The 271377-nt window shown below is 39.6% G+C and overlaps 19 protein-coding genes across 29 annotated transcripts; 6 read left to right on the top strand and 13 right to left on the bottom strand.

Annotated features, from left to right (window-relative positions):
- The first annotated feature begins 1165 nt into the window (after positions 1-1165).
- LOC141771386 (mitochondrial intermediate peptidase-like) lies at positions 1166-33542 on the top strand. 3 transcript variants are annotated; one of them, XM_074641578.1, is made up of 20 exons: positions 1304-1442; positions 1571-1782; positions 2334-2507; positions 3342-3430; positions 3623-3709; positions 3835-3898; positions 4005-4187; positions 4728-4884; positions 5048-5096; positions 6173-6233; positions 6745-6797; positions 9834-9987; positions 10189-10266; positions 10666-10873; positions 11802-11911; positions 12163-12237; positions 13207-13323; positions 17549-17670; positions 19499-19572; positions 32887-33542. In XM_074641578.1, exons 2-20 carry the CDS (start codon positions 1633-1635, stop codon positions 32985-32987), a joined length of 2106 nt encoding a protein of 701 aa, XP_074497679.1. In that variant the 5' UTR covers positions 1304-1442; positions 1571-1632; the 3' UTR covers positions 32988-33542. The 3 variants fall into 3 exon arrangements, with proteins under 3 accessions (XP_074497677.1, XP_074497679.1, XP_074497678.1); XM_074641577.1 differs by having other exon boundaries at positions 1321-1442; positions 1527-1782; XM_074641576.1 differs by having other exon boundaries at positions 1166-1782.
- A 1165-nt stretch (positions 33543-34707) lies between these two features.
- tnfrsf19 (tumor necrosis factor receptor superfamily, member 19) lies at positions 34708-57839 on the bottom strand. The gene is made up of 10 exons (XM_074641579.1): positions 57651-57839; positions 56561-56652; positions 55452-55565; positions 48913-49091; positions 48540-48625; positions 40683-40847; positions 37200-37328; positions 36941-37043; positions 35932-36197; positions 34708-35430 (listed from the first exon to the last, which is right to left on the bottom strand). Exons 2-10 carry the CDS (start codon positions 56624-56626, stop codon positions 35426-35428), a joined length of 1113 nt encoding a protein of 370 aa, XP_074497680.1. The 5' UTR covers positions 56627-56652; positions 57651-57839; the 3' UTR covers positions 34708-35425.
- A 5548-nt stretch (positions 57840-63387) lies between these two features.
- On the top strand, positions 63388-93094 carry sacs (sacsin molecular chaperone). 2 transcript variants are annotated; one of them, XM_074641574.1, is made up of 11 exons: positions 63388-63573; positions 67290-67346; positions 67576-67686; positions 70840-70990; positions 74565-74655; positions 74733-74818; positions 75314-75425; positions 75674-75820; positions 76485-77970; positions 78656-78747; positions 80186-93094. In XM_074641574.1, exons 3-11 carry the CDS (start codon positions 67664-67666, stop codon positions 91735-91737), a joined length of 13740 nt encoding a protein of 4579 aa, XP_074497675.1. In that variant the 5' UTR covers positions 63388-63573; positions 67290-67346; positions 67576-67663; the 3' UTR covers positions 91738-93094. The 2 variants fall into 2 exon arrangements, with proteins under 2 accessions (XP_074497675.1, XP_074497673.1); XM_074641572.1 differs by lacking the exon at positions 63388-63573 and adding an exon at positions 63613-63767.
- Positions 93095-93879: 785 nt separating this feature from the next.
- Positions 93880-106913, bottom strand: sgcg (sarcoglycan, gamma). Its single transcript, XM_074641575.1, has 8 exons — positions 106684-106913; positions 102213-102414; positions 101464-101568; positions 99129-99216; positions 98156-98275; positions 96890-96962; positions 96463-96586; positions 93880-95413 (listed from the first exon to the last, which is right to left on the bottom strand). Exons 2-8 carry the CDS (start codon positions 102405-102407, stop codon positions 95246-95248), a joined length of 873 nt encoding a protein of 290 aa, XP_074497676.1. The 5' UTR covers positions 102408-102414; positions 106684-106913; the 3' UTR covers positions 93880-95245.
- Positions 106914-113020: 6107 nt separating this feature from the next.
- On the bottom strand, positions 113021-116998 carry rps25 (ribosomal protein S25). Its single transcript, XM_074641571.1, has 5 exons — positions 116877-116998; positions 115750-115839; positions 115434-115617; positions 113171-113314; positions 113021-113083 (listed from the first exon to the last, which is right to left on the bottom strand). The coding sequence occupies exons 1-4, from the start codon at positions 116877-116879 to the stop codon at positions 113175-113177; spliced, it is 417 nt and encodes a 138-aa protein (XP_074497672.1). The 5' UTR covers positions 116880-116998; the 3' UTR covers positions 113021-113083; positions 113171-113174.
- A 902-nt stretch (positions 116999-117900) lies between these two features.
- On the top strand, positions 117901-120965 carry trappc4 (trafficking protein particle complex subunit 4). The gene is made up of 5 exons (XM_074641570.1): positions 117901-118109; positions 119446-119620; positions 119967-120070; positions 120538-120664; positions 120790-120965. The coding sequence occupies exons 1-5, from the start codon at positions 117935-117937 to the stop codon at positions 120866-120868; spliced, it is 660 nt and encodes a 219-aa protein (XP_074497671.1). The 5' UTR covers positions 117901-117934; the 3' UTR covers positions 120869-120965.
- Positions 120966-121155: 190 nt separating this feature from the next.
- slc37a4a (solute carrier family 37 member 4a) lies at positions 121156-128306 on the bottom strand. Its single transcript, XM_074641569.1, has 9 exons — positions 128158-128306; positions 127288-127926; positions 126680-126912; positions 125014-125257; positions 122947-123105; positions 122759-122844; positions 122561-122674; positions 122335-122473; positions 121156-122148 (listed from the first exon to the last, which is right to left on the bottom strand). Exons 2-9 carry the CDS (start codon positions 127433-127435, stop codon positions 121982-121984), a joined length of 1290 nt encoding a protein of 429 aa, XP_074497670.1. The 5' UTR covers positions 127436-127926; positions 128158-128306; the 3' UTR covers positions 121156-121981.
- On the top strand, positions 127460-133790 carry cfap45 (cilia and flagella associated protein 45). Its single transcript, XM_074640783.1, has 12 exons — positions 127460-127561; positions 129379-129480; positions 130801-130910; positions 131160-131304; positions 131412-131582; positions 131691-131869; positions 132062-132191; positions 132320-132466; positions 132635-132748; positions 132885-133078; positions 133272-133496; positions 133593-133790. Exons 1-12 carry the CDS (start codon positions 127460-127462, stop codon positions 133657-133659), a joined length of 1686 nt encoding a protein of 561 aa, XP_074496884.1. The 3' UTR covers positions 133660-133790.
- A 712-nt stretch (positions 133791-134502) lies between these two features.
- Positions 134503-160878, bottom strand: LOC141771380 (clathrin heavy chain 1-like). Of its 3 annotated transcripts, XM_074641568.1 has the most exons (34): positions 160393-160878; positions 157934-158141; positions 154590-154858; positions 153095-153256; positions 152783-152896; positions 152339-152512; positions 151280-151477; positions 150709-150909; positions 150087-150239; positions 149735-149857; positions 149396-149533; positions 148923-149087; positions 148632-148812; positions 148374-148537; positions 148111-148236; positions 147638-147780; positions 147304-147538; positions 146848-146970; positions 146422-146567; positions 145990-146173; positions 145600-145792; positions 145333-145490; positions 145043-145207; positions 144696-144803; positions 144345-144512; positions 143996-144145; positions 143722-143853; positions 143370-143480; positions 142997-143167; positions 142597-142818; positions 141376-141396; positions 136982-137019; positions 136801-136876; positions 134503-136131 (listed from the first exon to the last, which is right to left on the bottom strand). In XM_074641568.1, the coding sequence occupies exons 1-33, from the start codon at positions 160432-160434 to the stop codon at positions 136846-136848; spliced, it is 4917 nt and encodes a 1638-aa protein (XP_074497669.1). In that variant the 5' UTR covers positions 160435-160878; the 3' UTR covers positions 134503-136131; positions 136801-136845. The 3 variants fall into 3 exon arrangements, with proteins under 3 accessions (XP_074497669.1, XP_074497667.1, XP_074497668.1); XM_074641566.1 differs by lacking the exon at positions 136982-137019; XM_074641567.1 differs by lacking the exons at positions 136982-137019; positions 141376-141396.
- A 1628-nt stretch (positions 160879-162506) lies between these two features.
- Positions 162507-194351, bottom strand: vaspb (vasodilator stimulated phosphoprotein b). 4 transcript variants are annotated; one of them, XM_074641562.1, is made up of 14 exons: positions 193848-194351; positions 176553-176724; positions 173336-173516; positions 172232-172298; positions 170688-170800; positions 169053-169333; positions 168676-168800; positions 168161-168212; positions 168019-168046; positions 167870-167909; positions 167613-167669; positions 166339-166411; positions 165477-165534; positions 162507-164110 (listed from the first exon to the last, which is right to left on the bottom strand). In XM_074641562.1, the coding sequence occupies exons 1-14, from the start codon at positions 193850-193852 to the stop codon at positions 164076-164078; spliced, it is 1287 nt and encodes a 428-aa protein (XP_074497663.1). In that variant the 5' UTR covers positions 193853-194351; the 3' UTR covers positions 162507-164075. The 4 variants fall into 4 exon arrangements, with proteins under 4 accessions (XP_074497663.1, XP_074497662.1, XP_074497666.1 ...); XM_074641561.1 differs by having other exon boundaries at positions 168676-168803; positions 193848-194067; XM_074641565.1 differs by lacking the exon at positions 167613-167669 and having other exon boundaries at positions 193848-194069.
- A 12541-nt stretch (positions 194352-206892) lies between these two features.
- Positions 206893-211211, bottom strand: snrpd2 (small nuclear ribonucleoprotein D2 polypeptide). Its single transcript, XM_074641560.1, has 3 exons — positions 211073-211211; positions 209302-209481; positions 206893-207341 (listed from the first exon to the last, which is right to left on the bottom strand). Coding segments are annotated over exons 1-3 (357 nt in total). The 5' UTR covers positions 211075-211211; the 3' UTR covers positions 206893-207166.
- Positions 211212-217120: 5909 nt separating this feature from the next.
- On the bottom strand, positions 217121-219663 carry foxg1c (forkhead box G1c). Its single transcript, XM_074640594.1, has 2 exons — positions 219450-219663; positions 217121-218295 (listed from the first exon to the last, which is right to left on the bottom strand). Exons 1-2 carry the CDS (start codon positions 219579-219581, stop codon positions 217237-217239), a joined length of 1191 nt encoding a protein of 396 aa, XP_074496695.1. The 5' UTR covers positions 219582-219663; the 3' UTR covers positions 217121-217236.
- Positions 219664-223142: 3479 nt separating this feature from the next.
- Positions 223143-225005, bottom strand: pglyrp5 (peptidoglycan recognition protein 5). The gene is made up of 4 exons (XM_074641558.1): positions 224837-225005; positions 224521-224716; positions 224215-224333; positions 223143-223846 (listed from the first exon to the last, which is right to left on the bottom strand). The coding sequence occupies exons 1-4, from the start codon at positions 224847-224849 to the stop codon at positions 223665-223667; spliced, it is 510 nt and encodes a 169-aa protein (XP_074497659.1). The 5' UTR covers positions 224850-225005; the 3' UTR covers positions 223143-223664.
- Positions 225006-225338: 333 nt separating this feature from the next.
- On the bottom strand, positions 225339-229394 carry polr2i (RNA polymerase II subunit I). The gene is made up of 6 exons (XM_074641559.1): positions 229217-229394; positions 228216-228270; positions 227580-227653; positions 226865-226939; positions 226169-226220; positions 225339-225647 (listed from the first exon to the last, which is right to left on the bottom strand). The coding sequence occupies exons 1-6, from the start codon at positions 229276-229278 to the stop codon at positions 225585-225587; spliced, it is 381 nt and encodes a 126-aa protein (XP_074497660.1). The 5' UTR covers positions 229279-229394; the 3' UTR covers positions 225339-225584.
- Positions 229395-231186: 1792 nt separating this feature from the next.
- LOC141771375 (complement C1q and tumor necrosis factor-related protein 9B-like) lies at positions 231187-233754 on the bottom strand. The gene is made up of 3 exons (XM_074641557.1): positions 233383-233754; positions 232935-233010; positions 231187-231639 (listed from the first exon to the last, which is right to left on the bottom strand). The coding sequence occupies exons 2-3, from the start codon at positions 232975-232977 to the stop codon at positions 231245-231247; spliced, it is 438 nt and encodes a 145-aa protein (XP_074497658.1). The 5' UTR covers positions 232978-233010; positions 233383-233754; the 3' UTR covers positions 231187-231244.
- Positions 233755-234139: 385 nt separating this feature from the next.
- On the bottom strand, positions 234140-246888 carry LOC141771374 (complement C1q and tumor necrosis factor-related protein 9-like). Of its 3 annotated transcripts, XM_074641554.1 has the most exons (6): positions 246743-246888; positions 237938-238021; positions 237723-237785; positions 235164-237629; positions 234918-234958; positions 234140-234726 (listed from the first exon to the last, which is right to left on the bottom strand). In XM_074641554.1, the coding sequence occupies exons 4-6, from the start codon at positions 235256-235258 to the stop codon at positions 234317-234319; spliced, it is 546 nt and encodes a 181-aa protein (XP_074497655.1). In that variant the 5' UTR covers positions 235259-237629; positions 237723-237785; positions 237938-238021; positions 246743-246888; the 3' UTR covers positions 234140-234316. The 3 variants fall into 3 exon arrangements, with proteins under 3 accessions (XP_074497655.1, XP_074497654.1, XP_074497656.1); XM_074641553.1 differs by lacking the exon at positions 246743-246888 and having other exon boundaries at positions 237938-238253; XM_074641555.1 differs by lacking the exons at positions 234140-234726; positions 234918-234958 and having other exon boundaries at positions 235323-237629.
- On the top strand, positions 238872-249166 carry lbhl (LBH regulator of WNT signaling pathway, like). The gene is made up of 5 exons (XM_074640781.1): positions 238872-238893; positions 240403-240583; positions 245754-245826; positions 246778-247072; positions 248409-249166. The coding sequence occupies exons 1-5, from the start codon at positions 238872-238874 to the stop codon at positions 248477-248479; spliced, it is 642 nt and encodes a 213-aa protein (XP_074496882.1). The 3' UTR covers positions 248480-249166.
- A 4606-nt stretch (positions 249167-253772) lies between these two features.
- Positions 253773-256723, top strand: c5ar1 (complement C5a receptor 1). Its single transcript, XM_074641552.1, has 2 exons — positions 253773-253855; positions 254165-256723. The coding sequence occupies exon 2, from the start codon at positions 254177-254179 to the stop codon at positions 255224-255226; it is 1050 nt and encodes a 349-aa protein (XP_074497653.1). The 5' UTR covers positions 253773-253855; positions 254165-254176; the 3' UTR covers positions 255227-256723.
- A 2179-nt stretch (positions 256724-258902) lies between these two features.
- Positions 258903-270269, bottom strand: dact3b (dishevelled-binding antagonist of beta-catenin 3b). Its single transcript, XM_074641550.1, has 4 exons — positions 269595-270269; positions 262452-262584; positions 261521-261631; positions 258903-261216 (listed from the first exon to the last, which is right to left on the bottom strand). Exons 1-4 carry the CDS (start codon positions 269829-269831, stop codon positions 259685-259687), a joined length of 2013 nt encoding a protein of 670 aa, XP_074497651.1. The 5' UTR covers positions 269832-270269; the 3' UTR covers positions 258903-259684.
- Between the last annotated feature and the right edge of the window lie 1108 nt (positions 270270-271377).

Here is a 271377-nt window from a genome sequence, read left to right as displayed (position 1 = left end):
TCATTTATCAGCTTCCAGATGAAATAACAACTAAAACCGATTACACTTTTCTTCCTTTGTTGTCTTTATTTTTCAGTGTTATTTGTGCTACTTGCTCTGTTGTTATCCGAATATATTGTATAGTTATATAATTATTTTCATACAGCACATGAGTACTGTATATATATATATATATTGGGTTTTTTTAAGACAGAAAAACAGCAGTTAAGGAAAAAACTAAACAAAAACAGTTAAACATTTGGACACTCAGGGGTTGACAATAATCTAATAATAATAATATATGCATATAAGATAAGATATTCCTTTATTAGTCCCGCAGTGGGGAAATTTGCAGTGTACAGGAGCAAAGGGGATAGTGCAAAAAAACAGATGCATCACCTAACACAGTAAAAAAAAAGAGCTAAACAAAGTGTAACCAAATATGAACCATTTAAATAGAAGTTAGTATAAAAATAGGAGCAATATATACAGTATTGACAATAAACAGACTATTAACAAAATTGCACAAGTGTAAAATGATATTGCACAGTGAGAATGAATGAATGAATGAAATTCCACCTGAAAATATCAGATTATTGTCAGTTTCTACATGTTTTATTAACAGACTGACTATTCCTAGATAATAGCTTTATAGATGATAAGTAGCTTTTGCATTCAGTTTTGAAACAACTTAAGGAGAGTTTATTGTTTTCCCATTTGCATTTATGAATATATTTATCCAGAATAATAATTATGTTTACCATATCCAACACATTCTTTGAGACACCATCCAAATAAGGCAAGGCAAGGCAAGTTTATTTATAAAGCACATTTCATACACAAAGGCAATTCAAAGTGCTTTACGTTTATAAAAGCAAGATAAAAGAGCACAAATTGCATCAAATAAAAACTAATAAAAGAATATAAAAGTATAAGTTAAAAGAAAAAAAACAATCAAAAGACAGTAAAGTGCAGCATTTGATCAATAAAATCAAATAAATCAAAACATGAAATAAATCAAATGAAGGATTGCCAGTTGCGATATTTAAGCAGCTGTAAAGATCCTGCCAAAACTGATAAAATAATGTGACTGAAAAAGAGTATTTTGTATTTTTGGTGCACGACATTTGACCTGCTTTTATTATGAAGGGGCTTCAAAAACAAGTACCATCCGACGCTTCTCTGTGACGTCATCACGTAACGGTAGCTTGTCACACTTTCGACACATGTGACTTGCACAGTTTTTAGTTATTGTTATTTTGCGATATTAGATTAGAAAATGCAGCAACTTTCCGAATAATATACATCGTTTCTTTATCATCTATTTGGTATGAAGATATTTTATTAAATAGGTATTTAAATAAGTTATTTTTTAACGAAACTACCGCGTGCTACAGTCATTTAGATATACTTAGATAGCCAGTGAGCTAACATGTGAGCAGTTGTTTGTGTTGGCTTGACAGGTACGCACTTAACACATGACAACTAAACAGTTAGCCTCCAAAAGAGAAAGGTTTAGAGTATATTAACGTTGTTTTGATTTCCAGCTTTTGCAAATATTGAAGCTAAGGTTTAGCATGTCCTCTGTCAGCCTCTGACAGCACTACCAGCTTCACTAGACATCAACAGAGAGGACAGCAGATTAACTACAACATGTCTGGGTGTACAAGGTTACTTTACTTTGTAAAGCACAGAAGTTTATGGACGCATGTTGTTAGAAATGTGACAACATGGTCTCCTGTTGGAGCTGCTTTCAACACCAAACCTCACAGGAGACCTGTGAACCTGCTGGAGAAAAACCTGGTCTGTATTTTATTGTCTTAAAATGTGTCAACTCTGCTACATGAATTATCAAGAGCTCGTTATCCTTAGAACATTTTAAAAGGAAATCATCATCACATTTAATTAATGTGTAATTATCTTTTGATATGTTTAGATATATTTTATTTTCTTCTTTACTGTTTTTTTATTATGTATTTTATTGTTTGTATTTGATTGTTTTCCATTGTTTGGTTTGTTTTTCTGCACATTTTGTGTATTTTTTTGTTCTTTAACTTTTATTGTATTTTTAAAATTATGTTAGTTTAGATCTTTCTTCCTTTTTTGTTATTGTTTTTTTTTTCTCCTGGGGAGCTTGTGGCATTTGACCTCTCCTGACACATTTCTTGTTTTCTTTTCATTGACTGGATTTTGTGCAGTTTTATATATGTGCAAATAAATAAAATGAATGCATGCATGTTTCTCAATGAAATAATGTAAATAGAGATTGCATCAGTTGGTGGTAAAAAAAATGTCATGTCATTCCCAGTCTGTCTGTATATGTGTCTGAATGTGTGTTTGACCTCTGTTTGCAGGGTTTGTTTGGAGTGCCAGAGCTCAGCTGTCCTGCAGGCTTCCAGGCAGCCACAGAAACAGCGCTGAAGAACACACAGCATCTGGTGGACAAAGTGTGTTCTTGTCCTCCAGGGGTTGAGACAGTCGAGTCTTTTGACCAGCTCTCAGATGGGTTGTGTAAAGTGGCTGATCTGGTGAGTTCAACACCCTCGACATGTGCTAAAACGTTGCATTATAAACTGGCCTCTGCGTTTCTTACCTTAGCATTTAACACTTCTGAAACTTCTGTTGTCAGGTCCAGTTTCGTCCAACTCAGAACCAGCTCCAAAATTAGGCATCTCATATCATCTTCTGATCTAGAAAGAATCATATCATCCAGGCTGGACTTACCCCTACCTAGGCATTTCTCAGGCTACCATTTCCCGCGAGAAAGCGAGAAATAGGCATTACAGTAACAGAATATTGATTCATATTTGATCAGCTCTGCCTAGTTAGACCGTTTGATCGGAGTTTGTGGGTGATTGACAGCTGCCTCCGTTGAATGAACAGCCAATAGGAACACTCTCTCTCTCTGAAATGACCTGTGATTGGCCAAAGTCTCCTGTCACGGGCTAGATTTTTTAATGCTTGAAAACAGAGCCATGAGGAGGTGCAGAAGTCTAGTTTTCTCTCAGAGCGCTTGAATTACAATATGCTGAAAGGTTATTATGGACATTATGCCCAATGATGCCAAAAATATTCTACCTACTGCAGGTTTAATTTTGTTTAAAATGTTTTTAAATTGGGTTTAAACTTGTTTCTATTTGAATGTTATTCAATTTCCACATATATGCACATATGTCTCTATGCTTGTATGTGTAGGTATATATTTCTGTCTGTGTGACGCACTCCGGTGCAAAACTGTTTGCTTTTTAAAGTGCTATATACAGGCATATGAGATAAACTTGAAACTGTGCTGCTACCTACGACTCATGTATTGTGCATTGAGTTGAGTTGTAAGCCAACTGTCATTTTTCTTCCTATTGCAGGCAGACTTTGTTAAAGTAGCACATCCAGATCCAGCGTTTCGCGAGGCTGCAGAGAAGACCTGCATAGAGATTGGCACGGTTGTGGAGAAGTAAGAGGCATCTTTATGAAAATCTTTCAAAGCTGCACACTGCAAATAAACACCACAGCACATTTAGCTTATGACCAAAAAGAAAACTTGTGCAGTAATAATAAACAGTAATAATGCTGGTCATTAAAAGACATTTTTATGCAAGCATCAGTTGAGACCGATCTTGAGTTTCACTGTGGTTGTGTGTTTCAGGCTTAACACCAACGTTGAGCTATGCAAGAGCCTAAAAACATTGCTGGACAACCCGAACATTGTGGCTCAGCTGGACCCTGATTCAAGGTAATTTTACTGTCATCTTATTTAGTATATGGATATAGGATTTATTGTGTATCTTTTCCCATAATTATATCAATATATAATGATCCAATGATGGTAAGTTACTGATTTATTTCTGCCTTTTCTAGACGAGTGGCAGAGTTGTTCATGTTTGACTTTGAGATCAGTGGAATTCATCTGGATGACAAACTGGTGAGATGGTCATATTAGTGGTAACAGACAAGTTATCAATAATACATAAACCTCTCCCCTGTACAGTGTAACATATTTACTGAACTTGCTGCTCTTCTCTCTGCAGAGGAAAGAGGCAGTCGCACTTCACGTGAAGCTGTTGGATCTAAACAACGAGTTTCTGGTCGGCTCTCACCTGCCGAACAGAATTGCCAGGACTGCGATTCCTGAGCATCTACACCTGCACTTTGCAGCTGAAGGAAGCTTCATCCAAGTTGGGGGATTACATGCAGATTCCTCCGATGACTTGGTATGTGCTTTATTTGGTCTGTGTCACTGGAACATTTCTCCTTCTTGCTCAGCAGGTGGCGCCATTACCATATGTCAGATTATGGGACTGGATGTAAGGGCAGGTTTAAAATGATAGTAGCCTATTCTGTCCTGATGAGTCATACAATTCTCTTCCAAAATGCTAAGAGAAGTTTTGTGCGCATTTTTATTAATTAAATATTGGCTCCAGCCTCGAGTCAGCATTTGCTGAGCAGGGTGCCGTTCTGGTAGCTATAAAAGTATTCTCTCTCAAAGTTACTAACTTTAATTTTAATGTTTTTAATATTTCTGACACTTTAAGATCTTTACGTTATACACAGTTACAAGAACTTTATTTAATGCCAATGTTTCTCATGAGGGAGGCTAAAAGCACCATCCAGACAGACGGTATATTGGTGACACCCATAAACTCTTAATTAGCAGATTGTATTTTTCTTCTTCTACACTTTTGTGGATATGTTGCTTTTTCAAATATGATGTTGTATCATAAATTTTGCTCCGTCCTCTCTTTCACTTGTAGGTGCGAGAAATTGCGTACAGGATTTACCTTTATCCAAATGGAGATTTGATGGAGTGTCTGGAAGAGCTGCTGAAATGCAGATACAAACTGGCCAAACTGGTGGGCTACGAGTCCTACGGACACAGAGCCCTGAAGGGAACCATGGCCAAAACACCAGGTTAATAAGAAGTCTCTTTGCTTCAGCATCAATACAGTTATCATTAGTCAGTTCTGTAACTGTATGGTTGTAATTGATGTTTCAGTATTTGCTATAGGATAATTGGTTACTAGTCTCAGATTGTTTTACATGCTGCATACTTAATTTGTGTTACCCTTCGCAGAGACGGTGATGAGCTTTCTTCAGTTGTTAACAGACAAGCTGTCAGACAGGTACAATCTACTCTTAAAATGTTCTGTTAAAGATGTGAAAAAATATTTAGCATCCAATGTTCTCTTAGATCAGTAGTTCTCAAACTGTGGGGTGCAGAGGCATGACAGGTGGGGCGTGCGTGACCGGGGGAAAATGTGATGCGCAATTAATGTTTTGACATCAAATTGGCTCTTTATACATCAGACAGGTAGTCTGTAGGTTTACAGAATGGACAGATATTTAACAGGCACAAAAAGAAAAACAGACGATGCTTTGGAGACGAACAAGACAACGTGCTCATCTGACGGTAATCAAAAGAAAATATGACAAAGTAGGGCTGCACCGAGTAGTTTGAAGCTTCATTCATAAATTTGACTTTCTAATTGTTATTAAACTTACAGAAACATTAGCCTACCTTCCACCTTCACTTCCCTCCTCTCTCTCAAACACACACACACACACACACTGTGGGTATGCTACTTTAGTTAAGTGCTTATACTCCAGTTTGTTTGCATTTGGTAGCTGGAAATTTGTAAAGTCAGAGCCACCTTGTTGGGACACTTGTGAAGAACTTTGGTGCTCATTTTGAGATCAACCTTTTAATGTGTAGCTACTTTGGGGTCAGGGGTTGAATTTCATGTCATATTGACCATACAACTGTCCTATGTTTGTCACTTTCCTGTGTTCCTGCAAAAAAACACCTGCAATATAACACTTTTGGATACTGATCACAAGTGTTCAGAAACTGTCTCATCCCATGCACTGACTGACTCCGTTTTGGTTATTCCTTTCATTGCTGATCCACCCACTCCATTGTTTGTCTTGTGTTAATCTTAGTTGAATAAATTGTTTCCTTGCGTGGACTCTCTCCTCGTCACATTCCCCGAGTCACCTTTTAACATCTGGATTCCGCAAACAGCCCAAAAATATACAAGTCAGGTGCAGCTGAGTCTTTAAATGACTTACAGGTATGAATGTGAGCCTGTCAAGGCTCTGGCCCCTTGACCCTGAATAGAGATGGGTGGGTTCAGACTGGAACGAATGCCTCAAGTCAATTAGCTCATAACTTGTTTTCCTTTTCTTTTTTATCTCACAGAACCGCCAAAGACTTTAAGATGATGAAGAACATGAAGAAAAGACTCAACCCTCGTAATTCTGTGAGTGATTTCTTTATTTTTTCACAGTAGGGCTTTCACAATATCAGATTGTCACGACATGATTATCGTGGCCAAAAGAATTCACAATATCGATATTATTGCGATATCTATAGAAGATTTGAAAGAAATAACAGTCAAAGTCATCTTTAACTGTGTTTATTGTGGATTTAGTCTCTTTTTTTTGGAAAGTTAATTACACTCAAAATGAGTGAACCGAGGTGGAGGGAGAGATTTAAGAGGCTTGTTTGTTTACACAATATTATCAAATGTGTATTATTAACATTGTATCAATATTTAATTTTTAAATATCACAGTTATCGTCAATACCGGTATATCGCGACACTCCTAGTTAACAACACATTCTTTACAGGTTTAAAGTGATGTTTGTTTTTTACATTAATTACTTTCATTCCATTTTAGATTCACTATAATTCAGTTTTGTTTATTTTTTTAGTGTCATTTGTTTGATATCACAAGTAAATAAAATACTCCTGGTGTTGTTGTTTTATAGGAGCTCATGCCGTGGGATCATCCGTACCTCAGTGGCGTCTTGCGTGCTGAAAGGTGAGTCGTTGATATCTCCTCATTTTTCAGCCCGCTGTCATTTGATAAAGTCATCTTGATCAGTATCTTTGTTTTGGTTTTTAGATGTTTGTAATTTCATATTCCAGCGAGGTGTAAGTTGTTATTGGGTCTCCGCTCATCCTCAGGTGTCCGATGTTATAAAAGGTGTTAAGGGAGAAGCATGGGAGTTGTCTTAGTGTTCTAACCAACTCCTTTCTAATCCAGGACAATACGATCTGGTGTAATCTCCTACTTCAGTCTGTTGGTTTCATTTTTTAGTGTTTGTAGCTGTGGCAGGTTTATGTTTAGGCTCTGAATCCCAGTATTTGTTTTCGGCCCAGCATTACTTGTTGCTCCGTACAGCATTGCCATTTACTTCCAGTGCATTTTGCAGCTCCTTAAACATTTAACACAACATTATTGTGGTCAAGTTGTTACTCCTAAACATGAGGACTACACATTTTTTTTCTCGTCTCTTGCTCTAGGGCTGCAACTAACCATTCATTTGATGTTGTTTCTTGATTAATCGATTAGTTCTTTGGTCTATAAAATGTCAGAAAATTGTGAAAAATGTCGATCAGTGTTTCCCAAAGCCCAAGATGACGTCCTCAAACGTCTTGTTTTGTCCACAACTCAAAGATATTCAGTTTACTGTCATAGAGGAGTAAAGAAACCAGAAAATATTCACATTTAAGAAGCTGGAATCAGAGAATATTTACTTTTTTGTCTTAAAAAATAACTCAAACTGATTAATCGATTATCAAAATAGTTGCCGATTAATTCAATAGTTGACAACTAATCAATTAATCATTGCAGCTTTATCTTGCTCTTTGCCTAATTTGACCTTGACAAACTATGCGCCATATGATTAGCGATGAGATTTCACTTTTTAACCCTCTCAATTTAAAGAATGTTTTTCAATGTAGTAGTTACAGTAGTAATTGGTAAATACAAATAGCATGTATTTTTCCCTTAAAGCCTGTCTTTATGTGTCATTATCATATATTAATGTGACAAACTTTGGCAAAAATGCATCCTAGAGATGTATTTTGCAACCCAAACATTCACAGTTTCCAGCTTCCCCAAATGAATTTTCTAACTCTGTAAATGGAAGATCTTTTGGTGTTGGACTGAAAGAATGGAAGACATCTGGAAATTGAATACAAAATTGTTAGTCACCGCCGCCCTTAACCAACAGCTGCTTTTATGTCGTTATAGTTGTTTTGATCTTGTTACTTGTTTTAATGCCTTTTATTAGATAGACCCAGCAGAGAGATAGCAGGAGATGAGGGAAGGGAGAGATGGGAAACAACATGCATCAGAGATCCTGTTACTGAAACTAGTTTCTCATTTCAAACTCCTTTTAAACGGTGATCATCTTTGGCAATCAGCAACTCAATCTTAAAAATTCAAGCTGCCATATTCATACGATTAGCTGTTATTAGTCCCATTGAGTGTCTTCAACATTTGACAGATATCTCCGTTCTTAATGAACTGCACTTTTCCCTCCCAGCGCTCACCAGAGTCTAATAAATAACATGACGGGCCAAACGTTCCAGAGAAGTTTTAAATAAAAATCTTTATTGCAGATATTATGAATCCCTCATGTGTCCTTTTGGATTTAAGCGGCCAGCAGATCGTGTGCGTAAACCATGTGTTGTTGGTGACTGTTCCCAGAGTCGATCTGCTGGCTCGACCTCCTCTCTGTCAGGCGGCTACACATTTCTAGTCTTCTCCTGTTTGTGGCTTTGGGCTCTGCTAGTTGGCAGGACATTTCTGAAGAGATTGAGGATGATTTCATTATAAAGCGGTTTCCTCTCTGAGCTGCTTCTGTTTTCTGCCACACACACACACACACACACACACACACACACACACACACACACACACACACACACACACACACACACACACACACACACAGACCCAACAGCTGTTAATCTCTCACAAAAAAAACTATGTTGTGCTTTTTCTCTCTCCATCACTCACTCAGTCATCTTCTTGTTATCTCTGCTTATCCATCAGTAACCATTTGACCTGGAAAATGTTCAAGCCGTATAGAAATGAGGCACAGATTGTGTGTGTGTGTGTGGTAAACAGAGTTGTGCTCAGCAGCAGCAGCAGTCTGCTATTCATCACTGATAATACACTTAATGTGGTGTTCAAGCTCAGCAAGTGCTTTGGTTTGGTGGTCTCTATCTAAAGTGCCTCATGGCAGCATGAATGCATCCATTTTAAGCATGGGTGCCCCCCCAACCTCCCCTCGCCCTGAGCTTGGCCAGTCTTGTGGCTTTGTACCTCCAGTTGATATCACACATGTGTAATGGTCAGGGGAGTTTTAGCCAGACTGCAAGGAGACAAACATAGAAATGGTGCCGCTGCCCCACCATCCTGAGATGTTCTGGGATTAAACATCTATGAAGGATGGCTCCCAGCTGAAGACCCTGCAGCTGGTACCCTGCAGCTGGTACCCTGCAGCTGGTACCCTGGCGCTGGCGAAGGTGCGACAGGCAGAAATGCCTTGCAGGAACGCAAACCTGTCTCTGAACTGGAAAAAATATAAATAAAATTATAAAACAAAAACATTATAATACATTTAAAAAGTTTAAATTGATAATAATAAATAAATAAATAAAATTATAAATTAAAACAAAAAAATCATAATAAATTCAAATAGTTTAAATTGATAATAATAAATAAACAAATAAATGAATACATAAATAAATAAATGAATAAAATAAATTCACACACCAGATTCCCAACATCTACTTATACCCCTGTGGTCCTGCCCTTACTTTAATTCACCCGCACAGGACAAATACAGAGTACATACTGTGTGTTTCAGTCACGTTTACAAAAGAGTAAATAAAACAGAGTATGAAAATAAATATGTAATATGAATACAATAAAAAAAAAAATGAATTAAATTAAGGCTGCAACAAAACAATTCAGGAGACAATATTTGTCAGACACTGTAATAATCTTCAGTCATATAAGACTTTTAATAATAAAATCCTTCTGTTTTGTTCATGGCAGGTACAACATAGAGCCCAGTCTGTACAGTCCGTATTTTTCTCTTGGTGCCTGTATGGAGGGTTTGAATAACCTCTTCTCTCAGCTGTACGGTGTGTCCCTCATGTCCGAACACCCCAATGCTGGAGAGGTCTGGAGCGAGGACGTCCGCAAACTGGTAAATCTAACTAATAGTGCAAAAAGTCTGGGATTGTGTTTGATCAATGCCTTTTTGTAATATGTTGTTGTTGTTTGAAGTCTGTTTTATGTCCCACATTAAACCAAATACAGTTTTCTACCATGTAAAGGTCTTTATTTCAAAGATCAAAGTTTTTAAATACTGTGTTTAATATGTCTTTGTGTCTGTGTGTGTTCCCAGGCTGTGGTACATGAGACAGAGGGATTATTGGGATATATCTACTGTGACTTTTTCCACCGGCAGGATAAACCTCATCAGGTGTGCATACACACATCTACATAGCCTTTACAGGTTCATGTTAGTTTCTCCTCTGAAAATAGGGCTCTCCATATTTTAAAGGACCAGTGTGTGTAACATTTCGGGGGATCTATTAGCAGAAATAGAATATAATATTGATAACTATGTTTTCTTGAGTGTATAAACACCTGAAACTCCTTGCCACCATCAGTTGATAACACTGCAATGCCAATATCTGGTGTAATACAATATGCCTTGAAGTAATGATCATTAGATGCCAGAAAATAAAAGGCACATTTACAATCAGTGACATGCTCTTATGTTATTTTCTTAATTAAATCAGCGATTAAATATGCATCTACATTATTATCAATCTCACCTTCCCTACCCACCACCACCACCTCCTCTTCCTCCTCCCAGGACTGTCACTTCACCATCCGCGGTGGCCGCTTGTGCCAGGAAACGGGTGAGTACCAGCTTCCAGTTGTGGTTTTGATGCTGAGTCTGCCCCACCCGACCAAGAGCGCCCCCACCCTGCTCACCCCGGGCATGATGGAGAACCTCTTCCACGAGATGGGACACGCCATGCACTCCATGCTGGGACGCACTCGCTACCAACATGTGACAGGTGAGATGTTACATCTACATAGAAACCACAAATAACCAAGTTAGACATGATGGAGGATTGTACACGTGTTATTCAAACAGAGGGTGTAGCAAATGTTTGACATTTTATGAGCTCTGTATCTTAAGTATAATGGCTATGCAGTTCTCAAATGTCAAAAGCTAGACTTATATAGTTGGATATGGAGCTATAGGTTTTTCATTACAGTGTGGCGAATTGAAAATGGAGGTTAAATCCGATAGTGTGAGCCCTGAGGAGAGCTTTAGATTATCCCTGGCTACCGAAGCTGTCATTCAATACCGTTTCACTTGTCAGGTAAAGCTGATGGATATCTTCTCCAGTAATTCAAGATCAAAAGTATTTATTTGACACTAATAACAGTATCTATTAACGCAACTTGAGGCTGTTTCCCTGGACTGGTAGACACCATGTTTACAGCTGTTAAGACATGCTACTTTAATTACATTTGTGTCTAAAAGCTCACAACAGTTACATTACCTGTAACTTAATGCTATCTTTTTTTACTTCTCTTAATGTCTCTTTATATCAGATGTTGTGCTTGATATTCCATTTAAACATCTATGGATGGTTTAAATGACGTACTGAGTAGTGCTGCAACTAACGATTATTTTCATTCTCAATTAATCTGCCGATTATTCTTTCGAATAATCGATTTAGTCGTTTCGTATAAAATGTCAGAAAATAGGGAGGTCCATAGTCTTAAAATGTCTTGTTTTGTCGGACCAAAACCCCAAGATATTGAGCTTAATGTGATATAAAACAGAGAAAAGGAAGAAATCTGAGCTTAAAGCTGAAAACAGCATTTTCTGGCATTCAACGTTGATACGATTATCAAAATAATTTGCGATCATTCTTCAATTCTGGTCCTTTGTTGTGTTCTTATATCTACGCTCTGACATCTGTCCTCTAGGAACCAGATGTGCGACTGACTTTGCTGAAGTCCCGTCCATCCTCATGGAATACTTTGCCACCGACTATAGAGTCATCAGCCAGTTTGCACGCCATTATGAAACTGGACAGGTACGCCCAAACCCTCAGAATGAAGACCAATGTGAAGCACTAAAAAACGTTACTCAATGGTTGTAGAGAGATATTTCCCAATACATCATAATTATAGTAATTGACATTTTAGCTTTGATGTTGTGAACTAAGATTGAGTCACATCGGTTGTTATCATGCCGACCTTCAAACTTGACTAAAACGGTTGGACTTGGATGATATGATGATGTCTTACTGTCTGGTTTCTTCTGTCTGTGTCATCGTCTACTCAGCGTCTGCCTGAGACTATGGTGGCTCGCCTGTGTGAGTCGAAGAAGGTGTGCGGAGCCGCAGACACCCAGCTGCAGGTACAATGTCCCAACCTCACACACATCAATTACCATTATATCTAAAAGTATGTTCCACTTTTACAAGAACACACAACTGCAGAAAGACGGTTTGTTGTGTGATGAACAATCCTTCCAGTACAAAAGCCTCCAGTCCTTTAATGTCACTTATAAAGTATTTTTTTTTACTTTATATTGACTCAATTAAACCATACATTGTTCTCCAAGATACAACATCATTGCATTATATGATATCAATGAATAAGACAAAGAAAATGCAGTAATATAATAATCATATGTAAATCCAAAAGCAATATTTTTATAAGGGAAAAAAATACATAAAAAAAAAAAAAAAAGAATAAAAATAAAAAAAAGATAAAGGAAATTTATTATTGTTGTTGTTGTTATTATCATTATTTTGTCATCTGTTTGTTTGGTTGTTTCTCCTTGCTTTTATCATAAACATTTAACAGCATCTTGTGGTTGAGGCTTGTTTTCTCGACGAGGTGTTCATGAAACCAATACTGAGTTTGTCAGATATTGTAGGTTAAATTACTAAACCATACTACCTTTTTTTTCTCTTTGTTGAAGGCTGCTGAATTTGGACTTTTCTGTCTTTTAGCTGGTTTTAACAAACAGGGATTACATAGTCATGAACTGCTTTCAAGGGTCAGTGTGGAATATATAATATTCATAACTGTATTTTCATTAGTGTATAAATCACCTGAAGGCTCGGTGGCTCACGTTACCACAGTCTTGGAAAGGGAGGAGGGAGCGGAGGGGTACTCGGTTGGTTGCAATCTGCAACCACACCACTATATGCTGCCAAATCCTTCACACTGTACCTTTTAAATGTATTATTGATGGTCAATATAGAATTTGTTTGCCCCTATTTCTATGGAGAGTTCTGCCACTGCAGAGCAGTACACTGCAGTGCACACTATGTATTTTTATTTTAATAATAATATGAAATCTTTTTTTTCTGGGCAGATTTTCTACGCTGTCTTGGACCAGATCTACCACGGCCAACCTCAGAACCGCTCCACCACAGAAATCCTGAAGGAGATGCAGCAGAAATTCTATGGCTTGCCTTATACGGACAATACGGTACACCCTCATCTGTCTTTGTGCTATTTATCAAACTATCTTTGACTTCTTTCGAGTATCCTGTCTCTTTAATACTGAGTCTTTAGATCCATTACAGTCTGTGAGGTTTGATAATTTGGGGAAAGTTCTGAGCTTGATTCCCTAAAGAGACTCTCCTCTCACCGCTCAGTTGATCACAGAAACAACACAAACGTGACTGAGTCCTTTTAGCTTTCTACTCCTTCTCCTTCCTCTCCTGGTTTTATATCTTTTACCCAGGCGCAGCAGCGTTTAAGGGATTAAAGCCTTTTTGAAGCCCTGCTAAAATAACAAAGCGGAGGTATACTTTGAATGAGCCCTCCCCGGGGGAAATATTTGAAACTCTTCCTCCCGGTCCTTTAATGAAAAAAGCTCTCTATTTCCCCCACTTTTGCAGCTGTGCACGAGTGGGTGAGGCCAGGAGGGAGAGGGGAATCAAACACGGTCATAATTTAGCCCGGAATGGCCTTCATTGAGCATTTACTCTGGGCTATAATTATGTGGGGTGCCATCAGGAATAGAGATTACAGAACTGCTGTATTTTCTCCCAAACGTCAGTGTCCAGGCCAGCGTTTCTCCTCAAAGGAGTCCTCCCACTCTTCTGCTTTGTAGCTCCGTCTCCAGAGACGGTGGTTTATGTCATATAGTTTCCCACTGTCGCAGTCGTTCCTCTTCAACTTTTCAAACCTCACTGAAAGCTCTAACAGACACTTCGCCTCCGTACGCACAGCTAACCGCAGCAGGATCGTTTTCCTTATTTGAACTCAGAAACTGAGTGATTGCAGCGCTTTAAGTTTCATGAATTGGCTCATCTTTGGAGCAAAGCAAGTGAAAACAGATTTGTTTAGATCCTTCAATGACGGACTCTCCTTGAACTTGTTTCTTTTTTTTAATTCGCCCTCCGTGTCTCTCTCCTTTTGCCCGTACTCATGGAAACACGGCTCAGGAAAAGTTTCCACAGCAAAGCGAACATTTGAGTGGCTAATAGGTTACGGAGAGCCGCAGATTATAAACATTAGGGTGATGCTGACATGTGTATAGTTTATGAAGCAGGGCTATCATTTCCCGCTGTGTGCAGAGAGAGAGAGAGGATCAGCTGTGAGTAACACAGACCACATGCTCACCCTTGAGCCGAAGATAATATTTGGAATCAAATGGCAGAAAGCAAGATGTTCTGCTCGCTGTGTTGACATTTCTTAAATCTGCAATTCTTGGCTTGAATGCTTCAGGGCCAAGCGGTCACTCCTCTTTTTATGGAGCAGTGTTTCTAATGCTCGCTAAAGCACATATAATCCACTCTCTCCTGTAAAAATGTGGAAATGCACCACACAAGTTTAGAAAGAACAAAAAGTGTCTTTTATCTCCCGTACAAGAGGAACAAGAGGAAAAAAGCCTGTGCTGACTTTGTCTCCTTTTGTAAGTGAGGATCAAAGGGATATCTCGCTTACATGTCGTCCGCTCTCACAAGAGTTGACATTAATCATTTGATGTGAGGCAAAGGAAACAAAGAGGAGCTTGGAAGTCTGAATCATTTTCGTGGCACGTTTTGACAAAAGTGTTTAGAGCGTGTTGTCACACCAAACAGCTCTTCAATAGCTGCTTATCTGTTTCCAGAATCTGAGCTTGAACTTGAACAACAAAAAAGCACAAAACAGCTTTTTTTTTCCAATATATGAATTTAGTTTTTATGCATCAGAAGAATTTGTGAACAGAGTTTTTGTGTCAGTGTGAAACAGCTAAAACAGACTTCTAACCTAACATGACCAAAGGCACTGTATCACTGCTGCGTTCAGCTGACAAAGCAAACTCATTCAACTTGAGCTTGTCCGTGGTTTTCCGAGCCAGAACTCCTCTCAGGAGTGCTATTTACTCTTATTAAAGTCACCGCGGCCCAGAGGAGTCTCGTCAAGTCAACACTTTGGCGCTTAAGCATTTTTAACGCTGTTGGATCGCCTGGATCACATCAGACCACAGAGCTCTTTCCCAACACGGTGAGCAGCCCCCAGTTTAAGCTCTCAAACAGCTGTTTTTAACGTTTATTACTCTTTGAAGTCCAGTAACACAGTGGATCTCAACCTTATTTTTGTGTCAAGGACCCCTAAAAGTGATACTCATTAAGTCATAAACCCCCATTTTTTTCGCTTCGGGATCATAATAGTCACTCTATAGGACTCTTACTGACATTGGGCTCACCTCTATAATGAATTAAATAGTGAGAATAAACTATTCCCCATTTTTGGGGACCCCCTGGAACTCCCTCAAGGACCCCTGGGGGTCCCCGGACCCCTGGTTGAGAACCACTGCAGTAACATGGTTTTGAAGATATTTATTCATCATGAAAGTCAGTGGTGTAGTGGAGGGTATACTCAGGTACACAGGGTTTACCCACCTCTTTTTTCTGGCAGTTTACTTTATACCCACCAATCAGCCAAAAAGGAATTTATAGAAGAGTATACCCACTTCCTCCTCGGAAACTTACTAACTACCCATCTACCCAGTAGTACACCCGCCTCATTAACGACCACTACACCACTGATGAAAGTGTAATATACTGTGTTTTTTTAAGGTGTTTTTGGCAGGTGGTGATGGTGGTTTTTGGTGGTCAGTATAATCCCAAACTGATGAAACAGACTTTTGATATATTTATAATGAATTAATAGCATTTCTTACAAAGTATAAAATGCCTTATAAAGAGAATTAGATCTCAATGGGACTTGCCAGATTAAAGCTGCTATAGTCAGTATTTTTATATTATTATATTATATTATTTATATTAATAAAGGATTACATGTGTAAATTGAAAGGAGTCTGTTCCCTTTAGCTCTTTTAGAGCTTTTTAGCTTCTTTTAATTCATTGTTTTGGTTTTATGGCCCACAACTTTCTACTGTTAAAGAGCCAGATATTTCCCTCTGGAGATTAGTTAAAGGATATATGTAAAGGTGATAATATGTCAATGTTGTGTTTACTAAGTGGCCAAAAAAATCTGTTTAAATACAGGACTGCAGGAAATATAGTAAACTGCTTTATAAGGCGTTTTCATCATTAAAAGGTTTAGTTTTTGGCTGCAGTGATTAAAGGAACAGTGTGTAGGATTTGGCGGCATCTAGCGGAGAGGTTTCAGATTAAGTGAAAACGCGAATGGCTCGTGCCGTATGTAGATATAAACGACTCATTCTAAGCTAACGAAAACACGATTCTTATTATCAGGTGACTATACACTAAAGAAAAAAAACATACTTATTAATATTATATTCCATTTTTGCCAATAGATCCCCCTAAATGCTACACACTGGTCCTTTTAAAGCCACTTTAATTACCAAAGAAAATGAATGTACCAGGATGTTGTCTGGCAGGTAGATCATTTGTGTACAAACATAAGTTGTCTACATCCTTTCAGATAATTATTTCACTTCCAGTTTGTGTATAAATCATAAAGTTGTTTAAATTGGAGGTGGAGGGAGGCGTCTGCAGTCTGTTATGGTTTGTTAACTGTGGCAGCTGCTGTCTTTTCTAAATGGCTGAATGTTTGAGTGTTTGCCAGCTGAATTCCCCCCAGAGTCCCCGTTTGGAAAGATCATAAAAGGGCTTGTCTTTATAGATATGGAGAGGGGCCGCCTCAGGCTACAGCAGGGAGAACAGAAGAGAGGAGAGGGGGCTTTCTACCATTTAGGAATTTCCATGTTATGTCCCTTTTTAAAGAAAGAGATGGCAGGTTGTGATTTAGTGTTATGTTATAGAGGTAAAGGTGTATTTATTTCACCCATGTAATGACATCAATAAAGAGAATAGAGGGAGCTTAAAAGATGAAAAAGTGTTTGACGTATGTGTCAGCAGACATTTAATAGTTTAGGATTTATTTTTCATTAATATCCTCAGTTTAGTTGCAGTGCCAAAACTAAAACTAAAGGTGGACTTTCACAATTTTGAGACTTTTAGTTTAGTTTAGTATGGAGATGTTTTTTTTTTTTTATCCCTAGTTGAAGTTTAATTGTTTAACATCTTCAGCCTCACTTTTTACTGGAATAGTTCGCTGCGGTCATGAAACAGCTTCCCTCAACAGGTTTTTACGAGCAGAAACATTTAAGCCTTTTAAGGCTGTGATGTCCTCCTCTGCCACGCTGCTCCCTCACTGTATCCAACAAACTCATTTAACTTTGTCAAGATGCCCTGTCTTTTCACTCATAGGCACTCTTATTTCCTCCATAGGCGTGGCAGCTGAGATTCAGCCACCTGATTGGCTACGGGGCCAAGTACTACTCCTACCTCATGTCCCGCGCCGTGGCCTCAATGGTGTGGAAACAGTGCTTCGTTCAGGATCCTTTAAACAGGTGAGACAGCTGCTCAAGCTTGAAATATCACACTGAGCATGCAGAAATTTGAGGCAAAATGTTCCCTCCAATAAAAACGCAGATACTTTCGCGTTTTCTCGCAAAACTTGTTCATTTAGACGGCCAGTAGTAGCTGTAGGAAAATGGGGATATAGGTAGAGTTGGGTATCGTTTAAAAGACTGCGATACTAGTATCCGAAGTGATACCGATACGAATAGAGTACTTCATTTGATACCTTTTTTTTTCTCGACGTCATTCGATACCCATCGTGTGAATGGACGATTCGGTTGTGTAAAATGCCACCAGGCGTGTAGTATAGTCATGTTTTCAAATGTTTTGGTGGCATCTCGTCATACTGAACTGCTAACTCGCACTCGACTTCACCACACCACAGACTGTATGGGTTGTAGCTGCTGCCGTAGTGGGCCAATCACATGTTGCCTTAAATCAAAGAACGCTTGTGGGGATTGGCTGCAAGCAAAACTATACAAATCGTAAATTTTTCTCGATCTGGGTAAAAAAAGGATCGATTGCAGGTATCGTTTGACTGGAGAAGTTTTGATACTACTTGGTACTGGGTTATTTCGGTCGATACCTTAAAGGTATGGCGTACCGATACCCAGCCCTATATACAGTATGGGGCACTGAATTTGATGAATTTACTGTTTATCAAACCAAAAATCAGACAAGAATTAGCTAACACACCCTGCAGCCCCTCAGCCTCACTCCAGGCCGCTAGGAGACTACTTTGCTGGAAGGAGAGCGGACAGCAGCTCCGGAGGCGGCGGGCAGTGAGGCGGAGGAACCACGGGGGGTGCGCTAGCTAGCTAATTCTTGTCTCATCTGTGGTCTGATAAACAGTAAATTCATCGAATTCAGGGCCCGTTATCACCGTATTCCAAGCTACTACAGTACAAGCTGTCACAGGGACTCTACATGAAAAAGTTTTGCGAGAGAACGCAAAAGTTTCTCGGGAGAAATCTTGAAGCTACTGATTTTCAGATGATAGCATTAATGATGATTTTTAGTGTTATGGAATTGATTTTTAATAATTTGCCATATTTGAACTGATTTGATTTGCATCAAAGTGATGGAAATTACTAATTTAATGATTTAATTTCAAGTCAAAACAATGAAAGGTGTCAAACAATAGAATCAATCAACAATCATCAACAATAGGTCAGCTCCTTGTTTCCACAGACGTATGTTTTGTTTAACCGACAGTCTTCACTTTATTTTTAGTCACTCGTAACCTTTGGTTCTAGTAAGAGAGGCACGCAAATGATGTAAAAGCACAGCTTGAACCTGTTTTGCATTTAGAGCGTTTAGACCGATGCCTCCTGACAGGCCACCTTCCCCTGTACACTGTTAAAGTCTCAGCCGCCTGACATTGAACATGACATTAATATGAAACTCACGCCGACTTGTCAGATGTCTGCTGTAGTTCAGACACTCACCAGCATCCAGAGCCTCCCTGATCACAAGTGTTTGCCTCTGGACAAAGTGTGAAAGCTTTGTTTTGAAAAAAGAGGCCTCTACCATATCTCCATCTCCACATCGCCCTGCAGCGTTTTCAAACTGCCTCTCGTCTTTTTCTTTTTGCTTTCTCTCTGTCTTCCTGTCTTCCCTCGCCCTCTGAGATTGTTTTAGTTCCACCTGCAGTTGTCAGATCTCTGTTCCTGTCACCTGTGTGTTGTGAACAGGTAGCTTAGGAGACTTGGCCCTGGGCTCCGTGTGACAGTGGTGGAGGGGTTTTACAGGGGAGCATACAGGTGTCTGTAACCTGATCTCTTTCTCTTCTGTGTTTATCTTTGCTCTCTTTCTCAGGGACATGGGTGAGCGTTACCGTCGGGAGATGCTGGCCCATGGAGGAGCCAAGGAGCCCATGCTGATGGTTGAAGGTAACTTACCATATCCACCCGTTTTTCCCCCCAAAATGCTGACAAAGTCTTTTCATATTTACCCATAACATTCAAGGAAGAGCTTTATTTTATTACCAGTTCATCTGAACATGCTTGGGTTGCATCAGACTTAGGAATTGCACTTCTGGGCCTCAGTTCTCCTCTATTTTTGGGTTCTCAGCTGACCTTTTGACCCCACGGCCTTCAGGCAACAGTCATCCCAACTTGTACAGGACATTCCCCAGAGCAGATTTAGCTGTTTTGTACCATAGTTCATCTCCGGGTTTCCTTCAGTTTAGGAATAAAGTGTCAGTCCATTAGCTTCCAGTAGCACCAGTAAAATAGGTTTTGCATAATTACTGTAACGTAATACTGTTGAATTTGTTTTGACAGCCTGGAGGGTCAACTGCTCTTGAAAGTTGTTTTTTTTCAGCAGTCTCCCCTCATGCCAGGCAGAAAAACGTCCTTGAAAAAACATACTAATTACTAGTTACAATGTGTGTCAGCGGGAAAGTGGGCTACCTCCTGGTCTGAAAGCCAATGAGGAAGTGTCTTAAACTTGCATTCTTTCTAATAGCCAGTAGAGGGCGACTCCTAGTTGCAAAAAAAAGGCTTTTTTTGTGTACTAGTACTTTGATTTGTTACCACTTTTGCACATTTGAGAAGGTTTCTTTTTTCAACAATGACCAGTGAACAATAATCTAGATTACAGAGGAAGAAGAAATAAAGAAATTACATAATACATACATGAAAACTGTAAACATTGTTGTATATTACAAATACCATAAGACAACGCTGAACCCAATTTCTCCCAAGGAAGGATCATGAATCAATAACAATAATGTGCCAAATAGGTGTCCATTACAGTCCTTTTAACGTCCTCTAAATCCCCTGAGGGGGAAATTTAGATCGAGTTTGTCATCAGACAGAAGCAGCTGTGAGTCCATTAGTCAGGTTGTGTTTTTTTCAGGTGTATGCAGCTGCTGCTGCTGTTGTGGTTTGGCTTGCTCTGGTAAATTGGTGCCGTTGTGGGAGCTCAATCACAATTTAACACACCTCCCAAAGTTTCTTATCTTTGTTTACAAGAGCATCCCAGACACACAGCTAGTCCTGCTGTGTTATGAACTGTTGAGTCAGCTCCCTCTAGCAACCGTACACTATTGATGCTAGACCAACCCTTTTCTGAGGTCAGTTATTCGATCTGCTTTTTAAAAAAAACAAAAACTTAAAGACATTATTCTGCTCTTTTTTTTTTTTAGCACAGACAAAATAGTGAAGGCAGGAAAGACGGACATGGATGATTATAGGTTTGAGCCCTAAAAACTGCTGATTCTGCAGGACTGAAATCAGTCTGGTACGTTCCACGTTGTGTTTAACCAACATATTTCAGCCATGCTAGCAGCGTGGCTCTAGCGGAGATGGCAGTGTCGGTCAGTTGGTCCTCCACTTTGGTCCAGACTGAAATACCTCAACAAATATATTGGATGGATCGCAATGAAATAGAATATGTCCTCCCTGAATTTAAATAACATCGGTGATCCTTTGACTTTTCAACTACCTGCAAAACTAATGACATTCTCATCAGCCTCAGCTGTACTTTGTGTTTGGTGCTAAGTAGCAAGTGTTTTAATGCTAACACACTAATCTAAGATGGTAAACAATATACCTGCTAAACCAATTATTCTCAAAGACTGGGTCATAGTCTTTTACATCTGCAGTACTCCTTTGAGTCTCGTGAGGGAGCCTGAATGTTCGTATTGTTCTGATAATTGTAGCCTAATTATGACATTGAATCTAATATGAAAGGCTAGTGTACATTTGGTATGTTTTAATGAGGAGAGGGAAAAAAACAAAGCTTGTTAACTCTGCCTAAACGCATTTAATTGGTCTCATTTAAGTATTTAACTAGGGATGCACCGACTTATCGGACGAACATCAATACTGGATGATATTCATCCAATAATTTTGCATTACACTGCGCATCCTGTATGAGTACATGACAAATAAAACTCTTGAATCTATTTGTCTTGTTGACTGCCATCGGCCTATTGGTAAATAAGATGACATTCGCTGATGGCAGTGGCCGATCTATTGCGTTGCATCAATGTTGCACCAGCTAAATGTTGAGTTGGTTATTTACATTTTTTTTAAATAATCTTTTTCATGTGAAAGAAGGTTATATTAACAGTTGTTTCATACATTTGTATGACTGGATTTGTGCTCATTCAAAGACAGTGTAATGAAATGCTTAATGAGTTTAAAACAGCTCTGTTGTTTTTAATAATGAAGACGTCTTTGTAATCGGTATCGTCCCAGAATCAGTGTATCCCTATATTTAACATGTGGATATGTTTTCAGTAACACGCATAAAACGAAGTTGTGATTTATCAAACATATACTATCTCTTGGAAATGGCTGCTTCACCTATTTAAGATAATATAAGATGATGTGGAAATGGCGGTAAAAATGGTCAGGAACATTCATTTACGCACAAATTTGCTCTTCTAACGATTTATATATAAAAACATTGTGTTAATATTGTCATGATGAGCATGTTAGCATTCAGCTCAAAGCACCGCTGTGTCTTAGTGCACCTTCACAGAGCTGCTAGCATGGCTGTAGACTCTTGTTTGACTTTCTGTTTGTAGCCATCAAACTGTAGTTAATCAGGTTATATCATTTGAGTAGAAGCTGTAGTTAATCTTCATATAGGCATGTCAGGCAAAACAAACTACTTCCTCCTGTTGCCCTCCTCCCTTCATCCTCCCATCACTTCCTCCTCCCCTCCTTGAGCAGCCACTGTGGCGTGTCTGGACAGGACAACAGAGGAGAAGGTGAGGAGAGGGATTAGTAATATCAGGTGACATTTGGGAGTGTACTGTAAATCTCTCCCTCAGGGTCACCTCCTCCCTCCTCCATCAGATTGTCCCTCTGACAGCTCCAGCCAGGGCTGCGCCCAGACCTCTGAAATTACAACCACCGACAGATCAGATCCTTGTTATTAGATCTACTGGCCAATTAACTGTTGTTGAACTGACAATATTTGCTTTTATGGCTCCCTTTGAAGTGAATGCTACTCTAATTATAGGCCAAGTGTGCAGAATAGTTATCAGGGTCATAGTGATCCCTGTGGCTGTCTTTCCTAGCCATAAGTCATTGTGCAAGGCTGTAAAAATGTCCGCTTGAGGGATAACACTCAGCCAAAATAGTTTTATAACAGAAAATGTAGATCAAATTAAAAGAGCCTTGAAATGGTTAGATGTTCGTTCCAGTTTCACATTTTTTCACATCTTTTCGGTCCACTCTGTGCCCCTGCGTTTATGATAATCATCTTACACCCGTTTCTTTCTTCTTTTTTATTTTATCATAATAAAATCTATCCGTGTCTGGAGAAACGCTCAAACGAAGATAAAAAGCTGCCACATTTTTAGTGAGACTCATCCAGACGCCTCCCCATTTTGATGGCTACATATGTCCTCATAATTTACTTTAACATCATGAAAGTCAGAGTTATAAAAGTACATCAGTGCATGTGCTGAAACATTTAGCTTTTCACCACTATTCGCTGTGGGGTTGAGCGGTTCACAGCAACCATCTTGAATTCCTATCGGGGAACGGAAAAGGGTTTTATAAGAAGGGGTCTTTTATATCAAAAGCAGTATTTAGAGCAGAAGACCAGAGGAACGGACACAGAATCCAGATCAAACCCGTCACACAAACTCCTTTCAAACAAAGACCCTTGTAAACGGAGGTGTGTAACATTTCCCCGCTATCCCCTTCGGCAAGGTGGTAGAGGGGGCACAAGGGCACCGAGGGAACCGGAGCAGGCCCAGCAAGGCTAATCAGAGGCCAGTCTTTATCTGCAGGGCTCCCTCCCCGCCACTGGATGTTTCCCAGGAAAGACGGTGTTGAAATGTAAACCCGGGCATTAAATCCAGACCAGCAGCAGGAGCAGCAACAGGACTGAAATGAGTCAGAGAAAAAGTGAGAGTGAGAGGGAAGAGAAAGGGAAGGAGAGAGTGAAAGGTGATCGACTGACTGAACTGAACCTCGGCTCCCGCCACAGAGAAGTCTTTCATGGTCCAGACTGTTCCCATAGCCCCGACCGCCGAGCACAGAAAATGGATCTACTACGGCTCGGTAGCCGAGTCCTTTGTCTGGAGGCAGCGTGGCTGAATAGATTTTATGACTGCTCGCATAGTCGCTAATAAACCCCAAGAGCACGGTGGTCTGCACAGTCCCACAGCATTTTTTGTGACAATGATGTATAGTGCAGTTTGAACCGGAGGAGAGGAACTTCACAGCTAAGATGTAAACATAATTTATAGCCCTTACTTAAAAACAGACATGATTTGTGGTGAAAATTATCTTCAGTGCTCCACACAGCGCAGGTACCGAGGGAAGTGTCTCATCCTTGATTTACTGGTGGTAGTTTGCCTTTTGATGACCACAGCGCTGTGAGAAAAAAGTCATTAAAAAGTCCTGAAAAGTTTGAATTTATGAATTTGTGTTCGTCTTGGGGCAGTTTTCAAAAGGAAATTCTTTAAAAAGAGACTACAGCCGTGCTCGCAGCACTGTGAGTTTACTTTGCCACCTGCAGCGCTTTGAGCTAAATGCTAACATGCTCACAATAGGGGTGGGCGATATGGCCAATATCCTCTATCACTGTACATATCATTTTATATCCCAGCAACGGTTTATATCAAAATACAGTAATTGTTCTGTAAATTCAATTAAGAAATTTAAAATAATAACCATACTTTACTTCATCGCATTTGATTATTATTTTTTATTTTTTTGGAACTTCCATACAAACAAAAACATCTGCCTCACATGAAACACTTGAGTTAATAACAAAAGACTCAAAATGTAAAACCACGGTGGAAACAGTACTGCCAAATCTCTACTGGTGGGCACATTTCTACCATTGCACGGTATATATACCGTCACATCGCTCAACCCTATCTCACAATTACAATGCTAACATGCTGTGCTGATGTTTGCAGGTATATATCATGTTCATTTAGTTTATTATTTAGCATGCATTTGTTAATTAGCACTGAACACAAAGTACAGCTGAGGCTGGTGGGAACGTCATCAGTTTTGCAGGTATTTAGCAGTGGGTAACCTTCAGGTCTGAAAAGTGAAGCCAATATAGAAGTGCCTTAAACTTGCATTCTTTCTAATAGCCAGCAGGGGGCGACTCCTCTGGTTGCAAAAAGAAGTCAGATTGTATAGAAGTCTATGAGGAAATGACTTCTCACTTGATTTATTACCTCAGTAAACATTGTAAAATTACCTATAGGTACAATTGTGTTTAACTTTAATGTGTTTTGTAAACTGTTCCAAGTTCTTGCAGCGCAAACACCAAAAGCAGTTTCCCCAAATTTAGTGTTTGCACGCAGGACTTCAACCTTTAGTCACTTGAATGAGTAGAAAGAGCATAAATCTGATTGTGCATTTTAATACAGATTAATTTCATGTTTAAATAATGAAACTTTTCTTACATTAAGAGGTTTTTGTAGGGTTTATCCTCAATAACATTGCAGGTTTTTCTTCTTTTGTGAAGGCATTTACTCAGCAGAGAGCCTCCCTGTGCACTGTTTGTCATCACCCTTGTCTTGCTTGCTTTCTGGGCCTGGTTTAAGTGTTTGTAGAAAAAGCTTCCTGAACTTCAAAGGAATAATTACAGAGGCAGTGAGCCAAAGTTTCGCCTCCAGGTTTGACAGAGGTAACTGCTTTTCACACCTCGACATGTTTTGAATGGTTAAAAGCAGCAGCTGAACGGCTTCTGAAGCAGCCAGAAATGTGTTTTGAAATGTGCGATCATAAACTCTTAAGTGACTAAGAGCTCCGTGCGCTAGTCCGTATACGAGTATAGTTTCATACATATACAGGGAATGTAACACTATAAAGGCTCAAGTTACTGCACGCTCCAGTTCGTTCCCATTTTAAATGTACGTATGTGGCGTACTGCTGCTCCCTCCAACCTTTAATTATCGTATAAAAGCAACCAATTAAATCTTGAAAGAACTGAACACCGCCGAGCCCAAAGGACTGGGATCAATAGCTCTTATAAAACAGCTCTGATTTGTTAAAGACAGTTTCCAATAGTGCTGATTAATGCTCCAAAAGCAGAATACAGGATTTTTAACCTGCATTCTGCTATTGGAGCACTAAAAGTGTGAAAGTGCTTGCTACGCTTACTTTCAGGGAGCCAAGAAAGAAATATATGTTTTTTTGTAGAAAAGCTGCACAACTCTATATCTTTAATGTTCTCACTATGAAAAAAGAAATGGAATAAATTTCTTTTTTTTTTTTTTTTTTAACAGACCGTACATTTTTGAACCAAACAGTGGAGATGGCAAAAGGGAAAATACAAACCATGTACAGTTATTATGCTAGCAATAGGTTAACTTACCAACATACGGTATGTCAATTTGTTACCATGACATTAATAGTATTAATAGTCCTAGTATTATTTCAATGTATTTATTCTAGATTTTTACCATATTTACAATAAACTACTTTGAAACATCTCAGAAATGTTGAAAAATCAGTGAATGTCCATAAGTTTGTTTTTATTTCATTAAAAATTGTAAATTTATTATCTTAGCATCACTACTTTTACCAAACTCAACCGTTTGGTAGAGCATGTATTAGACAGTAAAAAAATCATAATTAAATTATTTTAGCATATACAGTATATAATGGAATGACATTAAATGTACCATATTAACAACAATGAATAATACATTTTTTTTATTTAGTAGAAAATAGTAAATTTTAATTACATCATTAGTTTTACTACCTTCACCAACTGAACTGTTTTTTTAGAGCATGGTTTTAAAAAATGATTTGCCCCTTTTATTAGACTTCAAGTCACATAATTCTTGTCAGTAAGGCCTCTGAAACGATGATATATCGATAAAATATTCCTGTGAAAATTAGACCAAAGAAAAGCCTCATGTCTGGAGTGAGTTTTTTGTTGCTACCTTCCTGTAAGGAGGGGAACTGAAAGTTCAACCCATATTTCAATAAGATATAGTGACTCAAAATGTGCTCTACCAAACAGTCGAGCAGAACGTTTTTATGGGCTAGAGATTGTTCTTGACTGTTCTTGAAAATGCATATTTGACTAATGATCAATTTTAAAATGAAACCCATATTAAAAATGTCCTCAACCAAAAAATGGGAATATATATAGATGTATCTGTTCTTTGAAGAATGTAGGTCATCAGACACTTTACTCCCATTTTCAGAAAAACTCTCGCTAGGCGGTAACTCAGATGTTTGATAAATTCAACCAGCAGTAGCTGCAGGCTGGGCAGCGATTATGAAACATAAGTTCTTGTCCCTAGAGCTGTCATTACCGAGGCTCAGAGCTGTTAGCCAGCCACACAGGTCTTCATTTGACTGATACACATCGCCCACCACCCTTTAAGTAAATAAATGATTCTGTACATGCTGCTGAGATAAAGCTCTGTTTACTTGTAACAGAGTGCAAAACCGTGGTCCCGCCAGCGACCGTCTGATTTGAAGTAATACAGTATTATAGTAAGGAGGTAAAGAAGAGGGTCTGTGATTTGAACGTTCCCACACCTTCTTGGAAAGATTGGGTAGGGATAGAGAACGAGTAGTGCACTTTACTTCCCCAACAATACTCTTGAAGTACCCTTGAGCAAGGTACTCAACTTCCAATAGCTCCAGTGGGGCTGTTCAGTGGACAAATTGCAAAGCAGGGTTTGGCTTAAAATGTGCATTCTTAGTCAGCAGTGAGCAGTCGTTAAGAGAGATCCTCTGTTATTTGAAATACTTTGTTCGTTATGTGTCTTAACACCTGCGCAAACTCTGTTTGCCAAGTTGGCCAACACTCCAGGTCCTGAGATGACTGTAACGGCGGGTAGAAGCCGTGTTCCTCAATGAACGTGTCGGTGCCATTATGAGTGGAAATGGAAACTCTTTAATACGAGATGACTCACACGGCAAAGCCTCTGTCCTAAGGCTCTCCTAACAATGGACACAAAGCACAGCCTATGTTTAGTTTGGCTCTGCGTTTCCTCTGTGCCTCGCCAAGAGTGAGTGTATAGGTCTGCCCACTGTAATGTTGTCAACTCGTACAGTATCTGTACTGTGGAGGCACTGCTGTTGTAAACCATAAGTGACTTGGTTCCAGTGAGGTCTGTGGATGATCCAGTGTGTAGGGACACTTTCTGGAAACAAAAAACACTGTTGAATTATTTCATGAAATTTTTCAAGGCTATGAGCACAGAAAATAAAAAAAGGCCCAGAAACACCAACCCGACATCAAAGAACTAGCGGCGACAAAGGCCAACCTTTGAATCATCTCACGTCGCCTTTGTCTTGGCCAAAAAGTTGCACTTGAGCACACCGCAAAGACAACAGCTGACGGCCAACTACAACATACGTTCTGCGCCTTTTTTGAGAAGAAATAACTCTCCACAAGAGGCGGCGTTAGTCTGTATTCATCATTTAAAAAAGGAAACCGGAAAGCCAAGGATGGCGGATATTCAAGCCGTTGTTATGATACGGACATGAAACAAAGCGACTTTTGCCGACCATTTTCACACCACTCTTTCTCACCTCTTAGCTTCATTCCAGACGGCCATTTGGTTGTGAAAATATCCGTGTATTGGGATGATCGGATGAGAGTCTTCTGTGTTTTTCCTCTTGACTTTACTCATTGGCTTGCTTTCCTCACCTGGTTTCTCTTCTCGTGCTCTGATTTGTATGAGCGGAAAAGCCAATCAGAGTGATTTCTTTAACCATTGGGCGCTGCCGCTGCCGATTGAACATACTGAATCGGATGAAAAACCTCCGACAGGGCAGACTAGAGCCAACGGAGCGGGGCAACCAAACACTGGCTCTAGTCAGAGCCTTTCATGTTTTTACATTACCCGAAGGCCACTGTAGTTCTTCCACACGCTTGTGAAACTGTGGTAACGTGAGCCGCCGTCTGACTTCCATTGCTCCTAAAGTTGTGTTAGTATGGTAAGGGTGGCCTCTGAGCGAGGTGTTATTTGCAACCACACCACTAGATGCCAACAAATCTTACACACTGTACCTTTTTAAATGCAAATGAAAAACAGTGTAATACAGTCCAGAACAAACAACAATGTTCTAGGTTTTTATGGTTGTAGCAGTTTGAGGGGTTTCTTCACACACCGCTGTGATTCATACTGTAGTTTACCCTCTGCAGCTCCACCATTAACCTCTGCGGTGCATCCATTTTCTTTAGCTTTAGAGCTCAGCGTTTTACAGCGTGCTGCCGGTCTGTTTCGTGTGACTCAGCCCCACCTCCTTGTGTGTATCTATAAAAGCAGCTCCTCAGATCAGATACTCCTCCACAGTGTTGTTATGACTTTGGGGTTATCTGTGCATTCCTCTCAAACTCTCCCAGGGATGTGGGCTGAGAACAGTCTCACTCCTCACTGCTCATTGTTGTACCTCTCTTCATCTACTGCCGGTCGCCGTGTGAGACCTAGGTGCTGACACCCCGAGCTGTTGGTGATGAGAAGCCGGCGAGGGCGCCATTATCTACCTGACTTACCTCTTTCATGGTCACGCCTCCCTTTCCATCTCTAACTTTCTCTCTCTCTCTCTCTCTTTCTCTCTCCCCTTCCTCCTCCTCCTCTGCCTCTCTCATCACTCTTGTCATGTTAGCTTTGCTTGTTAAACACACTAACCTGTGGCATGCGAGGCTCCAGACATCAGATCCCCCTGTGGACACACAGTCAGGAAATTACATCTATTAGAGAAAGTGCTGGTGATGCTGCAGACAGTGTACGGAGAGTTCAAATTAGTAGCTGAGCCCACAGCTGTCTGCTCACGTGCTGTGAAAATCAACCAAGTAAACAAGTGTTATGTCAGAACATGTGTGAACCTGTGCGCCTGTTGTTTTTGTGCTGCACACTGGCGAAGAGATGACTGGGAAGATGAGTACCATTCAGTCCTTGACGCTTCCCATTGAGCTTCAAGGATGCTGTTCTGTGACTGACCTTTTGTGTGGCAACTTAAAAGGATATTCATGCAAGGATTAGTAAAATATCTCCTCGACATGTAATCATTCTCTCAATCGTGCCCGTTTGGAGCGCGTGGCCGTTCGAAGCAGGCCGATTGCTCAGCCCCAAGGAAGAGCTGCTTACAGCGTTGTCAAGACCCGCTCAGTGCTTGTTGACTTCCAGGGAAGTGAAGAGTTTGGTCGTAACGCTAGTATATCCAGCATCCAGAAGCAAAACTGAAATGCACTCAATGAGCCGCGGTCTGCCCGCTGCAGACCACATGATCATCTCCGTCTGCAGAGCTCTGAAGCCATGCCCCCGCCGCTGCACAGAGCACCGTTCGCTTGTCTATTCAAAGTTCATTAATATTGAATGTGTCGTGTGTCCAAATTGCACCAAATTGGAGAAAGCACTCCATGGGGTCCCCAGTAATTAACCCGCCAAGTGTGAAGTAGATCGGATTAACGGTTCTCGAGATATGCAAAGGACATACGGAACGATAGAGATTCCTCGCTTTAAGGTTAGTTCGACTTTGGTAGTCAAAGGTCACTACGATCTCAGACAACACGTTTTTGGCCATAATTCAATAATTCATATGCTAATTACCTGTGTGACAATTTCACACAAATGTCTAACAGGATAAAATGATGAAGTGATGACATTTTGACATCATGATAACTGCAACCTGACTGGTTGGCGGAGGCATACAACCGCGAGGCGGTAATTCTAGTTTTTTATTAGCAAATCAGATAACTGTGTGTAATATGAAGGAGTCACTCATAATTACAAACCCACAGAGAATTATCACCTGACTTAGCAGTTCCCCTCTTTCTTTCATCTCGCCGTTCTGGTTTTATTGCACGCAACTTTGCTGTTAGCGACAAGCTGGAGAACATAGTGGAGCATTTAATTAGAAAATGAGGAAGGATGGAAAACGATGCCTTGAAATGCATCTGATACAAATAATGGTGGGTTTAATGACGTTTATGGCACACTTCTCTATGATATACTATACTATGACTTTTTATGGCATACTATACTATGACATTTTTACAGACAACCCAAAAACAACGCCTGCAGCCAGGTCTGTCGCCGGCACAGAGGAATCATGTTTTCATAAACACGATATCGCCTCGAGGAAATTTCTTCAAATTTGGCACAAACATCCACTTTTTATATTACCTTTTTTTTCTGATATGACATACTATACTACGACCTTTTTTTCTGACATACATTTTTTCTCGCATGCTATACAATGACTAGATGCAGTGGTCTCAGCAAAAACATCCTGCAGCCCTCTAATTAGGACTATCGTTTATGGTTTGAAATCATCACTTTCATGTGGCTGCCTTGTTCCCAGAGATCCAGGGGCCTTGCTGTCGTGGTGCATTAGGGACCCCTCTATGCCGGTATCATCTTGTAGCCAAAGGGTAGGGAGCGACCGGTGGGTAAGAGGAGATGATAATCCCTTCTATAGTGCTCTCATGCAAGGCGATTCACCGCAGGTCGGGCCAAACCTGCGTTCAGTTTCTACCCGCTGAGCCAGTTTCAGGATGGCAGCAACGTAGACTCCGCAGTGTGTGTGTGTGTGTGTTTGACTGTCCTTATCTCGCTGTGTGTCCATGTGTTTAGGATCGCTTTGTGAAACTCTTTGCGTCTCCATTCATGCATGCCTGTGCAGACATGCTTGTGTTTGAGTGAGTGAGTGTGTGTGTGTGTGTGTGTGCGTTGGAGGTGACCCATGCAGGAAAGGGGGAGGGGGAGAGCGCCTATTTACATTGGCAGCTACACAAGGGGAAATGAACTGACTTCAAAGCGGGCGTGCAGCTGAATTGTAAAGCAAGCAAGGGAGTCCTCCACGCATGAGCTGGCAGACAGGCTCTCAAAACACAGACAGACATTCCCAGGGCTCGCTCGCTCGCTGGCTGCACAGTCATATTTGCTCTACGCCACTAGTCACAGTCTGGTGTAACGGGAGTGTGAGGGCTCAGTATCGCCCCTATAAGGCACTATAAAGGCTGAAATTGAAGATGTTGAGAACTTTATAGCTGTGTTTTACTACAGTACATGCAGTCTGTTGGATCATATCACCATCTGAAGCCTGTTAAAGGTATCCACAAAGCTTGTTTCTCTGAGTTTCTGTGCCTGTTTACACTTCTTCTCAGTATAGGGAGAGTGTGTGAGAAAAAAAAAAAAAAAGTACTGCATACTGTCTTTAATGATAGTATATAATATTATACGTTCACTTTGCACTGATTACACATCAGATATCAAGATACAGATGTTAAAAATAGGGCTGCTAAAAAAAGTTAAACGCAATAATTAGTTTTAACGCCACTTCTTAAATGCGTTAATGCAATCGATCTTCCGGAGGTTGTAGCGGGTTCAGGTTTAAAAATAGAGTGAAGATGCTGCTATCATATGAAACCAGAAAACCTAAAGTAGCATTGGTACCGACCATGTCATAATAGCTTGTCGGGAAGGAGGTTAGATAACGCTCCAAACTTGCACTAAATTTTGGCAAGGAAAAACTGTCATGACCATTTTCAAAGGGGTCCCTTGACCTCTGACCTCAAGATATGTGAATGAAAATGGGTTCTATGGGTACCCATGAGTCTCCCCTTTACAGACATGTCCACTTTATGATAATCACATGCAGTTTTGGGGCAAGTCATAGTCAAGTCAGCACACTGACACACTGACAGCTGTTGCTGCCTGTTGGGCTGCAGTTTGCCATGTTATGATTTGAGCATATATTATTAATGCTAAATGCAGTACCTGTGACGTTTTCTGGACAATATCTGTCATTGTTTTGTGTTGTTAATTGATTTCCAATAATAAATATATACATACATTTGCATAAGGCAAACGTATTTGCCCACTCCCATGTTGATAAGAGTATTAAATACTTGACAAATCTCCCTTTAAGGTTCATTTTGAACAGATAAAAAATGTGTGATTAATTTGCGGTATACACAGTTAAATATGTTAATCGATTGTCAGCACTAGTTAAAAATAAAACCATCCTTAAAATACATTATACTTGTGATGATGACATTGCCGAACTGGAATTACCTCAGAGTGCTGTGTTTAGTAAAACCGCTGCAGCTTAAATGTTCCAGAAAGCTGACCCTTTTCCTGTCCGAATGAGGTGAGATGATGGAAAATAGAAAACCAGTTCTTCCTAATGCCCAACCAGAGCTTTTCCCTTCCCAGAGACAGATGTGCACTGAACACACACACACACACACACACACCCTAAAACCTGCTGCTTTGTGTTTTTGTGTGACAGGGATGCTGCAGAGACAGCCCACCATGGAGGACTTTGTGGAAGCGTTGGTGTCTGAGCTCAACCTGAACTTTGAGACCTTCATCAATGACTCTGAATGCTGAAAGATGCCAACGGCGCCATGGAAACTGACTTGAACCTTACAAGGCAAAGAGATGATGCACACAGATGCCGGGCCATGAGGTGAAAGACGTGACCGCAGGGTGCACGCTCATTCTTACTAAGCATCTTTTCTTCGTCCGTAAATGAATTGTTAGCATTTTATATATTGCTGGTCTCTCTTAAAGTCACATTGACTGAAAAGTCCTGATAATCATTGAATATTGATTAATGCAGATTATTGTAAACTGTGTCCCATTCACAGACAATTTCCCAATGCTCTGGACTCCCTTGTTACCATTAATGGTATTTCAACAGTAACTTGTGCCGGGTCAGATACTGTTTGTTTAATATCATTAAATGATTTTGAGTTTGTACATACGTTTTTTCACCTTTTTGTACTGAACGTTGTTAAAAATGAACAGATAATGTACTCTGTAATGTAACCTACCACTACAAATTTCACTGTGTTCCTATTTTTGTGATTATCAATGAATCTGTCTTTTATTCTCATTAATCCCACAACAAGTATCCCCTCATTAAATATCCATTTTCAACTCGCATACTAGCAGGATATTGTTTTTTCCTGATCAAATCAGCATGAGGAAGACTACTTAATCTGCTCTTCCTGTCATGTGGTCATTGTTTAGACTTTAAATTTATACCGCTCCATCTGTTTTGTCACGAGGAGGAGTGCTTGGTGCGCTGGAGGTCAGAGAGAGAAATTCAGTACTTTGTGTTATGAATTTTCAGTCAGAAATTGGAAAGTGTTGGTCAATTCTGATCTGGATTGTCGCAGCTGTTGCAACATACTAGACTTACGACTTTTTCATAGCTTACAATACTATGACTTTTTTCGAGATACCAACTATGATCTTTTCTCACTTCGACATACTATACTATGACTTTTTAATGACTTTATTCAACATACTATGCTATGACTTTTTTTTGACAAACTATACTCTGACCTTTTTATGACTTTTTTCGAAATACTGTAATATGACTTTTTTCGACATACTATACTATGACTTTCGAATAATTTTTTGGACATACTCTACTATGGCTATTTCCTGCATACTGTACTATGACTTTTTTGGACATACAATACTATAACTTTTTTTTCGACATAGTAAAATATAACTTTTTCCAGATAACATACGATGCCTTTGTACATCGTTTCCACATTCTATACTATGACTTTTTTTTAAATACTATGACATACATTTTTTCGACTACTATACTATGACTTTTTTACGTGAAACTTTTCGACATACTATACTGTGACTTTTTTTTTTCCGACGGATTATATGACTTTTTTTTTCGACAGACTATACTATGTTTTTTTTATGTGAACATTTTTGACATACTATACTATGACTTATTTTTTTCCCCGACATACTATGATTTTTTTTTTGACATGCAATACTATGACTTTAAAAAAAATTAAAATTCTTCATACTATACTCTGACCTTTTTTTGACATCCTATACTGACTTAATTTTTTCAACATATTATACTAAAAAATAGGGGAAAATACCACTATCGGTTTCTGTTTATCGACTAATTGTTTCAGCTCTAGAGCTGTATCATGGGAAGTGTAGGATTCAGCATTTTTTAGGTTTAAACAAACTAGAGACAAAGTCAGGACATGTCACCTTCTGGGGCCCCTCATTGTGAGACGTCTTTCATAATCGGTCTTACAAGAATTCACTAAACTCTTGAGAATTTGTTGGTATGTAAACTTGTTCAAGTGGTTTATTTACTAAAACAATATGTGGAAGTGACCAATCACAACCATCAACACTATAACTGGGAGAAGTAAAGCAATCATATTTTCATGTCTATGTTACAAAAATATTGACCTATTTAATATTTTACAATATCTACAACACATTTATCACTTAAACATAACTTGTTCCATATTATCAAGATTGTCTTCAATGTGCAACATAATCACTTTTGACAATTTTCTTCACAACTCAAACGTGTTACCTTTACACACAAAAGCTTCATAACACCAGCTACTATGTCAGTGGTACAGTTTGTTCTCCTACACATGAATATGCAAGACATTCTCGAGGCCGAGCAGAGGCTCACTTTGCTCCACGGTAATAAGTCAATCCTCCTCGATGTTTGAACTTCATTCGATTGCACCTCCTGAACCAGCAAGTTCACATTCTGTGTGTGTATCTCTATCCTTTTGCCCTCGTGCTTTGCTTTTCCTCAGCAGTGCTTTTGTTTGCATGTATGTACATATTCTGTTTGAACCCTTTGACGAGGGGCTCTGAGGTCAGCGGCAGGCATTTCAAAGAGGCGGTGCGACCACACTTGGCTGCTGCTTGTCTGTACAGGGTGGACTAGTGAGTAATCTGATCCGGAAACTGGCTGTTGCTTTTGAGTCCAGGGTGGTTCAAGGGTGGAACATGAGCAAAATAGATCCATGTCATCCTGGAAAGAGGAACACAGACGCAGTGATTAGTAACGCATCTACCCAGAGCCAGCCAGCCAGGGCCCAAATTAAAACAGGATGGATGCAAAAGTTGTCATATGTCTTATTTCTGTGATCAGCTAGTTTTGAAGTTACAGTGCGACGAAAAAAGTAAAAAGAAAAAGTAGGGTATGTCGAAAAAATAGTCATAGTATAGCATATCAAAAAAATTAAAAAGTCATAGTATAGTATGTCGTAAAAATTATAACAAAAAAGTCATAGACGTGTGTCAAAAAAAAAAAAAAAAGTCATAGTATAGTATGCTGAAAAAAAAAAGTCATAGTATAGCATGTCGAAAATTTTTAAAAAAATCATAGTATACCGAAAAAAAAGTCATAGTATAGTATGTCGTAAAATAAAAAAGCAAACCAGAGATGACTCAGTAGAAAAGTGTGTGCAGTTTTGTATCTAGAAAAATAGAAATCATCAATTTTTTGCATGAGAGAAATCTGTCACCTCACCTTCCTGACTTGATGAGTGCAGTCTGGGAAGAAGTGCACCCGTCACAGCTTCACTGTAGCTCTGTCTGGTCCTCTCCGTTGGATTCTCCCTTGACCTGCACCCTTCCTCTTCATCCCCATCATCTTCTTCCACTTCCAGTCTCCCTGCAGGTTCAGCGTTGCACTGAGGCTCTAAACTCCCTCTCACCCCTCCAGCCTCTTTGCAGACCGACTCAGGATGTCCTCCTACGTGCACCGGGGTGCTCTCTTCATCCTGATGTGTATTTCTGGGAAGGGTAATAAAGAGAGTTGTGGTTATCATCATGAATCTCTGTTCACAGCCGCACCCAGTGGCGCTACACTTTTATGAAAGATGCCCTCGGTTTGTTCTCGGCGCTTCAAAGAATGTAATTAACCCCATTAAATTATAACTACAGCACCTCAAATAGCAACAGAAATGAGAATGCCTTTACTGTAGGCATAGCAAAGTTCTTTTATTCTCAGTGTATGAAGACAGGTATGCTCCCTACTTTACATGCTTTATTGAACACAGTACAATATTCTACACAGTTGGGACCAGCTAAGCTACAGTAATCATCTTCTATATGTTGAGCCATATGTCCCCCGTGATTAATTTATCTTGCAAAAGCATGCAATCTTGTTTGTTGGGCGGTTAATGTTGAGTTTGCCTATCAACCAGCTGTAAAGGTTCAGCTCAGTCTGCAGAGCGTGGTGCAAACATTGCAGGGTTTTTGTAGTAATTTCCCTCCGGGCTGAAAATGGTTGACGGTTGCCAGGCAGTTTAGATAAAGGCGTCACCCAACACTGTTATGTTCAGTAGTAATGTAGTGCACGTAATATGGGGTTTATTAACTGCAGCTATTCAGTTGGAGTTAGTGATTATGTTCTTTGTCTTCATCATATTCTACTACCCACTATTCTTTATAAAGGGAAGAAAAAAATTATTACAACTTTAAAAATTTCTGTCACATTTTTGTTTCATCTTCATGAGCATACACATTTTCCTCACCCGTCACTGAGGCTTGTCTGGGACTGGAAGGGACTGTTGTCCAGGCTGCGGCCCAGACTGCAGCTCTCATCACAGCACAGAGATGGGATCAGGTGGACTGGACCTGAACATCGCACACACACACATATAAAACATCACCTCCTAGTCCAAAGTCACAATGAGGCCACTATACAGTCTACCACTGAAGTTACAATACAATGCTTTCCTTTAGTCATCAGTTGTTTGATCGGCTACGGCTTTAGTCTGAACCACAACCTACCACAGGTTTGTCCGGGGCCCAGGTGACACTGGCAGCAGGGTCTCTGGGGAAAGTCATGGAGCCAACGTGGGTCCAAGCAGGACAGCTCTGCTCCACTGTAGGGACAATCCTGGGACCTCAGAGAGGCCGCTGAGGAAACATGGTGGAGACCGTCAACCACTGAGGCATACAACAACCCATGTCCCAGTACGGCAAAGATCTTCTACCGGTACCACTTTAATAAAAGTACTTTAATAATAATGTGTTGTCCTCTATGAAAGCTTTATAAATGCTGCATTAATGGTTATTGAAATATTTACTAAAGCTTTATAGATCAGTTGCAAGCAGTGGTGGAAGAAGTACTCAGATCCTTTACTTCAGTAAAAGTGGAAATACCACCGTCTAAAAATACTCCATTACAAGTAAAAGTCCTGCAGCAAAATATACTTAAAGTGCCATAAGTAAAGTTACTCATTATGCAGAATGACTCCTATAAAAGTGTTATATTATTAGAGAATATTCTATTATTCTGTTTTTATCACTAGCGAGTACATGTACAAGTATTTTAATGTCATAGTTTGTCAATGTGGAGCCAAGATACTTTGTATACTACGGTGTAGATTAGTAATAATAACTTTATAAAGCACTTTTGAAAAGTTACAAAGTGCTTTACAATAAAAACAATAAAAGTAATTAAGATCCAGAACTTACGATATAAACAAGATAAAATCATTTAAATAGTTACAATATACCACCTGTTCAGAAAAAAACATGAGATTATAGTGAGTCTTAAGAGATTTAAAAAAAGATACTGAGTTTACCTGATGAAGATGATTTCCTAGTAGTACCACATCATATCAAGTAAGTATATGTTTTTTTAATGTAAAAAGTAACTAGTAACTATAAGTTTAAATAAATGTAGTGGAGTAAAAAGTGCAATATTTCCCTCTGAGATGTAGCAAAATGGAAATACTCAAGTAAAGTACACGTATGTCAAAGGTGTACTTAAGTATAGTACTTGAGTAAAAGTAGTTACATTCCACCACTGGTTACAAACCATTGAAAAGAACAACTTTTTGGTTGCCAGATTGTGAAGAATCTCCTTGACTGTCTCGACTGGCATTGGACCAAAATGTATTATTAACAACCTTTTACGCGTTTACTAATGAATTACCAGCATTCATAACTGCATTATTATCAAGGGATATAAAAATCAGCCCAAGAAGTTTTTCACAACCTGGCAACCCAAAATGTAGCCCTTTATAAAGTATGCCTTATTAGAAGTTGGCACCCTTTTTACTTTTATAGAAGAAATGCTTCACTCTTATTAATAATAACAGAAACCAGTCTGGATTTTTTATGTAATTGCCGCTGTCAGGTGAAATGTGTTGGGAAATGCTTCACAACCCTCAGGTCCATAAGGCCGATTAAAATTCTTTTCTATAATTTAAAAAGCAACTGTGTTAGCGTTTTGCAGCAGCACGGGTGAAGGGTGGGGTGCATGTTTGGACTGAGTGAAAAATATTTAACTGGAGCATTCACCTTACAGCATTACAGTGAGAAAAACACACAACGGGTAACGCCTTGGTAGCTTCTACCACACTCTTTGTTTCAGGCAAAACGTGATGTCATTAATTCTTTTGCCCCGGGACATTTCACATACTCAAAACGCTTTTGGCCTCAAGAATGCTGCTCATTATACAAGTTCCCACAAATATGCAACATCAGGGTTTAATAAGGATTAGCACTGGAGATCACAGCTGACAGATGAGCTGGCACTCTGTTTTTGTAGTTCACAAAAGAGCGATGAAATCATGCTCATCTTTATTTACCTTATTAAGGGCTCTATAAGTGCCACTCGTATTTTCACATGCATGTATTTGGCTCTTGCCCAACCGTTGATCCCTGCAGTGCACGAAGTAATAAAAAGAACAAAGATTTTGCTTCAAGCAACAACTTCCACACAACTGCCTGCTCGGTACATCTCAAAGCACAGAAGCAAACTTGTTATCACTATGTATATCTATTTTGTTTGGTCTTTTTAAGAGCTGAATACATTTTGGAATAAAGTATGAGCTTTTTCTCCTTTTTGGTAACTCCAAGAACAAATTGTTCTGGAGATTCATTGGCCGTGCATTGAAATGCCAGCAGCACCTGGGAAAGGGGGGTCAAAGTTCAATTTTCGCTGCACAGAACCACATGCAACCCTGGCTCGTGAAAAATGCACTTCCTCCTTAGAGAGCAGCTGCAGTGGTGATGAAAAGTCTTTATAGTGATAAAATTAGGGACGCACCGATATCGGATCGGATGTCAGGCCGATACTGACTTGAAGGGACTGTTTGTAAGAATCAGAAATGCTTGTTAACAGCAACACCTGTGGCCGTTAAATCAACGAAAGTCAGCGTCGGGCTCATGCTTGTGCTCGCTCCATAGACATGACCGAGCATCGCTCAAAACAGTGAGGAGACACACGTCAGCTAAAACCACAATATCACTCTATATTTCACCTGCTTGGCAGTAATGTTAGCTGACCAGACGAAGGTCTCTCCATGAAGAACTGCTGATCCTAGTGTTGGCTTTTCCTGCCTCAGCCTCCCGACCGCGGCCGGAGACAACAGGGGAGACACCGGAGTTTTGGTCGGAGACGATAACGTTACTCGCTACGGAGCCCCGTCACTTCACAAGACACGGGAAACCTCTGTTGGTCTGGAGGAGCTGCAGCATTTATTTCTGCACAAACGTCAGCTGTTCATTTACTAGATATTCTCAGAGCTAAACTAACTCTTCTGCAGTGTGTAGTGTGGGCGCATGCACGTGAGGTGGAGCGAGGCTGTGAGTGAAGGCAAGCAGGCAGTCAGAGTACAGCAGAGACTCCGGCCCTGGAGACCAAAGCTACGGTCTCCCCTGCGTCCTCCGACCGCGGCCAACACTGTTTAGCAAGACGGGCTTCACTAGATATAACTTTGCATTTTTGGTGCTTCCATGTAGTTTGTGTTGGAGTCTGAGTCTGAACAGCATAGCGACACGCGAGCGCGCATGGGACACCGACCCGGATTGATTTATACGTGTAAGAAGTTACAAACAGTCCCTTTAAGTTAAGAAAGCAATGTTTAATTCCAGCCTGATGTTGCCTTACACATAAAAGAATGATCCTAGTCACTTCCACACAGTGAGGCATACAGCTTATTATAAGAAACACTGGTATCGGATTGGTACTCGATATCGGCCATTACCCAAAGCCCAGGTATCGCTATCAGTATCGGGACTGAAAAAGTCAGATCAGTGCATCCATAGATAAAATGTGAACCTAGCTTTAGACCTCTGCATACATTTTGTCAAAGCACCATTCATTAATATATTGTTTTAAAGAAATCCCCTAAAGCTCCAGCTATTCTTGGCATCTATTAAAACACACCTGTCCTGATATCTGAAACATCTTTTTCACAGATACACTTTTTTGACACAGGAAAACGTGAACAAGCGTGTGCAGACGTTATGACTCACCGCTGGGCTTCTTCTCCAGCAGCTGTCTCTTGCAGTAGATAACACACAGGACCAGCAGGGCCAGCAGCACGGTGGCCAGAGCGCTGCAGATGACTGCGGCCAGGGCCATGTCCCGCGGGCTGGTCACCACCGAGGGCAGCGGCACCAGGTTCACACGCCCGCTGCCTGTGAAGAAGGCGGGAGGGAGATGAGTGTGAAATACAGGTAGACAGCAGGGTGTGAAATGGTGACTGATTCTCAGATTGACTACATGATAGCGGATCTATTTCAAAGTGATGAGTGGCATTAATGTGAAACCAGAATGAACACACAACAAATCTCATGAATAGCAGCTATGGGGGAACGCATGACGAGGAGCAGCTACTTCATACTATCCGACACTCCTCAACCAATCAGAGTAGGGTAACGTGAGACAAATTATTCCTTTGAGCCTCGAGCCAGTCATGTCTTTGCTAAAAGTCTAATGAAATACGCAGAGGAGTTCAAAGAGAAAACGCCTGTGGTGGATTCTCCCTTTATCTGCCTCTGTCTCGCTGCCCACAGAAGATGATTTACAGACATTTCTTCCCCTCCGCTCCCAGGCTCCTTCACATGCTAGTCACACAAATCAAGAGGCAGACAAGCTGGTCAGGCTTTTGAACTAGGTCAGATATTAGTGTGTAGGTGTTTTTTACACTTCTGTGTGTCATTGTGTCTGTGGTGGTGAGTTGTGTGCACATGCACTGATTTCAAGCTGCTGTTAAAAAGTTCCCATTCTGCCCGACGGGGAAACGTGACGTCACGGTTTGCCCAACCCTCAGGACCCTTCACACACTCATAAAAAAGACTTTTGGCTCATTATACAAGTTCCCACAAATACACATCGGGTGTTTAATATGGCTTAATGCTAGATATCAACGCAAGACAGATGAACTGGCAGTCTTGTTTTAAAAAACTGGCATCTGCTACATGTAATTATCCTTTCAAGCACTCGTCAGAGATAAAGGCACAAAATGTCATCCAAATGTAAATTAAAGAGTAGCAATATTAAAAACAGCGGAAACTTTCAATCATTCTCAAAATGAATGGCATTTTTAATTTTACAAAAAGGGATGAACACAACTTATTGTAAGTTATTGGCATTTTCTGATATTGTTTAAAGCTGCATTACTTGATTTTGACTTGGGCTGAAGCAGCCAATGTGGTATATACGTATAGTATACTGTACATTTATGGATATAAACAGCTCATTCTAAGGTAACGGAAACACAACGATTCTTATTTTTGAGTGACACGAAAAAATGTACGTATTCCATTTCTGCCAATAGATCCCCCCCAAATGTTACACACTGTCCTTTTAAGTTAGTTGTATGAATTTAGATCAAACCAAAGAGGAATAGATGGGATAATAAAATCGCAATAATCTGGTGATTCATACTCTGAGGGGTAAAAAATACCACTCAAATTAATCCCTCACATTCCAGTCGAGGAGACATCACTCTGAAGGCTCCAAGAAATCTGGGCTCTTACCAGGGATAAGCGATTGCAGGTTGAGACTGAACCATGACACAAATCAATGTCCTGGATTCACTTGGACAACTGGGTTATGAAAAATCCTAAACCAGCCGTATCTGCAGCAGCACGTTTACTGTTAATCACACAGAGGTTGCCTACAAAGAAACAGTAGTCTGTGCATTTTCAGACATGCTGTGTGATAACTGAAATATCAGGGAGCAGTGTTACATCAGCTTTTGAGCCGCATGTCCAGCATGACAATGTGAGCTCTGGTTTGTAGCTTTAAGAGGGAGTTGGAGAAGAAAACAGTAGCATACCTGAATTCTCAAGTTGAGTGACATTTCTCTCTGAGGCCATGTACATGTTAAACAGCTTAACATGATTATCGCTGATCATTATCAGTAATCAAATATAATTTTCCTGATCAATGTACGTATGATAGGAAGGGTGTGGGTTATTGCAGAGCAAATATTAAAAGTATGCTGTGAAACAAACAGACAAGCTCGGGGAAAAAAGAAATTGTGAGTGATTGTTGATAAATATGGCAAATATAATGAATGACTTTTTGTTTGAGAAAGTATTTTTCAGTGAGCCCTGCTGTTTGCTTTTCAGTACATTAATCATAAAGGGAACTGGTTTCAACCCTTTCACATCCAAGAGCTCTTTGTTACGCACTGTAAACATTACTTTAGCTTTGGGCAGTTTTTTTATTCAGCCTGATAGGGGATAAGGGTATTTTAACATTCCTCCTCAGGGAAGAAAGAAAAAAACTCAAAGCAGTGCTCCACAACTTCCTTTTACCCCGAGGGCTCAATAATGGAGCATTGATATAAGCACTGAGAAGTACATAATGTCAGAAACATGATTTATTACTTATTAAAAGATATAGTCACAATCTAGATCTTAAAAACTGTTACAGCATCTAAAATCCATGGACAGGCCATTATTTAATGGATAGGGGCCCCTCGGCCTGAGCCTCTGTTTGAAGTTACTGCTAACACTTCTTGTTGGGAAGTCACAAAGAGACGCAAAACTACAAAAAAGAGACGCAAAACTACCAAGAAGAGATACAAAACGTCTACAAAGATATTCAAAATGACCAAAGAGAGATGCAAAACTACCACAAAGAGACATAAATCTTCGCCAAAGAGATCCAAAACACCAAAAAGAGACGGAAAGAAAATACAAAAAAGAGAAGCAAAACTTCCAAAAAAAGACACAAAACTACCACAAAGACACACAAAACATCTACAAAGAGATCCAAAATGACAAAACAGAGATTCAAAACTATCAAAAAGAGACACAGAACAACCAAAAGAGACACAAAATGTCTACTAAGAGATCCAAAATGAACAAACAGAGATGCAAAACTACCACAAAGAAACATAATATCTACAAAGAGATCCAAAATGGCCAAACAGAGATGCAAAACTACCACAAAGAGACACTAAACATCTACAAAGAGATCCAAAATGACTAGAGATGCAAAACTTCCAAAAAGAGATGCAAAACTACCACAAAGAGACACTAAATATCTACAAAGAGATCCAAAATGACCAAAAAGAGATGCAAAACTACCACAAAGAGACACTAAATATCTACAAAGAGATCCAAAATGACCAAAAAGAGATGCAAAACTACCACAAAGAGACACTAAATATCTACAAAGAGATCCAAAATGGCCAAACAGAGATGCAAAACTACCACAAAGAGACACTAAACATCTACAAAGAGATCCAAAATGACCAGAGATGCAAAACTTCCAAAAAGAGATGCAAAACTACCACAAAGAGACACTAAATATCTACAAAGAGATCCAAAATGACCAAACAGAGATGCAAAACTTCCAAAAAGAGATGCAAAACTACCACAAAGAGACACTAAACATCTACAAAGAGATCCAAAATGACCAGAGATGCAAAACTACCAAAAAGAGATGTAAAACTTTACCAAAAAGAGACACAAAACGACCACGAAGAGACACAAAAGAGGTGCAAAGTATCACCTGTTGAGATATAAATGAACATCAAAATGTAATCAAATGTTCAGTTTGAGACTCATAATGAGTTGTCATAGCTGAGATTACTATAATAACTGTCATATACAAAGACACTGCATTGTATTGGTAATCCATGAATAACATCTGACCATCATGTTCACATTTGGTCTTCACTGTCGAGGTCAAATTCAACTCATCCAAGGTGAGCATCATCTGGCCCACAACACAAAGGCAGCCTGTTATCAGACGCCCTGCAGCTGCAGCAAACACAGATAAACACTGGTTCATTGAAGAGACCTCACCTGCTGATATTATCTCCAAACAAACCAGACCAGTAAACCACAGCCTTTCATACACTCCCTGCCTGTTGACTTTATGGGATGCCACATACTCCAAATAAAAGAAGTACTTCTTTACACCTCAGAGGGATCTTTGACTTTTGTCTGTACAAACTCTTTTAAGAGGTTCTTTAGGAGAACACAGCGCCGTTTTATGCAGAACTCTGAATAACAGAAAAGAGAAAATAAAAATGTTTCCGACTGCAGTCCTCTTTGGTGGATATACAGTTTAAGAGCTGTGAAAACACTGTTTTGTATTTTACGTAAAGACGTTTATAATGGTTCAAACCCAGAACTTGGATTGATCACTTTGACTCAAGTGTTTTATATAAGTTATGGACTATAGTCATCACTATAAATTACTATACATTACGAAGCCATGATATACTAGACCATTACCCTGGTGAGTAGCTTAAAGTAGCTCCTAAGATTTGGTTGTCCACTTTGCTCTGGCTTTCAGAGATTTGGAAATATAACGGCTTTGCTTGATTTGATGCTTTTTCAAACAGAATATGAAATGTACGAGTTTAGTTCAAAGAGTTGTGCAGCTTATCATCTGTTATTCCCTTACATTTTTGATCATGAATTCAGTTTCTTCTACTAGTTAGAGAACATTCACGTGGATTTCTGTTTTAGATTAGCTTCTCTAGATGCAAATATATTCTGCACAAAAACACTTTTACAGGACTTCTTTTTTAAACTTTTATTATACAAGGTGCTAAATGCGAGATTGGGAGCATTTCTATTGCCTCCCCACGGCTCTCAACGTGGCGATAGCTGAGCCAACGGCTCGTAGCTAACGGTGCTAAGAGTGAAAACAATGGCAACACTGCTGACAGGGTTAACACTTAACCTGAGGAGGAACTTGAAGTGGGTTCTACACATCTGTGATGGCGCCGTCAGTTTGGACGGCGCAGTTCAGTGCAGAGCGGCGGCCGTGAGCTACCCAGTGGGGGACGCTCATATGCAAGAACATGCACTACAAACACGCGCGTCAACAAAGCAAGAAGAAGCTCAACACACACAGAAGGGGAGTGACTTCATTCTCTGCTCAGGTAGACATTTCTCCTCTATATCTTTACATAGTTGTTTGCTGCCATATTAATGCTCCGGATATCGTACGGAGCACCTTTGAAAGGATGTGCAACAGACAACATATTAAGTCACCATTTTAAAGCGAATCTGGATATGTCTGCTTGAATGATTTATAACGTTCAAGAGCCTGACACCCAAAGTGTTTGTGGTAAAACATTTTACAATCATCACTTCTTGTAATGTGACAACACATTACTGTTGTGAGGTTGTGGTTTCATAATTGCATGATAACTTGATTAGGACAGCGGCGAGGATAAACTGATCTGCAATCAGCAGAGATCATCGTTCCAGCTGCAGAGTATGGGAAAACTAAAAGGCTCTGGTTTGAATTGCTTGCAGGCATTTGTAGTTAGGAATGTTTCCCGTACCTTGCCAGCCTGATATGTTTTTGTGCCATCTGTGGTGAGAACTAGTTGCATAAACCTTTGAAGTTAGCGAGCATGCCGCAAGAGCGAATACAGATTATGTCACAAGACAGACCATTGAGGTTATCAGGAGGGACAGAGGTTTATTGGATCATGTTTCATTTGGCTCTTCACAAGCTCTTTTAGTAGCAAGTAAAAAGGATAAATGGCAAATGACAGAATTTTCCCCGTTTCTCGAAAGTATTTAATTTGAGGAAGAAGGGATATCCTGCCTAAAATATCAAACTGATGTTTCATGGCTGCACTTCAAACCCAACACTATTGTTTCTCTTTATACTAAACAAAGAAAGATAAAATGCCCATCTGACTTTGTAAATCCGGAAAAACTGTAGTAAAAAGGACAAAACAGGCATAAGCTGCAAAGAACAGGAAGGATTCTTTCTACTTGTGTGCATGTATCTGTCTGCATGCCTGTGTGTGTTAGTCTCTCTGAGGTCTACCGTGACACTGAAAAACTCCAGCAGATGAAACACATTAAACAGGCTGAAGGAATCCATAAAACACAATCTCGTTTTTTTTACTCGGCTCCAAAAAGCCACTGGGGGAAAGGGAGGAGAAGAAAGGAGGGGTGGGGTGTGGGGGTGGTTTAAGATTTACAGTCCCCCCCAGACGGCGACTGCCTCCCCTGCACAGATGCACCGTTGCCCCGGGCCAGTGTGGCCTATAAGAATGATCTGCCCTTCAAGTTTTCACCACCCTCCTCAAGATAACACTGGAGGGAGGGAGCAAGACTTTCAAACATTTGGAAATGCTCCACTGAGAGTCCTTGTAGGAGCTAACTACCAGCTATTTTCTCAGACACAATGGCCATTTTGTTTCGCAGGCCTGCTCCAGTATCAAAACGGGAAGCTGCACAGATGGACAAATGAGCAGATGGAGGGGGGCCAGTTGTCTCAAGGCCGGCGTTCATCACACGACACTGCAACAATATAAAAAAATCTAGACAGAAAAACCAAACAAATCTTTACATTTGGGGCTTGTCAGCAAACCATCCGATATCCCAGAACCGTCTCCATTTATTTAACACGGGGGTGCTAACCCTGGCTGGGACTGAGCTGATGCTCGTGCTGCCAAAAAGTCTCCTCAGAAACAGCTGCAGCCTCCTCTACCGACAGGAAGTCACACTCAATTACCAAAGGTATAAGTTCACTCGCCTGTTGGTTTTATGTGGAAACCTGAAATCATAAGGTTGTACTTAACTACTTCTAATGGCCGGAAGACGGACGTTAATTGGATCTGTAGCCTACTGGAATGTGAGTCCTGCTTTGTGAACATACTGTAACACACCTCCTGTCTCCTTTTTGCATAATGGATCTGCACAAAAGGTAATAAATTGTTGCAGCTCCTCTTTGGTCTGTGGGGAGGTATGTTTATATTATTAAGTAGAATAAGGGGAATTATTATGATGACATCCACTATAGCCCCTGACCCTCCTTCCAGTACTGTCTCGCAATCAGCTTTCATCTACCTATTTATTTGTTAGTATTTATTTTATTATAATACTATGCATTTCCTTTTTTTCTGATCATTATTATTATTATTATTAACTCAATGAATTTCAATTTATTTTCCACTCACATAATTACTATTATTTTTATTATTATATAACAATTATTATTATTATTATTATTATTATTATGTCTGTTTTGCTGTTTCTCCCAGCTTTTATATTTATTTTATGTATTTATTCCTTTTATTTTATTATTCTTTTTTTCTTTCCTCTCACATAAAATATTTCTTTTGGATTTATGATTAGGCTATGGTATGTTCTCTAGCTTATTCAGTGATATTATATGATATGTATGTATATGTATATGTATGATATAAGTGAGTCAATACATAAAGAGACAAGTAAATAAATTGTGCTGCTTGAACCAGTGCACTCCCTGTCGTGTTTACTCTGGTGCTGAAACAAAAACATGTAAACAGTGCAGTCTTTTTTAGTTGTTTTTTTATGCTATTGAGACATGTTTTGTCTAGAAATATCAATGGAGGTTTTGAAGGAAGTTTGCTCATTTAATCCAAATTGAGTGCTGAAAATGAGTGACATTCTGAGCTAACATAATCCAGTGTTGGCAAATCCAGCATTATGTTAGTGGTATCCATTTCAGCTTTTCAACTGCTCAGCTTGTAAATCCAAGCATTTATTTGCACATATAGCACATTGCTGCTTTACCCAGAGAGACTTAGTGAATGAACTATAACTCGCTCCACCCTTTAAAGTCTGTAGTTCTGGTTACACTAAAAACCTTGTGCAGGCATGTTGTGTGAGTGCAGGCTTTATTGTGGCACTGCAGCCCGAGTTTTGGTTCTGGCTAGGAGTTTAATAGTGTTTTGTAGCTGGTAATGTTTGCTTTTAGACTATTGTATGCCTGTTGTTTCATCTTAAAACATCACCTATTGTGGGCTGGGATGAATAGACTGTATTCATTGGAACATTTAACAAAAGGTCCCACTGATGTTAGGCCAACTGTTAGAAGAGGTAAAAGAAAGGAGAGGTGCTTACAGTGAGGCTCGTAGGGAGGCGGAGGGTCTCCACACGGTATACACTCCATGTCCTGGAAACCACTTAATTTGGTCTTCCTGTAATATCTGTTGAAGACACAAAATGACATGTTTTAACATTAAAAGGTGTCATGAACATAGGAGCAACAAACACAGTTCATAGTGTTACATATCAATGTATCCTCATAAAACCGTCCATATGATATCTAATAAAAAATCATTCCTCATTTTCATTTATGAGAACAGCCTGTACATATTAAAGATACTGGTGTGTTGTAACATGTTTCTCTTCTTCGTGAGACTATCATTGTGAAATTGTGAATCGTTCTTATTAATAACACAACTGTCTGGTGGAGATGTGTGTGTCCTCTCACCCCGGAAGACAGTCGCCACACACAGCGTTGCTGGTGGTGGAACAGTTGCCCTTCTGGAAGCGGTTGATGAGTCCACAGTCCAGGCAGGGCTTGCACTTCTGCAGGCTCCGGTCCTCCTTGAAGCGACTGCTCCGGCAGGGCACGCACCGGGCATCCTCTCCATAACCAAAGCCACATTCCTGGGGGGATTAACGGGAGAAATACACCGGGTAAGAGGTGGGGTCGGTGGTTTGGGGAGATGTGCAGCTGGTGAAAAGAGGGCTTGAATGTGGACTACCGGGGGTCTGGAATTAAAGAATGATCTTGGCTCGCGGGATCAGAGGAGAACAATGGCCTGCCTCTTTTGAGAGTCCATTTTACACTGGCAATAATCTCCCTGACTCTCTCAGTATGAATGAGCGGCCTTCCGCTGCAAGACCCAGAAAGGCCAGGCATTTGAATGATAAAGGCCCTAAGGGACACCCACTGTTGTATTATTGCAAGTTTATTGCTGCGTTTTTGTGTGACTCCCTCTCCAAGCAGACTCTGTGAGTGTCCCGTTGATTGAGAGGCCAGCAAGCAAAGGAAACGCTTCAGGAAGGGGGCAAGGATTACGGAGAGGTATACGGAGAAAATAAGATGAATACTCTTTTTGTCTTCAACAATTGGAAGTGCACTTTAAAAGCACAGCTTCCTACAACCGTGTGACTGATCTAATGCTGAACCACCTTTTGAGGATTTGTTCACCTGAAGCAAAAACTAAGTTATGAAAGCTATTTTTTTCCCCACAAATTTACATTTACATTACTTACCTTATAGTTTTTTATGTTTATATTAAAGCCTTATATTTTAACTTAGAACCTTAGACCTAAGATTTTTATTGCCAACGACTGCTTGCTGTGCATATGATAAAGAAACTTGAAACTTGTATTGATTTCTATGACCAAAATATATATATAGTCTGGACAGATGATCAAATATGCATTGTGTTTGGTTGTATGAGTTATAGGAATTTCAAAGTCAGATGAACTCTTTCACATTTCACTTCCTTTTCATGTTATATACAGCAACTGGCAATCACCAGAGGCCCCACGATACAATATTATCACGATACTTAAGCCTTTCAGCGATAAAGACATTTAGCGATATGCTGAGTATTGTAATAAGATATATTGCGATTTATTACCTTTTTTCAACTGCAAATTATGCAGTATGTCAACATCTGTTTTATCAAATAAGATACAGTTTTCACTCTGTTCATCTCACTTCAATAATTATATTGCAGCAAAATGGGATTGTCGGTCAAGCAGACAGACCAACACTGTCATAAAAACATAAATGTTGCATCATGCACCCCACAAACTGAACTGTTGTATTACAGTCTACATTGTATTTGCAATAGTAATAGTTTATATAATCAATTACCACGCAAAATATCGCAATACCAATCTCAACACTAAATTAACACCAAATTACCTGTATTTATTATTCCTGCTGCTCATTTCCACCTGCCAATGTTCGTCTTGTTTTGTCTCTTTCCTAATTGGTTCTCACGTCCCTAAACATTATGTTAAAAGACTGGTGACCTCAATGACAAACTGACATTTACATGACAGCTGATATTACTGTACACCGCACTGAGTGAAGAGACCCTGCAGGGGTGACATCATACATTGATCATTCATTATCAGCGCCGTAGCAGCTGCCCTCCTGTTGTCCAGTGTTGCCACACTGCAATCCAAAGCCAGGAGGATAGACAGGAGGGGTGGGGGGGTGCTCATATATCATTAAAGTGAAGGCCAGCTTCAAACAGGGCTTCTCTCTTCTCTTCTCTCATCGCCCGTGTCCCATTTCACTGCCCGGGCATGCAGTCCTGCTGGAATGTGGGCACAAGAGTCTGATATGGGGGTTGGGTTTGGGGAAGCAGGCTGGCAAGAAATTAAAAGGGACGTTAGCGGCAGAGATGCGATCGTGTGATGGCACCGTAGAGTCGGGACAGAAGATGAGGATTTCAGTACTTCCAGCCAAACACATGTGAGCCTGACATTGAACCCTTGGGCCAGGCCTGGCCCGAGGTGGACCAGCTAGGGCTGGACTATTGCAGCTGTTGTTATGAACTCTCCATATAAGGCCTTGCTCTCCAGCAGGGCAGGGAAGGGAAAAGTGGAGGTGGGGGGGAACAGAGGGAGGGAAGAGACAGAGAAAGAGTGAGAAACAGAGAGGGGGTGGCTGATGAGTGATAAAGAGGGGAAAAGCGGAATAAAGAGGACTCGGCCGCCTACTGTTCCAAGCCGTGGTCTTGCCTGTCTGATGGGAATGAAGCTCAGACTGAGCCAGGGGAGGCTGGAAAACTACCATGGCACTCAACCCTGATACTGGTCCTTAAGAAAGCGCTGTAGGCCCAGCCACGTCAGGGTACCCCACAGTGGTTCTGTGACCCACTTCCACATGAAGGAAGGGGCCTGGCGATGATTCGTCTCCCCTACGTCCAGCACTGGCACAAGCTCTGCCTGTGGGGCACCTAATGGCAGGATGGGGGCTGATGCCACGTAGACGCGAGCAGGTCAGAGCACTGAAACAAAAGGAAAACGGAGCCAACTTCTGCCCCTCTGATCCAGGCAGCACAGATCATCAAGGAGTGATCTCTTTCTTCTTTTATCCCTGCTAACAAAGCTCCACAGAGCTCACATCCTGCACTGACAGACTAGTTTAGCAGCTGAAAGAAAGACTGTGATGTTGAAGTTATTGTATGAAAAGGCGAGAACACAATGTATACACCTTTTCCAACGCAACTACAACGAAACAGCCACCAATAACAACAAAAGAACACATATCTAGTCTGTTTAACCTCCCTGCAATGCCAATATTTCCAGCAAAAATACCACAAAACACAGAGTTAACACTCGACTAAGGACACCTGCTAGCAGTTATGGGACAATATATTTATGTTGCTCTTCAGTTAGATTATCTGCACATTGTTCAATTTGGATCAGATGAAACTAAACATCTGGAGAGAAAACTACAAGGGAAGTTGTCAAGAAAAAGTCCCTCCTTTTCCATATGTACTTTAAGGTGATATCACGTCACAAAGCCGTCCAAAAAAAGCAGATGCTTAACATCCCATTTCCCTGTCCTATCTCCTGATCTAGTTTGGCTGAGACTGCCAAGCATAACAGCAGTGCGGAGGGGAGAGGAGTGGCGAGAGAGAGAGAGCGAGAGAGAGAGAGAGAGAGAGAGAGCGAGAGAGCGAGAGAGAGAGAGAGAGCGAGAGGGAGGAGAGAGCTGGCTGGGACGTGAAGCATGTTCAGACGCAGAGATATTTCTGAGATTAGGAGGGAATCACAAGGGGGGCGGCCAGTCATCTGATCTGGTAATGAAACAACGCTGAAAACAATGCATGTTAGTTAAAGCAGCGTTCTGTCTGGGACAAAACATACTGTTATTCCTTTTGTTGTCCTCTCTATTACACTTTTTAAAGCTTTTTTTTCTGCCTTCTTTAGACACAAGAATAGTGCAGCTAATGTCCGGCCACTCTGATTTTGCTTATGTACTCCTTTGTTTCTCTCTTTAGCCAGTACCATCCAGAAGTCCTTTGCCCTGGGAGTGTGGCTAACGGAAATGTTACCCTTTTGCTACATATACTACAAGATGTTGACACATCAAAGTTGTGTTCCTGCCCTTTTTCTTTTCTTTTTTTTTGCCACTGGCAGTTTTCCAGCATGCTCTGGAAAGCAATTCACCCCTTCCCCTTCATGCTTGACACAACACAAGAGACTTACTATGAATGAAACCTAGAATGAAATATGTCTGAAAAAGAATAAGTGGTTTTAATGGACATTCCCTCTGTGTGGGTGGTTCCTTTAGCTACAGTTAGTGTGAAGAGGCTAATTGATGTTTGTCAGCTCGCCTAAGAACGGCTTCCAGAGGCAAACTTCCAGAGCAAACTGGGGCACATTCCTCTGGGATCTCTATGGCAGCTGCACAGAGTGACTCCAAAAGTCTGCTTCCCTCCCAAACGGCCAGCCGTACCTTTCAGAATATGGACAGATTGTCTTGGTTACGCAGAGCTCAGATCAGAAGTTGTTTCTCTGGGAAACTTTCTCTGAGTGCAGGCCCAGGTCGCCACTGTGAGCCGGCATCCCGCTACCTTCAGAGAAAGAATGAGGCAGCCAATTATTAACCAGGACCCCGGGGTGGCTCGCAGCATTCATGCCTGTTGAGCTGGCAGAGGAACACGAGGACTACTGAAGCGTATTACCAACCACAGAGTGCATGTCTGTGTGCGCTGAGATTAAAGGCAACTGGGCTTAAATGCATGTGTGCAACAGATGTCAAGGGTGATACACACCAGTACTCAAGGATGTAGTGGAGTGTAAACCCACCTAAAGTCAGTTTACCAACCTTTTTATTAGCAGAATACTTAAAGCTGCCTTTAATTTGTATCATGTAAACACCTTACTATATAGTGTAATTACCTGAAATTAAGTTATGAGGGCAAAAATCTCCTTCTGAAGCCATTTAGCTATCTTGTTTTCTTAGGGCCCATGAGTATCTTTTGACTATATAAATAGCAGGTATATTCTCATATGCATTCAGTTTCCAGTTTATTAGGCAAAGTCTAATACAACAGCCCTGCAATAAATCAAACATTCATAAAGGTTATAATGTTCAGCTTTTGTTTAAACTGTTTTGATTCAACGTCATGGTCGTTTTATGGGCTGTTGAATTGTATTGCATAACATAATAGTGAGTAAAGCTGCAACGATTAATCAATTAGTAGTCAACTATTAAATTAATCGCCAACTATTCTGATAATCGATTAATTGGTTGGAGTAATTCTCCAATTTCAGATTCTTAAATGTGAATATTTTCTGGTTTCTTTACTCCTCTATGACAGTAAACTGAATATTGTTGAGTTGTGGACAAAACAAGACATTTGAGGACGTCATCTTGGGCTTTGGGAAACACTGATCTACATTTTTCACCATTGTCTGACATATTGTAGACCAAACAGCTAATCAACTAATCGAGAAAATAATCAACAGATTATTCGACAATGAAAACAATCATTAGTTGCAGCCCTAATCACAGAGGTGTCTCAATTAGTCCACCATTGTCAATATAAATGCGGGGGCGAGTATAGTGTTTTTTTAGTCTGTGTATTACTTTAAAAGTATTTAAAGACCTGTCAATCACTTTGGGAGTAACAACAGGTTCCAATCAGATTACATTTTGGTGAATTTTTTGTGCCTTCAAACTGTAAAACAAAGAAATGAAATCTGTCAAATGGGTTGAAACTGTTTAATTTACCACCAAGATAATAAGGGCTGCAACTAACGATTGTTTTCATTGCCGATCAATCTCTTGATTATTTTCTTGATTAAACGATTAGTTGTTTGGTCTATAAAATGTCAGAAAATGGATCAGTGTTCCCCAAAGCCCAAGATGATGTCCTCAAATGTCTTGTTTTGTCCGCAACTCAAAGATATTCAGTTTACTGTCAGAGGAGGAACGAAACCAGAAAATATCCACATTTAAGAAGCTGGAAACAGTTTTGACCTGTTTTTTCTTAAAGAATTACTCAATCCGATTAATCGATTATCAAAGTAGTTGGCAATTAATTTAATAGTTGACAACTAATCGATGCAGCTCTAAATATAATTTAACTTGTCTTTTTTGATACTGCAGCAGCAATCTGGCTTTTACTGTCCTAACCTTTAACCTTTTGTACCAACCTTTTAAAATATTGAAACAAGGTAAACTGCACAGGTGACATTTTGCAAAGCTGCGTATGATACAAAAGACGACTTAAGATTGAGAGGTTTTGACGTGTACCATTATTTACTGTTAAATAAATCAAAAAGTGAAATGGTTTCTTAATGTTTGCCTGCCACAAACTGATTCAGTGATTATACTTCATTCACCTTTACATCACTGCCTACACTTGCAAAAGTAGCTGCTGCCAGAGAGGAAAGCCTCTAAGCTGACACTATAGAGGCCTGTTTGTACAAAGCACACAAAAACCTGTGGCTAAGGTGGTGGAAAAAACTGTATTCCCAGTCGAAAGAGAGCAGCAAGCTTAGGCATGGCTTGCTTCAAACAGTGAAGACAATAAGTTGGACAGGGTGCAATGGGGAGAAACAATGGAAGCCATTCAGCTGCAGAAGGTCAAAAGTATGGGTGTGACTGATTAAAGAGGGGTCGGTGTTCTACAAAAGCTAATAACAGCTTGGCTGTTCTCTGCATGAAAGAGAGGAAGTAATAAATAATGTTGGTTCCCTGGATAAGATACACTTGAACCCAACGGTTTCACGTTTTTTTGTGGAGATTTTTTTTTCACCACAGGGATAATCCATCCCACTTGTTTTCAGTTTAAGGAAGTTGATTCAACTGACCTGTTATGGATCCCTTGTGTTGCTACACTTTCCTTTTCCTGAATAAACAAGTGACTATTTTTTCCTTTTAGCGGCTCTACGGAAAATGCTCCGGAGTGAACACAATACTTCAGACAGATCTTTTCTTTTTTTTTAAACTCAAGTCCAAAACAGTTTTGTACCAACCTTTGATAGCTCCTGTCCTGCATCACACTGCTTGCAGGGTTTACAGTTCCCAAACCGGTCCTTGTACTCCTGCTCTCTGCATTCCCTGCTCTCCTCCTCTGCCCCCACAGGAATCTGAGAGGGACAGTCATTTGGTGAAAGTTAGAAATTCCTGTATTTCATCACCACTTTCATCCATAACAGAAAACTGAATCCACAGCTATGCATCATAATCTCTCCCATAATAGTTTAAGAGGATCAACCCCCGCCTTGGACTCCTCCTGAAAACAAGTCTGATACTGTTGGGATGAGATAAGATGAAACTTTAATGAGCCCTGTGGGAAATAGTTGCAGCTGCAGAAATCTAAGTCACACAAGCAAACAATACAGGGATCGCCAAAACCAGAGACTAGATAGCGAATACAATCAGGACAGTGCAGTAGACAAAGGTAAAACGATACTCAGCATTGTCAGAGTGTTACCCAGCAAGGACTTTACAGATCCCACAGTGTGAGAAGTTCATGGGTGCAGTTTGTGCAAAGACTTTTAAGAGTTTGCAGCCTCTGCAAGCTCACTTTTGGGGAAGTTGGGGTTTGCTTAGTTATCATGGAGGGTGCGTGAAATGCGGTTGAAAGCTTAAATGGAGCAGATAATGTAGCGTAACTGTAGGTGCAGTTAGAGCTTGGCGATACGGCCCAAATCTTCCATCACGATATAAATCATTTCATATCACGATAACGATCTATATCGTGATATAGAATGTTTTCTTGTGGTTCAATAAATAAATAAATATTCTATATGAAATAAGGTAAAGCCTATTTTTCTGTACTCCTGTGTGCATAGCCTATATCATGATAGAAACAATATAGCAAAATATATACGATAGACATTTTTTATCGTTTTTATCGTTTTATGATATACTGTATATCGTATACAGTATATCATATGTCATATTGCCCAGCCCTAGGTGCAGTGTAGCTTTCTTTGTTAATGTTTACAGGACTTCAAGAGACAAACTATACACACACAATAACACGTTTTCGGGTGATTATAGGTTGTGAGCAAATCAAAAACACTAGATTCTCTTGCTTTCTTGTGTTCAAAATGAGAAAATGTGATGAAACGCTTACCAGAGTTGAATATATGACGTGCACAGTGAGTAGAAGTGAGAAGGTGTGCTGAAGGATCCGGACCATTTTGATGAACCACTTGTTGCCTGCGGCTGAAAAAAATGACAACATAGAAGACTGAGATTAAGTATGTTATCACATTGTCTCTTCTAAATAACTTATCAAGAAGAAAAAATAGATTTGGTTGGGACAGATTTTCTGAGGTAAAACAATACATATTGTATTTTGATCATTACCACCAAAACTGGCAAGTTCAGGTTTGTTTAACCTCTTAAAACCCCAATGACTAACTTGCTGTGCAGCCAATCTTTATTCACACCCACAGGATTCAATTTTATATTTATATATTTATATTTTATATCAAGTCGAGATTGTCTGAGTTTCCAAATGAACCCCTGAATTTTGGGGGAAATTTGTATAAAATGATGCACAACACACCTAAAAATGTTCAATGTCATAAAAACATTGAGTTGTAAACATCAATATAGCTCCAATGATGCAATATAACAAGAATATACAAAATACACATAATACTGATGCTGACTATAGTAGTCATTCTGTGTGAAATAAGCTGAAACTTCCAACCTTAAAGTTACAGAAGGTAGTTATAAAGGGGGAAACTGGATGTCGAAGGTGTTTAAAACACATTTAAAAACATATTTTTCTGCAATAAAGCAGCAAAACAAACACACACACACGTGCAAATTGCAGCAGAGTCAATTGAAGCAGTTTGATTAAAGTCCCATCAGCAGCTGCAACTTAGACAGCTTCCACAGATTTACATGAGCAAGACTTTCTCATATAAGGACATTACATAAAAAATCTTTAAAAACACATCATATTGTCACCATGCATGTACCAAACATCCATAACTATAAATCAAACAAAACAATAGACTGATAGTATCTGTTGTTTACCAACTCGTGACTTTAAAGTAGCAATTATCTCGCAGTGTCTCTATAATAAAACTCCTTATAATATAAATTTAGATACTATAGGTGCATGTTTTGTCTTCTGAAATCAACCAAATGCTTGGTGCATATCGTTTAGAGTTAAGTGCATTAAAAAACTAATAAAAAGCTCTTCTTACCTGCTATAAAAGGAGCGTGTAGATCAGAGTCTCGGTGGTTATTAGTCTCCAGCAGCCCGGTGAGAGGTGTGGTGGTGTGTTTCCCGCACCGGTCCTCTCACCATGTCAGCCTGCTGCTGCTGCTGCTGCTCTGGGTTTGTGTTGAGCAGCAGCAGCAGCTCCAGGACGTTCACAGAGCAGATCAAAGGCTGGGAGAGAGAGCGAGAGAGAGAGAGAGAGAGAGAGAGAGAGGAGGGGTGGCTTATGGATCTGAAGAGTGGTGTATCTGATCTGTGATCAGCCTGCAGACATCAAAGACCTCCGGTCCCCACAGAGAGACAGACACACAGAGAGGGCTGAGCTCAGTTAAAGCAACAGAGTGATCAATAATAAAGAGCCTCATTGTTTAGTATGAATCGATGCAGTATAGGTTAGAATAAATGTCGAATCAGAAGAAGACTATACTTTCTATTTCTATGTGGTTTATTTTTAATGGCTATTTTCAGTCTTCTGGATTTTGAGCACCAGCCAAGCGACTCCCAAACTGTGGTCCGCGGACCCTCTAATGGTCCTTCAGTGTCCCTGATGGTCCCCCAACAGGGTTATTATAGTAAACTAAAAAAAAAAAATTAAGCAGTGAAAAATATTTTTAGTGAACCGAAACTAAATTAAAAAAAAAAATCATTTAAGAAAAAAAACTAAACTAAAATTATATTTATTTTTTATTATATATATTTTTTTAAAGTATGCATGTGTATTCTTTTATCTATTTTTTTATTTATTATTTATTTATTTTTTAAATTCTGCATGTCTGTATTCTTTTATTTCTTTTTTAAATTTATTTATTATTATTTCTTTTTTTTAAATTCTGCATGTCTGTATTCTTTTATTTCTTTTTTTAAGTTATTATTATTATTGTTTTTAATTCTGCATGTCTGTATTCTTTTATTTATTTATTTATTTTATTTTTTAATTCTGCACGTCTGTATTCTTTTATTTATTTTTTCTCTTTTTCTGATACATACATGTACACACACATAACATGACGATACCAAGAAGGAAAGGAAAAATAAATAACTAAATAAAAAGATAAGGGAAAAAAAAGGGGGCAGGGAGTGCAGAGCAATCACGGGTTACAACAAACATTTTAACTTATATTACCGACTGACAGCAGTCGCACAAAAATATCCATTTCACATTGCATGTCATTTCAGCATAAACATAATTAAAATAAATAAAACTATATTTCCTGATTAAAAACTAGGGCTGTCAATCGATTAACATATTTAATCGCGATTAATTGCAAATTAATCACACGTTTTTCATCTGTTCAAAATGTACCTTAAAGGGAGATTTGTCAAGTATTTAATACTCTTATCAACATGGGAGTGAACAAATATGCTGCTGTATGCAAATGTACGTATATATTTATTATTGGAAATCAATTAACAACACAAAACAATGACAAATATTGTCCAGAAACCCTCACAGGTACTGCATTTAGCATGAAAAACATGCTCAAATCATAACATAGCAAACTCAAGCCCAACAGGCAACAAGAGCGTTAACGTTGAAAGCCATATTCAAAACTGATAAAAAAATCAAATAAAAATGAACATAAATTAATTTCAGCTATATACTTTTTTTCGCTATAATATATCACTACTGAAAAAAGGAGACAGCATGAATTTCTGTCAACTCTCGTGACGTTGAACCACAGAAACTGAACGGACCTGACATTCCAGGAGATGGTGCTGTGCCGCAATTGCTTCACATCAGACACTCAAGTAGCACAAAGACTAAACATTAAACATTATGGCCATTACTACACAGTTCTCCAACCATGTATTTTGTAGCCGCATTCTTCTGAAACATTAGAGCTGACCCTAACAAAAACAACCTAAAACAAATATATAAAAACTAAACATAAAAATAAACTTTTCTTGAAAAACTTTAACTAGACTAAAACAAGCAAACACACTGCAAAAAATAAACTAAAATGAAATTTAAAAGTCAAAACAACTAATTAAGAATTCAAAACTGGCTATTATAACCTTGGTCCCCTCTTACAAGTTAAACTTCATATCTAGGCTACCAATAAGACTAACTGTTCTAGAGTAAATGGCAATGCAGACTTTTCTTTTTGAAACGTGACTCCTCATGACATGCGATGCTGGTTTGTAGTCTAATCTGCCCGTCTATTTGGAGCTTGTTGACATTAAATTATTTGGGAAGCTTTCATCTCTATGAGCTACAGATGTCATGACGTCAGTGTGCTGCTCCAGGATTGGCTGAACCTCGGCTGACTTGTTAACTCATCTGCTGGGTTCAATGTCAAGCTACTGAGTTTGTCTGCATGGAAAATAGATACCTCATTCATGGATACAAATCATTCCATGTATGTATTGGGACTTTTTTTGCAATGTTGGGCCACTTATAAACTTACCTCAACAAGTTATCAAGTTGTTTAATGTTTAAATTAGATTTTCTTTTAACAAAACACATCATTGGAAGCTAATTGAATCCAACTGAGTAAACTAAACTTTTAAGAAATATATATAACAGTGAAGAATCCAGTAAAGATTTACTTTTTGCAAATTCCTTTTTAATCTAAATGCATAAGAAAATGCCACAGTTAATAGGCCTATATTATTATATTATACTGACCTACCTAAAGTCTTTCTACAAACATTTAAAAGTACAGTGTGTAGGATTTGGTGGCATCTAGTGGTGTGGTTGCAGATTGCAACCAACTCAGCACCCCTCTGCTCCCTCCTCCCTTTCCAAGACTGCGGTAACGTGAGGCGCCAAGAGAAAAAAACGTGGTGACACCATTCGCCTCGCACAGATTGCCATCCTTACCGTAATAACACTACTTTAGGAGCAACGGAAGTCAGACGGCGGCTGGTGGTACCATGGTTTTGCACGCAGTTCATGTTACCGCAGTTTCACAAGCATGTCAGAGAACTACAGTGGCCGAGAGGTAACTTAAAAAGGTGAAAGGCTTGTTTGGTTTGTCCGTTCTGGGCTACTGTAGAAACATGGCGGAGCAACATGACAGACTCCATGACCCCTATGTAGATATGAAGGGCTCATCTAAGCTTACAAAAACACAACAATTCTTAGTTTCAGGTGATTATACACTAATGAAAACATAGTTATGAATATTATATTCCATTTCTGCTAACAGATGCCCTGAAATGTTACACACTGATCCTTTAATTTTCTGACAAACCCTAACATTGTCTTAATTTTCCTGTTGATATGACAGTTCATTTATGAAGATTGTGGCAACATGAGCTTCAACGGATTTGACAAAAGCCATGTTGACACAAAATGAACATGATCATATCCACCTCTGGCAAAAAAACAAAAAAATGTGTGCAGTGTGCACAGTGGTGTTTGTGTGTCTGCACCAAGGCAAAGACACAGAGGACAAAAGTTCAGCACTGCAGCCAAAGTGGCCAATTACTGTACATGTCTGGGCATGTTTATATCAATTCCAGGAAATCAGTGTCTACTTGCAAATGTAATTAGCGGTTACTTTCTTTCCTATTGTGAAATATTAATATTCCAAATGCTTCATGTGTCACAGCATGACACAAATCTGTTATTATTATTGCTTCTGAGTGAAAAGTCTGTCATAATTCTTTCATCGGCTTTATGAGTTTTATTCTTTTTTTTATGAAATCATACAACAATGGTTTCACACTGTAGCAGTCACAATAAAAATATTCTAATTTTAATGTTTATACTGTACGTATTCATTTCCCCTGTGCTGAGGTTGAATCTAGACTAGTGATGTGCACGTCACTGTGACATGAGTCATCTGGTTGTTAGAGCATTATACTGCAGTCAAAGCTTCTCCTCGATCAAGCTTTGCTGTTGTCTCCATCTACTGGGAGGTTGCTGTCATGGTTTATTATACTGCTGCTGAAAGTTGTGTGTTTACTGCAGTCTGCTAAAAAGCGTTTATTGAGCAGTATTGCCATTATGGAGTGCATGGACATCATTTCCCACCACATATTATATTTTATTTTTCTATTTTGTTGTGTTGTTGTGAGGATCAGCAACAGCTCCCTCACTATTTGCTTAAGCCTTTTGTTAAGAAAGGTGGTTCACACAGTTTTCTTTAATTTATAGTTAAATAATACATTGATAAAGACAACGAATTGTAGCATTAGAGTTAAGTTAGTCTCTCAAAATTGTATTAAATGACATGCTGTAATCAAAGCCATAACTTGTCTAAGTTTGAGTCCTTTGTGGAAGCCAAATAAAGAAACAAATAAAGAAAGAAAGAAAGAAAGATATACACTTTTCATCAATGTAACTCTTTCTCACACTTTTTCATCTGCCCGGCTGCACTCATTTGTTAATAAAAGTGTAAATTGTAGTGAATCTGATTGAACGCTTTTAAGCCAACAACATCAGGGTCCAATTGTTTATTCATATTATAATAAATACAGTTATTTATGAAAATAAAAATCTTAATTTTTGTCTTAAAACCATTGTGATGTCTGAAGTGTGCAGTTTACTGGGCTAGTGTTAGACTTCTGGGGGGGGGGGTTAAACCCTAAACGTAGACTTCGTCCGAAATCGCATACTATGCACTACATACTCAACAGGTGTACTATCGTTCAACATATTTTTGTGTGAATTAACAGCAGTATGTATCTTTTCGGACGCACTGAACTGTAATTTACGTCGTTACTTCCTGAGAGCCTCCTTGCCGGTTGGAGACTTGTAACCATGGTGACCCGTGCCAACCTCACGTAACCAAAACGGCGGTTTGTGAGAATCAAATTCTAAATTAATTTAAAATATATATATTACGCCTTAATCAAAGTTAATTTGTATACTTACAGTTAAATTGACGCGTTATTGATGTTACAGAGCTGTCCGTCAACGTCTGTTATGAACGTTGTTATCCCTACCGCATTGCATTGTGGAATATTTATGCTGCCGTAGTGTCCAGCGTTGCATACTGTAATATTTCACCGGAAGTAGTATGTCATTTGTGTACTATAAGGTTTCGGACATACTAAAATATCTCACATACTGTTTTAGCGTACTAAATAGCATGTTAGTATGGAATTTCTGACGCAACCTTGACCTTAGAGCGGCGGGGGGCTCCAAATCTGAATTTTGCCTATAGGGCACCACAAGGGCTAGAGCCGGCCCTGGTAGCCTATAGATAGATAGATAGATAGATAGATAGATAGATAGATAGATAGATAGATAGATAGTAACTTTATTGATCCCGAGGGAAATTCAAGTTTCCAGCATCACAGTTCCATAGTGCAAAACATGTTAGTAAAAAGGCAGTAAAAAAGTTAGAAGTGCAAAGTACAAAGACATATACCAGATTTAAAAATACAAGGAAATGAAGAAAACTGTTAAAACTGAATATATTGCAGGGTAACAGCTGTGATACATATATCATATATCATATGGTATATGATATATATATCATATGATATATATATGATATATGATATATATATATGATATATATATGATATATATATTCTCTCTCTCTCTCTCTCTCTCTCTCTCTCTCTATATATATATATATATATATATATATATGATATTTTATACTCTATTCTATACTGATGTATTATATAATTTTTGCGCATACTTTACAGCTATAATGTTCCTTGGCAAGTTGACTCCTTATTCTATTCGCCCATCCCATATCTGCTGGTGTGATGTCCCAACAGAGCTTCATTCTGCAGCTGTCGCTTTAAGAGACCTGTGCTTTAAAACCTGCAGTATGAAACTGTCCGGAGGTGTTCACCACTGTTAGATATCTTATATTCCCTTCATACCACCATCTGTGAAGTGTTCAGGTCGTGCTATTATTGCAATCATTTAAAGGAAGTTGTGCAGAGGACAGAGTGACAGGACAGAGATGCTGCACTGATGCTGCTGGTGTCCTCATGTAAGTCTCTCTCTCTCTCTTTCTCTCTCTCTCACTCCAATGCGGCATTAAGATGTGAGCTACTGGGGTGATGGGGCAGTATAGGGAATGTGTTATAGCAATAAGGATATTTTAATATTGCAATACACTGAATATTTTTCTCAAATGGAAATAAATATAGCCTTGGGTGGCTGAAATCGGAGTAGCCTACTATGGTAAGTTTAACCTATTTTTGCATATGCCAATTGGCTCTTATTGTACTGTGTTCAGTAACACAGGACTGCTATGTAGTTTTTTTTCTGCATAGGACTGTGTTCAGTATAGATTGAGTGCGTGTCCTCAGGAAACCCTTGACTTTGAGTTGATGATGTCACTTTTCTATGTAATGCTGCTGGTTTTTGTCAAAAACAGTGCATCACACTGAACATTGTTTAAAACATATTAGAGATATATGGTATGATCTGTGCATCAGATATCAATGTCAGCTGGATAGTCAGCATCCAGCCAAAATGGAAATAAATAAATAAATAGTGTGATTTCTTAATATATTGTCTAATGCAGTGTTTTATTCTAATAGACCCTTGGCCTTAAGAAATGTGACTGATGAGCTTTAGGGGGGATGTTGTTGTTGTTGGATGAAGTTGATATGCGCATATTGGACTGCAGTGTGCTGGCGTCTGTGAGCCCTTTTGGTGTCCTGACTACAAGTCCCAGAATGCAACGGAATAAGCTGCTCAGGCTAATCAAAGTAATGCATCTGCAAGCAAGTCACTTTAGTGGGATTTTTAGAAGTCACCTGCAGTCAACTGCAGTGCCATCAACAAAGAGAGCAAGGATGTACTTAAAGTAATGTTACATCAACAATATAGCCTATTAGTGATGCTATATTGCAGTAGCCAATGTGCAGACTCACCCTTCTGAATTAGCCTATTTACAGTAAAATAAAATTGAGCAACCATGATGTGTATGAATGAAATAATATAGGCCCTATGTTTCCAGAGTGTGCCACCAGGATTAATTGTAATCAATCAAAATGAATATATTTAGGCTGATCAATTAATTGAAGCATTAAATACCCAAAAATAAAAGACAATGGCAAAAAGGTAAATTCATGTGCTCCCTTGGAAAAAATAACCTATGCTATAAGAGGTAGCCCACAGCTTTTCCATAGGATATGGGATCCATGGATAACTTATATAGAATTTTTTAACGTTTCTAGGGTATTTACTTAATTATTAATTATTATTTTCTACGTGCTGTTTTTCTTTTTTTTTCTCTACATTTATTTAATTTAATAATTTTTTTAAGGTTTCTATCTTACCACCATGAACTATACTACTGTCGTACTTATTACTTTTAATTCTAACTAACTAATTAAATTATTTAAAAAAATATTTGTATGCATTTTTTAAATTATTATTATTATTATTTTTAGTATTTATGTATGTACATATTAAATGTTAAATGTAAGATATAATTTGTTTTGTATTATGGCACCGGTGTTATGTTTTGTTATGTTTGTTATGCTATGTTTGGAAAAAAAGGAATAAAAATAATTTTCCAAAAAAATGACTAAAAGATAATAATATTTCCCAGTAAATAATTTTATTAAGGAATTAATTGGAATTATTATTATTATTATTATTATTATCATCATATTTTAATATATTCAATTGATATTGAGTTCTTCTGCCCTCAAGTGGCCAAGAAACAAATTGATGCAGCTTTAAATTCTATGAATCAACTTGACCCTTCAGCACAGAAGCTCATTGTTTCTATACGGATGGTTTCAAGCCCACCCAACAAGCCTTGGAAGGACTCCAACTCTGCAGGTCACTCACTTATCAAAAGGTTTACTTCCGAGTCACAGGGCTAGAAGAATAGGACAGAGTAAGAGCTCTTTGATTCTTCACACTGTAATATATAGTCTCTGCAGACTTGTGAACTAAAGATAAATTTGCACCATGTGTACACACTAGTGTGCAGATTTACAGTATCAAAATATAGTTTGTAGGATAGCTAACAGTTATACAGCAGTTAAGAATGAAGAGATTGATGCCCACAATTAAAGTACAACACATGCGGAGGGCAAAATATTGTTTTTCATCAGTCTTAATGTTACAGAAGTAGCGGATGCTTGTAAAATATGTAATAAAGGTCAGTGTATCTTTTGGTCATTCGATTTTCCTTTCACAAACGGATATTAAAAAACAAAAAAATAAGTGGTTATTTGATTTTCGTTTTAAAGTACAAAAAATAAAATTTAAATACAAGGCGTTTTTTTCTTTATCAGGGTCAAAAAGGAATGAACTGAACTAAAAAAAAAACGGGTTGATTTTCATTTTCTATTTCTAAAAACAAAAAATAAAATCACTAGAAGAGAGAAACGAATAAACACCCCGTTTTTTCATATTCTGCGACCGGAAGTTGCCATTTACAAAGTAAGAGCACGTATGAGGGCGGTGCTGCTGTGTAACTCAAGGTGATGGACATGGATTAGTACGTATTTTTTTTGAAACAATAAAAAAGTTTTTAGGAGATTATTATCCTGAGGTGGGGATGGGAAGGATCTCAGTTTCTAATCAGATTAATGCAGTGTTTCCCAAACTTTTTATCTGGGGAGCCACTTTTTAAACATGACAAATCATCACAACCCAATCCACAATAGACCTTATCTATAAATCATGAGAAGAGTGTATTTGTTCCTGATCATTTTTACTGCCATTTCCTCATATAATCCTGAATAGGTAGACCAGCTATTTTGAAGAGATATAAATTTGATTGTTTTATGCATGTGTTACTGAAAACATATACACGAGACAAAATAAATGTTGTTAACATGCTGTTTTTTTCCTCTCATCAGTAAAACAGAAAGAATGTACGCTGGTCTTTCATATTAGATTCAATGTTATAAGTAGACTACGATAATCAGAACAATACAAACATTCAGGCTCCCTCATGTATGTTTTGTTTTTAGAAATAGAAAATGAAATCAACCCGTTTTTTTTAATTTAGTTTCGATTTTTAAACGTTTTGTTTACTCAGTTAACAGTTCCTTTATAATGTTTTTAAATTTGTATTTCTCAAAATTATGCTGCTTCAAAAGTCCCTACATGCAACCAGTAATTGTTTGTTTATTGTTTATTTGTTTTGCACAATTTTAGACTATACAACATAACAAAAAAACAAAAATGAATCATATACAGTGCAGGAAGAGGCAAAAAACCCACTGGGCTTATCTGAAGCCTCCACCTAGAGACAAGATTAATATAAAGAAATAATATGACTACATAATAATGATAACAAACAATAAGAACAAGATTTATATAAATAAATAATATGACTACATAAAAGTGATAAACAAATATATAACAAATAAATAAAAAATATCTAAGATCTTTTCTCGTAAATATGACTAAATTTAGTAATTTGTGTAAACTCAGTCATATTCACCTAACAAGGTAAAGCTACACAGCCGATTGCAGCCTGTGAACCAATGCAACTAAAAGTCCAAAGATAGTTCACGCCAGACTGTGACGTGATTTAAGACGAAGCCGGAAGTAACCGGGAGTGAATCCTCTTGCTTCGCCTCCACAGTGTTTGCTCCCCCCCCACCACCACCCCGCAGTGTAATTCATTATTATTAGCACATCGCCTTTGAAGGAGTCAGTATGTTGTTTGGAGGAAGGGTCATCATAACTATGTCACTTTCCTATTGTTATTAATATTGTTTCCAGGAGCACAGCCTGTCCTGAAAATGGATCATCTTTGTGAGAACGACGCGCAACGGACAAGTGAGTTGTTGGGATAACCCTCCCTAAAGAGGCTAAACAAAATCACCCGGTACCGGCGTTACACGGTTACAAAGAAAGCCTCTTAAGCCACAGTCACAACAACAACATATTAGTTGCGTCTTATTGTGTCGTATATATCATTATTATTGTGTTGGTATATGTTTATCACACAGTTATATAGATCAGGCAGGTGTTTTGAGGAGAATAACGGTTTCTTGTTGTGTGACAGCCGTTATCCGGGAGGAGTATCCCTCCGCGCAGTGCAGAAGATAGTCCCATGAAGGTGTGTGTGTGCTGGGACACAGAGCAGCAACGAGATGGCCAACTGTCCAGACCCATGGTGAGTTATACTGTTAAAATATTACTACTGGAAACATTTACTAGCATGTTTAATGTTTTAGGTTTCTCCACAACTGAACTTGACAAAAGAGATTTTTTTTTAATTTAATTTAATTTTTTATTTAACCAGGTTAGTCCCATTGAGATTAATAACCTCTTTTCCGAGGGAGACCTGGCCAAGACCAGGCCAGCAGCAAGAACACAAAGTTGCAGACACAGACACAAATAGAGATAAAATACAATTCACAAACACTAAAAGCACTACAATTTGCATTAAAAGAGAACTATCTAAAGACAAATGGGGGGACAAATGCTACATCAAGCATATGAAGGCACTGAGCATGTACGAAACATCTCCATAATCTAAAACCGGTAAAAATGTTGTAGAAACAAGACATAGAGATAATAGGAATAACAACATTTTCCAGGCTCACTGCTGCATTGTGTCAGTCTGTATCTATCTTCATATAATAATAAAGCACTACTGGTCCAGTATCGTTTATTATGGGCTGCTTTTCAAACCATCCTATTCTGGCTGCCACACCCACTCCATGCAGCTCCAGAGTGAATGCACCATTTAGGACTTGGCTGCATGGTTTCCAGTCAGTGCCCAGCTGCTGAATAAGCAAGAATATCTTTTGCTTTATGGCTGTTAAAGTATTGACAGGCTAACTTATGCCTTTGCCTTGCATAAGAAAAACACCAATTATTATGGCTTCCTTCTTAATTTCCTTTAAGCCATAATATTAGTTGAAAAACTATTTCGGCTCTTGGTGTCCTGAAGCAGCTGTGATACTAAAAACTATGACGGCGTCAACTGGTACCAATTTATCAACAAAAGGTAGAATAAAACAACATTCCTATTTTTGGCAACATTTGGCAAAAATTCCATAATAACCTTTCAGCATATTGTAATTCAAGTGTTCTGAGAGATAACTAGACTCCTGCACCTCCTCATGGCTCTGTTTTCAGGCTTTAGAAAATCAAATCGTGACGGGAGACTTTGACCAATCACAGGTCATTTCATTGAGCGAGCGTTCCTATTGGCTGTGCTCCGGTCACTTGGCGTTCCTTCACCAGATTTCACAATGGCGGCAGCGTCACAAACTTTCTCATTTTACAGCTAAACCTTGCACTACAAGATGATTCTGAAAACATTTGAGGCGAGAAATAGGCATTAACGTAACATAATATTTTCTCATATTTGATCAGCGCTGCCTAGTTTGACCGTTTGGTTGGAGTTCGCGAGTGATTGACAGCCGGCTCTCATAAACGGCAGCTGGACAGCAGACCTCAGATCAGCTCTTACTGCTTGTTTTCCTCCGATATGTGAAATCCTGCAGATGCCGTTAGGAGCACCAGAGGACACAGAGGCACATGATTTCTTTCAGGTTACCTGTTTCATGTATTACTGTCCAGATATAGCGACCGATTTATAAAAATAACTTTTTTTAATCATATTTGCTCCAATCTCGCCTACTGCTGCTTTAAATAGCAGCACAGTCCATTCTAGAGTGGGTGGTAGCCAACATAACGGTCATGGAGGAAGTGTTGAACAGCAACAAAATTACAGAGGTTGAAGGCCTACTGATGGGACACAGCTCTCTTGAGGGGGATCTCAAGGCTTTAACTTCACACTGCAGCAGTAAGGCTGCAAGATGTGTGTGAAGGTATACAAGGGGTGTAAATCAGAAGTTTCCTCACTATACAATATTATATTGATTCTTTGGACTGTACGATATTTGCTGATATTACAAAGTCTGCCTCGATTTCGATTCAATTCAGGGGCCTGCGATCGACATAAGAAGATATCATATGCCCAATTAACACAATTAGGGATGCACCAATCCGACTTTTTCAGTCCCGATACCGATAGCGATACCTGGGCTTTGGATATCGGCCGATACTGAGTTCTGATCTGATACCAATTGTTTAATTAATAAGCTGTATGCCTCACTGTGTGGGAGTGACTGGGATCATTCTTTTATGTGTAAGGCAACATCAGACTTGACTTAAACATTGCTTTCCTAACTTTGTAAAACAAAAATGTAACAAATACATACATAGATATAAATGTATTGAATTGTTATTTATTATTAAAATAATAAATCGTACACCAGCAACTTGGTAAAAAATCAATTCAAGTGTAAACCTTTTAAATGCAGAAACAAATTGGTCGAAACTTAAACAGGAATTCAAATTCCAGTATATAATATATGTAGTATTTAAACATAGAATAGATCGTTCCCATTGTCACCGATATCCGATTCAGCTATATGAGTCAGCATCGGCCCGATATCCGATCCGGTATCGGTGCAGCCCTAAACACAATCAGTTACTTTTACATCAACTCACTAAAAGCAACTACAATATGATTTGATAAGTTTATTTCTGAGCTTGGTAGGAAGGAGGTGCACTTGACCACGTCATGGGAATTTCAAAATAAAGGCGCATCTTAAAGATGATATGTATCTATGATTTCACTTTGCATTGGTGAGATCGGATTGTTGATCATTGAATCGATATATCGATCTAGATCGATGTATCGTTACAAACCTACAACTTAATGTTCTCAAAATCAAAATCTAGAGCAAAATACAGATGTCTAAATGGCACTAATGGACCATTAACAGATGTACCTGGTGAGGTTTCTATTCTCATGTTTCTTCCTAACCTAAACCTTGATCAATAATGACTGTAAGAAAGGCTATTATGTCATTTAGAGTTGAGATCAAATTTAATCTTTGACCTCCCTTCCTCTGCTATTAAACTACCGTGACTATGTAGTCTGATCATTGCATACATAACGGAGCGCTCCAGACAAACTTAATATTGTACATGCACAGATGACTCCATCCGCAGAATTTTAAATAAAAGTGCACAAGTGTTCAATCTTTACGGCGCCCTGGTAGCCTAGTGGTTAAGACACATGTCATATAATTATATAACATCCCCTGTTGCATTAATACTCCTCATTCTCCCTATGTTTCCTGTCTGTGTCTCTACTGTTACTATCAAATGAAGACAAAAATTCAAAACAAAAAGTCTTCATACGGCTTATAATGATAATGACTTTGTTGCTAATTCCAAAGCTCTACCGACACCCCACACAATTTTATCCAAACTTCAAACTAAATTTGTCTCTTTTTTTTAGGTTGCCACGGGTGACAGTTAGTCACGAGTACATTGGCCCGAGGTCCTACCAGGTCTCTCCCTTCACATCTGTTGAAGATGTCAAACAGTTACTCTACGAGGAGACGAACCTTCCCGTCAAAGAGCAACGGCTGACTCACAATGGGAAAGTGGTATGTTTTTTTTTTTTGCTATAACAGCAGAGTAAATATACTATACTACTACTACTACTAGTACTACTACTACTACTACTACTAATCATAAAGCCAATTTGTCACAACAAAACAGATCCAAATCATCTAGCAAAATGGTTATTAATTGATAATTAGGAAATATGTCTGTTCATGCACTGTATGTGCGTGAGGTTAATGTTTTTCATTTTTAGGTTGCTGCTTGTTCATTGTTTCGTTTTGTAATGGAAGGCTTCGCTAAACTATTTTCAGTCAGAAAAATATATGAGGCGCATGACAGTAGAGCAAAGAAAAACATTGGAAAGTAGCATTGCTTTTTTGTACAAAACACAGAAATCTAGGTTTTGAAATTGGCCATAATTAAGTATGTAGTTAAATCAAGATCCTATCCCTGTCAGTGTTGGGTGAAGGTTTTACATTGTTGTCATTCTTTGTTGCAAGGCATTAGTGTAGTGCTCATGACTCAAGTTTATTTTTGTTGTACATGTCGTATTATTTGTTTTCTTCTTGGATATTTGGTTTTCTTGCTGTTCTGTGGTTGTTACACATTTTACCAATAACACACAAAGAGAAAAGGAATAACTGAGGATCCTTTCTCTGATGGTAATTGCCGGCAGCAGAAAACAGATCTATTTGAATGACCTCATGCCATAACTGCAGGACATTGACCTAAACCATTGACAGTGACTTCATTGTTGAGGTGCTGTGTGCCAAGTTTCCCTCACAGGTTTAATTTGTTGTTTGCTGTGAACAGTTAATTTAATCATTTTTTTGTGTTGTTATTGATCTTATGACTGATTTGAGCTCGGTGATGCTCATAATTATCTATCTTATCTTATCTTTACTGCGAGTTTGTGCTGGATTGCTACAGAGTAATGCAGCAGTACTCGGATGACTGCAGTCAAATGATCTGACTCATACTGAGGGCATCATGACTAGGCACCTCATCGTCTCAGTGTATGGAACAAAATGCAGTAGTTTGCATACTGCTTTCTTAGCATATAAAACAAAATAATTGAAGTACAAAAAAAAGATGATATATATCTTCAGAGTAATTTTCAACATTTTAGAATTATCATTTCTTCTACCCTGAAATGGTGTATTTTTATAGATACATTATAAAATTATATGTCAATACTTTTTAGACAGTTTTATAAATTAAGGCTTACTATAAACATCTTATTTAGAATCAAACCAATGTGTCAGTGTTGTTAATTTGATTAATTAGTTACTTTTGTGGCAGATAAATGCACTGTGTGGCTCTTACGGCTGCCGATTAGTCGATTAATCGATCGTTTTGGTCTTAGTCGACTAATATTTCTTGAGTCAATTAGTCATTTTTTTATGCTTTTTTCATGCTGAATGACTTTTATCCAAAAAACGTATGAGCACATCTCTGGTAAACACAAGATTTAAAGTGGTGCTTTTGTGTGATTCTTTGTGGAGAAACTCTGTTTCACACATCTGTTCATTAAATCAACTAATAGAATAGTCTACAAAATCATAAGAGTGTTAGTCAACTAAGAATTTCTTTGGTCGAGGACAGTGCTAGTGGCTCTTGTGTGGTAGTTCGGGATGGTCGTATCAGTATCTGACATAACTGGACTTGATCCCCTGTCTTTGGGTTCAGCTGATGGAAAGCACCAGGTGGTGGTCAGTGCTCTGCAGCCCCCCCCGATCTCATAAGCAGAAATTAGCTGCAAGCCACTCCTACATACTAATACCACATATACCACAAGGTCAGCTCCGACAATGCAGATAAGAGTTTTAATAAAAGGAATATTTAAGTCTTGAATTACTGTTTCCTAGAAAAAAAAGATTAAAAATATTTCCATTGCTCCTTACAGATGTACGTATATATTTCAAGTTGCCTTCCTGTTCTGCCTAATGCAATTAAAATGTGCAGCAGTCTGATGGAGGAGGCACTGTGCCAGATACTGTACTTAGCAGAGGAGTGGTATGCCTTTTAGGGGAAACTGAGAGGCAAGTTAAACTTGCTCAAAAGCATTCTTCGATGTAAATGCCTGTCTGATGGTGCTCTCAAATTAAATAAAACATTCAGTCCAGTAGCCAAATGGGGTAAAACGCTATTACACTAGTAGTATACACAACAGTTAGGATGGAAAAATGTACAACCAAAGCACTCTAATCTATAGATCAGTGATTCTCAGAATGGGGTCCGTGGCTCTCTGTCAGGGAAATAATATGCTATAAATTATAAAAATGTGCTTCATCATTAGAAAGTGCATATCTACAGATGGGGACCATCTGCACCAATAAAACAAGCATATGTGTCCATTACTCCCCATGTTAGCTTTGGGCCAATAGAAACTCTGATATAATCGTAACACACAGCAATGAGTTCATTATTTTTAAGTTGAAGCACTTACTGAAAGTCAGCTTTAGACCGGTAAATTTAAATATCTGGATTAATTAGGACTAATCCAGTCTTGGTACTGTTCTTTTTTCTGAAAGCTTCTTAGATCAGTTACTTGAAATGTAGGCTATAAATGCTGTCAAGTTGAGTCCAAATGCAATGGACTATCTCATCTTATCTTATCTTAACATGAATCAAATTGAAATTGTTTACCACTATGAAACAGGTCTGAAGTATTTATGTTGTAAGTTAAGTACAAGTACAAATTGTAGTAAGCATATGCTTATAATTGGTGTTATGATTAAGAGGGGGGGATGTTCTCCCCTATAAGTTGTCTCTGGCCCCAAAGCGTTTGAGAACCCCTGGGATGAAAGTCGAATGCACAAGACATAAGATCATTTAAATGTTCAACTATATTGCTGATGTCTGAGTATGTTCTGTGTGGCTACATTTCCACCAATATCAGTGTCTTTTCTCACACGTCTTTGGCATGTTGAGACAAGAATACAGCTTGTCTACTAGAGCTCTCCGTTGCCCATATTAATTATTAATATGACATTTAAAGACTTAAAGTCCTTCATCCTGAATTGTAAAAATGATTATTGCACGGTGCAGCAACCATGATGACAGAGATTTGCTTATGCAGAGCTCAGTTTGCCAGACAGCATGTTGATGTGCAAAGACTGCTGAGTGCAGTGGGTCGCAGAGTCACCTTGAAAAGCCTCAAACAGCCAGAACAGCAGTATTGGGCCTGGTGCCAGCTCTGGCTCCCTACTGCATCGATTCTGAAAGATGCACCAGGAAATGATACTAATGCGTGCAATAATGCTGCCCAAAAGATTTAACTGTTGGTGGGGTGAGAGTGATGATGCATTCATTTTGATAGGAGGACAGAAGTCTGTTAATAGTTGTCGTAAAAATGACAGTGGGCTTTCAAACTGTTTCATGAGTGCATTGAGTAATAAAGTCGTTTATGGTAGAAGTAATTGGTTCATCATTCATTATATTTTTCACTATAACATTTTTGTGTCACACAATAGTAGTTTGTTGAGTCTGATTTGTTGCTCCGTTTTCTCTATATAACAGATCAGGCCATTACAAATGTATTTGTTTTCCTCAATAAAACACATTTTTGTCGTATGTTAAATTATGCGTTGTGTCCACATCCTACCTTCCTAGCTGGATGACGGCGTGCAGATCGGGACCTTGGTGCCTGCCGGGAGCCCAGAAGTGTCCGTCACGCTGGAGGGAAGAGGCCTTAAAGGAGGAGGTAGGATTAAAACCAACACTTATCTGCAAAAATAAAGTTTTTACAACAGTGAGGCTTACTCAACTTGACTTTTACAGGGAGGTTTGGACAGACTACACCGCCGCTAGTCGAATTTCTGAAAGATATTCTGAGGCGGTACCCTGAAGGTGGACAGATTCTGAAAGTAAGTGCTATGTTACATTCTTATTTCACATTTTTCACAGACATTAAAAGCAGATTTTTTGTGGATGTTGACCTGATACATTTTCTTCAAACTGGAAAAAAACAATACAGTTTTTAATACAATTGCCTCTTCTTTTAGTTGTTGTGTTAACAGGCTATGGACGATATTTCTCCCAGGCAAAGGCTTTAGTCAATAACACCGCTGTCATGGGATTTGGAGTGCGAAAATATGTCAAGCTTGCACAAAAACAAAGGGCATAGTTTTATTTTGGCTTTACTTGCTGGCATCAGCTATATTACCATATATGGTAGCAGCATTGCCAGGGGTGAGGTCCCGCTGGGGCCGTCCACTCTGATAATGAGCTCATTTTACTGTAAGGCTTTTTGGATAAAAGCATCCACCAAATAAGCTGATGTCATCATGCACATTACATTTCTTAAAAACACATTACAGACCCTGCCTTCATAAATGTGTTTGTTGTGTCTGATTTTGTAGGAGTTGATTCAAAATGCAGAGGATGCCGGAGCCACAGAAGTCAAGTTCATGTACGATGAGACAGAGTATGGGGTCGAGTCACTGTGGTCACCTAATATGGCTCAGCATCAAGGTGAGTAGTTACAGTTAACACAGCCCTTGTCTCAGCAAGAGTCTGTCCTGCTTACCTTAAGTATCATTAAGCAGGTGCTCTGTAGTTGATCCTCTGCTCTGACCTGCCTGTAAACAAGGAAAACACAAATACATTTGTTACAGGAATTATTGAAATAATAAATTTTACACTGTACCTGTACTGTATATGTATTTTTAGGTTGTCTTAACTTGTTTATGCTGACCTGGTTTCAACTCATCGTGTTGCAGGTACGGCATTGTATGTCCACAATGATGCTGTGTTCACTGAGGAAGACTGGAATGGGATTCAGGAAATTGCGAGGAGCAGGAAGAGAGAGGATCCTCTGAAAGTTGGACGATTCGGGATTGGCTTCAATTCTGTGTACCATATTACAGGTGAGGACTGTCCCGAAATGCTAATTATAATTTCTGTTATCAAATGCTTACTTACAGTACAACCTATATACTCAGCCTAAGAAACAAAGAATATTCTGTGTAAAGAATTGTTTTCTGTATAATGTATGCATATAAATTTTTTTTTTAAATTAGTAGCTGCATTGTAAATTACTAATTTGAGTTGTAAGTCAGAATCAAATCAGAAAAAATGATGTGCAGAAATTCTTCAGGTGACATAAAAGACAGTTTTAATAAAAGCATAGTTAAAGTTCCCAAGCTTTGCGATATTTAAAAGCTGACAACTTTTTGGAAGAAAGACGTTTTTTTTATGTTAAAATAAAGTAGGGCTGCAACTAATGATTATTTTTATTATCAATTAATCTGTTGGTTATTTTCTCAATTAATTGTTTGTTTTTCAAAAACTGACCATCATAATTTCCAAGAATCCAAGGTGACATCTTCAAATGTCCTTTTTGTCCAAAATCCATAAAAAACACAAAGACATATATGTAGTTTAGCTGCGAATCCTCACATTGGAAAAGCTGGAACAGGGAAAATTTGTAATTTTTGCTTGAAAAATTAAGTGAAAGGACACTGATAATCGTACACTATAGAATTAACAACAATTAAATTCATATTTTTTGTGTTTCTTCTTACTGTTTAGATGCTCCCAGTATATTCAGTGGAGACCAGATTGCCATGCTGGACCCTCATCAAACCCTGTTTGGTGTGCATGAGTCTGGGCAGTGTTGGAACTTGAAGAAAGACATTAAGGAGATCACAGAACTGACCGACCAGTTTACTCCCTTCATCGGGATGTTTGGGAGCTCGGAGAAAACCATTAAGGATGGCAGCTTTCCTGGAACGTTGTTCCGCTTCCCGCTCCGTCAGACACCCTCCCAGCTCAGTGGCAACATCTACAACAAAGAAAAGGTTTTGGAGCTCTTTGAGTCTTTCAAAGCGGACGCAGACACGGTGCTCCTCTTCCTCAAGAGTGTTCAGAAGATCTCCTTGCATGTGCGTGAGTCTGATGGTACAGAGCGCATGTTGTTTCAGGTTACGGCAACAGAGAACACTGATGATAAGTTAGAAAGGCCGAACGCACTGAAGACACTGGGTCAGGCTGTAGACGAGTACAGCAACGGGGTTCCCAGTTCTACCATCACGTGTGTCACCTACCAGGTCAACATAGAGACTCAGGATGAAACGGTTAAAGAGACTCAGAGGATGACGTGGCTGGTTTGTAATGGAGTTGGGGGCAAAGGAATGTGTGCTGAGTTGGACTCTCTGGCAGACGATTTGAAGTTCATGCCAAATATTGGAATTGCTCTGCCTCTTACTCTGATCAATAAAGAAGACAAAGGTGCCACGTCAGGCTTCTCAGGACGAGCTTTTTGCTTTCTTCCTCTCCCCCCCGGGGAGGAGAGTGAGACAGGGCTTCCAGTTCATGTCAGCGGCTTCTTCGGCCTCACAGACAACCGTAGGAGTATCAAGTGGCGGGAGGTGGATCAGTGGAGGGATCCAGCTGCCTTGTGGAATGAGCTGCTTATAATCAATGTCATCCCTAAGGCTTACTTCACGCTCATCACTGAGGTTATCAAAAGGGTACAGACAAAAAAGGACCAAGACTTTCCACTGTCCCCCACAGGGACCTATGGGGCCTGGCCAGATCCCAAGCAGGTCAAGTCCCGCTGGAAACCCATCCTCCAGCCGCTGTTTCATGACTTGCTGCAGCAGCAGGTCATCTATTCCCTCAGTGAGAGCTGGATCCAGGTGGACCAGGCTGTGTTCTCAGAGCTGGACGCAGACGAGGACATTTCAGAGACTGTGATCAACTACCTCCAAAGCTCAGGAACGCAGGTGGCAAAGGTGCCCGCTGCCTTGGACTCTGTCTTGGCTGCCTACATGGCTGAGTCCACTGAAGTAAAGAAAGTGACCCCGTCTTTGTTGCGGCAGGTGATCAGGAAGTACAAACACAAAGGTCCCTCACAGGAGAAGCTGCTGCTGCTGGAGTTTGCGCTTAGTGACGCCAATTACAGTGACCTCATAGGACTGGAGCTCCTGCCGCTGCAAGATGAGACATTTGCAGCGTTTTCATCCTCTGTCATTGAAAAGGATGCCATTTACATTCTATCTGAAGAATACCCCAGGTAGAGATATATTGAAATAGTGTATTTTCACTACCATGTTGTTGCAATTCTTGTCTAAATTACCTAAATTCTTTAGTCTCTCCTTAAGGTACATTTACCTTTGACTTTAAAAATGATTTTAATAGGTGGAAACTATTAAAAATTAAAAAGCCATTCATTTAAATATGTTGTGATTTAGGCTGGCTTTAAATAGGTGCACCTTCAGTTTGTATTATTAGTGTATCTCTCCTTTATTTATATACATATACAAGAGCAGATATTAGTGTGGATCATTGTGCATAGCTTTAGTAGGGCTACTGCAATTTGCAAAGACCATTTTTAAGGTGAAACATTTCTATATCAGAAAAGCAGATGCAAATTTGTGCAGGAATATTAAAAATCTTGTAGGTTTTGCATGCTAACTGAAACACAAATTAAATGAGAAAGTGCAAATGTTGCTGTCTTTTCATGAACATACAGCAAATTTGGTCCTTCATCAACTTCATCCAGCTATATTATTTCGGCTCAGCTATATTGTATTGTTTTATTTATTTTATTGACTTATTTAGAGTAAAATGACTAGATCAATAATAACATCAACCATTGTAAATGTAAATAATTCAACATTAAAACACATGTACACGTAGAATTGGGTTTGTTTTAAAAAAGAAAGTCTCACCTTTTTTTCCTTTTGCTTCGTCCTCAGGTCTCTTTATCCAGGACTTGAGGGTCGGTTCCTATTGGAGAGCATTAAACCTTCAGTAATGGACAGTTTGAAGAAAGCAACCAAAAGCAGAGGTAATGTAACATATTGAATTTACATGTAATCTCTTCCACATAAATCCATGTTATGTATAAATAACCTTCGTCCCAAACAGTGACCAGAAGACTTTTATACCGTAACATATTTTTGACCAATTTATTTTTAATTTTAAAAATAATATGTGAGAGTAAAGCTGTGATTAAATTCATAGATTTTTAGGGACAGCTTAAAGAACTGTGCAAAATATGATTTATAGATAATTATAAAATGTCCCAGTGTGACTTTGTGGGTTATGTGGGGTCAGCCATGTTGTAGTAACACTTGGTCACCTCACTCTCCTGTAGTGCCAGCAGGGCGTTAAAGTCACAGCTAATAGATCATTTATGAGTGAGAGACGGAAAGGGAAAGAGAGAGTGAGCATGCTGATTCATGGAAGAGTTGTTTTTGTGCTACACATTCCACCCAACCCACGAGATCAGATCCTGAGTGCACTCACTCACTGCCATACTCAACCATGATTATGACAAAAGGCAGTGAGCCAGGCAGAGGAAATATAACAGATTTGTTCTTTAAATCCAAGATGAAATACACAGAGAATATTGTAATTTAACATTTAACTAGAGCAATGTGGACTCCTATTCATTTTTATTTTGACTGAATTGAATTTTTTAAGAAATGTAGTATTGCCACTCCATTTTTCAAGTAAAATTCGGGTCAAATTCATCCCAGAACTCTAAAAATGTGTCACTTGGTTTACAGTGCAACAATATCTTTTGGGGTGCTCAGGTAGGTTTTTCAAAGTGTGTGAAATATTGATCCTTTTACTATTAACTAAAAACTAATACATGACTGTAAATGAGCATCATGGTAACTGCAGTATCTCACAGATACGAGAAGTAAAACAAACAACAACTCACATGTTTAGTTTCTGAAAAGTCCTGTCCTAAACACATTCACTCATCATCAATCTGACGTACTTTACACAGGTTACCTGTAGTGGGTCATGGTGCATTTTATGACTTGCAGTGTTTTTCTAGGTACGTGTGTCTTTGAGAAATGGTTTCCCCTACACTGAAATTATAAGAATGGGTTCAAGATTGATTGGATTTTAGTATAAATTCAAAAAACAGTGTATGTGTGTGTGTACAGAGCATGGTTTGTGCAAGTGTGTTTACATCAATGTGCTGAAATATTGCTTTAAGTCTTGAATGTTGAGTATGAAATATACTAATTATTAATATTTAGTCGTTTTTACATTAAAAATTAATTTAAAAGTTAATCTGTTTGTGCAGTGTTGCTCTCTAATTTATCTAGAAACTGATATAGTGGATTGTTAAGACAGTTTTTACAGTTGAACTTTCATCCTCAGACTGCTGCATCGTGCAATAACAACACTCTGTCAAACTTATAGTTAACATTTACTTCTACAATAATAACTGAGGCTAACTTAATTTTTCCTTGTTATTGGAACAGGAAGACCCTGCAATCAGCTACAAGTGCTGAACCCTGACCGATCAGCTCGACTCATCAAGGAAATCCTATCAACAGCCTGGCCGGCTAGAGACTTCATTGTCCAATGGGAACCTGGAAATAGAGAGTTGAAACATCCTACTGTTTCATGGCTGAAGGTGATTTGGAAGCATCTCTATATACATTTTGCTGATGACCTAAGTACCTTTGAAGACATGCCTTTGATCCCACTTGTGCCACTTGAGGAAAACATGGACGTAGTTAAGCTTCTTCGTCTCAAAACTCCATCCCCCATAATGCTTGTGGATGAGGAGGAGTCGCCGCTTTCTGAAAACCTTCTTGACATCATGGAAAAGCTTGGAGGAGTAGTGATAAAAAAGCTGGATTCATGTTTGCAGCATCCTTTGCTAAAGAATTACATCCATCCATCCTCTCCTGGTATGCTTCTGCATATTATGGATAGATTGCCAACACAGCGATTATCCAACCAAGTCTCTTCTTTCTCAGTCAAAGAGAAGATTGCACTCAGAAACTTTCTTGCTGGACTGTCTGACATTACAGAGAGGGAAAAGCATACCCTGCTCGAGCTTTCCATCTTTGAGAAAGTAGGGACCTGCTCTGAAGGTACCTCAGCATTTACATCACTGAGAGGAGCTAGAGCTTTACACCACAGAGCCAAGTATCCGCCAGATGTGAAATTATCCATAAATCTTGTGGGCTGTTGTGACGAGGAATCAATCCGCCTCATCAAGATGCTGAATGTAGAACAAGTGAAAACAACACAATGTTTGAAGATGATTATTCAGGATATTGAGCGGGGGTTCTACACAACAGATGAGATAACCCACGTCATGCTTTGGGCACTTAAACATCTGGCGTTTCTAAAAAATGAAAACTCATCAGTGATCGGCTGGCTTTCTGCTCTTAAATTCATTCAGATGCCTTGTGGAAAGTCAGTCAAAGCCTCAGAACTTTTTGATCCTGAGCTAGAGATTCTTCAGAATCTGTTCTACATGGAAGAGAAAACCAGGTTTCCCACAAGTACATTCATGTCTTCCCCTGATATTCTTCATTCACTCAGACAACTCGGACTAAGAAATGAAGTACAGCTCGGTGAAAAAGATGTACTCAAAGTGTCAAAGAAGATAGAGGAGTTACAAAGCAGCAAGGAGCCTGAGTGGGAATCCATAATCAAAAAGGCAAAAACACTCCTGCAAATACTTAACAGACAAACCAAGCTGGTAAAATCAGCTGATGCTCAGGCATCATTGCTAAAACTGAAATGGGTACCCGTCTGCAAAGAAAGACCTCCAACTTACCCTAAATCCCTTGCTTGGGTTGGAGATACTCTCAATATCTGCTCTTTGTCAGAGATGTGCGACATATCCCATGCAGTGCTTGTGGGATCTTCAGTAGCACTGGTTGAACACACGTCTGCAGGTATGAAGAAGGCACTGAAACTAACTGTAGAGCCACAGGTGGATCAAGTATTGCAGCACCTGAAAGCAGTGAATGACTGGCATAAATCTCAAGCATTCACCACTGAGGATTGGTATCAATTCCAGCAGATCTTGTTTGAGATATACGGTTTCATGCAGGCTCATCTTGAGGATGCTAGAGAAGCAATGAAATCACTGCCTTTCGAATGGGTGTGGACGGGCAAGACATTCTCATCACCAGGCCAGACGGTCCTAAAGCCCCTACCTGATCTAGACTTGCAGCCTTACCTGTACTCCCTGCCAAAGACAATAAGAAAGTTTCACAAGCTTTTCAAGTTTTGTGGTTCAGTTGAAGAGGTTGTGTCAAGCCATGTGTTTGATGTCATCAGCACCATCCGACAAAGATGTGAAGGAGAGATGACCAAGGCGGAAAGCAAACATGATATCATGCTTTTAGTCAACATCCTGAGATGGCTGTACAACAATCAGATACCTGTGGATACTAACATGCATGTGCCGATTCTTTGTTACAAGGACCTAAGCAAGCTAGCGATGAAGCCCATTCATGAATGCACCTACTGTGACATCAAGGTTGACGATTTGAATGACTTACTTGAGGATGCATCAGAGCCCATAATATTAGTCCATGATGACATCCCCATGAAAACCGCAGAGTGGCTGAAGGTGCCATGTTTGAGCACAAGGTTGATAAACCCAGAGAACCTTGGCTTTGAACAATCAGGCCAACGAGAACCTCTAACAGTGAGGATAAAGAACATCTTGGAGGAATATCCATCTGTGGCAGACATTTTTAAAGAGCTCCTCCAGAATGCTGACGATGCAAGTGCAATAGAGTGCAGTTTCCTCATTGACATGAGAAAAAACACTGACATTCGAGAGAATCTCCTTGACCCTGGCATGGTTGCTTGCCACGGGCCCTCCCTGTGGTCTTTCAACAGCTCTGTCTTCACAGACACAGACTTTCTGAACATCACAAGGTTAGGTGGATCAGTGAAAAGATGTGAAGCAGACAAAGTTGGCAAGTTTGGCTTGGGCTTCAACTCAGTTTATCACATAACTGATATCCCCATCATAATGAGCAGAGAGTTCATGATCATGTTTGACCCAAACATCAATCACATCAGCAAGCACATCAGAGACAGGTCCAATCCAGGGATCAAAATCAACTGGAGCAAACAACAGAAAAGGCTGAGAAAATTCCCTAACCAGTTCAAGCCTTTCATTAATGTCTTCAATTGCCAGCTTCCTCTAGCTCAGGACTCCCCATACAAGTACAACGGTACACTGTTCAGACTCCCGTTCAGAACAGAGCAGGAAGCCTCAGCAAGTGAAATCAGTAGTCTGTACTACAACACGACAGACATCTATTCCCTGGTTGATGAGTTCAGCATATGTGGCCATCGGTTCATTCTGTTTACTCAGCATGTTGGAAGTATGGTCTTAAAATACCTGAAATATGAGGAACCAAATCCAGCAGGAGCACAAGATGTCGTCACCATCAACAAAAGTGTGTGGTCATCCAAATCCTCATACGGACCTCTGAGTATCCTAAAATCTGCAGCAAGGGTTATGAAGAAAGTAGCAAGCACCAACAGGGTACCTGCTGATGTTCCCAAGTCCGGCTGCATCATACGCGTTTTGGTGGAGGAGTTTCATAACGTGTTCAAACGCATTGTCGATCTCCATTCACCACTGTTCAGAGGCTCAGAGGAAGATCCTAACCAGTACTTTGAGATGGCCGCTAAAGGTCTTCAGTCAAGGCGACTCACAGATGAAATGCCCCCAAAGGCAGTCGACGTCACCAACTGGCTCATTTGCTCATGCATGGATGCAACTGAGGCACTCAAGTTTTCCCTTAATGATAGTGGAAAAAGACTTGGACTAGTGCCTTGTGGAGGAGTGGCTGTTCTGCTCTCAGAAGAAGAGAATCGCAAATGGACAATAAAAACAAATACCACACCAATCGGTGAGGTGTTTTGTTACTTACCTCTCAGAATCAAAACAGGCCTACCAGTCCACATTAACGGCTGCTTTGCTGTGACGTCCAACCGCAAAGAAATCTGGAAGACCGACACCAAAGGACAGTGGAATTCTGTGTTCATGAGACACGTCATTGTCCAGGCTTATTTAGCAGCACTCGCAATGCTACGTTCAATGGCTGAAAGTGAAGAGCTGCTCGACTACAGCTATTATGCGGCATGGCCAGATCCAAGTCAGGTGCATGATGACTTCACACTGGTCAGCCAGGGTGTTTACCAAGAAATAGCCAAAGGAGGGGACAGTGAGCATGCAAAGGTTTTCTCAGACGGCAAAACCTGGGTGTCAATCAAATATGTCAGATTCCTTGATGATGCCTTACTCTGTAGGCCAGACATTGGTCCTGCTGCTTTCAAGATATTCTTGAAATACCTCAAGAAGAGTGGCTCACAAAACCTCTGTGCTGTTGAGCTGCCTGACTGGGTTAAGGAGGGATTTGATGATGCGGGATGTAAAGGAAAGTTGATGGAAAATACCCTGACAGAGAAGCAGTTCTTCTCAGATGTCTTTTTCCCTCACATCCAGGAAATAGACAAAGAGCTTCGAGATCCCCTGATGCATTATGTCTTGAATGAAAAACTTGAAGATTTTGCATCAATCCTCAGGGTTACTCCTTGTATCCCATGCTCTAGCCCCAATAAGGAACTGGTGTTACCTTCCAGGCTCATTCACCCAGAGGGAAGAGTTGCTAAACTCTACAACACTGATGATGGAAGATTTCCTGAAGGCACTTCTAAAGACTACCTAAACCCTGTGTGTTTAGTGAAGCTACTGCAGTTAGGCATGGTCAAAGATGATCTTTCATGGGAGGACATGATTGAACGTGCTCAATCTGTTATTGATCTTAATGAAAAAGATCACACAGCTGCATGCTTTCGCAGCAGTATACTTCTCAGTCTGATCGATGAGAAACTGAAGATGAGCGATCCAGGAGCAGCTGAGCTCTTAGAAAAGCTACATGACACCAAGTTCCTTCCATTCCTGACAAGACCTGCAGGCTTTTCACTGCCATGGCATGGGAACGACTTTTCCCCAACAACAATGTTCTCTGCGAGAGAACTCTTCACAACTGAACATCAGGAAACAGTGTGTCTGATGAAGCCAATCCTGAATGAGAACTCTCCATCTTTCAAAGGCTGTGGTGCAATGTCCTTAGCTGTGAAAGACTGTCTTGGTCTGATAAGGAAGCCCACAGTTGGACTGGTCATCAGTCAACTCAAGAAACTGTCTCAATCATTTGATGGTGTCACACTGTATCAGGAAAACATAACAAATGCCTGTTACAAGTTTCTTCATGAGGAAATGCTACAGGATGAGAATGCAAAAGGACAAATAACTGAAGAACTGAAAGAGTTCAATTCCATCCTGGTGGAGAACACATATGTCAATCCCTCCAAAGTTGCATTCCACCTGAACTTTGATGCAGCTCCACATCTTTATCAGCTCCCTAACAAATACAGAAACAGCTGTCGTGAGCTCTTTGAAAATGTTGGGGCACAGCCCAGCTTCACAGTCGAGGATTTCTCGACTGTTCTTGAAACTATGAAGCAAGAATGTGGGCGAAGGGCACTCACCGAGGAGAACTTCCAGTTGTGTCGTAGAATTATCAGTGAGGGAATATGGAGCTTGATACGAGACAAGAACCAAGAATACTGCCAAGCGAATTTTGGTGGGATTATGTTACCCGACCTCAATCTGACATTGCAGCCATCAAAATCGCTGTGCTACAATGACTGCCCTTGGATCAAAGTCAGAGACTCTTCTGTGAAATACTGCCACGCCGATATTCCAAGAGAGGTTGCTGTGAAATTAGGAGCAGTCCCAAAACGTCACAAAGCCTTGGAGAGGTATGCCTCGAATGTCTGCTTCACTCCACTTGGGAGCGAGTTTGGACAGAAAGAAAAACTCACAAGCAGAATTAAGAGCATTCTCAATGCTTATCCATCAGAAAAAGAAATGCTAAAAGAGCTGCTTCAAAATGCAGATGATGCCAAAGCCACTGAAATTTACTTTGTTTTTGATCCAAGGATACACCCCACAGACAGAATATTTGATGATAAATGGATCCCAATGCAAGGCCCTGCCCTCTGTGTTTATAACAACCAGCCTTTCACAGAGGATGATGTCAGAGGTATACAGAACCTCGGAAGAGGAACAAAAGAGGCCAATCCAGGCAAAACCGGTCAATACGGCATAGGATTCAACTCTGTCTATCACATCACTGACTGCCCTTCCTTCATCTCAAACAATGACATTCTGTGCATCTTTGATCCACATGCACATTATGCACCTGGGGCTACATCCGTGAGTCCCGGAAGAATGTTTAGAGACTTGGACTCTGACTTCAGATCTCAGTTTTCAGATGTTCTAAGTCTTTATTTGGGAGCCAATTTCAAGTTAGAACGCAGCACAATGTTCAGATTCCCCATCCGCTCTAAGGAAATGGCAAGGTCATCAGAGATCAGTTCTGTCCCTGCATCAGACAGAATGGTGCAAAACCTTCTGGATAAGCTAAAAACCGACGGTGCAGAGCTTCTGATGTTCCTCAACCACATGGAGAAAATATCAATCTGTGAAATTGATAATGCATCTGGAGAACTAAAAGTGCTTTATTCTGTGACAGCCAAAATAACAGATGGTGATCGGCTAAAACGCAAACAGTTTCATGCCTCAGTCATTGATAGTGTGACCAAAAAGAAGCAGCTCACAGCTATCCCAGTCCAACAGATAACCTACACATTGGACATAGAGGACAATGATGGAAATTTGACCACATGGATGATCTGCAACCGGTCTGGCTTCCCCAACATTGAAAATGTCTCAAAAAGTGTGATCTCAGCTCACAAAAATGAAGACATAACTCTATTTCCACGCGGAGGGGTAGCTGCATGTGTAAGCCACAACTACAAAAAACCACACAGAGCCTTCTGCTTCCTGCCTCTTTCACTGGAGACTGGCTTACCTTTTCATGTCAATGGGCATTTTGCCCTGGACTCTGCCAGAAGAAACCTATGGAGGGATGACAATGGAGTGGGGGTAAGGAGTGACTGGAATAACAATTTGATGACATCACTGATAGCCCCCGCATGTGTGGAACTGCTGATTCAACTTAAGCGTCGATACTTCCCAGGTCCTGATCCCACCATGACCGTACAACAAGGAACACCGCTTCATGTTGTTAAAGATACACTGCGGAAATATCTGTTCTTCTTCCCAGCCAACAGACTTGATATACAGCCAGATTGGTACTGCCTGGTTAAAGAAGTGTACAACTGTATCCATGCTGACATGAAGCGCCTGCTACCTGTAGTCAGAGCAGGGCACATGGACAACTCAGACATGCACTCTGTCATTTACATTTCATGGGTGAATACATCCACTGCAAACAAAGGCAGAGCCTTTTTTGATAATCTGCTTCAAGATGAACTTCAGCACTTGAAAAACACAGAGTACAACATCACCTCAAGGAAATCTGTGGCTGAAAATGTCTACAGGCTCAAAACCTTGCTCCTGGATATTGGTTTCAACCTGGTTCACAGCTGCGATGAGACAGCAAATCTCTACTTCTGTTTGGAAGATGCGGGGATACCAGTCAGTTATGTGACACCAGAGGATGTCCGCAACTTTCTTCACACTTTCTCATCACCAGACACATCTTGCCATGTTGGAAAACTCCCCTGCCGTCTCCAACAGTCAAACTACAAGCTCGCTCATAACTTGAAGCTTCTAGTCGACTATTGCTTCAAAGACAGAGAAGTGGATGAAGTCACCATTGAGGGTTTGCCTCTCTTGATAACAATGGACACTGTGCTTCAGGTGTTTGATTCCAAGAGACCAAAGTTCCTGACAACACATCATGAGCTAATCTCATCAAGGAAAGACCTGTTCATGAATACACTGTATATCAGGTACAGCGACATCCTTTTGAAGGCAGGAGCGGCAAAGATCTTTGACATCAGTTGCTTTGGTGACCTACTGGGGTCTGTTCTTCCAAGAGAGTATCGAACAAAGATCCCTGTTAAGTGGAGAGACACCTTTGCAAGTGAATCTTGGCTGAAGAATGTGTGGCACTTCATCAGTGAGAATATCGCTGTTAAGGAGGATCAGGTGGACATCAAACCCAGTTTTGACACAGTGCTTGACATTCTGAAAGACTGGGCTTTGCTACCTGGAATCAAATTCATGGCAAGAGAAAAGATAGTTGTCCCTGAGCATGATGTGCTTCTACCTCTGAGTTTGATGAACATAGCCATATTTCCACATGGCCAAAATGACAAAGTCTTTCACACCCTAATGAAAGCAGGGTGCATTCAGCTTGCAGTGAACAAAATCTGCATCAAAGAGAATCCCATCATGCCTTTTCTGGCACAACACACAGCAAACATTGAAAACCCATCAAGTGTTCTGAAGGCTGTAGAGTACATCATCCAGACATCTGCATTCAAAGCAGCAAACCTGACTGACAAAGACTTTGAGGCTCTCCTGCTGTATTTCAACTGCAACCTAGCTAACCTCACACAACAGGATGCACAGAGCCTAAAACTCCTCCCATGTTTTAAATCAGTTAATGGGAGATACATCAGCATTGCAAACTATGGGAAAAACTATGTCCTCGCAAAAAGCATTCCCACTGCTGACATAGACAAATGGGCTAACACAGCCTCCTTTGCCTTTCTTGCTGACAATCTGCAGCTGAAAGAACTGTACACCTTCCTTGGTTGCATGCCAATTGATGACTTGGAAATCTACCTTCAACATCTCCTGCCAAAGTTTGAGAGTCTTTCCTATGATGCCAAAGTTGAACACATTGTCTACTTGAAGGAGAGACTCTTGTCAATGGAAGAACCATGCGAGATGAAGGATCAGCTCTACGAGAAATTGGAGGGACTGTTGTTCATCTATGACTACTCAAACAGACTCAGGCCAACAAAGTTTTTCTATGATGAAGCGGAGAAGGTGTTTGAAGTCATGTTACCTACAAAGTCATTCATACCAAGAGACTTTTTTAAGAAAGTTGAGCAAGTGATAAAACCCAAGAACGGGACATTGTCGCTCACCTCATGGACAACCTTTCTGAGAAATATTGGTCTCAAACACGAAGTGTCACAGCAGCAAGTTCTTCAGTTTGCAAAAGAGGTCAGCATCAAAGCCCAAACAGAGAGCTGGACCAAAGAAAAAGTGCAAACCATTGTTGATGTTCTCTTGAACCACATTTTCAAAGAGAGGACAGATCTGTTCCAGGGTTCTTTTCTAAAAGAGCTCTCAATGATACCATTCCTCTGTCCCGAGAGAGCCCCCAAAGAACTGATCAAGCTTCATTCGCAGTACCAAGAGATGAGTGGCACACTTCCTCTGATTCGTTTCAGTGGGTCTCAGGTAAATCCAAAATTCAAGCAAACAGATATCATTCACTTGCTTTGGACATCTTGCCCAATTCTACCTGAGAAAGCAACACCATCAAGCATAAAGGACCAGGAGGGGAACACTCTCACTGGACAGGAACAACTTGATGAAGTGCTGAACATGTTAGGTGTCAACTTGGACCCACTGTTGGAGAAAGTCATAAGCAACTGCAAAAACATCTGCAACATATCCAATCCGGATGATGAAATGGTGAAAACAAGGAACAAAGTTCTAAGGTCCACCTACGAGTTTCTCAATGCAGATAAAAGAGATTTCCGTTTTCAACTACGTGGGGTGGCTGTTGTCATGGTTGAAGATGGCTGGAAATTGCTGAAACCTGAAGAAGTTGTGATTAATTTGGACAATGAATCTGACTTCAAACCCTACTTGTACAAATTGCCTCTAGAACTTGGTACCTTTCATCAACTGTTCAAACTTCTTGGTTCAGAAGATGTTGTGTCAACCAAACAGTATGTTGAAGTGCTGGGGCGAATATACAGAAGTTCAGAGGGCAAGCAGCTTGACCCAAATGAAATGAGAACTGTGAAAAGGGTTGTTTCAGGATTGTTCAAGTCCCTCCAAAATGATCCAGTGGAAATTCGCAAAGAACTCGAGAGTCTCAGAGATTTGATATTTTATATGCCAAGTCATGACGGTAGATTAGCAAAATCAAATAGCTTGGCGTTTGATGATGCCCCACACTACAAGAGCAGAATTCAGGGTAATGTTGGAGTTCAGATGCTTGTGGACATGAGCCAGTGCTATCTGGGCAAAGATCACACCTTCCACACAAAGCTGATCATGCTACTTCCACAGAAACTAAGGCCTAGACTGTTGAGTAGCATTCTTGAAGAGCAACTTGATGAGGATTGTCCAAGAATGTGCCAGTTTGGAGCTCTTTGCTCACTTCAAGGTCGCCTTCAGCTGTTGCTGTCATCAGAGCAGTTCATCACAGGACTGATCAGAATAATGAAACATGAGAATGACAACGCATACCTTGTGAATGAGGAAAAAGCCATACGTCTCTGCAAAGCACTTTGCGAAGGATTGAAAGTTTCTTGTTTTGAGAAACTCCAGACAACATTAAGAGTGAAAGGATGTAGCCCCATCCCACACAGCCGCAGCGAAACACTTGCCTTCCTCAAGAGGTATGGGACAGCTGTGATTCACCTCTACATCCAGCATTCAGACTGCAAAGACATTAACTTTCTCTTAGCACTGGCAATGACATTGAAGTCTGCTACAGATAATTTGATTTCTGACACATCCTATCTGATTGCAATGCTGGGCTGTAATGACATCTACAGAATCACAGAAAAGCTGGACAACCTTGGGGTTAAGTATGACTCAACAGAGCCTTCAAAACTTGAGCTACCCCTTCCTGGAACCCCCATACCAGCTGAGATACATCACACACTCCTCATGGATCCCATGAATGTATTTTATCCAGGAGAGTATGTTGGTTACCTTGTAGACTCTGAGGGTGGAGACATTTACGGGTCCTACCAGCCTACCTATACATATGCCATCATTGTTCAAGAAGTACAAAGAGAAGAGGAGGAACACACAAGTTTCCTTGGAAAATGCTTCCAGATTGACATTGGTTACAGTGAGTACAAAATAGTCAGTTCCCTTGACTTGTACAAATTCTCAAGACAAGATGAAAGTAATCAGGCGCGGGATACCAGTGCCCCATCAACTCCTACAAGCCCAAACAGTCGTTCGTCTGGTCCACGAGTGATCCCCCCTGCCTTCACCGGTAAGGAAAACCTCAGACCCCCCTCTCAAAAACAGTCTCCAAAAAAGATCAAGCTTCATGCATTGCCTGAGATCCTGAAAGAAGTGACCTTAGTAGTTGAACAAGCTTGGAAGCTTTCTGAGACAGAGAGAAAGAAGATAATCCGCCGATTGTATCTCAAGTGGCATCCAGACAAAAATGCAGAGAATCTGGACATCGCCAATGAAGTCTTCAAGCACCTACAGAGTGAGATCAACAGGATGGAGAAACAGACTTTGGCTGATCAGCAAAATACAGACAGAGCTTCCAGGAGAACTTTCTCCACATCGTCATCCCGCTTCCATTCAGAGAAGTTCTCATATCAAAGGTTTTATTCATCGTGGAACCAAGAAGCAACAAATCACAAGTCAGAGAGGCAACAGTTCAGGGAACATTATACAAGCTATGCAGGTTCGTCACATTCTCACCGTTTCTTTGTGCCCCCTACTTTCAAGACAGTTGGAAACCCCGTGGAAGCCCGCAGATGGCTGAGGCAAGCAAGAGCAAACTACTCCGCTGCTCGGAATGATCTCCATAAAAATGCCAATGAGTGGGTTTGTTTCAAATGCTACCTGGCCACAAAGCTTGCACTGATAGCTGCCGACTATGCAGTCAGAGGAAAGTCAGACAAAGATGTGAAACCAACGGCTCTGGCTCAAAAAGTGGAGGAGTACAACTCCCAGTTAAAAGGCCTTTCAAATGATGTTCAGATCCTGGAAGGATATGGTGTGGACAGCCTGAGAACTCGCTATCCTGACCTCCTGCCGTTTCCACAGATTCCCAACGACAGATTCACGTCTGAGGTGGCAATGAGAGTGATGGAATGTACCGCACGGATTATCATAAAGCTTGAAACCTTTGTGCAGCAAAAAGTATAATACTGTTGTTAAAGAGGACAATGAAACTACAGTATGCCTAGATCCTCTGTGGAATAGAGGACACCCATGGCTGTGTGCAATTCAGATCATGTGTATCACTTTGAACAAAATTGAAGTATCCAGCTGGCAGCTTATGGTACATATGCAGTTTCTACCTGTGATGGTGGGGCTGTGGCCCATGCACAGTAAATAAATGTATGGCTCCCGTAACCTTTTAAGCTGTCTCAATATACATTTGCTGTAATATGTGAAAAACGAATCTGCATATGCTGTACATACAAATGCCTAAGCAATATGTTTTGTTTACCAAAGTCCCCACATTAACTATATTTACTCTGAGTTAGATTAATAAATATGCTGCTTTTTTTACTTTATCTTTTATAAAAAAAATAAAAATATATATATTTTCTTGCTACAGAAAACCAGTTGAGTGTACTGAAAGGATGTGCTTATAATGAAGGAATAGATGAACTCTAAATGTCAAATACTGCAAATACTGTCATGCAACGTGTCCTATTTCTCAGCAAGTCAAGGAAATTACAATCATGTTTGTACATTTTCTTTTTTTTGTATTTTTATGGTTGATTTCATATAATTTCTGTAAAAGTTGTACATTATCTGTAACATAGCCAGTCACTTGTTCATGGACAAAGCACTTTTTTTAAACTCCTCATTTACTCACACCCCAGCAACTCTGGAGAATCCAACTGTAAATGGAAACCCCTTTACTTTAAATGCAATTGTTTTTTTTCCATTGGGGATATGTTTTTTTTTGTTATAGCTATGTTAAATGTTTGTTGTGTTCTATACTGTAACATCTGGTGACTTTTACATCATTACCTGTTCATATGAACATGAATGTGTACTCTGGGGCCCTACAGCGAGTCTGCTTTGATGACTAAAGTGATGACTGCATCTAGGCTTTTGCTTTAACGAGTCATCCAAAAGTTGCTTCTTTTTTTTACAGTGATGACCTGTTTGAGAATACTCAGTAGAACAGTGATAAAATGAAGAGCCATATATATGCTGATATATGGGCACAACCCTAACAAGTTAACTTTTGCCAGCATGAAACCATGTTCATACATTTTTGGTAATTTTAACTTTTACAGTTTAAGGAACATAGAGCAGCACTAAACCTTGGTGCTTGTGTGTTTTTACTGCATCATTGGCTTTATTTTACCTTTGAAGGACTATACACACACTGACCACGTATTGTAACTGTTATTTTCAAACATAATTTAAAATGTGCTTCTTGGTATCTGTTGTCTTACAACACCTCAAGCTTGAGGTGAGTCAGCCGTACATGTTGATGTACTGTGCCATAGGAAGGCCTAATAAAGTCCCCTTAAATAAATTGTGTCAGTTTTTGTTTCTAGGTTTATAAAGGACAGCACATTTGAAAAAGAACGTTACTACAATTTTGATTAAATTGTAATATTTTGTAATGAATATTTCATCTCATATCAAGTTAGCAAGCAAAACAACCCATTTGTTCCCATAAGTGGAGAAATATGAATTCAGTTATAATGTACTCTGATTATTGGTGTCGACATGGGAAATGTCACAGACGGCAGGGTTTTATTTTAGAGATACAGGTAAGTTGTGGAATTGTGTTGTTTTTAGAGCCAAATTCACACATGTAAAAAAATAATATGATTTTCTGATGACATTTTCTCTTTGAAGTTTGAACAATCTTAAGCAAAGATCTGAGCTAGATCTGATAATACAACAAAGGCCACAAATCTGTGCTGCAATAAATAAACATTGGGACCTACTGAATAAGAGCAGAAAGTTTGCTCTCTTGGCTTGCTGGTGTTAGTCCATGGAGTTTGTTGTTGGTGTTAGTCCATGTGCTGATGGTCAGACCTCTGTTTTGTGCATCCTGGTGGTACTGCAGAGCTTTTCCACTAGAGTGCATCAGAGAGCCAATAAACATGGTTAGGAAATGATAAAAAAAAACTATCCATCTCCACATTATAGCTTTAGTGCACAGCAGAACACAACAGTGGGCATTAAAAAATGTAATAAGAGACTTCCAGTCCTTTGGTGCCTTTTTTGCTCATAAGATTTGATTAGAAAACATGAGGCCAGTCTTCAGAAAAACAAGTATGAGAATGAATAGTTCTGACAGACACATCATAGAAGAATAGCACAGAGTTTATTCAACATACAAAATATAATAAATACACATTACACACTTTATCAAAATATGCAAGAACATATGTGAGAACTGCAAATTATCTACTGACAATAACACACTGCCGTGAGATATTACTTATGCTAAAAACAGTCTTGCAGATAAATTGATGCTTAACCCAAACTATTACAAAATATTGTCCTTTTTGACGTAGTGAACTGAGAATCTTATCTTACAAGAGATGCAAATGTTGTTTATAACCTGTCATGCATAATGTGTAAAAATAAAAGGCATATTTGGCCCGTAAGGCAAAAGCAAAACTGAATCAATAATCCCATTATTTTTCCTCTCAGAATCATAAACTACAGTACCTTTATTAGAAATGTTTCGTTTTTACTTCCATGTTGCAGTGGTCAAAGGTAATATTTTGTTAGTCATAGACGCTTGGCTGAAATGAGGTTACTAAACAAACACAGACCAGCTTACTTGCAAGAAAAACTGTCTGTCTTGTAGCTAATGCATAATTGCATGCTGATGTGGGGCTTAAAAACAACACAGGCCAAACATACATAATCTTATAAACCAAAAGAAAACAACACAATTACACACATGATACCACACTAGTAACACTTTATGGTACCAATAAACACATGGTATTTTAATCTCAACCCTATAAAGCAGTTGAAACAAAACAAGAAACAAGTCTGTTTGTTGTATCTGAATTTGAGTTAACAAAAAAAGGTCCATCTCTGAATCTCTGAAGATACTATGATAAAATATTTACCAGCATTTCTCAAAATTTTCCCCCCAATTAAATAAAAACATGCTAAACACAGAGACAAAAAAAAATACATACCAAGGGCTTGGAGCCAGAAGGGCACACGTAAACCAAAATAAATATTTTCAATAACATTCTGTCTGTAATTGAGAGATTTGTTTCATTATTCCAAGCCCTTGATATGTGTCAATTTATTTATTGCACCACAAGATAATATTGCATAGGATGTAAGCCGATACCAGCTCCTCATTGCCCAGCCATGATACTGTGTGTGTAAAAAATTCTCCACAAAGCTCTGATGCAGATAAATTTGGAACAGGAGAGCCAATTTGTTTCAGCTGAATGGTTAGAAGGTCACAACTGCAACTAAAAGGATGCATCTCTTGACATCTCCTACATGTACGCCAGCAGGCATTTGTATTTTTACAGGCCACGATGTGCCAGTGGGATCCCAGCTCTGAGATCATCATAGACCCACTGTGATATAAAGATAAAAAAAAAACAGGCCAGATATAAACAGTTGTGCTTGTTGCCTCCCAGAAGATGCATCTACTGAGAGATGGAAAATCGATTACCTTGTCAGAGTCTTTCTAGCACTCCTGATTCTCGCCGCAAGTGGAGGTGACCCCGGCCTTGGACAGGAAGAGCTTGCCGCTGGGACATACGCAGACCTCGTAGAGACCCTGAGCATTTCCAGAAACCCCTCCTCCACTCAGAGGCAGGCTCGGCATGCGAACCGTCTCAGCATCCAGCACCAGCTGCACAGCAGAAAGCGTAGAGAGCAAGGGCGATACAAGGAGAGACCGCAGAGTTAATTTGAATCAACAAGGAAATATCACTCTGCTTCATTCTTTCCACTTAAAGCTACTGCATATACACACATAATGACACAGTATGCTGGGAGATAGAAGGATGTCCAGTGAGCCTAACCAGTGCACTGATCCATAAGGAAGATATAATAAAGAAAATGGGATACACACATTCCTGCGGCAGAAAAAAAACCTCTGAACACCAGAGAATGTGAGCATTCAAATAACTATTATCGTCCAGGAAAAATTCAGTGCAGATTAACACCCAGTTTTCTTCCCTACAGCAAGAAAAGAGATTAGGGTGTGTTATACCCTGTGGCTAATGGCTATGTTGTCATATAAATGTGCTGCTATACTGAGAATACATTCACAAATCAGTGCCTGTGATACAAATGCTTTGTTCAGCCACTTAGCTACACCACAACTATTACACAGCCCTGATTCAGCCACAATCACCAAAGCTCTCTAAACAATAACATGGAAACTGCAAACCACTACATCACAACAGACCTACGGAGCCCAAACAAATGTTTTATAAGTTCAAGAGGCAATGAACTCATTACAGCTTAGAGACAAGTATCTTAGTGCCCTTTTTTAGCTTCATAAATAACTCCTCATGTTCACAAATACAGATTAACTGGAAGTCTAAAGATACAGTCGGCCTACAGTATGTCAGTGCCTTACCTTTCCAACCACAAGCAATGGATGTGTTACTTTTTTACAACAAACTAAAGTACAACTGTTCTAATGAGCTCTCTCAGGGCGATCTGTAAGGTATTTTGGACAAAATCTGTCCAACAAATTGAAAAAGCAGAGCTACTGTCATACTGCGCTTGGATGAAAAGCTCCCAGGTGTGACTGTGAGAGATTATAGAAGCGTGAAGCAGCATGTTGCTGTAAAAGCATACTCTATATTCCCTTGGTACTCAAAAGAAACAAAAAACAGACCTGAAGTTGGTGTGTTGAAGACTTCAGTAACTGAACAATGTTTTTCTTACCAGTCCTTTACTAGACTGCAGAAAAATATCCATGTTGGAGGCCACTTCGATGTTGCCGGCCAGCGCTTTGAGATGAACTCCTTTTGGCGCCTCCATGCTGAGAGAGCGAGTAGGACACTCCAACCTAAAGCAAAACAGTTCAGTATTATAAGTACAGCTCCTATCTATATTATTTATCAGCTCTTTTAATGTTATTAAACACTACTTGAAAAATCTGATCCTCTTTAGTTTCATTTGACATAGTATACACTCTATTACAGGTGTTTCGTAAAACCTTAAGATTTTGTATTTCTTCAGTGGATGTCATGCGCAATTTATGTACTGCAAGGACTTGATTAATGTTCTGAATATCTTCCTTATACTTCCACTTGTAGTCTGCATGCATTATCTAGTAATATGACCCATACAAGATGGCTGAAACGCTCACCTCAGGTCTTTCAAAAGTTCAGATTTCAGCAGGGGCACCTCCACCGAATGCTGGAACAGTGCTCCTTCAGGACCTGATGGAGAAAGAGACATACACACTTCAGAGGTTGAATCAAGGTGTGTTACAAAATCTACTGCAGTCTGACGGTCTGATAGTGTGCATACTATTTCTAATACGCTGTGCTGATCTGTTTATTGCTGAAATACACGGTCTCTGTGATTTCCAAATCGCCACTTGTCTGCTATCTAGACTGAAAAAAATAGACTTAAATTTTTTTTTGCAACTACTTCAAATGAGCATCAAATGAGCCATTATAATCTGCAGCATTTGAGCACATATACATTTATGCTAGCAGCATGGCTCCAGGGTGGTGGCACTTTGGTCCAGACTGAAATATCTTAACAACCATTACATAGATACAATACAGCGTAGCAACACGCGAGCACGCATGGGACATTTTTTCCAACCCCAGCATAATCAAAAGTCACCCAATTGGGCGGAAAACCAGCCAAATGAGAGGGCTGTTCTCACTGCGGCAATTGTAGTAGTTGGTTGCAATCTGCAACCTCACCACTAGATGCTGCCAGATCTTACACACTGCAACTGTGTGTTGCTTCAATTTGTGAAGCTTGTTTTTAAATTGTAAGAGTGGGGTTGCTCTCTGTGGATCAATATGACCTCGGGCATAATGAAGCTATCAGCTGACACTCCCTTCAGCATGAATCAGCCATCATAGTGTGTGTTCAGTGACCATCGACACAATCAATACACACTGGACACTAAGACAGTAAGGGGAAGCAAGACAGAAAACACAATGGGGGATGGCTCAGCCTGATAACAGCGTGTAATAATTTATCTTTCAACCCTTTGTTGTGTAATATGACATATTGTGTGATGTTTCTTTTGTTGGCTAAAAAACTAGATGAAAAAATACTCGACTAGAATCTTAATGTGATGGATCTCACCTACATGGCGTTAATGCATGTTCAGGTGTAGATAACTGAGCTCCTGACATTTCATTTATATGCAGGTGCACTTTAGAGATATCCAAGCACTCAACTGTATGACATGAATGATTATGAAAATGACTGCATCTGTCTTTCTCCTTATGGCTGCTGGATTGTTGCACAGATATTTGCCATCAAACCAAATTGCTACCGTTGAGTTCACATCTGTTGTCAATATTATTCCAAATGTGAAAAAACATTTCCGCCAAGAGGTGTGCAATATTTCCCAGGAAACAGCAGGTGGCAGTTGTTGGTATACCGGTGATTCGTAGTTTGTCTGGTCCAATCACAGCCTGGTCGCCATCTGCAGTGAACAGCATGTTGTCATTGTGGGAGTTAATGAGCAGATTTCGAGCGTGTCCCTGAGCCTCTTTTGAACCTGCAACAACAAAAGCAAACAAGAATACCTGAAGGGGTTTGGAAATAGTACATGGAAACAAAACAATTATATCTCTCTTCCTGTTATACTTTTCAAAATCGGCAGTGCTTAGAAAATATAATGATGCTTTGCTTTGTGAAAATCAAAACATCCTCACAGGCAAAAAAACGAGTAAACACCTTCTGGAAATAAATGTGTAGATTAAAAACGTGTAAATCAGTAAGCACTATACAGCTCAAGATAACGTATCTGAGGTTATGTGACTTTACCCTCCGCTACATCAATGTTCACAGCTCTGCGAGAGGCAAATCTAAAGCAGGTAGATCAGTCGGTGAGATATTTAACCCGCTCCAGCACCCACAACTGTGAACCGGCATGTAATCTTCTCTAACAAGCATTTCACTTTTATTCACTGAGGGCCGAGAGGATGCAGGCTATGCTTTTTACGGCTTAATGATCAAGGACACATAACGGCACTGTGGAACAGGGCAATTAGCTGGGTCATTGGTTGGCCTTTTAATTATGACGAAACACCCCAACGCAGCCGTTGGTGAGCCATAAAAGACACACAAATATGATCGTCCACAGGCCTAGGGGCTCTCTTTGTGATGTAGAACGACCCAGAAGCGATGGTAGAGTGAGAGAGAGGAATGTTGCATTTAATGGATTTTAAATGGAAATCGAAGAGATTATAAATGGAGAGATGGCTTCTTGTCACTGTTAATGTTAGATGAGAAATCGCTGCAGGACAAGTGCATGAATGACTTTACTATTGCCCTCATACATCAATGGGATACTTTGTTATGCGTGAGTGCTCTCTGTGTGTACATGTGCCCCTCTTTCTGGCTCTTACCCACAGATATCCTCCCTGTGACATCACCATTTTCATTGCGGGCATTAAGGGAAACATTTTCCGATGAGTGCACTAGAAGAGAAGTGTCCTGGAAAAAAGAAAAAGCCATTTTACCATGCTGTGTATATCCAAAATGATATACTGTACATTTGCAACATAAAAATCAGAAACAGCTTTATTATGTGAAAGAATATTTTAAGATTTAACTTGATTGAAATTAGGTCAGGTTGGTTTATGACCAAATTCCTACAAACCTAATGAGCTAGTGCGCTCACTATTCAGCCTCAGCTGTACTCTGGAGCTCAGGGTTCATACACAATTTCCATTTCAAAAGTTCCCTCTTTTACAGACTCAAATTTCCAGACTTCTCGGGAGAGTTTTCAGACCATGTTTGACTTGATATGTAACTTTGGGTGCAGAGGATGCTGTGAAAAGACTACAGTGCTTTTGCCCTTGCTGCCTCTCCCATGTTGGAGATATCGAATGATTTTACACAAAAATTTGCATCCAGCTTTCTTTCAAGCTCACTCTGGCTCTCTCACACAGTGGTAAACATTTTGGCTGCGCTGGCTGCCTGCTACAAACGCAGTGAAAAACACTGCTTGTATGATCAATTTATTTTTAGAAATTCTGAATTTTATATTTTAGAAAACAGAATAGGGGCATTAGTCTGGAAACAGAAATGTTTTTCCAAACTCTCTTCTCCATACATTTTGGACTGAAAACGCTTATTATATTTATTATATTTTGTTGTTCAACACAGGAGTTTCAGTAGAATATGATAATAGAATAGAAATAATTTTGTTTTACTTTTGCAAGACGCAATTTAGGCGGATGTTTTACTGGCGTCCGGTAGTCGGCTTTCAGTCCAAAATGGCGGAAGCGTAGCTTTGCTGCTGGGCGTTGATGTTGCAATGGAACGACTTTCACTTCTTGGCAATATAGCCTACGTTCTTTGGAGCGGGTCCTCTTCACGGAGTCCGCCATGTTTCTACAGTAGCCCAGAACGGACAAACGAAACACTGGCTTGAGAGAGCCTTTCACATTTTTACGTACTTTCCAAAACTGCAGTAACGTGAGCCTCAGAGTGCAAAACCATGTTACCGCCAGCTGCCATCTGACTTCTGTCGCTCCTAAAGTAGTATTATTAAGGTAAGGGTGGATTTTGAGTGTGGCGAACGGCGTTACCATGGTTTTGCTCTCGGCAGCTCACCTTTCCACAGTCTTGGAAAGGGAGGAGTGAGCGGAGGGGTACTCAGTTGGTTACAATCTGCAACTACAACACTAGATGTCGCCAAATCCTACACACTGTACTTTTAATTATGATCAATAAATGTATATATATAATTAATAACTTTTTGGTTGCCAAGTTGAGGTCTTATTAATGGCTTATAACGGACCTGTGAAGCATTAATTTATTATATAGTTATAAAGCCATTAGTTACAGCTTATACACCCTTTATAAATGATGCCTCATTAGAAAGGGAGTTTTTTTACACAGATATTAGCAGAAGACGTGACACCAGGTGATCGATTGAGACGTGATAAACACAGAAAAAGTAAGCTTTTGTAAAATGTTTTAAAACTGAGGCAGCCTTAGCAATAAATCACCACAGTTCCTCTGCAGCTGTAAGGAAGCCCTGTTTACAAAAATGATCTAAGAAGCTAACTTTCATGTGGATGGCGCGCCGGTGGCTCACTAAATCCTGAATCTCATTAGACATCCGTTGACTACATTAGAGAAAGTGTCCGTCCATAAATGAGGAATACATTACCTTTTTAATGAGGCCCGTAAAGAAGAAAGAATGCAAAAAAATTGCTGCTATGAGCAAGAAGAGACATAACATGTAAACAACTACAGCAAAGTGTTCCCATCTGCTGCTGGCAGGCGGGCCATAAACTACTTTCCACCGCAAATATCCCTGAGGTTAATGGGGAGCTCGCGGCACCACCACGTGCGCTGTGTGGGACTGCCAAATCCAGTTTGTTCTGACACATCTCCCAAAAAATGTACAGTCAGAAATATGCAATTCACTCACTACAGCTGGATAAAAACTGCCCGAGTGTCTGCAAGGAATTAGATTTAGATGCTGACAGGACGTGTACTCTGCACAGATCCATCTCACAATCTAGTTTAAGTTTAAACAGTGAGATGCAATAATGGCCTGGACTGTCAGGCCACTTAACTGAGCAAAGAGAATTATGAGAATGAGCTTGGAAGAAGATATAAGAGAGAGGAAAGCAGAAGGTAAGATGGGGAGAAAAAGACGGATAGCAGAGTGAAGAAGAATGTGGGAAGAAGAGCAAGAAAAGTGTGTGTTCCTGATTATCTTACTTCTCTGGAGTGGATTTCCTGAGCGTAGACGGGGAAAAGGAACTCCGACTCGCCCTCATCCAGCTTGACCCCATCTGAGTTTACTTGTAGGAGTCCCATCCCTTCCTACAACCAAAACAAAGACACATGTATTCAGGTAAAGATGCAGTAAGGAAGGTTTAAACAGGGAAACTGTTATCTGCAAGCTGAACAGCTTTATTTGAAAGGTAAGAATCCAAAATATGCCAGGTTAGGATATTAGGAATTTAGATTTTTTCATCCAACCACTTCATAGGTTTTCAAATGTGAAACACATTTAGCAATGTTCCCTGTAGGACTAAACCAGACAGTTGATTTAGCTGTGCGGGCACTTCACAACAGTGTGTGTGTATCCAAGTGTGTAGAGGTTTGTTGCGTCCCTTTTTTTGCTTCTGCATAAATCCACGGTTGCCATCTGGACTTGAAGGAAAGCTGACAAGATTCCATGAAATTGGAAACACAAACTATCCTGTTTAGACAGCCAAATATCAGATAATGATGGATAATACTACAGCTTATACTGCTAATAATAATAATACAAATTATAATTATAGTATTGTTATTATTATTATCATCATCAATAATAAGCAGGGTCAATGTGATGGATACACATTCAAAACTTATTAGGAAGTGACATAATAACACTGAGGACAAAAAGAGAAGCATGGAAAGAAGAAAAGGGGGAAAGAAAGAAGCTGAAAATACAAACTGTCAAGGTGAGTCATGCGTACCGTGTTGAACCACATCACCCTGAGGATCCAGATGGTGAGGGCGAAGTTGACCACCAGGATGATGATGAGCAGCAGGACAAACAGGTAGAGGCAGCGCTTCCTCCAGCCATAGATGCCGATCTTGTAGACGTGGTCGGGCACCGACCTGGGCGAGCTGCTGCCCTGGGTGGTGGTGACATACTGCTCCCGCACCATCTGCTGGCTGGGCACATCACATGAAGGCAACAGGAACATATGTTAAAAAGAAAAGACATTTTGCTCTTTCGTGCTGTTCAGCCAGATTGGACATTACACAGAGTCAGTGTAGTTTGTCAGGGGTCAGAGAGAACAGGTCATGGACAACAACTATTAATATGTAATATACTGTATGTTTATGTGCAAAAAGTTGCGTATTTACACATCCAGCAGTTACAGAACATTAGCATTTATTTGGAGTCATGTTTCCAATATTCTCTCTTTCCGCTCTGTTTTTGATCTCCACCTCTCGAGGGAAATAAGTGGCTCTTGAGCTGCTAAATGCTGCACTATGTTCCCCAGCTAGTCGCCAGCTGTGTCTGTCTGCCACGGCGTGCACTAAAAGGGAAGCCAATGCTGAAGTGCCTTAAACTTGCATTCTTTCTAACAGCCAGCAGGGGGCGACTCCTCTGGTTGCAAAACGAAGTCTGATTGTATAGAAGTCTATGAGAAAATGACCCTCACTTGATTTATTACCTCAGTAAACATTGTAAACATGAGTTTATGGTCTCAATCGATAGTTTCAGGTCTTCTTCAATACAGCATGATGTTCATTTAGTAAATGATGGTCCCCTTTAGAGTCAAATAGACCATAAAGCAGGGTATGCTTTAGGATGGGGCTACCTTGTGATTGATAGGTCGCTGCCGCAGCATTGTCCAGACTGGGTGTTGTCCATGTTTTCTTTCACACATCCAGTAAAATCTGAATTCAGTTCAAGCCTTTACATTTAGATGTGTACATACACACTGCCTTGTTCACACAGTGCTCAGTAAATCATTCATGAGCCCGGAGCTCGTGCACAGACCCAGTGGAGATCTGGCTCATGTGCCAACGGAAAACTTGACTGAATTTCCAGCAGTTTTCGAAAAAAGTCAAAGGCAAAGGAAAATGCCACTTATTACAGAGCAGAGGCGGAACTTTCTGGCCACACAGCAGCAGGCTATCAGTGACAAAACCCAAGGAGATGAATGTCAACATATTTCAAAAACCACAGCAAATATTACAAGTTATGACACCAACCGTAGTTTTCTGTATTCAGCTCACACGAGGGCAAGCGGAGCTCCAACTGCAGAACCTGCGAGCGAGCCCCCCAGTCAGCACATTTGGTCCATCTGACAATGTGACAACGGGGAACCTCAGGGACACATTTCACAACGACACGTGAAGTGTGTATTTGAGCACAGCGGAGCCAAGGGCCGCGGAGAGGGGAGCGGTGTCACTCCACTGAATAATCTGCATTAATAACCAGACACAGGCTGCAGAGAAAGCTGCTTTCACCGAGGACAAGGCCTGAAGAAAATGCTGTCGGTTGTAGATTGTTATGAGTCAATAAAACACGGAAACAAAGACAGACTGCAGCTTTCTCCAAGCAACAAACTGCTCCAAATCGTCATCAATACTTTATAGCCGCCACATCTAAACTTCATAGGAAAAGTTATCTGAACAAAGATGTATCTCGGTTGTCTCAGCAGTGTTTATCCAGTAGCCAGGCTGATTTACATATGGGACAGATGTTGCATCTTACTGCCACAGTAAAGGCGGTTTCCATCATGTTAAGGAGCCATTTTTCAAACCAAAAACCGTTTCTTCTTTGACATTAACAGATGTTCAGCCGGGCACACCATCGCACTGACTCCCATGTGACACAAGCAGAAAAAGGGCTGGCAGACTCTGCATACAGTAAGTTGTGTTTCTGTAAATAATGAAGTAAATATTCCGCCCTCACAGCGAGGGGTGATGAATAAAAGCAAACCGCGCTCGCTGCTGGTGTCTGAGCTCACTGAGGTGCGGGAGATGTTTCAGAGAGCCGATAATAAAAGGCCTATAGTCGCCACAGCTCGTTTCTTGCTGTTTGCAGTAAACACAGGGAGGCAACGTGTTGGCATAAAGGGCTGAGAGTATTTTCTATGACCAAACCCGCCTCTCCACAGGACCTGTCACATGGCCTGCAAGCCCAGCTGTGATGAATAGCCCTTATTTCCCAACCAAACAAATGAATCTCGCCTGAAAAATGAGGGGAAAAAATGACTTTGTGCCATTTCCACAGGGGAGAGGAGATCGAAGGTTGATGGGTAGTAAGTTATGTGAATGCACATTATTTTTCCCCCCTCGCATCTCACCTCATTTATATTTATTAATCGTACTTGAGGATGAGTCATGATGAAAAATCGAATCTCAGTAGAGAAACAGCAAAGTGACGGTGCATGATACAACATTGCTCAACTAGTTTCATGAACATTCATTTTATTTTTTATGTTTTTTTCAATTGAGTTCTCCATTGAGGCTCAAAAGAGGGCTAAGATTAATCAGGATCTGTTTAATTGACCGACTCCAATATCCCCGCAGTATACCTATTAACAACCACACATCATTTGCGTGTTAGCAGGTTGATCAGCCCACTCTGCACTTTTGGGCAAATGAGTGGCGAGGTTGCAAGAGCTCTGGTTTTGTTCATTATGTTGTTAATGAATTTGATCTAACGCAGTCTAATGACTTTAAATGAAGGCATTAAGAGGCCTCTGTGCTTCAGCAGCAGAGGGAGGAGGAAGCAGCTTTGAGGCTGGAGATCTTTAAAAGGCGTCTTCCAGCTCCAGTTTCAGCGTTACCACCACCAGCCCTTCAGCCACAGACTGCTCCTTCCATAGCAACCCAAACAAACACTACCCGAACAGTCTCGCTGCTCCAAGTGCCAGGAATGCTCAAATTTATGGGACTTATGATCGGAAATACAGTCTGACCTTAGAGAGAAAATAGTTTCTATGCTTTTTTAAGCCTCCTGGTGATAAACTGGTCGTTTTAAATGAGATTCTCAATCTAAAACTTTAAAGAGGACCTATTATGCTTATCTTTAGGTGCATACTTGTATTTTAGGTTTCTATTAGAACACGTTTACATTCTTTAATGTTCAAAAAACACTTTATTTTTCTCATACTGGCTGTGCTGCAGCACCTCTTTTCACCCTCTGTCTAAAACGCTCTGTTTGAGCTCCTGTCCCCCCCCTCTCTCGAAAAGCCCAGTCTGCTCTGATTGGTCAGCTGGCCCACTCTGTTGTGATTGGTCAACCGAACCAAACTCTTCGGACTCTGCTCCAGCTCCGCTCTACCTAGCTTTGTTTGAGGGTGTGCCAAACTAGCCGCTACGCAGGTATTATGCAAATGTGTTACTTGGTGACATCACCACGTTACGGAAGAAAAAGCAGGACTTCAAGCGAGGCAGTTCAGGCAGTTCAGGGAGCAGTGTTTCTGTGGGGGGGAGTAACTCCCTTTGGCGTAGACTTTGGGCTTTGTTAGTTTGCAGACCTTTTACATGCACAAAAAACCATAGAACTCACTAAAGGAAAGGGAAAAAGCATAATAGGTCAGCTTTAACAAATATGGATCCTATACCCCAAGAGAGAAAACTGAATTCAAGTTTCAAAAGGCACTGTAGATTTCAAAAACAGTCCCTTGCTCCCAAAGATGAAGAACACTTCAGCACTGTTAGCAGGGCAATTTACCCAAGGGGTGTCCTCTCAATTAACCTTAAACAAGTGATGCTCCTTGACCTCTGGATGAGAGGAAGGGCCAGACAGACTATCTGCTTGCCTTAAAATCCACAGGGTCCGGCTGTAATTGAGAATCCAGGCTTCCCCCTGAGCCGAGACTCGACCCGACCGAATGCCAACATTTTCAGTGAGTTCCGAAAGCTCAAATTGTGTAGGACGTTCGCAGAGAGGAATTACCCAAGAGGAGCCCGGCATGTGGAGTGAGGAGCGGATCGAAAGCTGAGCGCACGGGGCTGAAGTTTCTGTCTGTGTGTCTAGTGAGTAGCCGGCGTCATGGCTCCACTCTGCTGTGATGCCTTAACTTCTAAAAATAGGACACGGCATTGTGAACTAAATTTAAAGAAGGCAGGACAGGACACACATATAACTAACGGAAAATGACAAGACAATGGAGTATTGCTCATGAGCACATTAGTGAGGTGCTCTTTCGCTAAAGTTATTTTTGTATTCTAATATCTCTGGCCATGTATGGTAAAACTCCTGAGAGCTGGCAACCTAAAACACTTTTTTCCAAATCCCAAACTACTTCTGTAAAGACTATGAAGTAGTCAGCACAACATGAGACACAAAGAAAGAATAACGTTTAAAGAAATTGTGCTGTAGGTCAAAGGTTGCCATTATAAAAAAAAGATATTTTAAGTTCTGAAAGAAGCAAAATGAGTATTTTGTGAAAGAAAAGGCAGAGTACTCACCGTTGTGTTTACAGCAGTCCTCTTTCCTACGCAACAGTAAGCAGAGCTGGAGCTGGTAAGAGCAGCTTGAGAAGCAGCAGTGCTTGAGCCCCTCACACGTCTGTCAGCCACTCAACAGCTGCGTGCCATAAATCCAGCTCTGGAAGTGGCCTGGCTAAATCACCACGAGACGGCGCTCCCACTCCCGACTCCCTCTGCCTTTTCAGCCTTCCTGCAGACATTTGAATATCACCAGCGTGTGTGAGAGAGAGACAGAAACAGAGAGGAGGGAGGGGGGAGGAGAATTAACCATCAGTGGAGAGGTTCAATCACACACACACACACACACACATAGAGAGAGAGAGAGAGAGAGAGAAACCATCTATAATGAACAGAGGCAGTTGTTTGTCATGCATACCAGTGAGTCACGTTCACTGCCCAACCCAACGCTCGGTGCATTCCGGTCTAATTTGAGACTTCAGTCATGGCTCTCAACGTAAAGTTAAGCTGGTGTTTCAGATAGCTGCGCTGGGTGACAGGCAGCAGGATGGGCGGACCTTGAAGAGGGCAGTTAGTAAAGTCAGAGTGGCAGAGGAGACAGCGTATTAATAGACAGGAGGGGGGGGGTCAAGGTTGCGGTTGTTTGAAAAGGAAATTGTTTTGAGTCATGGTTTTCAATTATTTCAATGGCAAAATAAAGCTCAATTTCAGAACTTTCTATATTTACTTTAGTTTAACAAATATCTTAAGGTCATCCTTTAATATTACTAAAATAGAGATGATTCATACTGTTAACGGTCACAAACTAGCTCAGCTCATGAGTCCACGCAAGGTTTTTAGTTAGAACATTTTATTAACCTAAGATTAAAATCTGTTTTACATACATTTTGGGCTATTTTGCTTCCATAACATGCCTTTTTTCAGACTAGTGGAAAGAAAACATCCAAAATACATATTTAGGTGTTTATTTTACTACTTTGTCTATTTGCATCTGTAGATTTCTCTTAAATTCACCTAAAGTTACCACTAGATAATGCCTCATTTGCATATTTAAACATAAAATTTCAGAAAGCTCATAATACAAAAAATAATGTCTATTGTAAAGGGCGTATTAAAAAGGGTTTTATCAAAATGTTTTTTTCTCTCACTCTGAGCCAGAAATCTCCCTTTCAGTATCACTTACAGACATCAAACTTTCCAGTTTCATTCCTATCTATGTTCTGAATATATATATATCTTTCATAGCCTGATTTATAGAACATTTTATTCCTAAAAACATGGCAAAAATTGATTTGACAGTATATTCTGTTAGGTGTTTATTTTACTACATTTAGTCCATTTGTGTCTGTAGATTTCTCCTAAATTCCCAATTAGATAATATCTCATTTGCATATTTAAAGTTACAATTTCAGAAAACTTGTAATACAAAAAAAATATTTTCTTAATGTTAGTAATCAACTGGGGGAGTTTCATGGTGATATCTATTAGTTATTTTTTTTACCCTATTTGTCTGTAGTGTCTTCAATATGTATACAATTTCACAATACATATCTTAAAAGGCTGTTTTTTGGTGACTCTGAGCCAGAAATCTCCACTTCAGTATCACTTGCATACACCAAACTTTCCAGTTTCAGTCCTATCTATATTCTGAAGGTTTTTAATGAGGGGTTTGTGCATACATCATTCATAGCCCAATTTATAGAACATATTATTCCTAAAAACATGGCCAAAATGGATATTTTTTTATGGCTGTTGACAGTATTTTCTGATTTATAGAGATAATAAAAAGACATATCGATAATTCCCTCTGTAAAAACATTTGACTCTAATATGTCAACGAAATGAAACAAGAATTTTGAACGTGGCTTTATCCAATGTTCAAATTTCTGTTCTGGAAATTAATGTAAATTAGCACATATTCAATAAGGCAATACCTCATTTGCATATTTAAACATAACATTTCAGAAAACTTGTAATACAAAAAAAATAATAAAATAATATAAAATGAACTGGGGAAGTTTCATGGTGATTTCTACTAGTTAAAATCTTTACCCTATTCACCTGGAGACAATGGAGATGATGCAGAGTGGCTGTCAGCTGTAGGAAGAGGGAGACAGGGTGAGCCCAGGGTTCAGCATTTATAGCTCAAGGGCTCCAGTGAGAATAATCAGCTGACAACCTTCCCATGTCAGATAACTGACGGCTGAGGTTGGCCATGACAGCCTCCATGACAGTAGGAGGGGCGTCACATCCCCCCATCTTCAGAACAATCTTCCACCTCGAAATCTGAAACACAAAACAATGTAAAAATACCGCAAGAAATGTCAATATAGCAATATAAAAAGGTCTTACATTCTCTCATTTTAAACATACAGCCTTACAACAAATGTTCACCACCTCCATCTTACCAGATCCGATCCCCCACCCAGCAACCTGGGATACATGGGAGCAATTTAAGGATGAGAGTCAGCTAGAAAAACAGTGAATTGGCAAGTATGACAGAACTAGTGGATACTTACCTGGCATTTTCTTAATGAACATCCATAGAATATGAAACAGTACCCACCTTTAAAATGCAGATGGTTTTGCAGGAACACAGAAAAGTGAGGACTATATAACAGTGATGAGTATGATCAGCAGAAAAGGAAGTTCAAAGTACACATCAAAATCTCAAAATGAGCTCATCAAGTGCCAGACAACACATGGCCTTCAGCGAGATAAAGCAAACTCACAACGCTGTCTTCACAAACAAGAAGAAAAACAGAGTTAAAGGAGAATTCCTGGTTAAGGTTGGGTGGAGCTCAGCTGTGAACAGGCATTTCTACAGCAGACATTTTGACTCGTCATAAGCAGGGTTATTGTAGTAAACTAAAACGAAATAAAAAACTATATCCTTTAAGAAAAACTAAACTGAAATGATATTAACTGGTTAAAAAAAAATGAACGTAAATAAATTTCAGTTTTAGTTTTTTAACTATAATGTATCACAATCGGAAAAAAAGGAGACGGCATGAATTTCCGTCAACTCTCGTGACATTGAACCACAGAAATTGAACAGACGTGACCTTCCAGGAGATGGAGGACAGTAAAGTAGTGTAAAGAATAAACATAACGGACATTCCTACACAGTTCTCTTACCATGTATTTTGTAGCTACATACTTCTGAGACATTATAGCTGGCCCTAACAAGAACAAACTAAAACTACTGTAAAAGTAGTGACAAGGCAGCGGCAATATGTGGCTCGCTGCAATAATTATATTTTTCTGCTGCCAGGAGGCGTGTTCATGTGTTTCAGGCGGGAAGAAATTCTTTGTAACATAGGTCAACATGTCACAAGAGTCACAGGAGTTTACTGATTGGCTGCGGGTACTCTCTGGCTGCTAGAAGTCAAACCTTTACCAAATTTTGTTTGGCCGCACTTCGCCGCAGAATCAAACAGTCGTAGCTCGCTGAGCTTGGGAGCAACTCACTCAACTTGGGAGCTCGCCACAGGCCGCACTTCCCCACTACTCTTCGCCATAAACCTTTCAGAAAAACTGAAATTAAACTAAAACTAACAAACACACTCAAAATTAACTAAACCTAAACAAAAAATAAATAATAAAGTCAAAACTAAAATAAAAACGAATTGAAAATTCAAAACTATTATAACTATTGTAACCTTGCTATGGAATTGTGACATCACATCCTTTTTTAGAGGGAAATGTAGGATAACTTCATTGTTGGTCTGGTGACCTCACAAAATCCCCAGCACGGCTCCACCCACCTTCAACCTGTGCATAGGATTAGCCAGCCACAACAACTGAAAACACCAGTGTGGGTATGCAGTGCCTTTAAAAATGCATTGCATTTATCAACAAATATAGGAATTCACATTAACTTTCGGTGATGCAGCAGGGAAATTACTGATTGTTATTTCATTATAATTAGAAAAATGATTACAAAGACTGACTTCACTACCCAACATTATAGGAATGTGAGGTCCATGTTAAGAAGGATTTTCTGAACCAGACAGACACCTTCATTGAGAATATTCATTATAAAGGATTAAAGAGATAGAGAGCTGTACTTCCTGTCTGTTCCATTACATGAATGAGAATTGATTCAGCAAAACTCTTTACATGCAAAGGCTATCTAATAAATCAAACCCCACTAACTTACTTCTTTGCTTCAATATGCCAGACACCTCCGTGCAGAAGACACCACAAACTCCATAAAATACTTAATTACTAACTAAAGAATTCAGTTGTGTGACAATAAGTGTGCTAAAAAGCCAGTAGTGAAGTATACCGTGAGAAGTCACCTCCATTGAAGAACAGGCAGTAATGTCTTTGTGTTCTCACAGATGCTGGAGGAGCTGATGGGTGGTGCATCAGTCAGTGGCGTGCATCCTGCAGTTTGTTTGGCTGCTGCTGCTCGAGGTAGCGCTGAGCAGTGACAAAGGGACGTCTGACAGCATCCATCACAAGACTCCCGAGTCTTTCACGCCCTGAGCAAACATCTGACAGTGGGGATAGCTTCATTTCATGCCATTTCTTATCAATATCTCATAACCTTTCACTGCCTGTGGCTTTTAACAGACAAATTGAAGGCATAAATGATAAATCTCCTGCACCAAGTTAGATTTTATCCATCTTACACTGAAAACTAGATCAGTTGAGTCAAGATGTCCCTTTGAATTTATTGGATGACGAACACTAGGTACATGGTGTACGACGTGCAGCAGAATTGAGGACTTTCATTACCAAGGACGCTGATAAGTAACACACGCATTAAATGAGGTGTGAGTGCATCCAGTGGCACATGCTCGTGAGTGTGAACATCACTGTTTTGAGCAGAATAATGCCTGGACAGCTTTGAATAACCCCACACAATGTCACAAAGTACCTGCATTTTAAAAATATCCCTGTCAGTTAATTTTTCATTTTCAGTGTCCACAAAAAAGGGGATGGATTCCCACAGACATAAAGAAACACTAGTTTGAAGTACAAAGGTTATAAAGCCTTCATCATAGCTAGATGATTTAAAAAAAAAAAAAAAAAAAAAAAAAAAAAAGAGACTGACGCATATCATTTAGCCACAATAATGAAGCAATGTACCTTTTTTTTTTTTTTTAAAAGAGGAACCCTTTCCCTTTCTTTTGGACAGTGTTTCAGTACATCAGGAGCACATGCTATGCAATTTATGTAATTCCAAGACTGTTTAGGGAAACCAGAACACAGAAATATTCAAACACCATTTTAGAATAGTCAACACATTTATACTGCATTCAAAAACTGCATGGTTTTTGCCCCAGACTGCATGTGATTAGCATAAAGTGGGCATGTCTGTAAGAAGGACTCATGGGTACCCATAGAACCCATTTTCATATACATATCTCGAGGTCAGGTCAAGGGACCCCTTTAAAAAGGACCATGCCCTTATTTCCTTGCCAAAATCGAGCCCTAAATTTGGAGCATTATTTAGCCTCCTTGCTGAAAAGGTAGCATGACATGGTTTTTACCATTGCGTTATATCACGGCCAAGTTCCACACTTGGTTTTACAACTTCATTTTCAATACCAGAAGTTCAAGACAATTTTTGTACATGACAAGATAGACTATGATTGCCCATTTGTTCTTTGCAGTCAAGTTTAAGGAGCATTAAGCGGTCACTGCATCACCAGACCCAGACCTCCCATTAGAAATCCATGTGAATATGGAAGAGTTTAACAACTTTACACAGAAATATCAGTCCTGCCTCAGAAGACTGTGGCTACAAAATTGTGCCCCCTGCATAGGGCCACCCTTATCTTATAATTAGAGTTGAAACATTTAATGATTAATTGACAATTAAATTAATCGGCAACTATTTTGATAGTCGATTATTTGGTTTGAATACTTTAAAAGAAAAAAAAAGAAAAGATTCCAGCTCCTTAAATGTGAATATTTTCTGGTTTCTTTACTCCTCTGACAGTAAACTGAATATCTTTGAGTTGTGGACAAACAAGACATTTGAGGACATCATTTTGGGCTTTGGGAAACACTGATCAACATTTTTCACCATTTTATAGACCAAACAATTAATCCATTAATTAAGAAAATAATTAACAGGTTAATTGACAATGAAGATAGTTGCAGCCCTACTATTACACTCAGTCTTCAGTTTGACGCTTTACTAAAAATATTATACATTGTATTTTGATCCAGAGTTGGATCATTTTCCTGGCTGTAAATTTAAACATGACAGTCACTACAAAATTATGATTAGATTGTGACTAAATTTTCTTTAACACACCTGGTTGTACATATTACCAAACTAGCAGGTAATCCAGTTACTGACACATGACGAACAATAAACAAATACACAGCTGTGATGTTGTCTTTACAGTTTTTATTCACCTTTTTATTACAAACAGCCCATCAGAGGAAACGGGAGAACCTGCAAGACAATAAAGGCTGCAGGTCAGTGGATGCAGCTTAAAAAAAAAAGAAAAAAGGTGCAGATGTATTGCTTCTGTTGTTGTACCTGATTATGCCTTCTCCTTCTTCTTCTCCTTCTCCTTCTCTTTCTCTTCCTTCTCCTTCTCCTCTGCTGCCTCCTCGTCTCCTCCCTTGGTGTTACGTGTGTAAATCAGCTGCGCTCTGTGTTTGGACACCAGTTTGATCATGCCTGGAAGACAAAACATCACCATGTTCTCCGTCAGCATATTCTCATTTTTAGCCACACATTAACCATTTCCTATGTTCACTTATATTAGTTACCAGTGAATGTGTGCATCAGATCATTTCAAATGTCAAAGGGTCTAAATGACTCAGTTTCACATCTTCAAAGCCATTTTATTATAAAAGAGGACAAAGTGTAAACAAGCATTATATGCGTTCAGCTACGCAGTTGATGTAGCCATCTCAAATATCAGTACGACCGCAGCCTTTAGAGAAGACTGAAAAATTAACTCCTGCTGTTTAAAAACTATTTAATTTCGGCACCATACAGAGAATGTTTCAAATGTCATTACTACCTGCAAATGATGCTGCCCCGTGCGTGGGACAAGTGATACGGATCCATTTATCAGGACAAAGCTGCTCAGTCGATGAAAACTTGTTTATGCTTTACATAAATTAATGCAGTTTTCAAATCTTTATGGTAATACCGCTTTGAAGCTGCGTGGATTTGAGTTCCTATGAGACACCGTCACTGAAATGTGACGGGTACTCGATTCGTTCCAAGTTCCTACTTCAATGCTTTATTTTATAAATTTAAAACAGACGGCAAACCTTTTTTCACAGGTGGCAGATTTCATATAGAAAGAAACCAAGTTCACCATTAGACATTTAAACTGTTCGCTTGACATCTGGGATGCAAGACTTTACTACGTTATTAAAATGTTTTGAAATCGCATTGACTGTTGTACCTCTTGCTCTCATCTAACAACTTGTACTTTGAATATTTTGAAGGAGTCTAAAACGATTTCAAAAGAAATGACAAAAACAATGTTGCGGCTATGATTAGTGATGTTAGCAGTGCTCACGCTGCATATCCATGCAAATCACTGTCATTTGGGAACAACTGATGGAACTGCCACAAAAACACGTTGGCATGGATACGTAACGCGAGCATTTATAACTGTTAAGACCGTCAACGAGCAGTGCCGATGACTGTCGGGCAGATTGATGGGATGAGCTTAATGTTGCATCACAATATTGTAGATGACAAAACATGTTATTGTTGCTGTTTGAACCATCTCCACCTCTAATTCAAAAGATGTATTCTGGCAGATGAGATTATTCAAGAGTAGAAGGAAACATTCAGCTAAGCTCTAACTTTCAACTTCTATTTGACTTTTGCCTGGATCCACTTTTCCGAGTTGATAAAAACATTCATAGTAAACATCTGCTCCTTTGGATAAATTTAAACTTTTTTTTTTGTCAGGACTCTCCAGACACAACCAGAATCAGAAAGGTGTTTATTGCCAGGTGTAAGGGATATACACGAGGCTTTGTTGGTGCGAGACAAATAGTATAATAACAAGAATTAAATAAAACGTTAGAATAAAATAAGAATAAAAATGTACAATTTACAAATAAGCTATAAAAACAAACATGATATAAACCTGATGTAAACCTGATGCTGAATTCACACTACGAGCAACAAAAGAAACAAAACGACCAGTGTGGCCAGCTACATTGTCTGCGAATTGCCGTGTCATTAAATAGCACTGGAAACTAGTTGATGTCATTTTTTTTGATTGAACGGAACACGGTGAAACAAAAACATGATTGGTTGAAGCTTCACAGCGTCATTGGAACGCTGAAAAAAGTTGAGACCAGCTCAGCTTTATTAGTAGTGTGTTACGCCCGTCACACAACAAAGTGTTGGGCATCAGTTTGTAGCTTTATGTCACCGGCATCCTTTGAAAATGACTTGTTGCTTGTAGTGTGAACACAGCTTGAGCCTGAAGCAGCAACAGTGCTTAAATATTGCCATTAAATTACTTAAAAACACGTGTAAAATTATTTTTACTTTGCGTTAATTTACATTACTCAACAGTTAAGTAAGGATCTTTTAGTTGTTTTTTTATCTAAATAACTATGCTGATCCAAATTTTACCTAAACGGAGTATAAACACAACCAGAAATTGTGTGTAGTAGGATGAAAACCACACCTCAACCACTCTGCCTCAAGGCAAGCCCTACTAATACAGCCTGTCATGACTAATTTGTTAAATCCAAACTCAAATATATTTGATTTGGATGCAGGTATTGGGGGGCTATGGGGCAGAAAAATTCACCTTTGGCAAGCAGCTCCTGGAGGGCATTCCTGGCAAGGGAGCCACGGATCTTCAGCCTCTCAGACACAACAGCGGGGGTGATGAGCTTGTAGTTGGGGACTTCTTTGTACAACTTTTCGTAGGTTGCCTTGTCGAAGAGTACCAAGTTGTTGAGCTTATCCCTCACTTTTCCCTTGGACCACTTCTGCTCAGAGTCACAGAGAAATATGTTATGATTAGAAAAGCTTTTATAGCGCACCTTATCAAAGAAATATTCAGCAACGACATCAAACCTGAAGGGCAAATTCTGGATGAATATTAACCACGGTTTGCATACCTTCTTCTTGGCTTTGCCTCCGGACTTGTTAACTGGGTCCTTGTCCTTTTTGGACTTCCCAGCGTCCTTCTTCTTATCCTGCTTGGGAGGCTGAAAACAAAGGAGGACAACAAGTTAGATAGTAACTTTATTGATCCAGAGGGAAATTCAAGTTTCCAGCATCACAGTTCCACAGTGCAAAACAAGTTAGTTAAGGCAGTCAAAAAGTTAGTAGTGCAAAGTAGAAAAAAATATAGCAGATATAAAAATACAAGATGAAGAAAACTGTTCAAAGTGAATATAGTGCAAGGTAACAGCTGTGATACACCACTATTAAAATGAATATAGTGCAGGGTAACAGCTGTGACACAGGACTATTAAAATGAATATAGTGCAGGGTAACCGCTGTGATACAGGACTATTAGAAAAGTGAATATAGTGTCATATTATGCTAATTTGCCAGTACATGTAGGTATTTTAATTTTCTACTAGATCATGTTTACATGCTTTTGCAGGACTATTAAAAAAATGAATACAGTGCAGAAGAGACTGTTATGAGTGAGTATAGTGCCTTATTATCTGTCTTGTATCTCTCACACTCAAACTGGGTCTACATGTGGATCATGTCAGCACATGCTTCAACATCTGTGTATTAAAGTATAAGGATGCTTTTGCATTAAGATAATGGAGCATGGCTGATGACAGAGCCAGCTGCTTCATGTTAACTCGACTAGCCGGCATGGGATGGCCTTGTCTTGTCTGCGTCAAACCGTTTCAATCCTCGCTGTTAGCAGTGATTAATCACATTTTAACAATAAGCAGACAGTGTAATAGCTTTACAGTGCTAGAGATTTATGTATACATTCACATAGTTTATTCATTAACACATAATATCAGCGACAACTGATAAGCTCAGGTCATTATCTGCAGCCAGTGGTAACATGAGGGCATGGTGGAGTTAGCTAGCTAGCTGCTGCTAAATGAGTAAAATCCGACATCTTAATGCTTCATCCACACACTCTTTTCACATTAGTAAGAAAGCACAATACTTTAGGCGGATAATCCGAACAATTACAGCTGGATATACATTCCAGAAAGGTGTAATTTGTTTAATTTGCTTCGTCCTAACGTGTTATAACTGAGCTCACCATGTTTCCTCGTCAAGATGTCGGAGCGAAAGGAAGTTCACCCCGTGCAAGAGCCCCTTAGTCAACCCGTAGATGCGGAAATGGGAATAGGGAATTATGGGAAATTGAGTTCTTCCGTGTTTTACCAGTTTTTTATTGTTATTGGCTGAACAAATTACTGCACAAAAGTTATACCGGTATGTTTGAGATGATTACGAAGATTAAAAAAAACAAAAACAAACTATGAGCTCATTTATATATTTTTTTGCTGTATTTTGACACAAAGGAGGACGATCTGCAGGACAGATAATAATCCACACGGTGCACTTTCATAGACTAAGCTACTGGAGTTATCCGGCACTATACTAATTTTTAACAGTCTCTTCTGCACTATTTAATTGTCGTGTATCACAGCTGTTACCCTGCACTATATTCAGTTTTAACAGTTTTTCTTCATCTCCTTGTAATTTTATATCTGGTATATTTTTTTGTACTTTGCACTACTAACATTTTTACTGCCTTTTTACTAACATGTTTTGCACTATGGAACTGTGATGCTGGAAACTTGAATTTCCATCGGGATCAATAAAGTTACTATCTATCTATCTATCTATCTATCTATCTATCTATCTATCTATCTAGTCTTATTATTATTTATTTATTTATGCATTTATTTTTTTGTTCCTTGAATTATTTTCTACCCCCTCTTTTATTTTTGTTATTATATTATTTGTTATAATTTAAGTTATCTTTCCTATCCTATATATGATGATGACCCTTAGAGCTACTATGGAAGAGTGCAGTCTTATTATTATTTATTTATTTATTTTTGCATTTCTTTTTTGTTCCTTGAATTATTTTCTACTCTCTCTTTTATTTTTGTTATTAGATTATTTTCTATAATTTAAGTTATCTTTCTTATCCAATTGTGCCTTGTATGTTAGAAGTATTGAGTTTAGATTACACTGCCTTAATGTTTGTAAATTAATTTTCTTCAATAAAAAAAAATCTGACACGTCCGGTCACGTGACGTCACTTGTGTTGTCAGCTGATCTGGGCAGTGACGTGACGTCGTGAAGATGGTGATCTACAGTGTGTATGTGGTGAACAAGGCTGGAGGTTTAATCTACCAATACGACAACTATGTGCCGAGAGCCGAGGCCGAGAAGACGTTCAGCTATCCTCTAGACTTAGTGCTGAAGCATCACGATGAAAAGGTCATCGTGTCGTTTGGACAGCGAGACGGAATCAGAGGTAAACATCAGCTAGCTCAGACTAGCTCACATAGCTAGCTCTGGAGGTCTTACATTACATTACGTTACATTACGTTACATTAGGGACCATTTTACTGCATTTTTGTTTATTTGTTTATTTGTTTTGCACAATTTAAGACTATACAGCATAACAAAAATAAATAATATAATAATATAAAGTGCAGGAAGAGGCAAAAAACCCACTGGGCTTATCTGAAGCCTCCACCCAGAGACTAGATTAATATAAATAAATAATATGACTACATAATAGTGATAACAAACAATTAGGACAATATATATATAATAACAATAACAATACAGTAAATATCTAAAAAAATAGAGAGGTCATGTAAGTCCCCTCTACCACAGACATCTAAAATAAAGCCCTAAACATCTATTTTTGATTTTTAAACGTTTTATTTACTCAGTTAACCGTTCTTTTATAATGTTTTTAAATTTGTATTTCTCGAAATTATGCTGCTTCAAAAGTCCCTACACGCAACCAGGAATTGTTTGTTTATTGTTTATTTGTTTTGCACAATTTAAGACTATACAACATAACAAAAAAATAAATGAATAATATAAAGTGCAGGAAGAGGCAAAAAAAAAACACTGAAGCCTCCACCAAGTGACAAGATTAATATAAAGAAATAATATGACTACATAATAGTGATAACAAACAATTAGGACAATATATATATAATAACAACAATAACAATACAGTAAATATATCAAAAAAGACAAGTGTGTGTGTGTGTGTGTGTTGCGTGGAAGTGTATGGTTAGTGTTTGTGAGGAGGATATTGATTTAAATATCTATAAAGACTTCTGGGTAATCGTAACCAAACAACATTGTGAGTGGGAAAAAATAAAAAACATAAAACAGATACATGGACAACATGCGGAAAAAGCAATTACAAAACAGGAAATTAAATGATCCTTTAAGCGACTTTTGAAACATATGACCGATGAACAGTTTATTGATGGATGTGAAAAGCTACTCCATAATTTGGTTCCCCTAAATCTTATCGAAAATTGACCTCTACTAGTGAGGAATCTAGGAGGATGAAGATCTAGAGACTGACAGGTTGAGTAAGAATGGACCTGAGAATTTGCTCAGGAATATTCCCACCAGAAAGTATCTTATAAATAAAAACACATATTTGAGAAATATTGATATCATAAATAGTAAGAATCTGGAGTTTCTTAAATAGAGGAGCAGAGGAGATGAGTGACTGATCGAGTTGCAATCCTCACAAAACGTTTTTGGAGAACTAAAATTGACTTCCTAAAGTCTGACTTTAAACTGTATTTTCTGAAACTCTTGTCATCCTCCAGTGGGCCATGCAGTGCTGTCCATCAATGGAGTTGATGTGCTGGGCAAGAGCACAGCAGATGGAAAGGACATCCTTGAATATTTAAAGGATGCTTCAAATTATCCAGTGTCTATTCGCTTTGGACGGGCACGCCTGAGCTCCAATGAGAAGCTGATGCTGGCATCCATGTTTCACTCGTGAGTCACATCTACTATGTTTCACAAAGAGAGATTGGGTCTGATGCCAATCCATCAATTTAGGGTATCTGCCAATACTGTACCAATCCAATACCAGTGATATTTTTCCCCTAACTGGAAGTGATTAACATCATTCTTCCACGTTTAATTACATGCTTCTGCATCTCTTCACTTGTGTTTGGCTCCATGTTTAAGACTACTACTGGTTTCACAGTAAAGACCTACCATTTATTGTGAAGCCTAATGTGGAAGGGAATCCACTCACTGAAGTTAACTTTGGCACAAATCAGTATCGGTGGATCCTTGTCTCAAGCATTAAATATCCCATCTTTGTGTTTTTGCCCAGGTTGTTTGCTATAGGTTCACAGCTGTCTCCTGACGTTGGCAGTTCAGGGATTGAGATGCTAGAAACGGACGTCTTCAAACTCCACTGCTACCAGACTCTCACAGGTCAGTAATGTAAGTTAGTGATAATGTACAGCGAGCCGGTCATTGTTGTGAAAAAAAACCTGACAGGGAGATGCGGCACTCTGACAACGACCCGCCAGCTGTACATTATCTCGCTTATTACACGGCTACTTACTTTAAGACATCAATAATTTGACACAAAACGGTCCTCCAGAGTCCGAGATCAGAACTGCGCCCATAGCAACGGTCTGTTATACATAGCAGCGGTCTGCCATAAAGAAATAAGACCTTAGAACGCTGTGATATACCAATCACAAGACAGTATTCAACAAAGCTGTGTAATAAGTGAGTGTTAACAGTCGGAAACAAGGACCATTACAAACCCACCCACTCAGTAACATCCTTATAAAACGACCCCTTAACATGACATGTTTACTTATTGTACGTTTGACAGTCGTTATTTTAAACTAACGTCTTTCTCATTGCTTGTTCCACCTCTCTTCTTTCAGGGATAAAGTTCATCGTGCTGGCGGACCCTCGACAATCCGGTATTGATGCGCTACTGAGGAAGATTTATGAGATCTATTCAGATTTTGCCCTCAAGAACCCGTTTTATTCTCTGGAAATGCCAATCAGGTAATACGAGAGAGTCAGGACGATGTAGTCTTCCAATCTGTTGTGTTTTTATGTGTCTTAAAATTACTATTCGGTACTTGTTACATTTCATATTACATATCAAGTGTCCAATGTCTGATTTTCAGGTGTGAACTCTTTGATCAGAATCTGAAGGGGTCACTGGAGATCGCAGAGAAAGCCGGCAACTTTGGAGCTGGATCTTGAACCAGAGAAGACTAGATATAGATAGATTGTGCTATATCATTTCCAAAAACAACAGATTAACATGAACGTGGATAAAGTTCAGTTGTTGAGGAAGAAAAATACGAATGGATTTTTTTTTTTTTTTTTCAAGTTGGTATCAGAATGTCAGTTAACACTTTGTAAATACGTTGTTTTATAAATACTTGAAGATTAAATTCCATACTGTCTGTAAAAATTTCGTATATTTGTTTTGGTTGCATATATATTGAATTAGCTGTAATCTATGAAAGTGACTGAAAAAAACAAACTAACAACAAAGTATAATTTATTCAAGCCATTGAAGACAAGAATTGTCAGTCTTGTAATTCCTTCATGATTCAACATTACAAAGTATTTTTTAAACACAGATATTGTAAAATATACCAGTTTCTAAAGCAGGTTCCAGTTTTATGATCTTATAATACTTTGGCGAGGAAACCTTTCTCTAGTTGTGTTTTTGCCACATTTCGTTATATAACAAAAACAATGTGCAGCCCTTTAGTCATTTTCTGTTGAGTTATTGATGCAATGCTTACAATACTGTATTTAGAAAAGCACCTTTCAAAACAGGTTTTTCAAGAAAAGGCGCTCAACTTCTCAGAGCGGACTTTATGTTCATGTCCTGTAAGACAGAAAATACTGTGGTATAAAAAAAATCAAGTAAGAAAAATATGAAAATACGATGATGGCTCAAAGTATCCAGTTTTTGTGTTGGCACAGAAGATTATGGAGCTACTTTTGTGTCTTTATTATGTCATCAAGTTTGAGAGCATAACTTTCCACAATATAATCAAAAAATGTTTCAATCCAAGAAAAATAAATTTGTGATTAAAACTGTATTAATGCAAATCAAAAGTTTTGCTTGCTGCTGAATTTCATAGGCAGGCCGTCTCTATTTGCCAGTCTCGATCGGAGTGACACCGTGGAAACATCAATTGTTGGATTAGCAAACAAAACTTTTTTAATCACAAATTTATTTTACTTTTTTTTTTTTTTTTTTGACAGCAGTGTTGATAGTTTTGCTCTCACACCTATTCTGTTTGATTTGATAATAAAGACACAAAAGTAACTCCATAGAGGATGAGGTTTGATGATTTAGTCGGCCTTCTTGGACATGTGACCCATCTTTGTTCGGACGTTGCGCAGCAGGAAAAATCCAACAACGGTGACGCCACAGGTGATCTCTGCTACCCAGAAGGCCATTTCCCAGCCGTGGTGCTTTGCGATGGTGCTGAATGGTAGTCCAGACATAAAGCCACCAACTGAGGAGAACACACGTTCACTCCAAGGATTAGAGAATATAAAAAGTGTATAAACTAATCCAAGTAAATAGTATCTATTTAAAACTATTGGTATGGAATTGTGTTATTAGTACAAAGGTATTTAGCAGTTAGTAACAGCTGTATGTCAGGCTTCATATGTGCATGAATGAAAACCAATCAACTTACTGTTGGCCATCAGGGCAACGATGGCATGTGACGTCCCGCAGTAGTTGGACGGGGCGCTCTCATTGGCTATAACTCCAAATAACGCTATTGGTCCATAAGAGGAGAAACCGAAAGCTGCACCCAAGCTGAGTATCCACACCTGAATGTACAAAAGAGAGGTACAGCCGTGAGACACACAGTAAAGAATCTCTCAGTCATTAGTTTTTGTCAGTGTTGGAGCAGATACCTTTGAGCTGTCGGGAGTAACGGTGACTCTGAACAGGTACATGGACACAGACATCCCAGCCATCATGCAGATCAGGATGAAATGGCGAGGATTGCCATACATTCTCACGCCTTGCTGTACAAAATAAGGAAATTCACATTATCTGTGTGTGTAAGTTAGTCTGTGTATAATTCAGATGTGTACTATGTGCAAACTCACTTTGGCCACGGCCTTGTCGGAGAGGTAACCTGCTGCGAGACTGCCCAACAGGCCTCCAACCTCCAGAGCACTCATGTATGAGCTACCTATGAAGAGGAATATAGTGATTCACAGGAAGTAATAAGCTGAACTCTCAGCATGTTTCTCAACAGAAACTGGAGGTGTCTGCTCCACACCCTCTTCCATACCCATAAGTGTAGACTGGCCCTTGTCCTGAATGAGAAACAGTTGTCCCCAGTCGGTGCAGGCCGTCTTCACCCCGAACACCACCAGGTAGGACACAGAGAGCAGCCAGAGGTACGGTGAAAGCAGGAACTCGGACAGGGTGCTTTCATCACTGGACGATCCTGAACAGGAAGCAGGCAGAGTATTATGATCTCAGCTTCTAATCAGATTAATGTAGGGTTTCCAAAACTTTTTAAACATGACAAATCATCACGACCCAATCCACAATAAACCTTATTTATAAATCATGAGAAGAATGTATCTCTTCCTGATCATTTTTACCATTTCCTCATATTGAATAGGTAAACCAGCTATTTCAAAGAGATATAAGTTTGATAAATCACAACTTTGTTTTATGCATGTGTTACTGAAAACATATACACATGTGTTACGTGCCTGCAGGGCCAGACAGGCCTGCAGAGTTTTCTCCTGTGTTGTTCTGCCCCTCCTCCTTGTCTTGCAGGTGCTTCCAGGATAAAGAGTTAATGGAGGTGATTGGAGTCCACCTGTGCAGAGTTTGCCAGCTGCAATTAGCTCACACTAATTCCATCCAGCCAATCGCTGTCGTGGGCTGCCCATAAAAGAGGCACACTCTGGGCTCTCTCACTCTCTCTCTAACTCATTTGTAATGAGGTATTTGTATGTTGAAGTCTCTTGTTTCCAGTGGGAAAGGACAGATAAGGTTTGTGGTAAGGAGGTAGAGGGCATAGGTAAGTCTGGGGTACCCTGTACACTTGCACATAGGTTGTTTCATGTCTAGAAACACTAGGTTTAGTGGTTGTTGCCATCCCATGTATGTTTTGTAAAACTGCTGTTAGTAGAGAAGTTAGTCAGCCTTTTTGTTTGTGTTAAAGAAGACAGATTTAGTTAGGCCTAGTTTTGGTTTCTTAATTTTGATTATTTGGCAAAACTATATTGTCCCTACCTCCCCCACATTTGTGAACCTTCCGTTGTACTGAAATAAACTGTTACAGTTTGAAACTTCACGTTGACTCTGTTTTAATTTGGTTGTTGTTTAGTTATTGTTCCACTTTGTGGACGTAACACATGAGACAAAAAAATGCATTTAAGTGGAGTTAACAGGCTGTTTTTTTCCTCTCATCAGTAAAACAGACAGAATGTACACTAGTCTTTCATATTAGACTCAATGTTATAATTAGGCTACAATAATCAGAACAATATAAACATTCAGGCTCCCTCATGTGGCTCAAAGGAGTAGTGCAGATTTAAATGTCAAATAAAAGACTGTGGAAGAAATTCTGCAAATGTATTTGGTGACCCTAATAAAATCTCCTGCATTTGGGAACGACTGGATTAAAGCATAAAACATCTCTTCTTTCTCACTTTGCCTGTGCGTGAGCTTGACACAGCTCACACACAAATGGCATGTGAGGGGCACACTGGGTGCAGAGTCCACCGAGTCACCGACCTTTAGTCACAACACAAGAGGCATGTGCAGTGCGAAAAAACAGACACACACACACATATGGAGGACGGAATGAGAAAAATAAATGACTCGATAAAAAAAGTCATTAAATGTAGCAAAAATAAATATAATTTTTTTTTTTTGCCATTAATTGATAAAATGTGACATATATTGATATTTCGGTTTTAATTCGCTTTATTTATTTATCTTTGTATTAATTACCTTATTTTATTAAAAAAAATAAATGAATGCAAAAATAAATGCAAAAATTATAATAAATTTAAAAATTCATAAAATACAATGATAAATAAAGAAGCAAATTAAAACAGTATTAATTTGTCACATCATCAATTAATTAATGGCTACATTTATTTTTGCTACATTTAATGACATTTATCTATCGAGTCATTTATTTATGGAGTCATTTCTTTTTTATTATGGCAGGTTCCAGCCTCCATACACAGTGGACAACGCACAGCTAGATGTTAACAGAGTATTGTCTATGTTTAATTAGCCTAATTCAGTCACAGTCAGAGAAAGGTATGTTGTGATTGTTATCAAACTGAAGAAATGTTATAAATCATTCAGTAAAAGTCAGTCTCACCTCCTTTGCTCTTCTTGGCTGCTGCCTCTATGTTGGGCAGCCCCACATCCTTGGGTTCATTCTTGATGAACAGCAGACAGAAAAAGGAGGCCACCACACAAATCATTCCAGATACGGACAGTATCGTCCTCCAGCTGTAACTCTCGGTCAGCACGGTGGCAATAATGGGGCCCAAGCTGCCAGCCAGATTCATGCTGCAGGAGAGAATGGCCCACCATGTCCCGAACGAAGAGGGCTCAAACCACTGACAGCAGAGGAGACAAAATAATGACATGAAATCATGACAGAGTCGACAGGAAGTGTCATTATCTTGTATTTGATATACAAGGAGGGATGAGATAATTGAAGCAGTGCAGTCTTCTGAATTGACAGCAGGTAGTAACTGTATGACATTTTGTCATTTGACAGTTGCCATATTGCATGATAGCTACAAATCAGTGAGGTCAAACAAGGGACTTTTCACTCACACTATGCATACATTATAATACTGGTATCTTTACATGCATTGCAAACATCCACTGGTGAATATTGAACACTGAAACTGTATTGAGGTAAAGCAACTTATTGTTTCGTTACAAAGATATTAAAGCACCTAAAAACATATATTCTCATTTGCCTTCTTATTATGACCAATCGGGTCCTACATGAACACACAGTTTTCTGCAAAATCCAATCAGGATTTATCAACATTTAAAGGAACAGAGTGTAGCATTTTAGGGGATCTATTAGCAGAAATGCTTAGAATGAGCCCTTCATAAAACTCTGGTGCTTTTTTGACAACAGTCGCTTGCGCCATTTTGGACTGAAAACGCTTATCATATTTGTAATATTTTTTATTGTTCAACACATGCCATTTTAGTAGAGACATTAAATATGACAATAGAATAGAAATAATTTTGTTTTACTTTTGTATGGCACTTTGTAGGCGGACGTTTTACTGGCTTCCGGTAGTCGCTTTAAGTCCATAATGGCGGAAGCTGCTGGGCGCTGGTGTTGCAATGGAACGACCAATTGACTTTCACTTCTGGGCAATATACGTTCTTTGACTATATAGGGAGCGGGTCTTCACAGAGTCCGCCATGTTTCTACAATAGCACAGAACAGATGAACCAAACACTGGCTCTAGAGAGTGCTTTTCGTGTTTTTAAGTTGCCTGAAGGCCACCGTAGTTCTCCGACACGCTTGTAAAACTGCAGTAACGTGAGCCGCAGAGTGCAAAACCGTGGTACCTCCAGCTGCCATCTGACTAAAGTAGTGTTATTATGGTATGGATGGCCTCTGAGCGAGGTGAACGGCGTTACCACGTTACCGCAGTCTTGGAAAGGGAGGAGAGAGTGGAGGGGCACTCAGTTGTTTGCAATCTGAAACCACATCAATAGATGCTACGAAATCCTCCCTTTAAATAAAATGGGTCGACAGGTGGGGATGTTTTACCACACCCAAACACTCCTGGTGAAGATTATCTGAGATTTTACACATTTCAACTCCTTTATTTTTGTGTATTACATATATCTGATTTGAATTGTGTTTCTACCTCCAACTGAGCCCAGATCAGTTAATTATTAGGTGTATTATGGGGTCTATTTTGTTCTTTATAACAAAGGAGAGGAAAATAAACGTGTCAAATCTGATGTCAGTATATTGCAGCACTGATATTCTCATGTACCTTGCGCAGCACCCTGCCACAGGGAGGCCAGCCGAGGCCCTGACCCAGACCATTGAGGAACCACAGCCCAGAGAAGACGGCGACAGTGGAGGACCAGGAGAAGGCCACGTTGATGCCTCCCACCATGCACAGGCCAATGGAGAAGAGCCAGCGGGCGCTGATCTGGTCCGAAAGCACGCCGCTGATGAACTTACTGATAGCGTAGGCCAAAGACTGCATACTGGTGATCATGCCTGAACACAGGGAGGGCAGGAGAAGAGGAGTTTACACAGAGCAGATACGATTTTCCGGTCCTCAATATGTTTGGCGTACAGAGCAGCTAATATATAATGCATGTAATCTAGAGTCTACCAAGAAACATAAATGAAATATAGTGTGTGAGGATAAGTCAATGTAACAGCATGCATGGGAGTTAGTCAGTTATGCTTATGATGTTGATATTTTGGGGGGTTAATAATTTATCCAGCTTTGGATTTTATTTACAATTTTCAAGTTTAACAAAAAGTTCAATGAAAAATGCTACCGATGTAGTTTGACAGAATTAATTGTGCAACATGCAAAACACAAGAATTAAGCTTAAAGTCAATGCAAAATGATGATTCTCATACCCAGGTCATCCTTATCCATCTTAATTTCTTGCATGAGTGAAGGCATCACAAAGGAGAAAGTCTTTCTGTTAAAGTAGTACAGCGTGTAGCCTACAAACATGGCCAGAAATATAGTGGTTCGGTAGTATCCATAACTTGCTGTAGCCATGGCTGCAGATTCAGTCCTGTAAAAATGGCAAAGAATAGAGGACAAATCCAGAGAACAAGGAGCAACCTCCTACTGTTTGACAGACTTGTTCTGCCTGTGACAATGACCTTTGCTACAGGATCCTCTGTAAAGAAACAGCTGCTTACAAGAGGAGATGTGCTCGCAATCAGCAGGAGAGGTTAATGGTCAACTTTTGTGACCGGGAGCTGATTTAAGCTGAGTTGTCACCACGTGCTGCAGGTCTGCCAAGTTGGGGTTGGAAACAAAAATCAATCAGTTTATGACATCAATGTTGTTTTCTTTAGGCAACTATTTATAAAAAACTACTTGATCAATGACCTAGGTGTTCTCTTCATCTGTTGCTGTTTGTCCATGTGAGGATGTCATGGAAGGAGTCCTCACATCAATGTGGTTAATGATTCACTGTGGAGTCCAATAGTCACAGCATACCAGGAGGGAGGCTCCTGTCACAGTGAGGAGGTGTGTGAAACCTGTCAGACAGAAACAGTGTGTTCAAAATGAGTTGCAAAAACAGAGGCAAGTCAATGGGAACAAGGTATGAAGTGCAAACATGAATAAAAAGCTTATCTATCTAAATGAAGTTCAAGTAAAGCTAAAACTACATTGATAATCCTCCATACTTCACTGTAGGTAGCTAAAATGTGAGACATTTATTTATATTCTACAAAACAGTCTTTAGAGGAAGTAAACCACTCTGATACCTCTTTATTATTCATCCACCTCCTCTTTCCTGTGTAGTTTCCTCCTCACAGCTGTTTGTGTGTCGCTCTTTCTGTTGTACAACAACATGTCAAATCTGCCAGAAAGAGTTCAAGCTTGTTTGTAAATTTGTTTCTTCCTTTTTCTTCTTCTTGGCGGATTGCAATACCAGCTTTCAGGTGCATATACCGCCACCTACCGTACCGGAAGATGTAGGACGGGATCTAGTTTACATTAGCCTGAGAAAACAAATAATTAATTAACTTAAAAAAAATAATAATAATAAAAAAATAATAATAATAAAATATTAAATATATATATATATATATATATATTTTTAATATATATATATATATTTTTGAATATACAGTATATAGAATTTTTAGAATATATATAGAATAGAATATATATGTGTATATATATATATATATATACATGCATATACAAAATAAATAAATAAATACATATATATATATATGTATTTATTTATTAGAATATAGAATATTATATATATATATATATAATTGTTGTGTTGGGTTGTTTCATACACAATAGGCATACGCACATGACCGGCTGATTACATTACACCACAATAATATTCTATATTCTAATAAATAAATAAATAAATATATATATTTATTTGTTTTTGATATGCATGTATATATATATATATATATTATATAAAGATATTGCCAAGAATTGAAACAAATATGCATTAATATAGCTAGTTGAAGATACGGAACACTTAATTATGCACTGTGTCAAATATAATATATATTATATATATTATGTATATATTATATAATATATATAATATTCTTTTAATACATCCATGGGCAATATAGGTTACTGTAGGAGGAGGAGTGACGTGTGCGAAACTTCCCTATCACGTGGATCAGGTATCAACCAATCAGCTGGCCCCCCTCCTTTTAGCACTCGCACGTGTTCCCATGGCAACAGACAACAAACATTCCAACATCTTTAACGGATGTCGCGTTGTTGTCACGTTTATGAGTAAACAAGACATTCAGCTCATTATCAGTCTTTGACACCTCTAAACAACGAGCTAGACACGGTATCGTTCAGCAAAGACTAGCTAGCTAAATCCATCTCTTCTGCAGCTGGACACCAATAACAGACATGGTACGTTTTAAATCTCACTCTATGAGATGATGTGTTAAAGGTTATGTGTTGACATCATGTGTTGATGTTCATCCCGACAGAGAGGATCCAGCTCCGCCAGTTCAAGAAGAAGCCACCGCCGGTACCACACCACGGCCCCCAACTCTCAGGTGGATGAAACCCTGTTTGGCAGCCTAAACCCGGTGAGTGATATCTGTAGCCTAACCTGGACAGTGACATTGCTTTTTATAAAAAAAAAAAATTATATTAGTTATCAAAAATATACATACAACAAGGCACTATCAATTATCATAACAGTAAGAAGAACAACTTTAGGTTGAGCATGGGCAACAACATATATCAAAGATAACTTTCAAAGTGAATACAAATAAAGTAAAACTGGTCAAGTAATAAAAAATAATATATAAATTAATAAAAATGCTCCCAGTAGACCACATACACACCAATAACTGACAATAACCTGATATTTTCAGGTGGAATTTCATTCATTCTCACTGTGCAGTATCATTTTCCACTTGTGCAATTTTGTTAATAGTCTGTTTATTGTCAGTACTGTATATACTGCTCCTATTTTTATACTTCCTTCTATTTAAATGGTTCATATTTTGTTACACTTTGTATAGCTCTTTTTTACTGTGCTGATGCATCTTGTTTTTTTGCACTATCCCCTTTGCTGCTGTACACTGCAAATTTCCCCACTGCGGGACTAATAAAGGAATATCTTATCTTATCTTATGTGATATATATATATATATCACATAAAATAAAAGAAACAGGGCTCATCTCAAATTAATTTGTACATATCAAATAAAGAGAATAATTGAACAGCTTTTTTGTCAGTCATAATCGACAATGATTTACTTAGCAGGTTTAGCGCTGCTAATGTTAAAGGTCCCATATTATGCTCATTTTCAGGTTCATACTTGTATTTTGTGTTTCTACTAGAACATGTTTACATGCTGTAATGTTCAAAAAACCCTTTATTTCCCTCATACTGTCAGCCTGAATATGCTTGTATTTACCCTCTGTCTGAAACGCTCCGTTTTAGCGCATTTTGACGGAATTGCAACAGACTTGCGTTGCTAGGCAACAGCTTGGGTCCATGTGTACTTCCTGTCAGCTGCAACCAGGAATAAACTAGGACACATTTAGATTATTTACGTTTAAAATTGTGTCAAGGGTCTAAATATTGTATATTCGTGACATCACGAATGGGCAGAAATCCTGACAGCTTATTTCAAATGCAGTTTCTGAATACGGGCGTACTTTCACAGTATTTATATAGGACTTAAGCCTGCTTTATAATAAAAAAACATGAAAATCTCACTTTTTTTATAATATGGGATCTTTAAGTGTTTGTTGCTTCAAGCCCAGGATCATTATAGCATCAGTTTATGGTCATTTTAAAACACCTGTTATGAGTGTAATGTGTGACAAGGGTGGAGAAATCACAAGTTATGAGTGTGTTTGTGCAATGTCTAACTGTCCAGATATTATTACAGTTGGACAAACGTGGAAGCTCAGCCACCAGTGCTCCAAAGAATCAGCCCCAGAAGAAACAAGAAGGAGAGACTATTCAATTAGTCACCAAAGACCTCATCCGTAATCTCAGGTAGGCTAACACTCACTGATAAACTCCAAATAACTCACACTTTAATAGCTAAATTTAATTTAAAAATAATATAAAGCAAATTTGAAAAAATGGGAACTACTTTTTTATTACTTAAGCAAGTTATATAATCAATACCAATAATTCAAAAAAGAATGTCACAATATTGTAAAGCTGCTTAGATTTCAACGATTATACAGTACTGAAACCCAAAAGGCACATATAACAAACCACCACCTGTCGTTATGCCAGGATCCCATTTAAGGATCCTTCAGGAGAGTCCATCATTCTCCCATTATCTGAGTTTGAGCGGATCACGTCAACGTCCCGGGTTCTCACCAAGGAGGAGAGGGAGGCCCTGAAGGAGGCTTATCAGAGAAAGAAAGATGAGGAAATTGTAGGAAACATGAAAATCTCCAATCATTAATTAATTAATTAATTAACTTGCAGATTTACAATAAGACAATAAGCACATGACTCTTTTTTTATGTACCTCTCATCCAGAGAGCTACAGAGGAAAGGAAGCGTCAAATCCATGAAGCAGACCTGTCCCGTAAGGAGAACAAGGCACTGACCGAGCTGGAGCTAGAGGCCCGGGACCGAGCGCAGGCATTGGTGGAGCGGGCCAACGCCTTAAGGATGGAGCAAGAGGAGGAGATCAAACAGTTCAACTTGGTAGGAAGCAGCTGCAGACCACAAAAGTTGTGTCACAAAATGTGCCTGAAAGTGACCCTGTCAATCATTGTCAGTACTGCTGATGCCTTGTGTGTGTGATCCCCTCAGCTGATTCTGGGTGCTCAGTGTCAAGCCACACGGGACTTCCAGATCCATGAGAAGAAACAGATCCAGGCGGAGTTGTCAGAGGAGGAGAAGCGTCTGGATGCCGGGATGGAAGTGGAGCGCCGCAAGGCCTTGGAGACCGTGCAGCAGATTGATGAGCTGCGCAAACAGCAGAGGATCAGGTGAGGAGAGATCTACTGGGAAATACACATAAAATCAATGGATTGATTTGCACATAAATTAAGTTGAAAAAAAATACTTCTGACCCACCCAAACCACCCTCATCCTTCTAATGAGACCCCTCTTTTATTCAACAGTAAAGGCAAAGGGCTTTAGTATAGTTATGTGTGTTTTATGCCCGTGTTATATACCAGGGGAAGGCAGCAAATTTGCGACCAGATCCAGCAACATCTGGAGGAGAAGCAAATGGAAGACGAGGCGAAAGAGCAGGAGAAACAGCAGACACGAGAGAAGCTGGAGAAAATGAACCTGGAAGACCTCAAGGTGCAGACACAAGCACTAGAAATGAGAACACTCAGAGTCTTCATGCTCAGGGGGCTATGCAACCACATGTGTGGTAAACTAACTTGCATTGGAGTCCCATTCTTCTCTGACTGGTTGTCATCTTCCAGGCCCTGGAGAAGAAGAGGGAGGAGCAGCAGCGTCTGCAGGAGGAGATCATGAGTATGAATACCAAGGCCGTGCGGGCCAAGGAGCAGAGGAGAGAGGAGGAGAAGCTGGCTGACCTGAGAGATAAGGAATACACACGAAAGAAAATGGTCAGAGGAAACGCAAATTATCTCCATAGACAGTCCAAAGACAATCACTAATCTCTAGTTTATAGCCATAAAGTTCAGTTAGATAACTCACTCTCAACATGATTTATTATATCATTAAAATAAAGTTCTAGTTTTTTTTCATATGTTGACATTTCATGACCTTTGCAGGAGCGAGACGCAGAACATGAAGAAGAGCAGAGACGAATCAAGAAGGAGAAGGAGTTGGAGATTGCCAGGCTGAGGGCTCGGCAAGAAAAGGCAAAAGACTACAAGGCAGATCAGGTCAGGAATAAAACTACCACGAAGGTGGCACCTGCTGAATTTAATCCTACAGCAGATTCAAATAATCCCTTTTTAAAGGCACTCACCTTCCATACAGATTCAGTGTGTCCAATTCTTGTGTCTGTGCGTTTGCAAGGATGAGCTCCGAGCTCGGAGGAACCAAGAAGCCTCAGACAGAGAGTGGAGGAGAAAAGAGAAAGAGCTGAGTGCAAAGAAGGGGCAGGAGAAAGAGGTGCTGATGGCGGCTCTCATGGAGCAGATTTACTGCAAAGACCACCACCTGTCGATCGAGGCCGGCCGGGAGAAAGCAGAGTTTGAGAGGGTGCTGAAGTAAGAAAACTTATTTTCACATCATCAAATCACATTACCTTAAGATTATGAGTAGAATACCACTTACAACCTACTAGGATGGTTCAATCAGTGTAGCGAAAATGCACCTTTGTTTCCATTTAGTTATACACATTCATCTCTACCATTTTATTAATATTAGTTTTCACTGCTACTTCTACCTTACTCCACACAGGGCGCAACAGGAAGCCATCATCAAACAGAAGGAGGAGGAGGAGAAGCAGCGTCAGAAAGCACTACGTCACGCAGATTCCATCCGAACTCAGGTGAAGGAACACGTGATCTCAGCCATGGCGAAGCGCAGAGAGACCTTCAAGGAGGCCGACCAGATGATGGAGGAAGCCCGGCTGAGACGCATACGCCTTGATGAGATCAAAGAGAGGAAGCTGAAGGAGCTCAAGTAAGTGCGGGCGGGTTAAAGGGGCCTTTTATTATGGCTGATATTTTTTTTACACGATTGTCTTTAACTGAATAAAATGTGTTTGTCGATACGCAGAGCTACAGGGCTCCCTGAAAAATACTGCAGTGAAGTGGAAAGGAAGGGTCGGACCTGTGCTCTCTGATTCACTCACAACTGGATTCAAATGCTGCACATTTTACAGGGTCTCATTTAAGCAGGAAGAACACATTTCAAGCACTAATGTAACTTGAACATATATAAGAATGTACCAATAAATGTTTCTATTGCACTTTATTTGCTTTATGAGCTTTTGGTCATTGGTTCATTACGAGGGCTGTTAACATGGTAATAATGCGTTAACGCAAAGATACTAGCATCTTATGAAACTATTAAAAAAAAAGGAACCCATTGGTACCAACCATGTCATACTAGCTTGTCGCAAAGGAGACTAAATAACGCTCCAAACTTATGCAATATTTTGGCGAGGAAAAACTGGCATGGCCATTTTCAAAGGGGTCCCTTGACCTCTGACCTCAAGATATGTGAATGAAAATGGGTTCTATGTGTACCCACGAGTCTCTCCTTTACATACATGCCCACTTTATGATAATCACATGCAGTTTGGGGCAAGTCATGGTCAAGTCAGCACACTGACACACTGAAATACAGTACCTGTGAGGGTTTCTGGACAATATTCGTCATTGTTTTGTGTTGTTAATTGCTTTCCAATAATAAATATATACATACATTTGCATAAAGCAAGCATATTTGCCCACTCCCATGTGGATGAGTATTGAATACTTGACAAATCTCCCTTTAAGGAACATTTTGTACGGATAAAAAGTGTAAAATTAATTTGCAATTAATCGTGATTAACTATGGACAATCATGCGATTAATCACGTTTAAATATTTTAAGTATATTTAGTAGTATGTACACATTTTAGCAGCCGATGGTGTTTTAGGATGGCTCTTTTGAGTGGAAGGATATTGCAAAAACACAGGTACAATTTTTAGTTTTTATTTAGGCTAGTATTTCCCTTTCAGTTGAGTCATATTCTTCCACTTATCAATGACAGATCCCCTTTATTATTCATATGCATGACAACAGAAAGGAATTCAACTTATGTTAGGGTTAGGATGACACTTTACACACACACACAGCTTAAAGCATGTAAGGAAGTTAAGTACATCAAGGTAAATACAGGCTCTTATTTCAGACCATTCTTGACAAAAGAACTGGATGTACTGAGGCCTAATTTCTTCTTCATAACCATCTAAACACACGACCTACAGGAGTGTTTATGGATCTAACCGAGCTGTCGTTAGGACACCAAAGGTTCCGCCAGCCTGCCTCCTTGTTTGTTCTCGCTGCTAAGCATTAACGGAGGAGGAAACAGGACAGGAGAGTGGGTGGAGGACAGATGGGTGGGGGGTATCCATCTAAAAGTTTTCAATTCTTCAAGTTCACATCTGTACACGCGAAAAAAGTAATGGTGACCGAGGGAAACACTACAACACCTGGCATACACGGACCTCAACACGAGGAGGGCTCCGAGTTAATACACACACACGGTACGGTTAAGGGGTTAAGGGCCCTGGGGTTTGGTAGCCGTGGTCCCGTTCCTTGCACATACACAGACACAGTCTCACACAAGCACTGTACACGGCACAAGAGGTCACCTAAATACATGGAGCCGATGAAGGAGAGCTAACATCTAAGGAGGGTTGGATTGGATAGCCCAGTACAGGCCGAGAGGGGGTTAAAATTCTTATTTAGACCATCAGGTCACACTCGCACACACACGCACAAACACACCCTCATCCACACAGTGACATACATCTGTATGCATTTAAAACTCCATAAAGCTACACGCCTGTGCAGAATATACTATCATTACTTAGTGTTGCTAGCTATAGCCATTCAAATGGCAATATATGTTCAAATATTATATGTAACCTTTTTTTCCTCAGAATATACAATGATGAAATGCATCATACAGACAAACGAGACAATGTAAGCTGTTCACATGTTCAGTACATCAAAAGTAAGAGCTTCTCCACATTAACTTCTTCACGAGTGCAAAATCCAATGCTCCTCCACCTACTTCAAAGGTTCGTTGCTGAGCTGTAGCAAGTCCACTTCTGCACAAACCGATAAAAAAACATGACAATAACGTACACACAAAAAAAAATACTCTAAATAAGTAGTCATAAATATGGAATGTGAAAAAAACAAACAAACATTGTGGTCCAATTTCTTTTCAAACAATACAAATAAAAGTCCTTCAATGTAGTTAAGTGTTTTCTCTTGTAACAGGACGACGTAATACAAAAAATAGTACTCAAAACGAGAGTGGGTTTGTTGCTGTGCGGCCCCCTGTTGTGAGTAGAAGACCATGGGAAGCTGGTGAGGAACACAAAGAGAGAAGGACAGATGGAGGGAAGGTGTTGGGTCAAGTTGTGGTGGTGGTGGTGGTAGGGGGGGGGAGGAGTGTTGGATGTTCACATGCCATAACCGAAGCTGGGCTGTGGGGGCTGGCCGTAGCCTGGTGCTGCTGTGTAGCCGTAGCCGTAGGGCTGCTGAGGAGGCACGGCCACGTTGGGCCCTGCTGTGAGCATGAGCTGGGATGCGCCTGCAACAGAAACACCAGCAGTTAAAAGAACATGGACGTATTGTCAAAAATATTCTCCATGTTTCTTTTACAGCAACAAAATTAGAGTTGTTCCGATACCAGTATCGGAAATGTGTCCGATACTGCCCAAAATTCGGTATCGGAGAGAACTGTTTTAGAGCAGCAAAGAAGAACTGATTGCAGGTACTTTGTCACGTGACGATAGTAAACAACAACAATGAAGTGCTAGTGGAGAATGTAACAGTAACGGTAGTCAGAGCGAGGAAAATGTCAGCCATTTGGCAATATTTCACAGTGCAAAATCAGGTAAAATGACGATATGTACAGCATGTAAGGCTTCCGTTTCCAGGGGTGGCAGTAGTGTTGCCAATTTCAACACCAGCAATCTTATCAAACATTTGAAGGTGCATCACACGAAAGAGCACCACGCCTTCACCAAGGGAAAAGGTATAAAAAAAGGACGAGCCGCTGCACCAAATGTTGGAAGTTCTATTGCATTCTTTCTCTGTATGCATTTGTTCATGTTTTATAAAGGGTTTAACCTGAGATAATAATAACTACTCGGATCAGTATCTGCTGAAGTTCAGGTATCGGAATCGGGAAGGAAAAAAAATTGTATCAGAACATCTCTAAAACACAACGATCATCCGTGAGTGGTTGTTTTTTTACCGTAAACAATGGGTTGAGACTCAGTAGCCTGCTCCTCCTGTTTCCTCAGGGACTCGGAGGCTTCGAGTTTGTCCACCTGTGGAGAACACAACAACAGCGACGGCGTCAGACTCCGGTTACGTTGTGGCCGACGGGGCTCTTGAAGAGCAAGGGCTGAGACGCCGGGTTTGTAAAAACTGACCTCTGGGTTATTTCACTGGCTGACGGATGGGACCATTCCTGACAGGCGAAGACGAATACAGTCCAGATTTAAATAAAAAACAGGCTGCAGGAGGCAGGCCTAGCTAATGTGTTGGCAAAAGGAGTTAACTACAACTAGAGAACTACTGGCTACTCTATCAAGCTCGGTTACTACAGTCTATCAGATAGACATCCACTTCTTTGTGGAAAGTATGAGGGATTAGGAGGGGAGACAGAGACAAACAGCTACTGGGCAATAATGGTCCCACCATCCAGCCACCTAAATCATCTACTCTAACATGTTGGGAGTGTAGCGTATGTAGAGAACCGACCCCTCACCAGTACAAATACACAACATTTATGGTTTTCACCCCTGTTAGTTTGTCCATCTCTTAGCAGAAAATCTGCACGTCTGCGTAAAAGTTGGTGAACAGAGACGCAGACCAAGACACGACTTGGTTGCAAGGAGGATTTGGCATTTCTGTTAATAATAATCATAATACATTATTAAGCTTTTTTTAACCATGAACCTAACAGAGGTGAAGACTTGATTCTGAAAGACTGAACTCTGAAGATGTCTTGGTACTAATAAAATACACTTAACATTAATGCACACTCATCCTTGGACATTCATGGGACAGGGTGTTTTTTGTTTCGGGGTAGTTATTAGTTTTAACCTATAGCTTTAGCTATATCTGGTACAATATATATATATATATTGTGCATTGCCCCTGCTAAATAAATAAATAAAAGGTAAAGCTCAGTCATAAAGGTCCTTTATAACTTTTTGTAGTCTATGTTGGGGTTACAGGAATAAACATGAACTGATATCAGAGTGTATTTATTTGAAAATGCACTGAATTACTCACATTTACAGATTGTCTACAGTATAGTGTAACTTATTCATGTTGAAAATAGGGCTACATCTAATGATTATTTCATTATCAATTAATCTGATTTATTTGACCAATTATTGGATTAATTGTGTGGTCTAGAGCAGTCCTATTCAATTACCTTTTTTTTCTTCTTTTTTTTTAAAGGGCCAGATTTAATTCAATTTAATTTATTTTTACATTTCCTATCTGATCTGCAAAGCTAGGATTTTAAATGTGAAAACCATACACCTTTTTAATCTTAGTATATTATTGTTTTAATAACACAACGTTTAATTTAACAATTTTTTTATTCAGCTCGACTCTCCTAAATTCCCTCTGCTTAAACAGCCTGGGTTAAAACGTTTTAATAAAACAAGTATTTCTGTGCTTAACAAGACATAAGTAAGGAATGGACCAATTATCCTAGTAATAAAACTATGATCTTCTAATAATCAAACAATGTAAACACCAATAAACGTGGTGTTATATTAGCAGGTTATTTAAAAACACAATAATATTGCCTTTAACAGTCCATTACAGCATCAATAGCGTGAGTGTTAACATTGATGAATGGAAATAAACTCTCTTATTGGAAGAAATTATTAATATTTTGAAAAAAATACTTTTATATTTATAAAAGGGCCCACGGGCCACCAATTGACTATGCCTGGTCTAAATAATGTAAGAAAATAGTGAAAAAATGGCCTTTCCTTCAGCCTGAGGTGATGTCACCAATAGGCTTGTTTTGTCCGACCAACAGTCTAAAACCTAAAGATATTAAATTTATTATCACATAAGGCGCATATCTGCTTGAATTATTATATGATCAATTAATTGATTAACAAAATAGTTTATTTATTTACATAATTAACTGCCTAGTAGTTCAAAACTGCCCATCAAAACTACTTGCAGGTAAGATTAAACATTGTGCAAACATTTATTGTCCCATTTGCCCATTTTATCATTTCCAATTACCACTATTTGGAAACAAATAATCACCAACAATGTGTAGAGTACTGTCAGTGTGTTTTAACATTTTGAGAGGCATACTCCCGGCCCTCACAAATGGCCTAATTTAAGTCATTGCCTGCTAACGAACAGCTACAAGAAGCATTTAGCAGCCACGAGAATCAACCTGCTAAAACTGCCTGGTTTCCCTTCGGTGCTTTAGTATTTGCTGAGCAGCACAGAGGCAGACAATGACGGGGAAAGGAGGACTAATGGTAGAGCTAAAAACAATTCAAAGCGTTAAGCAGCCAGCAAAAAGCTTCAGGTATTACCCTCAGCTATGGCAGTGATCAAATCAGTTAAGGACGGTGCTAAATGATGCAACAGGACAGCTTTCATCTTACGGTGGTTTTGGGTTCAGTTCTCTACATACTCTCTGGTTCACTACTACAGTCACTCAATCTGGTTAAGCAGGCTGTTTTGAGAAAAGACAGGCTCTTGTTTGGTTTCAGAAGAGAAGGGTTGAGAGACATGCTGAAGCGGCAGTTGAGTTATTTTCTTCTTGAAGAGTGCATGAGAGAGAAAGACAAGAGAAGCAGAGAGCATAGTGGAGGGAGTGTGAGAAGTGGGTGTAGGGAATGGTTTTGTACAGCCAGTTCAAGGTTTCCAGAAGCAGGCACAGCCAACAACGATGCCTCCTAGCCTGGCCTGAGTGCTGCTGATGCTACCGAGGGAGGGGGAAATGCATGCTTGTTGCTCTACATGTAGTTTTTCCCCCAAAGAACACACCCAAACCGGTTATTTGCTCTCATAAACTCAAGCTGTTTGTAGCAAAGAATACTCAGAGATACATATACTGTAGAAAAATACCCCTCTCTCAAAATGCCAGTAGGCTACTTAATGTGTGTTCTTCTATGGCACTGAGATAAATCCAGTAGTACAGACAAACATGGAGAAAAATAATAGAAAGGTCTCAGACAGAATGGTCATTAGCATAATGCCTCTAATACTGAAATGAGGTCTTACACTTAGCTGCAGTCTATGCTACTGTACCACTGATGTACATGTGCCCACACAACATCTCTAAACATAAATATATAATCAAGAATTATTAATGTGATATGCCTTGAAACCCCCATTACAATGTTTACAGGGTGAAAACATACGTCAGGATGACGACTAGCAACAGACTGCAGCTGAGCGCTCTGACAAGACAGTTTAACATTAGAATTCATCTACAAGTCTGGTGAGAAAAGGACCTGACCACAGCAGGTGAGGTTGTTATCCAGAGTGGCGCTCTTCAGCCACGCCCCAAGGAGAGCTGATGGGCATGCTGGCTAAAGTGGATGGCTCAGTGTGTTTGAGGAGAAAGGCTGTGATGGGGCACAGGGAATCAGCTATTACCGGACTCTGCTGTTCCCCTCGGCTCTGTGGGGATTCATACCATCCTTCAGCTCATTGTTTTGGTTTTTCTGGCTCCCAATTTAAGATTTTAGTTTACGGTTTTCAGCTAAAAAAGCTCTAGTTTGCCATATCAACTTAAAAGGTTATAATATGTCAGGGTTGCATTTACAGTTTGTTTCCTGCTGACAAAAATCGGTTACTGCAACAAGGAACAATAAAATCAGCAGTGGCCTCACAAGCTCAATTTCCCGATGTTTAAAGGGCAGGTCTATCTAAGATCTGTTGTTTTTTTCAAATGGAAACACCCACTCAGCAGTTGCAAAAAGCAGTGATGTAGGTTACCAAAGTGAGCTAATTGAAGTTAATCAATAAGGTTATGAATAACGTGAACGCTAGTACGATTTTTTAGTGTCTGAAACCTTAGTATGAAACCAATAGTATGTGAATTGCATACTATGTCTGGTGAAATATTACATTATGCAAACACTGGACACTACGCCAAAATAAATATCGCAATGCGACAATGTATAACAGGCGTTGGCAGACAGATCTGTAACTCCAATAACGGTTCAATTTAACTGTAAGTACATGAGTCCACTTTGCTGGGCGTAACATATATTTTTAAGTAGTTCAGACTTTATGATTCTCACATATCATCGTTTGTTCACATGAGGTTAGTCCAGTTACCATGGTTACGTGTCTCCAGCCGTTAAGGAGGCTCTCGTCAAGAAGTGACGTGGGGCTTACAGTTCAGTGAGTCCGAAAAGTCTCATACTGCTGTTTATTCAGACAAAAGTATGTTGAACGATAGTACACTTATTGAGTTAATAGTGCATAGTATGTGACCTCATATTGATTTTCACATCTCGTCTTGCTATGCGCTTTGTGTCCATATAATTCAATAACTCTGTTTGATCCAGAGCAATCACTGACATCAGCAGACCTAGCAGAGCCCTGAGGGACGGGTGTGAAGAGCGCCGCTCTGGAGTCTCGTGGGTAGGAAGGTGGTCATGTGGAGATGTGGAGTTTACAATCAGAAGCAGCAGAGTGACATGTGGGGGGGAGGGGTCATGCAGTTTCTGCTAATCTCACTCCTCCAAACTACAGGCTACAGGACAGGGGGGAGAGGGGTCAAAAAGAATGATTAGAAAATGGATTCAACTTTCACCTTTTCCTTTATCGCATCAACCTGGAAAGGAAATTCAGAGAGGCAACTTAAGGAGGAAAAAAAACCAAATGGAAGTCTCCCAAAAATAGAAATTGACAGAGAGAGAAGAGCAAACACAGGGTTTGTCACTTAAAGAAAACACAAAAATCCTGAGAGACAGATGCGGGTAATAACGCCACTTTTGATACAAATGCAGACTTGAGATCACTCTGGTACTGGGAATTTTCCCCTTGTTGCTTACAACAGTATAAAAAACTAAATACACATGTTTACTAGTAGGGTCTACAGTACGTTTAACACTTAAACAAGATGTACTACGTCATGTACAGTGTTAAATACATAATGCAAAGACTTTATTGTCACTATACAAATGATTCCTTGTTTTAATCTGGTGGGGTTTTCCACAACAAGCACCAGCCACAAGAAGACTAACTACAAGATGTTAGTGTAATTAACAGCTTATATGACAAACTGAAATATTTTGATGTAGTAAAATCCCCGAACTTGGCATTTCAAGTTTGGCAAATAAATGCAACAAACTTTTACAAATGCACTCAGGTCTGCTGTCTGTTATGAAAGCAATAGGTGGGGTTTTTTTTATGCCATGTAACAGAGATAAATGGCCCGGACGAGCAACACAGCAGTTATGAATCTCCTCTGGAACACATTTGTATGGAAAAGTAGCTTGAATGGATGGAAACCCCAAATGAAAAGGAAAACACCAGTGATGACACATGACTGACAGAAGCATAGGAAGATGAGCATGAATGGAGGAAAGAATAGGCAGTACTGAGGGGGCTTTATCCTCCATAACTGGCTGGGGGGAACTGCTTATAGTTGAATAGTATTTGCAAATACATTTTAGCAGCTGCTGGTGCGTTTTTAGATGTCAGATGAGTGGAACCCGATCAGGGAAAATGTAATATTTCATTTATTTTTCTGAACAGGTCTGACATGGTAAACCTCAGACATGTGGGTCTCCACAGATACAGTTTTGCAAATACTATTTCACAAGTATAAACACAAAAACTCATAGTCAACATGTAGGTAATCTTGCCCATCTGCCTTCTAATTACTTTCTTTCTCTGTAGTTACCTTAGAATTGCAGAAAGGTATCTATAACATGATGCAATATACTTTTCTCTCTTAAGAAACCTTCTCACAAAGCCATCTACGTTGTCCTGATACAGCACGCACACTGGTTACCTCTGGCCAACCCACCTTAGAGAGATACTCCCTCATGACCTGGATGAAGTATGGCATGGAGAAGTCCATGATGTTGTGTCGCCAGGCGGTCTCCAGCACCACGTCGGGCCTCAGCAGGTCGTAGCAGGTGAATAAACAGGCGGCAAAACACTCCTTCTTGTCCTCGCCCAGGAACCAAGCAAGGAGCTCCTCGGCCAGCTCGATGTCTTTGGACTCTGATGCGTACTGCATGGCATCCTGCAGAGAGGAAAGCACAATTACAGTTCGATAAACTGACATGGAAAATGTGATCTACCATTTTACATTTCATTGCAGTCAGTTGGTCACGGGGGTGAAATGTGATGCTGTGATTTATACTACTTGGAAGAACTGGAGTATATGCTGAAAGTTATTATTCGTTTTAGTCGCCACGCACCTTGTAGAGCTTGTCCTTCTTGCAGAGCTCGACGCTCTGTTTCCAGCGGTTGTTGCCCTTGAAAAGGTAGGCTGCGATCCTCCTGAACTCAATCAACTCGTGCTTCTCCAGGCCCTGGGCCAGTGAGATGTTGTCAAAGTTGTCATACGCATCGATGGAAGCGCGCAGTGCCTACATAAGAGAAGAGAGAGAGGGGATTATAAATTACAACTGAAAATGCAAATCCGTGAAAACCTCTATCCTATCCGACTTATTCAGCGCACTGTGCTGGATGTACGAAATCCAAACGTTTTCTCACCTAAACCAAAATAAAAACATCTAAAACATAGATTATCTGTTATGATTCACAATGTACAGTATCAAAATATCATACCGCATAGTCTTCCTCAATGATGAAGAGGTTGTTGAGTGCCTCATTTACTGACTTGTTGTTGTGATTCTGGACAGACCTTAGGTAAGGTTTAACCAGAGGCAGCTGTTTCACCTACAAAAGAATCAGACAAATAAATCATCAATGTCCATTTTCATGTAATCTCTTATTTAAATTTTTTTTGGTACGTCATCATCACATATCATTCTCTACCAAAAACCGATTACTGCAATGGGAAACATCACTCGTGTCTTTGCACAAGTCATCCACAACAGCATTCATTTTCATAATTTGAAAATATTTTGTAAATACATAGAACACTAATTGTTTACAGAAAGCAATAATTGCCCAGGACCTTGCTGAAGAAGCTGACAGCGCGTGAGTGGTCCAGTCTTGGAGAGAGGACGATTAGCAGGTCGTTCAGTAACAACGGTTTGAACTCCAGATAAAAATGGACGGCCTTGTAGTACAACTCCACATTCGCCACCTGCAATGAAAAACACACATATACTCAAGTTGAACATCTACAAATCATTCCTACCACAATAATAGCTCAGTATTTTGCACACAGAATAACAACTAGCATCACTAATCAAGTATAAGTTGTTCAGTTTGTTTATTTTTTTTACCTTGGTGACAATATCTTTGAACTGGCCCTCCTTCCAGGCATCAGATGGGTGGCTCATCATGGTGATGATGGCGTTGTCGTACTCCTCGTACTTGTCGTAGAGGAACACCAGCTCCCCCCAGAGGTGGGCCTGCTCCGCTGCCCTGAGAACCTGATACACACATATACAGGTTAGTTCATGAACTCATATTTAAATTAAACAGATCAGACTGACTGATACAACTGTTGTTAACCAACCCGTGCTTCTACAAGAGTATCAGGGGATGTTACATGTTAACCTTGTAAAGATGATAATGAATCATGCTTTGTTTGGAGAAGTTGTTGTTGTTGTTGTTGTTCCCCTCGCCTACCTTTGGAATGTTGACGCGGGACCAGAAGAGCTCCAGGTGCTCCCTCATCTTCTGGGGTTTGAATTTGGAGTAGAGGATGGCCAGCTCAGTGAACATACCCATGTGAGCACGCTCCAGTCCCAGGGCAGCCTCCAGCATAGTGATCAGCTCCTCAAAGTAGCCGCGGTCCTGGAGGGTACAGGCAGACTTAATGATGACACTAACCATAACCCTTTAAATGAGTAATACGAACTAAATAAACACTGCAAAGTTATTACCAAGACAAAGGGAACTTAAATCCCTGTCCTGTGCACTATATGTCTGATTCCAGATAGTATGTGTGCTCAGTCGTTACTCAGTTAACCCAGTTACCTGGTAGTAGTTGATGAGTTCCTCTAGTTCATCGGCGTGGACGACAATATGCAGGCCACACATCTGGGCAAGACGGAACTCTTTCCCATCTACACACGCAAAACACACCTGGAAGAGAAGAGAATCACACAATGTGTTTAATACAGGCTAGTGGGCAGTACACTGCTCACAGTATTTACTTCTTTACTGACACTGTAGGAAGGCTTAGTGGCAGATAGAGAAGCAAAAAAATAGTGTTTTGTTTGAACTCCGTACAGGCTCTAAAGTGCTACATCTGACTATTTACTCTTCAAAAGGCCTATTTCTCAGTAAAGAGTTAAAAATGAAACCGTATCGTCACTCCTCACCTCCTTCCAGGTGCGAGTGCTGTTGGCCTTGCGAGCTCCGTCCACGGCTGCCTGGTACTCTCCCAGATGCACCAGAGTGGAGGCCAGACGGCCAAAGTTGGACACGTTGTTGTAAAGCAGTTTGGCTGCCTCGTACATCTTGTCGTCATAGCAACGGTCACCCACCTGAAGTGAAATTTGACAGAAAAAGGAGAGCACAATCAAGCAAAGTAGCAACTGTAAACAAGTGAAAGAGAATTAACTGTGTATGTGAGTGTGTGCTGTGTGTCTGTATGCTTCCCAGGACCTACTTGCTGAATGTGAGCATTATTGGGTCCGTTGATGAACTCTTCCAGCTCAGCCAGGCGGTTAGTTTTGGCCAAGGCAAAGATCAACTCTGTTTCAACGTACGACTCGCGGGCCTTCTTACGGGCCATCTGCAGAAACTTCACCAGGTCCTCCCAGTTTCCTGCACACAACAATCAACTCTGATCAGTTTCAGAAGCACATTAATCTACTGTATTTCTACAAAAACACTATCAAAGTGTCTTCTATAAAATGAGGAACGTTCATCTTACCGCTTTGGGCTGCAGCTTGTCCCACCTCCATGTAAGCAGAGGGGTCATCAGCTTTGATGTAAGAGTCAATGGCTTCTTTGACCAGGCCCTTCTGAAGCTGGGCCTTTGCCAGCTGACTCCACACTGGTGGCTCATTGCAGCGCTCAGCAAACTCATAAGCTCTGTCCAGGTTACCGATGTGCTCAATCAGAACCTGGCCAAAATGAGAAAACATTCAGATCATGTTACATCAAGTTCAATAACACAATTCTGGTGGCATTTATAATCAGGGTTCATGTGGTTCCTGAATAACTCGCCCGGTATAAAACTGTACACAAACAATATAAAAGCTTTTGGGTTCATGATCATGAGTTTTTAAAACCCCTTAAAGCCGAGCAGTAATCCACTGACCTGCACAGCAGAGGTGTTGACATCAAATTTTCTAAAAATAGCAAAAGCCTCCTCAAACAGCTCATTGCTGATGGCGATGTTCGCGATGTCTGGGGCATCGTAGTTGTCCAGACGGTTGATGTACTCCATAACACGTGTCCGATCAGCTTTAATGGCTGTCAGGATGAGCAGATTCTGGAGGTTTCTGAAAACAACAACACAGGACGGTGTCTAAATCTGGCTAAAAAAGCAAAAGGTACTTTCAATTGAGTGATTTTGAATATGATCACAATTCAATAAGCTTCTACAAAAAAGAAAGAATAGGTTCAAGTGACTTGCTGCTAACTGCCTTACAAATATCTTTAATGTTTTGGAGATTGCAACTGCATCTTTTGGGATCACAAAATTGCAGCCGGCCAAAAACATTCGGGATATACAGGTTACATCGCTCACCTGTGCTCGCTAAAGACAGAGTTATCCAGGACAATCTTCTCCAGAAGCTCGATGAGCTCATTGGGAAGGTCGGCGGTCATGAAGGCCTTGACTGTGACCGACACCTCCTCTGGATCCTGGGTCTCAGACAAGGCTGTCTGGACGACCTGCAGCAGAGAGGGGCAACAAAGTTGATGCACTACAGCTGAAGTTTTAAGTACATATAAAAAAATATCATGGATTAAAATTTAATAAGCTTCTAACAAAACCGTTAGATAAAAAAGACAAAGGGAAAAGTAAAAGATGCACATTTTTAAATGGATCCATTATGAATGCTAACTTTGTTTTACAAGACTAATATGAAAGCCAAGTCTGTAATGCCAGCAGCTTTTAACTAAATGAATTCATGTGGCATAAGTTAGTATCAGAGATGCCGAGGGGTCGGACCTGGTCGATGAGTGGTCTTCTGTAATTGTTGGTCTCCAGCAGCACGCTCGCCCACAGCTCAGGGTTCTTGCGACGTACAAGGTAGCGGGACAGACTCTTGAAGAGCGAGTTCTCATTGCACACCTGAACCAGAATGTACAAAAACGGTTAACATGAGAGGCAACAGCAGTCCAGAAAGGTCATGAAAGTAACATATACACATTAGAACAGCTAAAACAGGAAACATAATAATAAATTCATAAAAAACAGAATGCAACTGTAATAAAGGAGTTTATGTTGAAGTGTTTTTGTTTTTGTTTTTTATTGCGGTATCCAATTGGGTACTGACAATCGTGGATTTCCACTGGTATTGTTATCGACTACTAAATTTCTTGTATCGTGACATCCCTCGTCATAGCTAGCAAAATAACGCATATTTTTGCATTTCATGAAAGTATGATTTCAGTTTAAACTCACATGAATCAGTTCCTGGTCACACTGTCCTCTTTCATAGGCTACACAGGCCAGGTGGGGGTCTCTCTTCTCACAGTACTTTCCCACCACGCGGCTGTCGTAGTAGGGGTTCTCCCTCAGGAAGCGCTCAGGGTTGTTGTTGCTGTCGATGTAGATCTTGGCCAGGGCGTTGTGGGTAGCAGGCTCCTCGCAACCGTCATGAATACGAGCCTCTAACCAAGGCAGCAGCAGCTTCAGTCTGGAGAGAGATACACAGTAAAGAAAACAACTGTTGACTCATGACTCTATAAGGCCAAGTGTTGACTCTATGCAGTTCAATTCGTTCCTCTCTTCTTACCGATTTCTTTTCTCCACTTCAGCCACCAGTTCATCCGTGGAGAACTGACCTCTAACCACCATAATCAGGTTCTTAATCACATCCTCAGCACAATCCACATCCAATAACCCTCCAATGACTACCGGCAGGCGGCTTGGGTTCACCTGGAATAAATGATCAGAAAGTAACTACATATTCAAGGACAAACAACAATAAACAACAATTGTATAACAATAAAATCAAACTGATACTACTTTTACCAGTAAAGGACAATTCATCCGTTTGGTAGAGCGTGTTTTTAGAAAATGATTTGCCTCTTATTAGACTTTTTTTGTATCAAGGCCTCTGACACTTTGAAATGTTGAAAGAATATGTCTACATTTTTTCAATAAAATAGTGACTCAAAATATGCTGTTAAATGTTACTTTATTTACTGCTCTGGATTCTAAAGAAGAAGTTAGTTAGTTAGTTGTTTCTAAGAAGTAGTAGTGTACCTTCTGCACGTAGATCTCAATGTATTTCTGCAGGCTGTTGCGGTACAGGTACAGGACCAGATCGTGGACAAAATCAAAGCGGTCACACACAATGATCAAAGGTAGCTGGTCAGTCAGCTTGGCTTCCTATAGAGAGAAATATAAAAACATTGTATTGGCTCATAAATGGCAGCTTTGTTGAATGATAGTCTGGATCGATTGGTGGCAGGAAGATTAGATTATTTTATAGTGAAATGTTTAATCTGCACTGGTCCATTTCTGACCTTGAGGAAGTTCTTCACACGTTCGGGGTCGTAGCAGTTACTCTCTCGACAGATTCTCTCCACCTCTTTGATCTGGCCTGTCTTGCAGGCGGCCTGGATATATTTGAAGTGGACCTCTGGATCCTGGCTGAAGTTCACAATGGAACCCAAGAAGTAGAACAAACCTGAAAGACAAAAAAAAAAAGTCAAAATCAACAGAAGAACAAACTGCAAGTATCTTTTAAAATGTGCTGTACAGTCAGCATATTCCCAGCTTACCTTCAAAGCTCTTGAACGACTCAAAAAGTTCAGTGAGGGACTGAGTAGTGAGCTGCTCATGGTACTTGGAGGCGACCTGGACACAGATCTGCAGGTTCTGGCGGATGTTTGCAGACAGCATCGCCCTCAGACACTCCAGAGAGTCCTCCACTGACAAGGAGCCAAAGAAATTCACCAACCACTGCAGAGACAGACAGAAAACAATCAGCAATACAGAAGCAAACATAGAAAACAGGATTTCAGCCACGTTTTATAAATGTTTGTTAGTATGTTCCTTGGCCTGTGTTGTACCTCTGGGTTGAGAAGGTGTGTGTGCACCACAGCGCGCTTAATATCATACAGGTCAGTATAGTGCTCCAGCGCCCTCTGCAGGAGACCGGCCTTCTCACACAGCTGTGCCACATGAGCACGATCATAGTGGGTGAACATCTGATTGCCCAGGATGGCGTCTGCAACCTGCAAGACATGATGTCATCATTTGACGCTTTGTTAACAGGAAACTTTGCAAATAGGTGACAGGAAATTAGATTCTCGGTTAAAGGACACACAGTGAGACATTTTTTTAAAGAAAAAAAAACCTTAGGTTAGGGTTAGTTTCTAAAAGCATGAGTTTTAAAAAGTCTAGCTGATCTGGATGAATGCTGAATGCAAATTATTAAAGCTATATAAAACTTACAATCATGAATTTGTAATTTTGGCATGTGGACTTCTTTCAGCCAAACTAAACTGTGCTGTTCCTATTCGAGATCAGGTAATATATGTACCTGTGGCGCGTGCACCAAATTCATTTCCAGCAGGCGTGTCTGCAGTGGTCCCTCCATAGGTCTGTTATTCTTCAGGGCATCTAGGAGGAAGGATGTGCACTGCTGGACCAGGTTGTACTCCATGAACACATCAACAATCTGGAGACACAAAAGAGAAAAATAAGAAATAAAATAACAGTTTCCTTTAATTGTTTGGTTATTGGGTGTAGAGCAGTAGCTATTGCCATTTCTGTCACTCTTCTAAGCTTTAGGCCACCACCACCCAAAGGCAGGCAAGAGCCAATCTGACATGTAGGTGCTTGTGGTATTAATATATGGTAAAGAAGTGTTTTTTTTTACCTGTGTAATATCAGCAAGTGGCTCTTCATCCTGAACCAGCATCTGGGAGAACTGGAGGCCCTGCTCTGGACTGATCCGCATTACGTTCCTTAGCAAGAAGATCCAGTCTGGAGTGTAGCCCACCTACAGGGACAACAGATCTTTAAGCAACAGCCCTACATCTGAGGTGTGCCATAGCTACGATAAAACAATATAAAAGACAGAGGTGTAAACACAACGGTTCAACACAGATTACAACATAGCAAGATAGTCTTTTGGAGGATCACACTCTCTCTCTCTCTTCTCTGTACCACAATAGTCTAATATTATATAAGATAAACTTGGAATAACAAAGTCAGGCATTGTCACAAACCTTCTTGGCATAGAGGACAATCTTCTGGAACTGTCCAGTCTCTGCAAAGCACTGAATGACCTTATTGGGGACGTTGGCTCTGAGGTAGACACTGAGGGCAAGAGTAGGATCTACAGACTTCACCAGGTCCCCAAGCTCCTCAGAGCACTCCAGCTGCAAACACACACACAGAGTGCCATTGAAACAACTATTTAGGGGTTTAGAAGAGATACAAGTCCAGGACAACACAATTATGATAGTACATCAGACAAACAGCACGGATGCACTTAAACCTTTTTCAAGCAAACAAAATGACCAAACAGACATTTACGTGTATTCCTCAAGCAAAGAACAGGAATCTGGGAAACTATAAATATAAGCAAAAAATATGCTATACCTTCATGGCACTAAAGTTTAGGCCGGACAATTGTTTCTTCCCCCAAAATAATGGGCTTTGGAATACATGTTTAATATTGTGCATGCTTAGAGTTAGTCAGTCCAGCGCTTAAGCTCTATGGAGACTATATTCCAAAGAGCAGATGTATTTCCAAATAGATTTTTTTTCATCACATGATTGGTGAAAATAAAAATCTGAAGATAAGATTAAGATTTTCCACTATAAAACCAACCACTGGACACATACCTTGTCCTCTTTCAACCATTTCTCTAGTAGTTGCTTGCGACCCTGTTGGAGGACTGGCCTGCACAGCTCCAGGGACTCGAACTTATTAAGTTGGCCTTGGTCCAGCAAGATGCCAAAGTATTGGAGCAAGGGAGACGTCTGGCCTGGTTGGGCTGGAACACTCTGGAAACGACGGATGGTGTCTGGGGTCCGCAGGATACCCTGGAAAACAAAGATTGATGGATAGACAAAGTGATTCAGTGACAGTGGGAAGGTTTTGTTCACCTTTGAGCATTGCAGAGATGAATGATGAATGATAAAGAATAGTGGTGCACAGTTACTTTAGGTGAACATTAGTGACTGCTGTGAACAGAAGATTTATAATGTATTCCTTTTAGAAACTGTCTACTTGCTTTTAACCTATTTTGGTATGCAAATCTAACCTTCTTTAACATAAAACTGGTGTTTATTGTCATAATAAACTATATAAATCTGCTTAGTCTTAACAGTCTGAGCTTGTATTAGTTGAACTGTGAATAATGTCACGTTGTTTGACCCCCCCTTTGAGTGTCCGGTGGCACACTGGCAGTACCTTGGGTGCATTGGCCGCCACCTTGGCAGCTTCTGAGTAATTCCCCGCTGCAAAGAGGGTGTTGAACTTGCGTGCAAACAGCTCCTCAGCACCGGCAAGGTTGTTGCGGACAGCCATGCGGAGAGCCAGGTCTGGGTTCTGGAGCACATTGGTGATGTAGGGAATGATGTTTTCCTCCTCCACGCACACTGACAACACCTGGGAAAACACATTTGCATGCTTTTATTATTACGATGCCTAATGGATGGGTTTTAAAACAAATCAGGGTCCACATTACATTTTTATGTATTTTATTCCTCAGTCCATTAAAAAAAACAATTACCACTACAGCAAAAATACACATGTTGTGATATAAATATACAAACGGAATAATTCTTTACCCAGAAAACCTACAGTAATTCTGGGTCGAGCACCAAACACGCTATTCCACGCAAAGTGAACGGATATATTCCGAATTACTTGCAACAATTTGACACCTGCCTGTATAAACAGTGCACTCTTAATTGACAGTGATCATTGGCAGGTTCTTTGTACACACCTCCGTATGCAAAAATAGACGAATTACATCCTAAGACGTGTACTTATCACATTCCTAAATCACACAGAGGGATTGTCGCTTGTAGTGTTACATTTTGTGTGTGTGTGCACTGAGCTGAGCTGTATATGGTAGACGTGCAGGTAAAAGCCAAGGGCAATAACAGGATTAAATTGTGTAGCCTGCTTGGCCAGGCTTAGCCCTCCCGCTGTAACTGTCACATGCTGCCTGACACCAAAGATGCTGCTGCAGTCTGTTATTTTCAGAGATTTCCTCAGTCAAGGTCACACGACAACACCCAAGGACGCACGCTGACAAAAGGGCTGATATACTACAGGGAGAGTGAATCCCCAACAAATGTCAGCAATAACAGAACAACAAAGGCAATAATCTAGTATGCATACATACAAAGTGAGTCTGAAACTGGCACAGACAGGGTTCCCACTATTTTCTAGAGATCATTTTCAGTGATGATCTAACTGGTATGACAGACAGGGATCGTGTGAGTGTGTACATTAGAGTACCTGTCCTTTCCTGTTGACTCCAATGATACCCGCAGTAGGTTCATGGGGGGCAGTGACAAAAATGGTCTCCCCGCTGATCCTGTTCATGTAGATACAAGTTCCAGTCTCCAGGTCATACAGGTGGATGTAGCCATATTTGGTGATGAGAAACACTACATCTTGCTTGGAACTGATCTAGATATACGGAAAGAGAAATCTGGTTGAATGATGAACAAAAAGACCATCATCAAAATGCCCTTCTGCGAGACATTGATTGAGCCCAAAGCTAATTAAGTATTGCCAGGTCCCATCATCAAACAGTGAGTGAGTACAGGCTTTATGTTTTAATAATACTTCTCAATAGTAAAATCCACCCCAAAGGACGAGGGAATCTCGTTTACAGAACAAAGACAAACAGGCAACAAGTACAGGCTCTACATGTCTCCTCGTAAGTAGTTTTTGTACCTGCATGGCAACAGGGAAGTCATTCTGGGCTTCTGGAGGAAAGAAAACGTCCACAGCTTTCTTTGGGAATGGCTGGTTCCCAGTTGGCGGCGTCCCCACTTCAATGATATGCAGCTAGAAGTAAAAAGATATTGAGGCACAAGGGAACAAAGTCAGGTTACCAGGGCCTCTGGAAAGTAAACGCAGTCAATTTAATTTGGATTCTGCATGCTCCCGAGTGCTTATTGATTTCCACTTTTCAAACAAGTTTATCCTGATCTCTTTATTTTTGCAGCTGTCAGCCTGAGACTAGGCAGAGCTGGTAAATCGTACCTTTCCTCCTGCCTGTCCTCGCACAGCAAAGCAGAACAGGGTTGACTCTTCAGTGTTGCCCTCCATCTTGAACTGTGCAAATCCAGCGGCATGCCCCTCGATGGGCTGAGACACCTTCCTGTCCACTGAGTACAGCTGCATGGCGCCGACAACACGGTTTTGCTGAAGAGGAGAGACATCCCACAAGTTAGGCCAAAGGTGTCTGTGATTTATAGTCGCATTAAGACTCGTTTTGGTTTTATTGATTCTTTAACATCACTGCTTCCAACATCACCAAGACATTGAAGTCTATAACGAAATCTGCTGTAAACTTAACCTGCAATATTCAATACAAAGATACCTTCATATCCCAGACATTAAAACATGTTTGTATTATATTATATGGTAGGTGAAACTATACATACACTACCATTGAAGTTTGGAATCGCCTGCCACAAAAGCTTGGTATGGTACAGTCAGATGGATGAGAGGACTACTTTATATTTTTGAATGGTCTTTCATGCTTTTGGCTTGTAGAAAGTCCTACAAATAGATGGTATTTTGTATAAAAGGTTTGTTTTATACATTGAGAACAAAATACAATCGTTCAACTAGGATGACAATTGAAAGGGCAGAAAGAGACAAAGAGACCACGGAGCAAGAGTTGAATAAGAATAGAAGAAATCACCAGTCATTGGTAAAAGAAACCGGTGGCTTAGCATCAAAATTTAAACAGGAGCAGGTTCCTGTTTCAGTGTCAAGTGCACAATAATGCAGCCTTTAACAACATGGAATTAACAGGTGTGTTGCTTTAGCAAAGCTATTCTTAAAACTTAACAATAGAAGTAGAAGGTTAGTCTAGTTTTAGCACTATTGGAATTGGATCAGGGTATATCAGATGAAGAGACTACGGATTAGAGATGGGTATCGAGAACCATTCTAACATAGCTGGCATTTCCAAATTCTCCTAAAAGCTTATTTTTCCCTGATAATGCAACATCGGCAGGTCCACGTTATAGGCTAACGTCTGGTGTATGACATGTCTGTAAGCTATGATAAACTCGTCACACCTCTCGCCACGTCCAGGTGCCGTCTCACTCCCTCTTCCTCTCCTTGCCTTTCTCGCCTACTCATGCAACTGAAATTACATCCAGTAACTACTGTTACTAACGACAGAACGCAGCGGAAACACCGGGTGTGCAGAATCATGAGCAAAATAGATATAAAATATAAGCAATATTAGTATAATAAAGTAACGCTAGTGTGCAAACATCAGCAGCAGGAGCAGAAAAAGTCCAGTAAGAGCTACAGCTTTTAGAAAGAAGTTGTTTTTCGGTGTATTTGTGCGTGTGTTTATTGATCTGAAGCGCCTGCCTGATAAATAAAATAATAAAAAACAATTTCAAATGTAAATAATACATTTGGTGTCTGAATTATACTGCTTTTTATCCATGTTAAAATAGAAATGATTGAAGGAAAGTTAGTAAATGTGTTAACTTTTTGTCAAAATGCTTACCTGTGCTGAAATGCCAATGAGCAGCAACCACTTCTGTTTGGCGTCAGTGCGGTAGTTGATGATCTGGCAGCCTGCGAGGCTGGAGTGACGGTCAAAGACTTTGATTGGTTGAGAATCACCCTCCATGCTCCAATGGTAGACTGCGTTGTCTGTGACGAGGGCAACGGTGTTGAGGGAGATCCACTTCCAGAAGGTCACGTCATCTGTCATCGTGTGAGCCTTCATCTTGCTCTTCATCTCGATGTTGAAGATCTGCAGGGTCTTTGCCGCTGAAAATATTCAGAGCGAAGGTTAACATACAGAGACGAGGATGAATGCTGCTCAAAAAAACATTCTTAATAATAATAGTAAAACAAAAAGAGAAGCCAAATCAGTTAGTGACTAAAGCTACCACACACAAACCACAGCAGACTTTGGGAGTAAACATACAATCTGGGCATACCAACTTCTGATTGCAGGTGAAATGTTGGTAGTCAGGATTTGGTTTGAGTAACACCAAAAGACCATACAAAAAGCCAGTACCATCAAAACAAGAGGCAAGACCAACAAAAGGGCAACCACTGTTGGATCTGCATTCAGTTAGAATTAAATATGCAAAACTCATCTATGAAGCAGATTTTTAATTTGAGAAACTCAAACAGACTAGACTGTGTTCAGACTGACATTAGCACTGCATCAATAAATGCAGTCCCCTCATTCATTTCAATGAGGCCACTGTGTTGACACAGTGAGGGAGGGCGACAAAAAAGTTGAACGCGGATCAACTTTTTCCACAACGCTGTGCAACGTCATAAGGCAAAGCACAACTTTGGCTAAATCTGCGCAGGTGCAGACTCCAGGTAGATTCATTTGCAATGTGAACGGGGTATCGCTACTGTTGACCTCCTGATGGATGCTAAAATGATTGTCACTGTAATTATTTTACAAAATGATAAAATCCTGTCTTTAATGCTGTGCAGGGTTCTGGTGTCCCATTAGCCTTTAAACTCAAACTGGACTACCTGGATCCAATTTCATCATCCCAGTTGTAAAAAGATGCCTGCATCAATAATAACACAGTGCTATTTTAGGTCTGGATGCTTGCTTAGAGATATTATTATTACTACTACTACGCTTTCTGTGCTTCTCAACTGGATTAACAATGACTCTCCATGTTGTTTTGGTACAATGGTCCAATTCTCTACTGATCTTTTCAATGAAAACCAGATCAGTTTGGAACCAACGACTGCAGAAAAACATGGTGCCCAGTGCAAGTGAAAGTGAGGCCTGCGTCCAGCCCTTCCACCCCCACCACCTACTAGAGTAAATGAAACTCCAGGCATGTTGTTACGGCTCTTAAGGGATTCGCATCGAAATTTAATCCTAAAATGAGGGATGTGGGAATTTGGGTTGGGTCTGAATGCAGATTAGCAAAAGACGACCACAAAGCACACAAACAGATGCGATGATGGGAAGGATGCTTGACGGATGCACTCACACCCTTTCATTTTTTTATTCTAGTCTTACTGGAAGGAGCACACGGCAATTATTTGGGCCCCAAGACATTTATTTTAGATTCAATCAGGCCCAAGCAAGCCTCAACCAAACTAAGCCCCATAACTAACTGTTAATACAGCATATGAGTGACAATGCGTACAGTGACATTTCTCAACAAATGCTTTGGTAATACTGCGTGTATAGTACATTGAAAAACACACTGCCTACATAAAATACAGTGACAAGTAGTGAAGTGAAAATCTGCAATTAGTCTAGAGCAAAAATACTGCACTTTATTCAACACCTACAGTACTGAAGCAGTTTTACAGTGTGATCCACTTAAGACTACTCCTTTAACATAAGGTGAACGCTCAGTCGGTCCAGATAGCAGAGTCGTCCAAACACAGGCCAAAAGGAGGAAAGTAACCAAGAGAAAGCACCACATTTGGGTTTGGTCTCTGCAGTGTCCTGGGGCTGGCCGGTCAAGATTGTCCCTGACACTAAAACTCTAGCTGCATTCTAAACCACAGAATTATGATGCATAAAATAATAGCTAGTGGCAACACAATTCCAATGAGAACAACTAGTGTTGCCTTTGTGCTTTGCACATCAGGCCCACTAAACAAGGCCAACTTCTTAGGAACATGTCCACAAGACAACCAATACATAATGACCTACTATTTATTCAAGACTAGCCTAAATGTCACTGCTTGCTTGATTTCCCCATTGTTTAAATGACCATATCATGTTTTCTGCAGCATGTTTTAGCCCTTTTACTACATACATACTATACATTACTACCAACCATTTTCCAAGCCACATAATAGTTTGTAACATTTCTGAAAAAACTGATTTTCCATTAATGCCAGGGTTTGTAAGTCATTGAATTTTTAAATTCAATTCATGTTAGATTTTTTCTTCAAAGACAATTTTCTGGCAGAGATGTGTATTCAGTTATGTGGGTGCCTTCAGATTGTGACTGACAGCTTAAAAGTAACACAGGAACTGTATTATTGAACGCTGACATGCTTTTTTTCTTTAAAAAAAAAAAAGAGGCAGCCAGATTTACGCATTTACATGATTTTTATACTGCCTTCGGGTTTGCTATTTGTGAGTCAGGTTCTGGGAGGTTTTCACCTCCAAGTCAGTGTATTCATTCAACTATGTTTCAGAAAATGGTCAGCTGTAATATAAAATATATGTACAGCAAATGGGACAAACACACACACACAAAAACAAAGAAAAAAAGAAAAAGATACAGTCCTTTAAGCTGCCCTCTTAATTTTGCTATGCTTGCTTGTGTTACTATTGTAAATCCAAGCATTCATTAAAATTACCAACTGTGCAAACATTTCAAGACAGTGCAAACAAGATTACACTTTGACAACTCATGATATGTAAAATTCAACTCACCGTCTGCAAACATAAGAAAGCAGTAGGAAATGAAAAAAGAGCAAAAACAAGCAAAATAGACAAAGCATTCATGACAGCATGACATTTTACTACCACTAGTACTACGGCTACCTTTCCTAAAATATCAATGTCTTGTACATTTAAATTTGTTACACTATACTTTAGTTACTCAACCTTTTTTTGACAAACAGAAATGGGGTGGTCTACATATGAACATCAAAATGAAAAGCAGACTGTGACAGCTACATAACTGACTGACAACACAAACAAAATTTACACAAATGACCCAATGTATTAGAACAGCACCATAGCTTGGTGGTGTGTGACCGGCCAAAACTTTAACTGTTTACTGTTTAGTCTATGTGCTTCCATAAACCTAGTGCACTCCTCTCTAGGTGGCACATACTGTATATCTGTGCTAAAAGCGCTAGATATGCATTTCAGCTAGAGCTTACCTTTAAGGGCAATAACTTTGCTGGCAGGGTTCATGATGGCGCTGTCTGCAGAGATGGGCCTGCGGATGGGATTGTTGGGGTCGGCCATATCGATGATGACAACCTGGGCCTGCTCGCCCACTTTCTCTCTTATACAGATGAACTTGTCGGACTCCATGGTGAGAGTGCTGAATCCAATGTTGGCTGGGTTGATTCCCAGGTTCTGGAGCTGAGATATGAACACATCAGTTGTTTTAGTAGCAGCTCCTGGCCAACACAGTTTTTACTACAAAAATGTCAAGGACGATACAATACAGTACAATATTGTGACGAGGGGACATCATATTACCAATACCTAAGGCATCACCATCCATAAAATCATTTCAAGTCACACTTTAATTACAAAATTAATTCATACAAATGATCTAATTATAACTAGGATGGTGAGCTTACACTTTATGTGTCCCATAAGCCATAACTTTACCTTCTTTTCAAAATCATGGTGGTGGTTACATTTTTGTTTTTTATTTTGAATATGCAAAGACAACTTCTGCAAATTCCCAGCACAACAGAACCTAAAGCAAAAAGTAGCTGTGTTGGTATTAAACCCTGTCAAGCACATGTTTAAAAAAAAAAAAAAAAAAAAAAAACTATCTCTAGTCTTGTTTTCTGTGTGTTAAGTAGAGGTCGACCGATCGTGGATTTGTAAAGGCCGATATAATAATGATAGTTTGGAGCAGGAAAAGGCTTGAATTAAAAATTAAATTTATTATTATCATGATTCTGGTTTGCAATGAATTCTCCGAACTCCAAACAAAGACAATGTTGGTCTTTGATATATATATGGGGGTTGGGTTGTTATAACCATTATGAACTGCACTGAGTTGTAGTTGCACAGTGCCATCCTCGAGGGTATCAACCCTTGTTGTGGACTATGTTACTATGTTATGCTTGTTGAATACAAACAGTTAAGCATCTGACAGTACTCGTAAGCATATGCTTAATTGTTGTTGCGATTATGAGGGGGTCCTTGGAAAATTTCCTCCCGTGTAAGGGGTCCCTGGCCCCTGAGCTAGATAACAGAAACAACTCTCTATATCAAATTAAAACATAATAAACTGCCAACTGAGAGTATTGTCCCATGGGAAAAAGGTAATCAAAGGTGCATGGTCATTAGGGGTGTAAGAAAATATTGATACCCATGAGTATCGGGATATTATGTGTTGTGAAATTGTATAGATTCTGTAAAACACTATCGATTTTTAATTAACCTTTTAATGGTCATTTTCGGAGGGGTCGTTTCTGGTGTGTTCTTTATACTACAATAGTTTTCCTAAAATGTAATATGCTTACAGTATCGCCATATATTGAATCATTACCCCCGTGTCATCATACTGATCATATCGCCAGATTATTGCCAATACACAGCCCTAATAGTCATAGTATGAAAACTGCCTTCTGTGGGGTTCAATCTTGACTTTATGGTTTTAGTGAGAACACTAAGTACATCAAATAATCCCATAAAGTCAGAAACTGAGAGCTGAGCTTGACTTTGACTGAACTGACTCTAATCCTTTGCCAGGTGTTTTAGAAAATTATTATGATGTGTGGATGAGAGAGAGAGAGGAAAATGATGATGTCATTACTGACAGACTGGTTGGACCACCAGGTTCACCTCAGACAGGCTGGATGAGGAGGTTCACAGGTAGAAACCTCTTGTGACGGCCCCTCTGTGTTTGGATCTTGTACTGTGTTTGCTTTCTTTCATCAGGTCTGCAGCCCTGATAATTTCTCCCATACATTCTTTTGACTTTTTACATAGTTTTTGCTTAATAAATCACTTTCTTTATTCAGTATACCCGTGTGTCTCCTGTTTGTGTCACAGCTCTAGAGCCGGGCTGTGACACTCTACAGAATAACCTTCCCTCCAGCTGTATATAAATGGCCTGTCGTGACATACAACCTTTACTGTATGGCATAGGCTCCAGTCAGACTGCAGCTGACCATTCACTGCTACCTAGCTCTAGTGCATCACATCATCAACAGAGAGGTGTGACAATAACATCACATCAAAGCAATACAAGTGAACTGAACACACAGAAACGATTAGATGACGTGACTCCCCATCATCCCTCACGACACACTAACTGTAACACTGAGCTATTTGCTAACCTAACTAAATGTGCATAGATCAATAACTAAATGCATCTATGCATTGATCAATAACTGCAATAACTGATCACTGAAGGTCAGGACAATGTGAACTAGTCTCTCCTCCTAGTCGGTTAGCGTTGAGTCGAGCAGGCTCAGCATCAGTGCAATGAATGAGAGCCTGTTAGCTTAGCTTAGCTCAACGGGGGAGGGGAGGTCATTCATTCGCTGCTGCAGGTATTGACGTTAGCTTCAGCTAGCTAGCTGTCAAATACAACACATAATGATGGTGTTCATATACAGGTGTTATTCAGGTTCCTCTCGCATACCTGCAGGTGCTCCTGGAAGCGGATCGGCAGGATCTGAGCCATGCTTGCTGGTGTTTTGCTTGAAGCTTCTCCGGAGTCCTGAATAATCCGTTAGCCTTCAGATAGCTTAGCTTAGTTTAGCTCTGCTAGGCAGTTAGCAGCGCGGCTAGCTGCGACCTCCTCACGGAGCGGTTGTAGGTCGGAGGAAACAACACGGTGATAAAAGGTAATGTGTTGTTAGTGGCGTTTCTGGGATCCAGTATAAAAGATGTTAGATGTGTCCCCCCCCGTCAGTGTTTGTGGTGGCTGCCCTGCATCGATGGATAGATGGATGATAGCAGCGGCTACGGCTGATCTTCTGTCCAAAATCCGCAATGGCGGCGGAAACGGCTCCGAGCCTTCTCCTCAATCCGGAAGCATCCAGCATCCAGCAGGGAGCTCTGCTCTGCTCTTACTCTGCTCTGCTCTTGCTCTGCTCTTGCTCTGCTCTTGCTCTTGCTCTGCTCTGCTCGGATCAGGATCAGGATGATGGGGAGCAGCAATTAGAGAAAAATAATACTTTTATTTTTATGTTTCTACTCTCCATAAAACCAACTCATATATATATACATATATATGTATATATATGTATATATATATGTGTATATATATATGTATATATATGTATATACACATATATATGTATATATATATGTATATACACACATATATATGTGTGTGTATATACATATATATATACATATATGTGTGTATATATACATATGTATATATATATATATGTATATACACACATATATATGTGTGTGTGTATATACATATATATACATATATATATACACACATATATATATACACACATATGTATATATATATATATGTATATATATATATATGTATATACACACATATATATACATATTTATATACATATATACGTATATATACACATATACATATATATATAACCATATATATACATACATATATATTTATATATATATATACACATACATAAATATATATACACATACATATATATATACATACATATATATATACACATACATATATATACACATTCATATATATATACACACATATATATATGTATATATATATGTATGCATATATTTATATACATATATATATATAGATATGTATATATCTATATATATATATATACATATATATGATATAGATATATATACACATATATATGTGTATATATGTGTATATATATACATATGTATATAAATAACTCATTTTAATCCATGGCAGCAATATTGTTAAAACTTTAGTCCAGCTATTAACACTTAAAGAGAAAATATTAGATTGGAAAATACATACAAGCGGGGAATGAAATTAGCACCTGCCAAATAACAGGGTAAATGTTGGTTGTGGCAGGTGAAAGTTCCAGGTCACCTGCCACCATAGCCGACAGGTTTTCCTTATATTAAGAAATATTATTTTTACAAAGCAATTCTAAAGCCTAAATTAAATATATGGAATCACTTCATCTTACAGGTCCACAAATTTCATGGTAATTAGGTGATAATTAGCAAATAACTTCTTTGAAATTTCTTAAAAAAAACTCCCTGAATCATGACATCAGCTACCAGGTTACATTTCTGTAGACAATAAGTCACATAAATGGTGAGATTTGTGCTGATCAGAAGTGTCTTCTAATATTTGGTAAATATTGGGGTAATTTGGCAGTAATTCCAAAGAAATTTCAAATAGGTAACTTGCTTATTATCACATAATTACCATGAAATTTGCGTACCTGTAAAATGAAGTGTTACCAAATATAGTCATGCATTAAAGTTACATGATATATTCCATAATTCTACCGTCTGGTACCACTGACTCAGTGTTTACAATTTTAAAGCGTTCTACCCAGATTTCAGAAGTGTCAGAACAAAAAAATTTGTGGCTGGTAGAAATGTTCAGTGACCTGCCACAGTGGCAGGTGAGGAAAAAGGTTAATTTCAGACCCTGCATACAAGTAAACGGTCATTAAAATGTCCAACTGGTGAAGATATAACATTAGCACATATGTTGAAGCTAGATTTCAGTCATGAACCTCATAGCTGAAATTGATCATCTAATATGGAAAAGATCTCCAAAGTTAAATATTTTTTTAATTTAAAAAAATTGCATTTTTATTTTTCTATTTCATAACATTTCTAAGCTTGTGCAATACAGTTCATAAAATTTCATTAGTCTGAATTCAAAGAAATCTTTACAACAGGATGCAAAAGATGACTCAAGACAAAGTAATGCATTTTCAAGAAGCAGCTGTATTCGACTATAAAGGCATTTCTAATCCAGTGTCTCTAAGCTGTTTTCTTAATATTTCAGTGTAAAAAGCCTAGACTCTATTAGAAAAAAGAAACCCAAAATAACATTTCATAAGAAAAACAATCATTGAAAAAAAAAAAAGGAAAACAAAAACCCCATTCACCAGTCATTTCAATTAAAATAGAAACACCATTTCATTTTTGCTAACATTTTCCCTCAAAACAAATATATATTTTTCCTTATATATATATATTTATATATTTATTCTCAAGGCAGTTGGTCATGGCCAAATTAATTGACCTCATCATGGCCATTTTTCTTGTTTCAAAGTTAGAAAACATAGCTAGAATGGAAGAAAAATAAACTAGCGGAAGCACAGTGTAGGACCACTGCACTGGCCAACAAATATCTCATTTTGAGTGAAAGGGAATAGTCTGTCAAGGCAGTGTGGCACACAGACACACTTCCTCTGGAACAAGTGCAATGCAAAGAGAATAAATTTCTCACACATCATAAAACTACAACACACTCCTCTTTCACAGCACTCATGTTGTCCATCAGATTCCCTTTGCTTGTCTCCTCTTCCTCTATCTTGCAGCAGTGAAGGCTTGTGTTGTGCTGTTTTAGTTCTTAGCCATTGCTGGGAGCTGAAAGTCCACTTGATGGAGCGACACTGCAGTAGTCAGGGAGTTGGTGTCTCTTGATCCATCCTTGATTATTGTTGTTTTTCCTCCAACTACCATTAGAGACAATAACCTACTAGCAGATGTCTGAACTGAACTATCTGTAGCAGTGTTTGAGGTTGAACAATTGTTTTTTCCAACTGAGAGAAAAAGGATCCCAGCATGCCAGCATCTTGCTATTACAGTAAAAATGTGACTAATACATTGTCCCTGAATACTGAAGACTGCTCTATCAGTAAATGGTGCTTCTGATAGCAGAAGGGAGAAGACACAAGTAGCAGGATTTCTGCAGAAAAGAGGGTTATGATGTACATGATGACGAATTGGAAGAGCAACTGTGGCTGTAGCTATGCGCTCTGATTTGGTTAAGATGAACAGAACACATAGAGGACACAAGGGGACGGGATGAATGATCAGGGGAGAGATGGGATAGATGGGATCATCGCCGCATTATTAGTGAGTGATCATCAAAAGTGCCGGATGGCGACGTGAGGAAGTTCCCTGGGTTACCATTTTACATGAAGTGAATATGCATGATGTACACATAAGCAAGTATGCTCACATGTGTTTGTATAAGAGAGAGCGAGAGAAGAGAAAATGTGTAGGAGAAGAAGAGAAATCCCTGGGCTACATGGGAGGGTGCAGTGGAGGAGAGGTCCCGACGGTCCTCAACCACCTCCATCTATCACATCCCTCCGTTACACCTGACACTCAGCAGAACTATGTGCTTCTCTTTTGCAGCTCCTGAACAAAGGCTGTGAAAGGGGAGAGGAGAAACAAGCATTACACACCTGAAATACTGCATATTGAAGCAAAAGTCAAATGTTTTTAAGGTACTGATCAGACAGAGAACGTTTCGCAGTTTGCTGCGACTTTTTTAAAAAACTATTGTTGCTAGGCAACCAACGAATGAGTGTTAACGTAACCCAAACAAAAACAATGGTACTGTACGCCACATTAAAGTTAATAGTACAGTTTACATTAGGGCTGTCAAAGTTAACGCGATAATAACCCGTTAGCGCAAATTCATTTTAATGCCACGCATCTTGCAATTTTTAGGTTGTAGCGGTCTCCGTTTTAAAGCTAGAAGTGAAGATAATGGCATCATATGAAACTAGAAAACCTATGGAATTGGTACCAACCATGTCATACTAGCTTGTCGTGAAGGAGGTTAAATAACGCTCAAAAGTCCAAATCACAAGGGCTGACAGCTGAAACTGACAGCTGTTGTTGCCTGTTGGGCTTGAGTTTGCCATGTTATGATTTGAGCATGTTTTTTTATGCTAAATGCAGTACCTGTGAGGGTTTCTGGACAATATTTGCCTAAAGATGAAGAAGGCACTTTATTGATCCCCCAAGGGGAAATTAAATTTTTTCACTCTGTTATTTTTACACACAGGCCCAAAATACACACATGCACAAACATACAGTGCATGCATTAATGGAGAGATGTCAGAGCGAGGGGGCTGCCCCTGACAGGCGCCCCGAGCAATTGGGGGTTTGGTCAAGGGCACCCCGGCACTGCCCAAGAGGCAAACTGGCATCTCTCCAGCTACCAGCTCACACTCAGTACTTTGTCCATGTGGGGACTTGAACCGGTTCCCAAGCCAAGTCCCTACGGACTGAGCTACTGCCGCCCCTAAATCTCCCTGTAAGGTACATTTTACAAAGATAAAAATGTGTGATTAAGATCACGATTAACTATGGACAATCATGTGATTAATCACGATTAAATATTTGAATCGATTGACAGCCCTAGTTTACATCATAGAAAACAACTTACCCGAAATCTAAAGTAACACACTAATTTGCCTCCTGCTGTTCTCATTCAGATCATGGTAACTACGGTTGATAAAGTCATAAAGCTCCAGGTATCCAGCAAAAGTGACCACAATGAGTAAAATCGTTAATGACGCTGGGTGTTTTTACACTCCGAGGTGAATTTTTTTTTGCAAATCGAGGCATTCAGGGCACTCCTGTAAAAACGCGATGTGTTCAGCAATGCAAAAGCAGCACGAAAAACACTTCACTCTCATTGAAAAAAATGACAAAAAGCCGCCCTAGGCTGCTAAAATGCACTCTGTCTGATCGGGGGTCTAAGAGAGAACAAAGGAATCTCACCTCCAATAATTTCCTCCTTGACTTTTTGTAGTTCTTTCCGCACCTCCTCCAGGATCTCCTGCAGAATATTCATTGAAAAACAGACTTGTCAGTTATGACCCAGTAGTTAAACGCTCGTAATATTAGTAGCCAGGTTACTCAGTGAAACCATGTAAATCCATGTATACATACATGAAATAGGTCTGCGTCCAAAATCATCTACTATGCACTACATACCCATTATGTATACTATCGTTCAACGGACTTTTGTGTGAATTAACAGTAGTATGTATCTTTTTGGACACACTGAGCAGTAATTTACGTTGTCACTTCCCGAGAGCCTCCTTGCCGGGTGGAAACGTAAATCTTATACTTACACTTAAATTGAAGCATTATTGCCGTTACAGAGTTGTCCGTCAACATCTGTTATGAATGCTGTAGTCATTACTGCACTGCATTGTGGGATATTTATGCCGCCGTAGTGTCCAGCGTTGTATACTGAAATATTTCACCGGAAATTCACATACTATTGGTTTCATACATACTAAAAAAATCTCACATACTGTTTTAGCGTACTAAATAGCACCTTAGTATGTAATTTTGGACGCAATCTAGGTCTGTAATCTGATTTCTCCCCTACCCCCGAACTTATTTTGGAAGGATGGCGTTCTTATTTGAACTGTAATGTGATAGAAGACACTGCGTCGGCCCGGACTCTTTTTTGTTGTTGTGCGTCTGTGTTGGGAACAGAGTGACTGCACAGTGAGAGGTTTACGAAATCAGCTTACTGGAGAGAGCAGGCTGTAAGTGCATGTAATCTCACTCATTCAGGTTCAGCTCTTTTGGTTAAGAATTGATGTTGCTGGGCTGATGAGAAATTCACCTGTTTCATTTTCTCTAAATCTGAGTCGTCCATTCCACCTGCATCATTAGTGTTGTTGCCTGCGGGCTTCGGCCTGTAAGAAGACAAGAAACAGACAAATACAAATATTTATGTTTCAGGAAAAAAAGCCAAGATGGTCCATGGCACTGCATTGACAGGCCAACTGTCAATCGAGCACATCACCAGTAGCAGTATCAGAGGGATGAAGGAATAGTGAGCAGAAAGATGCAGAAATGTCCACACACCCAAAGATGCAATGAGACCTATCTAAAGCCCTGTTCAGACCTGGTATTAACATGCGTCCTGGGTGAAGTGGACAGCTCTCAGTACAGGTGTGAACGCACTCAACGTGCATTGAGGACGCATTGAGATCCGATTGCTCAGACCACATTCAGAGGTGGTCTGGGCCACACATGGCCACATTCTTTTAGCAGTGTGTACGCAAATGTATCCTGGGTCACATCAAGGACCGCCTACTCAACCGACATCCCGTTGGGATCCGCGGGGTCTCACTGCGCTCCTCAGGTGAATAGACAGTCTTCTGTACACTACTGTATTCTGTCAGTACAACTGCATATTATTAAAATATATCTTATCTATAGATTACATATCTACAGACGAGGCACGGGACGTGTATTATAATCATACTGTCAGTGATGTGTCGGTGTTGTAGGATATTACTACGGACATTCATGTAATGTTACATCACAATGTCTGCTGTATTAGCCATGTGTTTACTATGTGTTTACTTGCATATAGAGTGGGGAAGTGAGATCCGATCAGAAGTAGTTAGACGCATGTGGAGACGCATTCTTAGCCAGGTGTGGACAGTTGACTTATAACTGTCCACTTGTGATCGGATCACCCAAGACGCATGTTAATGCCAGGTCTGAACAGGGTCTAAGATCATTACCTTTCAGAACTGATGTCAACCTTGAGGATGCAAGTAATTCAGAAATGAATGCCACCGATATAAAGCAGATGTAAAGTTTATCACAGGAGGACGGCATCGACCCCAGTGCTCAGAAGTGACATGTAAAAATAAGCATTGATCACACTGTCTTCTATCTTATTATTCAGTTTTCAGAGGTAACACTCGGTTGGTACACCTACAAGTCCCTTGGGTGCATGCCATTCTCTGATCCATTAGATGGTGCTATCAACTGTAAAATATGCCACCCCAGTACATAGACTGCAGTGGTGCTGCGCTAACCTGAAGAGAAAAGAAAAGCAAGGGGCACTAAGGTCATGAGTGAACGGGGCAGCACGTATACCTGGAACCTTGGGACAATGAGGGGGTGGAGTCCATGCTCTTGTGGACGGAGTTATTCCTGTTAGTGAGACACACACACACCCTCCTCTTAGAATGGAAATGGAAGACAAACAAAGACGCACACATGTCCACACAACCACACTCACACTGATGGAGAGCTACACTTAGAGTGAGTTTAAACACGAGGCACCAAACACCTGGGGGAGGTAACAGATTTACTGACGGTGGCAGCATGGAAATAACTGAATCCTGGGTTACCTGGGCAAAGTCGATTTCTCCCAAGGTCTTCTCAGGGTGTCTGAGAAGGAAGATGTATGAAAACATGAGTTGTTGGCATTCACTCACATAAATTTAACATCAGAATGAATGTAGTTGGCATGCAACAGATAAAAGTGTTCAGTTCTCACCGCTTTGACCTTGAGGCTCTGAATCATCCTGTATAGAAAAGACAGAAACTTGGTGTTAAGAATGAGTCATCATAAACCTGCTTCTGTTTTATAACTATCCATGACCTACAGTGTCAGACTGCATATAAAAGCAGACTCTTACATTATCTTGTGTCTTGGCAGGGGGCTTCTCTCCAGTGTCTGTAGCTTTTCTCCTGATGTGAAGAGGAATCACTTTAAGTTATAACATGTACACTCCAATAGACTAGGAATTTCGAAGAGTACACAATATATGCTGCACTTTAAATATGGTTATTCGTCAAAGGAGAATGGGCATGAAAAAAGATAAAAACTACTCCATATAAAACCTGAAGTAAGTAAGTAAGTAAGACTAATTGTTTAATTGAGTGTGGGCATTGTATTAGGGCTGTGCAATTAATCAAATGTCAATTACAATTATGATTTTGGCTTCCAAATATTACAAAAACAAGAGAATAGACATAAAATGATTATTGTGCGGCATTCTAAATGTTCTTTCTAAATGCATGATGTTTCCAAAGGTCAATGAGTAATCATGTTAAGTAATCGTGATCTCAGTATTGACCAAAATAACCGTGATTATGATTTTTGCCTTACACTGTGTATTTTATCTGGCTTCAAACTTGTGATGTCACCCACCTTCGTGCCAAGATGGCACTCATTTCACCCATCAAACCACCTCCTCCTCCTCCTCCTCCAATAGAGGAGTTGCTGCCGCGGCTGGAGTCAGCCCTGCCTAGTGGAGCTGCAGAGCCTCCGTCCTCCTGCTGAGGGCAGCAAATAGCAAAAAGATACAGACATTGTGTGGGCATGATGACTCAATAAACACTGATGGATGTAGGTATCATAGCTATGCAGGCAGAAACAACTCTAAAATTGGATCAATACAGCAGCAAGATGACATTTGCATTATTAGAGAAGCACATAATGGATTCGATTATAGTCCAGTTTACCTTGCAAAGTAACAGGACTGTCAAAATCCACTAGTCTATAAAACTGTTTTGTTATGTACTCACCTTGGATACTTTGCGGAGTTTAGCTCCTGCTAAGGCAGCCGCCAAGTCTCCTCCAAGTCCCCCAACACCACCACCGCCTCCTCCTCCACCACCGCCGCCTCCTCCTCCACCACTACCACCTCCTCCACCAACGCCTCCCATGGGGGGCGGGGGCGGGGCCGGTGGAGGTGGTCCCGGTGGGGGAGGGATGCCAGCAGCTGGAAGAGGAGGGCAAGGAGGAGGAGGAGGGGCAGGAGGAATGTTGCCTCCAGAGGGCAACGGTGGAGGTGGAGGAATGTTGACTAAAAAAAACAGAAAGGCACCGTCAGTAACCATTCCCAAACTATTTCTCAATAACAATGTGCCAATGACATGGTGATGCAGGAGCACTGTCATGTAAGTAAAGGTCCCAGACAGTTGAAAGAAAGGTAGTGAAATCGTCTAAAATGGTCTACTCTACAATCCATAACAGTGATCCTATATCATAATGTCAAGGCCCTGACACACCAAGCCGACGGTCGGCCGTCGGACAATTTCGGTGAGCGTCTGTTGCCCTAATGTTTGTGGTGTGTCACGCAACGTTGGCTCTAGTCTGCATGTGTCGGAGGCTTTTTGGCCGATTCAGCATGTCGAAATCAACGGTGGAGACCGTCGTGAGAGAAATCACTCCGATTGTCTGTTCAGCGTAAACGAATCAGTGCATGAAAAGAGAATCGGAAGTGAGGAAAGCAAGTCAATGAGTAAAGTCAAGAGGGCTTCTCATTTTTCATCTTCATCTCATCTGATCATTCCAATACATAGATATTTTCACAGCAACATGGCCATCTGAAATGAAGCTACGTGGTGAGAGAATGGTGTGAAAATGGTCGGCAAACGCTGTTTTGTTTCATCTATGTATCGTAACAACGGCTTGTACATCCGCCGTCCTCAGTCTTCTGGTTTCCCTTTTTGAATGACGAATACAGACTACCGCCTCCTACTGGTGTGGAGAGTTATTTCATCTCACACAGGCGCAGAGCCTACGTGGTATTCGGCCTTTGGCTGTTTTCTTTGCATTGTGAGACACAGGCAATGTGAGGCGACGCAACGGTCGGCCAGCGTCGCCGCTAGTTCTCTGATGTCGGTTTGGTGTGTCTGGGCCTTAAGATGGCTGATTTAGAGCTTTAACGCACAAAGAGGGCCTGTGCCAAAATTGTGATAGTGTCAAAAATTGCAACTGCTGCTATGACCCATGTCTACACACCAATTTCAGGAAACGATACAGAATACACTGGCTAAAACAACCTGTTTAGATAAAGTTACAACCTATCAAAGCTTGTTTGTTGTTGTTGTTGTTTTTGTTGTTGATAATGTGTCTCTGCTTGCATATACAGTATTTGTTTTATTTACTTTGCAGCACTATGCATCTCTTCCATCGCATCTGACATGTTTCAAAATTGGTATCATACAGTCTGACAAACATTTATGAACACGATTTGATCAGAACTGTCTCACACAGTATGGCCTGTTCACTGATATCGCAGTGTGTGTGTGGGGCCTTAAGAAATGGTGATCACTGTGTTCACTTTTGAAAAACACTCCTCAATGAAATATGAGGAGACTGATCTTTATTGTACTCAAGTGCAGTCATGTTGACCAGCCCAGGTGTTTCCTGACCTGCAGGAGCTTGTCTTTCTCTGTCCAGTCTCTCTCTTTCCTGCTGTTCCCGCTCCTGTCTTTCTCTCTCCTGTCGCTCCCGTTCCTGCTGCTCCAGCCTCTGCTGCTCCATCCTACGTACAAACAAACACATCTGTCAGCGACAAATATATGTAAACATGCTCAAAATAAATCAGTGGATGAGCAGGACAGATAAATGAAGCAGAAAGCATTTAATTTGGGTGTTGTGATTAAACAGGCTGACCATGAGATAGAGTAGAGAGTGAGAGAGCGAAGGGGCAGCTTTCAGCCATTCCCAATTAATGTGTAAATGTCTTGAGGATTATTTATGCAACATCCATTGTTTTCGAACAACTCTGTCTAATTATAGTATTTGGCACCGGTGTGGAGAGCTATAATCAGGATTAGTATTCAATATATCGGCTTCGGTAAAAGAATGAGAGGTGGATTTCATAGCTTCTGATTAGCCTACCACTGAAAAGTTCACAGCTGGACACGGTGGCCTAATTCCAGCTGCCTCAGTTCACCCCCCTCTCCCTCATCACATCTGCCACTCACAACAGCTGTATAACAGCACACATACAATGTACAACCACTAAAAAATGCCAGGTCCACACACAAGCAGACACACAAAGTGAGAGTCACTGTGATTTAAAGCACAGCTGATCCACTTAGGCAGAGTGCCTAGGAAAGGGGGAGGGGAGATGACGTTTTTTACAACCATTTGATACTGGTGAATATTGTGACTTTATGTTCATCAGACCTAGAAGCATTAATGCAAATTATATCCACCAACACCTGCATCCATGCTGGATTTCAAAGGGTTTAAATGCTCCCGAAGCTACAGTAATTCATCAGACACTGGGACAGCAGCTGATAACTTGACAAACGGTCCCTCTAGCCAATCACAAAGCCTCCCCTACTGTGCAACATATTACCTTTTAGTCTAAATGAGATTAAAAGGTTAATGCCCATGGTTCTCGCTGGAGAAACAGATAGATGGATGGAAAGAAGGTGGGGTTGATGCGAGAGGTGTCCGCCGTGCTGTCTTTTTAACCTTTGACCTCCAGGGGCTGACGGAGGGTTTAGCACTGTCAGGCTAATGCCATCAAATCCTCTATATATGCGTGTGTGCACAACCGTGCCAAGAGGACTACCGCAAAGCCAAGACAGCTTGACTGGCTATTGATTGTTATGCAACTAAACCCAGAGGATAGTTTGCTTCTGATAGAAACATAAAAGATCCCATGGCCTCACAGAAAAGCTTATCCACAGGGTAAAACCACTTCCTTCCAAGGAAAATCTACTTTTTAAACAAAAAGTTACATTGCTGAGTTCTTGTGCCGAATGTAATCTGCAGACCCAGAAGAAATGTGGCAATGTTTCCAGAGTTAACAGCTGGATACATTACATCTTGTTTGCTGAAACAGGCCCAGAGGACATCCAAGAGGATATATAATGTGACAATAAAGTGTGGCCTTCAGTTTATTAAAATGAGCACAGTAAAATAAGGCGGGTTCCATTTAGAGGAAACCTGAAGGTACCTTCGCTGTTGTTCAAGCTCTTCTGGAGTCGGTCCATTTGACACTGGGCGGGGGAGGGTCGCATAGCCTGTCAAAATACAACACAGAAAACATTCTTAATATAAATGAAAAAAGATTATGGAACATGGGATAAGACTGTTTGCTGTGAATGGTTTTAAACTCTTTTGAACAATTTATGATTTGTATTTTATGACACTCTTTGACTTGTATCCAACTGTCTATGTGCTTTTATTGGTTCACACACCTTTCTACCCATGCAGTTGAGTCTGCAAAGTCTGAGGACGGTGTAGACGGCCATGACGTAACAGAAGGATCGAAAAGGGTGGTGTACCTTTAAGGCATTTTATGGTCTTTAATTGCACTAGGTTTGCCAAACTGTATCAGAGCTCTTACAGTGCAGCTTTTTTTTAAATTTTGTTCATGGTTCAACAGCACAAGATAGGCAAAGGATCAGATGTTTTCTCAATAGCCAGCTGGTGTAAACAAACAGAAACAAAGACTCAGACTAAAACAGATAAACTATGGAAAAAAACATACAAGTTATAATCACATTTTTCACAGAAAGAGTGTAAATTCTGCAGAAAACACTGGAATAAGTTTCCAATAGCTGAGACATGGATTATGGCAGAATATCAACAGGTCTTATGGACCAGAATTAGGGCTGGAACCTTATTTTAAGTCTTATTTTAATGCAAAGATTTGTACATTAGCAGGAATGTAGCACAATTTCGAAGTGAAAGCAGGGCTCTGTTTATTTAAATGTGAAAGTGCAATAAAAAATTATTTGTCCTTAAAAATCAATGAATAACCGTGATAAATAATCGTGATCTTAATAATGATAAAAAATAATTGTGATTATAATTTTGGCCATAAACTTGCAGCCCTAACCAGAATTAGTCGTTATTAGTATCTAGACCAAACAGTTTTGACAACATAACTAAAAATATTATACTTTTCCAATCCTGGTAGTGTTTTATTTTCCATTTCATGGACTTGAAGTTGCCGTAAAATACAAGAATTTGTTCACTGATCCCTACACATGAATATAATTGAATATCAAGTAGCTTCGGATGCTGATGGATGGATGCTGGGAATCTCATTTACCTGCGTCTGACATGGAGGTGAGCACGTCCAGAGCGTGAGCCATGCCGTTGGCGAATAGAGTAGCATCCTCTTTGCTGCCAAAGTTGAGCCCCCACACCTGCCGGGCGTCCCGCCACTGGTGGAAGTTGGGTGTGGCCTGGTTATACTTGAGACCTTTCACGATTGGACAGTTTATAACCACCTGGGGAGGGAAGAGGACAGATGATCAATACAAGGATCCTTCTGGTGGCTTTTTGTCCATTTTCAAACAAATGGTGTCAATGAATAAAGAGGTAGTTTCTGGAAGTTGTATCCCTCACTTGAAAACTGGAAAAACTATTAAAAAACCAACAAACCCACATCCCTTCTTGTGCTTAAAATTATAGTGCCCAGTTTATTTTTGTTGGATTATCCTGGTTTATATTCCACCCAGCAGGTGGCGTGAAGCCTATGAACCAGGAGGGAAAAAATGTTCTGGGTTTGAGCGTTGCCTGAATGTGCTGACACGCCATTTCACTATTTGTTTAACAGCCTCTGGATTCCACAGAGCAGAGAGGAGGAGAGGAGACCCTGTCAGGGTGAATATCATAGCGGGCAACATGCACTGAAAAGAGAGGGGAGCAAGTTCAGCTGCCACTGCAGACAGCGGTGTTCCTAAACTCTCCATAATTCTGTCAAAAAGGCAAGAAAGGCAGGAGAGACAGACAGAGGATGTGACCAGAAACACATTCAAAATTAGGATAAAAGGGGAGCTTTATATGCTCTTAAGTGAAAGAAAGCAGCATGTTTAAAAAGCCTGAATGCCTGCAGAAAAACCTTAATACCACTGGGACACACTGGGCTGGGACGCATAAAACCAATTGAAAAGAAAGCATGAAGACAACTAAAAGTTACTCTACATGCAGACACTCTATATTCTCTCTCATTAGCTCCTCTGTGCTCTCATCCAGCACCATCCTAAACCAAGTTACATGTCTCCATCAGACACAAATATAGAGTCCTTATTGGGTATCAGGCTTCTTCCTAAATTGTCACAGGAAATGGTTGAACAGGCTAACCATCTCAGGAAACATCATCCACTTTAAGACCTGTCTCTGGGGAACACTTTGCAGTCCTGAATGTTTAAAGAAGGAGAGAGACACTGAGGCAGCAGGGAGAGCAGGGGCGTAGTCACGGATAGACCCACCCAAACCCAGTTTACCCAGCTTTCTGACTTCTGCCCACCTTTATCTGGCCATATCTGGTGAGTCATAATCTGGTGATAACGAGAAGGAAACCCGCTTTGTTCTCCTTTTCCAATATGCCTGTGGATTGTCAGGTTTGAAGGGCAGTCTCTCTTCTCAATACACCAACGTTAAGCTCGAAATTAACGCTACATGTTCCACAGAAATTCAGCTTTAGGTCTGTGTATTAATTTGTATTCCCTGCCAGCTTAAGCAATAATTATAAAAATAAGGACAAAAGATCATGGCTAATTCAAGGCTTAACAAACAAAATCTGTGCCGTCTATGTAGCTGGGAAACATATAACTAATGATATTATCTTGATATTTTCAAGCTCCTCCTAAAAATGTACAGCAGGATATACTGCATGTCTTCATAGCTTTCATAACGGTCCAACCATCGCTATTAAATGCCATTAGTTTTACACAGACCAGTACCATAACAGAATTAAAACACAAGCTTAGTAAACTGGGTCTATTAAGTGAGTACAAGGCAGAGTTGTATGAAACCAGGTTTTGGCTAAATTAGTACTGCAAATTTACAAATGACCAACATTTGAAATCATCACAGCAAGTTGTATACAGTGAAAACATGAGGCTCATCTGTAAGCTTGGTGTCGATTTCCAGCTTCCTCTCGAGCATTTGCAGAATTGTTCTTTATACTTTTCTCTCATTTCCAAGGCACAAAAACACAACTACAACAAAAGTGTCATGTCAAGTTGAGAGATTTCAGCAATAAATCCAGCAGGCCTATACCGCTGTGGACGGGGCCGGCAGCAAAATGTATTTTAGCCACTTAAAAGACAGGCCCACCTAAAAAATCAATAGCAGTTTAAGTGTACGCTATATTTAGAATATTTTCCCCACCTTGCTGTGAGACAGCTATACGTCTATGTTTCCGACGGGGAGTTGCAGCCGTTATCTATGCTTTCTCCAAAGCAACCAGACTCCATTGAAAAACAGTGATGTTACCTCACAGAACACAGGAGTTGCTGGTCTACTGCTTCATCGATCGGTTAGTTTGTTTGTGCTATTGTAAGTCTGACTAACCGATCGAGGCAGCAGTAGACCAGCAACTCCTGTGTTCTGTGAGGTAAGATTACTGGGTTTTTTTTCCAATGGAGTCTGGTGGCTTTGACGAGAGCATAGATGGATACAACGGATTCAGTTCCCCGTCGGAAAGGGCTGTCTGACGACATGATAAAGCGGTGTAAATATACTAAATATAGCGTACACTTAAACTGATATTGATTTTTTTTAGGTGGGCCTTTCTTTTAGGTAGCTAAAATAAGTTTTGCTGCCAGCCCTTTCCACAGCAGAACATTGCTTTGGTTCTGTGCGGTAACTCCTGTCTGCTTCTCCAAACTGGGGGCGTGCCGACCGTAATCTACTGTAGGTAATACACTGACTATGGATAAGTACCTCATACAACCCCACTTCAAAAACACCAAAACTATCCCTTTAAGATTTATGACCAAATTAAATTAAACATACCAGCAGAGGTGATGTACTCTTGCCCCTGCTGAAACTGAACTGCTGGTGTAATAGCTCAGTAGGTCACCAGTTATTTGTAACACTGGAGCTGGCTGTACCTGCACTGAAGGATTTGCTGGGACACAGTCCATGCGGTCATATATGCAAAGTAAATAATTGCCAACATGAATGCACTTTAAATAAGCAATAAAATCATGGAGCAATTGACAATAATGACTTCTTAGGTATTGCTGATGACATGATCATAGTATAAACAGTAGATGTATATAGTCACCCAGTTCTAGTGTGTGTCGTCAGATAGATCGTGATAATGTGAATGAATGGGCACATACAAAGATAGACTGTCTCACACTTGCTTGCTTACTCATACATACACCCTTAGGTACTTACAGGAGACCACATGACAGACACACATGAATGAGCTACACTTACACACACAAAGCTAAATACACTCGTACTTCCAGAGGCAAAGTTTCACACACACGCCCCAAAAACACAAAGTTTGTCAAAGTTTGATGTACCTGCTGGTCCGCCTGCATCTTCCGTCCCACTATCCTGAAGGCATTGGTGGAAGGGTTGTGATAGATCTGGACTCTGCTGAAGGACTGGGGTCCAGCGCCTGCCGGCAGCCACTTCTTATTGCCATCGTCATAGATCATCACAGTGGCCCGAGCCTGGCAAATACTCGACTCACTGCAAGACAGAGAGCAAGACAGAAAGACAACATTAATTATAATCAAGAAAGAACATTCATTTGAGGTAATCGCACATGGGGTGAAGTTAGTAAATTTGAGATTTGATTTGTTATTCTTTCAAAAAAGGTACTGGCAAACTTCATGTTTAAGACAGAACTCATCATATGTATAAAGGCTCTGAGAGATGCATCATTTTCTCTGCTTGCCCAAGCCTACACAACACAAAACATCTCTTACATGTAGCCATGAAATGAGTAAACGTGTCAGCCACATCAGAGCAAAAAGTACCAGCAACTGCAAAAAAAATAACCACACAAATTAAACCACAGGGATTTGTGGTAGTGATTGTACACTTAGCTGACAGAAGGTACGACCAACGATCTTTGCGGTTGATCTACAGAGATTAATAGATCTTCAAGGCTATATCTAGAAGATGCTAACAAAGAAAGACTTCTTTTTCTTATTAGAGCTACAACGATTAATCGATTAGCTAGACTATGAAATTAATTGCCAACTATTTTGATAATCGATTCATCATTAAAGTGATATCAAAATGTCTATTTATTATGTATATTTTTCTATATCGTTTACATCATGAAGTAGGCTAGGACTATATTCATTTACTTTTTTCTCTATAATTTCACATAAAACTTTATGTTCATTTTGCACGGTAGTTCTTAAAATGAGAACATACTCAGTACTTTTCATTTGTCATGTATTTAATTCACGCAGAATTATACAAAAATAGGCTTTACCATAGTTCATATAGACTATTTATTTAATTATTACCAGAAAACATGCTGCTATATCGTGATTTAATATATGGCTTTGTTGAATGCTTGATTCTGATTGGTCAATCACAGCGTTCTACGGTCTGTTATTTCCTTATAGCAGACCGTTGCAATGTATAACAGCCCGTTGCTATGGACGCAGTTCTGATGTCAGATTATGGCGGACCAAAATTATTGATTTCTTAAGTAAGTAGCTGTGTAATAAGCAGGATAATGTACAGCTAGCAGGTCATTGTTGTGAAATAAACAGGGCGATGCGGCACCACGATGCGAAGTGGAAGGGTACTGCATTGCCCTGACAACAATGACCGGCTCGCTGTACATTATCCCTTACTTATTTAGAATGCTATTAAATTATGGTTTGCACTACAGTGTGAACTGCAGCTGGAAGGGAAGAAGCAAACACAAGGAGTAGACATGAGGAGAAACTAAAGACAAACACACCAAAAAACTTTTTAGAGACGAGAGCCAGTTCTCCTAAGCTAGCCAGGCTTCCTCTCGAGGCCTCACACTGTCACAATACATTGCTTCTGAAATTGCGCTAGGATTCTCCTGATGGATCACAGAGTATAGTTTGTTCACATGTTGAGTGTTGCTGATGGAGGAGTTCCTGAAATTCATACAGTGTCTGTCTGGCAAGTTATCAGTCATAGAGAACTACACCACACTCTCCTTATCCTATGTGTCAAAACGAAGTGAAAGACTAAGAGGAGGAATGCAGAAACGTGTAGATTTGAGGAGGAAAAAGACAGATTAGTTTGATGCCGAACAAGATGGGAGGCGAGACAACAATGGAGGCTGACAAAGACGGGAAGTTGTGCCGAGCTCCGCCAAAGAGACGAGGCTCTGGAATCTTCCACCTGCTCTACATCAACCTCCACTACCTCCTCCACACACGCTTCACAAGAAAAAGTGTGCTGCGAGATCAGTGACAAAACATTTATTTATAGTTCCACGCAGGTAGAGTAAACACAAGTTACAACGCATTCAGGAATGCCCACGTTTAGGTAGCAGTATCAGTGTTAAGAGGCTCCAGAGAGTGTGCATACATATTTGCATTTCAGACACTGAAATCTAAAGATAATCAAATGGTTCATTGTAGAAAAGAATGATCATTTTTATACCATAACACACATATAAACTATAGAAATATCTCATACAAGTATGAGGTATAAACACATTGAGGTACAGAAGGTACACAGACAGAGAGGAACAAAGGTGGCCGACTGTCAATACCAATTTTTAACCATTCCTCCCCCTCTTCTCCTTAATGCCCCCCCGTGCTCTCCCAATAGACCTCTAATCCATGTCTTCCACCTCTCCCCCCTCTCCCTCCATCTGTCCCACCCCTGATACAATCTGCTATTTCCTGTGACACAGCCCCAAAGCCACAACCCACTTCCTGCTGCCAACACTGCCAAATAAGGCCTGCCTCAGCCTGAACAATCGATATGCACACATACACACATAAAAGGTCCTATAGTTTCCTACAAGTAGTTAACATTTCACTATCTGTCAATCATAGAGAAGTGTATTATATAAACTTCAAAACACCTTCCTGCAATTGTGTTATTTGGCACACGTCTTATAATAATTGTGCCCACAGTGGTGTTAGTCCAATTTTTCATTGTGACTTCCTCTCCTCTTTGCTTTTTGGCAACCTGTAGCTACAGAGATTTTTGCAGATATCCTGCACTGCACAGCAATAAACACGTTTTTTATCTATTAATTTCAAGTCATTTGTGTGTCTGCATTTTCAATGGTCAAACAGACAAATACTTTACTTGAACATCAGTCGAGAGGCTTGTAATGAGGACTTGGTAAGGAGAGGTTAGAAGTGCTGAGTGAGAAAGGACTTCTAATATAAACAAAGATATGTAAATACAGATAGTAGCGTGATGTGAGATGAAACTGGCAGAGGGAGGGACCTGAGCATTAGAGAGGTTATTTTTTCTAGTCTATGCTTAATAAGGTAGACTGATAAAATTTTGTCAGGCCTATATATTGGCCAACTTTAGCTTATTTAGATAAGGTGGAAACCTCCAGGTTTGAAAAGTGAAGCCAATGCAGAAGTGCTTTAAACTTGCATTCTTTCTAATATCCAGCAGGGGGCGACTCCTCTGGCTGCATATACATTAGCTGATAAATAACAAGAAATTGCATAACAGAAAGATGGCAAAGATATGTGTAAGATAATTTATATCGATTGTCCTACTTAGTGCATATCTTAATCAAAATTATTCAAACAAACTTTCTGAGGGGGTCTTGTCCTTCCCAATGTTTATGTATGTTATGTGTTTATGCCAATAAATCGTTACAGGATGTTTGTACCTCTCAAATGTCAATATCGGCTTCAAAATCCAATATCTTTTGGGCTCTAATGCTGAGGGTGTGCAATAATAATAATTAAAAAAAAAACACTCAACTTTATTTAGAAATCAATTACTTTTCACTCACAAGATTATGATTTTTAATTCTCAATTTGACAAGCTCTATCAAAGTGGATGTACACATCCCTACAGGTTGTTACAGCAATATCTCGGATGTGTGGTTTTAATAAATGAACAAATGAAAGGGAGCAAAAGCTACACATAGGAAACTAAGTCACATTTGACAACAGTGAATGAAGAAGAGAGAAGGCACTCTGGAAATGGGCTCAACATTGACACTGGCTTTAAATCTACACTCTTGGAGCAGGTTAAAGACACCTCGGGTTGGATGGATAAATACTGCAGCGCTCTCTGATCTTATCGGCATCAAGCACGCTGTTGATGTGCGGGGCAGAGAGGGCTTATGGGAACTGGGAGGGGACAGAGACTTCGGACTGGGAAATGTATGCATATTTAATGGCAGAGAAAGCGAAGGCTCAGGAGTGAGACTGAGAGTGAGCAGCTGCATTATTGATGGAACTACGGACACCGGGGCGATAAAAGCGTGTGTGGCACACGCACATACAGAGGAGGACTCGCGGCGCACACCCTCGCACCTGTCAACCTGCCAACACGTGTGTCCATGTGTTGACCCAACCTACTGGGTACAACATGGCTGCAGAAGACTCTGACTGGACTGAGTTTTAGTACTGGAATAAACCAAGACAGGCGCGGTCATCTATTCCTGTCTTTCCATCAGACAAAGACCACCAGTTCACCAGTGAAGACGCTGGCTGTGGAGCTAAGTCAACTGGTCACTTAGTTAGCTTAAGAGGTTTTCCCTTAAGCACAAATAGGTCACTGGCTGATGCTCTGGGAGGGATTTGAGACACCAAATACCTCAAGCAAAGGACCTGCTTAATACAACAGAGGACTTCAGCACAGGAAATGATCACCAAAATTGCCTGTATACTTTAGAAAAAAAACAACTTAAAAGCTGAACCCAGTCTGTCTTCACTTGTCGTTATTACAGCATTACAGTGAGTTCCTCATCTCCCTGCGGTCAGTGAGGGGTTAACAGGAAACCGCAGTGCACGGCCGGGGCACACACTCGCTTGGAAATGTCTGTATAAGGCTGTGCTCTGGGAGCTTTTCCCCAAATGTGCTGGCAAGTACAGTCAGGCCCAGTAGCTCTGTCTCATCCCTCCTACTCCTCAATTTACCTGACCCTCCCACCTCGCTACTCTACTTCCCTCTCCATTCTCTCTGAATCAAAACGATTTAACCAAGTACCAAGATCTGTCACGAGATGTCTCTTTGGTGGCATCCATGCAGAGATATGTACATTACATAATACTGCAGTTCACATTTATATTTGGTGCAGGGATAAGAAGGCCTAACGTACAGTGAAATGGATAGGAGTACATTCATCCTATGTATCATGAGACTGTTTTACTGAGCAAAATAGCACACGTGACATACAGACAAGACGCACTGAAGTAACTCAGCGTTGCTGTCTAGACACTAAGTAGAGTAATACCATTCCTGGCTCACTGTCCCTCCTAATTCGTCAGGCTTCTTTCTCCTCCTGGAGTTCATAATGCCACTATATGAAAAGCCTTTTTTTGCCCCTCACAACTACAGCCATCTATCATTTTTTAATGATGTTCAGGCTTTTTCAGTTGCCTCCAGGAATAAGTGTCTTTCTCTGTGGTAAAAAAAACAACAGGGATAACTGAGACCTGCAGGAGTAATGAGTGCAATCGGACAATAATATCCTTACAGCTTCATGTCTGAGAGGAAGGTTTTTTCGTTGGGGCTGTCCTTGACCAAAGACTCTCTTACTCGTACGATTTTGTCGACTAATCGATTATTTGATTTAAACAACATGTCTGTGAAACTGAGTTTGTAAGAAATCTTAGTCGACTAAGACCAAAAGACAGATTAGTCGACTAATTGAGCCTTAGTTTTTTCCACCGCTGTCAAAGTTGATTCACTAAACCAGTCATGGCCAAATATGAAACATAAGATGGGAAACAGGTGTCATATTTGAATTAGTAAACGTTAGGTGGCCGTGCTGCACCTTAGATGAACAAACGGTGATTCATTACATATCGTTTCTTCTTCCCCTACAGTGAAACGTCACATTAAAACCAGACAGGGCCTGACAATAAGTCACTTAATAGTGTCTGTGTTTAACCAAACCACTTCCTCCCTCACATTCGCGGCCTGATAAAAATAGAGAAGACAATTTACAGATGAAAGACAAAAAAAGCATCACTTTAAATTCCTCTATATGATGTGTAGAAGAACAATGTTTTCTATATGTTTTTCCTGTAATAATTTATAGATGAATTCTAGGGCTGTGTGATTTTTAAAAGAAGTGTGATTATTTTGACTGATATTGCAATAGCGATATGTTTTGCGATATTAGAGGGAATGATAAATATATATAATTATTCTCATTTTCATTGAAAAACATATTAAAATGAATATGGTGTGATTTTTGCAGGAATCTGTACCAAACAAAGATGTTTTCTTAAGTCTGTACAATATGACGTGTGGGCCAGGACATCTCTGTAGCTCAACAACGTTTAAATTTAAATGGTATTTTGACACATATTTAGACTTTAAAAATGATTGCACGGCCTTATTGCGATTTTGATAAAATGTGGATTAATTGTGCAGTCTTGGTGAATTCCTCTGTCTTTTTTAAAGTTATGAGAAACTGAAAACTATTTACTGTAGATAAAAAAAAAAAACATTGTTCCATCCTATCTGCAGATGTTTTTATTCTGGATATGATAATATGAAACCTGGGGCTGATCACATTGGAATATGTTATGGTGGATATTTATACATATATAGTGAGAACTTCATTCATAAGTGAAGAGTGAAACTTTCCCTTTCCTCCACAGCACCTGGATAGTTGACACAAGCTACGCGTGTGAAAGTCACGTTCGAGACAGACACACAAACTGCAGGCAGAAGTGAGAAAAGGAAGTGTTAGCTGCAAAGAGGCAACATGGGAAAACACATCATGTGCCAGCATGGGAATACTCCCCTGTTTATACTATATTATGAAAGCCAGGCTGCACGGTTCATCCAGTTATTATTAGTTCGTTATTTCCATATTGCAAGAGATAAAATTTTCTTTTGAAATAAAGGGTTTTGCTGCCTCATTGCCACAGTGGACTGAGGTCATGATGGTGGTAAAGTACTTGACCTCGGATGCTGACTCGGACATGGAAAGTTCACACAATAGCCTGTTGACGCTGGCCTGGTCATCTGACAGTACACTGTCCTCAAACAACCCTCGGGCCATGTATGTAAAGGGCTGTCAGCCAGGCCCACATGACTCTGAAATCAACCTCTCTGAGCAACAGTGTTGGAAATCAACTTTTTTGTCCACCTGCCACCATGGCTGTTGGTTTCCAAAATCTAGCAGCCACTCAATAGATTACCATTGTTTTTTGGCTGGGGAGTGAAGCAAATCTAGCAGCCACTTGTGTGTTTTAACCAGCATTTGGCTGGTGACTGGTGCTAATTTCCAACCCTGCATTCATCTCATGAAACTTGTTTGTATCTCATGTCAATATTCAGTGACTATCACAGACTGTAAAAGTAGGAACAAAGATAAGCTTTCAAACTGCAAAGTGCAGTTCCTGTTTAGCTGTCCCATAAATGTTAATATGTAGCCCGAGACGCCCGGACTCAATTCAGGGGACAGACAGGACTTTCGAAGGTTTGAACATTGTCCTACCCACTACAGTACAGGCTAAATAAAAATAAAAGCTTTTAGATTCAGGTTAGGGCTAGAAAAGGAGATCTCTATTAGCCTTACTCCTCTGCTAACTTCACTCCCCCGTTCTTCATCATTCTCCTCACGCCTGTTTCTTTTCACACAGGTCCTAGCATGCTGCTAAAGCACGCACAAATGGACACACACACACAGATACATGTATTTGCTGCAGGCTACTGCTTTCTGCCTCCACGAGTCAGCCACACAGAAACAGGCAAGAGGGCTATCTCAGCTATTCTTCTCAATATCTTTGTTTGAATGGAGTCGGACAGCTTCAGCTGAGACTCCTCCACTAAGAAAAGCCCTCAGCATTCTTTGAGTGCTGACTCATCCTTTGCCTGGCACCGTTTATCCAGCATTGTGGAAAAGTTGAATAGACGTTTGGCCAAGAACTTTCATTTAGTGTGACCACTTCAAGAGAGGAGATGAATTCCTTCCTGCTTCGGAGGCAGTGTGTTGCGTTGTGTGTGTGTGGCGAGGGGGCATTACTGCTACACTCAATGCCCATATTTGGAACCATCTCACCTCTGTCCTCCTCACTGAGCTCAATTCCTTTTACAGGTTGGAGCACATCCTCCTCGACTCAGGCCGAGGAGGAGGCAGGCCTACTTTTCTGGAGAAGAACAATCCCCCTTTCTCAGCTGCCCTGACTTGTACACTCTTTCCTTTACACTAGATGAGAAATGTCTACACTCAAGTCTGAGCCAATTGAAGAGAAAAAAACTAAGTCGAGAAAAACAACAATCATATTTACTGCTTCCGCCTTCTCATTGATTGAGTGGCATGAGTGTGTAGACTTTGAACTTACATTAGTCTACTTTTCAGATAGTGGCTACTTGGATGATAGTCGTACAATGCATTACACCGACGAAGCCAACCGACCCTTTGCTAAGCCCCGTCCCCAGCTGCTACTCCGTCAAGCTGTCAGAGCTACCATGGAGCCCACACTGTCACTAACTGTACTCCCCTGTACTAGCTGCATAAATATCTAGCTAATTTGGGGAAAAACGAAACAGCGATTTCAGAGAGAAGCAGACAGATTATGCGTCTCCACTATGTGTTTGAAGGATATATCAGGGTGTCAAACTGACTCAGCAGCAAAAACAGGTTACAAAGATAAAAATAGAAGCTAAAGCATGCAGATCACAGTGTAAAACTGAACTACTACATCACCTGTCAATCAGAAGACAATGAAATTAAGGAACAACACTGTTCCTGTAAAGCCAGGAAGGTTTTTAGTCACTAGTTAATGATGTGCTAAAGTAATCTGCTAAGGTTAGCTCCACAAGTTTCTACGTCGAAATGTAACATTTTAGAAATGTGTATCTCCTTCCAACCACTCCGGGTGATGAGAATCACTATTACACAACGTTTAACCATGAGTAGCTCCACAAAACCAGCCTGAAAATGAGGAAAATCGGAAATGATTGCATGAATGTCCGAAAAGTAGAGCCAGATAGTTGTCGGACCCTGTTCGAAGCTTGCTCGCTACGATTGGCCAGTCTGCATTCAAGGGGCGTGACTTAGCGAAGGCTCAAATCCATCACCATAATACCAAGTTTATGGTGGCAAACAAACTGTAATAAAGAGTTTAAGCGCTCTTGAAGACCTTTACAATTCATTTTTTATTCCAACATGTGAACAACAACAACTGAACCTGCACCTCAGCTGATCCTTTGTTTGCACTACCCAAGCAAACACAATGAAAATAGATAGACATATAAACTGGCCAATCCATATAATGATGTTTATCCTGTTACTGACTGAAACTATGTACAAACAAAACAGCAGAAGTTACATTCAGGCCGTTATTCACCTATGACTGAGCTTTGAGCATTAACTTTTTTAGCAGATGAATCTTTAACAAAAGGATGTTCCTCTTTTGACCACTCAATTGACCTCAACATCAAGTTCCCAAATAAAACTTGTACTATTCAAATACTACCGCTTAGACAGAAGGTCATAAAGAGACAGAGTGGGAGCTTCATGCAGCATCCAGGTCAGCAAAAACTGTTTCTGTAAACAAGATTATGTGCATCACTAATCATGCAAAAACAAAAAGTGTCACCCATGCAGAAAATGGTTCAGTTTTTAACTGAAGAAGTAAAAACAGGTTCCCTTTTTAAGCCTGTCCTCTTCTGTTTAGTTATAAACAACAACCCAGAGTTTAAGTGGTGCCTAATGATAAATGAAGGAAAACTACTGCCCAGCAAATCATCTGCTGGGATTCCTCCAATACTGTTTTATGTAATGCAGCCTTTGTGTATCAGCAATCACCATCATCCCAGATAAGTGAAGTTAAGATCCAAGGACCTGAGAGATAGTAATGTTTAAGATGGCTGACAGCATAAAGCAGTTCTTATACTAACTGGCATCCATTACGCTCCATTAAGCAGCAGCAGTGGACCCCCTGATGAACTCGATGTATCTTTGTGCCCATTAGCAGTGCTGACCATGCAATATATCACTATAGCATTTCTGCCCACAACAAGCTTCGGTTTCACTACGTTGTTCGATTCAGACTCTCCATCAGCTGGAATGACGTCGCTCAGTCTGGCTAATGCAAAAAGACGACAGGGTTTGTAGATGTGTCTGTTACTTCATTCTGGCACCTCAGAGCTGTTTGTTCCGCTCGATTTCACACTGGTGAGGGCTAGAAGACAAGTCATACAAGCTAAAACACAGAAATCTAAATGCCCATCTATTCTTATCCTCTGAAACATCTCAGTTCCCACTCAAGGAGAGTCAATCGTCAAATCAGAGCTTTATAGATGAGATGAAGAATGGTGACGTCATCTTCCTTTATTTCTAGCTAGTTTATTTGCTACATGAAAAATTGCATCAGAAAAATGGCTAAAAGCGTGGATGAGATCAACGCAGCTGTACAGATTGTACACAGACATTACAACTCTTAAATAAACAGATTTAGATAACTGCTCCTAGTAACCACTACCATATCTTCCGTGTTGATGACAGCAAATGACCTCGTCAGACAGATATGGCAGTTGCTCCTGATTGGTTAAAGCAAAACCAAAATAAATATCCCCCCCCACACAAGAAATCAGCAAACATAAACAGTGAATTAATGAAGCGAGCACGATTATCAGGCCTATATATTCTGCTTATAATGGAAAGTGAAAAACACCCAACTTGGTTTTGAGATTGATTAACAGACAGAGGTAGTTTTCTATGCTTCAGGTCGTGCTAATGTTTATCTGGACAAAGAAATATTTCAGGGTTTCCCGCCGGGCCTGAGATGACTCCCCGCCAGACCAAAGCATCAAAGGCTACCACTAAATTCAATTCAAGACTTTACTAAATTCATAAACACCAGTCCCACTGGGACCATGTCCATTATTGTTATCTGTACTGTGCATGTTGTGCTATTTATTGTATGTATTGTGATTTACTATGATGTGTTTTAACCAACCTGTGAAGCCGAAGGCAAATTTCCACATTTGTGGACAATAAAGATTATTATTATTATGTATTTATTATGTATTTACATACCTGTAAAATGTGTAAAACAGGTAGCAAACTCCTTTAAGGAACAACTCAGTGCATAGGTTGTGTACTTAACGATAGCGAGTGTGCGGTCGAGAAAGAGAGCGTTCGTATGCGTTAAGGACGGTGATATGAAGTTAAAGGTAACGTTACAGCTGTGAACATAGCAGTGCTGTGTGTACAGTTTAGGCTGTCGGTTAATAAATGATACAACTCCCAGGCCAAGTTTCCGTCACTGTGTCTTGCTCGTCACCTGCAGATTAAAGTGAAGGGGTTAGCCTCAAAGTTAGCGACAACAACGACTCAGGCTCACTCGCTTAATTTGGGCTGACCCTTAAAAGGTCTACCAGCTATTCTCATTTTAGTGACAAGCTGTGACATCCAAGTTTTGCTCAACCAGGGAACCGGGGAAGGTTTGTCACTTTTACCTGATAAATGAAATGATAAATAAATCATGATTAATTATTTATAGATTATCAACATTGTTGTGGATTCATTTTATATCAATCGACCATACCATGATGGAGGACTGTATCCATAATACTCACTGCCAGCGATTTACACAATTCTCACACACACAATTTCTTGAGAAAAAAGATTCAACACCGGTTTGAAAACACAAAGCTCAGTAAACAACTACTTAACATGGGTGAGGCGTGACCAGCAAGCTAGTTAGAGTAAAGGTCAAGTTTAAAATAAGTGATCACGGAAGAAACAATACTATACAGAGAGAGCATAACAAGCTAGAGAGGCACAATTAAAGAAGAAAAACGTCCACCAAGGAAACTGGATTTGTCGCCAAGTAGACAATAGTAGGTTTTGTATGTTGAGCAACTCCTGTAGCAAAGCGTCTAATCCACGGTGCAGGCCGGCATAATGGCCTATTTATGAGTATGAGAGGTGGGAGGACCCACAGGGGTAAATTGGTTCAGGGGAGGGAGTCGCAGTGATTGGGTGTTGTAAGAGACAAACTCGCAAGACCATTTTGTTAATGGAGAGTGTGGAGTGATGAAGCATACGGGCTTTGTGATCATTTAGACACACCAACTGTACAGCGAGTCTTTTGAAGTGCATATCAACATGCAACTCTTTATGATGCATGAAATAAAGCCATTATTCTTAATCCATTATAGATAAGAATTCCCACAAGCGCACCCCAATTATCTCAAATTGTTATTGTTTCTGGGGCGCGGGGGGTAAGTGTGGCTTTTAGGAGGTCTTTGGCTGGAAAAACTAATTTAATAAGGCTGTTTATGTTCACACTAAAAGTGCAATAATGTCAAGTATGCAGAATGTCTCCCATGTATGCGGATACAGTTTGCAAAAGATGAAGGTGAATCAGAAATGTATCCGTCTGCAAAGAACAATGCAGTTTTACATCGTTCCAGCGAATCCATTTAAGTGAAAACTGAGAACACAAATGTTTCTGTGCTTTATATTTTGAATTATAAAATAGATTTTAACAAGTAACATCGATTGCTGGCAGGCTGAAAGTCTGTTTATACCATGCAACACTGATAGACTTCAAAAGAAAAAATGACTGTGCGAAGGAATTAGGAAAGCAAGTAGAGACATGAAAAATTAGCATCTGAGCACAAACATTACACAACACCATGGCATGAACACGCTGCTAACGCAACACCAATGAGTTTCATCTTGTTATCCTTACATGGACATTATACGCACCAATATTGCTAAATGCCTTAAATAACAACAGCTACTGGCCTGTTGGGACATGAGGTCAAGAAGACATTGAAAATGTTGATAGAGGAAGAGGATATGACAGCAAAACTGCAAAGATCTCCGTTAGAGCTGCATTCCTTTCCAGTTACTGCCAAGGCAGGAAAAAAAGCTGGAGCCGAGACACAAAGGAGACTGAGGGGGAGGCCATTTCCCTGCTTTTAAGGCTGATCAATAAAAAAGCTCATGCAAGAAGAAGAGTGTAAGGAGGAAAGCTGAGGAGCCCAGTTTGGCATCGCTTCCAGGCATGTGAAGCTTCTAAACTGAGCACAGAAAACTCGTTAGATTGCAAACAGTGTGGCGAGGCGAGCAGATGCATTACACCTGTCTGCTTACGACACATGCTTAATTCTTGAGCCTGAGGCGGCCATACTGCTGGTGTTGGATGGGACACACAAGTTAGTCACAGAGACCCAGTCAGTGAGTCATGGGGGGGGAGACAAGAGTCACCTCTGACAATAACAGTGACTCATTATGCAGATGGGTGCACTTCCTGTGCCACCGAATCAAAGGATGAGATAAGTCTGTAATGCTGATACGGTGCTCTTAGCATTGATTTTCATTTGGGAGCATCTGCTTTGAAACAACAGATGTGCACTGAAGGTGGTAGGCGGAGATAACGCTGTATGAGTGGAATAGCAGGACGTTTCTATTGACTGCAAACCATAGACTGTATATATAGATGGATGACGCGTCTCCACTTCCTCCCACTGTACAGAAGTGAAGCCAAAATATCCCGATTACGAGAGCTGCCATCTTGAGATTTTTACGTCATTTGGAGCCAGAGTCTGCATTGATTGGGGGACTGGAGCCACGGTATCGTCCCGCCCGAGCCAATCCCGAGCCGAGCATGGCCGCAGCTTGTTAGCGAGAGCCACCTAGCTGCTACTTTAGCACCACGGTAGCTGTTTGGCTAGAAAAACACAACAACTAACCATAATATCTCTCTACATGTCCCATCCGCTCACATGGAGGGGGTGAGTTTTATGACCTATACTGCAACCAGCCACCAGCGGGCGATCGAGACGTTTTGGCTTCACTTTTAGGGAGCTGTCATCCATCTTTATATACAGTCTATGCAGCAAACGTAAAGGCATCTTAAAGACGCACTACTGAAACACTTTCTCAACTGGGTCAAATTGTTGAACTTTCGACAGCTCTTGTGTGTCAACATTCACATACCACAGGGACAAATGACAATGAACATGAGTGGAACTGCATTCCAGTCTTTACCTATTATGCAAGGGGACATCAACTGTTCAGGCCACAAAGGACGGCCAGCAGGAGCAGTATCCAGATAAAGTAAGACTAGGGATGCACGGCAGATAAAGGCTTTAGAATTAAATATTGGCATCGACCAGAAATGAACTTTTCCTCTGATATAACAGGCCGATACAATGCTGTTGACGAAGTGGGTGCAAAAACAAATGTCTGTGTTGTGGAGGTACGGTACATTGTTTTGCAACCTGTGAAATAGGTCAAATTTGCCCTGGCTGTGTCTGTTTTCATGATTGTCTCAGGGACAGCATCATCCAAGCCTGATAAAGTTTTGTTTGAACATGTTACATAAAAATAAATATGGCACGTTTTACAAGTAGCCTAAGTTGAAGTAGTTTTCATATTTTGCCCAGTGAATGTATACATTTTGAAAAGCATTGTATTTTATGTGTGCATCCGCTAGTAGGCCATCATGATAACAGTAGGCATAATAATAGGTTAATTCCACTACAGGAGAGACTTGATGATCTCTGCAATTAGGTGGAAACCAAATGTGCATATATCTGTATCGGCATTGTCAATCGGACAAAATTAGTTGGAAAAATCCAATATCGTGCATCCCTAAGTAAGACCTACAATTATCAAGATAAATGTCACCTATAATCAGCTAAGAGAGACCAATTTGAAGGGCATGACGAAACCTGAATATAGACAAAGTGGCTCCAGACTTTAATATTTACATTGTGTGTTTGGTGCAGCAGTCTAGTTCCTGAAGTGGTTTGTGGTTGGAGGAAGTAGTTTTTGTGTGCAGTTGAGCAATACGACAATAAAGCAATAATGCTTATCTTATTGTTTGATGTGTAATAATTCAATTACGTACCATAGTGGTGTAATAGTTTTATTATACCATAGTGGTGGTGAGACCAGTTTGTTGTCATTGTGATTTGTACGCGTTTGTATACAACAATAATCTTACACTGCAGGTTAAAGACTTTCTTCTACTAATTCTATTACATATTAACCTGCCTATGTGTTCTGTTAAGTATGTTAACACAGTAATCTTTGCATTAACTTAATTAATGGCCGGGTGTTAATCAGCTGGGTGTTTTTTAATGCCTTACTGTGATTGTGGCATGATTTAAGGCAGCTCAAGTGCCTCCTGTTCCTGCTTTAATCAAAGTCACTATGCAGAACTATGTGCAAAACAAATACAAAACCTGGACCAACCCATGTGCCGAGCTGAGATATATTGTTACTGAAATGGCGGCGCAATCGGTTTCGAGATAAAGAACTAGTCACACAGGTTACCAGCCCTGTAACTCCACTGTACTCTGCTGTATGGTCCTGAATTAAACCCGCATCTGTAAAGCCTTCAAATACAGAAAAAGTTGTTCCTTGACATAAGTGGACCCTGTTTAAATGTGAAGGAGTGAAAGAAAAGAGGAGCGGTCGCTTCAAAAAGCATGTAATTTCAAACTGCACAGGCTGTGACAGGATGTGGAATTTGTGGACATGAGCTTTCCACTGAGAAATTTGGTTCCTCTGTAGTCCCAGGGGGAGAAAATAGTAGAAGAGGGATAGGTTTTATGTGTGGCTGAGGAATGCATGACATGATATAAACAGGGGGCATTTGAGTGGTCATTGTGCTGCTAAAGGAGCCCCCCTATATAGAGGAGAATCCACCATGCTTAAGTGCCTTTCAGCAAGACACTGAATCCCTTTCACTTCTTCTATAAACTACCCTGACCTTTGACTTTAGTTATGAACACTGCTGTTCACTTATGGAGGTTTTTATATCATTGCTATTTTGCAGGATAGTGTTTTTTTTGGCCACTTTGTCAAACTCTAAGGAGGCTTCTGCTCCACTGTTCAGGAAACTGAACATTCTTTCAGTTTATGACATAAATATTCATCAGATATGTGTGTTTATATATAAGTATATGTTCTTGCCTTCTTCTTTACCATCATCGTTTAGCAACTTCTTTAAATCTAATTCAATCTCAAATTCATTCACATAATACTAGACAGGTTAATCTTGTTTTGAGTTGGTTGGTGGATTGGATGATTGAACTCTCGAACAGTAACAAGGAACAAACAAGACAACAACTCAAAACAAGAGTCAATACCAACAGGAGAATACACTGTTTACCATTGGCAGAGCATTTTGTCAAATTTTTCTTGGGGCGCTACCCACATAATCAGCTGTGTTGCTCATCCCACAAATGCATGATCTTTACAAGTTGGACATCATTGTGAAGGTACATAAACAGGCTTTCCAACCATGTAAAATACAATGCCAATTAGCATTGTAACAACAGAGAAATAATCCACCAAACACAAATCTCCCAACTTTTTTTCCCCAGTTTATTTCAATGTTTTTATTGGATTGTTTGGTTAGGTTTTTCCTGCACATTTTGTGTACTTTTTGTTGTTGTTTAACTTTTGTTGTATTTTTAAAATTAGTTTAGATATTTCTTCCTTTTTTGTTATTGTTTTTTTTTTCTCCTGGGGTTGGTCCCTTGTATAAGCCTGTGGCTTCTTGACCTCTCCTGACACATTTCTTGTTTGTTTTTTTCATTGACTGGATTTTGTGCAGTTTTATATATGTGCAAATAAAATAAAATAAAATAAAATAAAATAAATAAATAGGTTAGGTGCTGCTGCAGCCAAAAGGAGCAAAACAAAAGAGTTTTGAGAGTTTGAAACACATATAAAACTATGTTTTTGTCATCTGACCAGCTCAACAACCCAACCCAAAGGCAGCCACACTTGAACAGTCTGACCATGCCAACACAAATACTTTCTGGTACCAAAAACCACCAAGTTATTCACCAGCAAAGGTCACAAAAACCTGCTACACATTTTGTGTACTTTTTGTTGAATTTTTAAAATGATGTTAGTTTAGATCTTTCTTACTTTTTTTGTTATTGTTTTTTTTTCTCCTGGGGTTGGTCCCTTGTATAAACCTGTGGCTTCTTGACCTCTCATGACACATTTGTCGTTTTGTTTTTTTCATTGACTGGATTTTGCACAGTTTTATATATGTACAATTAAAATAAAATAAAATAGATAAATAGGTTAGGTGCTGCTGCAGCCAAAATTGTAATTTGTAAATTGTACATTTTTATTATTTTATTCTAACGTTTTTATCTATTCTTTTGTTTTTATCTATTCTTTTGTTATTATACAGTTTGTCTCGCACCAAAAATGCCAAAGAAAATTCCTAGTGTATACCTCTTACACCTGGCAATAAACACCATTCTGATTCTGATTCTGATTCTGAAAAGGAGCAAAAAAAAAAAGAGTAGAGTTTGAAACACATACAAAACTATGTTTTTGTCATCTGATCAGCTCAACAACCCAACCCTGGGAGTATGAACAGGTAGGACTACACTTTCAGTCTGACCATGCCAACACAAATACTTTCTGTTACAGAAACCACCAAGTTATTCACCAGCAAAGGTCATTAAAACCTGCTACACAGCGTCCTGTGAAGCTCCATGTAGCCGAAACCACACCAATAACAGCCAGAAACTCGAGTTATTCCTGATTTAATGTGTTAGAAAACAACTGGAGTGAAGATTTAAAGAAGGTATTGTAGGAGTCAGAACTGAACAATCGCCTTTTGTTGAATCCAGGAGCCGAAAACACCAAATGTAGGCTGTAAAAACACAATGAAAGATGAAGGTTTCCTCACCTCATTGTTCGTCCAGAGTGGAGCTCCTCTCTCTCTCTCCTCGGAGGGTGAGTTCAGAGCTGACTTCAGAGCTGAAGACCGGCCTTTAAAAAAGTCACACTAGTGGATAAAAAAAACGAGGAAAAATCGGTGGAAAAGGGGCGCATCTACACCCGCAAACGGGGTAGCAACTAGCGGTGTAAAGAGAAGCACACCTCGACGATTTCCTGGTTGTGTGGAAGCGGGAGAGGAGGAGGAGGAGGAGTAGGAGGAGGAAGAGGAGATACAGTAGTGGAGCGGGCTTGTCAACTCCAATCTCTATCCCACTGTGCTTTCTACCGGTTTCTACGAGATAAAAGAGGTGAAGCCGGGAGGAAGCGGGCTATACTGAAAGCAGAACTTGTCTTTTCACACTTTGTGTTGGTTTAAGGCTCCGTTTCTTGAGATTTAACAACGTTTAACCCGACTTTCCTCCGCTCCCCTCGGTCGGTCGGTAGGTCCGTTGGTGTGGAGTCGTTGGAGTCTGGCCCAACCGCCAGCTTCAAAGTAGGCTACAATTCCATGTTGCGTTCAGGTGCGCCTCGTAAAGCCAGCAATTTAGGCGTGTGAGTGTCCTCGACTGTTACAGAGACTTAATTTTTTTTTGGTAGTATTTTTTTTTTGTAGTATTGTTTTTTTTTTTTTTTTTTTTTTGTAGTATTGTTCTTCTAAGGTTTATTCAACTTCGTCAACTATTTCTTCTGTACGTTTTTTGCAGTTTAACTACTCCTGCATACTTTCAGCTACAGAAACCGTTCAACTATCAAAATGATCAGCTCTTTAAGGACATTAGTGCTATGACTTTTCTTGTTTCAACTATTTATACTTTTTAAAATTTTAAGCTTTTTCCACATTTTTTTTTACAATGTAACGCAATGGAGAAAATCTTAAACCTACTCTACTTTGAGATGCTACTGCTTTGTATTTCAGCTCTTAGCTTCTTTAGGTAATGCAGTTCAGATTCCAACTCTGCCAGTTGTACATTTCATCTTCTAGGGTTTTCAGCAGTGCAGTGCAATGCATTTGAGCTTTAACATTTTTAGGCTAGTCATTTCACATTTCTGCATTTTCAGCAATCCTTTGCAATAAATTTCAGCTGTCAGCATTCCCACGCATTTTCAGCAGGAAATGCATTTTCTAGTTATATAATATTATGATATATATAAATATAGAATATTATGACTTTATTTTCTGTAAATCTCCGATTTTTTCCCCTCAATTTGGCCCTGTATACTACATTTGCACTTGGGCTATCACTGCATTAGACTTTTTTGTTTTTGTTTTACATTTATCCTTTGATATTGCAATATATTGTTATTAATTGTTTTTTTTTGTTTTATTGACACAACAAACATTAATTACTTCTTTATTATTACGACTTTTTTCGCGCAAAGTTATGAATTTATTCTCGTAATATTACGACTTTTTTCGCGCAAAGTTATGACTTTATTCTCGTAATATTCCGACTTTTTTATCGTAAAGTTATGACTTTATTCTCGTAATATTACAACTTTTTTTCTCATAATATTATGACTTTATTCTGGAAATCTCAGATTTTTTTCCCCTGAATGTGGACCTGTAAACTACATTTGCACTTGGGCCCTCACTGCATTAGACTTTTTTTGTTTGTTTTTTTTGTTGTTTTTTTACATTTATCCTTTGATATTGCAATATATTGTTATTAATTGTTCTTTATTTGTTTGTTTGTTTTAGTGACACAACAAACATTAATTACTTCTTTATTATTACGACTTTTTTCGCACAAAGTTATGACTTTATTCTTGTAATATTACAACTTTTTTATCGTAAAGTTATGACTTTATTCTTGTAATATTACGACTTTTTTTCTCATAATATTATGACTTTTTTCTGGAAATCTCAGATTTTTTTTCCCTGAATGTGGCCCTGTATACTACATTTGCACCTCGGCCCTCACTGCATTAGACTTTTTTTGTTTGTTTTTTTTGTTGTTTTTTTACATTTATCCTTTGATATTGCAATATATTGTTATTAATTGTTCTTTATTTGTTTGTTTGTTTTATTGACACAACAAACATTAATTACTTCTTTATTATTACGACTTTTTTCGCGCAAAGTTATGACTTTATTCTCTTAATATTACGACTTTTTTCGCGCAAAGTTATGACTTTATTCTCGTAATATTACAACTTTTTTATCGTAAAGTTATGACTTTATTCTCGTTATATTACAACTTGCGCAATAATTATATGATGCTGTGCAATAATAATATAATTATCTGACGGACACTTTGTGCAATAATCTGGCAAAACTGTAATCTGGCAAACTGTCATCTCATCAATATACATATTGTATTTTTTATATTTTATACTGTATTTTATATTTTTGATATTTATATTGCTCTCTATCTCTTTTTATTTTATTTTTATTGTATTATCTTTTCATTAGCACCTATGGGATTATCACAATCTTATTTCGTTGTACTACACAATGACAATAAAGGGCTTGAATCTCGAATCTTGAATCAAAAACTCAGTAATGTAGGTGGGTGGGTTTATTATATGTTGCCAGAGAGTTCCTGTGAACCAGCACCCTATTTTGCTCACCATTCTAGGAACAGATACAAATCAGAGATAGAGGTATGTTAATGCTCTTTTTGTTTTTTTTGGTATTTTAAATTTTCCAATAGCACATGAAGGCAGCATTTCATCCATGCCCTACTGGCTGTCTGGGTAACTTCAGGTTACTTACTTTTGGCTTATTCCATACAGACTTTCTGAAGCATTAAATTACCAATGTTTCTGGAATAAAAAGATTAATACAAAATTACTACAGCTTTGATTCAAAAGATAGATACTGATAGAGACACTGAACTACAGAAATCTTTTATGCTGAAGTAATACTTTCTAATTCTGTTAACAATGAAATGACTCAGATGGCCCAGTTTTCCACACTGAGATAGTGTACACACTAAAGGCACTCCTTCCTAATGGGGACAGCAGTGGAAGAGAGGATGAGAAAGGAATGCATTACGTCTGCATGGCATGTGTAAACATCCAGAAAGCCAATATGCCTTTAGTCTCTCTTAGACATACAAGCTGACAGCTCTGAGCAACTGTTAGTCTGGTATTTCTTTTTTAGCCATGTGTCCCCTGTTAACTCTGCTGAAGCTCAGACTGTCAAGTGAACCATTTTTTTCCCCCTCGTCGCTGAGTGTGCAGATATTAACACCACATCTTGGGTGAGCTTGTGCTCCAAACATGTGTGGAGGTGTGTGTGTGACTCGCATTGGCCCAGTCTCAAAAAGTTGGTCCCGTTCCCAGAAAGTAGCTCGTAAAGAATTAGAAACAGTCATGCAGTAATTTTAGGTTCCTCCTGTGCTCCTCCCCACAGCTTTATTTCCACGGCTTGACGTCAGTCGGTCAACATACAGTCGACCATACAGCTGGCAGCCTGACAGAAGACCTGGTGGAGACACAATATGTGTTCAGAGGTACTGTTAAAGGTCCCATATTATGCTCATTTTCAGGTTCATATTTGTATTTTGTGTTTCTACTAGAACATGTTTACATGCTGTAATGTTAAAAAAAAACTTTATTTTCCTCATACTGTCGGCCTGAATATGCCTGTATTTACCCTCTGTCTGAAATGCTCCGTTTTAGCGCATTTTGACGAAATTGCAACAGAATTGCGTTGCTAGACAACAGTTTGGGTCCATGTGTACTTCCTGTCAGCTGATGACCTTCATACACACTGCAACAAAGAAATAAACTGGGACACATTCAGAACGTTTACGTTTAAAATCGTGTCAAGGGTCTAAATATTGTATATTTGTGACATCACGAATGGGCAGAAATCCTGACAGCTTGTTTCAAATGCAGAGTTTCTGAATGCGGGCTTTGTGTATTTCCCTGTTGATTGAGTGTTTCAATACTTTCACAGTATTTATATAGGACTTAAGCCTGCTTTATAATTAAAAAACATAAAAATCTCACTTTTTTATAATATGAGACCTTTAAAGGCAATGAGAGACGGGAGTGTGAGATGGAGAAAAAGGGGGACAAGCTGCTGAAGAAGCAAGTGGATGTCCTTGGTCAACCAGGCTGAATTACATCTCTACTTATCTCTCTATCCCTGTGAGTTTGTAGAGAAGCTATTATGTAAGCAGACTGCACTTCCGCTACATCTTCTATCAGAGACTTGTTGAAGCATACAGTCCTGAGGCAGCGTCTGAAAGCCTCCACTGCTGATTGAATGGCACAGGAATAAAGAGAATTACACAACTGAACTTCAATCGAGGAAACTAAATGTCGTACGTAGTTGGCAGCAGTTAGGCAGACAGGAATTAGTAGTAGCAGTATAAACATAACCAGACGAGCGAGTTTGTTAATATTTTTTATGGAAACGCAATTTACGGTTACTGTCTTTCCATCTCTTCTTGACGGGAAGGAATGTGACTGGAGGAGGGTCAAATCTGTAAAGAGGAGCAAGACACAACTAAGAGGTCTGGGCTGGAGGCCAGCTTGGCAAAAGAGCAAGCAGAAGGATTTTAGAGAGAGTTCAAAATGACTTGTCCTGAAATGACCTGAACTCCTCACAGGGCAAATCAGGACTGTTAAACACTGACAAAGTAGATCAGGCTACAGTGGTGGAGGAAGAAAAGTACTAATACCACACTGTGAAATACTCTGTTACAAGTAAAAGTCCTGTATTGAAAATGTTACTTAAGTATGTAAGTATAATCAGGTAAATTATTGGTGGAGATCATATTTAACAATTTTTTATGGGACTGCAACCAATTTTTTTTTCTCATTATGGATTAATCTGCTGATTATTTTCTCAATTACTTGATTGATTGTTCGGTTCATAAAAATTCTAAACCATCACAATTACCCAGAGCGCGAAGTGACACATTCACAATGCCTGTTTTGTCCAACCGATAGTACACAGTTATTAAAAAGTAATAACAATGTATTTAAATAATTAAAAGAAAAAGCCGCAAATCCTCACATTTAACACGTGAAGTGCATGGAAAATGACCTGGAGGATTTTGAGTTGGAACGATTAACGATTAGTCGTCAACTATTAGATGAATCACCAACTACTTTGATAATCGGTTTGAGTAATTTTTTAATGAAAATAAAAGTCAAAATTCTCTGATTCCAGCTTCTTAAAAGTGAATATTTTCTGGTTTCTTTACTCCTCTATGACAGTAAACTGAATATCTTTAAGTTGTGGACAAAACAAGACATTTGAGGACGTCATCTTGGGCTTTGGGAAACACTGATCGACATTTTTTACCATTTTCTGACATTTTCTAGACCAAACAACTAATTGATTAATCAAGAAAATGATCAACATAGTAATCAACAATAAAAATGCAGCTCTAAAATGATTATCAAAACAGTTGCCAATTCATTTTCTGTCAATCGACTAATCAGTTAATCAACTAATTGTTACAGCTGTACTTGTAAATACTGTTGGGTAATTTAATTTATATATATATATATATATTTGATGTTATATAATCAACATTTCCCTCTAAAATGTAGTAGAAGTCGAAAATTGCATAAAATGGAAATAAAGCACAAGTACCTCAAGTACTTATACAATATACTTAGTTTCATTCCACCACTGCCAGCCCACTGAAAAATACACAATGAAATAAAACATTTTTCCGAATTCATAACTTAAACGTCTGTTTTAATTTCAATATCTGAGCATTGTGCTACTTACATGAAAGCAAATCTGCATAAATATAAAAAAATGAAAAATGTATGTCATGTCAGATATCATTATCTGCATCAGATTAGATGATTCTTTCAAGATCCAGTAAATGTGTTCCAGTTTTCAGGACATGCTGTATAATCAAATTAAAATGGTTTGTCAGTCAATAAGGCATGGTCTCTGTTGGAAAACTAGGTACATTACTTTCATAATCCACTAGATGGCAACACAACCTTAATAAAATACACACACATGTCTGGTAGACACCTCTCCTGATGTTGTGTAATCAGTGTGAAACTATTTTTTTTTTTTATTTGTGCTGATGTCTATCTTCGCCAAGTCTCCCAGGAAAAGAGTCACATCAGGCTTAATAAATCAAAGATAAAATAAAATAAAAGTTTAATTTAATGTATTTTTTAAATCATTTATTAAATTATCAGCTGCGTTTTTCTTTCAGCATCAAAAACAGCACAGATGTTGCCGTGTAATGTAACGATGTAATGATACAGAACAAAACGCTGCCACCTTTCCTCAAAAAAATAGTTTCGTCCTAAAAGTATTTCAGACAAATTCATTACAAATATCACAGCCAAACTATCAGTCAGTTTAGATATTATAGCCTATGAATATAAGAAACAAATGGCAGCAAATAAAAACAAATCTATGCATTATACCTCGGCCGTGTGGATTGAAGACAAGAATTTGGGGGTTTTACATGAGTTTACATTCTTCTATCACATATTCATGGGCCTACATAGTAAACATTTTGAATTCTTTAAGCCTGATTCTGATATTTTTTACTCTATTTAGACTAAAGTTAATATCTATGTAGACTAATATTTGATAAGAACATGTCTGTTTTGGGGCAAAACAGTGAAGAAATTATACAATTAAAGGGATTTAACACAGAGGCGTGATAAGCACCTGTATCTTTTCATCCATGAATTCCTTTTTGGACATTCACCACCCTATATAACATCCATGTTGGACTGGAAAACATACCAAACTCGCTCCACTAACTGTTTTATGCTTCCAGTCTCACAGACTTATTATGAACTGGGAAAATCTGCCTTTAGTTTTTGTGGACCAGACACATGTATGAATTATCTGCAAAAAAATCTCAAAATCGACTCTCTCACTACGCCTGGACAGTTCAAGACGATCTCAAACCACTTCACCTCAGTGTGCAGTTGTTTTTACTGCATTATTGTCCCTCTTTGTTTTGTTTTGATTTGTTTAACTCTGTGTAATTCTCGTCATCATTGCAAATGAGGGAAACCTCAATGATTTTCGAGACTTAAATAAAGGTTTTGAATTTAATTGAATTTTCTTCACCAGCCACCGTCAACATGGATGAAAAGTCCTAAAAGTGTTCAGGATAAAGGAAAGATTACAGTTTCTACAGTGTCATGACAGCTGGAAACAAAAAACAATTTATATATGCTGATGAGGATCATGTGATGCAGTCGAAAACTTTGAGTAAGTGGATCTTGAGTTGAGATTGTTTTGTCAACTGCTGTTACCAAGGTCAAGAAACTCAATATTTTGATTTATAATGGAGGTACATTTTTTTTAGAAAATCTCATTGAAAGTTAAAGTTCAATGAAATAAATAAATAAATAAATAAACAAATAAATAAATAAACAAACAAACAAATAAACAAATAAATAAATAAATAAATAAATAAATAAATAAATAAAATAAAATGTGGAATTTGTGAAAAACATTGTTAAAACATTTGTTAAAAGACATCATTTTAAAATATATTTTTTGAATAAGCTACAAATATTATTAGAGGTTTGCTGGGGATATTTGGACGCATGACCTGAGTATGATAAAGTGGACCTTGAGTTCAGATTGTTTTATCAACTGCTGTTACCAAGGTCAAGAAGCTCAACATTTTGATTTATAATGGAGGTTATTTCTTTTAGAAAATCTCATTGAAAGTTAAAGTTCAATGAAATAAATAAATAAATAAAATGTGGAATTTGTGATTTAAAACCTTTTTTTAAAAATCATTTTAAAACATTATTTAAAAATAAAATATATATATTTTAAATAAGCTACAAATATTTTTAGAGGTTTGCTGGGGACATTTGGAGGCATGACCTGACTGAGTATGATAAAATCCTGCCACAGTCATGATTTAAAGCCACTGAATGGATCATTGTGAAGCCTAATAGATAGATAGATAGATAGATAGATAGTAACTTTATTGATCCCAAGGGAAACTCAAGTTTCCAGCATCACAGTTCCATAGTGCAAAACATGTTAGTAAAAAGGCAGTAAAAAGTTAGTAGTGCAAAGTACAAAGTAAAACTGAATATAGTGCAGGGTAACAGCTGTGATACACGACTATTAAAAAAGTGAATATAGTGCAGAAGAGACTGTTAAAAATGAGTATAGTGCAGGGTAATAGTAGTCCTTATCATCTCCAGGTGAAATTATTATATGAAAATATCATTTTAAATTCATTTTCTAAAGTCCTAGTTTATCCCACTTCCTTTGCCCCTGCAGCAGTGTTGTTTGTCAATAGGCCTACAGGTCTACATGATGCACCTGATCCCTCTTGTTGTGGCTGTCACTGACTGTGTCCTTGCAGTTTACTGTCATTCACACTTAAAGAGAGATGAGTGAAGGCGGTGTTTGTGTGTTTACGGAGCTGACACCCTCTCTTCCTCCTCCTCATCTTCTCCTCTCTCTCTCCACCTGGCCTGGCCGGCTCTGACACCCGGACCGCGGCTCTGCCTGAAAACAAACTGCGGGGCGGCTCCGGTTCCCGGGCCCCGATCGATGCGCGCTGCTGCTCGGTGTCACTTTGCCCGGAGGCTCGAGTATCGATGCATGGCCGATCGCTATCATAATCACACTTCCCCCCTCTTATCGCTTACCTACTGAATAAAACATCTGCCTTCCTGCTCATGGATCGCTCACCACCACCACCACCACCCAAAAATGTGGAGGGAAAGAGACTTCTTGAAGTGTCTTTGAGATGAGTGAAGTAACATGAGAAAAGCGCACGATGATACCCAACAAATGAGGTCCCCAACGTTGTTTTTATCTCGGGCATCTCCAAAATAGACCCACCAAGCTATTTGACAGTGCTTTGTCCCTGGATGCTGCAGGGGGAATTGTTTTGAGATGTGATTTCATCCAAAATAACCTTCAGATAGATTTAATTTACTTGAAATAAAAAGCCTAAAAGTGAAATTATCCTTATTTTGGTTGTGACCCATTCACATCCATTGGACATCCTTAAAACCAATGTTGCAGAGCCAAATTCTAAACCATCACAATTACCCAGAGCCCAAAGTGACACATTCACAATGCTTGTTTTTGTCCATCTGATAGTACAACGTTATTAAAAACTAATACAAATTTATTTAAATTGAAAAAAATGACTTAGAGGATTTTGAGTTGGAACGATTATCGATAAGTTGTCAACTATTAGATTAATCACCAACTGCTTTGATAATCGGTTTGATTAATTTTTTAATGAATATAAAAGTCAAAATTCTCTGATTCCAGCTTCTTAAATGTGAATATTTTCTGGTGTCTTTACTCCTCTATGACAGTAAACTGAATATCTTTAAGTTGTGGACAAAACAAGATATTGAGGACGTCATCTTGGGCTTTGGGAAACACTGATCGACATTTTTCACCATTTTCTGACATTTTATAGACAAAACAACTAATCGATTAATCAAGAAAATTATCAACTGATTCATCTCCAACTAGACCCACCAAGCTATTTGACAGTGCTTTGCCCCTGGATGCTGCAGGGGGGTTGTTGTTGAGATGTGATTTCATCCAAAATAACCTTCAGATAGATTTACTTTACTTGAAATAAATAGCCTAAAAGTGAAATTATCCTAATGTTGGTTGTGACCCATTCACATACATTGGATATCCTTAAAACCAATGTTGCAGAGAGCCAGCTCAAGTTTTTTTGAGGCCCTATGCAGAATTTCTGGTGCATGCCCTACAAGCAGCTGCTCATTCTATTCTTTAGTCTACTTAGATTAAAGTTATTGTCTATGTAGACCAATATTTGATGACAATCTGGCTGTTTTTAGGCAAAAAAGTGAAGAAATTATACAATTAAAGGGATTTAACACAGAGGCGTGATAAGCTCCTGTATCTTTTCATCCATGAATCCCTTATTGGACATTCACCACCCTATATAACATATGTCGGACTGGACAACAGGACCTGATCAAACTAAAAATAACCTTCAGATAGATTTACTTTACTTGAAATAAATAGGCTTAAAGTGAAATCATCCTAATTTTGGGTTGTGATCCACCATCACCATCCATTGGACATCCTTAAAACCAATGTTTTGCAGAGCCAGCTCAAGTTGTTTTGAGGCCCTATGCAGAATTTCTGGTGCATGCCCTATAAGCAGCTGCTCAATTCACTTGATATGCCCAATTTTGTCTTCTGAAGCAAACTTCTTTTCGTCCACTTTCGCTTAAAAAAGGCACATCTGTCTTCATTTTTGTAATTCAGCATAATTAGAAGGCTTTATCTATCCTGAAGGCCTGAAAGACACATGTACATCTAGCTGAAAACACAGTCCCATCCAAACATTGCACTCATAAACTATATAATAGAGAGTTCTTTCATTGTTGCATTGAGTTTTCACACTTGGAGTCAGAACTGTAGCCTAATCAGTGGTGGAATGTAAATAAGTACATTTACTGAAATACTTAAAGGTCCCATATTGTAAAAAGTGAGATTTTCATGTTTTTTTAATTTTTTTTATTATAAAGCAGGTTTAATAATAAATAAATACTGTGCAAGAATCCATGGAGAAAATCAATTTCAGGATGAGAAATTACATGTTATTGTTCATCTCATAACATCGATCGGTAGAAACAAACTGTGTTAAATGCATGTTGAACACTCTAAATATAACGACACAATAGGCTGAATAAATGAAGATGTGATTAAAATGTGTCTCCTCATCAAGTTGCAAACCAGGTTTTCTCTGCTGTCTCTTCTTTCTATGTCTGAACAAACGATGGTCACATCACAGCTGGAGCACATCTGTCTAATAGTGAGGAGAGAAATGTGATTGTGTTACAACAGGAGATAAAGTTCATATACTGTATAAGATGGCCAAATGTTTCTGCAACTAATAACTGTGGCTCCGGTGATGCTACATGCCAACACATTTAGACACATGTAGAAGGAAAAAGTATGTTAGAAATGTGGTGTCCTGAAAAATAACAACAAGCAGTGGCGAAGCATTCAAACTTAAAGGTAACCACTTTTATATTTCCCCCACAAAAAGGTGGGGTTCCAATTAACTAGGCAATGCCAAACTATATTCTATGCAACTAAAAATATAATCACTGAAAAAAATAATCTCAGCCTTGCCAAATGAGAATCATGTTTTAAATCATAATTTATATGAAGTATTTCTTTTAGTTTTCCTCTTTCACCTGCAGAGCTCTTGAATTGATTTTACCTTCATTAGCTCATTTTCTCATAATTTCTCATCATATTAGATGAACCTGGCAAACATTAATGTCCGTTCAGTGCAGTTTTCTTTTTAATGAAAGTGCAAAAAGAACATCTGTGCAAAAAGATTAGATTAAAATGACCTCAATATTTAGAAAGTAGCAAGCAGTTGACTCATTTGGGGGCCTCCTGGTGGCCACAGGGCCCTCAGCAGCAGCTGCTGTGTTTCCTTACGCCTCGGGCTGGTTTGTTCAGTCAGTCAGTTTTCCGGTCCCTGCAACAAGATCTCCTTAAACTTTTGGTACAAGTCAAGATTTGCCTGCAGCAGGAGAGCAATAGGTACCATTACATTAGTCATAGAAAAGTCATAAAAGTTCACTGCATTTCAGATTCAGTGCTCAGATGGATTCTCCTGGTGACCCAGCAGGCTTCACCTGAGAGCTGTAAATCAGCGAGGCCTTGTTGCCCACACACAGACCTACCACAGGTGATAGCCTTTAGGCATGTTGGGGGGTCAACAGTGAGAGTAGTAACATGTAAGGTATGATACATTAAATATCAGGACAACAGCATACTGTAACAGAAAGGAATGTTTAGGCAAAGTGAAGTAGATTTTAATAAGGGAATATAAGATGCTTTAAAATATATTCTAATTATAAAGGCCTGCAGCTAAACCAGAGGGGATTTCAACACTCATTCAGAAATCGATGCCATTCAGCTACTCCCAAAATTGTAAAATACACAGACAAGCTTTTTATTTACTCACACAATCAAAATCCCGTACACTTGACCACTAAATTTGAGAGCTCCAAAAGAGCGAGAGGTTAGGTGCCAACTGTTCGAGGGAAGTAAGGCGAGACTAGCTGTTAAGCTATTAAGACAATTAACAAAGTGGTCAGGAGGGGCTGAGCGGCGGAGGGGAACGGCCTGAAATGGGAGCGAGATGAGGGTGTGAAGTGACAGTCAGCACATCTGGTCTCATCAATAATGCAGCGGGCCTTTAAACGGCAGTTTGTCGCATATTGAGCGCTGCTGACTGAAATCAAGCCCGACACCTAAGATGCTGTCAGGGGAGTGTGAAAGGGTGACAGCGGGAGGAGGAGGAGGAGGAGGGTGGCAAGGATACCAGAGAAAAAATGGAGTAAAAAGAAGTTTTTGCCGAGGCTTTCTCCGATACATCTGATGTAGTTTGCAATAGATGAGATTTATAAAAAAAACATTATATAGGCAGCTTTTATGCTCCTTAATGAAATATCTGAGAGTTGCTGGAAGTGTTGAAATCTTTAAAAGTAAACTTAAAACCTACATATTCAGTCAGGCTTTTGATTAAGAGTGGTCATTTTTTTAATTTACTTATTTTACTGTATTTAAGTTGTAAAATTGTATTCTATAATTTCAATAATCACCTATTTTATTGTATTTAGTTTGTGTAATTTCATTGTATTTTATTATTCTAGTTTTTACTTCCCACTTTTTTACTACTATTGTCATAGCTTTTAATTTAATTTAATTACATTTTTATCATTTTATTGTCTTGCATGCATCAGTCTCAAATTATCTCATTGTTAAATTGTTTTTGTCTTTTCTGTTGTTTTTCACTGTTCACACTTGTTCTGTCTTACATTCGGCTTGTCAGACATCTGTGAAGCACTAAAAAGAGTTTGTTTGATTGATTGGTTTGAAGAATGGAAACAAGTACAATATAATCTCCAAATATTCAGTAATGGTGAAAATGAATGAGCTTATTAATAAAGAATATGTAACACCCTCAAATCAAACTAACCTTAAATGTTTTCAAAGCAGGAGAAACTAAGAAGCTTAAAATGAAAAAAAATCCTTCACAACACTTGAATCTATTCATCACTTTTTTTATTAAAATGAAAAATAGAGGACTTATGTTGTCAACGCAAAACCAGGTATTCTTGTGACTAAATGGCTCTCCAAAAAGTACAGACATCATTCTGACACTATGGTTCTTATCTCATAGTGACTGCAGTGATCCAACGACAAAACAACAAAAAAACAAACCATTAATGACAGTCCACTGCCTTCAAATCAACTCAACAATAGAATGAAAAAAAAAGAAAAAGGGCTCTGAGGGATTCAGCTGGACGCCTATAAAGAGTTCATTTTCCGGTGATGAGAGGATTTCTCAGCACGATGATGACCGAGTCTCCTCTGAGGAACATTTTAGAAATGTAGCGGTCCTTATTCACCGGCTTAGACTTCTTCTTTCCCTTCCCGCTCTTGGGAACTTCCGTCCACATCTCCTTCACGTTCTCCAACACCATGTTGCAGTGCCTGAAATGACAGCAAGGACTTAAAACACTGAAATGTAGTATTACAGATTTGTGTAACATCACCTACACAGGGCTCGAAATTAACTTTTTTCCTCAGTGTCCCACAACTGTCCTGAATTCTACTTTCAACTGTACCTGACTTGACAACCATAGTCCCAAATTGAAGTCCTTTTTTTTATCCTACATAATGAATATAGTTTTATTATAAATGGGGTTGCATGATTTTGAGAAAATATCTAATTGCGATTATTTTGACTAATATTGCAATTGCGATATGATTTGCGATATTAAAGGGTATGATAATTATTACATCATTATTCTTATTTTCATTGAAAAACATGGTGTGATTTTTGAAGGGATGTGTACCAACAAAGATCTTTTCTTAAGCCTGTAGAATATGATGCGTAGGCCAGGACATCTCTGCAGCACCACAATATTCAATTTAACATTTCGCCTTTAACAAATATTGCGATTTGAAAATTGCAGTAGGCTATATTGTGATTTCAATAAAATGTTGATTAATTGTGCAGCCATAATTATAAACTATGCAAGTTAACATCACTTCATTGACTCACTCTGGCCCAAAGTGGAAGTTCTGCTAGTTGTTCCAGTCCCTTGTATTAAACATTTAAATCATCCTAGTTTTTTTTATTATTATTCCTCTAGTGATTGGTTAAGTTATTGTTTCTTGTTTATTTCTAACTGTTTTATCAATAAATGCATCACTGCAAACTGCAGTGCAAAAACGCAAACCTGTTTCTGGTATACAGCAATGGAAATTTACATTTACACACTTTGAACATATCTCATAGTAAATCTAAAATATCCATTTTATTTTAAATTCTCAAGTCGCTAAAGATGGTAAAACAAACATGACGCATAAAATGATTCATTTGTAATGATATGTTTATCTACTGTCCCAGACACTGTATCTTTGTGTCCCAGGTGCTATATTGTCCATGGGACAACGCCTTTATTTTGAGTGCTGCACCTACTGTAGGCTATAATGATATCTCGTTCAATATATCCGTGACTGTCACATCCCCTCCATCACCTCTCATATTAGTCATGGACCGCTTCTCTCTAGAAAGATGTTTTTTAGCGTCTAACTTCAGACAAGTCCTTCTATTTGTCCGTCACGGTGCAGCGCTGCTCTGATGACACGTCGTTGTCAGCTGTACCATTCATATTTTCCACCATTATTGACACTGCTAATTTTTTAAAATATTTTTGCCTTCTGTTTTCCGGCAGCAGGACCTGAAAATGTTACAGTCTTCTTTTTACTCGTTGGTAACATTTTTGTGAATGCGACTGGCCCACACAGGGAGAGGAACGGGTGGTAATTTTAGAGGGCATCAATTACGCAAATGAACAAATGTCATGCACTACTCCTCATGAACAAGTGGCCTTAATCAGGCTGACACAAGCAATTGATGTCAAGTTTATCCAGTTAAGAGAGGTCGGTGAATTGGACTTGCAACACTCATACGTGCGAGCCTCGCAGAAAAAAGGTTTAGGATAAGAATACAAAAACATTCTTGTATGAGGCCCAATGATATATACCTTAAATTGAATTTAAAAATAAAAAACAAAAAGAGATGGTATCAGTATGGAGCAATTGATTAGGAATAAAGACAATTAATTTGTTAACAACAAGGACATTAGTGTTCTTTTTTCTTTACTTTCACTGTAGGAGTTTTTAATTGTGATGACAATTATCCAATATTAATAATCCAATTTTGACAGGCAATGCTATTGTTTATGTGTATTTCTAATGGTTTTTGAGATAACTGAAAGTGATAAAAAGTTCTGGTTATCGAGATCAGTAAAAAAAAAAAAAAAACATCCTAAATTAAATGATATAACAAAAATGTGAAATATTACAAAATGATTTGATATAATCAAGTATTAACCTCATATGCTACTCTGTTGAGTAATAAGTCAGTGACTGAGCTCAGTACCTGTCAAAAGCCTTGACTCTTCCGAGCAGCTTCTTGTTGTTGCGACAGTTAATGAGGACCTGAGTGTTGTTCTTAACGGACTGGGTGAGCACCGACAGAGGGCCGGTGTTGAACTCCTCTTCCTCTCGTTTCTGGAGCTCCTCGGGGGTCATCTCTGACTTGGGCTTTGTTAACAGACTCCTGAAAATCACACAAAACAATAACAATTCAAATATATATAAGAATAAATAAGTATAATCAGAAAGGCATAAATATGATAGTAATATTGCCAGTTTTTGTCTGGCATAACATCATCAAATAGCTTTATACTGTATTATACAATTCCTTCAGCCGACACCTTTTAATCTGTGGAAAATATTCTGTTGTGTTGTTCGGTTGTTTTGATTTTAATGTTTTTTACTGTGATTTTCTTGGAATTCATTGCCTATCTTGTTTTTTTCCCTTTGTCTAATTGATTGTGTGACTTCTTAAAGAACAAAATAAAAATGTAAGACAACAGAGAATGTGTTACCACAGGATGACAGCTATCTAACACATTTATAGACTTGGACCAAATAAATAAAAGTGAATTCATTCACAAGACCTGGAAAACACAGTAATATATGAATTTCACCAGTGTGACATTTATTATCAGAGGATTCAAACTTCTGTCACAGCAAGGAAACATTTCCACTAACACAAAGTTAAATATGAATATGTTTGTTTCACCTACAGTTTTCAGTAGGTGGATGATGTTTTTTGTTTTTTTTAATACTTGTTTTCATATATGCAATAAATATATGCATATATTCAAAGTTCGTAATTACAATAGTTTATAAACCAATTTTTAAGTAGATAAGCTTATAAACAAACTCATTAAGTACACTAGAGAAAACAACTTCAACATTCAAAATTAAAATTAAAATTAAGAAAATAAATAATAGCAATAAAAATAAAAAGAAAGAATAGTTAAAAAAAACAAAAAAAACAAAAATGTAGTTTTTTACTTTAAGGCGTTTATCCCATGTCTCCAAAACACCCTTCTTTTGTTTAATTTTTCTTTTTTTCTAAATGTAATTTTTTTTTATTATGATGATTTATTTGATCTTATTTCACATGAAAAGCAGCCCATGTTCTATTTATGTGTTCTATAATTTCATTGTAAAAAGTGGAAAAGTTGGTTCACTTCATGTTTGTATCTAATTAAGTATGTTTATGAAAATGTCTGAGTCAAACCAAATAAAGTAAAAAAAAGAAAGAAAAATGAATATGTTTGTTTCACCTTCAGTTTTCAGTAGGTGGATGATGTTTTATTTATTACTTTAAGGTGTTTCTCCCTGTGGTTAAAAGACTGACAGTGTATTCTGAAGCATATGGCTCTAGCATGAAAAGCAGCTTTGTATAATAAGTAATAAGAAGCTGTAACATGAAAGACAACACATGCTCAAACACTACAGCTTGATATTAGCATTGAGCTAACTAGCAGATATCAATGCTATTGTGTGACTTCTGACTCACAACTTTTACATTCTGAACCACAGCAGCTGAAAAAAATATGCATTATGCATTTTATTAATGCATTGTAAGTGTAAAGTAATTGTAAAATAGTTGAGCTGTAGAAAATACAGCAGAGAAAAGACACACAAAGGCTTCATATGAACTCAGCTAGCCGGCCTGAGCTGCTATCACTACCTCACTGTTTAGCTCCTGTCTGCTGCAGCTCAGAGTTCAGCCTCTTCAGACCGACAGTAACAACTCTCCCAAAGACTGATGGATCATTATAGATACTTACATGTTTGCTGATTATTAATAAACTGTCTTTCTCCTCAGATCGTCTCCTTCTCGTCTTCTCTTCGTATCCGCAACGATTCAGCCTCACCAGCGTGGATCCAGCTACTTCCGGGTCAACAAGTACGCGCTTCAATGTTTTTGTAATAACTTCCGGGTTAGTCATAAACTCGTAAACTCGTGAGCCTGGTTTGAAAGCTCAGGGTTTATTATAACCTTTTCTATACATAGGAAATCATTGAAAATATACATATATTTTTCCTTTTTTTTTTTTCTTCCTTTTCCTCATAACAAAATAAAATAAAATAAAATGAAATATGGATAAAACAAAATGGAGAGAAAAATAAATTAAAGAAAGAAAAAAGTTAAAAATAAATGAAGAAAAAATAAATAAACAAATAAATAAACAAATTAAGAAAGAAAGAAAACTTTAAAAAAAAGCCAACATAACTGGGCAAGATCTATATCATGTGGTTGTGCGCTTGAGAGGCGTGGGGGTGGCTGGCTGTCAGTCAGGGTGCAAATCAAATTAAGGCAAGATAAAATAAGGTGGAATTAATATAAATAGGTAGATAGATAGAGGTAAAAGGATGGTGTTTAATAGGGTGATAAGAAGATGATGTTTTAAAAGAGAATAATAGATAAAAAAAAGGATGATGGCAGTCCCATAGAAATGTACATAAAACAAACATTTGCTTTTTGTAAATAATACTTTCTTACTTAGAAATAAAAAAAAAAATAAAAAAAAAAAATAGATGGTATCAGTATGGAGTAATTTATTAGGAATTAAGATAATTAATTTGTTAACAACAAGGACATTAGCGTTCTTTTTTCTTTACTTTTACTGTAGGATCTTTTTTTTAATTGTGATGACAATTATCCAATTTTGACAGGCATAACTACTGTATATGTGTATTTCTAAGGGTTTTTGAGATAACTGAAAGTGAAAAAGAAATTCTGGTTATTGAGATCATTAAAAAAAAAAAATACCATCCTTGTTGTAAATAATACTTTCTTACTGTACAATTTTGAGGTACCTGTACATGTACTCTAGTATTTACATTTTATTCTATGTTGTACGTCTACACTAAATTTCAAAGGTAAATATTATATATATTTTTTAACCAACTACAATTATTTGACAATTATAGTATAAATAAATACAGTTATTTTGCAGATAAATATTTAAGAAACATAGTGGGCATGTAAAATACAATATATACTCTGTAAAGTACAGGTAGTATAAGCACATCCACCCATGCCTGTTCTTCTGTTCTAGTCATTATCTTAATATTGTAACTCTTTTAATTTTTGGTACTTCAAGGTTTTCACCTTTTTTCACTGTTTTAGTATGTGGGAATGTACAGTATGTGTATATTGTCTTATTGTGATGAGATGATGTTGTTGCCCCTCGAGGACAAATAAAGGTCTTGAACTTGAACTTGATATAGAGCCAATAGAATATAATGATTAAAATGCTGACTGTTAATGCATCAGCTATGATAACCCTCTTACAATAGCGTAATAATAATACAATAACACTGACTGGGTCCATATTCTACAGCATAATGTGTAGCCTACTTTTACTTTTCATACCGTGAGTTCATTTATCTGAGAATACTTACAGTATGTACTCAATTTTTAAATGCAGGAATCTTACTTACGTAAAAAAGAGTTTATTTACAAAATACAGTTTGCAGGTAGACTACTGCTACTTTTACTGAAAATGATCTGAATAATAGACCTATTCCACCACTACAGGCTAGTGATAAGAGGGTTGGACTGCTCTGCAAAATTTTGGTTGTCAGTCAAAATGAGACCAAAGAGGAAGAGAAGATGATATCCTTCATGATTATGATTATTATTATGCTGTTTTAGGATGTGGTATTCATATAGATCACAAAGACCCTTACTGTTAAAGAAATTGTCACAGGAAAAGAGATGGCGGAGGGAGCAGTCAAAGTGATACCGCAGACCCAAACAGATAAGTCTTTGTTTTGCTCTTTAACACAACAAGAAGCAGGGTAAAGTGTGTGTGTGAGACGGGGATGTAGGCTACATTATCTACACAGCAGCAATGAGACATTGAGAGATTGGCTTTCTGGCAAGAGACAGACAGACGCCTGGGGGTGTACAACCCACCCACCTTATTTCAAAGGGTGGCAGATCTACCTGTGGAAGTCACTTGCTGCGGATAATGGCAGCCTGTGTGCTGTTGGGAGAGGCGAGTGTGAGGGATTGATTTCCAGAGCTGTACTATATCTTTATGAAGCACACCTAGCTCAGCCAAAAGACTTACATCTTAAACTGTGGAGCAGTGGGCCTGTAAAATGAGCCCAGTGGGTGATGGGACTGCTGTAATCTTTTCCAGTTAAGAGAGCAGAGATTAACCTACAACCGTTAACACAGATTTACAAGAAGAAAATACTTGTATTACTCTGAAACAACAGAAGATTACATTTTAAATGCACTTTATCACGGTTATGGCATTGCTTTCTTCAGGGACTGTATGGACATTTTGGGGTTGTGTTAGGGGAGGAATACGTTGGCTCCGTGCATCACAGTTTCACGGCAGTTTGTGGTCACGAAATTTAATCTATTTGATTCATACATAGACACGAATTTCCCTTTTTTTTGCGTGACACTCAGCACAACTTTTCAACAATGTATTTTTTGTGCATTTTCCTACGAAAGTCCAGCAATAATGTCCTGCACATGTGAATTTTCGCTCCAGTCTTTTCAAAATAAAACTACTTAGTTAGAAGTTAGAACAGATCAACTTGGTTAGGTTTAGGCAACAAAACTACTTAGGTTTAGGAAAAGAACATGGTTTGGGTTGAAACATGAATCAAATAGATTCAATTTCGTGTCTATTTCACAAACTACTGTGTGACTGAACTGCTCTATATGATGCTGCAGTTATTATATTTCAGCTGCACTTTGACACATTTCACTGTTCTGCTTTGGTTTATGCTGCAAAATAGTGACGGTTTGAGCTGCATAGTCGTGTTCTGTGGAGAGGTAACGTTCGATCACTAATAACTATGAAGATTTGTGTCTATTCTGATTCATAAAAGTGACATATTGGTCCTACAATCTTCTTCTGATAGGTAAAATAAATCCCTGATATAGAGATGTGTCCCCTGCACATGGCTCACAGGAAAGGCATCTTTTTTTTTAATAATTGAATTGTTTAATTATTATTATTTTAAAATTAATCTTACAAGGGAAGAATGAAATTAAATATAAATCTGTGATTAGAAAATTTAAACCCCCTCTCTTGCTACCCTCCTTTTATCTAAAATAAAAATGTACACAATTTGTACACAAAATGTACACAATTTTGTGACTCCTGCTGATAATTTTCATACAGTCCCTTAAATAATTTAACCATAAACTGTTTCACTTTATATTAATTTTGGTGGGAAAAATTCACAAAGTGGGCTCAACACCATGCATCAAGATCAGAAGTCATGCTGAGCAAACCATTATCTGTATGTAACTTTATACACAACTTTCAGCACATGAACAGATATATCAGCACCAAACTGTTAAGTGAAAGCATATGTTAATTTATCAGTATTAGCAGGGGTGGTTCATACAGCTCTGTTATCAGTAGAGCTGTCAAACAAATGTGGTTATTTATGACACTAACGGTATCTTCTTACTCCTGCCTGCAGGGAAACTCCACTTCGCACCATAAACCTGTTGATTCTTTGCTTTCTGCGACCACAATTACTCATGCAAGTAATGAAAATATTATTATCTTCGCATCTATCTAGACTGTGAGTTTTGCCAACAGTGCAGTTACCTGATCCAGCCCAGTCTGCTCCAACCACAGGAGACTGTGTGAATGTGGCTGGGCTTGGAGAGGTGACAGGCTAGGGTCTCTTCATATAAAGGCTCTTTTGTCTCAGAAAGCAGAGCTGCATATCCGCATACATCTATTTTGCTTATGAATTAATATCAGAGGTGAGGGAAAGTTGAACAGGCAGTGATGTCAGCCTCCCAGTGAAACACAAGACAGATCAATAAGATCAGCTGGACTGGAAATGTCTACCTGTTCAGTCTGCACACTGTTTCAACATGATGTCTCCTCAGGAAAGCTTCAGGTGAACATTTGAACTGTTGATCCTAAAAAGTAAAAAAAAAAAAAAAAAGCAGAAGATCACAGCTTGTTCCACAAAGAGGCCTCCTCTCCATGATTTCAGACTTTCAATAATTAAATCAGTCCATCTATTGTCCTTGTTGTGTGGGCTCAAATTCTCCAGAGTGAAACATTTAATAACAGCACAAATAAGAACAATCAACAACAGCAGCAGGTTTTAATGAGGTGAAAGGAAAACACAATTAAAAATGCATTATTTATCGTTTAATTACATGTAGCCTAATGAAAATAGTAGCCTAATGTCATTTTTTTTTTAAAGATGCAACATTAACGAAGACAATAAATGCAGCAAATTTAACATTGTATTTGTTTCACTCACACTGTATAATTTTCTATATTTTAAAACGATTTAAAAATAATTTCATTACACAACTCGCTCATATTCCATTTTTTCTTTAAATGTCTCAGTAAACATGCTGGTAATAACTTCAGACAGAATGATAATTCCGTTTTTATTTATTTATTTATTTTTTTATGACAGTTTTCGTGTTTTTTGCAGATAAATTCAGATGATGGCATTAGGCCTCAAACTGTGACATGCGCCTAAACATAACTTCAATGTCTATACTGGCAAGTGCATACACATATGTAGAAAATAATGAATGAGAAGAACTAAGTGGAGAGCATTGATTCTGAAACAGGAAAATAGTTTCAGTTCACAAATGCAGACCAGGTGGCAATTAATTACATTTTCAAAAAATAATAATAATTTGACCCTGTCCCTGGTTACATTGATGTGTTTTAAAATAACCAGTGCGCAAAATACAATTTTTGACACATTTCAGTGTCAGAAGAAGCCTTTGTTTAAACTTTGGCTAATTGTTGTTAATTTGACATAAATTGCACAACACTCGCTCTGATGAAATAATAAAAGTCTAGTGCAAAACATTCCCATTTCAATTTAGATACCTTTCACTGTATCAAAGACATTATTGCGGGATATTTTTCAGGCGTTTCATAAACTCAAGAAATTCCAATTTTGCAGGATGCTCTCTGGCCTTTTATTTACCAACTTTGATAATCTAAATTCTACAGTGGATCATATCAGTCCAGTTCTGAGGTCTCTACACTGGCTCCCTGTCTCTCAGAGAATTCATTTCAAAATACTGCTGCTGGTTTACAAAGCACTAAATGGTTTAGGGACCAAAATATATTTCTGATCTTCTGCTATGTTATGAACCATCCAGACCTCTCAGGTCATCTGGATCAGGTCTACTTAGTGTCCCCAGAGTCAGAACTAAACATGCAGAAGCAGCGTTCAGTTTTTATGAACCAAATATTTGGAACAAGCTCCCAGAAACCTGCAGGACCAACTCCAACTCTGAGTTCTTTTAAATCAAAGCTTAAAACTTTCCTGTTTGCTGCTGCCTTTTATTAAACCAGATAATGATCTTATATACTGCACTAGAGCTTTTACTGTTGTGTGTTATATTCTATTTTAGCTTCTATCCTATAGCTTTTATTTTTTAGCTTGTTTTTATTTTATAATCTTTAATGTTTTTATAACTGTTTTAATTATGTCTTAATGTTCTTTTGCACTTTGTCGCAATGTTTAGATACATTTTCTTTTTTTTCTGTACTGTTTCTTTTGTATGCATTGTATTGTTTTTATTGGATTGTTTTCCACTGTTAGGTTAGGTTTTTCTGCACATTTTGTGTACTTCTTGTTGTTGTTTAACTTTTGTTGTATTTTTAAAATTATGTTAGTTTAGATCTTTCTTCCTTTTTTGTTATAGTTTTTTTCTCCTGGGGTTGGGGGCGGGGCGGGGGGGGGGGGGGGGGGGGGCTTCTTGACCTCTCCTGACACATTTATTTTTTTGTTTTTTTCATTGACTGGATTTTGTGCAGTTTTATATATGTGCAAATAAAAAAAATGTTCTTGAATGTTTATGTAAAGCACTTTGAATTGCCCTGTTGCTGAAATGTGCTCTACAAATAAAGCTGCCTTGCCTTGCCTTACAGCAATGTGTTAAATCTTACATATGGGATACTATGTTACTCTATTTCTCTATATTCCAAGACGAAGGAGGACTTGAAGTGACTTGAGGGTGACTATAATTTGGAAAGTCATTACAGAACCCTCCGAGGTCTGAGTGTCCATTCTTGGATAAAAACGCTCCTGGAGACGTCTTGGATGTGGCGCACTCCTCTTGGCACGGACTAAACGGTATCTGGTGAGAGGAGTAAAAGTAGCTGGCTTGTCCTGAGATCATGTTAAAGGAGTATGGATCCGTCAGAGGCAGGTGTGTGCACGCAGCAGGGATGGATGTGGAGAAAGCTGTGGTGCCAATCTGACGCCTGGATTGCGCGCAGCTGAGTCCGATGTAAGACATCTCCTGGTGCTGCATCTGCACGAACCGGTCCGCGTCTGCAGCAGCACGAGACCTCTGTGACACCAAGGATGCTGCGTTGTCTTGGAAACGAGGATGAGCGCTCAGGTAAGGTCCGAGGTGGTGGTGATGGGTGCGCACTGGTGTTTGGAGAGGCAGAAACGGTGGCCAGTAAAACGAACCCAAAGTCACGCTTGTTGCAGTGTTGCAGGAGGACATCATGCGACTTCCTCCTCCTCTCTTCAGTGCAAGCTTGGTCCTGGATCCAGCTGTGGCTCTGCGTCGCAGCTTCCCAGATGTGCCACCTATGAAGACGTCCTCGCTGCAGGCGTCCAGCATCCAGTAGTTGCCTTTACCCGGGTCATCGTAGTGGCGCGGCACTTTCACGAAGCACTTATTCAGACTCAAGTTGTGCCTGATTGAGTTTTGCCATCCTTGTCGGTTCTGTCGGTAGTATGGGAAGTTGTCCATGATGAACTCGTAGATGCCGTTCAGTGTGAGCCGTCGGTCCGGACTCTGGCGGATCGCCATCATGATGAGCGCGTTGTAGCTGAAAGGAGGTTTAACGCTTTCTTCTTCTGCTCCACTTTTTTTCTTTGATTCTGCTTTATTTCCTTCTCGTTTTCCATTTGCAGTCACCGGTTTGGTTTCTGCTTTTTGGGTTTTTTCGCAGTTCCTCTCGCTGTCAAAGTTGTCCTCTCGACTGGATGTCTCCTCTGGATGAAGTTTCTGGGACGCAGAAGAAGAAGGAGACAAGGCAGCTTTATTTGTAGAGCACATTTCAGCAACAGGGGCAATTCAAAGTGCTTTCACATAAACATTCAAGAACATTAAGACATAATTAAAACACTTATTGTCAAGTTATTGTTTAAATATGTGCAGTATCCCAACTTGAGAGAGATTGAAACATCCACTCGAAGATTTTTAACTGGAATCCACTCAATGACAAACAGCTTTCCCTTTTTCCCTCCTTTATTTTGTAGGTTGAGTTGAAAGTTCAGTTCATTTTGGAATTATTATTAGTCATTTATCATTAGGTGAAAAACCTTTGAAATAGAAAAAAATACAAAACATAAAAACATTAAAGATTAGAAAATAAAAACAAGCTAAAAATAAAAGCTAGGATAGAAGCTATAATAGAATATAACACACGAGTAAGAGCTCTAGTGCAGTATAAGATCATTATCTGGTTTAATAAAAGAGCAGCAGCAAACAGGAAAGTTTTAAGCTTTGTTTTAAAAGAACTCAGAGTTGGAACAAAAAAAGAAGTGCATAAATAAATAAATAATAATAAGACTGCACTCTTCCATAGTATAGCTCTAGGAGTCATCATCATATATGTTCAGTTCTTCATAAGCTCTGAGGAGAGACTTTGCATGTTGTGCTTTACATAAACATTCAAGAACATTGCGACAAAGTGCAAAAAGAACATTAAAACATAATTAAAACAGTTATAAAAATATTAAAGATTAAAGATTAGAAAATAAAAACAAGCTAAAAATAAAATCTATAGTATAGAAGCTAAAATAGAATATAACACACGAGACTAAAAGCTCTAGTGCAGTATAAGATCATTATCTGGTTTAATAAAAGGCAGCAGAAAACCGGAACGTTTTAAGCTTTGATTTAAAAGAACTCAGAGTTGGAGTTGGTCCTGCAGGTTTCTGGGAGCTTGTTCCAGATATTTGAAGCATAAAAACTGAACGCTGCTTCTTCTGCATGTTTAGCGATCCTACTGAGACATCAGTCCTCTAATGCTTGCTATATTCTTCAGGTGATAGAAGGCTGTCTTTGTAATTGTCTTAATATGTCTGTTAAAGCTGCAGGTCAGAGTCCATGACTACACCAAGATTTCTGGGTTGGTCCGAGCTTTTTAAGATTACAGATTGTAGGTGAGCACTAACCTTTGGAGACTTCTCCTGGTCCTCCATCACCCCGTCTCGTCTCAACAACAGGCTGCTGATGCTGAACGACGACTTGTGGAAACATCGGTCCGAAGTTTTCAAGTCGTCCATCTTAAAAAGGTTTCTCAGAAGTCACAACTCAAAAAAGTCCTCACAGTGCGTCCAGGTGATCTGGAGCCGAGCGCGTAACTGAACTCCACAGAGCAAAGATGCGCTCGTTCAAAGTGGTGAGGAGCCAAAGACGCGCCGGCCACACAGACAGCGTGACAACTAATGCGCATGATCAGAGCAGCTCAGGACTCGTTACCTACACAAAGTAGTGCGTTACTTTAGTGGATCTAAGGGCGAGACACTTGAGGGCGTAATTTGCGCATGTTCCAGTACTCTTAGAGGACTGGATCATCATTTTAGAAAACAGAATTTAAAGGTCCCATATTATGCTAATTTTCAGGTTCACACTTGTATTTTGTGTTTCTACTAGAACATGTATACATGCTGTAATGTTAAAAAAAAACTTTATTTTCCTCATACAATCTGCCTGAATATACCTGTATTTGCCTTCTTGTCTGAAACACTCCGTTTTAGCCCATTTTGATGGAATTGCAACAGAATTGCGTTGCTAGGCAACAGCTTGGGTCCATGTGTACTTCCTGTCAGCTGATGACATTCACATACACTGCAACCAGGAATAAACCGGGACACATTTAGAATTTTAACGTTTAAAATTGTGTCAAGGGTCTAAATGTTGTATATTTGTGACATCACAAATGGGCAGAAATCCTGACAGCTTGTTTCAAATGCAGAGTTTCTGAATACGGGCTGTGTGTATTTCCCTGTGGATTGAGTGTTTCGATACTTTCACAGTATTTATATAGGACATAAGCCTGCTTTATAATAAAAAAACAAACATTAAAATCTCACTTTTTTATAATATGAGACCTTTAACCAAATAAAGATATTGAATCACTTTTATCGATAAATCAAAGCAGTAAGAATAATAATAATGTGACTCAATGTTTTGGCACTTTATAGGCCATAATTAAAAGATAAATTCAATAATAATAATTGAGCCAAACTGTGCCAAGAGACGTCTGGATCCGGGATGAATTGCTGTCAATCTGTGTGACTGATCGGTGAACTCTCGGCTTCAATTATAACACTTCCGTGACTCATGAAACTCAACCCTCCCACACGAGCCTCGCCCTCTGGGGCCTCGGGAGCTCTCTCTTCGTCTTCGTCTTCGTCTTCTTCTTCTTCTTCTTCTTCTTCTTCTTCTTCTTCTTCTTCTTCTTCTTCTTCTTCTTCTTCTTCTTCTTCTTCTTCTTCTTCTTCTTCTTCTTCTTCTTCTTCTTCTTCTTCTTCTTCTTCTTCTTCTTCTTCTTCTTCTTCTTCTTCTTCTTCTCTCTGCGCACCTTTGTTGACACCACGGTTTGGCAAAATGCCTCTAAAAAGTTAGAAGTATAAGTGTAGCCTAAATGATCTTGTTGGTATTAGGCCTTTAAACAAACAGAGTAAAACTCAATGAACTAGATGCATGTTGGGTAAAATGTTTGAACATATAAGGAAAGGTGATTCCACTTATTTTTAAAACTGTTATTGCAAGATTTAAAGCGAGTCTCAATACAGTGAAAAAGAAGGAAAATGCAACTATTATCTTATTTTGAAATCACTTGATTAACTTCTCCAATAAAATTGTTTCTACTTTTATTTTTGGACTAATGGGGCTTTTCCATAAGAATGTAAGCAAAGTGGATCCATGATTAAAATTAATGTGTGTCTGTGTGGGTGGCAGGAAGAGAAGAAGAGGTTTTTGTTTTCACACAACAAGACAATTGGTGCATTCCAAATCCTACTTTTTCTTTTTACTTTTAGCATGCATGCAGTATGCATACAATACTACTTCATCATAACATTGCGCCTTGAACTTTGACCCTCTTGCTCATATATCCGCTGGGCAGAGGACTGTGGGTCAGAATAGCCAGAAAAACATGCAGGCTTGCATACTGCAAAATGCGAGGGGATGTAGTAGGACATCCTGGTATTTTGGCACACTGCATTTGACATACTATGTATTGGGAACTACTAAGTCTTTTTCTGTATAGTATGATAGTATTGTAGTATGGAACACACAGAATGATTCATCCCATCAGATATGAACGAGGCATGCTAAGACAGCATGATAGTTAATGTTTTATTGTCTTCCGGAAGGCGCAGTAAATAAAAAGGAAACGATTTCAACAGTTCTTGGCAAACTTAACGGCACGGGACAGTACAAACTTTACACTCTGCTAGTTTGGTGTTGCTGAATGTCAAGAATACTCCTGCCTGGCTGGAGGCTTTTTCCCATGAAGAGACCAGCCAGAAGAGAGTGAAACATGGCCTGAGGTTGAGTCTGGTGTTAAATAATGTTCAATGTTTGACAACATCAGTTTAAATGTCACCACACTTTGTATTTGTTTAGTATTCTGATGATGCCACACGGCCTATCAGAGCTCTGACTCACTTTTATTTTCCCCTGAAGCTTTTTGAACACACTAAACTTGCTCCCTAATGATGCTGAAGCTAAATGTCTTCACTTCCATCAACAGTTGAGAAACACAAAGAAACAACTTGGAAAATCAAGCATTGCACTAGACTGGAAGTAAATAGTTCATCAACGCATGTTTCATTTAAATCTTTTTGTGCATTTTTATGTTTTTCTGATATCCTGCTTTTTTTAAGGTTCCCTTTTATTTGAAAAAAAAATATGATGATTTAATCTAATATAAAAGACAGAAAAATGCAATTAAAAATTAAATAAACTAGATCTGGAACAATTAATTGATTAGTTGTCAACTATTAAATGAATCGCCCACTATTTTGATAATTAATTAATTGGTTTGGGGCATTTTGTAAGAAAGACCTGATTCCAGCTTCTTAAATGTGAATATTTTCTGGTTTCTTTACTCCTCTATGACAGTAAACTGAATATCTTTGAGTTGTGGACAAAACAAGACATTTAAGGACATCATCTTGGGCTTTGGGAAACACTGATCAACATTTTTCCCCATTTTATAGACCAAACAACTAATCGATTAAACTAAAAAAGACCACCCCACTACCACAACCTGACCACTAATTTCTGTTTGGTAATACTACAGCCAATGATTGGCCACTAGAGTAATGTGACATGTACCTACAGAATGCCACATACCACTACTATCATGACAATAACTAAATAAAGAATATTCTAATCAAATCAACCATCATGCTGGGTGTTTCACAGTTCATATACCAGACATCAGACATGACAACCGGAACTACACGTATAATCTGTTAACATTATACCTTCTCTTAGTCAATTTGATAGGGGCCGCCCTTCATAATCCCTGAGCTGCACAAGTGAGCACTTGTTGGGAATGTTTCAGGCGCTGCAGAAAGCACGCATTGTTGTCTCAACACTTGTAATCCCCTTGATTCATTCTCCCTGTGCAATATTTGTCTTGTGTCGTTTAAAGAAAAAAAAGTAGGCCTATACACAGTATAGTATATTGTATCATTATTAGAATTAATTCTGTTTGGAGGAATCTCGTGAGCCAGATGGTGAAATCCAAGCAGCAAGTGCGACTCTGTGGGTAACCGTGTCCGCTGTGGGAGAAGGTGAGTTAGTACAAAATGAATCAAATAATCAAATTGCTGATTAGATGGTATTTATTTCCAAAAGACCTGCAGCACAACATTAGAACAAGTTAAATCCATGTGAATGTTTATCTTAAACCACAGCCCACTAATAACAATATCAAGCAAAGTATTCTTAAGTAAAACGTATAGCCCACCCCTATTAATATTGCTTTATTTAATATATCCTTAGGCAACTAAAATGTAGCATGACAAATTAAAAGTAAGAGCTAATGTGACAATTTTTCAACATATGAATTAAATTGCATTGATTTTGAGGCATTTTGCACTAAAGCTTATTGGTCTCATCCCATGTGATGGCTCCCTCTGCTGTAAGAAAAAGGCTGACAGCCACGATAAAAAAAAATGTCAAAAGAAAAAAAGTGATGGGAGGGTTAGTGTTTAATATATAAAGTTATTTTTCATCCTGCCACCTGTTTATTCCACATCTGGGATTAACAAAGAGCTAGTAAAGGTTTATGTGCGATTGAAGCTAGGGAACATTTTCATCTATACCATCATAACCTGCAGTGAGCTTTATGGGGTACCCCTCAGCTGTGGGAGCGCAGCATGCAGTTTTCCTCCTGGACATTCTGTATCTGCGCTTCCCAGATCTTTGTGGCCAAACACGGAAAACCCCGAGTTTAAAAAGCCCTGACAAACTCCAGATTGCATCAGCTGTTTGACTGACGTCATTGCCTCTGCGCTTGGCGTGTCATCTGAAATCAAAAGAAGTAGCATTATCATCATATCTGACGTGATATAGGCTAGGCCTATATTTATTTTCTTCTCTATAATGTCACTTAAAAATGTTCATTTTGCACTCAAGTTCTTAAAATGAAAAAATCTTCAGTACTTTTCATTTGTCAAATATTTAAATTCACACTGGAGTATACAACAATAGGCTTTAACATGTGTTTTATTCATAGAGATTATTTATTGAATTACCAGAAAACATGTTATATCGTGACATATATAGAGAAAAAAATGAAAATAAAAATACCCCTCTGTTTTTTTATGTTCTTTTCTAGACATTATGATGTTCTCATATTGTTGCACAATGCAAAAGATTAATAAGTGCACTTACTTGTGAAATTGCCCATGAAGGCAATCCCTAGTGACTCATCATTGTTGCCTTTGGCATGTGCCCCTACCACACCCCAGCCGCGGCCCTCATACACTGTACCGTCTCCTCCGACGAGAAAACTGAAACGCACACAAAGTACGGTTGAGGATCTTATAGCATTGAAAACCAGCAGAAACTCATTAGAAGGAATACATAATTAAATTTCCTCCAATACGTCTCCAGTGTACATACAACACTATATAAACATCACACAAAAATGACATTCACCTGGAATGTGTGAGCAGTGAAGGCAACAGAGCTACTCACTTATATCCAATGTCATCGAAGCCTCTGTCGTTCATATGCCCTCTCTGAATGCTGACAAGGCGGCTCATACACTCTTTCTGGTCTTTGCAACTTGGGAGAGCGGTGTGGTGTATGACGACTTTCTGGGCAGCCTTCTTCAAAGTCTCCTTTTGTTTCGGGGCAGCTGCTCCCCACTGCTGCCTTGAAACGATGTTCACTGAAAAGCAGTTTGAAGACGATCAAAAGCATATTCAAAATAAATAAGTTGGCTTATGCCATAATTGAAAATGTAATTTCAAAGTGTAATATGTGTAGTATAAGCTGTTTGTTGTCATACCTGTTTGGGCCATGGCTCCGTACACAGACGCCTTTGACTGTGCAGCTGCTTTATGGAAGAGACGGTCTCAAGAGGTGTGGTCACGGGAAGTACGCCTTCCTTGTTCTTATAGGAAGAGAACAAGGAAGTTCCCGAAAGTTTTTTTGGAAAATCCGCGTTTGAAAAAGGAGGAAGTCGAATCGGCGCTGTCAATATTCCACATAGTGGCAGGAAAACTGAGGCAGTTCCTTTACCACAAATGAGGCATGACTGCTTCAAAGTGATGTTTAGAGTGATGAGGGTTTTAAGAGGGAATCGGTAGTATTTGTTTTGCATTATCAAGCAGCGCGGATGCTTTTGAAGTGGGAGGAACCAAGAAGTGGTATAACCCTGATTTGATAAAAGGAGTGTGAAAACTTAAGAGGCCCATTATGTGTTCATGCTGCCAAAAGCATGGGTGTGTCTGCTAATGTGAATGCTTACAAGTATTTCATACATATTTTTAATAAATTACTCAAAGACATTTGAAACAACTGATTCTTTTAATCTAACAAAACATGTTATAAAAAACTATTAATACATTATATTCACAAGATGGTTGTCTGACAAACAAACAAAGATACGTTCAGGGTCTACAGAAAGCAGCAGTTCTGCTGTTGGACAACAAACTGCACAGTAAGAGTACAAAAATAACTCTATTTGAGCTGCAGCTTTTTGTGAACAGCAGTACTGTAGATGAAAATGTTAGACCCGTTCATTATCACCAGCTTTACTCCGTCCATCTGTGTCCACAGTGAGGAGCCGTGCAGACGTAGTACAGTCTCATTGCGTCCTGTCAGGAGAAACAGGACATGTGCTTCAAATATTAGACCTTCTATTTAATTCTTAAAGGAATAGTTCAGGTGTATTGAAGTGGTGTTGTATGGCATATTTTTCCGTAGTCAGTTTATTACCTACAGTAGATGACGGTCGGCATTTAATGTATTTTAGCCACCAAAAAGAAAAGCTCACCCAAAAATAATAATAAATAAAAAAATAATATTTTTAGGTCAGCCTTTCTTTTAGGTGGCTGAAATACGTTTTGCTGCTGGCCTCGTCCACAGCAGTACATTGATTTGGTTCTGTGAGGTAACTGTCTGCTAATGTAGGTAATACATTGACTATGGATAAGTACCTGATACAGCCTCAATTCAAAACACCCGAACTATCCCTTTAAAATCCAAAAAAAGATGTGTGGACAACAGGACAAGGTGTGTCCTCACTAACCACAAAAAGCTAGTAAACTTGTTCCTTGACAAACAATGTTAAGACTACAGTTCATGCATTATGTGTTTCATTAACAATGATCATTACCTCAGCCTTCATACTGTGAGACTGGAAGAACACTGCCTCCTTGTGACCGCATCTGGGAAGAGACATGGTTTGAGCACAATATTAAAAACTATTACAAACAGTGTCACAACATCTCATTTCACATTCAGCTAAGGATGGTGGTGTGCTCCAAGGGCACATATGTTGGTGCTCCTGCAGAAAAACAAACAAACAGTTGAAATCTTAAAATGTTTCCGCCCTCATTTCCCATATAAAACTTTGGACAGCCAGAAAGTAGTTGTACGCTCCCTAAATGTGTGGTTGGTGAAGAGAGTCAATCATCCAGTAAGGTAAAGTAGAGTATTATTCTCAGGCTCAACCTGGCAGGTCAAAAGGGGCTAAAGTCCTTGTAAATATTCAGCTTTTATTTGTCAGGTGGTGAGAATGAGGACTCCAATGAGAAACCAAGTTTGCCGTTTCTAGTATGAGTGTAACTTGTTTGTTATTACATCAGACATGATGAAGTTTATAAAAGCTTGTTGCAGTGAATTAGGAATTTAGGAGTAAAGTTCAAATCATCAAAACAAAGCTGTTTTCTGTGCTGAATATCCCAAAAATAAATTATACTGAATGTTGCACCAAACTAACAACACAAGAATATTACCCTTAAAAAACAGATGAACAATTAGGGGTCTCCAGAGAGAATGAATGAGGTCAACTTATTATAGCAAAACTTACTTGGGACAGGGGTGGTCCTCTGTCCTTGGTAGTGTTGGATCCTGGGATACATCAGCAATGATTTGTGTCAACTCACTGGAGAAAGATAGAAGGAAGATGCTGAATGACTTACCAACAATTAGCCCTCAAGTGACTGAAATTACATACGTAAAATGTGCAAGAAATCTTTTAGTATTGAACATTACATACGGTGCTCTATTACAAATGTTAAGCCTTATGTGTAGTCACTCACTATGTATTTACGCCACTGTAAAAGCATCTGCAGACTGAAAGTGCACAATTAAAATCAAGAGATTCTCTTTTAAAAGATCCCATTAAATGCCAGGACTGCTGTATTTGAAAGTGTCTGGGGAATGCATTTAACATGACTTGTCAGTGACCATTTTTTTGTGTTGGTAATGGGGATAATGGCGGGTAGTGGTTGCACAACAAGCAGGAAACAACTTGAAAAGTTTTAAGCCTGTTTCTCAGAGACAGACAGAAATGTGCCTTGTAACACTTGCAACAACACCCAGCAGTGATGCCACAGGGTCCTGTGCACACCTCACTACAGCAAGGTGAGAAGTTAAAACAACTAGAGGTCAACAGGGGGTGTTAAGTTACACTTTAAAGCAGAGATGAAACTGCAGTGAGAACAGCAGTGTGACACATTAGCCAATATCAAGCAAATCAAGATCTAGGTCATTTTTGTGTCACTGTGGTTTCTTTTACTTACTCAACCTCGTGGGTGATCTTGTTGACATAGATGCAGCTGTTGTCTGCCTCTTGTTGGTAGTCACAGTTCCTGCACTGCAAGAAGATAAAAAGACCAATTATCACAGGCTTACAATGTACATTTAAGCTCACTGCTTTCCTGTATCACAACAACGCCATCCCTCTAGCCTTTTTGTTTTTTTATCTAGCTCCATAACAGTTAAGAAAACAACAACATGGGACATACATTTTACCATGTATATAGGCATATGCTATATCAGTATTATTATCAGCATGTTTGGAGTGATCCCTGTTTTCATCACTCATGCATTGCACTACACAGACACTACATTGGACTGTCTCAAACTGATGAATGAGCCAACATCGATAGCCAGGATATGTAACTTTTAACAGATTTTCTTTTATTATTTGTTCCCATTTTTATGGTCTTTGAATGTCACTTTGTGATTTCAACAACTCTTTTAAAAACACTGTGCTCACCCTCTGTTTACTCCCCGGGTAAACTAAACTCAAGTGACTGGTCATGGTCAAACATGGACCAAGTCCTGAGATTACCCAGCCCCCCTATTCAGGACTCTCTCAACCACTGCATAGGGCTTTTCTATTATGGGACCTTATCTTTGAACCAGATACTTACCGCATAAAGCAGGATACGGTTCTCCTTGTCCTCTTTAGGGTATAACATGTTGTTACTGGAAAACAAAGTCAACATATTTAGGATTTCTTTTTTAGCACAAGGAAAATACACAAAAAAAGACTGAGAATTAGTATACAAATATGAAGTATATGTACAACACCTCTCTAGGGAGAGGGGGGACAAAGGAGGACGGTCTGCAGGACAGATTATAATGCACACAGTGCACTTTCATAGACTAAGCTACTGGAGTTACCTTTCACTATACTCATTTTTAACAGTCTCCTGCACTAATACACTTTTTTTTAATAGTCGTGTATCACAGCTGTTACCCTGCACTATATTCAGTTTTACTTCATCTCCTTGTATTTTTATATCTGGTATATTTTTTTGTACTTTGAACTATTAACTTTTTTACTAACATGTTTTGCACTATGGAACTGTGATGCTGGAAACTTGAATTTCCCTTGGGATCAATAAAGTTACATCTATCTATCTATCTATCTATCTAGTATATGGTTCAATCAATAATAGTGGAAATGATGCTGCATCACAATCAGTAAACAATGGAGGTACCATTATAGTGGAAATCAAGAGTAAAAACATAAAACAAACCACATAAAAGAGAAAGGATCATGTGAACAGACGAGGAGCACAAAAGAGCAAGGTAAGAGGTATTAAAAAAGCAAGGACTGAAATAAAGATGTACAGCTTTTTAGCCTTTATATTCATTTTAAACATGAACTTAAAGGAGTTGTCAATAAGTACTACTACTTACAGGTATGAATATGAGACTAACAGTATCTAAAATGCATCCATGAAATAAATTACATCATTTTAAGTAAATGACTGAATGTTAAAGATGTTTAATGACAACCTATTAATGGATATCAGCCGAAATCAAACCTGTGTAAGACAACCTTGAGTTAACATGTGTTTATGTAGCTTCATGTAGCTAACTAACTAGAGTAACTTATCTGACCTCTGTTCGCCCACAAACTCACCATTCTTGACAAAACCGAATCCCAACAAATCCTGGTTCGTATGTTCCAGTTTCTAAATCCATTGTAAGACTATAAGTTGAAGCTAAACCTGATAAATACTAGTTAAAGACGATGCTTCTCTTCCTCTACCGCCTCTACTGCGGCTTCTTCCTTCTGCGCGTTTGAAAACAGACCGTCTGCGCATGCGCATTCTATTATTAAACACGTGCTGTTTCTGAGACAGCGCGCCCTGGTGGTGGGAAGACTGACTAGCTTTGAGGCATGCTGCACACCACAGTATTATATTGTTGGTATGTGTAGCTAATGAAAATTAAAGTTAAAGGGACTATTTGTAACTTTCAGAAATGCTTCTTAACAGCGACACCTGTGGCCGTGAAATCAACGAAAGTCAGCGTCGCGCTTGCTCGCTCTCAATATACCTGAACGAGCATCACTCAAAACAGTGAGGCGACACACGTCAGCTAAAACCATAATATCACTCTATATTTCAGCTGCTTGGCAGTAATGTTAGCTGACCAGACGAAGGTCTCTCCATGAACATGATTTAGATCTGATCTTAGTGTTGGCTTTTCCTGCATCAGTGCAGGCTGAGGCAGCGGGGCTCTCCAGCGTGTCTCCTCTGCTCTCTCCGCCCGCAGCCGGAGAGAGCAGAGGAGACACCGGCACCCGGTCGGTAACGAGAAGACAACGTAAATCTCTGTAGAGCTCCGTTACTTCCCAAGACACGGGAAACCTCTGTTGGTCTGGAGGAGCTGCAGCAGTTATTTCTGCACAAACGTCCCCTGTACATTCACTAGATATTCTCAGAGCTAAACTAACTCTTCTGCAGTGTGTAGTGAGCGCGCGTTCACGTCTAGAGGTGGAGCGAGCTGAGCTGTCTGAGTGAAGGCGAGCAGGCAGAGGAGGAGGGTACAGCGGCTACACGCGAACGCGCATATGCGAGCGCGCATGTGTGATGACCCGCTACATTTATGCGCGTACAAAGTTACAAATAGTCCCTTTAAACCTGCAATAGGATGAATATTTTTGGCATCATTGGACAAAAAAAATCCATGATTTATTTATTTATCTCACTTATTATTGTAAGTGTTGTATTATTATTGTTATTGATATTGTTATGATAACCTCATCATCATCATCTCTATTATTATTCATATTATTAATATATATGTGTATGTATATATACTGTATTATATATATATATATTTTACTCATTTATTTTCTTTTTGTTCCCCCTATGCTCTACACATAAAATGAAGGATATATGTATGTGTAGATATGTGTGCATGTGTACAGTATATGTGTTTAAGAGTAGATATATAGAGTAGCTGCGGAACCATAATTTGCACTTTATGATGATCCACTTATTTATTGTTCTACTTGTGACTGAATGTTTTAATGTTTGTTTTTTCACTGCAAAGAGCTGCTAAACTGTTTTTCGTTGTTTTCAATGACAATGACAATAAAGTATATCTATCTATCTATATGTCATATATGATCCATGATATCCACATCTCTCTCACACACACACACACACACACACACACACACACACACACACACACACACACACACACACACACACACACACACACACACACACACACACACACACACACACACACACACACACACACATTTTTCAACCTGCTTTTATCCCCTTTTGTTGTTTTGTTGCTGTATAATATCTTTTGGTCTTTTTTATATATGTCCCTTCACATGTCTTCACTTGTTTTGTAATCACTTTATAACACAATAATAAAAAAAAAATCCATAATAACTTTCAGCATATTGTATTTCAAGTGTTCTGAGAGAAAACTAGACTTCTGCACCTCCTCATGGCTCTGTTTTCAGGCTTTAAAAAATCTAGCCCGTGACTGGAGACTTTAATTTCAGTAAAACATTAATGATACAAAAGCACAAGGTAACATTCATGTGACAGACTTCACCCAATAATGAACACACTGAAATGGTACTGGATCATTGGCACACCCAAGAACTTTTATTGATGTTTTGATACTAATGTCATCAACCCAAACGAACCCCAGTAAAAACAGTGTCGTTATCTTCACTTGCAAAGATATCGTTTTTACCAGGCCCAAAGATCTGCACATGGACCTCGTCTTTTTTAGACAGTTTGATCACACTGCTCATACTGGCCACTTGGCTACACTTATCAGGCAGAGTGGTGTGATACAGAGACACTACTTTCTCTCCATTTTTGAGTAAAGCACACTGTCCACGCCCATACACAGACACATGTATAGTGATGTGATAGAAGCCATCTATGGGGCAGGTGAAGACGCCCGTGTCACGACTGTAGCCTCCTCCCTCGTTGACCAGAACAGTGCCAAACCTCAGGACTCCGGTGTGACAGGGGTAGCTGTCATCGGCCTTCAGCTTGGCCGTGAAAGCTACAATGCCTAGAGTGGGCGACACCATGATAATTAGAACAAGGTTACAATGTTGTTAAACTAAACCTAGTCTGTGTCTGTCACAAGATAGAAAACCTTATGTGCTTTCATGATTGAACTCAACTAACTGTTTGTGAGGTGAAATGTTGTTTACAGTCAAGACAAAATCAGTTAGGGACTGCATAAAAATTATTGGAGAGGGGATGGGGGGTTACACTTTATGTTTACATTTTTTCCAGTATTATTAATATTTTTTGGACCTTACCCTTGACTAAGGGAAAAATTGCAACACCTTCACACCCTCCAATATCTCAAATTGATTAGTACAATCCATTTTTCTATCAATAACTAATAGTGCAAGAATTTAAAGTGGTGTTCTCCAATTTAAATCTTAATATGTTAAAGGGATTTCACATAGCCACCAATAAATTAATTCCCCAATAGAAGTGAAATTAATTATGGCAAAATGATGCATATATTCCAGCCATTCTTTCTTTTTAAACCAAGAGCTTTCACTTTATATGACTTATATACACTTTTTTGGACACATTTTACTGATTAAGTTCTGATTTGTGTTAAGATGTAGAACAAAGAGAAGGTGGGAGCTGCTGTAGTGACAAATGATGTGCTCTCTTGAAAGATAATTAATTAATTATATCTATCTATGTCTAATTTAAAAGACCCTCCTCCACTCTTTGTGAAAAAATAGACTTTCCTTCCTTCAGAAAGAAGAAAAACGACTTACTGTAACACCCCTCCTCCCTAATAATTTTTGTACAGTCCCTTATTACAGTATAGTGCAGTGGTTCCCAAACCTTTCGCCAAGGACCCTAAACTGACACAAATTAGACCACGATCCACCATCTGATGGGATTTTTGCTTTTAGATGTTTAATTACATAAAGTGTATGAAACCCATGACCAAAATAGTCATACATTCTGTCATTGCGTTACTTATGAATGAAAATAAATGATCCCCTGCAACCCCTCCAAGGACCCCTGGGGTTCCTTGAACCACATTTTTAAAACTTTATAGTGAACACCAAAAGTACAGTCTTTTAAAAATGTGTATTGAATTGGTGGCCACAGTTGTGTGTAAAATAGATCTCAGCCTGTTGTGTAGTAATGCACATAAACACCCAGCAGGGGGTGACACTGTCTATTTTGTGACCTTTTTGACTATTAGATAGTTTGTCTGACTCTCCAGATTAAAAAGTGAATCTATGAAATGTTGGCAGATATTGTTATTATGGCCTTCCACAATAATAAAAACATTGTTTAAAATGCTGTTTTTTGTTTTTTTACCTGATGAAGGAAGGTTGTCTCCCCGGCCTGGTTCATAAGTCATGACTGAGACTTCTGATGATGTCGTAGTGCACGTCTGTAAAAGAACAAGAATTAAATGAGTGCAATATTGTGATGTATACAACATAATATCAGCAATTTAACTTGTATGTCTACAAGCTGTGAATTTGTAGACTTGTAAGATAAAAGTGAATGGTAGTTATACAAGATTACATGGTTAAGTGTGAAGGATGCAGTTCACAATACAAATTACTGAATTACTGCCATGTAAGTTACATTTTACTCTCCCTGTCCGAATTTCACTGCATTTCTCTAATCAATGCAACACAAACACATACTAACACTCTAAGGCAAACTCTATAAAAATTATTTGCAAGTCCCTTCAAATGTCTTTGCAAATTGTAGCATGAGTAAAAACAATCTAACTCGAGAGCAAAGTGCTTCTTACCTGTTTGCTGTCTTGTGGGGGAATGCTGCAAATGTTAAAGAAACAAGCAGAGAAGCTGAAGTTGTTTATCTGGTTCCTGCTGCAACCTGTTCATTCAGCTTGAAAGCTTTGTCCCCCAAAATATTTAAATGACAAGGGAGCCTTCACAGTACTTCACAGAAGAATAAAAATGACAAGAATTCTTTGTATACAGTAAATGTTGGATTTTTTAAACGGAAGAATCATTCCTTGCTAAATTGTTCTATAAATACAAATCAACATAAAATGACACTTTAACTTTAAAAACAGGAACTTATCTAACTGGTGCACAGACATGTTGAAAACATACAATTCAGACTGATTCATGCAATGACAACAGGACAATACAGCAGAACCAGACTTCAAATGCAACTTGCTGCTCCAGAAAATCAGCCTGTAACTGGTTCAAATTCTTCTAATTCTTGTCAATCAGCTGGCTGAGATGTGGGATAATTGCAGAGCTGGATGAGTCAGATAAAAAAACAAGCAGAATTCAGGTCTGTTTTGCTCCTGTTACTAATGAAACACACCGGTGACAGCATCAGAAAACAGAAACAACTTTTAGTCATTGTCCAGTGTTAATTGGTGCAATTTGAGGGCGATAGCAGGTTCTGATTTGAATTATAGTTTTTAGGCTACTTGGATGAAGAATTATAGCTTATTCTCATCGTAGATTCTGTTACACAGAAACCACACTTATAAATTACTTTGAACTAACAGTACACATTAGCACAATGTTCCTGGTTTTATGGAGTATTGCATCAACATGATGCTAAAAGAGAGACAAATTCACCAGTTTATTAATCAACACCCAATATTTTATTTAATTTCAGACAAGCAACAATTTCAAATAAGATCATAAGGCAATATGGCAACGATGAGGAAGAGCATAATATAACACATGACGATGACAGCTTCACCTTAAATAAAACCCAGTGAAGACAGTATCATTATCCTCTGTTGCAAAGATGTCATTTCGACCTTGACCGCATAAATCAATCCAGACCTCATCTCTCTTAGACAGTTTGACCACGCTGCTCATACTGGCCACCTGACTACTGTTATAACTGAGACTATCTGGCTCATTTTTGTGATATAGCGACACTACTTTCTCTCCATTCTTGAATATGGTGCACTGTCCGCTTCCGTATACTGTCACGTGCACCATGAAGTGATAGAGGCCCTCCATGGGGCAGGTGAAGACGCCGGTGTCACGACTGTAGCCTCCTCCTTCGTTGAGCAGCACGGTGCCAAACTTCAGGGCTCCAGAGTGTTTTGGGTGGCTGTCGTCGACATTCAGCTTGGCGGTGAAGGCAACAGGTCTACCTAACGTGGGCAAAGACAGACATTAGGTTCAGACATTAAACAGTATCAATATGCTGTACTATGATTTTCATTTCAAGACAGCAACTCAAACCTTTTTGTATGCCCTTTCTATTTCAAAATAAAGGATTCTCTGACACCCTCGAAATTGCACATGCATCATGACTGACAAATTCATTTATAAAAGCATTTACCATTTGCCATGACTGAAGACTGAGGATGGCGGGACACTTTTCTGTTAAAAAGAAAATCAAATTGCAAAAAATGCAGATATAAAAGATATAAAATATACTTTCAGTAATATATAAGTTGATCAAATATCCATTGCAAAACCACAAGTCATAGTCTAAAAAAGTATTTCCAGTTCATTTTGATAAGATTTGATTGCAAATTCTGATACAAATACAACAAATCTTTTAATACAACAAAGAGATCCGTACCTGTTGCTGCCTTGCAGAAAAGTGTTGAGCTGAACAGGTAGACACAAGCGAGGCTGTTTTTCTGGTTTGCAGAGTGTCACGTGTTGAAGCAACATACTAAAAGGTTATGCAAGTAGTCAGATTCTTAAAACAAGCTGTGATAATTACAAGTTTCAGAGGCTGACAAACATTTTTCATAGAGTAACAACAGTATTTATGTGGTTGTTTTTGACATTAAGGAAGGAAGTGGCCTTGGTGTAGAGATTGTCTCGCAATTAAAAAGACCACAGACCGACAGAGAAGGCACGGAACAACAACATCAGAATATCACACGCAGTTCCAAGTGACTGTGTAGGGGAAATACACATATGTTATAAATACTGTACAGTGATGAATGTTTTTGTACAGTATTTATATTTAATTCAGACTCAAGCAGTTGTGGGTTAATAGTGAAAAAAGACACTTTGCACTGACAGATAGGGGATCAAGCGTCTGTCTGTCATTCTTCAAATTCTTGTTCAGACAGTTGCTTGTCTGCAGTAATTATAGACTTACTGTTTGCAAAGATAAAGTTTAGTGATGGTATTCAAAATATTACATTCTACATAGCTGAATTTTTATAAAGTTGTTTGTTGAGTTTGTGAGGCACGCTCTATGCTGTTATTGACCGTGATTTGTATTCAATATCTAAACTGGATTTCGATCAGATTTCTTTAAATTGATATTAATCTTCTGTGGCAGGATAAGAGAGAAGTGAGTAAACCTAAACCACAGGGGAGATTAAGAGCAGAATTGAAAAATAAACACAGCCACAGGCTCACAAACTGGTAATCAGTTGTAGCGCCTCTGGCTTTAACATGTTGTCACAGCTCCATTTTTAGAAAAAAAACAACAACAAATATTTCAACATGTTCTTGGCATGTAGGCTGGTATTTAAAAACAGGTATTGTTGGTTCTCTGTCAGAGCAAGCATAAAGTTGTGAGCTCACTGATTTGCATTTTGCAGAACTGTGGTGGAGGACATGTGTAAGAATAACAATAACACCAATTCTTGAAGTTATAATCTACTGAAATTAGAGCTCATTGGTGCTCAAACTGGGTGAAAAATACCACAAGTGATGAGTGGTGTTTGACAGGTTATGTGTTGTACATATATTGTATACATGATGGGAAAAAATCATATATATATGGTGATAATTTTGCATGAAATATGTACTCAGTCTTTACCTTTGGTCTGTGCATGCCTGAGGCACAGGACAGCTTAAAGTTGTGCATAGTTGCTTTCAGGTGCAATATGCAAATGACTTCCAGCCTTGTCATAAGCTTCAATGCTTGCCCAGAAACATATTCAATTGTTAAATGTTCAAGACATGGCAACAACAATCTAAGTGCTAATTTGATGCATTGACACAAACAAAATTGAGGTGCATTAACTCTTAAATATAAAATATCTTTGTAAACAGATGATTTAGGAATTCAAAGTACAAAAATAAACACAACTAAAAACATATAACCAAAATTGTACTGTATGGTAAAAACAATTTATTACATTCAGTTAATAATCAGTTACACACAGTGGTGGAAGAAGTACTCAGAACATTTACTGAAGTAAAAGTACTAATACCACAGTGTAAGAATAATCTGTTACAAGTAAAAGTCCTGCAATCAAAAGTTTACTTAATTAAAAGTACATAACTATTAGCATCAAAATATTCTTAAAGTACCAAAAGTGAAGTACTCATTATGCAGAATGGTCCATTTATATTATTGGATTATAATTATTGAAGCTCTATAATAATACATAATAATTCATTAGTTGATTGCTGTTAAATATTAGTTATATTTTATATTAATCTGAATCTGTAAAAAGTAGTAAAATTACAATATTTCTCTCTGAAATGTGGGGTGGAAGTGTAAAGTAGCATAAAATAGAAATACTCAAGTAAAGTACCTCAAAATTGTACTTAAGTACAGTACTTGAGTAAATGTACTTTGTTACATTCCACCACAGGTTACAATTATGATAAATTCATAGTCACACGACCAAACTGAACACATTTCAGAAACATTCAAACTCTATGTGACTCCCTTACCCTAAATGAAACCCGACAAAGACAGTATCATTATCTTCTGTGGCGATGATTTCATGTCGACCATGACCCCATAAATTCACCCACACCTTGTCTCCCTCAGACAGCTGCGTTGTGCTACTGATACTGGCCACTTGGCAACAATTATTTGGGAGACTAGTGTGATACACTGACGCCAAACTCTCTCCATTCTTATATATGGCACACTGAGCCCGACCTAACACAGACATGTGCACGGTGAAGTGATAAAGTCCCTCCAGAGGGCAGGTGAAGTAGCCGGTGTCGGGATCGTAGCCGTCTCCCTCGTTGGCCAACACATCCACGAGCTTCAGGACACCAGAGTGGTACGGGGTGCTGTGAGCGACGTTCAGCTTGGCTGTGAAGGCGACTACTTTTCCTGTAGTGATGACCACAAAGTAGATTAGCTATTAGAATACATGGTCTGTGCAGTAACATGTGGATTATTTCCCTCAGATGAACAGTGGCTTACTTGGAGGTGGGATGTCAGGAATAACAATCTTTCCTGCTTTTGGTTCTTCTGGAGTAGGTTTGCCTAAAACAGTAATAACATACTTAGCTGTGAAATTCAGGATCATGTCTTGTCTTGTTACACTGCTTTTACACATGAAAGGTGGAATGACAGACACTGAACAGAAGTGAAATGTTATGGTATTTTTGCATATATTAATAAAAAAATGCATTTACCAGCTTTACCAGAGTTGTCCTGACCACTGCACAAGCTGCACAAAATCCCCATGACTAAACATCAAATGATGGCCTGATGAACTCCTGTCAAAAAGATAAAAAAAAAACATTGGTTGCAATGTTTAGATTTATGTTTTTTGGTATAATACAGTCATTTCAGCTTTTTGCATAGTGTAAAAAAGCAGTCAGACTGTATACATGCATGCAAATATTCTTCAAAATTCCTGTTTACGAGATTTCCTACAAAGTAAAATACAACAGGTATAGTTTTACAATCATAGAAAAGTCATTTAAAAGTGATTAACTGAGCTGACAAACAGTTTGACAATTTATATTGACACTATTTATGGAACTTGACTTAAACAGATTTAACATGAGTGAAGAGCTCCTTACCTGCTGCTGCTGAGGAAAAGAGTGGTTGCTGCACATTTTGACAGCTTGACAGAAGCAAAGCCAATGTGGTTTTTCTGGTTTGCAGAGTGCTAACCTTTAATAAAGCTTGGACGCGTTTGAAAAGCATTGTTGTGTCTATCTAATTCTACCGGTCTATTAGTTTAACACCATCTATGTCTATCTGACACTATGAATCGATTAATCAGTGAATCGATAAATAGTCTGAGACTTGGTGGGATCTCTGACTACTAGGTACAATGCTGCCCTCGTCTGAAACATGACTTGCAATTACAGTAAAAAGATCAAATGTATATTAAATGTATAGTTACACACAGATTGATTTAAACTTGTTCTTCATTGGCCATTTCATGTACATGGTGGGAGATTACACAGTTAGACCCTTTTCTTGTAAGATCTGCCCTTCCTCATCTGCCCACTAGCCGCTGCCACTGAGTCTCTTGCTCGTCACCATGAACAAGTCACACATAGCTGCAACTAACCTGCAATTAGCTTATACTATACTGTATGTAGAGAGCAGCTCATGGTTACAGCCGCTCTGGAAGGTAAGAGAGCAATTGTCACACAACAAATATTGGCCTGGAAATTTGACCTGACACTGCATTTGACTCCACTGTATATATATATTTGGATTTTGTACAAGGGTGTAAATATGTGGGCATTTCATGCAGATTCAAACTCATTTGAATCACTCAAATTGATGATCTGTTGCCCATTTAAATAGAGAGTTAATGTGTGATGGACTTTCCAACGTTAATAACAGAATACACTGCACACTTTTGTCCCCATGTTCAAACAAACCACAGCAAAAGTGCCCTCTTGGATGCCCTTACGGTAGATAAAACATAATGAAGTGCCCTCTCAAGGGTGCCCTTCCAATAGAGAAAACATGATAAAGTGCCATCTAGGGTGCTCTTCCAGTAGAGAAAACATGATAAAGTGCCATCTAGGGTGCCCTTCCAGTAGAGAAAACATGATAAATTGCCCTCTATGATGCCCCTAAAATTGAGAAAGTAAGAGAAAGATAGGCCGCAGTTACACACCATCGCCGCCTCAAACCACAAACACACATATACACACTTTTTTTCGTTTTAAAGCATAGGCTGCCCTACATGCTATAAAATGTCATGCTGCCCCACCGTGGGCAGCTGGTGCCCTTTTTATTTTTTTTCTCAGACAGCCTGAGTCCGCTACTGACAGAATATACAACACATGATCATTATTTGAAAGATGCTTTCAGACTTTTCTTCTCTCATAGTTCTGCAGCAGCAGGACGCCCTTCATGTTGCACGAGCTCCGTCACCACCTTGTTCCATATATAGCCTACTGACTTAGCCTACAGAGGGGATTACACACTGCTGTTAGCACTGCGCTGTCTGTTTAGCAATAGTTGGAGCCTGTTATATATAAATATATATATCCCCTACCCTCCCCACCCCTGAGCCCTTGATCCCTGGGCTAATTCCATGAATCGTCCAAATCTAAATCCACTGATGGAGCAACGGCACACAGTGTGGAACAGAGAGAGAGAGAGAGAGATGGGGCATGGTGGACAAACAGACAGGATGGGGAAGATAGAAATGAGCTCATATCTAAACTATTCCTCCTTGCCCATTTTGTGAGCAGTTATGCTCCTCTTGAGTCAATTTAGCTCTCATCAGTAGTGGGGCCATGTGCCATCTGTGTGCCCTTTATATGTTTCCTTACAGATGCACCAGCGAGCGACACAGTGTGCCAACTCATCAGAGGGGACTGTCAAGCTTGGCTGACGTCACCCATCCAGCCTCTGTAATCGAAAGAGACGTTAATCCCGCTCCTCTCCAAAGCCTGGCATAGGGGTGGGCAGGGACGGGGGAGGGATATTGAGAGAGACATGAGGAAGGAAGTTGGGAGCACATGTAGGCTTTGGGCTGGCAGACACACTCAGCACGGACCTGGACAAGTGAGAAAGGTGCTGTCCTAACTGACAAAGGAAACCAGGCACACATCCACCTCCCGATCCTCGGCTAAACGTCCGGGACACCTGAGGGTTTGGGACCCCCCGTCCCATCCAGGCTTCGCCCTGGAGGCCAAAAGCCTCGCTGAGGGCTCTGCGGAGGGGGAATGCTGTGGGAGCTGCTCATCTCCTCCAGCAACCCCTCTAGCGTTACCTGCACTCACTGTGGAAGAGACGAGCTTCACCACTGTGGAGCTGTGCCAAGATGGAGAGGACATCTGCCTGACTGCAAGTGAGGGGTAAGAGGCTGCTGAAGTTTGTGTGTGTGTGTGTGTGTGTGTGTGGGGGGGGGGTATTTCAGGCACAAATACCATTCACACTAGCAAAAACTATGGGATTTTCCCAGGCTGAGATGTACTCAACATGACCTTTAACCTGATGACACTGACACCCTTGATGCAGGTGAAGATATGATCAGGAACAGAAAGTTGAGACGAGTTTAATTCAGCCAACACATGTGACTTCTCATGAAAGTATGGTTGACCAAACAGTTTCACCCCAAGGTCCATTTAGCAGCTGTTCTGGGGCTTTCACACGCATCATACAATCAACAGCACTTCAGGTTTGATTGAATTGTTGACGTTCAAATTTCTTCTGAGCACTTTAGCAACTTAGATTGAGATCGAACATTTAATAGCTGTTCTGGAGCTTTCGATCCCAATAAATGGTGCAACTTGGTACAAGAGATTTCTTTAATCCTGGGCATATGTTTAACAGTCCAGCTCTGGTGATGCTGTGGTGAAGTGTAAAGTAGTTCTGATGAAACAGGAAACCATCGTGGCCTGCTGTCATGGTGCCTCAGAATTTCTTCAGCATCATTTCAATCATTGCACAAGAACCGCATGTTGCAAGAAACCTTTAACTTTGATCTAATCAGTTTGTGGCCCATTTATCTCACTGTATCTGTCCGTCTGAATGGATATGAAAGTGACTGCAGAAATACAAAAAAAGTCCAGTAGTTTATAGTACTGAAATGATTATCAAATTGTTTCTGTGATGGGAACAGGAAAATAAAGGCATACTTAGTTTGCTAAGTAGTTCCTCATCGCACATTGCGACAGTTCTACCACACTGCCACCCTTCCTCTTCCTGATAACGCTAATCTTAGAGTGAACTCGGTTTGGCACTTAGAGGCGTTTAAATTTAGCTGTGTGTTTCACTGATCATCTGACTTGTGGTCATCATGGTTTGAATGAAAGCCTATAAAAATCTCCCCATGAGGTTTGTGTATCAGTTTAACTGATTTATTCTATCGTTTTATTAAATCCTATATCTTCCCTTTAATAATCTCTAAATTATAACTATTATTGGTAAACATTTTTTTTAAATACTGCATGTTTGATCCAGTGGCATGCAAAATACAGCACGCTGCACAAACACAGACTGATTGTTGACTGAGCTGAAACGTGCAGGTGTTTGGACGGAGTGTATATGAGCGGGATTACACGGAGGTTAAGCTTCTTCATCATAATATCTGCTGAAAGTTTCCATCCCAGGTGGCACACAAACAGCTTAGCGTGACACAGTTGTCAGCGGCATAATATCAGAAATTGAATTGTAGGGCTGCGCACATTCACAAGTGGGTCAAAAATGATAGCATCCTCCCAAAGCTGATCCTATTTAGACGAGAACAGGGCGTCCTCGTTTTGACGGTTGTGCAAACTGGCTTAGTGTTTCTTCATTTGTCATATCGTACAATGAACTTAAGGATGTTGGTGGGAACACTGAGCCGGAAATCTGTCACATTACGGCAAAATTTGAGGAAATCAGAGGAAATAAATTGGAGAGAGAGAGAGAGAGAGAGAGAGAGAGAAACCAGTTGATGCAATTTTTAAAATTCTCAGTTGTTGAAACTTACTTCCTGTCCTACTTGACGTAAAGCGTATTGTATGCTTCTCAAACTAGCCATCTAGTAGACATTTATATTGGCTTGTAGAGGGCCTCTGTTATGGCAGACACACGTGTGCACTTGCATACAACCAAACTAATGAATCAACTATAAAGAGGGCTGTATATCTTAGAACGAGATTAACAGTCTGCAGCCAAGTTAGCAGCTTAAGGCTGCACTTTGGCACAGAAGTGCTTTGAGGTAAATGTTAACGTCGACATGCTAACCATAGACTGTATATAAGAAGTGGACGTAGTCACCGTGACGTCACCCATTGGTTTGTGGACTGCCGTTTTGAAGCCTCACCATCTTGGCTTTTTGCAACCAGAAGTGACACTATGGTGGAGCGAAGTACAACCTAACGCTGAATAAGACATTTTTAGGCAACCAAAATGTTACAATTAACTTTCATGAACTGAAAACACACTGTGAAAGGGTTAAAGTCGTAAGACAAAAACAGCCTTGTCAGATGGGAAATTTTAAACTATCATACCAGAGGCTTAAAATTATTGTATTTGAGGAAAACTTGTACATGAGTCATAATCACGAGAACAAATAGGCGTAAATGTGTAATTTTCAAAACACATATTTAATCTTTGACACACACATAAAACTACCCACATCATTTTTCCTTTTTCTTTTTTTAAAGCAAGCTGACACAGCTATGATGCATGGAAGGGGGGTATGTGTCCATAAGTCCATCGGTCTGACAATTTTTGTATATAACTGGGCTTACTGGTGCATTCAAAGCTATCTCTCGAGCAAACTCTCGTGAATGAGTGTTGAGCAGCCGTGATCGCGAGTCACGTTCATTAACAACACAGCTTACACCAAACATGATTAGCTGGAATGAGGTCACGCGAGAAGAGAGGTGTAAACACAGTCGTATAATTCATCTGTGAATGAACTAAAGGGGAGCTATTATTACCTATTATTTTCAGGTGCATACTTGTATTTTGGGTTTCTAGTAGAACATGTTTACATGCTTTAATGTTCCACACTTTTCCCCCTCTGTCTGAAACACTCTGTTGAGCTCCTGCACATACATAATGACATAAAATTAATCTGCTGTATATCTGGACCCTTTCCTGCGTGACCATCTGTTCTCTACCAAAATATCTCAGTTCATTTCGGGGAAGAATACACAAGCACTTTCGAAATAGTTTAATTTAAGTTATGTTCTTAGTTTGACGTAGCATGTGACAAATGCTGGTCTTAGCAAATACCAAAAAGTACCCGACACAGGGTCTAAAAACAGAAAGACTGGAGATTAGATCCGTCTTTCAACCGAAATTTCATTAAAGAGTAAGCGAGATTTAACAGATTTTGTCATTACATTGTTCTGAATGGCAACAAACCATGATTGGTACTTACGGGGAGAGGACAGACAGTGAGAAAAGGAGAGGAGAGGGATAAAAAGAGGATTCGGACAGATCCTCAGCCCTTCTTAATCCCCTGTCGGCTTTTCTGGAAACCATAAACAGATTGGCATTGGATGTGGACACAGGCTCATGCTTGTAACTGAAACAAGTGACTATACTTACACACTTACACTACACAGCAGTGGTTCCCAAACTTTTACCTTCCTCCTATCTTTTGAGTAAACTGACGACCCCTGAATAAGTGACACATTTTATGGATATTTCATGTTATATTCAATGCATAACAATATCAGTAAGGAACAACTGATAAACTGTACAATTAACCCAAATAGTAAACACAATAACTGAAGGAAGTTTGTGTAAAACGAGCCATTTGGAGGAATTTTGAGCAGATTATTTCCTAATTTTTCTGTTATTTTTTAGGAACTTTTAATACAATTCTCTGTCTCTATTATGTATTTTTTTTTATTTTAAACATTCATATATACTTAAATGGCTTCTTTTAATGACAAATTCTTTGTTTTCTTCTCCCTGACGCTTGGCCATTGTTCTATCAGCTCTCTGGTTGTTTAACTGCGTAATTTCCTAATGCAGGATGAGGCTGTTTAGCAGAGAGAGAAGGCTCTATGAACATAGCTTGTGTTCAGGTCTTCACCGTGCTGATAAGATAAGATATCATTTTATTGTCCCCGTGGGGAAATTTTTCCTGGACTCCGTCCAATTGCAGTTACAAACACTAAATTAAAACAGCATCAACAACAATAATAAACAATTCCTCATCAGACGGGGAAACAGTTTCACAGAAACAGACGTTTCAACACATACACAGTCCACGTACATAATGGCACATACTATCACACACACCATGGCAAGTATTGCACCCAGGTAGTGCACTGCACCGTCTACCGTCTTGCCCATATTGCACAGACAAAAGTCCAATATTACACAGATGCAACATATTGCACTGTCCTAATTTGACATATTGCACTGTCCTAATTTGACATATTGCACTGTCATTATGATAGATATATAGGCCAACTGTATATTGTTTTTTAAAAAAGGTTGTCTTAGACCCCTTAAGATCAAGAAGGCCTCACGACCCCCTGTGAAGCTTTGGAGACAACTAGTGGGGGTTAGGACCCCCAGGTTGGGAACCAGTGCTTTACAGATACTGCAGACTGTGGACCCAATATACAGTCTGATAAAGGTCACAGAATCAGGGCCTGGCTAAAAGAAACAGAGGTGACTTTGTTGTTTTTCACACCAGATGGTGTAAATAGTGTCTGAGAGATGATATAGAGGTCTTCAAAAGCTTCTGAGGCTCACAGCCCTTTGTAAGAGCTGACAAAAGAGCACATTTGTTCTGTCTGGCTCTGTGTAAGAAAACTAAATATGAGTGACACAGGACATAATCCATTTTGGTATCAGACCCTATTTGCACTAATCTGAAGTATGAGTGTGTTCCAATGTGTGTGTTAAGAGACTCACACACTCGTACACAGTCACATAATTCACAGACCAGCTTTGGCCAGTGACATGTAGGACAGGAAATGTCTGACCAATCAAAAGCCTGGATACCGGATACTGTGATACTAGTGTAATTCAGCTATGACACTGGGGCATGCGGGGGTTATTTCATAGAAGACCGGATGGAGTGATTTCATCCAGTGCCACTGACTGTCCAACTGTGGACCTCTGCTGTGCTGTGGGAGGCTTATAGACAAGCCAGATAGACATGTAAGAGCGAGAGAAACAAGGCCATCGAGGCTGAATTTCCTCTGGTAGTTTTCCATGTAGTTAGCTGTCAGTCACTGCAGATTTCTGGCGTTTGTTGTGTTATTCTACGTGGCAAACATCGTTCATCTGACGTTCAAAGATATAAGTATGTGTATATACTATTTGGTGTAGAAGATGTTAGTGGTTTTGTTGGTAAGGTTCGTTTTTGACAAGCATATGATCTGATTGTGATATAATCAATGGAATGAGATCTTTCATCCAAAACTATGGGGGACCTTTGTTTCTAAATTTTTACCGAGGCAGGCTTCAGATTAGCAAAAAGAAGAGAATGTTTCCATGCTGAAAATGGCACGTGTCTCTAGCCTCTATTCTAGTCTCATTATGGCTTTGTTTCCTCTGCAGATATATGGACAAGATGAGCGGAGAGCTAAACTGTGAAGACGTGGATAGCAAGGACCAAAGATTGCCATTCCAGGTATGTTCCATCATTGTACTGTGACCAGTAGTGGTGGGAATCACCAGAGGCCCCACGATACGATATTATCATGATACTGAAGTCACGATACAATCTTATAGCGATTTTAAACATTTTGCGATATGCTGAGTATTGCATAAGATATATTGCGATTTATTACCTTTTTTCAGCTGCAAATTATGCAGTTTGTCAACATCTATTTTATCTAATAAGATACAGTTTTCAGTCTGTTCATCTCAAGAGTTTGCATTCACATGTCTTGAGGTCAGAGGTCAACGGACTCCTTTGAAAACAGCCATGGCAGTTTTTCCTCGCCAAAATTTTGCAAAGCTTTGGGCCGTTATTTAGCGTTCTTCCTGAAAAGCTAACATGACATGGTTGGTACCAATCGATTCCTTAGTTTCTCTACTTCATCGTCATTCTAGCTTTAAGACTGAGCCTGTCAGATTGTTAAGAGGTTAATAGTTTAAAAGATTGATACTTGACATCTGTGTATTGATACAAAATTGCCACTCAAAATACCGTGAAACTATGCTGTATCGACTTTTTCCTCCACCCCCAGTGACCAGACATGTTCAAGTAAGCGTCGCAACACAATCCGGTTGAATTTATCACACCAAGATAATACAAAAGAATCAGATAAAATGTCAATTTCATGTTCCGTTTACTACTTTAAAACAGGTTCGTCACAAAATGCTAGACAGTAGTGACACAAATGCTGATAAAAACAAGGATTAAAACCGATGAGACACAATAAGTACACAAAATCCATGGTCCAGACGTTGCGTAAGTGTATGTGTGTGTGTGTGTGTCTGTAGGATTAGTCAATATGAGAGTGGTCAAAACTGGATAATACACCTGATTTCAAAACTATTAACTACTAACTCTGAAGTATTTTGCTGTAAACTGAACTTACCTTCAGTGTGACATTTCTGCCCCGGTTTCCTCCAGATCTTCCCTGACCCCGTTGAGGTTGTCCTGGGCCCAGAGACCACATTGAACACCCTGGACCACGACCGCGAGAAGGAGCGTCTGCCCTCCATCGTTGTGGAGCCCACGGAGGTGAGCGAGGTGGAGAGCGGAGAGCTGCGCTGGCCTCCGGAGAACTTGGACATGGAGGAGGACGAAGAGGACCTGTTCTTGGAGCAGTGCATCCCTCCTGCTAACATTGCAGACTGGGGAGAAGAGGAGGAGGAAGAGGAGACGTCTGTTATACTTAACCAGCAGCAAGGCTTGACACTCATTGGTGAGTTGGACATGTTGTCATGCTCTCTGCTTTACATGACCTCTTATGATTAAACAAAATCTGTTTAAACATCCTAATGCTCTGTTTGGATGTCTTTAGTTTGGTAGTAATAACTTTCAAAGACACATGCCTTTAGAAGAAATCATGAATATAAAAATGACAAAATTAGCCACTGTAACCACTTATTTGGGTTTTTTTCCTTCCTCATTTAACAAGATATTTTCAACCGAAAAAAGAACAAGCATCAGCTGCAGTAGATTATCACACAGTCAGTGTTTTTGTGCCAAATCGCTTCCCTAATTTTTGATGGGAAATTGTGTGCGTGTGCACTACTACCCAGACTGGGTGCCACCACAAACCAAATAACTAGCACTGTATTACAGTAGATTATCACACAGTCAGCATTTCCAGGGTGCCTTATTTCTTCCATTTTGGGTGGAGAAGTGTGTGTGTGTGATTACATTATGTGAGATTACTGTATATCCACTGGGAAACACCCAAGCAACAACCCAAAACACCTCAATAGCTTGATCACTTAGCAAACATGAAAACATTATCAACGAAAGTCCTACTGGAGTCTTTTAATAACCACGTATGTACTCCAGCAACCACTTTCAAAATCTAAGCACCAGCCTAGAAAAATTGTTTGCAAAACACTAGTTGCATAGCCAACAAGCACAGCTAGATTTTCTTTAAAAAAAAAAAAATCAGATAATCTGATACAATTTTAATGTTTTATACTCTTGGGTTGTTTGGGAAAGTTACGTTTAAAGCCAGTGAACGAGAAAACACTAGAGCTGCAACGATCAATTGAGTAGTTGTCTACTATTAAATTAATCACCAACTATTTTGATAATCCATTAAATTGGTTTGAGTTATTTTTTTTTTTTTTAAATAAAGTAAAAATTCTCTGATTCCAGCTTCTTAAATGTGAATATTTTCTGGTTTCTTTACTCCTCTATGACAGTAATCTGCATATCTTTGAGTTGTGGACAAAACAAGACATTTGAGGACGTCATCTTGGGCTTTGGGAAACAATGATTGACAATTTTTCTGACATTTTATAGACCGAACAACTAATCGATTAATCAAGAAAATAATCAACAGATTAATCAACAATGACACTAATCGTTAGTTGCAGCCCTAGAAAACACATAAGGTAGCCACATTCAAAGGACAAATTCAAGTCTGCTCTTCTCTAAAACTCTACAAGCTTTTCTTTGTGACTTTTACTTTGAAAAATACACCATTATGCAATGTGTAAAAGCCAAAAGTGTGATGTAAATTGTTTGAAAAACACAGAATAAAGACAGTGTACTGTTTTTTTTCCCTGCAGACCTTCAGTCAGATGCATTTAGAGATGACACCCCCACCCTCCCACCTAGCAGCGCTCCGGCCCTCAACTGACTAAACCTCGGAGAACTCAGATCACCTTCAGATGACCCAGTGAGGAAACATCCTGATATTAAACACCTACAGCAACAGCTATGACAAAACATAGCAACCCGGAGTTTCACAGTGATGCAAAGAATGAACTGACAGCCAATGTTGACGAAGAGGAAAACACAAGTATCAAAATATGTTTTAAATATCAAACACTGATAAACAGCTACACGCCGACTGTGACATTTATTTACACGTTTCTATGAATGCGTACAAGAAGAGCCATATACAGACATGCCTGCAGGCATGGGAACAGAGACACAAACACATATTCTCAGACATGTAAAAGTCAGACTTGCTGACGTTTGTGACGGAGAGTTGAGCAACATGGTGTCTTTTTTTTTTTTTTTTTTACATTTAGGGAAACTTTTGCTGACGTTGTACTTTGTGTTTCATTTCCCTAATTATTTCCTAATTTTTAAGGGCTCTTGATGTCATTGGGTTAAAGAGAACATCCTGCTATGGCAACTAATTTTCTTTAGTTTGTGCTTTGTGTATTTTTCTATACTTCATCTCTGTCTCTGGTAGTACAGATAACAGCCTGTACCTTATTAAATATCTTTTTCTCATAGATCGTCATTTTGACCCCACAGGTGGTTTTTGAGGGCATTTACCTGGTTATAGCTTCAATATGAGCAGTATTTATTAAAGGAACAGTGTGTAGGATCTAGCGGTATCTAGCGGTGAGGTTGCAGATTACAACTTCTCCGGTGTGCCAAGCATGTTAAAGAGCTACAGTGGCCAATGGAAAATGCTAATGGCCCTCTCTAGAGCCAGTTGTTGTAAGAGTAGAGTGCTTAAAGTGTGTGTACGTGGGAAGTGAGTGGTGAAGCAAGAGAGAGAGAGAGAGAGAGAGTGGCGCCGATGAAAGTGAGTAATGTTATTAACATTACTCACAGGAAAAGATGGTGGACTCTGTGGAGAGTACCTGCTCCCTATGTAGATATAAATGGCTCATTCTAAAGTAACAAAAACACAACGATTCATATTTTCAGGTGATCATACATTAAAGAAAACATACCTATTAATAGTATATTCCATTTCTGCCAATAGATCCCCCTAATTGTTACACACTGTTCCTTTAAAGTGCTGTAAAATTGTGTTGGCTCTGAATCCATTTGCTGTTTTGTTCTGTCCTGAATCTGTGAATCATTTTATGATGATCTTTTTTCATGATATCACTGACCACATCCAGTGGTTATATCTCAAATTTGATGTCTCATCATGCGTGATGCGAGTGACGCATACTGACTAATGTTGTGATATTTAAGTCAGCATTTTCTTCCACAGGGTTACAAAAGTAACTGGTCAGAGGCTTTTTTTTTTCTCCAGACAGGATTGGACATGTTGAGCCAAAAAAAGGGCAGGCAGCTCTAGTTGATTTTCATTATAGCAGTTGAGAACTGTAGTTGCGTAATAATACTTCCATTTGAGTGTAGGCTGATTTGTGAATAACTTGTATATATGGAAACGTTGTTGTGTTACTGTAAAATGATGATTATTAGTTTGACAATAAAGTATTTTGTCCCACTAATTCATGAAATTATTTGTGGGTGCTGAGGGTTTATTATCACGTTTTTAACATTTAGAATAAATCCACTAATACTTTTTTTTGGATCTAGACTACGAAATGATATATGTAAAATGTGCAAATTATCTTGAAAACCATCTACAAACTGACAGATTGAATAATGTTTGATTTCGTGTCATACAAACTAGTTACAAGATAGATGCAATGTATATCAGAATCGGAAATACTTTATTGATCAATTGGATCAGTTGCTCATATATAAACAATAGGGGTGACGAAAAGCTATATCGCGATATCAAGGCATTATAGGTACATCTAGTCATACAAGCACTGATCATCATTCTTTCGTCTTCTTCAGTGCTTTGTTCCCAGCCAACATTTGTATGTGGGGCCCATGTGGAAAAATGTGTGAAAAATGGGCCCTATATGGGATTGTCCGCGGGTTCTATAATGACCCAATGTCAATTGCCCACATGGAATCCATGTAGGATTACAATGGGTGTTATGTGGGACCCAACTGGGCAACATACTCAAGACCCATCTTGACCGACTATCGACCGACTAAGACCCGACTATCGCATCGCGTAGCATCGGACGCGCTATGTCCACACTGAATACGTTAAAGGGACTGTTTGTAACTTTCTAAGCGTATAAATGTACCGGGTTGGGACACATGCGCGCTCGCATATGCGCGTTCTCGCTGTCTCGCTCCGCCTCTAGACGTGAACGCGCGCTCACTACACACTGCAGAAGAGTTAGTTTAGCTCTGAGAATATCTAGTGAATGTATAGTGGACGTTTGTGCAGAAATAAATGCTGCAGCTCCTCCAGACCAACAGAGGTTTTCTGTGTCTTGTGAAGTGACGGGCTCCGCAGCGAGAAACGTTATCGTCTCATTATCGACCGGGTGCCGGTGTCTCCCTGCTCTCTCCGGCTGTGGGCGCGAGAACAACGTCAGTAGTGAAATGAGGAGGTACTAGAGATAACTCCTCAGTAGTGAAATGAGGAGGTACTGGAGGCTACAGATAACTCCTCAGGCACGCCCTGCGTCTTGCTCGTGCCAGGGTCAAAATGTGCACACACACAGGTGCCGAGATACAGTAAACAGGGAGTTAAACAACACATTAATCTAACAGTCGGACTGATTTCTTCATAACTATAATTTAAGTTAATAAAGACTAAATGTGGACTTTTCACTCACCAGTTGTTGTCCCTGCTCAGCCTGCTGTAGTGTAACATTCGTCCATTGTTTTATTCCACAATACTGAACAGAATAATCCAAACAGGTAGAAAAAGTAAGATGTGAGAGGAGCACAGGATGCTTTTTACTCTCTTGGTCCTAATTGTGCTTTAATGCACCAGGTTTGTAGGTCTATATACTGCATTTGACATACTATGTTTTGGGATATACCAAATCTTTTCTGGCATACTAAATAGTATGGTAGTATGAGTAACGGAGCGCACAGCAGGTTGCATTCCTCTGAGCAGTGAATATATAAGCAAGAGGGTCAAAGTTTGTGCAATGTTATGATGAATTGTATGCATACTGCATGCAACAGTACCTACTTTATAAGGGCAGCTGCAGTATGTACTGAAGGAAAAAGAAAAAGTATGCGATTTGGAAAGCAGCCTATCACTGTTTTGTGCTTTATTTTGCATTGCGGACGCTTCAATCTGATAGTGAACGCATCTGAATGAGTCACCTCAGAGCGGCAGGTGTCAGATTTCACATATGACGAGAGAGAATTGACAGACCGAGAGTTGGCGAAGGATTTGTTGTCGAAGCGATAAAAGCAAACTATTTGGCAATATTTCAGATATAAACCCAGTGCTATAAGGGAACCACAAGGTTAATGAGGTAGCGTTAATCGCAGCGAGGAGGACAGGAAACATCACAGTCGCCACTGGTGGGTGCGGCGCCAGGTAACCGGAGAGGCCAGACACACAGCCAGCCACCAGAAGATAAACATCAAAGTAAGAAAGCTACACATGTTGTCCGTCATCTTTTCCTGTCAAATGTCCGGTTTAATCAGTAACACCGGTGTTATTGAATATTTCCTCACCATCACATCCCTAGTGCTGGTGTGGTTTATGCACCATCACCCCCCTAGTGCTGGTGTGGTTGGTGCACCATCACATCCCTAGTGCTGGTGTGGTTGGTGCACCATCACACCCCTAGTGCTGGTGTGGTTGGTGCACCATCACACCCCTAGTGCTGGTGTGGTTTATGCACCATCACCCCCCTAGTGCTGGTGTGGTTAGTGCACCATCACACCCCTAGTGCTGGTGTGGTTAGTGCACCATCACACCCCTAGTGCTGGTGTGGTTGGTGCACCATCACACCCCTAGTGCTGGTGTGGTTTATGCACCATCACCCCCCTAGTGCTGGTGTGGTTTATGCACCATCACCCCCCTAGTGCTGGTGTGGTTAGGGCATTTGCAGCTGATTTGCATCCAGGCAGTAATGGAATGAGTCATGTGAAATGTAGCATAGCAAGTTGTGTGATGTTTTGCATTTTGTGTCTTTTAAATAAAAGGCTACTTTTTTTATGGAAGTTTTTATTGGACTTTATTAGTTGTAACCCACAGAAGACAGTCCACAAATGTGTACCATGATCTGCAAATATTTCACTAACCACAAACATGTATTTTTGGATTTGTGTTGTATAAAGTCACATCCACAAAAATACAGGAAATACGCAGAACTTACTCTGTAAATATGTATTTTAAGGTTTACATGCAAAGTGATATATACACATTTGTGCATCTATTTCGCATCTGCAGATCACTTCCTGTGCATTTATGGGCCATAAAATACTTATTTACAGAGTAAGTTATGTGTATTTGCAAATCGACCTGTATTTTTGTGGATGTGACTTTACACAACACAAGTACAAAAATACGTTTGTGGGTAGTGAAGTATTTGCAGATCATGGTACATATTTGTGAATTGTCTTCTGTGGATTACAACTAATAAAGTCCAATAAAAACGTCCTTACGTTTTCAGTCATATATTTTCATCATTCAATTTGATTTTAAAATTATTGTTATATCGTATCGAGATCGTGAACCCAATATCCCGTATCTTATCGTGAGCTGAGTGAATCGTCATACCCCTAATAAACAAGAAATGTAAGAAAATAGAAATAAAGGAGTAACATGTAAATTATGTACATAATGCTACAACATTGTAAATAATGCTACACTAAGTATATACATAATGCTACAATATAGTGTATAACACATATATGTACAGAAATATAAGTAAGTAATACAATTAAAAATAAGAAATGAGAATATAAGAAATATGTACATATATTAGCATTAAGATGTGCAATATATAGCATATACCCACAGTGCAAAAAAGGTAAATACAAAATACTTGCTGAGAAGTGGGATCTATTAAGTGTGTTAAATATAAATGCCAGAATGATATAAATAAGTATTAAATAGGAATATTTCTTGAAATAAGTATATTTTCAGTATATATACAGTACATACTGTATATACAGTATAAATGCAGTATTAATGACAGAGTTATTTAGATAAGTAACATATAAAAACATATACATGAAGTGTGAATAAACAAAAATAAAAGGAACTGCATACTACATTTTTTGTTTGAACTGAACTATTTCCTTGGAAGACAAATGTGTATTTTTAGTTTAAGTTTGTATGAATATTGTGCAAGTGCGGGTGTTTTAGTGTGTGTGTGTGTGGGGGGGAGCAGGAAGGTATAAATTACACTTAAAAGCAGAACAGCTCCATAACTTCCTCCGAGCAGTAAGGGTGCAACAGAGCACTGAAACCGTGAGTTGAAATAATATTATCAAAATCTAATTTTAAGTTTTTAATATGACTGTTTTTCTCTTTTTTTGTAATTTTAAATATTTATAAAATAATTAAACTTGAATCAGGTTGAATTGTATAATCTGTTATGACTGTGTTGGGCTAATTCATGGACTTATCTATAGCTTCAAACATAATAATTGTGAAAGTTCATTTGTTTTACATTAAACATTTGTCTCACCAGATGAATCCATATTGTTGTCCATCTAATTATAATGGTAATTTCAGCATGATAAAAAGGTTATAATGCAATAACTTTTCCATTTACAGCTTTAACCAGCCATGGGGGACTTTGAATATGATTATGACTTTGACTTTAATTCAACCAATTCAACGGACGATTACAACTACACACTGCCTGTGTTTCCTGACACTTACATCCCTGCGATTCAACCGCTCCAGATCGTGGCTCTGGTCTTCTACAGCCTTGTGTTCCTGCTGGGTGTCCCCGGGAATGCTCTGGTGGTGTGGGTGACGGGGTTCTGCATGCCCCGCTCCGTCACCTCCCTCTGGTTCCTCAACCTCGCGCTGGCTGATCTTCTGTGCTGCCTCTCCCTCCCTCTGCTCATGGTCCCTCTAGCCCACGATGACCACTGGCACTTTGGCCCGCTGGCCTGCACGCTTGTCAAAGGCCTGTTTCACCTGGTGATGTACTGCAGTGTCCTGCAGCTGGTTCTGATCAGCGTGGATCGCTGGATGCTTGTCAGCAAACCCGTCTGGTGTCAGAACAACAGGCGACCTAAAAAGGCTGCCTGCGGGTGTGTTGCTGTCTGGTGCCTGGCACTGATAGGCAGCATCCCTCAGTTTATCTACACCAAGGAGATCGAAGCAGGTGAAGACAAGCGAGAGTGTATCACAGTGTACACCTCACTCAGTGCCTGGCTCGTCACATCCATCCGCTTCCTGATGGGATTCTTCTTGCCCTTTGTGGTGATTGTCATCTGTCACTTGGTGGTGTACCGGAGAGCAGAGAGCGGACTGTCACGAGCTCGAACCCGCTCCAAGCGCACACTTAATATCATCATTGCTGTGGTGCTGAGCTTCTTCCTCTGCTGGCTCCCACTACACACTGTGGACTTCCTCATATTGATGACCCCTCGAAATTCCCCCAACAGGCCAGGACTTTACCTGGCACATGTTTTAGCACTTTGCCTGGCATATTTCAACAGCTGCCTCAACCCGCTGCTCTATGTGTGTCTGGGTCGGGGCTTCAAAGACAGCATGAACCGCTCCCTGCGCCACGTGCTCCACTTCATCAGCGAGGACCCGACGACCAGGGTGAGCATTGACACCAAGAGCTCGAGCACTGGGAAGGAGACAACTAAAATTTGATGTTGTATTGACTTTGATATACTGTGCAGTATCGCTATTCTTATAAAAGTGTTGCATTTTCCATACCTATGGTAGCTTATAGTTTAAAAAGAGTGACCTATGCTCCACTCATTGCACTGAACTTGGGGCATTCTAACCATCAGGTTTCACCATAAACAATGTGCTAAGGGTCCCATATTATGCTCATTTTCAGGTTCATACTTGTATTTTGTATTTCTACTAGAACATGTTTACATGCTGTTATGTTAAAAAAAAACTGCATTTCATACTGTCAGCCTGAATATGCCTGTATTTACCCTCTGTCTGAAACGCTCCGTTTTAGACCATTTTGACGAAATTGCAACAGAATTGCGTTGCTAGGCAACAGTTTGGGTCCATGTGTACTTCCTGTCAGCTGATGACATTCACATACGCTGCAACAGTAAATAAACTGGGACACATTTAGAATATTTATGTTTAAAATTGTGTCAAGGGTCTAAATGTTGTATATTTGTGACATCACGAATGGGCAGAAATCCTGACAGCTTGTTTCAAATGCAGAGTTTCTGAATACGGGCTTTGTGTATTTCCCTGTGGATTTAATGTTTCGATACTTTCACAGTATTTATATAGGACATAAGCCTGCTTTATAATAAAAAAAAACATGAATATCTCACTTTTTTTATAATATGGGACCTTTAAGAATGAACTTTTCGACACACACTGATCAAATAAACTCAGTCTGAAAAAGAAACTTCGCAATTTGAATGTGCGATCACACAACCCTGCTGTTTTTATGAGCTGTTTTTAGATGCTTTTTTGCTGATGCATTTGAATAACAAGATATAAGCAGAAGATGTTAGAATCACGAACGCCTCAATGTTGAAAATCAGGAACCTTCTGCCAAACTGCAATGTTTCCTGTGGTAATTCACTTGTCATGCAACAAGAATTCTTTAAACTTCTGTTTTTTTGCTCCTGCACAAGGATGATCTCAGACTGTGTATATAGGCATTTCTGTTATAAATGTAGAAATGGTCTGATCCCTGTATTACTTTTTGTATGTTGTAATTCAAGTTTGTTGTCAGAAATATAATTTTATGCTATAAATTATTAATACTTTGTTCTTGTAATACTTACCAGTATAAGACAGCCACTTCCTCTTGTGTAACAGTACTATATGCATACACCACAAGAGGGAGCTACACTCTACATCCCTGAAGCTCAATGGCTAAGGTGCATTTTGGTGCATATGCTGTAGCTCCTGGGCTGAGACCCTAAAGACAAAAGAGACAATTTAGTGATGTTTATAGGTTTGTCAAATAAATTCAGATCAGAGTTCTCCACTTAGCAGGTCTATAGAAGTCTATGAAATGTAAATCTATAATCATTTTTTTACCACTATGCCTAATGTATATTTATGTTAATATGATGTTTTGTATGTGATATGATGTTGTCTTTTTGTACCAGGGCAATTTAATAATAAACAAAACAATAAAAATGTGTTAAACTACCAAAAGTAAGAGCAAAAACGCCTTTATTTACAAACTACATTCATTCCAAACAAGGCCACATGATGGTATATACAAAAGCATACATATTTACAAGAGTGTCCAAGTCTGTGTCCCTATATTTCAATTAATCTGTCCACTTATACATACAGTATGTGCATGCATGCATGCATGTACACTGGTCCCTTACTATGGCCTTGAATGAACCCATTCCTGACTCACAGACCTGCTGATGCTCATTGGTCTCCACACAGTTTACAAAGAGGCAGAGCTGAGTATAACGATAAGGATAAAGGGATATTCTCTGCTCAGAGATTCACGATGAGCCCATGAATTTTGAGACTGTAGGAAAACCAAATGTAAACACAGATTTGTACTATTATTACATGTTTGTTCACTCCTGCACAAATGAGAGATGCTTCTTTTCTATATAGGATGCTGGGTAACTGCAGGACAAATCTTGTTCTAAAGCTTGAAATCTTACCACACACTAAAGTAATGCTTTATTTTATGGGTCTGTAGTTTCAGAACAATATCCTAATCATTTCTAAATCATTTCAAAGACGTTTCCGGGAAGGAACTATGTAATTTGGTACTGATTTGTGGGAAAATAGAGACTGTGTTCAGTGGTACACTACGAGGCCTCCAGGTCGCCCATTAATTCCTGATTATGGACACCTCTAAGGGCATTATCCCGCTTATACTATGGCCACTTGCCAAAGAAAAAGACAATTTATTTATATTTCCATGCGTTTTCCACATCCATTCACTCTGCTTCCCTGATTACCCTGAGGCTTTGCTAAAGTGGAAAAGTCATTACCATCCCATAAGGTTCTTATGCAATGGAAACGTTGTTCACTGCTCCAGTAAATAGGGCGGACCTTAGCTAGGACTTGGCAAGGGGAGACATTTTTGTAGTCCGCTCAGCTCATAGAACCCTTTGTGCTCAGCTACGAGCTAGAAAGCTAATGTTATGCTAGCAAGATTCAATGTCAATAACATTGCGGTCAAAAAACACAGTTGACAAACAGTAACTATAATTGACAGTATGTTTAACAACAAGATTAGCTAGCGAGAAGTGGCGAGTTGAATAGCGAAACTGCATGATTTCTTAAGTGATAGTACCAGTTCAGAAGGGCAGTGTAGTGTAAACTCACTTCTTGCAGCTTGTGTCTCTTCAGGAAAACAAGCCCAAAGTCGCTTATAATAAGCGGACATAGCAACCATGGTTGTAAATCAGATATTCAGTTGTTTTTATAGCTAGCGAATTCATTTATAACGGTGAACAGGCAGTTTCACTGAAACTACTTAATAGGTGTACACCGTGCAGCCAATCAGAATCGAGTACTCACCCAGACCAAAGAGCATAAGATTAAGGAGATGTAACTCCAGTGTTTTGGCCGCTGACGCCATTCTGGACTGAAAACGCTTATTATATTTATAACAGGGGTTCTTGACCTTCCGTATCCTGAGGCCCACTTCTGATTGTTAAAAACATTTCCGAGGACCACCTTCCCAAATAAATTACAAACTGGGCTCCAACAACATTATTCGTTTAAAAAAACACTCAACTTTGTGTCAGTGCATCCAAGACATATACGTCTGTAAAGGGGAGACTCGTGGGTACCCATTGAATCCATTTTCATTCACGTATCTCGAGGTCAAGAGACCTGTCTGAAAATGGCCATGCCAGTTTGTTTTTTTTCAGTGTATTTTTGGAGCGTTATTTAGCCTCCTTCCCGACAAGATGGCAAGACATGGTTGGGACCGATGGATTCTTTGGGTATTTTTAGTTTCCTAAGATACCGGTAGCTTTAAAACTTAGCCCGCTACAACCTCTGAAGACAGAATAGCGGCCATTGGATTTTGAAGAGGTTAATCTAACCATTTGGCAGGTCCTCCACGGCCCACTAGGTGGTCCTCTGAGGCCCACCAGTGGGCCCCGGCCCAGTGGTTGAGAATAGCTGATTTATAATATTTTATTGTTCAATACAGGCCATTTCAGTAGAATATGACAATAGAATAGAAATAATTTTGTTTTATTTTTGTATGGCACTCTTTACTGGCGTCCGGTATTCGCTTTGAGTCCAGAATGGCGGAAGTGTAGCTTTGCAGCAGGACACTGGTGTTGCAATGGAATTGACTTTCACTTCTTGGCAATAAACATTCGTTGCCCAGACGATGGTATAATTCCAATTAACTGGTAACAGGAAGGCTTTTATTCAGTGCAGATCAGATCAGCTAACAATGCCAAAATGTGACATTTTGAGCACAAAGTCTCCAATAATACATGAATATTCAAAGATGATTTACTTGGGTTTAAATTGAGCTGTTCTCTTGAATTAGTACCAAATTACACAGTTCTTTAAGAAGCTTCTTAGGAAATTAGTGGGATATGTTGGACCCGTTAAATAGAGCAAATTTACCCATATTTCTTAGAAAAGACAGTGCCATAAAACACTTTTATCTAATTTCTAGAGCTTTGGTGTTTAGCAAGACTTGAAGCTTTTGACAATATACCTATTAGTTGTGTAGACTTGCCTTCGGCCAACTCTACACTGTAGGAATTAATTAACCACAAGTCTATGATTAATTAAGTAAAAGGCCAACAGGCATCAAGAAAAACTGGCAGCATATTCAGTCACTTAGCGACAGTGTGGTCCATGTCAACACAGTGTAACTTTGCATCACACCAATTATCATCAATTAGAGCAGGATAATGCCCATTAGTCTAGTGTCTGACGGTTGTCAGCTACAAGATAAATGCAACCAGATGATCTCCAGCAGATCTTTAATCATGCCCATTAATGTAAATGTCTCTCGCTGAGAGCACACTGTAATTAGAGGTAGCTAGAGTACAAAGACTGGATTGGTTTGTTAAGATCTGTGACCAAAAGTAGCAGCCACAGTGCTGCTCTGACAATGGCTTTACAACACAGTATGGGTTTAAAACAGGTTTGAGCATTTCCTCATACAGTAGTCATGACTTTGAGGGACCCCGAGCGGAATCTGAGGATCTTCTTTTTGAGAGCGTGGGAGGCTTTTATTTTGACAAAGGCTTTTGGTTGAGAGGGGGCGTTGGCAGTGGCCTGTGGTGAAGGTGAGGATGAGGAGGAGGTAGAAGCAAGGCGTGGTGGCAGCTGCTGGGGCCACACCAGCCCCCCACTCTCATCCGAGTCACTGGAGAGGGAGCTTGAGGCCGGGGAATACACCTCGCTCATGCTGGACTCCGATTCTGCGGGGGCGGCGCCAGCGTAGCCCTCCTCCCCCCGACAGATAGGTGCTCTCTCCTGGAAGTCTGGGTGCCAGCGCTGGGTGGGCTGCTGCTGCTGCTGCTGCTGCTGCTGCTGCTGCTGCTGCTGGTGGGGGTAGTTCTGCTGTTGGGAATGGGGACAAGGATGACCATGTCGGGCTTTTCGAGGTGGGCGTCTATGTGACTGCCCTGCTGTGGTCTCCCCTTCGTCCTGGCTGAGCTCCAGGTTGGAGCACCAACGTCGGCTCCCGTTGTTGCCCACCTGCTGTCCAGCGACTTGGCCTTGGTTCTGAGCAACATCCCCTCTGCCTTGGTGCCTCTCGGTGGTGCTGTACCTGCGCTCAGGAAGCACTCGCTGGCCCAGGAGGCTGTTTTCAGACTGGGATCGACTGGTTTTACTGCTGGATTTCTTGGATCTCTGTCGCTCGTTGTGGCTCTTCTTAGAGGTTCTGGACTTGGAGTGCGGGTGGTCAGGAGAGGTGACGGCTCGGTTGGGTTTAGGCTCTTGGTTGTAGTGTCGGGGCGAGCGCACCGGGGCATGGCAGGCTTGTCCGGGGATATACTGAGCACTTACTAAATTGTGTTTGTGATGAATAGGAGGTTGTGGATGTAAGTAATGCTGGGGGGATGGGGGTTCACAATAAAGGTCAAGAGCCCCAACACCACAGTTGGGGTCCAGGGAGGGCAGAGGTGATGGTAGCCTCTCAGCCAGGGAGTGTGGCCTGGACTGGGGGTAGGGCAGAGCAAGATAACTGTCCTCCTCCATAGATGGGGCCTCTCCTCCACAGGCCTCCCCCTCCATCAGGTCACAACCCCAGCCTTGGCTCATGGGGTTTGCCGAAAGGTCAACGTGGGGCTGGAAGTGGGGGTCAGGAAAGCGCTGCTCTGTGGTAAGAGAGGGAGTTCTTCTGTGTAGGGAGCTGTGTCCGGAGGCGCTGCAGTATGTGGGGTCGGGGCTCAGGGTGGTGCGAGGCTGACACGGCCGTGGTGCAAGGGTATGACGCTGGATGAGACTCAGGATGTAACCCTCTACCCTTAAAGCATGCTGGTAGTCCTCCTCTATGATCTGCTCCTCTGTAGGCTGCTGCCAGGCTTGGTTAGCTCCGCTGTGGTCCCACTGCCAGGAGTCCATCGCTGCGCCCTCCTCTGCGATGCCCTCCAGAGGTGGATAAGGGGCAGAGAAGGAGCGGGGTAGGGTGGTGCGTAGGACTGGCACATCCAGGTCTCCATTCAGCAGGAAGGGGTCTCCTAACAACAGATAACAAAACTGGTGTAGGCCAAGGTGCAGGGGCATAATTATCATACTGCAAACAATAAACAAATCTATAAATAAGACATAAGCAATAATGCCAAAAGATGTCAGGGACTTACTGCTTAAATTCACATCTAATGTATGCCTTGGGGCCGATTTGAAACTCATTTTCATTTAATGGAATATTAAATCTTATGAAATAGTATGCTTGTATGCATCTCTCTCAGCTGTGGTGGTTGCAGCTTGTTCTTATGTGTAGTTTTCTGCCTCAATCTTTCCAGATCTGCTACTTTTCCTTACCCACAGACTTTGGTCTGTCGTTGGTGTAACCCCAGGGGGAGACTGTCTCTGTGGGCTCAGTGGAACAAGATCTTCCTTTAGGCGACTGACCCTCGCTCGACTCATAGAAACCTACAGTAGGAAATACAATTAGAGAATGAGAGAGGGGATGACCTTTATTAAAGCTCACTGTTCATTCCAGTTCTCTATAAATATGCTGCTTGATGCAGGCAGTGTTTCACCGCATCTCACAAATAGGCCACAAACAAAATTACAAGCAACTGGAGCATGAACGAACAATAAGAGCCGAAATAGCATTACAAACTCATTACAATATTTCAAAATGCAAAGAGAAAACACAAGACTCTTTGCATATATTTTATGCAAAGAATTCACTTAGTGGCTTTATTGAAATTACAAAGTGCACATTTAGAAACCTCTTGATATTCTATGTGAGCGAGTGTGCTTGCTCAGTCTGCTCGTTCCATAAAGCTATTCCTGTGAGGGTTACCATCTTATGAAGAACTCCTAGTGAGCTACACTAGTTGGTAATGAGTGATCATGTGGCATGCTGCGATGAAAAACAGTGAAACTTCAAATTGCATAATACAGTATATGTGTGTGTTGTGCAGTTTGAGGTCTAAGTTAGCTCAAAGGATGCTTTGATCAATCTGGAATGCAGCGATATTCATCCAAACATATATATTAACTGTGTTTTTTTTTTAATGCATGATTCATCGTAGCCACCTAGTCTCAGGTGTCTCAGTTTATGTCCCCCACATGCAGTCAAAGTGGGGATGTTAACTGTGGTGGGACATAAGATGCAGTCAGGCAGGTATTATCTTTGTGATGCTAGTGGCATATAGAGAGTGCCGAGCACCCAGGATAGCATGCTATCAGGCAAAAGTAATGTTTTAACTGCATGCATGTCAGAAAAGGTTTGTGGAAGTACCAGAGCTCGGCCGACTGTCGCCTGCGTCTCCTTGAGCTCCATCATAGCAGCCGTCGTCAGTGTCGATCCTCAGCTCCCCCACCTGCTGTTCCAGCGCCTGCATCAGGCCCCATGGGGAACTCTGAAGGGCACTCTGAAACACAAACACACACACACACTCAGGCTGTTTTCTCGGTTTGATTGCGGCTGTTGAGAATTAATTTTTAAGTAGACAGTAAGAGGAAACAATCAGTGATTTCAACAACGAAGCAAAAAGTTCAAACGGTCCTCGCAATCAAATTACTGGTTTGCAGAAACTCTAACGACAGAAGCACAGCTGTGAATGCTTCACTGCTCGTTTCTCCAGCTGCTCTGTTTGTTTGGCACTCAGATAACCATCAGTCACCTGTTGAGACACACTGGGTTGTTTTTATGGGGTTGTATTTCAATAAAGGTTATCATTTCATAAAGTGTGTGTACAATAGAAAATAATCCAGCAAGTATAAGATGCATTATGTTATCAACTACTGACTTAATTCTAACCATTTATACGAGTAGCAGTATTTCCAAAGATGGATATTTCAATCCTATGGGTGAAAGACTTTCATCGTTATTGTGGTGTATGTACAATAACAATGACTCAGATGTAGATTCTCCTTCACTGGTTACTAAAATACAAACGTGGCGGTCACAGGTCACCACTGGGCATCACTGAAGTGCATCCATATCTGTCACTGGGCTATCTTATCTAGCGGAAGCAAGCTCACAGGGGAAGCAGTGAGTCAGAACATGAATAATTCAAGCGTTTGTAAAGGGTAGGGGGATGTTCTTTCATGTGTTCATACACACACACACACACACACACACACACACACACACATGCAGACGCATGCTATCCATATACAGACAAATGTGCTTGCTCAAACCTCGCATACCTCACAGAAAAAACACACTTTAAAAAAAGTGAAACACAACACTCATTGTTGCACTTCTATCTTTAACACGAGGTCCCTCCGCTGATTTATTCCACATCTACAAAACCTCACTTTATAAAGAAAAAAGCGCCCTTATTCTGAAGGTCTAAAACTCAGAACTGGTTGTGATAAAGACAGAGAGGCAGAGTACACACACACACACACACACACACACACACACACAAACTCACACACACCCACACCCACACACACACGCACGCACACACACTGGTAAGACAGTGAAATTGGACATGCTCATCCAGCCAGGCAGACAATTTGCGCCGGTCTCATGTCGACATCATCTGACACACGTACTGACATCTGCAGAAACTTGCACGCAAGCTTGTCTGCATGGGTTAACAGACACACACACCGACACACACACACCGACACACACACACACACACACTGAAGCACATTTGTTGGAGGTGATACTGTTGACACTCGAGGCTCATTAGGAGACTTCATTACCAGGAGATTGAGCGTGTCCTCGTAACAAGGTGACACTTTTTACATTACAAACCTGCTATGATGGAGCACCTGTCAGACAGCTGCTACAGTCATCTGCACTTCCTGAGTACCGTCTTTGTGTGTCTGTGTCAATAAAACGCTGCCTATAGAAATGCGGACAGGTCCTATGGTGTACAAATGAGCAAATGCTGCAAAGCAGCTGATGAGAAATGATGCCAAAGCACAGTTTGTTGTCATACTGGTAGAGAGCCTTTTGGCGTGGGGTGGCAATGTCGGTCAATCGGTCGGCCCGCCACATTGATCAAATGAAATATCTCCACTTCTATTGGATGAATTACCATGAAATTCGGTCAACCTTTCCTCTATTGCCATCATCACTTCAAATTGTGAGTGTTAACAAGGAAATGTTAGCATGCTAAGACACTGAACTAAGATGTGAGCATAGTAAACATTATACCTGTTTAACATCAGCTTGTTAGCATGGTCATTGTGAGCCATGGATGTATAAAGACAACTGGATACAGCGTTGTAGGCGGGCTCCCGTTCATTCCTATGACAGTTGCTCAGTGGTGCATGAAGCCAAAATGGGTCGACTGCCGAGTGATAAAGTACCCGGATCATCCGGCGATCCATTGGGCCCAATGAGCAGGGAAATAACTCCGGATTTGGCTATTGGTGCATTTTACAACCTTTTAAATAAGGGCTATTCAAATGTTTGTACGGGAAAGTGGATTTACATAAAAAAAAATTATCCGCTGAATTACGGACGTGTCTTTCCCAATTTAAGTCAATGGGAAAAAGTATTTTTGGGCCCAATTGCATCACGTGACGGACATGGAGGTTGTAGTACCACCCTTTGGCCACTACAAAAATGTGCATAAAAGCCCAGCGCTCTTCCTGGGGGCTTGTTGTGAGTGGGTGAGCATTTAGCTCAAAGCACCACCGTGGCTACGTTCCAAATCGCATACTTTTTCCTTTTACTTTTAGTACGTACTGCAGCGGCCCTTACAAAGTACGTACTATTGCATGCAGTATGCATACAATTAGGACATACTACTTCCTCATAACATTGTTTCTTAAATTTTGACCCTCTTGCACATATATCCATTGTGCAGAGGATTGTGGGTCAGAATAGCCAGAAGAGCATGCTGGCTTACGTATTTGCAAAATGCGACCAGATGTAGTAGGACATCCTGGTATTTTTGTCATACTGCATTTCACATACTTTGTATTAGGACACATACTTTGTATTAGGACACATACTTTGTATTAGGACATAATAAATCTTTTTCTGGCATCTTAAATAGTATGGTCGCATTAGTATTGATACGGACAGTGTGTCTAAGTGCCACAGAGCTGCTGGCATAACTGTAGACTCTTGTTCATAAAAGGTCACATTCTTGGACCAAATAACATTTACATGACTCATCCTTCATAGCTCAAGCTTGAAAACATAGCATGTGTTTGTCTCTCAGTGCGTGTTTTATCTCCTCCAAACTGTAATGGGTCAAGAAAAAAAATCCTGGAATAGAGGAAACTAAATCTGGACAGTGTGATCTTTTGGTCAGTGCGACAATCAGTGTTTGAGCTCTGCCTCCTTTGTCCTGCAGACTAAACACGGTCAGAATGTGAATGCTGTCGAGGGGCAATTGACCCAAGCTAACCTATGCTACCCACACAACCTCTTCACCCCAAACACTGTCATTTCTTTTGTCTCGACAAGGGCGCTTATTGTGTTACTATAAACAAAGCATTAGCATCACTACATCAATATGGTTTTGTGTGGCAGGAACGAAGAGTGGGGAGCTTTGTTTTAGCTACTGGTGTGGCGTAGAGAAGGAGCTGGGAGGAGGGGAGACTATTGGAAATCAATTCATCAATGATGCAAATTCACACAATTGATTGCTTGCCGCCCACAAATGCACACACACATACACACATACACACTGTGGAAGCCATGATGGAGCCGGTTATTAAATTATAATGCTGCAGAAAACAAACAAACCTTTGTGGACGAACAAACCAACCGAACACAATACAACATTTAGCAGCGTGGCTTTGGAGTGGGTTCATGCTGTAGTAGGGACCATTTTGCAAGCGTGGCTTTTGATTGCACTCCATTATTAATGGTCTCACACTGGTTCCTTGACACTCTGCACACTGTATCATTACTGTTTTACTGCATCCTCTGCTCCGGGCTGGTGGGGGATGGGGGAGACGGAGGACACGGTGCAGCCAGCCTCACCTAGCCATTAGGATGTTTCACACTGGGTGTACGACACATCAGGAACACCTGCTCTTTCATTAAAAAAAGACTGACCAGTAGGTGAAGCCAGGACAACACTATGTCTGATTATTAACTGATTTCTGTTCTTCAGCTACTGGGGAGTGTAGATGAAAAGTGAGGGGAGAGTTCAACGCAAGAATTTCAATCCAATAAGCTGTAAATCTTGCGAGAGAAGGGCGGTATAGAGACATTGCTGTTCCGCGATCCAAGAAAAAGGCGTGATTTGGACCTTGACTGTTGAAAAGAGGATTTTGATCCATAGAATAGACCTCTAACAAGCTACCGGTTGAAGGGGTTTGAAACGACAACGCCAGGATGTCAAAATATATGGAACAGGGCACATGAGGCATGCAGCAGCTCTGCTGGACTCTCTATAATTAAAGCAATGTTGTGACTGGCTCCACACAGAGACGGCTGTGGGAGGCCGGAGACACACACACACACACACACACACACACACACACACACACACACACACACATACACAAGACACCATGCCGCCAGTTCCACTGCTTGACTAAACCGCTGATCCCTTCTTTTCTCAAATATACACACACATTTAAATGCTTTATTTTAATAAGTGAAATTCAATTTGAATGATAAATTCTAATTGTTGACACAGAGGTGCAGCCAGTGTTTACATAACCGTGGTGAATGGCATTCATTAGCATGCTCGGACTCCATCGTACGTGCACGGAGGCTTGTGGGCAGAGCAGCGGGGTGGGCTGGCTATGAATGGAGTCTCTTTTAAGAGAGACGTGCACCAGGCTGTGCTCATGTGTGGGACCGTTTCATAGCGAGTCTGTGGACATAATGTTTGCAAATGTGTACCTGGTTTGCCTCTGTGCATGTGTATTTACATGCACATGCATTTTCAGAAGCTCATTTGCCTGATTGCTTACGTAGGCTATGTGTACAAATGAACCAAATAAAACAGACGTTTAGGGGGTTATTTTTTTTTGTTTTTATCTTTGTGTTCCAGCACAAAACGGAGGAAACCACCCAGTGATCCACACGAATGATCGGCCACTGCTGAGTAGACTAACCGCTCTATACTCTCACTAATGATGTGCTGCTGTCTTAACACAATAAGGACACACACACTACCTGATTGATGACGAGCCAGCGGCTCAGCAAAGGCACACAACTAAAGCGAAAAAAAATACTGCAGACACATACACACAATCCTGCAGGAGGAAGCATACTTTCATGCACTGACCTTTAGCATGTGGCCTACTACAAACACACACACATGCATAGATGATAATTAAAACATGTGAATCCACTAAATCAGGAGGAGATTAAATAGGACCTCAGAACACTCCAGGTTTCTAAAAAAAGCAAACACTCCTCCACACATGTATGTATACTGTATGTCACACTCACACAGTAGGCAGCTGAGAGGGAGGTCAGAGCTTCATGCTTTCCCAGCTGTTGTCTGGCGTCCCACAGCTGTCAACACCTTCAACAAACACACACACACTGTATCCAGGAGAAAAAAGGCCTCTCTCAGCCTGTCTAGGGGCCCTCACTTGTGTTCAAGGCAACTACACGCACGCGCACATACACGCGCTGGTAGTCCCACGGGTCTGCTGTTTCTGTGTCACACACACACACACACACACACACACACACACACACACACACACACACACACACACACACACACACACAAACACACACACCGTGAACTGTGCATTTTGGAGACTTTAACCTACATGGCAGCAGACGAGATTGGGGATTTGGCTTGGACGCAGATGGTGACCTGATATCATGAAGACTCAATTTGAGACTTCAATTAGAAAAAGAAAAAGAAAAAAAAGTATTCTCCGAGGAATTACATCCCCGTGTAATTACTTGCACGCTTGGATAAGCATAGCAGTTAATAAACATCGATCCACGGACGCAGAAAATGAAACGATGCAGCCCTGCGGGGAAACGCGTGTCACTCCTTCACTGGCTTTGAAAATGGCTGTTTGCTGTCAGTGTGTGGATGCAGAGCCAGGTTGAAATGCGCTTGACAGCTCCACCAGCAGCAGCACCACCAGGGGATGTGAATTCACTGGATTGGTGCGTGTGCACACTGGAAACACTTGACCCTCATGCACTCCTGTTATACATATTTCAAAACTGGTTTTATAATGAGCTTTTTATCAGAATATCAGATGTGGACTCATAAATCACAGTGCCCATATCATGCCAAACCCAACTGACACCATGCAGGGTGCCTATCCTCTCACTGGGGCCTCGGTCAGAATCATTAGTATTCTGCTCCATATGCGTCTATTGTTAGAGGAGGGGGAGGAGGAGGAGGAGGAGGAGGAGGAGGAGGAGGAAGGAGGAGGAGGGAGGAGGAGGAGGTGTGAAGAGGAGGCGGCTGATTTAATTTCTTTTTCACCCTCTTTAATAATGGCTTCCTATTGTAGCAATGTTGAGACAGCTTGCAGGCTGCTGCAAGAGCAAAAACAGAAACAAAACTCCACAATTAAACTTAACAAGAGATCAAATAAAATACAGTCCATAGTAAAACAAATGTACAGTGTCGTTGCTCAGTGGTGCGTAAAACTTTCTGTGGGAGATGCTGCTGCCAACTGAAAGTCTTGGTTAACCCAGTTTTTTTTAATTCTCATGTTAATCCATGGGAACATACTTGTATGTGTCACAACCATTTCTCATCAGTTAATCACCTTGATCCATAGTCCAATCCAGTTACAAACAACACAGTAAAATCAGATATGAAATATAAAACCCATGCAATAATAAAACTGGCAAACATGCAATATACCAAAACATCAATAAAAAAACAACATGGTTTTATTTATCTGTTTTATGGTGATAGTTTTAGCAGTTTAAATAAATATTTTAAACTGATTATATTGTACTGGGTCCTTCTTAACAGTGGAAACACCTTTTTTAATCGCTGGTATCCAAATAAGAACCTCACACTTTTGTGACATATGCAACAACTAAGAAAAGCATCAATTACATATGGAAGATAATTATGACATAAAACTGTTAACTGCAAGCTAAACACACAAGCTGCAGGAATAATTGATTTCTTTATGATGTGCGGAGAGCGCAAATAAGAGCTTGTTAAGTAGTAAAACCTACAAAAGTGCATGATGAAGGAACAATGGGCCATTAAATAGTCCCTCTGTGCTCCAAGCAGGCGGCTGCTCCACCCCCTGATTTCTGTTCCTCCACAGGGCATAAATCTCAGCCCCAGAAGCCCAGACACACATTACATCCTTTCAAAACAGAGACCCTATTAATCAAGTTGAGTAACTTTTTTTTTTGCAGATTAGAGGTCACCTCTACACAAAAGGTGCACTGCAGACTTAGAGTCCATGCAGGATAGGACTATATGGGGTAAAAGTGGGATTTTCTGCAGGAATCCAAACATGCATGTAAAAAGACATTGAAACTTCTTACCAGCTGTCGCCTCAGTGTCAGGTTTTCCTGCCCCCAGCTGCTGAAACACGCCAGCTCTCCTCTTGAGCAGCAGTCCTGGAGCAAAAGGTCTCCAAGAGCCAGAGCTCCCAGCACCAGGCACTCCTGCCTCTGCTTGCGGAGCTCCAGCTCGCACAGCCCGGCCACACTCGCCTCCAGACGCTCCTTGTTGGTCCGACTGCGCTCCACAGTCACCGGGAACGAGAACGCACGATGCATGGCTCTGCACAAAAAAAAAAAATCCCCAAAATTGCATGCACTATAAAAGCAAATTATTTAGTGTTATCTCCAAATTGGCCCAGATTTACGAGGGGCTATGCAGGGCCATGCTGCATCCCATTCCTGGTGATACTATGGTTGTCTTGGAGCAGCAGCATGGTTTCACCAGACTATCTATGCAGACTATACATTTTCTTCTATTTCGCAGCTGTCAAACGGAGCCCCGCCCTCTGCGACCAGCCACGGAGAGAGAGGAAAGTACACTGTAAAAAAAGGGGTGTAAAATAACGGAAATTTTCCGGGGCTCCAGAAAATGTCTGTTAAAAAACGGAAAAATACTGTCCTTTAATTAACATAAACAAACTGTAAAAAAAACCCAGTAATTATCTTTATATAATTACCATTTATTACTGTAATATTACAAGAAATATTTTACTTTTAACATATATTTATTGTTAGAATAGAGTAATACACCGTAAATCTAAGACCATTTACATATAAATCACAAAATGAAACATGTATTTTTACGTTGCAAAAGCCCAAATCTACATTAACTCTCAGAAGTTTTGCAAAAAAAATCTGTATTTTTACAAGAAATATTTTTAGAATTCCATGAAATCCTTTTCTTCTAACATAAATTAATTGTTAAAATAGAGTCATAAACATCTAAAAAACAGAATAATTATCATTAAAAATTATCAAGAAAAGCTTAAATACAGATAATTACGATTGTGATTACAAAAAATACTGTAAATCTAAGACCATTTACATATAAATCACAAATGAAACATGCAATTTTTTACATTTTTTTTCTGTCATTTTGAAATACAGACAAAAAATTAAAAAATTTTTTTTTTACAGTGTTGGAGTCATCCTCCTCCTCTTTGCACATCCAATCTCAGCCTTCATTGGACGCGAGAGGCTGCTGGGCTTTCTGCGCATGAAGATGTCCCATCCCCCTTTGATTCATTGCAGTGACGCGTCGACCTCACCCATCTTCCCATCTTGGTCCGGGACTAATGGACTCCTTCAGGGGACGGGTATTTCTGGGAGTGTAGTAAAAACACTGGGATTTTTTATAATCCTGAAAGCCACCATGTAGAGTTCAACAATAACAAGACTGATATACTGGTGAAAGAAGTTGTAACAATGGATAGATGGGTCTGACCTAATACCATGGAATCAGGGCACAATGTAAACATACAGATGCTGCAAATGCAAGACATTATGAAACATAGTTTGTGGTACATCAGATGTGTTTTGTTTTTAGAAAATGATATATTGTTACCTCATTATCCAAAAAACAGAAACAGGAAAACACATTTGATTTCACTTTTTAAGTCAGTCACATATAATATTTTAGATGTCACTGAGACACTTTGTGCGTCTTAAGCAGCAATTTACACTCAAAGAATCAGAATCAGAAATGTTCTTTCCAAAACCCAACTGCTTTCTTTCCTTTTTCCTCCACCCTAATGTAATATTCATGAACGTAGGTGATTTATTTTCTGATATTTGTGATGATTAATACGACATGTTTATAAAT

The sequence above is a fragment of the Sebastes fasciatus genome, chromosome 7 (assembly GCF_043250625.1).
Source record: "Sebastes fasciatus isolate fSebFas1 chromosome 7, fSebFas1.pri, whole genome shotgun sequence".
Classification (NCBI taxonomy): Eukaryota; Metazoa; Chordata; class Actinopteri; order Perciformes; family Sebastidae; genus Sebastes; species Sebastes fasciatus.
The sequence above is the reverse complement of the archived record's forward strand: the minus strand, read 5'-3'. Positions and strand labels throughout refer to the sequence as shown.

Coding starts and splice junctions, on each gene's coding strand:
- LOC141771386 (XM_074641576.1), top strand. CDS start 1,633: ATGTCTGGGTGTACAAGGTTACTTTACTTTGTAAAGCACAGAAGTTTA. Junction 4,188..4,727: donor CAGATTCCTCCGATGACTTG/GTATGTGCTTTA, acceptor TTTCACTTGTAG/GTGCGAGAAATTGCGTACAG. Junction 10,874..11,801: donor TCGCTACCAACATGTGACAG/GTGAGATGTTAC, acceptor TCTGTCCTCTAG/GAACCAGATGTGCGACTGAC.
- tnfrsf19 (XM_074641579.1), bottom strand. CDS start 56,626: ATGGTCCGGATCCTTCAGCACACCTTCTCACTTCTACTCACTGTGCAC. Junction 55,566..56,560: donor ACGTCATATATTCAACTCTG/GTAAGCGTTTCA, acceptor TGTCCCTCTCAG/ATTCCTGTGGGGGCAGAGGA. Junction 36,198..36,940: donor CAGACAAGCCTCAGTGACGG/GTGAGGAAAATG, acceptor TACCCTTCCCAG/AAATACACATCAGGATGAAG.
- sacs (XM_074641574.1), top strand. CDS start 67,664: ATGGCCAACTGTCCAGACCCATG. Junction 67,687..70,839: donor GCCAACTGTCCAGACCCATG/GTGAGTTATACT, acceptor TCTTTTTTTTAG/GTTGCCACGGGTGACAGTTA. Junction 74,819..75,313: donor AAGGTGGACAGATTCTGAAA/GTAAGTGCTATG, acceptor CTGATTTTGTAG/GAGTTGATTCAAAATGCAGA.
- sgcg (XM_074641575.1), bottom strand. CDS start 102,407: ATGGTGCGGGAGCAGTATGTCACCACCACCCAGGGCAGCAGCTCGCCC. Junction 99,217..101,463: donor AGGAAATCCACTCCAGAGAA/GTAAGATAATCA, acceptor TCTTTTTTCCAG/GACACTTCTCTTCTAGTGCA. Junction 98,276..99,128: donor CACAGGGAGGATATCTGTGG/GTAAGAGCCAGA, acceptor TTGTTGTTGCAG/GTTCAAAAGAGGCTCAGGGA.
- rps25 (XM_074641571.1), bottom strand. Junction 115,618..115,749: donor GAGGCAAAGCCAAGAAGAAG/GTATGCAAACCG, acceptor GACTCTGAGCAG/AAGTGGTCCAAGGGAAAAGT. Junction 113,315..115,433: donor CCAGGAGCTGCTTGCCAAAG/GTGAATTTTTCT, acceptor TTTGTCTTCCAG/GCATGATCAAACTGGTGTCC.
- trappc4 (XM_074641570.1), top strand. CDS start 117,935: ATGGTGATCTACAGTGTGTATGTGGTGAACAAGGCTGGAGGTTTAATC. Junction 119,621..119,966: donor CTGGCATCCATGTTTCACTC/GTGAGTCACATC, acceptor GTTTTTGCCCAG/GTTGTTTGCTATAGGTTCAC. Junction 120,665..120,789: donor TCTCTGGAAATGCCAATCAG/GTAATACGAGAG, acceptor TCTGATTTTCAG/GTGTGAACTCTTTGATCAGA.
- slc37a4a (XM_074641569.1), bottom strand. CDS start 127,435: ATGGCTACAGCAAGTTATGGATACTACCGAACCACTATATTTCTGGCC. Junction 125,258..126,679: donor GTGGCAGGGTGCTGCGCAAG/GTACATGAGAAT, acceptor CTCTGCTGTCAG/TGGTTTGAGCCCTCTTCGTT. Junction 123,106..125,013: donor AGCCAAGAAGAGCAAAGGAG/GTGAGACTGACT, acceptor CTTCCTGTTCAG/GATCGTCCAGTGATGAAAGC.
- cfap45 (XM_074640783.1), top strand. CDS start 127,460: ATGGCAAAGAATAGAGGACAAATCCAGAGAACAAGGAGCAACCTCCTA. Junction 131,305..131,411: donor GAAAGAAAGATGAGGAAATT/GTAGGAAACATG, acceptor CCTCTCATCCAG/AGAGCTACAGAGGAAAGGAA. Junction 132,192..132,319: donor TGAACCTGGAAGACCTCAAG/GTGCAGACACAA, acceptor GTCATCTTCCAG/GCCCTGGAGAAGAAGAGGGA.
- LOC141771380 (XM_074641566.1), bottom strand. CDS start 160,434: ATGGCTCAGATCCTGCCGATCCGCTTCCAGGAGCACCTGCAG. Junction 153,257..154,589: donor TCATTGGCATTTCAGCACAG/GTAAGCATTTTG, acceptor TCTCCTCTTCAG/CAAAACCGTGTTGTCGGCGC. Junction 144,804..145,042: donor GCACTCGCACCTGGAAGGAG/GTGAGGAGTGAC, acceptor CTTCTCTTCCAG/GTGTGTTTTGCGTGTGTAGA.
- vaspb (XM_074641561.1), bottom strand. Junction 168,213..168,675: donor AGTGCCATCTTGGCACGAAG/GTGGGTGACATC, acceptor TCTTCACATCAG/GAGAAAAGCTACAGACACTG. Junction 168,047..168,160: donor CTGCCAAGACACAAGATAAT/GTAAGAGTCTGC, acceptor TTTTCTATACAG/GATGATTCAGAGCCTCAAGG.
- snrpd2 (XM_074641560.1), bottom strand. Junction 207,342..209,301: donor AGAGTCAAGGCTTTTGACAG/GTACTGAGCTCA, acceptor CTGTCATTTCAG/GCACTGCAACATGGTGTTGG.
- foxg1c (XM_074640594.1), bottom strand. CDS start 219,581: ATGGACGACTTGAAAACTTCGGACCGATGTTTCCACAAGTCGTCGTTC. Junction 218,296..219,449: donor TTAGTGCTCACCTACAATCT/GTAATCTTAAAA, acceptor TCTGCGTCCCAG/AAACTTCATCCAGAGGAGAC.
- pglyrp5 (XM_074641558.1), bottom strand. Junction 224,334..224,520: donor TTCGATGACATTGGATATAA/GTGAGTAGCTCT, acceptor TGTGCGTTTCAG/TTTTCTCGTCGGAGGAGACG. Junction 223,847..224,214: donor CTTCATGGGCAATTTCACAA/GTAAGTGCACTT, acceptor TTTTGATTTCAG/ATGACACGCCAAGCGCAGAG.
- polr2i (XM_074641559.1), bottom strand. CDS start 229,278: ATGGATTTAGAAACTGGAACATACGAACCAGGATTTGTTGGGATTCGG. Junction 226,940..227,579: donor AAGATCACCCACGAGGTTGA/GTAAGTAAAAGA, acceptor ATCTTTCTCCAG/TGAGTTGACACAAATCATTG. Junction 226,221..226,864: donor GAGGACCACCCCTGTCCCAA/GTAAGTTTTGCT, acceptor GTCTCTTCCCAG/ATGCGGTCACAAGGAGGCAG.
- LOC141771375 (XM_074641557.1), bottom strand. CDS start 232,977: ATGACTTATGAACCAGGCCGGGGAGACAACCTTCCTTCATCAG. Junction 231,640..232,934: donor AGACAACCTTCCTTCATCAG/GTAAAAAAACAA, acceptor CGCCCACTCTAG/GCATTGTAGCTTTCACGGCC.
- LOC141771374 (XM_074641554.1), bottom strand. CDS start 235,258: ATGTTGCTTCAACACGTGACACTCTGCAAACCAGAAAAACAGCCTCGC. Junction 234,959..235,163: donor TTTCTGCAAGGCAGCAACAG/GTACGGATCTCT, acceptor TCTTTTTAACAG/AAAAGTGTCCCGCCATCCTC. Junction 234,727..234,917: donor GTCTTCAGTCATGGCAAATG/GTAAATGCTTTT, acceptor TGCCCACGTTAG/GTAGACCTGTTGCCTTCACC.
- lbhl (XM_074640781.1), top strand. CDS start 238,872: ATGGTTACAGCCGCTCTGGAAG. Junction 238,894..240,402: donor GGTTACAGCCGCTCTGGAAG/GTAAGAGAGCAA, acceptor CGTCCCATCCAG/GCTTCGCCCTGGAGGCCAAA. Junction 247,073..248,408: donor GCAAGGCTTGACACTCATTG/GTGAGTTGGACA, acceptor TTTTCCCTGCAG/ACCTTCAGTCAGATGCATTT.
- c5ar1 (XM_074641552.1), top strand. CDS start 254,177: ATGGGGGACTTTGAATATGATTATGACTTTGACTTTAATTCAACCAAT.
- dact3b (XM_074641550.1), bottom strand. CDS start 269,831: ATGCATCGTGCGTTCTCGTTCCCGGTGACTGTGGAGCGCAGTCGGACC. Junction 262,585..269,594: donor TGACACTGAGGCGACAGCTG/GTAAGAAGTTTC, acceptor TTTGTGTTTCAG/AGTGCCCTTCAGAGTTCCCC. Junction 261,632..262,451: donor CGACAGTCGGCCGAGCTCTG/GTACTTCCACAA, acceptor TTCCTACTGTAG/GTTTCTATGAGTCGAGCGAG.